The following is a 247,693-nucleotide window of genomic DNA, read 5'->3' as shown; positions in this document are numbered from 1 at the left end:
CACATATAATGCCGTTTGAACTTTGGATCAGCAATTTGCTAAGTATTATTATCCCCATTTCAGAGAGGAGGAATTTCAGGCTTCGAGCAGCACCTTCCAAGTACTGTAACCACCAGCCACATGTAGCTATTTAAATTTAAATTAATTAAAAGTAAATAAAATGTAAAATTCAGTTTCTCAGTCACACTAAACACATTTCTGTACTGCCTATGACTAGCAGCTACTGTATTGTAGAGCAAAAATATAGAACATTTCCATCATTGCAGACAGTTCTATTGGACACAAGTGGCTTAGAGAATTTAAAGGACTTTTCCTAAGGTTCCATGGCTAGTTATAGAGTAGACTGGATATCCTGCTTTCAGATCTGAGTCTTTTTCCACAGTTCCCTGGTGGAACCTGTGTTTTTATAACCTCCATCCTGATTCTGGTCCTGTAAAGCATGTAGAAGAATCTTACACATGATGCTCTGTGGAGATGTTTTTTTCCTTCCCCACTGGAAAAAAAATTGTTTTTTTTACCCCTGCCTCTTGTGACATGGTTTCAGGTTTCCATCATGATGATTTGAAAATACATCCAGTATGTCAGTGTCCCAGCTAAAGTGTGGTATTCAGTATTAAATACAACTTAGACATGGTTTTACAAGCAAACAGTAGAGAGGGACTCTTTTCTCCCTTGAAAGAACATTCTATCATATTTCAGTAACCACATCTCATTGATCTTATTGTCATTTCAGAAAAAATTTCCCCAGATTTTCAAATAAATAAGACACTTAAGAATTTTATATATGACACGCAATTATAGCCTGAATAGGGGCTAAAAGATTTCAGTGGTACACTTTACACCTTGATGCAAGAGGTTTCATGGTAGCTACAGTAAAAGAGAATTAAAACCCAAGGGCCTGGAGGCACCCAGGTGGCCCAGTCGGTTAAGTGGTGGACTCTTGGTTTCGGCTCCACTCATGATCTCAGGGTTGTAAGGTCCTTGAATGGTATTCGTGGTATTTCTGTTGGTTTTGTATATTTTATTAGAAAGCACTATAAAATAGCCACACCGACACTTTAGTTCTACAGTATGCAAATACAAATAAGTTGTAATATTAGGAAAACTTTTGTTTTAATGTAAGAATGAGCATGTCCAGTTTCTGCTGTACAGTATTGAAATTAACAGAGCTAAAAAAAATTGCATGTGTTCTTTGGAAGTTTCTGTTCAGTTCCTCTGCCTATTTTCTAATAGGATTGCTTGTTTTGCTATTGATTTGTGTGAGTTAGTTATATATTTTGGATATTAACCCCTTACCAGAAATATGATTTGCAAATATTTCCTCCCATTCAGTAGGTTGTCTTTTCATTTTGTTGATGGTTTCCTTTGCTGTGCAGAAGCTTTTTAGTTTGATATAGCCCCACTAATTTATTTTTATTTTTGTTGCCTTTGTTTTTAGCATCAAATCAAAAAAGTGATTGCCAAGACTAATGCCAAGGAGTTGATGTCAAGAGTTGTGGAGTTGGTTAATAGAACATGGTTCCTTTAGGAGCAAAATGGATAGAAAATAACAAGGTAATTTCTCAACATGTATCATTAAAATAAATCAGCCTCAGGAGGCTGTGGGAAGTTGCTCCAATCAAGAATCATGACTTCTATTTCCAGATTTGAGTCAGTTTTTCAACCCAGAAACCACCAACTGAAGAAAAGGTCATGTTCCCAGGAGAAGGACCCCGCATCACATGTCATGTACACATGGTAACTATTCCCTTAGCTCTTCCCCAAAGGGAATTATCTCCATTTACCTGGGTAACTGCACGGGAGAAAGGGGTAAGAATACCCAAATAACTGTTGGATGCAGGGTCTGGACTGATAGTGATACCTGAGACCCAAAGCACCTATTATAGTGGGGACATGTGGGAGTCAGGTAATAAATGGAGTCCTGGCCAAGCTTTGGCTCATAGTGGGTCAATAATGTCATTTGCTTAGCCTCTGAACGTTTTATTAGAAAATACTTAGTACTTCAGTAAATCACCCACATTGTATCTCTGACCTATGTAGGGTAAGAATTATAGTGGACAAGACCAAAAAAAAAAAAAATTGAAAAGAAGAAAAGACCAAGTGAGAATCTGAAACTGCCTCTATCTCTCAGCCAAAGAATTAATCAAAAACAGTATCTTAATCTGGGGCGATGCTGGTAGTAGTGATGGAGGAAATTGATGCCTGTTAAATATCTAAAGATGGTTGATTCCCATCCTATTCATCTGGGTTATAAAGAATAACAGTAGATGGGGGGGGCGGTTAGTCCGGTGATGGGTATTAAGGAGGGCACGTACTGCATGGAGCACTGGATGTTATACAAAAACAATGAATCGTGGATCACTACATCAAAAACTAATGATGTGTTGTATGGTGACTAACATAATAAAATTTAAAAAGAAAAAAAAGTAACAGTAGATAGCCACAAACTGCACCAAGTAGTAGCCTCAACTGCCGATGCAGGGCCGGATGTGATATCCTTTTCATTGCAAATGAACACAGCCTCAGGTACATGATATACAGCCACTGTTTGGGCAGATGGATAATTTTCCATCCCGGTCAAAAAAAAATCAGGAACAGATTTCATTCACAGGGAAACGATTACAGTATACATTTTACTTCTCCGTTAAAATTTGAAGATTCCATTGAGAACATCACATTAATCCATTATATTGATGATATCATATTTATCAGACCGTATGATTAAGAAGTTGCTAACAGACTAGAACTTTGGTAAGGCACATGTCCTCCAGGGCGTGAGATATGTACCCTAGTAAGATTCAGGGACCTGTCACATCAGTAACATTTTTAGAGTTCCAGTGGTCAGGGGCATGCCAGAAGATCCCATCCAAAGTAAAAGGCATATGGCATCCTGAACTTCCAAAACATGAAGGAAACATAATGCTTGGAAAGCCTCTTCGGATTCTGGAGGGAGTCTATTCCAAATGAGAGTACTACTTCTACCCAGGGGCATGAAAGGCTGCCGGCTGTAAGCAAAAAATAGCTCTGCAGTCATATAACCAGGCAGGTTCAAAGGTTTGAGAGGCCTCAGTGGTAGGAAAACTGGAGTTTATGGAAAGCCCCAAAAGGGAAATGACAATTTTCCCTGGGGGCTTAGAGTAAAGCTGTGCCATCTTCAGTGGAGAATGATGTACTTTTGGAAAAATGAAAATAGTTTGTTGTAGATGATGACATAGGAGAGACGAAGTGCCTGTCTGTGGGGCAAAAACCATCATGTGGTCACAACTGCCAGTCATGAGCTGAGGTTGTCATTAGACCTATCAAGTCATCAAATTGGGCAGGTGCACCAATAATCCATTGTAAAATGGAAGTGGTACATCCAGGATTGAGCTAGAACAAGACCAGAGAGCTCAAGGAATGAGCAGGCAGCCCAGCTGCCCATGTCATCCACTGCTATCACATCAGTTCCTCTCCCTCAGGTTGCATGTACAGGTGTATGTACACATCCTTTGGACTAGATGGAGAAACCCAAACTTAAATCAGGGGATTAGTTGCTTCTGTGGGTGCAAAATGAAAATACATGGTAGCCACCCATACAGCTCCACTCAGTGGTGGCACTGAAAGCCAGTTACAAGAGAATCTTCCTGATGGGCAGAGATTCAAGTGGTATACCTCTGGTCATCACCTTTGTATGGAAAGAAAACTGGCCCAAGTTTAGAATATATATGGACTGCTGAGAAGTGAGAAATGACATGACTGTCTGTTAAGGGACTTAGGAAAAAAAGGTCTGAAGATTGAGTACAAGGGTAGAGGCGTATGGCATATGGGGGTGGGCATGAAGTGTAAGAATCTTCATATCACACGTTAATGCTACCCCAACGTGGCACAATGGGTACATGAGGCAAAAGGATTATGGTGGCAGGAAAAAAGTCATGTATAGGCTTGACAGCATGGGCTCCTATTAACTGAAGTTGAAGTTTCTGCTGTTGTCAAATGTTCAAACTGCCAGAAACAAGAGATCAATGCTGACATGGCACAATCCCCCAAGATCAGCCAGGCACCAGATGGCACGTTGATCACACCGGGCACAGTAACATAAACTAAATTGCCATTTGCTATACATTTAAGCACAACCACGTGAAATGAACTTAGAGACTTTGATAACTTTCACTACTTTCTTCACAAAGGAATTGTGACATCCTTTAATAGATATGGCTGTCTTAACCTGGTTATTATTCAAATTTTTATTGTTTTGGTCACACACTAGTCTCCATGTTCAAAAGTAGAATATGTTTTTCTTGCTTGAGTAACACATTTTGTGTCAGATTTTTGTTGCATTTTTAATTGCCCAGGGCTCCTCCTAGACTTTTCCTTTTTTTTTTTGCATAGTATTTTAAGGCTACTTATAATATTGCTTACAAAATTAGTGTTAATGGCCCTTGTTTGCAAGGTTCTAAGTTCTGCTTTTTTAACCTGACTTGGGCAGAATTACGATTTTGTATAGTCATGTAGGTGGGCATAATACTGCCTCTTTATGCAGAAGGCTTTTTGGTTGGAATTCATGGAAACATGGATGCTATACTACTTTTTGTGTAACAGCATTAAACATTCCCAGTAACTAATGCAGCTAAAAGGCTAGAGTTCCCTTTTATTTGATCTAGTTGTCTTTATACTATGCCATTCCTTCTCCCCAGTTCCTGCCCTACTCTCCATGACAAATAATGTAATCACAGCATATAGCTAATGCATTACATTACTGGTCATAGCAAAGACGTCAACAGCAAGTCTATAGCAGCTGATATCTAACTTAATTTGGCCTCAGTATCTCTTAAGTTGTGTAACCAGCATTCTTTCAATCTTTGGCAATCCCATGATTTAAGATCTAGCTAGCCCAATGAGGGTTTATTTCACATTATGCTTAAAAATCTTTTCAGATATCTCTGGGATACCTGAGTGGATCAGTTAGTTAAGCTTCTAACTCTTGATCTTGGCTCAGGTCTTGATCTCAGGGTCATGAGTTCAAGCCCCACGTTGGGCTCCAAGCAGATATGGAGGCCTACTTAAAATTATAAAAAAAAAAAATCTTTCCATCTCCTTTGGGAGAGGCCTATCATCCTTACTTTTCACTCTACTAATGAAACATAGCATTGAAATGATTCCTAACTGAAAAATGAAACATAAAACTTTCTTTGGTCTCACATTAATCAATTTATAGAAATTGATAGTATTTAAATACATTTTAATATATTCCTTAGATAGCAGAATAGTATTAACTACACATCCAAGCTAGCACCGAAGTGTTTAAAAAAAAAACCTAAACTTTTATCTGATAACCTATAATCTCACATTTCCAGAAATAAGGATTCAAGTTCAGTGGTTGTAGGTTAAAGTGTTAAACGTAACAGCTTGTTTCCTATTCCTTTTAAAAGTAGGTAGATTTTGTCTTGACATGCATCAAGGTTCTCTATAATATCTATACATGGTTCCATAAATTATTTTAATATACTAACCTATATATGCAAAGAAGTCACTGGCTTCAAAAACCATTTAAAAGATTCTCTTGACACATAAAATACCCCTTTGCTACAACTGCTTGTTACTTGGAAAAATAAGCATTTTAGAACACAAAACCACACTGTCTTCACTTGCCCCCGTTGGTGGCTACTCCTGGAAAAAGACCCACCAACTTTGCTACACCATCTGTTGCTCACAGCTGAAAGTTAATTAGGGTATCTTTTTTTCTTTAACACCTTTCCACTTCAATGCTCTAGTTATCAAGGAAAACTTACCATGTGCTTGCTGGGATGTGTTTGTCTAGACCCTTTTGGCAGAGCCAGTCACTTTCTATCAAACAAACCAAGTTTTCTATCTACCCTGCTGAGGATCTTTGAAGCTTCCTACTTAAGATGTCTTGCTCCTTTAAAGATTAAGTGTCCTTTGGTGAACAAATCTGGGAACCAAACCACAGTTAAGTGCTTAGGTAAACACAACCCCAAAGGCACCTTGACAAGGTGACCATGTGCCTTGGTAAAAATTAAGAAAAAGTACTCATGCCTCTACGTAGACAATGTCATTTGCCAGGGCACAGTACTTACTGAGTACTGGAGGCTGAATTACTCCCAAACATCCTCTGCTTGGTTGAGTGCCCATCTGCATAACACAACCCACACAAATCCTATGTGGTGGTCCTGCTACCACCAATTGAAATTTAAGCATTTTTTAAAATGTGTGAAATACTTATCATGAAGATCTTGAGGGAGGGTGTTTTAAAGTCCAGTGTTCAAAATAGTACTTCAGAAATAGTGTGAAAATAAAGTTTAACAACTTTTAACTACTGGAGGGGTTCAGTCTGAGTCTTTTACTCCATATTAAATACAACTAAGGCAAACAGTGCCACTGCAAATTGAAGAAACTGTCACTCTAAAGTACAAGGATCATAGAGCAAGTTTAAATACCTTTCAATTATCTGGAAAAGGGAAAAAAATACCTTCTACAAATAATTTTCCAAGTTGCATCTAGGTTTTTAGAAGGCTGTCTGTAAAATCTGACTATATACACACATGCATTTGTGAAAGAAAATTCTAATTTACAATGGAAACAAGGTTTGCACGGATGCACTCTAAAGAATATTTCAGTGACCCTACTTTTAAAGTACTGGTATGACTGACTAAAGTTGTTGAAAAGCTAGTATTTCTCATTGAGACTGTCCAAACAGTCAAAATACACATCAAAACACATGAACTAATATATTGGGAGCCACATAGGGTTTCAAAAATTTAAGACTGACAAAGTTAATTTTTAAGATAATATATTCATAGAATACTCAATGGCACCAACTTTCATTGTGAAAAATGTCATTGGCTGTAAATGCCTCACTCCTGTAAGAACACACTCAAAAGCAAATGCCTCTACCAACTAAAGATAACAGTTGAAATTTTTCTTATATTTGAATATTCTCTTTTCTAAACTATTGACTTGCCAAGTGCCTGACCAAAGGCAATATTCACATGTTTCAATACTTTGAGTTCAATGCCATCCTCCTCCTTTCATTTCCTGACACCAAATTAGGGGATAATAAGTCATTTTTGGAAGACTTTATTTCTAAAGGTAAATAATTAAGAACAGTGGAAAAATTGTTTTATTCCATGTAGTAATCTGGTTAAGTTTTTCTTTCATGGCTTTTATTTACCCCTGCAAATAACCTAACTCCTCAGTGCCAATACACCAGTATGGTCCAATTAGGTCAAATATCAAGTACTAATGATTTCCAGAATCTGAACGCAAAAATTAATATTTTTCCTTTAGTATGAAAATTAGATTTTTAAAAGCAATATTCTCATGTTATGGTAATCTATTTTATTAATAGACTTTAGAAAGAACTAGACCGTCTAAATTTATAATGTTAAATACTGATATTCCCAAAATTTCACTTGAAATTAGTTTTCAGTGACATAAAACAATTATTCATAATTCCTAAAACATAGTATGTAAAAGGAGCCACAAGTTTATTTTTCTATAATAAGTATCCAATTCTGTAGAAAAATGCAAACATCACCTTTATTAATATTTACACTTGGTTCTGTAAACAAAGTTGGCAAAAAAGAAAGTATTTCCATACATATTTATAAAAATTTCAAGAATATGATCTTTATCACTTCTGAAAGGTATTCATTTTTAAGTCTAAAAGCCAGTAAATGTAGAAGTTGAAGGGGAAGAGAAAAATACTGACAACAAATTATTTGAATTTTCTTCTTCCCAAATATCTAAAACATCACATATACCACTGTTTTCAGTATAGCTTGTGAAACCCAAAAATTCTGACTTCTCTTCACTAGTCTGAAACAAGTCTAGTAGAGATTGTACTGGGGAACCACAAATCCTGTTTCCTTCTTGTGTAATAAGAAATTCAGTTCTTTTCTTATCTAATTCCACATTTGGTTCCAGATTTTCTTTTTTATTTCTTCCTAATAATATTTTCACTTTCCGATGGATCGTACCAGAAGGTAAACCATCCATATTGTTCAAGTCGCATTCACTGGTTTCCTCAGGGGTACTTCGGGATGGAGTCTTTGTCTGAATTGTTACGTGCTCCTGTGAACTGTTTATTGCTAACAAACCAGAATCATGACCAAAAATTGAATGAAGGTCCTTTTTCTTCAGATCCTTTGCTGGAAAAAGCACAATATCTGACTTTGGTTTTGGGTGAGATGCAGTATTATCCATACTGACGTTAGAAACTTGTACAGATGTCTGTAGCCTACATGGACAATGATCTACCCTTAGTTCTTCTAAGTCACTTTCATTTGTCATTAATTTATGTTCAGAAACGTCAAGGATGCATTCCTGTTTATTTTTATGCAGAGGTAGATGTGTAAAATTTTGTTTTATGTCATTTTCAGCTGTATTTAACATGGAACATTTGCTAGTTACTTTCTCGAGTCCTCTCAATTCACTTGAAGGGTAGGGGATGCATTCTGAAATAAACAGAAACTTCTGTTCAGGTTCCTGGATTTCTTTATAGAGGAAATGCTGCTCAATTACCTGTACATTATTTTCCTTGAAATCTTTCTGAGGAATATGCTGCAATTCTAGCTTTTCTTTTGGTTCAGACTTTTTCAGGACACTTGCAGTAATAGGAGAAAGTGATCCAATACTGTATTTTATTCTTTATAAAACAAAAAGAAAACATGAAATTGCTATAAAAAATTCCTGAGTAGTTTAAAGTCAAATTAATAATCTTTTAAAACTATTTATGAAATTTAAATTTAACTTAGAAAATATTACAAAAATACTAAAATCTTAACAGCTAAATATATTTCAGATGTTTTTCATAATAAAACTTTGCAGATACAGCTGAAAACTCTAGTGTACCCCCTATTCTCATCCATATTCTTCCCCTTCCTCCCAGAGGAAACCACTATCTTAAATATGGTGTTTAAAACTACTTCAACCATATAACTCAAAGAAAGATGAAAGTAAAGGGATTTGGTTTTGCTCCCAATTTTGTTTTCATTATCCTGAAAAATATCCTAACTTCTAAGCTTTCATTTACATTAATATCATCTCATTTTGCTTAACAATGTAGAAAATGAGTATTTAGACAAAATAGTAATCCTGAAGTTTCACACATGTATTTGACCTGAAAACCTCTTCTTCATGGAGTCTCTTAATATCCTTGGAACACCAGTTTGTATTACACAATCCTAAATTATATATTACCAGCTCACTACTGATGTTTTATGTTATACATGTCACAGATAACACTATAGGAATATAGAATTCAGTCTGCCCTTTCAAGACCAGCATGGACACTTTTATATTTATTTTGTTTATACTTTCACTTAAGATTCCTCTTGAACAAATGGAGTATTAAAAATACAAAAATACTAGTCCAACACTGCCCTCTCTCTCTTTCAATGTCTAGAGATGTTTAGTTGACTTGTACACAGATAAAAATCGTGCAGATAATATAATTAAGGAAAAACCAACTTATATATTAAGTACTAGTTCAGAATTTTGCTGCAGATTAAATTTTTAGGGAATTCTAAATTCTTACAGTAGCCTATATAGTTTTTTTTTTTAAGATTTTATTTATTTGTTTGAGAGAGAGAATGAGAGATAGAGAGCACAAGAAGTAAGAGGGTCAGAGGGAGAAGCAGACCCCCTGCTGGGCAGGGAGCCCTATGTGGGACTCGATCCCGGGACTCCGGGATCATGACCTGAGCCGAAGGCAGTCGCTTAACCAACTGAGCCACCCAGGCGCCCCGCCTATATAGTTTTAATAGTTGAAAATATGCCTCCTCTCCAAATATATTATTAAGTCAGTCATGAACAACCATTCTGAATGTTACAGAAATAAGTTTAGAAACTGTTCTACCTAGATACAGTCAAAAGACTTTCCAGTTAATTTTCAGAAGCTATACCTTGGTATCCTATTTTCTAGTCTTTATGCCTCAAGATTAGTCTAAAAACAGCTATAAGGACTGAATAACCTAATGATTTATCATCAATTTTAGCATTTCAAAGATTTTTTTTTTATTTTGGATTTATGGGAACCTTCTAACCAGGATCATTTAGTCAATGTGCAGTAAACTGTCAATGAATAGCACTGTATTCACATTTAAAAGTCCTGTCAGTACCATTAGTAAGTATTATTGGCAAGTAGAATTTAAGCAAAAGTATTCAGTGAAAGTATAAAGAAGACTTAATGGAGGTTAAGTGAAGGAAAGTTTATTTAAACTCCTGAAGATTAACTAAAAATTCTAGTTTTTTAGTCCAAGTAAATGGTACACTTTATGGTCCTAGACCAGAGGTTGATAAACTATATAGCACATGGACCAAATCTAAAGTATTATTGGAACACAACCACACCCATTCATTTACATATTGTCCGTAGCTGCTTTCATTATACAATGACAAAGCTAAGTAGCTCAAACAGGTATGTTATGGTTCACAAAGCCTAAAATACCTACTGTCTGGTTTTTAATAAAAAATTTGCTAACTCCTCTTCTAGACTATAACATTAAGATGAAGACCTTAATAGTAATCTTAAAGTAAGCACTTTTGGTAGCAGAGAGAAGGTTGGAGTGGAGAGAAAAGAAGTAGTAAGTTCTTCACCAAATATACATTCTAAAAATATATATTCCTTCTAAGAACAAAACTTTGGATTTATTTTTAGTTTAATGAAATTGTTTAAAATTCTGGTAAAATTTAAAACTTAGGCTGATAAATTACCTTTTCTTTTTAGGCATGTCCCTTTCATATTCCACAAAATCAAAAATTAACTTAGATACAATATCATCAACAACTTGATAGTGATTACTCTGTGCAAAATTTCTGTGTTGCTCACTTAGAAGATGCTGAAACAAAAACAAAAAAGCACATAAAATCATGTAATTATATATACTTAAACCAAGAGATTCCTTTTTAAGTTTCCAATATTTTCATGCCCCAAAAATTAGGTTTCTAATAATTACTCCATAGAAATATCCTTTACTACAACTTCAAAGAATGTTAAGTAAAATAAATTTGTGGTTTAAATGGAACTGACAACGAATGAACTACATCAGGAAATGAAGACAGAAATACAACAGTAACATTTAACATTTACAGTATGCTAATACTGAGAAAATCTTCCTCTTTATTTTATCTTTATACAATTACCACTAAATAAATATGATAGGTCTTATAAAATATTAAATAAATGAAATGTTATAGTTTTAACATATAAGATTCCAAAACAAGAATCCAGAAGGTAGATTACAAAAAAATGAAGTACAATGAATGCTGTGAAGTAAAAAAAAGAAAAAATTCATTATTGAGGAACACATTTGAGAATGAGCAAGTAAATGATCTCAATTACCCAATGCTTATAACGGAGAATATAGAAGTTATTCTCAGTCTTTCTTTTTTTAAAAAATTGGAACTAGTTGACAGTTATTCAGTCTAAGAGTGGTGAAGAACAAAAGTAAACAAGCTCAGTGTATTGGGATAAAACTCAAAAGAAATAAAGTTCCTGCTAAATAGGTGGACTCTCCAGGCTAATTCTATTATTTGTCAGCTGATCAGGGAACTGCACCTAGAAGACTGTACCAGGATGATCACGCAAGAATCTCATTTCTGTTTCTCTAGTTTCATGTAACTTTTGATGATTTGATTTTATTTCCAAAAACTAAATTCTCCAATGATCACAAAAAAATAGTATTCTGGACTATTACTTCCTTACTTGCAAATTTACCACACACAAATTATCTATGTCCAATCATGTTAAATAAATGAGAAATAATTAAAATTTAAAAAGAAACACTAACTTTCTAAGTTCAGATTACATTTATACATGTTCTTCTGGAGAAATCTCCAACTTTTCTGTAGTTGCCCCCTACCTCCACCCACCTCTTATCATACCTCCTTTTCTATGTCTTGCCTTAAATGTTACTTTCTCCATTGAGTTTTCTATGTCTCTCATCCTACCTTAAGTACCCTCTCATTATTACCATTGTACTGTACATTCTACTTTTGTGACACTATCACTATCCTACTTGTAAATGCATTGTTTTATATCTGTCTCCTCCGTTGAACCATAAGATATCTAAGGGAACAGAATATGTCTGCCTTGTTTGTTGTTGCTTAATCTCTAGTAATCCAATTGGCTAAATGAATGCCTTGATACAGGTGGAAATGAAGCACTGTGAAATCTAAGATTCAAAAAACAAAAGAATATTTTATTCTGAGACTACGAAACATAGATTAAAAGAATGTAATAAAAAATGATTTTAAAATATCAACCCCAACATCTACTACTAATTTTCCTTCCTTGTGTCAATCAGTGACCAAGGTTTTCATTTTTTAGTCCCAACATCTTCTGAGCATTAAATTAGGATTACAAATTGATATTAAGGAAAACATTCATTATAAATTATTCTATTGTAGCAATAGCAAAGTAAAATTTTGGGACAAATCTATAATTTAAATTTCAAATGACTTTTGGGAAGGGGAAATAGTTGAGATAGTTTTAGCTCCTTTATTATATAAACAAAACACAATAAACTAATAAAAAACACTAATATATTTTGACTTATAAAACAAACTTCAACTTAGAGTCTAAAGAGAGATAGTTTATTTCTTAGGTATTTACAAATATCATTCTTTCTCCTTAACTTCCCCACCATCTTCTACAAAACCAAGCACTGAAACATACGTCTCTACTGAAATCAACTCAAATAATAACAGCTAAAATTTAATAAGCACAGAGCCTGCCACTGTCCAAGGTCACACAAAAAGGAACCCAGGATTCAAACCTGGGTAGCATGGATCCAAAGCCCTTGTTTTTTGTTTTTGTTTTATCACTTTACAAACCATAAATAGTTCCCATCTTCAAAACTGTATCTTCATTGAATGTCCCTTTCCAACTATTCTATTTCTCTTTCTGCTACTTCAAAGAGTAATCTCTACTTTCTTCTCATCCTACCATTAGTAAAGCATATGCCCATTTTTTAATTGCTCAGGCCTGAAGCATCTTCTACTCTAGTCACTCCCAACTTCCAATCCACTGGCAAAGCCTCTTTGCCCCACTTTTAAATTATATCCACAATCTAACCAAGTCTCATCACTTCTACCAGGCCACCACCATTAGCTGAATGGTTTCTTCAATCCCAACAATCAGTTTAATTTAGCACTTTGGCACTGCTAATTTCAATATCCACAAGTCATGTTCCCTCACTTCCTAGGTTTCTAGTCAAATATCACTTTATCAGTTAGCTATTCCTTGTCTAAATAAATATCTACACCCCCATTCCTGCTTTACAGTTTCTTAATGAAGTGATCTGCTGTTCTCTATATATACTTAATTACTTTCTTACTACGTGGTTACATATCTCTCCTCCCCTTTCATAGAATGTAATTTTCATAAAGGTAGGGAATTGGCCTCTTTTGTTCAATGCTGTTTGTTCAGAGTAGTGATTGGCACAACACAGGTACTTGATAAAAATTTGTTGAATGAATGAATAAAAATTAGTTTTCAATAAACATTTTCCCACCTTGGGTTCCTAAAATTTAAGATAATTCTATCAAAAAGAAATATATGCTATTTAGTCATTATGAAGTTGTGAGCCACAATCAGAAAACTAAGCTAAAATTTACATTAGTAAATATTCATATTTACTTAGAAACATCAACCCCCTAAATATAAAATCATATTTACAGTTTCAAGATCTTCATATTTCTGCAAGCAACATTCACAATATCCTTTTTTTTTCTTCTCTTTCAATTGGAGTTGAACTGGGATGCCACCACATTTATTGCCATCCGTTTGGATTCTGATAGAAATATATGATAAAAGAATTAATTGCTGAATATTAAGAATTTATAAAATGTACAGTCCTCACCTATCAATCTGCCATAATCTCCACAGATGTTTATATCAACAAATACTTTTATTGCTTTTTAAGAAATTGAGATGCAAACTAAAAATGTAGTTATTTTTCTGGAGAATATTTCAGATCACTTAGGAGAAATAACACATTTTAATTACTTGTAAATATTTGCAAGCCACCCCTCAACCTTAATCTCTTGATCCTAACATGCCTAACGTGACATACTTAGGAAAGATTCAGACTTCTAATCCAGCATTAAAAATATACAGGTGGGAAAACCATTAACAGTGATCAAACACGTGCACACACACACACCCCCATCCACCACAGCATTTAATTAATTATTTTAAATGTTTGCTTAAAAAGAAAAAATTACTTGAAGGTTAAACAAACCTTAGTTTAACCTGAGTTTGCTTTTGGATGCTAGATGGCTTATCTACATCAAATGGACTGGAGGGCTTCTGAATAGAATAATTTATAAAAGGCATATTGGTCAGCTGAAGATAAAATGGTCTATAAAGTCTAAAAAAAATAAAAAGACAAATACATGAGATTCTTTATCATGAAAAAAATACAACGGAAATCTTATATTTCAAATCAAGGAATTCATCTGGAATCTGAAATAAATAACAGAAATCAGTTAGGCTTCCTTTCCCAATTCATGGACCTAATATCTTTTTTTAAATTTTATTGTTTTTTATTGTTATGTTAATCACCATACATTACATCATTAGTTTTTGATGTAGTGTTCCATGATTCGTTGTTTGTGCATAAAACCCAGTGCTCCACGCAGAACGTGCCCTCTTTAATACCCATCACCAGGCTAACCCATCCACCCACGCCCCGCCCCTCTAGAACCCTCAGTTTGTTTTTCAGAGTCCATCGTCTCTCATGGTTCGTCTCCCCCTCCGATTTACTCCCCTTCATTCTTCCCCTTCTGCTATCTTCTTCTTTTTTTTCTTAACATATATTGCATTATTTGTTTCAGAGGTACAGATCTGTGATTCAACAGTCTTGCACAATTCACAGCGCTCACCATAGCACATACTCTCCCCAATGTCTATCACCCAGCCACCCCATCCCTCCCACACCCCCACCACTCCAGCGACCCTCAGTTTGTTTCCTGAGATTAAGAATTCCTCATATCAGTGAGTAGACCTAATATCTTTTTAACATAAACATCTTTTTTTAATTATGGTAAAATACCCGCAAAATTTACTATGTTAATAATACCTTTTTTTTTTAAAGTAATCTCTATGCCCAAAATGGGGCTTGAACTCCACAACCAACATCAAGAGTCACATGCTCTACCAAATGAGATAGCCAGGTGCCATTTTTAACCATTTTTAGGAATATAGTTCAGCTGCATTAAGTACATTCAGTGTTTTCCAACCATTAACATCATCCATCTCCAGAACCCTTTTCATTTTTCAAAACAAAAACTCTGTACCCATTAAACAGTAAGTCCCCATTCTCCCTTTTCTGCCCACCCCTGACAACCATCACTCACTCTACTTTATGAATCTGACTACTCTAAGTACTTCATCAACTGGAATCTTGTAGTATTTTTCCTCTTATTTCACTCAGCATAATGTCCTCAAGGTTCATCCATGTTGAAGAGCATTTGTCAGAATTTCATTCCTTTTTTTAAGGTTGAGTAATACTCCATTTTCTATATATACCACATAATCCATTATCTATTGATGGACATATGGACTGCTTCTACCACTGGGCTACTGTAAATAGTGCTGTTACCAATATGCATGTGCAAGCATCTCTTCAAGACCCTTTCAATTATTTTGGAAAAATAACCAGAAGTGAAACTGCAAGATCATATCATAGTTCCAGTTTTATGAAGAACCTCCATACTGTTTTCCACGTAGTTGCAGTTATTTTACAATCCACGAAGAGTGCACAAGAGATCCAATTTCTCCAATTCCTTGCCAATACCTATTATTCTAGGGGGTTTTTGTTTGTTTGTATCCTAACAGGTGTGAAGTGATAGATATCTCAAGGTGGTTTTGACTGGCATTTCTGTGATGATTAGTGATGGTGAACATCTTTTCATGTGTTTGTTGGCAATCTGTACATCTTTGAAGAAATGTCAAGTCCTGTAACCATTTTTTAAATCTGATAAATTTGAGGGGTGCCCAGGTGGCTTGGTTAAGCATCCGACTCTTGGTTTTGGCTCTGGTCATGATCTCATGGATGTTGAGATAGAGCACCGAAGTGGACAGCAGGGTGTTTGCCTGAAGATTCTCTCCCTCTGCTCTTTTCCATACTCAAGTGCACAAGGGTGGTCGCAAATAAATCTTAAAAACAAAAAAAACAAAAACAAAAACAAAAACCTGATAATTTGATTATCTGTTGACTTCTTTATACTTTTTTTAAAAAATCAGATTTTTATTTGAGTTCCAGTATAGTTAACATACAGTATTATATCAGTTCCAGGTGTTTATAATACAGTAATTCAACAATTCCCTACATCACCCAGGGCTGCTCCTGTTTGCCCCAGGCATTGTTCAAGCTATAGCTTCCATTTGCCTCTCCATAGGCTGCTGTCCCTTTAAGGGTAGGGACCCATCTATCACTTGCCCTCCCAGCTCACCCAGTGCTGAGTCAGCAGACTTTTAAAGCTCCAGAATCCAAGCCTGACTGGTTATACAAAGTTAGGGATTTCACCCCTCTGGTTTTCAAAGCCAGACATGGGGATTTATCTTCCCTTAGTGGGCTCCCTGGTGCTTTCACCTCTCTGAGCCATAGCCTACAACTCTCTCCCTCCTGCAGACAGCTCCCAATCACCAACTCTGCCCTTCCTAAGCTCTCAGATGCAGCTTCTTCTCCACATAGTTAAGTTTGTTCTGCCAATCTTCACATCATTTTCTAGTTTATTTGGATGCAAGTGCTAACTAGTTGTAAACAAGGGAAGGGGTGACCTCAGGGTCCTCCTACTCCAACATCTTCCCAAGCTCCCTCACATATTACACTTTATTAGATATATGTGATTTACAAATATCTTCTCCCATTCCATGGTTCCATCCCATTTCACTCTGTTGTGCACACAAATTTATAATTGTGTTGCTTGTGCTTTTGATGTCATATCCAAGAAATCACTGTGAAATCCAATGTCATAAAGCTTTTCCCTTGTTTCCTTCCAAGAGTTTTATGCTTTTAAGTCTTTGATCTATTTTAAGTTAATTTTATACATGGTAGTCCAACTTCATTTTTCTGCACGTGGATATGTAGTTTTCCCAATACCATTTGCTGAAGACAGACTGTCCATTCCCCACCGAATGATCTTGACATCCTTATCAATAGTCATTTGACCTAAATGTAAAGATTTATTTCTTAGCTATTTATTCTTTTCCATTGGTCCACACATCTGTCTTTATGTTGTTAACAAGCTGTTGTGATTACTGAAGCTTTTAGTAAATTCTGAAATCAGGGAAGTTTAGATCTTCAACTTTGTTCTTCAAGATTGCTTTGGGCGTTTGGGGTCCCTTGCGATTTGGTATGAATTTTAGGATGGATTTCTCCCCTTCTGCAAAAAAAGTCATTGGGATTTTGACAGGGATTGCACTGAATCTGTAGATCACTTTGGGCGTACTGACATCTTAGCAATATGAAGTCTTCCAATCCGTGACGTTGGATGTCTTTCCATATATTGGCACCTTCTCTAGGCCTAATTTTGAACTGCAATTTTTTTTCATTATAATACATTTCATAAAAAGAAGCATTCGATACATCTTTGTCACTTCAGTGAGTACTCAAAAGAATTAATCACACATGTCTAAAGGAAGAGGTCAAGAAAAAGTTACTGAAATCTTCCATGCCAAATTAATTTACTTGTAACTGTAGTCTTAAGATTACCCTATAAACCTTCAGAGTAAGTTCAGGAAAACTACTAAATTAAATGTTATACTCAGATTTTGTACTTCCAAATAGTACCTACTAATATATTTCACAAAGTAGAAGCAATCTTTAAGTAGTAGTTTTGATCATATGGTACTCCATTTAGCTAGTGAATGGTTATTTGAAATACTACAAAAATGAGTTGGTCTCATGATTGCTCTAAAGTAGATATTTCAAGGAATTATCACCTATAGCATACTGAAACTAAATTAAGCTAAAAATTGCTTAATTTTTGAGCGAAAATTAATTAATGCTACTTTCTACAACTTGTGCCACCTACGTATTAGTATAATATAAATCTAACATAAAGAAACCTAATAGTATTAGTGGAGATAGCTTAATTAGATTTTCTCTTTTAATATTATATTTAAATTACCAATTGAACTTAGATACTTACTGGCTCATATCTTCCACCTTTACAAAAGGTTTTTTGAGTCTACCTGCTTGAGAATATACAAAACATATTATTAGATATGTACAAATCCAGGAAATAAAAAAAAATCCCACCAAACTGTACAGATGTTCCTCAATCTACAATTAGGGTTACACGTCGATAAACCCATTGTAAGTTGGAAACATCGTAAGTCGCAAAATCCATTAAATACACCTAACCTATCAAACATCACAGCTTAGCTCTAGCCTAACTTAAAACATGCTCAGAACACTTATATTAGCCTATAGTTGGGCAAAATTATTGAACACAAAGCCCATTTATAGTAAAAAATGTTGAATATGTGATGTAATTTGTTGAGTACTGTACTAAAAGTGAAAAACAGAATGGTTTTAGGTATATTGGTTGTTTATCCTTGTGACCACATGAATGAATGGGAGCTGCAGCTCAATGCTGCTGCCCAGCATCAGGAGAGTTTCATATGGCATACTGCCCACCCAGGAGAAGATCAACATTCAAAATTCAAAGTACAGTTTCTACTGAATGTGTATTGCCCCATTGTAAAGGTGAAAAATTTAAAGTCAAAGCATCATAAGTCAAGGACCATCTGTACCCATTATCCCTTTCATTTCAATTCAGTTAAGTCTCAGGTGAGGTATTTTACAATATCAGCCCATTTCCAAAATGACAGAAATTCTTTCTACATTCTGAGATTCTTAAAATGAAAGGATTCCCTGCAAAGGATCTATGAAGAGAATTCAGAAGAATCATGAGCTAAAACAGGAAAAAAATCCAACTTTTAATTTCACTAATCTCTAACTGAAATTTAACATTTCCTCTAGTTATGCATTTAAGCAACAGGATCACAGTGGTATTAGCAGTGCCTGTAATTCTGAAACCAAATGAAAGAAATACTTTCATATCATATTAGTTATTACAGATCTCAAAGAATCATTTATGCTCACCACTTCAAAATTACAGTAGAATCACTGCTAGCACTTGTTTTAAATGTGTAAAAAAATCAAGTATATCACCATTTCATAATTAAAAATTTTCTGACAACTGAATTTCATTTACTTTCTCAGTAACCTAATAATTTTTTTATATGTTTTTTAAAAACATTACTCTGAAAAGGGGTCCATAAGCTTCATCAGACTCCCACAGGGGTCCATAGTCTAAAAAAACTAAGACCTACTGAACACGTTCCCTGCAGGGTCGTTTACATGATCTTCCAGAGGATTTTTATAAGATCTGTTCTATTTTCTAAAAGCAAATCAAATACAATTAAGGATATCAAAATACTTACTTCTTGCTTTCTGTGTCCCAGTACCTACTCTTTTCCCCTAAAAAAAAAAAGGTGAAAAGACTGGGTTTGAAAGTACAATGAAAACAGCAACTGCAACTGCTCATTTTTATCCTGAAGATAATCATATAGGAAAAGAACTATATAAAAGAAGGGTGATTACTATAGTTTTGTGGGGGGGAAAAAAGAGAAAAACTTGCTTTTAAAAATCAACTCAACCCAAGAAATCAAACAATGAACACAATACAAACTCACTTTTATAATACACCCAACAAATACCTTGCATTCTGGCAATAATTGTTTTTGTCTTTACAGAAAGAAATCAACCAATAAGGAAAAGTACAGTTAATGAAATAATTTAAAAATAGTCTTAAAGTTATTTTTATGCCCTTACTGAGCAAACTTTTGTGATAGACTGAACAAAGGAATTATTAAAATATTTATTAGTCTGTTGATTCCTGTCCAGGTGGAGTATGTCCAGTATGGTCAAACAATCCCACTGATTACAACTAAAACTCTAGGAAAAATACAATAAGCAACTACGAGGACTAAAAAGTAAGCAAAAGCAGGCATATTGTACAAAGAAGTCAAACTCTGAGAAACCAAGTTTAAGAGGGTGTATTTCCCATCCTCTTTTTCTCACAATGTTGCCTAAAGGATGAGCCTCTAATTACAGAGCTGGCAGAAAGTAGTGGAGCCAGTGGCTAAAACGCCTATATAAATCACATATTTCTGGCTTAAAAAAAAAAAAACAAAAAAACAGGAAAGAGGTTCCTGTAGTCCAAAGAGTACAAAGGGAAACCATGGACTATTATATCTTTCTTTTCTCCCACAGTTCTATCCTGAGGGTGGACCCTCGTTATGAAACTGCAGTTGTAGGTGCCATAGGCAGCTAAAATTGAGGAACCCTAACTTTCTGAACAGAAGAACTAGCGACAGGGTCATTGTGGGATGGAGAGTGAAGGGGAAACTGGAGAAAGTAGCAAACTGGAAAAGGGGATCCCTAATTCCCTATATAAACCCACATAAGTGCCAGACTTAATATCAAGGCTTTGAAAATAGAACTAAAATTTAAACCACTGCCCAAGTCTTAGACTAACCTATAAATGATGCATGTGCAGAACAAACAGTTACATACAGATCTTTGAAAACCAAAACTGAGAGAACTGCCATGTAAAGAAATTGAGATAGAATCGACAGTTTGACTCACACACAACACACACACACAACAATCACGACAGCAACAAAATCAGCATTCTCCAGAGTACTATAATAGCTCTGAAGTCTATACAACATTACACTTAGAATATTTAGTGTAAGTCAAAAATTATTTGACATTAAGAACCAGTAAAAACATCATCAATTCTTGAGGGAAAAAGATAATCAGATGCCAACCCCAAGATGTTCCTGATGTCAAAATTATCAGAAAGACTCTAAGGTAAGGGCAAACAGACTTAAAATGATGGAAAGATACAAATTCTCAGCAGAAAAGCTATAAAAAAAGGAAAACTGTAGAAGTCTAGTGAAGACTAGTGTAGAAGTCAAGTGAAAAATACATGATTTGAAACACAGAATTAACTAGATGGGCTTGAAAACAGAACATAGATGACAAAGTGAAGTGTCAGTGAGCTGGAAGACTGATGAATAGAAATTTTTAATTAGAAGAACAGAAAAGAATGTGGAAAAAAAATGAACAGTGTCTCAGGGACCCAATAAGTACTTTGTATTCTAGCTATAATTAATATAAAAGATTTAAAATTAGTATTATTGGAAATGTAGAAATAGAAAAAAAAATGGTGAAGATTTTTAACAAAATAGCCTACTTTCCAAACATAAACTTACAGTTTTAAGAAGCTTAGTGAACAACAGAATAATCTCTAAGTAACCCATGCCAAGGCATATCACAACCAAACTGTTGAAAACCAGAGATAAATTAAAAATCTTTTAAGTACATAGAGAAAAATGATCATTATTTATAAGAAAACAACATTTTGGGCGCCTGGATGGCTCAGCCAGTTAAGCAGCTGCCTTCGGCTCAGGTCATGATCCCAGAGTCCCAGGATGGAGTTCCGCACTGGGCTCTCAGCTCAGCGGGGATCTGCTTCTCCCTCTGACACTACCCCCTCTTGTGCTCTCTCTTACTCTCTCCCCCTCAAATAAGTAAAATAAAATCTTAAAAAAAAAAAAAAACAATGACTACAGATTTTTCATTAAAATCCGTGGAAGCCAGAATATAGCTATAGAACACCTGTAAAGTACTGACCTAAGAGTAAAGAATTTTTTATTCCTAATTCGTTATCGAGTGAAACGATCTTGCAGGAATGAAGGCAAAATACATTCTCACATTCTCTTCTACATGACTTTTTCGAGGAAAGAGGTTAACACAAATGCAAATGTAACAAAAATAACTATACCATAAAGACTGGTGGGAGAGGATAAAGACCTCAAAAAGTTTTAAGGCTTCTACATTTTATTTGAAGTAGGTAAAATATTAATTCTAAATAGACTGTGAAAAATTACATAGGTATAATTTAACCTAAGCAACCACTACAATAAAAACAAAAACATGGATATAGCCAAAAAGCCAATAGATAAATCTTCAATCTGAAAAGCAACAGAAAAAGGAGAAAACAGAGGAATAAAATGCAGAGAACACCAAAAGAAAAATATTAGTATATTGGCAGGCCTAAATTAAATGATCCTAATAATTATTAAGTGTAAATCATTACAACATACCAATTAAAAGATAGAGATTGCCAGATATGATAAAAAGACAACTTTCAACTATCTATAAGAAACCTATTTTAAAAATAAACACATAGATATGTTAAATGTAGAAGGAATAAAAAAGACCATGTAAACATTAATCAAAAGGAAGCTGGAGTGGTTATAGTATATTCAGAGACTTCAGAACAAGGAATACTAACAGGGACAGAGGGATGTTATATAGTAACAAGGTCAATTCACCAAGAAGACAGAGAATATCAGATGTGTGCACATCTAAGGAGGCTCAAAATACACAAATCAAAAACTATGATAGAACTAGAAGGAAAAATACACAAACCCACAACATATTTGGCAACTTCAATATTCCCCTCTCTTTCCATAATGGCTAGAATAAGAGAGTATCAGTATGAATACAGAAAAGCTATACAATTTGACCTATTTGACAACTATAGAACATTCTACCCATTAACCTTAGAATACATGATTTTAAGTGCACATGGAACTTGCATTAAGACAGACTATATTCTGGGGGCACGTGGGTGGCTCAGTGGGTTAAGTGTCCGACTCTTGGTTTCGGCTTAGTTCATGATCTCTGGGTTGTGAGATCAAGCCCCGTGTTGAGCTCCACCCTCAGTGCAGAGTCCACTGGAGATCCTCTCTCTTTCCCTCTCCCTTCCTGTCTCCTCTCCCCTCTTCCTGCACAACATGTGTGCGCTCTCTCTCAAATAAATAAAATCTTAAAAAAAAGACAGATTGTATTCTGGACAATACAAACCTTGACAAACTTAAAAGAACTGAAATCACATGAAGTATGTGTTCTGACCATAACAGAATTAAAAAAGAAATCAGTAACAGCTCATTCATTGCTGGTGGAAATGCAAAATGGTACAGCCATTTTGGAAGACAGTTTGGTAGCTTCTTACCAAACTAAACATACTCTTACCATATAATGCAGCAATCATGCTCCTTGGTATTTATCCAAATGTGTTGAAAACTAATGTCCACACAAAAACCTACACATGGATGTTTATATACGTAATTTATGTGTAACGTCAAAGCTCGGAAGCAACCAAGATGTCTTTCAGAAGGTGGATGAGCTGTGGCAAATTTAGACAATGGAATCATTCAGCAATTAAAAAAAAAAAGCTATCAAGTCATGAAAAGACATGGAGAAATTTTAAATGCCTATCACTTACTGAAGACGACAATCTGAAAAGGCTATATATTGTATGGCTCCAAATATATGACACGCTGGAAAAGGCCAAACTATGGAAAAAGGATCAGTAGTTGTTAGGAGTAAGTGAGGGAGGGAGGGATGAACAGATGTAGCATGGAACATTTTTATGAAAACTATTCTGTAGGATATTGTGATGACAAATACATGTCACTATTCATTTGTGTAAACTTATACAGTGTACAACACTAAGAGTGAACCCTAAAGTAAACTATGGACTTTAGTGAGGATGACTTGTCAATAAAGGTTCATCAATTTATAACGAATGTACCACTGTGGTACAGGATGTTGATAGTGGAGGAGGCTGTGTGTTACTGAAAGCCAAGGGGTATATGGGAATATCTGTGCCTTCTACTCAATTTTGCTATGAACCTACAGGTGCTCTGAAAGAGTGTGTGTGTGTGTGTGTGTGTGTGTGTGTGTGTGTGTGTGTGTGTGTGTACACACACACACGAAGTTTTACATAAAATGTGTGGAATAGCAGTAAAGCAGAGCTTAAAAAAGAATTTACAGTAGAGCTGGTTCTTTGAAAAGATGAAATTGAGGGCACCTGGGTGGCTCAGTTAGGCATCTGCCTTCGGCATCTGCCTTCGGCTCAGGTCATGATCCCAGGGTCCTGGGATAGAGCCCCACATTGGGCTCCCTGCTCCGCGGGAAGCCTGCTTCTCCCCCTCCCACTCCCCCTACTTGTGTTCCCTCTCTCGCTGTCTCTCTCTCTGTCAAATAAATACATAAAATCTTTAAAAAAAAAAAAAGATGAAATTGATAAAACTCTAGCCCAACTGATCAAAGAGAAAAAAAAAGGAATAATGATCTCAGGAATGAAAGACATCATTCAGACTCCATAAACACTGAAAGCTTAATAAGGGAATATTACAAATACTTTTACCATCAATTTGACAGTTTAAACAAGTACAAATTCCTTAAAAAATACAAACTACCAAAGTGCACTCAATAAGAAATAAATAACCTGAATTTCTTTTATCTAATAAAGAAACTGAATTCATAGTTGGGAATTTTCCAACAAAAAATTATGGGCCCAGATAACCTTCCTGGTAAATACTATCAAAACTTAAGAAATAAAAGCAACTCTATAAAAACTTGTCTAGAAAATGTAAGTGGAAATACGTCCCAGCATCTCATGAGAGTAGCATTACCCTGACACTAAAACCAAAGATATCAAAAAGTAAAAGACCAGGGCGCTTGGGTGGCTCAGTTGTTAAGCGTCTGCCTTCAGCTCAGATCATGATCCCAGGGTAGTGGGATCAAACTCAGCAGGAAGCTTGCTACTCCCTCTCCCACTCCCCTTGCTTGTGGTTCCCTCTCTTGCTGTCTCTGTCAAAATAAATAAATAAAATCTTAAAAAAAAAAGTAAAAGACCAACATTCCTCATGTATACATACACAAAAAATCCTCAAAGTTTCAGATAAAATAAGAAAAAAAAACTCCAAGCACTTTAAATAGTGAAACAAAATACATTCACTCAACTTTTTAAAAAGATAAATGCTAACAAGAGTATTTAAGAAAATATAATTACTGTTTTAAAATTTATGCCTTTAGTGTGCTTAAAATTTATACATGTCCATTCAAGACTCAAGACCCACAAATGCATCTTTAGTGAAAAGTTTTATGTTTTAGTACTTGACAAACCAGAAATTTTCCAAAAACATTTTCTTTTTACAGACATAAAAAATTTTCAAGTATTAGAATCAAATTGACCAGTTATACATCCTGAATTACAGAGATACTTGGTATTCTAATCCTTTTGGTTTTGAGAGAAAAGTAAGATCTGTTTCATGGCTATTTATCACACTTCCCATTGTTTTTGTTTCATGAGAGCAAATACTCCCAGTGCCTGGCACCTAATAGGACTGAGTATCTGTTGAATATTGATGGTTGCATGTGTAAACAAAATATTCCTGAATACCTTTTTTTTTTTAAAGATTTTATTATTTATTTTAGAGAGAGAGCACACAGTGTGGGGAGGAGCAGAAGGGGGGGAAATCTCAAGCAGAATCTGGACATGGGGTTCAATCTCACAACCCTGAGATCATGACCTGAGCCAAAACCAAGAGTTGGACACCTAATCGACTGAGCCACCCAGCTGCCTCTCCCTGAATATTTTTTTAAAAGACTGATTAACGTTCCATGCTCATGGATTGGAAGAACAAGTATTGTAAAGATGTCAATGCTACCTAGAGCAATCTACACATTCAATGCAATCCCTATCAAAATACCATGTTTTTTTCAAAGAAATGGAACAAATAATCCTAAAACTTGTATGGAACCAGAAGAGACCCCGAATAGCCAGAGGAATGTTGAAAAAGAAAAGCAAAGCTGGCAGCATCACAATTCCAGACTTCAAGCTCTATTACAAAGTTCTAATCATCAAGACAGTATGGTACTGGCACAAAAACAGACACATAGATCAGTGGAACAGGATAGAGAGCCCAGAAATGGACCCTCAACTCTATGGGCAACTAATCTTCGACAAAGCAGGAAAGAATGTCCAATGGAAAAAAGACAATCTCTTCAACAAATGGTGTTGGGAAAATTGGACAGCCACATGCAGAAGAATGAAACTGGACCATTTCCTTATACCACACACAGAAATAGACTCAAAATGGTTGAAAGACCTAAATGTGAGACCGGAGTCCATCAAAATCCTAAAGGAGAACACAGGCAGCAAACTCTTCGACCTCATCCGCAGCAACTTCTTCCTAGAAGCATTGCCAAAGGCAAGGGAAGCAAGGGCAAAAATGAACTATTGGGACTTCATCAAGACTAAAAGCTTTTGCACAGCAAAGGAAACAGTCCACAAAACCAAAAGACAACCGACAGAATGGGAGAAGATATTTGCAAATGACATATCAGATAAAGGGCTAATAACAAAAATCTATAAAGAACTTATTAAACTCAACACCCAAAGAACAAATGATCTGATCAAGAAATGGGCAGAAGACATGAACAGACATTTTTTCCAAAGAAGACATCCAAATGGCCAAGAGACACATGAAAAAGTGCTCAACACCACTCGGCATCAGGGAAATCCAAATCAAAACCTCAATGAGATTCCACCTCACACCAGTCAGAATGGCTAAAATTAACAAGTCAGGAAACGACAGATGTTGGTGAGGATGCAGAGAAAGGGGAACCCTCCTTCACTGTTGGTGGGAATGCAAACTGGTGCAGCCACTCTGGAAAACAGTATGGAGTTTCCTCAAAAAGTTGAAAATAGGGCGCCTGGGTGGCTCAGTTGGTTAAGCGACTGCCTTCGGCTCAGGTCATGATCCTGGAGTCCCGGGATTGAGTCCTGCATCGGGCTCCCTGCTCAGCGAGGAGCCTACTCCTCCCTCTAACCCTCCCCCCTCTCATGTACTCTCTCTCTCTCATTCTCGCTCTCTCAAATAAATAAATTAAAAAAAAAAAAAGTTGAAAATAGAGCTACCATATGACCCAGCAATTGCACTACTGGGTATTTACCCCAAAGATAGAAATGTAGGGATCCGAAGGGGTACGTGCATCCCGATGTTTATAGCAGCAATGTCCACAACAGCCAAACTGTGGAAAGAGCCAAGATGTCCATCGACAGATGAACAGATAAAGAAAATGTGGTGTGTGTGTGTGTACGTATATATATATATATATATATATATACACGTACGTACATACATATATATATATATATATATATATATATATATAAAGGAATATTATGCAGCCATCAAAAGGAATGAAATCTTGCCATTTGCAAAGACGTGGATAGAACTAGAGGGTATTACGCTAAGTAAAATAAGTCAATCAGAGAAAGACATGTATCATATGACCTCACTGATACAAGGAATTGTTAATCTCAGGAAATAAACTGAGGGCTGCTGGAGTGCTGGGGGGTGGGATGGGGTGGCTAAGTGATAGACATTGGGGAGGATATGTGCTATGGTGAGTGCTGTGAATTGTCAAAGACTGTTGAATCACAGACCTGTACCTCTGAAACAAATAATACATTATGTTAAAAAAACAAAATAGAAGATAGCAGGAAGGGAAAAATGAAGGGGGGGAAATCAGAGGGGAGACGAACCATGAGAGACTGTGGACTCCGAGAAACAAACTGAGGGTTCCAGAGGGGAGGGGGGTGGGGGGATGGGTTAGCCTGGTGATGGGTATTAAAGAGGGCATATACTGCATGGAGCACTGTGTGTTACACGCAAACAATGAATCATGGAACACTACATCAAAAACTAATGATGTAATGTATGGTGATTAACATAACATAATAAAAAAAAAAGACTGATTAAAGATTGATTTGAGAGCAAGTGAGCAGGGAGAGGGGCAGAGGGAGAGGAGGAGAGAGAAAGAATCTCAAGCAGACTCCCTGCTGAGCACAGAGAATGACATGGGGCTCGATCCTATAACCCTGGGATCATCACAACCTGAGTCAAAATCAAGAGTCAGACACTCAACTGACTGAGCCACCCAGGTGCTCCCCTGAATACTTTTTAAACTATGAACTGTGACCTATTAGCAGATTTAATATCAATTTAGAGTTGTGGCTAGTATTTTTTAAAAATGAAAATAGAATACTATAGAAATACTGGCATGAATCACATTAAGGATAAGCAATGTCTCATGAAACTTGTTTCAAATATATATTTATATACACTGCATATAGACAGAAATGACATACTGGTGTATTCTGAAACCATAATGTCCTTGTGAGTTTACATTTTCATACATTTATTTCTATATACAATCCAAAAAATCTGTAAAGTGCAATAAAGATAATTTATATGTATTTAAAACCTACTTCAATTAAGGAATATTCACCCAGTATTTTATAAAAATTTATAAATATGCTATCTATAGCAATTGAAAGAAGTCTATTTTACATATTAGAAGCTTTCATGCAATAAGCCATTATGTTTTCCTTCAGAATGAACTAAAGTAGCTTGTTAAAAGCAGCAGCAACCAAAGAAGAAAGAATAAATAAAACTTGCCATCCTCCTAGGAACAACTTTTACCTTATGAGGAAATCCTAAGTTAAATGATAACATGATAATTTATTCAAATAATGGAAACATGAATACAGCACAAAGGTTTACCCTTAGGATATTCAAGCAGTAATACTTTCTACTTGGTAAGAAAAATTTACAGATAAAAAAAAAAATCAACCTTGATCACTTTCTTTAATTAGTTTAAAAGTTAAGGAAAATAACATACCACATCTCTCACAGAAGTGCTTGATTTCTTGAGTAAATATAGTTCTTTTTTCTTCTGTTCAATGTAGTATCTAATGTCTTCATTTAAAAAAAAAAAGGCTTAAGATTAGCATTTTTACCTCTGGAGTTAAACACTGCTATTTTCTTTGTACTAGATTTAGGTGATTTACCATTATAGCTATCTCTTGCTATCAGAATTCTGCCTATGTAAAATCAGGAACCAAAGAGCACAAATTAATACTTTTAACAAATACTGTCAAAAAAACTGGTAACAACATCCTTACCATCAATATGAAGAATTTTTACTCCCCATGATAAGGCATTTGATAATATACTATTTGAAGAAATAAAATCCTGTAAAATAAAAAAAGGCTTAAGAGTTTTTCTAGAAAATTACGAATTTAAGTGAGCTAAAAAAATTACTTGAAGGTAAATGTCACTGAGGAAGGTATTCAGAACAGATTCTATATAGTTACAATAGCAATCAGTACATCAGTTTTTCCTTCTGGAATTTATAAATTAACCCTGTTTAATATATTCCCATATGCTTGACAATTAATGCAATTGTAGTCTTACAGTTAACAGTTTCAAGAAATTTCATTTAAAAAACAAAAATGCCAAAAGCTTTATACATCTCCAGCAATATTTTAAAAGGCCACAAGATGGAGATGTTTCTTCATGAAAAGGAGATTCTGTTCTTTGTAAAATGAGATACATGCTGATATTTAGACTTTTCCTATTAAAAATGAGAAAAGGAAGATTTCAGGAACATCTCTATTTCCACTTGAGTTAATAGAATCTATACAGTAAATTTTTAAATTTCATACTTACATGGTCCTTGATAGCTTTTTCAACTAATAATTTTCCTCTGCTCAAACACACCTATAAAAAAAATCAGAGCTCAAACATTAAAAAGTTGTAACACAGTGCCTCACTGGAAAAAAACTTAAAAATATAAAATAGCTAAAATAAATTGATAAAATCTATAAATTTTAATATAAAATTTAAAATAGACAAAATTTATTTGTACAAGTCTCAGTAAGTATCAACACAATAAAGTATAGTAAAGAACGATTTCCTTTGGGTCTTTATAATAACATCTATTAAAAAGTTTGCTTTTTTTGATAGAGCAACTAAACAACTGAATGATAACAAAGTTCAGTTCTGTAGTAAATTGTCTATAATTAACAAGTTTAGATTCTAATTTTGTATTCAAATGAAGATTTGAAAATATGACTAAATTTTATATACATATACATATATATATTTTGGTATTTCCCATTTTAAATACAACACTGGAAAAGCAATTGAAATGCTGCGAGGAACAATTAATTTGGAACTAGTCACTAGTATATAATCTCATTCCTCCAAAAGAGCATTAAAGTGAAAAAATACATGAACCTTCCTTGACTTTTCTTCTTGTATTTCTATTTTTCCCCCTCCCCAATTTAACCTTCACTGTATCTTCTAACTTGTCAATGGAGTAACAGAGATGTGATACCAGTACCTAAAACAGGGGCTGGCAAACTTTTTCTGTAAAGGGCCAGATAGCACATGTTTTAGGTTCTACAGGCCATATAGTACTTGTCCTAACTATCCAGTACTTCCTTTATAGCAGAAAAGCAACCAGTTAATATGCAAATGAACAGGTCTGGCTGTGTTCCAATAAAACTTTATTTACGGACACTGGTATCTGAATTTTAATTTGTCATAAAATAGTCTCAATTTTTGCCCAAGCATTCGAAGATGTAAAAACCATGCTTAACTCAAAGGCTGTAAAAAACAGGCAGGCTGGACTTGGCCCATGCCATAGTTTGCTTACTCCTGCTGTGAAACAAAGGTTTCCATTTCTACTTTAAATATGATCTGCTGTTACTTTTTAGTTGTAAATAACTCTTAAAAATAAAAGCCATCCCCAAAGGCAAAAAATATTATTTTAGCAGAGTATGACCCCAAAGTATTAGGAGACAAATCACCTTTCTATACGACAGTAACGTTATCGATTGGAAAGCCACCCATAATGTAGATATTGTTCTACCTAAGTGAACTCTGCTGCCAGTCTGCTCTTGAAAATCATGAGATCCTCAGGCTACAGTCTTTCTGAAGGTCTCAAAGCACATTTAAGAGACTTACTGAATCTGGAGATTTAAATGAACTTCCATCATGGCTGGGATGAGGTGAAGTGGTTTCTGCAGTATATGCAGATTCTGGACTTGGTACAGGAGAAATTCTTCCCAACGTTTGTGCAAATTTAGCTTCCTTTTTATTTGAAATAAGGTAACTGATATCTTTGCTGAGAAATTCTTCAACTCGCTAAAGGAGAACAAAGTATTTTCAAATAAGCCATATAAACCATAAACTGTTTCATATTTCAGGTACAGTGTAAAATACCAATTTGATGCATTTCAGTATTTTGAAAACTGGTGGTTTTCATACTGTGTTCTTCTGAATCTGAGTTCTGAGGAAGTACAATGGGCATTCCGGTAACAACCAGCATATGCTAAATACTATTTTTAAGTACTTTATATATCCCAATTAATTTAACGCATATAACAACCCCATGGTACTAGTATTACTAATATCCATATTTTGTGGAAAAGAAAATTAAATAAAGAAGTGACTTGGTTGAGGTTACATGAGTAGTAAATAACAGAGTATGAATACAGATATTCTGATTCAAGTCCACGCTCTAAATGCACTACTGGTCCAGTAGAACTGAATGTAATGGCTAATGTTCTTTATCAGCATTATCCAATATGGTAGCAACTCGCCACATGTGGCTACTCGGCACTTAAAATGTAACAAAGGCAACTAATATGACTGAGCAAGTGAATTTTAAGTTTTCTTCAATACAGTATTAATTAAATTTAAATAGTCACATGTCCCTGATGGCTATCATACAGGGCAGGACAGTTCAAAATCAGTTAACATCTTACCATAAGATTTTAACAGGAAGAAGGGGACCCTTACCCTCAGAGTGTAAGACTGAAGATGATTTCCCTACTAAAATGTTTGAAAACCACTGCTTAAATCCTGAATTTATAAACCCAAGTACCAGATGTCAATGTTATATCAAAGATCATTCCCATCCAAGGGCAGGAAAATTAAAGTAGAAATAAATACTAGTAATCATAACTATTTTCATAATGAAGTATTTCTATAATATTTTAAACAGCTATAGTTTCTGTAGTATCTCACAACATAAAGGGGAATAATAAAGAAAAAATGAAGCAAAATATGTAACAAATGAATTCCGTCTAAGCATTAAGCAGAATTTGCTGCTTACACCAGTGGCCCCCTTAAGTGTAAATCATTACTTCCCTTTTTTATAAGTAGTATTTTCATCAACCAGTAAATAAGATATCCACATTTATTTATTTCAGGGATTACCAACTTAAATGCTTACGAGGGCCAGCAGGGATATAAATGCACAATTTACACATCAAATGCTTTCTTCATTTTCATAAATATGTGGCCTTAGCATTGCCAGAGGTTCCAATTTTTCAAAACGAACACACTCTCCTAAACATTTTTTAAAAATTGTGATGAAATACATATTAAATTGATCATTTTAACCAGTTTTCAGTATGCAATTCAGTGACAGGAAGTACATTTACAATGTTGTGCAACCATCACCACTGTACATTTCTGTAACTTTTTCATCATCCTAAGCTGAAACTATCCATTAAATGTAAATCCCCACCTTCTCCTCTTTCTAGCCCCTTTTAATCTGTGTTCTACTTTGTTTCTATAAATTTAACTATTCTAGATAATTCATATAGGTGAATTATATATATTAAATACTATATTTGTCCTTTTGTGTCTGAGTTATTTTGCTTAGCACAGTGTTTTCAAGGTTTATCCATGTTTTAGCAAGGGTAAGAATTTCATTCCTTTTCAAGTTGAATAATATTCCATTGTATGTATACCCATTTTGTTCATCCATTGATCTGTTGATGAAAATTTGGGTTGTTTCCACTTTTTGTCTATTGTGAATAATGCTGCTATGCACATGAGTATATAAATATCTCTTCAAGGCCCTGCTCTCAATTCTTTTGGGTTAAACTTCTGTTTTCCATAGCAGCTGTACCATTTTACAAATCCACCAACCCAAAAGGGTTCCAAATTCCAAACATTCTTGCCAACACATATTTTTTTTTTGATACTGACCATCCTAACAGATGTGACATGGTATCTCCTTCTGGACATTAATCCCCTATCAGATATATGATCTGCAAATATCTTTTCTTCCCATTTTGTGGGTTGTCTTTTTACCCTCTTGATATTACCCATTTATGAACAAAACCTTTTCATTTTTATGAAGTACAATTTATCTATTTTTCATTTGTTCTCTATGCCTTTGGTTTCATATCCAAAGAATCAACACCAAATCCAATGTCATGAAGCTTTTCCTTATACTTTCCTCTAAGAGTTTTAGCTTACATTTAGAACTTGACCCATTTTTAATTAATTTTAGCATATGATGTGCACTAATGGTCTAACTTCATTCTTCAGCAGTTTTCCTCGCATAAGCTATTGTAAAGATTGTCCTTTCTCCACTGAATGGTCTTAGCACCCTTGCTGAAAATCAACTGACCATATATGCGATGGTTTACTTCTAGGGTCTCTTATTTTGTTGCATTAGTCTCTATGTCCTTATGCTAGTACCACACATTTCCTTTGGTTTTCCAGTTCCTATAGAAAGAGTTATAATTCTTCAGTAGTAAATAAAACATCCTTCACAGTTTAGCCCTGATATAACATTGTTTCTTGCTATTTCTCCCCATCTAAATCCCAAGCTCAAGTCACATTATAGTATCAGTAGTTGCTCAAATTATACTTAACTTTAAATATATTCTTCCCTCTATTTAGTTTGTCCATTCTATCTGGTATATTTCTACTAGACTTTCAAGACTTACTTAGGTTAAGTTCTATCTCTGCTATGATTCCTAAAGGCAAAGTTAATCATTTTCTTCTCTATATTCTTTTTTAAGTAGGCTCCATGCCCAGTGTGGAGCCCAACGTGGGGCTTGAACTCACAAACGTGAGATCAAGACCTGAGCTGGGATCAAAAGTCAGATGCTTAACCAACTGAGCCACCCAGGCGCCCCACTTCAATGTATTTTAATGGCAACATCTACATTAACTTCTGTTAAAGCACTGATCTATACAATAAATGATTTAGGTGTCCGATGTTCCCATAGACTGAGAGCAGTAGACTACATCTTATATATTTTTGCATCCCCTGTAGCTAAAAGTGCTAGCATATTAAAGACGCCAGTGGAGTAATTTTTGGATGAATTTCCACATGCCCAAATCATAATCATCCTTCAAAGCTGACTTCAAATTGTGTCTGTACAACAGCTTCCAAGATTTCTTAATTGGAAGTAATTTCTCCCTCTTGTTGATATTACATGTTGTGTTACAATTAATTGTATCCATGCAATCTCTACCTAGATCAGAGGCAGGATGGACATAAGATTCATTTTTGAAATCTACCAAAACAATACCATACCCCAGAAGTACTAACTTAGTTTCATCATGGTCTTCAATTTATTAGCTATTGTTGAATTTAGGTCTTTTAAAGAATAAACTTGAAATATTTTTGAGTCACTCAAGGTTATAATGAACAAGTAACTCTGTCTTCAAGTTCATTTATGGCAAGGCATTTACCCTTACATCTCTATTCTTCTCCAAATGCTTTATTTTAGCCCAGAATGTTTAAATATGGACCTAAATATGGTTGGTTCCATGTCCTTTTTAGATGGTCTTGTAACAGCTACACTCCTTGCCACTATTAAAAGATATTTCCCTATGTCAGACTTCACTGCTGTGTTTTCAGTGGTTGAATTTGTCAGAAGTGTACTCTCCAGGAAAATGGGGTATGTGTTCATTAAGAGTAGAGAAAACAAATGCACAAAGTGGACAATGACAGAAAAAGACAACACTGGTTATAATCTGAAGATAAGTTACAAAATGATAAAGGGCCTAAGTAATCCTAAAAATTAAGTAACAAGAATCATCTTTTCAAGGAATATCTATTTAACGAAGTATTTCTTAAAGTTGAACCCTAAAACTCTGAAGTGTCTAGAGATCAAGATTCCTTTATAATTCATGTAACAGATCATCAGAAAGAAGTCTTTTTATTTTAGGGATAGAGATGGTAATGTCGTAAGAACAGAAATCAGTACGTCACTAAAGTATTGGAAAGATAGTGTGGGGAGGGATCATAATCTGATAAAAAAAATTTTTAAAAGAGAAATTAAGAAGTACAGTTAACAAGTCATATTCAGTTGAAAATCCACAACTCGAAGAAAAAATGTGAAAACTTATGTTCTTAATATGGTCTTCACTTAACTGGTCTACTTCAAACCATTTTATGATAAAAATTTGAAGTGTATAAAACCAAAAGGTCTCCCAACTATTATCAAATGCATAAGTTAATTCAAAACTTGTTTCTTGTAGTGCCTCAGCAACTGCTGTGGGAATGAGAGAAAAAGGGCGCAGGGCATGCATCCCTGTACTAACTAGAACTGCTGTTTTACCTTAACAGCTTCCTTTTTACTGGCTTTATACATTAGACTTTTGAATGATTTTGCTTGAAGAGTTCTACTGCTAAAAATACAAATCTAAAATCACTGATTTACTTTTTTTTAAGATTTTTATTTATTTATTTGACAGAGAGAGAAAGCGCGCGCGAGCACAAGCAGGGGGAGCAGCAGGCAGAGGGAGAACCAGGCTCCCAGCTGAGCAGGGAGCCCGACTGGATTCGGGGCTTGATCCCAGGACCCTGGGATCATGACCTGAGCCGAAGGCATATGCTTAACTGACTGAGCCAACCACGCACCCCTGAAATCACTGATTTAGATCATAAAAGGTTAATGGGTTATTCATCATATTTGAGAAAGCTGTGAAACTGTTTTGTAGCCATTAATTGCTAGAGGAGCAAAACGATGTAGTAGTATATTAGTCTGGGAATTAGGAGGCTAATCCCACACTGGGCCAGTCATTTTACTTCTCTGGACCCTTAAGCACTTACTTTCTAAATGAATAAAAGAAAGGAGTCTTTATTCAAAGGTGGCTGGCCTATAAAACATGATTTTTAGGAATGCAGTCATATGGTCATTATGATATGATATACTGTTATGACAATGTGACAATGTTTTAAGAAAATGAATAACAAGGGATGCCTGGGTGGCTCGACCGCTTAAGCATCTGCCTTTGGCTCAGGTCATGATTCCAGGGTCCTGAGTTCCAGCCCTGCATCTGCTTTTCCCTCCCCTCTGTGCCCCCAACCCCCCGTGCCCATGCTGTCTTGCACTTTCAAATAAATAAATGAAGATCACACCAAAAAACAACTCTGAGAAATTTGTTACATGTTCTTCTGCAAAATTCTATTCTAGGAATGGCAGATTATTTCAAAGATTATTCAACAAATTCAAAGTGTAGCAAAAACCTTTTTAAATAGAAAGAATTAGTAAAGAAATTAATAAATTCTTAACCTCACTTGCTAAAACCTACCCAACGTTAACCTTACTCGTAAGAAAAATCTTAGAATTTTACTCAAATTTTCTAATTTCTTAATCATTTACTCAATGTATAAGTTAAGAAAGAGAGCTTTCAATATTCTTAACCCAAATTCTGTTCCCCAATGACATTCATTCTGTTGAGACTGTTACCACTCCAAGTAATTTAACTCTTTGTGGTTCAAAGAGGTTCTCCTTGTTCGGCAAATAACATTCTTACTGTTATGCTAGTCTAGACAAATTTATATAGTTCCCCAATAACCACTATCAAGGAGTTCCTGCTATCTGGAGGACATACAAACATTACAGTGAGAAGGCAATCAGAGGTTCCACCAGGACAAAGGAGAGAGTCACATTTCTCACACTTTGTGAACTTTACACTTGACTAAAAATCACAGAAACCCGGAAGTCCTATTAGGCTACAAAAGGTTGAAACAAATAGTTTTTCATTGATGTTAAACAGTTGATAATAAACAGTTGATAAAAGTTTTAAACTTGGTGCTTATATGGTTATGTTTCCCAATATGATAATCTAAAATGATTACATGTTAGAAAATACTTGTTACAAATTTTTCCTTTTTTGTCAAAGTGTACATAGTTTTGACTTACCCCTCCCAGATCCTGAATGTCTTTTTGCAGTTTTTCAGATATGGTGACAGAAGGTAAGTCAATGTAAAATATTTTTCCCCAGAGCGGCTTATATTTGGATTTTTCTGGTTTGTTATCAGTTTTCATAGATTTTAAAGATCTGTTTTTTTCATTTTTGACTTGGATTCCACCTGTTGTTTAAAAAAATGTAGAATTAGATCATTTTATGCAGACAAAATTTCTACTGTTCTAAAAATATTTTTTATACAGGCATCATCATATCACAGAGGGGAAAAAATCTTTATAATCCCACCAATTAAAAACTCAATAGCATTTTAATGTATTTCTTTGTAGTACCACTTCGGATAAAACCAAAACACCAGGGCGCCTGGGTGGCTGAGTTGTTTAAGCGACTGCCTTCAGCTCAGGTCATGATCCTGGAGTCCCTGGATCAAGTCCCACATCGGGCTCCCTGCTCTGCAGGGAGTCTGCTTCTCCCTCTGACCCTCTTCCCTCTCGTGCTCTCTCTCATTCTCTCTCTCAAACAAGTAAAATCTTAAAAAAAAAAACCAAAATACCATACTTGTTTTAACAGATACTATATTGTAAAATAATTATTGTTCACAGGCAATAATTGAATTTGCAGTAAATATTTATGTATTTGTTCATGTTTTTACGTATTATAGTGGAAACTAAAACCTTTTTGAAAGATTTTCCTCCTTACGATGTAAACTCCATGGGGTATTTACTCAGAAATATTTATGGAGCATCTGCCATTCTGTTGAACACTTACCTACACAAGAAACCTGTTACACATGATGACCTAGTCCTCAAAAGTTTCCAAGGTTTAGTTTCCTATAGTCTATGCATTAAGAAATAAATGGTCCATTTAAGAGCCAAATCACCATTCACTTCATTATTTCCTTTCAAAACAGATCTGAGATCGAAACAACTGCTTTAAAAATTAACTTTCATAACACAATCTGTTCATACGTTGAAAATTCCTATATATATACGACATATATATTCTAGACATATTAAAAAAGAAAAAACACTTGAAAGCTATGTTTTACCAAAGTAGTCGAAATGGAAACGTGCTTTTGTTTCTGTCTATAATGTTGAAAACAGCAATGATGTATTTGAAATACAAATGCTATACCTTAACTTTACGAGTGAAGGAAAATAAATTTAAAAATAAGGCCAAAACCCACCCACAATCACCCAATTTAATCATGAACCTAAAAGCCACGAGCACCTCTGCTTTCAAATTGAGGACAGAGCTGCAGCCTCAAAGGGCCTGTGCTGAGTCTCAGCATCTGTCCGAGGCCCGGCCAGGTCCCGGGTCCGCACATTGTTTTCTCGTTTTACAACCTCCGGGAATTTTGGGCCGCGGCGGGAGCGTGAACAGCGCGAGGGGCCCGGCTGGGATCCTCTCCCTTTCTGAGGCAAAGCCCTGGACGGAGCCTTCCTTCAGGCCACAGAGAAGGACGCACAAGCCAGAAAAGAAAAGGAGCAGGGACCTAAGGGGAAGAACTAAAGAATCAATGGTGGAACCACGAGGGGAGGAAAGGATTAAAGGGACCGCAGCGGAGGAGGGGCTTCATACCCTGGAAATGTCCTTTGCTGTGGATCCTCATGGCTCCGGAGTTCATGGCAGCCGCCCGGCACCTACATGCTGGGTTCGGGAGGGTGTCGCGCCGGGCGGCCACGAAAACACAGCTCGACGAGGCCGATTTATCAGACGGTCACCTCTTCCCCTTCCGCAGACTACCACACCCACGCAAGAGATGCCGCGTCTACCCTCCGGGTTTCCGGCGCCGGATTCGACTCCAAGGCGCGGAGGAGGAAGAGGTAAAGCACAAACGAGTGGGCTGCGGCGGTTGAAGATTTGAAAACGCGTCACGCGGCCGCGGCGCCCATACGCGCGCCCCGCCCTCTCTCACGCCGCGCGCCGCGCCCCGCCTCGCGCCGCGCCCCGCCTCGCGCTCGCCCCCACGTGCCCGCCTCCTCGCGCCGCGCGCCCCGCCCCCACGGGCCGCGTCTCCGCCTCCTGGCCCTCCCCCACGTTGGTACCTTCGAGGCTTCAGGTCCCGGCTCTTCGCTCGTGGCTTCGGGTCCGTCCGCTCCCTTGAAGAGTCCTTGTTACTCCTGTTGACCTAACGTAGTGAATGCAGTTAGCCCCGGAGGCTAGCCCGCCAACAGGGTCATTCCCGCCTCTTAGGGTCGCCGGGACCGCGTGCCCTTCAGCTGCCTCCTTCACCAGGTACGCTTCTTGCCCACGGGTCGGCTGTCCCGGAGGCTGAAGGCGCGGCGGCTGCGGCCCAATTAGGACTCAGCCTCCGGCCGGGCCGCACCGGTTAGCCGCGTGAGCCTCTGCCCAGCACGCCCCGAGGCGCGGAGCGAGGTTTTCCTGCCGTCACCGCGGACCTGGCCGGCCTGGGACAGGCCGCAGAGGGACTTCCAGGGGGGAGAGGCCTGGGAGGGGGGCGTCGGAGCAAGGGTCGGGCCAGGCGGCCCCTCCCAACCTAGAGCGAGTTCAGGTCGCCTTGGGCCACTTCGTATTTGGCTGTGTGCTGCTCCTTTGACCGCCGTTGTGCACAGACCTGTTTTCGTTTTATTGTGAAGTTTGTTTCTACAATCATAGAAAGAATGGAATTTGAAATCTCACGTCCTAGGGTTTGGGGTCTAGACCTACCACTTAGCACGTAACTCTAATTAAGTTACCTAATCCCTTTGAGTCCCAGTTTTTTCACTTGTAGAGTGGGGGTAATAATGGGATTATAGTAAGGATTCCATTAAAATATTTTGTAAAGTTAATTTTGTTTTGTAAGTGGGAAAAAAACGCTTCACAAAATTGTTTTGGGTTTGTTTCTGCTTATAGACTTGTGAAAGAGGAAGAGGATTAAATCTTGTGGGATTTTGCATTCATCAGCTTTTGGCTATAATAGTCAATCATTGTTTAATGGTTTATATATTTTTTTTAGAGAGGGAGGGAGAGAGAATGTTAAGCAGGCTCCAGGCCCAGCGTGGAGTCCCACCTCTGGCTGAGCTCATGACCTGAGTCTAAATCAAGAGTCAGAAGCTTTACTGACTGAGCCACCCAGGTGCCCCTAATGGTTGATTTTTGAGCTAGTAGAGATCAGAGAACTTAGTGCCAATATCACTGTTTCACAAATAAATACATTAAAGCATAGACAGGATGGATTGTAATAACCCTTAACCAAAATGGAGAATCCAAAGAGGTAGGTAGTACAGGTTTGCTAAGGGAAAGGAGAGTTTAGTTGTGGATGACTTTAAGTTGAAGGACCAAGGGAGAGAAGCATGGAACTATCCAGTTGGTGATATTTGTCTGTAACTCAGGAGAGATGGGGGTGGGGTGAGGAGAAGAAAAAGATTGATTTGAGAGACATACAGACCCTCAGCCACGGGGTGATGCATAAGAGGGTATCAGATCTTGAGAGGCAGGAGGAGGTGTAGTTTGAACAAAACATACTCAACGTTAGATGTTCTATCTGGGGAAGACAAGCTGTTTTCAAAATGTAAGAATGATGAATCACATATCTGTACCCCTGAAACAAATAATACATTATATGTTAATTAAAAAAATAAAAATTAAAAAAATGTAAACTACAGAAAGAGCACAAAACTTTTTGTTTATAAAAAGCTTTAAGATTGAGAAACATGAATATAGAATGTAGTTAAAGTCATGGAAGGAAATGAAATTGCCCAGGAGAGCATCTAAAACAAGAGAAGCAGTGATGAGTAGACGATGATGAAATAGAAAGATGGAGAAAAGGCCAGAGAGAGAACTGGGAACAAAACTTAATATCCCAGAATTGCAAACATTGGGATCGTGCAGGCTTCACTGTCTGGCTTTGGGTAGTTTTGAGTCTCAATTTTAATCAATGAAAGGGGGGTAATTAATACGATGTGAGGATGAAATGGAACATTTTTGAAAGCTTAATTAGTACACAGAGTGAGAGCTCAGTGAGTATATCATTCTCGTGACCTCTACACCAGCTCCTCCATCTTCAAGAGTTCAAAAAGGCCAATATTTGAAAAATAGGCCTTTAATTCCAGTGTTTAAAGTGTCATTGTTTTCCAGGGCGCCTGGGTGGCTCAGTGGGGTAGGCGTCTGCCTTTGGCTGGGTCATGATCTCAGAGTCCTGGGACTGGGCCCCACGTTGGGCTCCCTGCTCACTTGGGATTGTGCTTCCCCTCTCCCTCTGCCCACCCACCCCCCTTCGTGCGTGCTCTCTGTCTCTCTCTTTCCCTCTCCCTCTAGCTCTTTCTTTCAAATTAATAAATCTTAAAAAAAAAAAAAAAAAAAAGAGGGCACCTGGGTGGCTCAGTTGGTTAAGCGACTGCTTTCGGCTCAGGTCATGATCCTGGAGTCCCGCATCGGGCTCCCTGCTTAGCAGGGAGTCTGCTTCGCCCTCTGACCCTCCCCCCTTCATGTGCTCGCTCTCTCTCATTCTCTCGCTCTCAAATAAATAAATAAAATCTTTAAAAAAAAGAAAAAAGAAAAGATGTCATTGGTTTCCTTAGAATTTCAGTAGATGACTAAGGTATAAGTACTACATAAGAACAAGGGACTTGAAGTGGAGACAAGTTGAGTGTACTCTTGAAAAAATTTGTCAATGTAGGGAATTATCGTGATAGGAAGGGAAGATAGGGTGTTTGGAAGGTTTAGGAGATATGGGAAAGATTTAAACATATTTCTATTGAACATAAAAAATGAAAGCTCATTTTATGTTCCAGTGAAAGCTGAGTTACCTCTCATATTTACTATAATGAGGAAGCAGTAACATAGTTGTACCCTGTGCTTTTAGACACACCCTTGACTGCATTATAAGTGATAATGCCAATCTGTGAGTAAGCAGAAAGTCTGTTTTACTGGTCACTGTTAATAATTTTCTAATCGGTAACTCAAGGTTAATTTTAAAAAATATTATTGGAATTCAGATCTTTTAGTAGCTATAGGAAAGACTTGGTCATGTATCTATGGCCTGTACTCATAGAAACCCCCTTACCTCTCATGTCAATAATCAAGACTGTTGGTAAGATAATAAAATTTATGTTAAAGTATATCTTAAAGTATGCTTCAGGTGAAGGATGTAGGTTTAAGAAGAACTGAATGGGGGGAGGGACAAGGTTATTTTTGTTAAGTTTGTTTATGGGCACCTGGGCGGCTCAGTTGGTTAAGCGTCTGCCTTCGGCTTAGGTCATGATCCCGGGGTCCTGGGATCGAGTCCTGCATCAGGCTCCCTGCTCCTTGGGGAGCCTGCTTCTCCCTCTGCCTCTCTCTGTCTCTCATGAATAAATAAAATCTTAAAAAAAAATCAAGAGTTGTATTAAGCAAAGTTAGAGAACATTGAGCAGAATCATGATCTAAGTAAAAGAACAATTTGGCTGTAAATCAGGAGAAATGAATTTCATTCAGTACTGGCTCTTTTCCTAAGAAGTTTTATTACCTTGGACGATTTCACCTCTTATAGTTAAATGACAGTATCTGCTTATTGTACCCCACATCTTTTTGTAATTATCAAATGAGGCCTTAATCTGCTTTTTCAGACTACCTCACACATATATCCAAACTTAAATTTTTTGCTCTAGAGCCTAGAAAAATGAATGGATTTGTTCATTCTTCTGTAATATTCATCACTTTCCTATTGTCTTTCTTTTGCTTAAGCCTCTCCACCTGTTCCTCTCCCTGTTCAGAGCAAGCCTAGCTTAGATTGAGCTTTATCTCCTGCTCATTTAGGGCTTTACATAATATCCCTGTTTGATTCATATGCCAACTATTGATATATTATCTTCTGAAATATGTTCTCTTGCTATTTTTTAAATTTAATTTTCACTTCTGATAGTCTCAATACCCTGGTGAGTTGGAGGACCTAAGGGTTTTCGAAGGTTAATTTGTTAGTTTTGCAGGCTAAACATATGAAAAGATAGCTGTGGCACTGAAGTCTGTCTCAGGTGATGGTGGGCTCAGAAACCAGGGAAAATTCAGTGTATCTAGACCTTGAACACAACCTCAGTGAAGAGTAAAAAATGGAGAATAAGCAAGACAGGAGGATTCAGAATTTGAAAATGTTTTCCCCTAAGACAGTATGATTCAGAGGCTACTATGGCATCTGTGGGAACTGTTAAAGATAATGAGCTGGTTCAGAGGTGATATGTCATTCTGATCTAGATCGTAAATTCCTTAACAGTGGTAAAGAATACATACATACTATTGGGCCATGACTATAAAATAATCTACCTAGTTACCCCACTTCCTTCTTTCCTTCTGCATTGATGGAGCACCTACCATGTGCTATGCTCAGTGAGATTGGTTTTACATGGAAATCTCATTATGAAAATTTGAAAAATTTCTAATACAGTAGTCCCTTCTTATCCCAGATTTCAGTTACCCTCCATCAGCCATGGTCCAGAAGCAGATGATTTTCCTTCTGACCTATTGTCAGAAGGTCAGTAGTAGCCTAATGCTACTTCATTCACCTCACTTTACCTGATCACGCAGGCATTTTATCATCTCACATTATCACAAGAAGGAGAGTGAGTAGAGTACAGTAAGATATTTTGAGACAGCAAGAGATCACATTCACATAACTTCTATTATAGTATATTATTTTAATTGTCTTTGGTTACTGTTAATTTCTTAATGTGACTAATTTATAAATTAAACTGTCATAGGTGTGTGTGTATAGGAAAAACCATACATTGAATTTCAGGAATCCACTGGGGGTGGTGGAATATATCCCTTGGCAGATACAGTCCCATAAAATGAACCCATTTTAAGCATACAGATTGAGTTCTAATAAATATGCATATCCATGTAATTACTACCACAATCAAAATATGGAACATTTCTGCTTCTCAGAAGGTTATTTCATTCTTCATTCCAGTCTCCCATCCCATCAGAGGTATCTACTTTTCTGATTGCTATAGTCTGATTTATGTCTGACTGCTACAGTTTTTCCTGTATTTCAACTTAATATAAGTGAAATCATAAAATTTATGTTGTAGCTCTGCATTATTTTGCATAACATAAATAAACCTTTTATGATTCATCCATGTTGCTATAGATATCAGTAGTTCATTTGTTTTTATTGCTGAGTAGTATCCCATGGGTGTGAATATACTGTACATGTAGATTTATATTTGGGTGGTTTCCTGGGTTTGGCTGTTATGAGTAATGTTTCTATGAACATTTGTATACAGTTCCTTTTGTGGACCTGTGTTTTTATTTTTCTTGGAATTGCTGAATCATGTATTTATTGAATGTTTAACGCCATGGAAGTTACTTAAATTTTTAACCCTGACCCAGCAATGTATATAAGTCCTAGTTGCATCCTGGTCATTCATTGAGAGTGAACTGGTATCTCACCTAGGTGAAATTCACATTATAAAATTCACCATTTTAAGCATTTTGAAGTATGTAATTTAGTGACTTTGGTTGCATTCACAATGTTGTACAGTCATAACCACTATCTAATTGCAGGACATTTTTAACGCCTTAAAAAGAAATCTAGTACCCATTGAGCAGTCGTTCCCCCAACCCCCTTCTCCTAAACCCCTGCCAACCTCGAATCTGCTTTCTGTCTACAGATTTGCCAATTATGGACATTTCATATAAATAGAATCATAAAATAGGTGCTTTTTGAGTCTGGCTTCTTTCAATTAGTATAATGTTATCTCAAGATTCATCCATGTTGTAGCATGTATCAGTAATTCATTCTTTTTTTTTTTTTTTTTTTTTTTTGGTTGAATAAAATTTCCTTGTAGGGATACACCACATCTTGTTTATCCATGCCACAGTTGAACATATGTTCTGATTGTTTCCACTTCTGGCTGTTATAGATAATAATGCTCTGAACATTTCTGTACAAGGTTTTGTTACTGTATGTTTTTAGTTCCCTTAGCTATATATCTAATACTGGAATTGCTGGGTCATATGAAAATTTTGTGTTTAACATTTTGAGAAACTGTCCAGCTTTTCCACAGTGGCTGCATGATTTTACTTTCCCGTTCAGTGTATGTAAAAGGTTTCCCATTTCTCCACATACTCATCAACACTTGTTATTTTTTTTCTTTTTCTTTTTTTTAATTATGACCTTACTTCTGTGAAGTGGTATCTCATGGTATTTATACAATATGCTATGCTTACCACAAGTATAGCTACCATAAGATGTCATAGAACCCTATTACAATGCCATTAGCTATATTCCCAATTCTCTATACCTTTTATCCCAGTAACTTTTTCAATGCATAACTGAAAGACTATCTCTCACTCCCCTTCACCCATTTTGCCTATTCCCCCACCTCCTCCCCTCTAGCAGCCATCAGTTCACTGTACTTATGGGTCTTTTTATGCTTTTTGTTTGTTTTGGTTTTTATGTTCCACATATAAGTGAAATCATATGGTATTTGACTACATCTGATGTATTTCATTTAGCATAATACCCTCCAGGTCCATCTGTGTTGTTGCAAATGGCAAGATATCCTTTTTTTATGGCTCAGTAATACTACATTATGTATATTTAAATATATACCACATTTTCCTTATCCATTCATCTATTAATGGACACTTGGGCTGCTTCCATATCTTGGCTATTATAAGTAAGGCTGCAATAAACATAAGAGTGCATATATCTTTTTGAATTAGTGTTTTTGGGTGTTTTTTTTTTTTTTTTTTTGGGAAAATACACCACAGTAGAATTACTGGATCATATGGTACTTCTATTTTTTTCAGTTTTTGAGGCACTTCCATACTATTTTCCACAGCGGCTACACCAATTTTACATTCCCACCAACAGTGTGCAAGCGTTCCTTCTCCTCCACATCCCCTCCAGTGCTTGTTATTTCTTGTCTTTTTCATTCTAGCCATTCTAACGCGTAAGGTGATATCTCACTGTGGTTTGGTTTGCCTTTCCCTGGTGATATCTGAGCATCTTATTGTAAGTCTGTAGCCATCTGTATGTCTTATTTAGAAAAATGTCTATCTGGGTCCTCTGCCCATTTTTTAAATCATATTATTTGTGCTTTTGGTGTTGAATTGTGTGAGTTCTTTATATATTTTGCTTCCACTGTTATTGGATAATTATTTGCATATATCTTCTCCCATTCAGGACATTGCATTTTTCTTTCGTAGATATTTCCTTTGTCACAGGTAAAACTTTTTATTTTGGTGTAGTCCCAGTAGCTTATTTTTGCTTTTGTTTCCCTTTCCTGAAAAGTTAGGTGTAGTCCCAATAGTTTATTTTTGCTTTTGTTTCCCTTTTCTAGGTCCTTCTACAAAAATGTTGCTATGGTTGATGTCAAGGAAATTAATGCCTACGTTTCCTTGTAGGAGTTTTATGATTTTGGGGCTCACATTTAGATTCTTAATCTATTTTGAGTTTATTTTTGTGTATGGTGTAAGAAAGTGCTCCACTGTCATTTTTTTGCATGTAGCTGTCCAGTTTTCTGAGCACCGTGAATTGAAGAGACTGTCTTTTCCCCCTTGTTTATCCTTGCCACCTTTGTCGTACATTAATTGACCACATAAGTCTGGGTTTATTGCTGGGCTGTCTTTTCTGTTCTACTGATATATGTGTCTGTTTTTTGTGCCAGTACCATACTGTTTTGATTACTACAGCTTTATAGTATATCTCGAAATCTGGGATTGTGATACCCCCAGCTTCATTCTTCCTTCACAGGATTGCTTTGGGTATTTGAGATCTTTTGTGGTTCCATACAGATTTTGGTATTATCTATCTAGTTCTGTAAAAAAGTGCTGTTGCCATTTTAATAGGGATTGCATTCAATCTGGAGATTGCTTTGGGTAGTATGGACATTTTAACAATATCCTTCCAGTCCTTGAGCATGGGATATCTTTCTGTTTGTTTGTGTTGCCTTCAATGCCTTTCATCAGTGTTGTATAGTTTTCAGGAGTACAAGTCTTTCATCGCCCCAGTTAAGTTTATTCCTAGATATTTTATCCTTTCTGGCATAATTATAAATGGAATTGTTTCCTTAATTTCTATTTCTTCTACTTTGTTATTGGTGTATAGAAATGCTACCGATTTCTGCATTTAAATTTATATCCTGCAGCTTTACAGAATTCATTTATTCTTTTTTTTTTTTAAGATTTTATTTATTTATTTGACAGAGAGAGACAGCCAGAGAGGAAACACAAGAGGGGGGAGTGGGAGAGAGAGAAGCAGGCTTCCCGCTGAGCAGGGAGCCCCACATAGGGCTCGACCCCAGGACCCTGGGATCATGACCAGAGCCGAAGACAGATGCTTAATGACTAAGCCACCCAGGCGCCCTGAATTCATTTGTTCTAATAGTTTTTTGGTGGACTCCTTATAGTTTTCTGTGTATAGTATCATGTCATCTGCAAATAGTGACTGTTTAACTTCTTTATGAATTTGGATACCTTTTATTGTTTGGTTCCTGCGGGCTAGGACTCCAGTACTATGTTAAATAAAAGTGGCAAGTGAACATCCTTTTCTTGTTCCTGAACATGAGGAAAATATCTCCATTTTTCACCTTTGAGTATAATGTTTGCTGTGGGCTTTTAAGTCTTCCTGTATGGCCTTTATTATGTTGAGGTATGTTATCTATAAGCCCACATTTTGGGGGTACCTGGGGGTGGCGCGGTAAGTTAAGTGTCCAATTCTTAATTTTAGCTCAAGTCATGATCTCAGGGTTATAAGATCGAGCCCCACATCAGGCTCTGTGCTGGGTGTGGAGCCTCCTTAAGATTGTCTCCCTCTCCCCCTCTCCCCCCTTAAAAAAAAAACGCACTACTTTTTTGAGACTTTTTATTATGAATGAGTGTTGGATTTTGTCAAATGCTTGTTCTGCATTTGTTGAAATGATCATGTGATTTTTATTATTTGTTTTGTTGATGTGGTGTATCACAGTGATTGATTTGTAAATATTGAGCCGTCCTTGCATCCCTGGAATAAATCCCACTTGATCATTGTGAATGATCTTTTTAATGTATTGTCGAGTGTGGTTTGCTAATATTATGTTGAGAATCTTTGCATTTGTGTTCATCAGAGATATAGGCCTGTAGTTTTCATTTTTTTGTAGTATCCATGTCTGGTTTGGTATCAGGGTAATTGAGGGTCTCATAGAATATATTTGGAAGCTTTCTTTCCGCTTCTGTTTTTTGGAATAGTTTGAGGACAACAGATATTAACTATTCTTTAAATGTTTGGTAAAATTCACCTGTGAATACATCTGGTTCTGGACTTTTGTTTATTGGAAGTTGTTTGATTACTGTTTCCATTTTATTACTAGTAATTGGTGTGTTCAGATTTTCTATTTCTTCTTCATTCAGTTTTGGAAAATTGTGTATTTCTAGGAGTTTATCCATTTTTTGTAGGTTATCTAAATTCCAAGCATATAATTTTTCATAGTATTCTCTTAGAATTTTTTTTGTATTTATATGGTGTCAGTTGTTACTGTTTTTTGTTTCTCATTTTCTGTCCTCTTTTTTTAGTGAGTTAGGCTAAAGGCTTATCAGTTTTGTTGAAGAACCTGCTCTTCATCTCATCAATTTTTTTTTCTTTTTCTAGTCTCTATTTCATTTATTCTCTGATCTTACATATTTTCTTTTTGTTCTCCTAGTTTCTTTAGATGTAAGGTTAGATTGCTTTTTGATACTTTTTTCTTGAGGTAGGCCTCTGTCATTTAAATTTATTTCTTAGAACTGCCTTTCCTATGTCCCAAAGAATTTGGACCATTATATTTTTATTTGTCTAGATGTATTTTTTTAATTTCCTCTGATTTCTTGGTGTCCATTGGCCATTTAGTAGCATGTTGTATAGCCTTGATGTGTTTGTGTTTTCTTGTGGGGTTTTTTTTTTGTGATTGATTGATTTCTAGTTTCTTACTGTTGTAGTGGGAAAAGATGCATGATATTTCAGTCTTCTTAATTTATTAAGACTTGTTTTGTGGCCTTCATGTGATCTATCCTGGAGAATGTTCCATGTGCACTTCAAAAACAGAATGTACGTTCTTTTTGATGGAATGTTCTGTATATATTTTTTAGGTCCATCTGGTCTAATGTTTTGTTCAAAACACTGTTTCCTTATTGATTTTCTGTTTGGATGATCTACCCATTGATATAAGGGGTGTTAAAGTCCCCCCTTAATGTTTGCTTTATGTATTTAGGTGCTCCAGTGTTAGGTTTGTGGATATTTACAATTGTTAAATCATAACAATTGTTAAATTCTTGTTTGAATTTGCCCCTTTATCATTATATAAATCCCTTATTTGTGTCTTATTACAGTCTCTGTTTTAAAATCTATTTTTTCTAAGTGTTTACACCAAAGGGTTTGGTTTGGTTTGGTTTGCTTCTCTTTGTGTGGTATCTTTTTCCATCCTTCCACTTTCATTCTTTCTGTGTCTTTAGGTCTGAAATTAGTCTCTTGTAGTCAGCATATAGATGGGTCTTGGGTTTTTATCCATTCTGTCACCCTATGTCTTTTGATTGGAACATTTAGACTATTTGCATTTAAAGTATTGATTGGTGTGTACTTACTGCCATTTTGTTAATTGTTTTTAGTAATTCTCTGTTACCTTATTTTTCCCTCTTGCTCTCTTTCCCTTGATTGATGACTTTCTGGAGTGTTTTGCTTGGCTTTCTCTTTATTTTTTGTATAACTATTATAGGTTTTTGGTTTGTGGTTACCATGAGATTCATGTATAAAATCTTAGACATATAGGAATTTATATTAAATTGATGGTCATTTAAGTTCAAACACATTCTAAAAGAACTTTTTTACTCCCTTTTCAATGTTTTATGTATACTTTGTCATGTTTTATATCTTATAATTTTTTTGTTTCTGAGTATCACCTTTTCCACTTAAAGAAGTTCCTTTAACAGTTCTTGTAAGGGTGGTTTACTGGTGATGAACTCCTTAACTTTCATTCATCTGGACAACCCTCAATTCTGAATGATAACCTTGCTGAATTGAGTATTGGTGGCAGGTTTTTTCCTTTCAGCTCTGAATATATCATGCCACTCTCTTCTGGCCTACAGAATTTCTGCTGAAAAATCAGCAAATAGCCTTATGGGGTTTCCCTTATCTGTAACTTTTTTTGTTTCTCCTTTGCTGGCTTTAAAATTTTCTGTGTTTAACCTATGTCATTTTAATACTTAGGTGTCTTACTGTGGACCTCCTTTGGTTCATCTTGTTTGGAACTCTCTATGCTTCCTTATCCTAGATGTCTGTTTCCTTTCCCCATTTAGGGAATTTTTCAGCTATTTCTTCAAATAAGGTTTCTGCTCCTTTCTCTCTCTCTCTCCTTTCTGAGAGCCCTATAACATAACATTTGTTCACTCAGTGTTGTCTAAGAGATCCCTTAACCTATCCTCATTTTTTTAATTTTTTTTTTTTTCTGATGCTGAGTTTGTGTGCTTTCCATTACCCTGTGTTGCAGGTTGCATAACTGTTCTCCATCCACAAGTCTGTTGATTCCCTGTGGTATATTTTTCATTTCAGTTACTGTATTTTTTAACTTTGGATTTTTTTTTCTTTTTTTATGTTTTTTATCTCTTTGTTGAAATTCTCACTCAGTTCTTTTCAGTCTGGTTAGTATCTTTGTGATTACTGCTTTCCACTCTATATCTGGCATATTACTTATTACTGTTCTTTTTTTTTCTTATTCCTTCATTTGGAGCATCTTCTGTCTCCTCATTTGCTTGATTTTGCTGTGTTTATTTCTATGAATTGGTGAAATTAGTACTTTTACACATGAAGAAATGGTCTTGTGTATAGTCAAATCCTGTGTGGACTGTGTGTGCCCGGTGACTTTGACTGGCTGGAGCTGTGTCTGGCATGTGCTGGGGGCCTGGAGTACTCCATGTTGGGCTGCCCTGGTGGGATGACCAGAGCTGAAGCAGGCATGGTAAAGGGCAGTTCCAGGGCTCTCCATGAAGAAGGCACCCTGGCAGGATAGCCGAAGCTGAAGTGGGCTTGAGCTGGGGTGGTCCCTGGGCTTTCCACTCAGAAAGTGCCCTGGGAGGACAGCTGAAGCTGAAGCCTGGGTGTCCCAGGGTGCTCATTGCAGAGTGTGTCCTGGCAAGGTGATTGGAGCCAAGGCCAGCATGGGCTGGGGTGTCCTGGGGCACTCCATGAAGGGGACAGCTTTCCAGGGTGATTGGAGCTGAAACAGGCATGAGCCAGGAGGTCTCAAAGTGCTCTGTGCTGGGGGTGAAATGTTGTAGGAGTTGAAATGGTGTAGGCCTGAGGTGTTCTGGGGTGCTTACATCTGTGTCACCTTGGCATGACAGCCAGAGCTGTAGTGAGCACCCACCAGATGGGTATATATTGTACTGGGGCTACCTTGGTGGGACTGATAGGTCCAGTGTGGGCTGGGACCTGGGGCTCACTGAAACTGTAGGGCAGCTGTGGCACCCGGACCTTGCTCCTGTGCATGCTATCAGTGTGGAAGGGAATATAAACCATGGTGCTCACCAGCATCACTGACCGAGAGAGAATTCCAGTAGCTCCCTCACTGTTTGGTAGAGGTCTAGGACTGGATCCTTTATATTTTAGTTGCTCTTTTAAACCTGCATGTTTTTTCTGTGTACCAGGCCATCCAGAGCTATGGCAGGGCTTACTAAGGTGGCAGGCCAGCAGTGGTGCCCAGAACTCTGCTCCAGTCTGCATTATCAGGGCAGAGGGTGAACATAAACTGTAGCACTCACCAGCTCCTCCAACCTGAAGAGAGGTCCAGCAGCTTCCCCACTGGTGGAATTCTGAGGCTGGATCTTTTAAACCAAGCCTTTTTTTTTCCTATGCCCCAAGGCAGACAAATCTGCTCTAGGTTCCTCAGTACTATCCCTTCCCTTTTAGAAGGTGGGGACGGACAGTAAAGTCTCCCCAAACTGAAAAGGTACTTTGAGACTGAAAAACAAAGCAGGCAGTTTTGTACAGTTTACACAGAATTTTATTCAGGGTAACTTACTGACAGGGGAGGTTTAGCTAGAGGATAATCCACGGCAACTGCATAGTTTTTCTCTGCAAAGTCTGGACCTTAATCAGATTTTATAGAATAAGTGGACATGCAGAAGGGCACTGTTGTGAGGTTAAAGGGTTGGCATGTACCTCGAAGGGTTTGTTTGCACCTAATTGACAGAATTCTGCCTTTAATTAGATCTTGTGGCACCACCTGTGTATCAGGAATGGGAAAGACTTATCCTTAACAGATTCAGGGGAGGCCAAAACAAGTCTTCCCCTATTGTGACCTTGGCAGGCATTTCTAAGGTATATAGATTAGTCTCCAAGGGGCCTGGAACACATAGCCCAAGAAGGATCATTGAGTGAAAAGAACAAGATGGAGGTCCAAGGATGGAATCAGTATTGTCAGCACTCCTACACTTCCACTACAGTTCCCTGCATTTGGGGGTTCCCTTCATTATCTTCTCTCCATCTCTTTTGCTATCCTTTATGTGGTCTCTCTAGCCTTTCTATATATATTCTATCTTTTTTTTGTGCAGAAGCTTTAAGTTCTTTAAGAGGAATTGCTCTATAAATAGGTGTAGATTTAGTGTGTCCAAGGGAGTTCAGGGTCTTTGTCACCATCTTGGATCAGAACTCCACTTCTTCTAGTACATTTTATGGATGTGTGGTTTTTTTTATTTTTGGGGGGTTTTTTGTTTTCTTGTTTTGGGTTTTTTTTTTTTTTGGTGGTTTCTGAGGTGATTACAATTAGTATTTTAACTTACAACAATCTGGTTTGAATTAATACCAGTTTAATCTTAGTAGTATATAAATATTTGCTTTCATATAGCTCCATTCCTTACCATCCGCCTTTGTGCCTTTGTGGTCCTACAGATTACATCTTTATATAGTGTATGCTTATCAGCAGAAATTTACTTTATTGTTTTATCCATTTTCTTTTATATTTATCCTTGTTACCTTTGCCAGTGCTCTCGTTTCTGTATGAACTCCAGTTACTCCATGCTCATGGATTGAAGGAATTAATACTTTTATGTTAATATTTTATGTTAATATGTTAAAATGTTTGTACTATCCAAAGCAGTCTACAGATTGAATGCAATCTCTACTTAAATACCAATAGCATTTTTCACAGAACTGAAACAAATAATAAAATTTTCGTAGAACCACAAAAGACCCTGAATAGCCAAAGCAGTCTTGAGAAAGAACAAAGCTGAAGGTGTCATAATCCTAGATTTTAAAGTATACTATGTTTTAGTAACCAAAACAGTATGGTGAAACAGGAGTGAAACAGGAAAGATCACGTGGATCAGTGGAACAGCCCAGAAATAAACTCACACTTAACATGGTCAATTAATTTATAACAAAAGAGGTAAGAATATACCACGGGAGGTGACAATTTCTTCAAAAAATGGTGTTGGGAAAGCTAGGTGGGTACGTGCGAAAGAATAAAGCTGGACCACTTCTTAGACCATGTACAAAGATAAACTCAAAATGGGCTAAAGACCTAAATGTAAGACCTGGAACCATAAAACTTAACAACAACAACAACATAGTAAACTTTCGGATGTCAGTCTTAGTAATATTTCTTTCTGGATCAGTCACCTCAAGGGAAAAAGCAAAAATAAACAGGACTATATGAAACTAAAATCTTCCTGTAGAGCAAAGGAAACCATCAACAAAACAAAAAGGCAAGCTAGTGAATGGGGAAGATATTTGCAAATGATTTTTCCAATAGAGGTTAATATCCAAAACTTATAAAGAACTCATACAATATCAAAAACATAGACAAATGTAAAGATGAACAAAAGATCCAAAAAGACATTTTTCCAAAGAAGATTTACAGATGGCAGACACATGAAAACGTGTTTATTGTCACTAATTATCAGGGAAATGCAATTCAAAACTACAATGAGTTAACACTTTACACCAGTCAGAATGGCCAGTATCAGAAAGACAAAAAAATAAATGTTGATTAGATTGTGGAGAAAAGGAAACCCTCATGTACCATTGGTGGGAATGTAAATTGGTGCAGCCACTATGGAAAACATGATGGAGGTTCTTCAAAAAATTAAAAATAGAAATATCCAATAATTCCACTGTGGTGTATTTACCCAAAGAAAACAAAACACTAATTTGTAAAGATATATGCACCTCTATGTTTATTGTAGTGTTATTTACAATAGCCAAGATATGGAAACAACCTAAATGTCTTATCAGTAGATGAATAGCTAAGGGAGATGTAGCATATATTTACATTGGAATATTACTCAGCCATTAAAATCGTCATTTTTGACAACATGATTTGATCTATAGTATTGTGCTAAATGAAATAAATCAAATAGAGTCAAATATTATATGATTTCACATATTTGTGGGATCAAAAAAGCAAAACAAATGAAGACATTGTAAAGAAAACCCAAAAACTCATGTGTAGACAACAAATTGGTGGTTGCCAGACGTGAGGGCAGTGGGGGACTGGGCAAAATAGGTGAGCAGGGTTAAGAGGTACAAACTTTTAGTTCTAAAATAAGGCAGGATGAAAAGTACAGCATAGAGAATATAGTCAATAACATTTTAATAACTTCATAGTGACAGATTGTAACTATATCATGACATTTTGTAACATATATAATTGTCTAATTATCATTTTGTACACTTGAAATTGATATATTCTGTCAACTCTACTTCAGTTTAAAATGTTGAAAAGATAAGTAAAATTTAAAATGTGATACATGTGTATATACATTGCAATATTATTCAGCCATGAGAAAGAAGGAAATCCTGCCATTTGGGGAAATGTGGTTGGACCTTAAGGTTATACTTATGTGAAATAAACAAGACAGAGAAAGACAAATACTGCATGGTATCACTTACATGGGGAATCAAAAAAAAAAAAGATGAATCTTGTAAAAAAATAAAAATAAAAAGTATCAGAGCAAACATTATCCTAATGTGGAATCTTAGAATTTTTTTTAAAATTCAGGAATGGAATAAGAATACTCATTTTCACCACTTTTTAATGTTATGTTGAAGATCCTAGCCTTTACAATAAGAAAACTAAAATGTAATATGCTGAGTGTGAAAGGCAGAAATTAAACTTACTATTTGCAGACAATGTAAACTTCTATGGGAAAAAACTAGAGTCTATAAATCAATTACAATCAGTGGTTTTTCTTCAGTAAGGTTGGCTGGATATAAAGTTAATGTACAAAATTATTTCCATATCTTAACAGCAGAGAGAATATATAATTAGAAGGAAAATACTGTTTATATTAGTATTAGTGACTACTGGATAGCTAGAGTTGGATCTGTCACAGCAATGGCACAAAGATATTTATACGACAAATGTTAAAACTTCTTACAACATAAAGGAAGACTCGAATAAATGTAAGAAGAGACAGTATTCATTGATACTATCTTTATAGATTCAGTGCAATTCCAACTAAAATCCTAAAGAGATTTTTCAAGGAACTTAGAGGATTTTTAAACTTACGTGAAGGACCTGAGGGCCAAGAGCCACCATGACACTTCTGAAGAACAGGTAGGGTGGACCTACCCTACCAAATATAAGGGCTTCTTATGACTCCCTAGTGGTACAGTCTGATACACTTTAAGGATAGATAAGTCAATCAGGAGGATAGAATAGAGAGCCTAGAAACAGTTCCACAAAGGAATAGAATTTAGGTTTAACAAAGTAGTTATCAGTTTAGAGGAGAAAAGAGGGATTATTTAATAATTGGAGCTTGGGGTTGCCTGGGTGGATCAGTCATTAAGTGTCTGCCTTTGCCTTGGGGTCATGGTCCCGGGGTCCTGGGATCAGGTTCCACATTGGGCTCCCTGCTCAGCAGGGGAGTCAGCTTCTCCCTCTGCCCCTCCCGCAGCAGACAACCCCCCCAAATAAATAAATAAAATCTTTCTAAAAAATTGGAGCTTGGAGAAAGTATTTGTTTTCACATGGGAAAAAACTTGGTTCCCTATTTCACATGCTATTTTAAAAATTCTGCATAAATTAAGGATTTAAAACTTGTCAGCACAACTTTAAAATACATAAGGAGAGAATGTAGGCAGGTATCTTATGGACTCTTGAGTAAAGAAAGATTGCTTAAAGAAGAATCAGAAAGGTGTTGTCTATAAAGGGAAAGACAGATAAACTTCCCTATGTTAACGGTAAGAATTTTGACCCTTCTCTCACGCTACACACAAAAATCAATTCCAAGTAGATTAATGACTTCACTGTAAGACCTAAAATTATAGAACTCCTAGATGAAAAAATAAGGAAAAACTTCATAACATTGATGTTGGCAATGATTTCATGTGTATAACACCACAAGCGCTGACAGTAAAAGCAAAAGGCAATTTTGACTGCATCAAACTAAAAAGCTTCTATACAGCTACAGACAAAATCAAGAGTGAAAAGACAGTCTATGAAATGGGAGAAAATAGTTACAAACCATACATCTGATATGAGATTAGTATCCAAAATATAGAATGAACTACAACTCAGTAAGAAACAAATAACTAGAATAAAAAATGGATAAAGGACATTAATAGACATTTTTCCAAAGAAAACATACAAATGACCAACAGAAATATGAAGACACTGAGCATCACTAATTACCAGGCAAATGAAATCAAAGTCACAGGACGTCACTTCATACTTTTTATGATGACAATTATTAAAGACAAAAGCAGAAAGTAACAAGTGCTGATGGAGATGTGGAAAGTCAGAACCCTGTGCATTGTTGGTAAAATGGTGTAGCTGCTATGGAAAATGGTTCCTCAAAAAATTTAAAATAGAGCAACCATATGATTTAACAATCCCACTTCTGGATATTTATCTAAAATTATTGAAATCAGAATCTCAAGATATTTGAAATCCCATGTTCATTGAATTATACACAGTTAAGGGGTAGAAACAGTCTAAATTTTTTGCCCATCAGTAGGTGAAATAATGAAAATGTATATACATAAAATAAAGTATTATTTAGCCTTTAAAAAATTTTTTTAAAATATTTTATTCATATGAGGGTGCTGGTTGGCTCAGTCATTAAGTGTCTGCCTTCAGCTCAGGTCATGATCCCAGCGTTGTGGGATCTAACCCCACATCGGGTTCCCTGCTCAGTGGGGAACCTGCTTCTCCCTCTTCAGCTCCCCCTGCTTGTGTTCCCTCTCTCTCTGTCTCTGTCAAATAAACAAATAAAATCTTAAAAAAGATTTTATTCATTTGAGAGAGAGCACGTGCACACAAGCCAGGGGGAGGAGCAAAGAGGAAGGGAGAAGCAGACTCCCTGTGGAGCAGGAAGCCAGATGCAGGGCTCTATCCTAGGACCCTGAGCTCATGGGGGGAGCCAGAAGCAGATGCTTAACCGACTAAACCACCTGAGCACCCCTAGCCTTTTCAAAAAAGTTTTTATTTATTTTAGAGAGAGAGAGGGATGCATGAGCAGGGGGAGGGGCAGAGGGAGAGAGAATCTCAAGTAGACTCCACACTGAGCATGGAGCCCAGTGCGGGGCTTGATTCCATGACCCTGGGATTGTGACCTGAGCTGAAACCAAGAGTCAGATGTGTAACCCACTGAGCCACCCAGATGCCCCTATTTAGCCTTTTAAATGAAGGAAATCCTGTCATATGATACGTATTTGAAATTTTAGAGTATTATGCTGGGTAAAATAAGTCAGTCACAGAAACAAAAATACTGCACATTTCCACTTACATAAGTATCTAAAGTAGTAAAATTCTTGAGAAGGTAGAATGGTGGTTGCCAAGTGAAGAGATGTTCAGCATCATTTACTGAGCAGGGGAAGGTAAATCAAGACTATGAGATTGCATTTAACATAAATTTGAAAAAATAAAAATTCTGATGATACGAAGTTTGTGTGATTTACTATCTTCTGACTTGGATATTCCCCTAATCCTTTTTTGTTTTTCAATTTTTATTTAAATTCTAGTTAGTTAACATAGTGTAATACTGGTTTCAGGAGTAGAATTTAGTGATTCATCACTTACATATAACACCCAGTTCTCAACACAAATGCCCTCCTTAATGCCCATCATCCATTTAGCCCATTGCCAGCCCATTTCCCCTCCATCAACCCTCAGTTTGTTCTCTATAGTTAAGAGTCTCTTATGGTTTACTTCCCTCTCTTTTTTTTTTCCTTTTCTTATGTTCATCTGTTTTGTTTCTTAAATTTCACATGAGTGACATCACATGGTATTTGTCTTTCTCTGATTTATATTGCTTAGCATAATACACTAGTTTCATCCACATCATTGCAAATGGCAAGATTTCATTTTTTTGATGGCTGAGTGATATTCTATGGTGTCTGGGCGTGTATGTGTGTGTATATATATATATCCCCCACATCTCCTTTATCCATTCATCAGTCAGTGGACATTTGGGCTCTTTCCATTATTTGGCTATTGTTGATAATGTTGCTATAAATATGAGGGTGCATGTGCCCCTTCAAATCAGTATTTTTGTATCCTTTGGGTAAATACCTATTAGTGCATTTGCTAGATCATAGGGTAGTTCTGTTTTTAACTTTTTGAGGAACCTCCGTATTGTTTTCCAGAGTGGCTGCACCAGCTTGCATTCCCACCAACAGTGTAAGAAAGTTCCCCTTTCTCCACATACATGCTAACACCTGTTGTTTCCTGTGTTATTAGTTTTAGCCATTCTGACAGGTGTGAGGTGGTGTCTTATTGTGATTTTGATTTGTATTTCCCTGATGATGTGTGATGTTGTGCATCTTTTCATGTGTCTGTTGGCCATCTGGATGTCTACTCTGGGAAAGTATCTATTTGTGTCTTCTGCCCATATCTTAACTGGATTATTTGGGTTTTGGGGGGTGTTGAGTTTCATAAGTTCTTTATAGATTTTGGATACTAACCCTTTTTCACATATGTCATTTGCAAATATCTTCTTCCATCCCACAGGCTGCCTTTTAGTTTTGTTGACTGTTCTTCACTGTTCAGGTTTTTATCTTGAAGTCCCAAGAGTTCATTTTTGCTTTTGTATCAGTTTTTCTGGCTTTAGTTTCAGGTTTGAGCATAATCCAGGTGACAACTTCGCTCAAATAGATGTCAAAATAAAGCATTGTAGGCCTTTTTACTTTTTACTTCTGGAGGAGGAGTGTACCCATATTCTACCATATGTACATTATTTTCCCACTTAAGCATGTTCATATAAACGAATGTTAGAAGTATTTTCTTAGACCTAAAGATTCTACTGTTTCACAAACTGAAAATCCTGTTGTTCACATTTTTCCAAATACAGAAAAATAATAGAACAGTAAAAATATTTATGGTATACTTACCACCTAGATTTAGCAGATTGTTAACATTAGAATATTTGTTTTTTCTGAAGCATTGTGAACTGCAACTATTATAAAATTTAGCCCTTAATATTTACAGTATGAATCTCTTAAAAAAAAGAAGACACTTTTATTATAACTGGTATTAAACTATTGTTGTAGTACCATTCTCTCTCCAAAAAATAATTTTTAATATTATCTAATATCCAGCCCATATTCAGATTTATGTACTCTCAAACTGACTTTTAAAATTTTAATTTATTTGAACCAGGATGTATTTGGTTGGTAACTCTCAAAAGATTCCCTTCTTCTAGAACAGTTCTCCCTTCCTGCTACCTTTTCCCACCTTAATGGTAGTTGTTGAAGAACCAGGACAGTAGTCTTATATGGTATTACAACTTATCCTGTTTTGTGGTATCCTTTACCCTGTTACTTTAGTCTCTTAATTTTCTATAAATTGGAACTTAGATCTAATGGATTGTTTAGATTAAAATTAAAGGTTCCCCCCCCAAAAAAATACTTAATAGATAATGCAGTTACTTAATTTTGTGTCTCAAAATCTGATTGACTCATGATACCAAGATTGATCAGAGTGTTCAGCTTCTAGAATTTTTTGTTTTGTTTTGTTTTTTTAAGTAGGCTCCATGCCCAGTGTGGAGCCCAACACCAGGCTTAAACTCATGACCCTGAGATCAAGACCTGAGCTGAGCTAAGAGTCAGACACGTAACTGAGCCACCCAGGTGCCTTGAGAATTGTTTGTTTTTTAAGCAGAATAAATTTACCGGGACAGAGTGAGGTTTTATAAATGAAGTTTAATAAATGAAGTTTATTATACTATTTTTTTTTAAGATTCTGTTTATTTGAGAGAGAGAGAGAGAGCAAGCACGAGCAGGGGGAGAGGCAGAAGGAGAGGGAGAAGCAGACTCTCCTCTGGGGAAGGAGTCAGACGTGGGGTTTGATCCCAGGACCCTGGGATCACGAGCCAAAGGCAGAAGCTTAACTGACTGAGCCACCCAGGTGCCCTGAAGTCTATTATACGAAATGAAGTTTTATAAATGAAGTTTAATAAATGTAATGTGAGCATTTGTGGAATGCTCTTCATATTCCTAAAGCACTTAATAGGAGGTGTTTCAGTAAATATTTGATTTGTCTTTTAAGTTTTTTTTTTATTTTTTATTTATTTATTTTTAAATATTTTATTTATTTATTTGACAGAGAGAGAGACAGCAGGAGAGGAAATCCAAGCAAGGGGAGTGGGAGAGGGAGAAGCAGGCTTCCTGCGGAGCAGGGAGCCCGATGCGGGGCTTGATCCCAGGACCCTGGGATCATGACCTGAGCCGAAGTCAGACGCCCAACGACTGAGCCACCCAGGCACCCAAGGTTTTTTTACATGCTCCTTTCCTTTAGGTTCTCCATTTCTTGTGTGAAAAGATAAGACAATTACTTTCATTTTTCACTATAGATTTTCAGCTACTGATGTTACAGACAATCAGATACTGGAGCATAGAGTTGAGGAAAAGACTTAAACCAGGTGAGTAATAATAAAAGTCTAAAGAAACAATAAAACTACCATTCATTTTTATAAAATTCATTATTGGGATAATTGATAAAATTGGAATATAAACTATAGAGTACTGAGTTTCCTCAATTTGATAATGTTACTGTGAAATAGAAGAATATTCTGAGGTAATTAGAATAACGGTGTGTTATATGCAAACTACTTTCAAACTGTTCATAAAAAAATAAGTGGTATGTAATGAGAGTTTGGTGAAATTCTGGATTAATAGGAACTCATTTATTTCCAATGGAAGTGTAAATTGGTCCATCCTTTCTGGAAAGCATTTTGGCAATTTGTCTCAAGTTTTTAGTTGAGCCTCACAATCTTACTTTTTCTTCTATAGTAATTCTAGGAAGACTATAAAAGGTTGTGTATATGGAGATACTTATATAAGAGTATATGAACAAATGAATAAGGAAGATTTGACAGTAACATAAGTCTAACAATATGAGACTGATTAAATATAATCAAAAACTGTATTAAAAATGATAATGTACATCTATATTTACTGATGCAGTGTCTGCAAAATATTTTTAAGTGTCCACTCTGGCCACTAAACAATAGGAATGTTTATTTTTTTAAAGATTTTGTTTATTTGAGAGCGAGAGCACTTGCTCGCGAAAGTAGGGGGAGGGGCAAAGGGAGAGGGAAAGGCAGAAAATCTCAAGCTGACTCTGCACTGAGCGTGGAGCTGGACATGGTGCTTCTTCTCATGACCCCTGGGATCATGACTTGAGCCAAAACCAAGAGTCAGATGCTTAACTGAGCCACTGAGGCATCAGAACCTATTTATGTTTTTTAAACAAGATTTTTAAAAAAGATGCATGTACACAGATCTGTGAATGTTTGTACATATTTGATCAGTTATGTAATTTGCATGTACATGTGTGTCTGTATATATTATATACATATGGACACACATATATATGTATTTGTGTGGACATAGACGTTTGAAAAGATGACAGCCTTATGTTGCTAGTGGTTATACTAACTGGCTTTTTACAAAGGAGTATATATTTTCTCATCAAATTTTTCTAAGATAATGCTTCTTTTGAAGATTATATGTTTTTATTTTATACCTTAGTAGCAGCTTTTGGTATGCAGTACAAATAGTGATATATTTGCTAAATATCTGAGTAGTTCTTCTCAGGCTGAATGCACAAATTCTGAGACTGACTGGTCAGGTGCCTTCCTTCTCTTACGTGGCCCGAGTCTGAGACTGGTCAGGTGCCTTCGTTCTCTTACGTGGCCCGGGTCTGAGACTGACTGGTCAGGTGCCTTCCTTCTCTTACGTGGCCCGGGTCTGAGACTGACTGGTCAGGTGCCTGCCTTCTCTTACGTGGCCTGAGTCTGTTTTCTTTTTGCTCTCTTACATGTCTTACAAATCTGTTGCTGCTCACACAGCGGAAGTGCATTGTTGTTTTTGGAAAATCAGAGTACATATTTTATTAATGACAGTTGTGTATTGCCTTTGTATAGAACTTAAGTATTTATTTTTGATACTGGTCAACAACATGTGTTTCGATACTAATACTGGTTGTTTTTATAGTTTAATTTATAGCAATCCAACTTAAGGGCATTTTCATTAAACTTTCATTTTACATCTTTTCCTTAACAGATTTTTCTTCAGTCAGTTAAAAATATGGATCCTGAATCAGAGGGGCCGCAGATTACCAAAGTGACACCTCTTCAGCAGATGCTCGCTTCTTGCACTGGGGCTATACTGACTTCGCTAATGGGTAAAATAATATTACTATTGTAGATTATGTAACTGAATGATTTCCGTTTGAGGTTACCATCTGTGAAATAAATCTAAAATTATCATTCATGGTGCTTCATGTTCTCTCTCTATGAGCATGATAACATGAAAAGAACCTTGGACAGAGATTCAGGAGACTTGAATTTTATCCCTTGCTTTGCCGTTCTCAGGCTGAGTGCACTTTGGGATAGTCCCTACTTCTCTCTGAATTTCATTTTTCGTCTATAGAAGTAGGGGCTGAGACCAGGAGTTCTTTGAGGTTCCTATCAATATTGACCTTTTATGACTCTATTAGCCTTTTTAAAAATAGAAAACAAGAAGATAGAATAAAATATTAGTATAATGAATAATACAGAATTTGGGCAGCTTATAATAGAAACAAATACAAATTATGTTTTGCTTGCATTAACAGTGAATTTCTTAAATTCCTCTGGGCCACGTTTTTATGTTTTTTATAGTCCCTTTCTTTTAGAGAAAGACAAATGACTTAGGTGACAGTTTTTAAGTTGGCTAGTTTATTTAAATAAGATAGCAGATGATTAGAACAAACAAACGTATTGCTTTCGAGTGTAGTATCTTACTTCAGGTCAGAATGTTAGTGTTGTAAAGATTTTAGAGATCATCTAATATGACCTCCTCGTTCTCAGGTGAGGAAAAGTTTTCTTAGAACCACCTTTTGGCACTTGTTTCCTACTTGGATAAAGTAGCATACAAATTAAAACCATTCTCCCTTACTGTGCTATTCCTGAATGGAGTAACACTGTGTGGTAGTAAAGATGATTTATGGCTAGCTTACTCAAATCTTCATTATGTATAGTTTTTATTTGATACAGCTGAATTTAACAGATGAGGAAGACTAACATCGATTATTGATTACTTGTAATACAGTTATTCTCAAATTTTTAAATAGACTTCCAAAACATTTATTCTTTACCTTAGATGATGTATTTTCTTTAAAATACTAGTATTTTAGTTTTAATACTAATGGAATTATTATTGTAGAAATATAATAAGTGACAGTTTAGTAGTCATGAGAGAAGTAATTACATTGTCTTCTCATTGATCCTCTAAACAGAATTCAAGGGCAAAAAATGAGAATGTTACATTTAAAACCATTTTAAGATAAATAATCTTATTATATAGTCATGAAGAGGGGTTGATTTGACATACTTTGTGATTTTTGGACAAATGTCTGTACAATTTATAGGTATCACGTCCTAATTGAAATTTATGTTTCTTCATAGTGACACCCCTCGATGTTGTTAAAATTCGACTCCAAGCCCAAAACAACCCATTCTCCAAAGGTATGTGTACTAGTTATCCTGGAAATGTTACAATAGGCTTTTAGATATTACTTTATTCGTTTTTGTTTGAATAATTTTTTTTGGTTCATTTTTAAAAGTTCATACCTCCTTATACTCATGCAGAAATGTTTTTTCAGTACTTAGTTGTACATGATGGGTTTTAGCCAGAAAACAAATATATATAAAACAGTTATAACACTTTTATGTACCTAATTAAAGCATAGGATGATTTAATATTTGAGTATGTGCCTCACAAGTAAGAACAGAATTCTAAGCATAGGGGCCTTAGAATCTAGCTTCCTCCATAGTCCAAGAGCTGTGCCCATTCTGAAACATTCATCCAACAGTCATCTAACTGTTGCTTGAATATAGTGGTGGGAAATGATTATTTTTATCAGGCAACTTGGTTAATTGTTGGACGGTGTACTTTATATGAATTTGAAAAGAGTAGTTATACATCTTTATTAGATGGGCAAAAATAGCAATTCCTTGATAAATCTTTTACAGTGTTAGAAAGATAATGACATTACAAACATGTTTAAAAAGCAGAAAACAGACTGCTTGGACTGTGAGAGTGTTGGCTCAGACACAGAAGCCACTCTGATGAACACAGTACCGAGATGGGATGAACAACAGTCATAGTTCAGGTGGAGGACAGGATAGATGGATTGCAGGAGAAGACTGAAAGGAAAGCAGTTTCCTACACATTTAAGAAATCTTTAAAAGCAGGAGACACTGGACTTATGTATTACGAGACTCACATATATGGTTGACCAGAAAAGATAATTTTGGCAGCCAGGGTGAGTCCAATAATGGGAAAGAGTTGCTGTTAGGGAAAGTTGAAGTAAATCAGCTGGGAGCTGACGAATGTCTAGAATGAGCAGTATAAATACAGAGAAAGAGACAGCATAGCACTGTCTACATTGACAGAGGAGAACCTTTTTTCATCGTCTGTTTTTCTAATTGAGATATAATCTACATATAACATTGTATTAGTTTGAGGTGTGCCATATGATGATTTGATGTATGTATGTATTGAAAAAAGGTCACCACAGTAAGTTAGTATCAATCACGTCACACAGTTATTTTTTTCTTGTGAAGAGAATTTTTAAGATCTACTCTCTTAAGTTTCAGATATCCATTAGATTTCTGCATATATGTTTATATATGTGTGTATATATGTGTATGTATGTTTCATGTATGTATAGTTCAAAAAAATTTTTTGTCTGAATTTCCCTTGGGTACCAGAGTTTTCTTCTTGTCAAATGGAGAAGATGTACACCCATGTTCTCTTTTCAAAACAGGTTTTCCTCCTTTATATTCCTTGTGCATTTCCTCAGATACCCTAAAAGAATTTATTTCTGTGTGCATTTGCTTACTACATTTCTGAAAACATAAAATTCATCAATTTACTCAATTACTTTCACCACTTTGAGTTTAGAGGCCAGTGCTTTGTCATTAAGTAAATCAATTTATGTTTTCTTAATCCAAAAAGATGAAAACAAAGTTGTATCTCTTTTCATAATTTTCTAGTCTACTCATTGTACTTTGAATTTGTTCCTCTGTAAAAATAGTAGTTGTGTGAAATGATTTTTGACTGTTGGGACCTTCTTTGTTAGGAAAATGTTTTGTGTATAGTAATGGACTTATGGATCATCTATGTGTCTGTGAAGAGGGAGGCAACAAAGCATGGTATAAGAAACCAGGACGTTTCCAGGGTACATTGGTAAGGAGATTATGTTATTTATAATAACATCATGTTTTCTGTTTTTATATTTATTCTATGTATGAAAGATTTTCCAATTGCAGGAGAGTATTAAGTCCATGATATAGTTAGCACATTTATTCACAGTTAAAACGTAGATGTTGAGGCAGGAAAAGGGAAGTACTGCTTTGCTTTTAATTAACTTGTTATTAACTGTCATCTTTTCATGCTTTTTTATGTGGAAAGAAAAAAACGGAGTCAATTTTTTTAAACATTTTTATTTAAAAAATTTTATTTATTTATTTATTTATTTATTTATTTATTTGAGAGAGATTACACACATGCAAGGGGGTTGGAGGGGCAGAGAGAGAGAGAAAGAAAATCCACAAGCAGACTCCCTGCTGAGTGCGGGGCCTGACTCTGGGCTTGTTCCCACAACCCTGAGATCATGACCTGAGCCAAAATCAAGAGTTGGCTGTTTAACCAACTGAGCCACCCGGGTGCCCCTAAACTATTTTATTTTGACATAATTGTAGATAGTATGCAATTTTAAGAAAAATATACAGATCCCATGTACCTTTTTCCTCCTTCCCCTCAGAGGTAACATCATATAAAAGTAGTACAATATCACAACCAGGATATTGACTTTGATACATTAAAGGTATAAAACAGTTCCATCAGCACAAACATCCTTCCTGCATCCCTGTTACAGCTACCACCATTTCCTTTGTGCTCTCAGCTGCTCCTCAACTCCTGGCAGCCACTAATGTGTGCTTCATTTATATCATTTTCTCAGTTCAAGAATGGAATCAACATATATAACATTTTTGAATTAGTACTTTTCACTTAGCGTAATTATCTGGAGATTCATCCAAGTTGTTGCATTTATTAATAGTTTGTTCCTATTATTGCTCACTAGTTCCATGGTATTGATGTACCAGTTTGTTTTCTGGGTTGTGGCCAGTTTTGAGCTGTTTCAGATAAAGCTGCTACAGGGGCGCCTGGGTGGCTCAATTGGTTAAGCATCTGCCTTCGGCTCAGGTTGTGATCCCAGCCAGGGTCCTGGGATCGAGCCCCGCATCAGGCTCCCTGCTCAGCGGGAAGCCTGCTTCTCCCTCTCCCTCTGCCCCTGCTTGTGTCCTCCCCACCCCCACCCCCCCGCTCTGTCAAATAAATAAATAAATAAAACCTTTAAAAAGATAAAGCTGCTACATAGATTCATTCTCGGGTTTTTGTGTGAAAATAAATATTAAAACAACAACAAACTACTCACTGTTTTTCTCTGGGAACACTATTTACAACACTTCTAAACCAGATATGTGGGTTTTTTTCCCTCCGTGCCAAGCAATTCCTCAGTTACCAGTGAACACCAACCAGGTATCCTACAGTTTAAGTCAATACTGACACCATTAAGACTGCTCCCATTTCAGATGCCATTCACAAGCCAGGTTGTCACCCGTGTTTCTGACTAACTGGCTGTAAATCAGAGGTTCCCACAACCCCCTTCTGGATTCAGTGGGTTGCTAGAATAGCTCACAGAACTCCAGAAAACAGTTTACTAACTAGATGATCAGTTTTTTTATGAGAGGATACAACTCAGGAGTAACCAGTTAGAAAAGATGCATAGGGCAAGACTTGGGGGGTGGGTGTGGAGCTTCCCTCTCTTGGTGTGTCACCCTCCTTGTACCTCCATGTGTTCACCAACCTGGAAGCTTCCAGACCCTGTAGTTGAGGGATTTTTATGGAGGCTTTCTTAGATAGACGTGATTGATCAAATTTATTATGAATAACAAAAGATACTCTTCTCACCTGTATTCTCTGGAGCTGTTTTAGGACTGAGAACAAAAGGCTGAATATTATAACAAAAGATGCTTCTGTTGCTCTTTATTAATTAGGAAATTACAGTGATTTTAGGAACTGTTTGCCAGGAACCATGGACAAAGACCAAAATGTATATTTCTAATTTTAAATCAAAGTATCAGCATAAGTCTTCATTTCTCTGGGATAAATGCCCAGGAGTGCAGTTGCTGGGTCATATGGTAGTTGTATGTTCAGAGTTTAAGAAACTGTTTTCTAGACTGGTGGTACCATTTTACATTCCCAGCAGCAGTGTGTAACTATTCTAATTTCTCCACATCCTCACTAGCCTTTGATGTTGTCACTATTTTTATTTTAGCAGTTTTGAGAGATGTGTAATGATAACTCACTGTGGTTTTCATGTGCATTTCCTTAGTGGCTACTGATATTGAACATCTTTACATATGCTTATTTATTAGTATATCCTCTTCAGTGAAATGGCTCTTCATGTCTTCTGTCCATTTTCCAATTAAACTGTTTGTATTTTTACTATTAAGTTTTGAGAATTCTTTATAAAATCTAGACAATTATCCTCTTGAGAGTGGATTTGCAAATATTTTTTTCTACTCTCTTTTATTTTCATCCTCTTAAACAGGGTCTTTCATGGAGTTAAAGTTTAATTTTGATGTTCAGTTTATCATTTTTCTTCTTGCTTTAGGTGTCAAATCTAAGAATGCTTTATCTTTAGACTAGAAGATATTCTCCTGTTTTTTTTTCTATAAGTTTTATAGCTTTATGTTTTATATTTAAGTCCTTGATCCATTTTGAGTTATTGACTTTTTTCATTGTTTTTGTTCATTTTGCCTGTGAGTATCCAGTTGCATTTGTTGAAAGCTGTCTTTCCTCCAGTAAGGTGCTTCTGCACATTTGTCCACAATCAGTTGGGCATACTGGGTAGAGCTATTTTTGGGTTCTTTATTCTTTCTCATTTATTTGTCTATTACCTATATCAGTAGCACACAGTCTTAATTACTATAAATACATGATAAGTCCTGAAATCAGGTAGACTGATTTCTCCCACTTTATTTTTATTTTTCTTGTTCAAAGTTATTTTAACCATTCCTAAAATTCCTTTGTCTCTTCATATAAATTTTAGAATAATGTTTTTATATCTATAAAAAAGTCTTGCTAAGATTTTTATATCTATAAAAAAGTCTTGTGTTAAACCTAAATAACATCTTTACTGTGTTGACAATGAACTGGGTTAACAGGAGAAAATCAAAGTTAACTACATATGTACAGGGGCTCCAAAGAAAATGTAGCGCATAGGCGGGCAGTTGAGGTTTATTTGTCATCCACAGTTAAAAAAGGGAAAGGGTCTGGGGTTTCAAGGAAGGAAGACAATTCACTGCAAGATGAAAAAGTAAATGTTTGGTAAACAGATGTGTGCTGGGCCACATAGAAACAGTGGGACACAGAGGAACAGACAGGTTCCTCCCTGTCTACCACACCTAGTTTATATTACACTATACTTATCTATGGTGATAGCTCCCTTCCTAGAGCAGTTCCTCTTTGTAAACTCTTTTAGACAGAGGGAAGGTCAAAGGTTCTTCCTGAAGCTTCTGTTTCTTGAAAATAGCCTAAAATCTGCATGCCAAAGAGTTGCATTTTGTGGTACCAAATTTTGCTCCCCTATAAGAGCATAAAATTGAGTCTTTTTTTTAACTACTCTGTCAGTTTTTATCTTTAGTTGATACATTTAGACTATATTTAATAGAGTTACGGGTAGTGTAGAACTTAACCCTCGTTAAAAAACAAAATTCAGCTGAGTAAATTTGAAGATATAATTGGCTTTATTCAACAAATCATGATTTGGGTGGCATTGACTCTAGCAAGTAGAAGGAAGCTCTGAGGAGACTTAATAGGCAGAGGACTTTTATAGGCAGAAGAAGATGGGGCAAGAAAGTTATTATTCTAACAGTGGATTGTTACAGGCAATGTAACAATCTTCTGAGGGAAGTTGGGGGTTCTCTCAGGCCGATTACCTCACTATTAACTTGGTAATTACACATAGACTGGTTAAGGTCATGTTCTTGGGAGAGGCTGAAACTGCACTTAGGTTACGTACTGTGTCGCAGTGTGCTGACATGGGGGTTAGCATAAGTGACTCCATTTTGGTCCTGTTGTCTCATCGTTAAAAACCTGCCATTTCCTTTTTTGGCTTTGTTTTTTTTAAGATTTTATTTATTTAAGAGAGAGAGAGGGAGGGAGTGAGTGAGAGAATGAGTGGAAGGAGGGTCAGAGGAAGAGGGATAAGCAGACTCCATGCTGAGCAGGGAGCCCAACTTGGGGCTTGATTCCAGGACCCTGGGATCATGACCTGAGCCTAAGGCAGATGCCTAACTGACTGAGCCACCCAGGCACCCCTTCCCTTTGTTTTCTCTTGCTGTTTTTTTTTCCTCCTTTCTATGTGTTACTTTAGAATTTCATCTTATCGAGTTTTTGTGTATATATTTCTTTGCTGAGGCTTCCTAATTTTTCATTTGTTTTGGTTGTGTTCATAAATGATCATTCAGTGATTTTTATGTTGACCCCTTTACAATGTACATCAGATAATTTTAATACTCTATCTCATTGGCATCTGTTGTCTTTTTTCATTTAGACATCTTCTTGGTTCTTCGAATGACCAGTGATTTTTTTATTGAAACCAGGAAATTTTGCATATTACATTGTGAATCTCATTTAAACATTCTGTTTTACCTGGCTTCTTTGACACCTCAGAGGAAGAGGGGTGCCACCTTGTTAGTGCTGCGTATAGCTGGAAGTTCAGGTTTCTCCCTTAGCATCCACAGACACACTGTGTTGTGGAGAACCTCTTTACTGTTAGACAGGTGCTGTGATCTGAATGTTTGTGTCTTGTCTACCCAAAATTCATGTGTTGAAATCCTATGGCCTGAAGTGATGGTATTAGGAGCTGGAGCTGAAGGTGATTAGGTCATGAGGGCAGAGACCTAAGGAATTAATGACCTTGTAGAAGAGGCCCAGAGCCTCCTTGCCCTTCGACCATGTGAGGATACAAGAAGAAATCAGAGACCCTGATCTGGGACTTCCAGCCTCCAGAAATGTGGGGTATAAATTTCTGTCGTCTATAAGGTACTTGGTTATAGCAGCCCAAACAGACTGAGAGCAGAGAGGGAGTTCTGGCTTACCTTATCATTTGCACTGACCCTGGTGGGGTGATCCCACTCTCTGTTCTTCTCTGCCCCTCTGACACTACCAATAGAATGCTTGCTGTATTCATCTTAGTTATTTAGATTCTCAGTCTGATACTTCTAAAATCTCTGCCATATATGAGTCTGGTTCTGACGCTTGCTCTGTTTCTTCAGACTGTGTTTTTCTGCCTTTCAGCATACTTGCAATTTCTTTTGTTGAAAGCCACACATGTTGTATTGGGTTAAAAAAAACGGAGGTCAATGCAGCTTTATTGTCAGGTGATAATGTTTATCTGATTACAGGTAAGGCTGTGTTAAGTGCTTGTTGTAGCTTTGTTGTCAGAGAATAAAATTCCCTCTGGTGTCCTCTTTTTTGTCTTGCCTGTTATCTTTGAGTTTCCCCAGAGACTGCTCAAATAGAGTCTGAGGCTTACGGTTCTGTCAAAGCTATGATCCTCTGTTGTTTTACAGGAGCCCTAGAGATGTGTTAGGTATGGAGGAAGAGAAATATTCTATAGTTCTGTGATTAGGTCTTATTCTTTAGGAACATGAGTGGGGTGTTTCCCTTGCCCCAGGTTGGTTAGATTTTGGTAAAACTACAGTGGTTTAGGCTCTGATAAAATATTTTCCCTTGAGTATAGGCTTTATTAAGGAGAATACAGGTTTGGGGTATATTTCAAAACTGGTTACATTTCCCCTTCCCCTGGTGGAAGCAGGAGGAGATTTTTCTCTGATCATCACAGTGAGAATCTGGTAGGACTCACAGAGCTAAAATTCATGAAAGTGGGGAGGCCCCCCTCAGTTTTTGATTCTCAAGTTAATATACACTGAGCTTTCAGCAATTTGTTATTTATACTTTAAAGTGTAGTTATTAACATTGGTTCTAACTGCAAGCTTCCACTCTAGTAAGCTGTGAGTCTCTGTATCTGTTTATCCAGTTTTCAGGGTAGCAGTTTGCCCTGTGACTTCGATTATTTTTTAAATCTAAGAGGGGTTGTTAATTTTTCAGTTTGTTGAACTTTTTTCTTGTCCTGAGGACAGAAGTGGCAACTATCCTTCAGGGCGCTAAATTTGATGTATCCCAATTTTTTTTTTTTAAGATTTTATTTATTTATTTGACAGAGAGAGACAGCGAGAGAGGGAACACAAGCAGGGGGAGTGGGAGAGGGAGAAGCAGGCTCCCCACCTAGCAAGGAGCCCAGTGCGGGGCTCAATCCCAGGACCGTGGGATCATGACCTGAGCCGAAGGCAGACACTTAACGACTGAGCCACCCAGGCGCCCCTGATGTATCCCAATTTTTAATATCAGTCATTTGAAATATTTTCTAATTTCCCCTGTAATTTCTTTTTTTGCCATGGTTATTTAGAAGTATAATATTTATTAATAATTGGATATTTTCTAGAATCCTATTGTTTCTGATTTCTACTTTTATTCCAGTCAGAGGAATATACTCTGTAAATTTAGATTTTTGAAATTTATTGAGTCTTGCTTAATGGCCCTACATATGATCTGTCTTGGTGAATATTTTATGTCCACTTTAAAAACCTATATTCTGCAATTGTTGGGCATATAGTGTCCTGTAAACCATCAGGTCAGGATGGCTGGTACTTCATTTAGATCTTCTAAATTCTTACTAATTTTTTTTTCAATTCTGTCAATGAAAGAGGATATAAAAATCTTCAATTATGATTGACAGTTTGTTTCTTTTCGCTTTGAGTTCTGTCGGGTTTGCTTCATGGGTTTTGAAGCCCTGTTTTAGGGACATACACATTTATACTTGATACATTTTTCTGATACATTTTATTTTAATGAAATGTGTTTCTTTTTATCACTGGTAATACTCATTATCTTGAAATCTTTTGTCTGATAGTAATGCAGCCACTCCAGCTTTCTCCTGGTGTTTATAAGGTGTATCTTTTTCCATCCTTTTCCTCCAAGACAACATACAGCTGGGCCTTGTTTTTTTAGTCCCCTCTCTGACAATCTCTGATTTTTAATTGGAAAAGTTAGTAGTTACCTTTAAAGGACTTCCTAACGTGGTTGGGTGTCAGTTTACTATCTTTGTTTTTTGCTCTTTGCTCCCTCTGTTGTTGCTTTTTGGTTTTCTTCTCCTTTCTTGCCTTCTTTTTGATTAGTTGGATTATAATATTACATTGATTTCTCTATTCCCATTTCTAGGGAGACAATTCTCCCAAGTCTTTCACGTTTCTACGTATCTTGTGAGCAAGGTGCTGACTGCCCTTAATATTCCTTGCCATCTTTTCCAGGATGTTTGTATAGTGAATAACCTTGGAAGATACACTGTCTCCCTCTAGAGCAAAGGGAAGGTATCCTCACTCCCATTACAGAGGATTTAGGTCCCCGCAGGTCAGATTTCCCCTGTTGTAATGCAGGCCACTGTGTGTTCGATGTCGTCCAGACTCCCTCACGTGTCCTGTGGAAATTGGGGCTCGGGAAACTGGTACAGAAATGCTGGTATTCTGGCTGCTGCTGTTCCTGTGAGTAATAAACTGTCCGTTACCTCTTCAGCCCGAGATTCTTGCCTTCGGCCAGCTCTCATGATACTGTGGCAGGCTAACTTGGTAATTTGCAAGTAGGGTCCATATACTTAGACCCCACCTAGTTCTTGACAGCATTCTCCTTTCTTGGTGCTGTGACTTTGTGTACATTACAGATTCCACAACTCGCTGTTAGAACTTTTTTATTTAAAGAGTCATAGCTTTTAAAGTAGTTAAAAGGAGGAAGGGGAAAAATAATTTTTTTCATATATAACTGTATATTTACCATTTCTTCTTTACTTCCTTCCTTTTTTGAAGATCTTAGTTGCTTTTTGTAGCATCATAGCCCTTTTCCCAAAGAGCGTTTTTTCAGCATTTCTTTCACGCAGGTATTTTGGCAGTTTTACTTTCAGTTTTTGTTCTACTGAAATGTCTTTGTCAAGCATTTTTGAAGCCTATTTTGGCAGCATACGAAATTCTGGCATAGTTTTCTTCAGTGCCTTAAACATGCCATTCATTACATTATCTTGTGACCTTCCCTGTGTCTTAGGAGAAGTTAGCCTTCATTTGTTTCATCCGTTCTCTAGATGTGATTTGTCGTTTTTGCTTTTCCTTTTCTGTTTTCATTGTCTTTTTATTTTGCTTGGGATCTTTTCTGATTTGGGGCTCTGTAAATTGATGTCTTTCACATATTTGGGGAAGTTTTTGGCCGTCATTTCTGTAGGTTATTTCCTGTCCTGTTCTCTTCTCTTCCATGATTCCAAATAAACCAGTTTTACCACTTGATGTTTCCCATCAGGTCCCTGAGCGTCTACATTTTTCTTCATTCTTTTTCCTCCTCCTCCTTCAGACTGAAGATCTGTCTTCAAGTTCAGTGACTCTACTTGTGTTTCCTTTCTGCTGTTAGCCCACTTAGTGAATTTTTCGTTTCAGGTTTAGAATTTTCATTTGGCTGGTTTTTATGGTAACTGTTTCTGTGCTGAAATTCCAAATTTGTTCATTCATTATCTATTTATCATCTTTTAAGTTTTTGAATATATTTATAATAGCTCCTTTAGAATTCTTGCCTGCTAGTTGTATTATCTGAAATTTCAGTGTTGGTTTCTCTTGACTACTTTTTCTTTATATATGGGCACATTTTCTTGTTTCTTTTTATGTCTTAGGAATTTTGATTGTATAGTGGACATTATGAATGATGCATTGTAAAAACTCTGGATTTCTTTTATATTCTGCTAAAGAGTCCATTTTGTTCTAGAAGGCAGTTAACTTTGGCTGGATTAACACTCCAAAGTCAGGCTCCCCTGTGTTGGGTTGCAGCTGAAATTTCCACTCAGCCTTTAGCTTCTTTTTTTTTGTTTTTTTTTTTTGGTCCAGGACTTTGTTGTCTTGCTCTGGGATTGTGTAATTTATCGGTGAGCCAAGTTTGGTGGCTGATTTTGTATGCAGACTTTGGGGCTTATGTTTTCTGTAGTGCCACCTTTTCCTACCTAAGTTTCTGAATATTCTGTCAGCCTGGACTCTGTATTTGCCATCTCAAGCAAGTAAATGGGCTGTTCTTTGCCACTTCTACAGACAAAAGCTGCAAATTTGCAAATCTCCCTCCTTGCTTTGTCTTTTAACAACAGACTCCCCACTGATTTTTACCTGTGGTTTGATTCCTCTCCAGAGATTTCAAGTACTGCGTTTAAATAATTTTTTCTCAGATTCTGTAGTTGGTCAAGAGAGTTAATCTGACCTATTCTCTGCCATTACTCGATTTCCTTTTTATAATAATCCTTTAAAAACTAGGCATCTAAGCCCTAAGTAGAATACTCTGTAGCTGAGTAACATAAATTTTTTTCTGTGAACAGCAAGTATTCAGAAGTGTTTTACTTGTATGTGAAAGTTGAGGAAAATTCCTTTTTTTTTTTTTTTTTTTTAAGAATGGATATGACATACATCTGAGAAGCTCACATTTTGGAAATAAATGCTTGAAAGAATAAAAGTACCAATGATTTATCAAAAAGTTTATATATCTGGTTCAAGGATATATTTTGACTACTTTTTTCTATTATAATTTTAGGATGCCTTTTTGAAAATTGTTCGAAATGAGGGCATTAAATCCCTGTGGAGTGGCCTTCCCCCTACCTTGTAAGTTGTAATTTAATATTTTCTCACTAAATGATGGTTGCTGTTTTGTTTTGCCTTATAAGTGGCATGGTTGGATAAAATTGTGCATTTATAATATTGGGACTTTTTCATTTTCTGCAGCATTGTTTTGTGAGTCCCACAACCACCCACACATTGGATGATTTGTTAGAAGGACTCACAGGACCTAAAGAAGGTTATACTCATGTCTGTGACTTATTACAGCAAAAGGCTACAAAGCAGAATCAGGAAAGGAAAAGGCACAACAGTAGCTGACCAGGCAGGCATAAGACTTCCACAGCCCTCCCTGGTGACATCCCATAGGACAGGCTTATTCTTCCAGCATTGAACTGCAGTGGCGTGTGCAAAGTGTTCGATGGCAGAGTCTGGTGCTTATATTGGGGATTGATGACATAGGCAAATTCTTTCTTTGTGACCACCTGTGATTACCAAGACCCATACCCCCAAAAAGAAAGCAAATGTTTAGGGGCGCCTGGGTGGCTCAGTCGGTTAAGCGGCTGCCTTCGGCTCAGGTCATGATCCTGGAGTCCTGGGATCGAGTCCTACCAGCGGAGAGCCTGCTTCTCCTTCTCCCTCTGCCTGCCACTCTGCCTACTCGTGCTCTTTCTCTCTCTCTCTCTGTCAAATAAATAAAATCTTAAAAAAAAAAAAAAGCATATGTTTACCAAAGTCACATCATTTGCACAAAACAACCTAAACAAGTTGATTTTGTGCTCGAGACATACCAAAAAAAACCTTATTATATGGAATATTCCAAGGGCTACATTCCTTGGAATTGGTGAAAGGTCAAACATGCAAAAGGTCCCCCTGAAGATAAAGAAGACTTGAGCAACCAGGCCTGCTGTGGTAAGTCTTTGGTGCACAAGCATAATTTTTTTTTCATTTTCAGAAATTAAGAACTTGGTGTTACTTGACTTTTTGTTTGTTTTACAAAAATAATAGGAGATACTGTGATATATACTTTCCCTTGTTTGGATAATTTAAATTCTCTACTAACTAGCTATTATATGAGTTAATATGATAAACTAGTAAGGCTGAATGTAAAAATCCCAAGTAATACCTTTTTTCGCTTCATTTCTTTTTAATGTATCTTTTTTGTGGAGCAGTTAGTCACTTTGAGGCATACTTTTTTTTTTTTTTTTAAGATTTATTTGACAGAGACAGCGAGAGAAGAAACATAAGCAGGGGGAGTGGGAGAGGGAGAGGGAGAAGCAGACTTCACGCTGAGCAGGGAGCCCAACACAGGCCAGGACTCCGGGGTCATGACCTGAGCCGAAGGCAGATGCTTAACGACTGAGCCACCCAGGCCCCCTGAGGCATACATTTTAAACAGTGCCTAAGGTTATAAAGTTAGTGGCTGATCCAAGACCGGCAGTCAATTCTATTTCTAAATTCTCATCATCAAACTTCACTGTGGAACATTAGGCATTTCAAAGTATGGTCTGTGAATGTCCCTTAGTCAGACCATAAACATAAACTGGTTTCTTGTTGTATTAATATATATAACATGACAGTGCCTGCAACTTTGTGTGTAATTTTATTAATAATTCCCTTTTGATGATTTCATTTGAAAGAATATGCCACTGGAATTTCCTCAAAACTATATATATTCTGGCAACATTAATTGTAATTTATTTCTGGATACAAGCAGGTATGATACTCTGTCCAAAGTTCAGAAATATTTTACAAATGCTCTTGTATTTTTTACTTCAGGGATTTTTCATATTACAGTGAATGTAATTGGGAAGGAAGATTTTTGGGAGACCAGAAACAATAGAACAAATCAAGGAGGTAGTCTTTAGTCTTTTCCTGTTTATGACCTGAGCAAGTGCTCTGTAACTTACCTTCACAACTAGACTCTCAACTTCTGTAGGGCAGATACTAATGTACATCTTTCTGTTGCCTAAGTTAAACACTAATAATTTTAAAATAAAAGAAAAATCGATTTCATTGGCTGATTCGTTATGGTTTTCAGTTTTAGCTTATAAATAATACATTTAAGCCTTTGACAGTTTTGTATAAATCTTTTTGTTGGTGTTTTTCTAACAGAGTGATGGCAGTTCCTGCCACAGTTATTTATTTTACCTGCTATGATCAATTATCTGCTCTCCTGAGATCAAAATTAGGAGAAAATGAAAGTCGTATACCAATTATTGCCGGAATTGTTGCCAGATGTAAGTAATAAACTTACTGTATTTTCATTTTGACTTCTGTTTAAAACTTCTTTTACAATTTTGACAGTCACAGATAATTTTGTATAAAATGCAGAGTATTGGTACATTTTGCATTGTAGCTTGTACTAATTTGTTAATACCTCTCCTCTAGAAGTCATATAGTATGTAGCAATTGCCATCAGAATAAGATGGGATCAACCCATCCCTATTGAATCTTGGACCGGAGAGTTTAGACTTTAGATTCTAGATTTTAGAATGACATCAGATGTCAGATATCCGATGTCAAGTTGATGTCAAATTGATGCCCAAGTCCTGAATCATTTTCCTTATAGATAACTCTGGGATTCAGAGTTTAATGAGAAGGAAATTTGCATCTGTGCAGAAAGATATTTTTCTCTGTGCTGTGGGAGTGAGGTTTTATAGTAGTTTAATTGATGTGTAATATTTCTGGAAGTGCTCGTGAAGAGTTGAAACCAGTGGTGCCTGGCTGGCTCAGTTGGTGGAGCACACGACTCTTGACCTTGGGGTTGTGAGTTCGAGCCCCACGTTGGGTGTAGAGATTACTTAAAAAAAAATAAAATCTTAAAGAGTTGAAACCAGAAAGAGTAAGTTATATGAAAGCAGGCTTTTAAGAAATACCTTTATCAAGGAGAAAAAATGTGCACCAATATGTTGGCATCATTAGATTATTTGATTTTAAGGTTTGCAGACATTTCAGAATGAAAGATACATATATAAAATGCATGAAATATTTTTGCATGTGTGTTTGCATAGTACATGGCTTTGTTTTTGTTTTCTTATATCTGCTTGTTTATATTAGTAGGTGCAGTAACTGTGATAAGTCCATTAGAATTGATTAGAACCAAGATGCAATCTAAGAAGTTTTCTTACAAAGAATTGCATCAATTTGTCAGCAAGAAAGTATCTGAAGATGGTTGGATTTCCCTTTGGAGGGGCTGGATTCCTACTGTTCTTAGAGATGTACCATTCTCAGGTAGGATTTATCTTAGTATCTGCTAAATTTTAGGTAGCATTGTCTTATGTATCACTTTTATTTTTTTATTTTTTATTCAGTTAGCCAACATGTAGTACATCATTAGTTTTTGATGTAGTGTTCAATGATTCATTATATATATCACTTTTAAATTAAGTAAATTTGAAGCCCTTTATGGCTAAAGGTAAGTTATCTTCTTTGGTGACCAAGACTTCTAGTTCAGTGTTGGGCCCTCAGATCTTTATGAGTCTTTATTGGACGGGTAGTTTCTAATTCAAGCCTAACTTTCTGTTTTCCTTCTGTTTCATTTTTTTAAAGCTATTAATCGGTATATATTCACATTTAGATAAAACAAACTACCTTTAATCTTACCCTAAATGCGATAATTACTAAGGTAAGTGAACAACTACAAATCAAAATATAAAATGTTTAAGAGCACCTGTGAATTATATTGATTTCTACTTTTTCAGTTATTAGAGATAAAAATCTTCCCCTTTAAATGAGTATCCTGTAAAACGCTATTATAAATCAGAGAGGAGGTTGTGCTAATTATTGAATTCTTAAGAGGGAGAAAATCATGAGAAAGTGCAAAACTAACAACTTATAAAATGTGCATGCTTCAAAATTCCTTTTTTTTCCCTTCGAATTAATCCTTTTCTTGTGCTCTCTTCACATCTCTATGCATCTTGCCCTTTCCATTAGTATTCCTCTTCAGCATTTTGTGTTTAGTTATGTGATTTAAAAATACAGATTCCTAGGCCAATTTTTCTTTTTTTATTATATGATATTTGACACATAAGTAACATAGTATAAATTATGAAGTATATTAATAAAATGAACACTTGTGAGGTCACCATTCAATCTGTGAACTAGAACACTGCAATTTTTTAAATCATGAAACCACATAATATTCATTCACCTCCGCTGTCAACATCTCCAGTGGTAACCACTATACTGAACTTTATCATTCATTTGATTTTTAAAAAATAGTTTTACCACATGTGTATTATTGCCAAACAATATGTTACTTAGTTTTGCCTATTTCTGAGATTTATTTATTTATTTTAAGATTTTATTTATTTGACACAGAGTGAGAGAAAGAGCACAGGCAGGGGGAGGAGCAGAGGGAGAGGGAGAAGCAGGCTTCCCGCTGAACAGGGAGCCTGATGCGGGGCTCGATCCCAGGACCTCGGGATCATGACCTGAGCCGAAGGCAGACGCCCAACCCACTGAGCCACCCAGGCGCCCCTATTTTTGAGCTTTAAAAGATGCATATTTTACTCAAAAATCTTGTTTCATTTTTCTTTTTATGTGAAACTTCTTTTTCATTTTTACTCATTTATGAGTAAACAAGAAAGTGCTAAAAACAAGAATATTTTTAATAGACTCTTGTTGTACACATACAAGGATTTCTCCAGTATTCAATTTGCTAGTTCATATAAATATACACACTTTAATTATTACATAATGTCAGATTCTTTTCTAAAGTGACTATATAGATCAGTACACCTACCAGCTTCCTGTTCCTTCATTTCATACCCTCACCAGTACTTTTACTGTCAAAGCTCTTAAGTTTTGTTTCTCCAGTAATTTAAAGTGGTATCTCACTTTAACTTATATTTGCCTGCCTATTGATGAGGTTGTGCACCATTTCATTGGCCATTTATCCATAATTGATTTGCAGTTAAGAACTGAGATAAATACTCAACTTTATCCCCCCCTCATATGGATGGATGGTTGTCCCAGCATCATTTATGAGTCACCACACTTGCTCCAGGGATTTGCAGGGTTACCTGTCCCATCAGAGCTTCACGTATGCATACATCTGTTCTGCTGGCCAGTTTGTCTGAGCTTGTGCTGATACTGGTGTTGTCTAAACTACTGGTGCATTATTAAAAATCTTGATGTTACCTTATTTTTTTCCCCAAGAATGTCATCTCTATTATATAATTTTTCTTTAAGTGTGTTAGTAGAGTTTTAAATTTTTCTTCATAAATATTATATACAACCTTTTTTTTTAAGATTTATTTATAGTTACACCCACCTTCAACTTTGGTAGCTATTTTAAAAGCTCTATTAAAATAAAAATTCCAAATCTTAGGCCAGTGCAGTGTTACAATTAATTTTCCTGTGTTAGATTATATTTAATATTCAGTTACTTTTAAAACTATTATTAATTTTACTTTGCCTATCTTGGATTTCCTATATATACATAAATATGTAAATTGTAACTATTTTGTTTCTTCATTTTTAATTAACAGAGCTTTTATTTTTTTTTGTATCTTACTGTGCTTCCTAGAACAGTTTTGAATAATAGCAATGATGTTGCATCCCTATCATTTTTCTCATGCTTAAGGAAATAATTCTGTTGTTTCACCATTAATTACTTTTGCTAAGGGTTCTTGATGTATATCCTTTTTCTAGTTAAGGAAATTTCCTGTTATCTCAAGGTTTCGAAGAAATTGCTTTAAAAATGAAAATGGGTTGAATTTTATGAAATTCTTTTCCATCAATTTTAGACGATCCCATGGTTCTTTTAATGTGGCGTTTCACATTTAAAGGGTTTGTTAGCATTTACTACCTTTGCATTCCTCTTATGATAACCCAATTTAGTCATAGTATATGATGTTTTATGAAATACTTCTGGGTTTGGTTGCCTTTTTTTTTTTTTTAAGAATTTTTATACCTGTGTTAATGAATGAGATTGAATTATAGTTGTCCTTTCTTCTGTTGTCCTTGTCAGGTTTTAGAATTAAAGTCCTACTTTACTGTTGTATATTTGTTTATAAAACTGCTAGAATATTTCTGAGGACTTGGTTCCTTTTCTTTGAATTTTTCAGTCTCACCTAGTATGTGTGTCCAAGGAGAAAGTAGGATGTATCAGGGTTAGACTTTCCCTTTTCCTTTAATATATAACCTTATATATTTAAAGTCCCCATTTCACTTCTAAATTATGTGTTTATTTCATTTTCTGTTTTTATAGCAATGTACTGGTATAACTATGAAGTTTTAAAGAAGTGGTTGTGTGCGAAATCTGGTTTATACGAACCAACATTTATGATCAACTTTACTTCAGGGGCATTGTCTGGTTCTGTAAGTTGGTATTTTCTTGTTAATACTCCAGAATAATGGTAATTGTCCTATTAAAACAATGAAAGATTAGATAGCATTTCATATTATTGAGGTATCACTTTTGGGCTGCAGTGCTTTAAAAATTTTCTAAGTATTGACTCTCCTATTTTGAGGAAATCATTTATTTAGCCACTAAATATTTTATTTTTTAAAGATTTTATTTATTGGGGCGCCTGGGTGGCTCAGTCGTTGGGCATCTGCCTTCAGCTCAGGTCATGGTCCCAGGGTCCTGGGATCAAGCCCCGCGTCGGGCTCCCTGCTCAGCGGGAAACCTGCTTCTCCCTCTCCCACTCCCCCTGCTTGTGTTCCCTCTCTCGCTGTGTCTCTCTGTCAAATAAATAAAATCTTTAAAAAAAAAAAAGATTTTATTTATTCATTTTAGAGAGGGAGAGAGAGAGTAAGCATGAGTGGGGGAAGGGGGAAAGGGAGAAGCAGACTCCCCACTGAGCAGGGAGCCCAGTGCGGGGCTGGATCCCAGGACTCCGGGATCATGACCTGAGCCGAAGGCAGACACTTAACAGACTGAGCCACCCAGGCACCCCTAGCCACTAAATATTTTTAAATGTACTTCGTGTGTATGTTTTTATTATATTACAAATACATTATTATGTTTTTCTGAAAATTTTTTGATTTGTTAGATCATTACAGCTATAATATTTTAATTAGTGCTTTATTACTTACCAAATATTTGTCAGTTCATTAAATTAATGCCAGTATATCTGGTTAGGTAATATTTCATGGAGTGTTTGTTATTTCATATATATAATCAGATTGAGTAGAAGTCATTTCATCCTCTGCTGCTAATTCCTGTTTCTTTGGCTAAGTATTTCTTAGAAGAATTTTAACAGGAAAAAAAAAGAAAAAAACAAAGAATTTTAACAGAAATTAGAGTCAGAAGGGAGGAATCTCAAATGACCATTTTTAGGTAGTAGAGAGTTCACTATTTCCACTCCTCCACGTAATGTAAAGCTGTGTAGTGGTCTTTTATGCAGGTTCATATCATCATGATCTTGGCCACAGAGTTTTCTTATTTCCACATACTTAAAAATGAATTTGTGATGACCTAGAGTGAGGTGTTGACCTACTGGAACCAAATAAAAACTTCTCATTGAATGTGTCTGGTTTCATCTTAAGTTTAAGTTTAGTTATGATTCCATTCTTTAAACTTCAATAATGTGCTACCTTAGAAGAATATAAAAATATTAAGAAAAAATTTAAAGGTAGATTTAAATTAATTGTACTTTTTGCTAGTTTGCAGCTGTTGCAACTTTGCCATTCGATGTGGTAAAAACACAAAAGCAGACTCAACTTTGGACATATGAAAGTCATAAAAGTAAGTTTAAGTAATTTAAAACATTTTCAAGATGCCATGATCGGTTTTTTCTTTCCAGATGGGACTATCTAAATAAGAAAAATAAGATTTTTTTTTCAACCTCTGCTGCTTTAACTGAAACTACTATACTTTTAGAATGGAATGCCCAGAGAAAAAAATACTCTCAACTCCCTTCAAAACTTAAGAAATTTAAAAATCTATATATTTTGCCTGCCATCAGTTAAGTCTTATACCTGCTAAAGAGAAAACTACGTACTATATAACTATTCTTTCAAATAAATCTAGACAAATTAGGGTGAAGGATAGGAAATTCATGGGAATGCTTTTTCTCTTGGTGTGCTTTGTTTCATTAGTTTTGTGTATACATTTCAGTCTTAATGTTTTTTAGCTTCCCTTCCTTTTGATACGGTTTTTTCCTACCTGTTATCCTATGTTTACCTCTTTATAACCTGTAATTTCTTCTAGAACAAAAGTACACTCTAAGGAGCTTCTGCTAGATTCCTCTGTCATTATTATCTATAGAAGGTGTGGCAAATCCATTGGAAATTATCTGTTACAAAAATGTGTCATGTAAACCTCATGATTGATAAATCTATTATAATAATGTTAATAAATTGTTCTATTGTTCAAACCCACCAGCATATTCTCTATACAAGTAAAATAGGTATTATAATTGTTGAAAGAAACACTGTTTACAAACACCTGAATCTGATGAATATTAGTGACTACTTTGTCCTTGACTTTCCAGACTCTTAGTCCATTCTTGTAATAGGAGCTAACTAAAACCTGAAAAGTAACAAAGTTTATTATCAGGGTTCTTCCCACTTCTGTTTTGGGTGGGAGCCTTCTAGCTGCCTAAGCCCTATCTGTTCTCCCCTGATAGTTCAAAATTATTTTGTTTTATTCTCCCTTCCAACTCATCAGAATTCCTGTTTCCTCTATTACGTGAAGTGTTTAATTTAGTAGGAATATGGTCTTTGGTGTGATTCATGACTCGTGGCGATAGGGAAAAGATGGGAATCTCTACAGTTAGATTCTGATGCTCTAAGTGGCTCTCTTCTGAGAGCCACTTAACTGGAGTCACCTGGGGTGCTTTTTCATTACATCTAAAGCTGGGCACCACCGCCAGTGGACTGTCATAAAGACCTAACCTGGGACTCTTAACTTGTGTATTCTGAAAATGTTCCCTAGGTGATAGTGATTGTACATCCTCCTTGAGACTGGCATCAAGGAGGCATCTTCTTTCACTAGATTCAACTCTTACCTATCACTCTTTTTTTTCTAGTGTTTCTCCAGTAAACCCCAAAGGAGAAACCTTAAATACGTCTTAGGTCTTTATTTTGTATGGTTATCATTGGTCACTTTTACCTGTTACTCTGCTTCAGCTACAAACCAGGTATATTTAGCAAGATATGCTTTTACTGCAAACTACACTTCTGATTTGAGTGATAAACAACCCCTATTTTTTCTCATTTTATCATTTTTTAACCCACCAAAGAGTGGAGGCGTTCTCCACTCTGTAGCTCAGCTACAGCAAATCCATTACCTCTAAGCAAAAAGAAAAATAAGTGTTCTATAGAAAATGATGCTGAGTTCCTTGTAAGAATATGATCTCTGTAGCAGCGCACTTTGACCATGTCTCCCATCCATTAGTCGACTCCTGATTTGAGTGCACCATGCTGGTCTATATAGACTAGTGAGGCCGTCTCTAAGTCCTCAAACAGCTCATAATGTAATGGAAAAGAAACATATTAGGATGTAGTGAGTGCCAGATTTCATAATAGAGACAACTATTTCCTCACTTATGAGCCCATCATTTATAATTTAAAAAAATTTAATGTCACCTTTCAGGTTTTTAAACCTAGCTCAGATCCACCTGTTTTCGACAGTTGCAGTTAAATTTTTTTCTATGAACATATTCAGTATTTTAAAATACTTCAACAGAAATTTTAAAACCATTAAAAAATGGTTATATGTGACAAATTTGTGAAGAGAAAGGCTCCATCTTAGTAGTCATGCGGACGATGCCAACCAGAAGGGCAGCGAGACGACATTTGATATGCACTGGGTTGTTGGCGGGAGTGCTCATGCCGGGCAGGTGGGAGTCTGAGTTTGGAAAATAATCTGGCAGTCTCAAAAAAGGAACAAGCAGCTTTCCACCTTTGATATGTGCCCTAGAGAAACGTCTGCACGTGTACAAGGATACTCACTGCAGGATTCTTCAAAAAGGTAGAAAGCACCAAAATAGTCCCTGGCAAGGAAATGGGCAAACTGTGATAATCCATATAAAAAATAAATCAAATATAGCTGTATTGCCAATATGGATAATCCTAATGTACAAATGTGCAGTGTGATAGTATTTATACAAAGTTTAAGAGCATGATAAGCAAGAGTATATATTATTTATGGATATGTTCAGATGTAATAAAGTTTAAACACAAGCATGAGAAAGATAAAGGAAAAAAGAAAGACAAGAGAGTGTTTACCTCTCAGGAAAGAGGAAGAAGAATACTGAGAGGGAATATATTTGCTGCATAATTGCTAGGATTTGATACATGTGGATGGTCAGTAAATGAGTGTTTCTTTTATTGTTGTCTATGCTTGAAATATGAAATAACCAGTGTTTCCTTACAACGTAAGAAGTTACTTATTACCTGTAGGAATAGCTCTAGAGTGTTGGAACTTTAGGCAGGAGATACTTTGGAGATTTGATGAGTGTGTGACCGAGGCTTACCTTCAGTTGGTAACGCTTTCTGTCCATTCTCTTCTGCACTGATTGCACCCTGCTATTTAAATAGGGACCACTTTGGATCTTGAATTCTACAAGATCAGAAATACCTGGCTACTGGGCTTCCTTTCTTTCACTAGTTGTTTCCAAAATGTAAATGGAATAATTTAAACATGAAGAAGTTGCCGACTTGTCATATAAAATTTTTGTCATTAACTTTCTTTAGAAAGTTAAATTTCATTCATAAATACTTTGTCTTGGTTTCAAAAATGCCTCCGTCCTGTTGGATTGCTGTAGTTATTATCTTTATACCTACAGATTTATATTGATCATATAGCGTCTTAAATAAATCACAAAACCTCATTTATCTTCATGGTCAGAGAATCTGGTATTTCTGCAAATGAGATTTGAGATAATGAGCCCATGCCATTAAGTGGTAAAATTCTAAAAAGCCATTTTTAAAAGCTGTCTTTCTCCAAACTTTTCTTTTTTTTCCCTGGGCATGCTTAATAATACATAGCTTAATCTTTCTGAATGACTCCGAGTTGTCATCCACGTTCACATTGACTATCATAGTCTTATAAATGCAGCTCTGAGCAGCTAATGGGGTTACTGTAGCAGTGTTTGCCTCTCATCCAGCTGATCTCAAACCAAGACTTTGATAACCTCAGTGTGTCAGCTGTCACAGTGTTCACGTGGTGTAGTGTGCCTGCTTCCTAGCAGACTCCTTTTTTACCCACTGATCTAGTAATCTGGGACCTAAGGCAGCTGCTTAGAATCACTGTGTAAAATGAAGGTAAGTAAACTTTGTGCATAGCTTTGAATAGCTCATTCATAGCTGTGTGTTTGAACATCAGTGACATCTATTTTTGTTTTTAAAAAATAGTTTTTTACTTTAAGATATTTGAGTGGTTGCAAATAAGAGAGACGTTACTGTTAATTAAAGGCTGGAGATGCCAAATGTACTTCTAGTGACTGTACAGTTTGAAATATTTTTTTCATCAAATTTTATAAAAATGCAGAATTTTGTTTAAAAAAAGGCTAAGTCTGCCCTTTGGAGGAGACAAGATTGATATCAAGACTGGCACATCTAGGGGCGCCTGGGTGGCTCAGTCATTAAGCGTCTGCCTTCGGCTCAGGTCATGATCCCAGGGTCCTGGGATCAAACCCCGCATCGGGCTCCCTGCTCAGCGGGGGGGCCTGCTTCTCCCTCTCCCGCTCCCCCTGCTTTTGTTCCCTGTCTCGCTGTGTCTCTCTCTGTCAGACAAATCTTTAAAAAAAAAGAGAGAGACTGGCACATCTGTTCAGAAAGGTTTTAATAAAGGCAGACAGACCTCCCTAGGGAGAGTGAGCTATTCTTTTCAGAACTTCTTAGGAAAAAAACATTTTTTGAAAGATGTGCAATAAAAATGTAATGAAAAATGGTTATCAGGGCTTCTGTTTGGCTTTGGGGACCCCATGAAAATGTCTGTACATCTTTTAAATTTTTCATTTTAAGGCATGGAAATATGTATAAAGGATACTACCCACCACCAAGCTTAAGAAACTTAATTCAGAGACTCCGTCTGTATATTCCCCCTTGATTATATCCAGTTGTATACACCTTAAAGACCTTCTTCTAATTCTTCTTTTTAATGAATCCAATTGTTAGAAATAAGATTTTGGGTAAATTTTAGGTAAATAGATCTGTTATTATAATGATTATACATGCCCAAAGGTCAAACATTTTTATGTGTATTATGTGTATTATAAGTTATTAAGGGATAATTTATAAAGTATTATTTCTTTAACATTTAGTTTCTATGCCTTTGCCTATGTCAACCTGGACTATCATGAAGAACATTGTTGCTAAGAATGGATTTGCAGGATTATTTACAGGTAAAAATACGTGCTTTACCAAATTGTTGAATAAAATGGTTACTTTTACATCTGTCATCTTCCTAAATTAACTTTAAGCAGGAAATTATTGAAAACATTCCCCATTTATGAAAACATACCACATTTATGATATTAAAGCAAACATCTTAGGGATGCCTGGGTGGCTCAGTCAGTTAAGCATATGCCTTCAGCTCAGGTCATGATCCCAGAGTTCCAGGATCGAGCCTGGCATCGGGCTCCCTGATCAGCAAGGAGTCTGCTTCTCCCTCTCCCTCTGCTTCTCCCTCTGCTGATGCGTGTGCTTGTGCTCTCTCTCTCTCAAATAAAATCTTTTTTAAAAATTATATTTTTTAAACATAAGGTAAAATTTGTTCTGATTTTTTTTCTATTCTCTTTTCAGGCCTCATTCCCCGTTTAATTAAAATTGCTCCTGCTTGTGCTATTATGATCAGTACCTATGAATTTGGGAAGGCTTTTTTCCAAAAGCAAAATGCTCGAAGACAACAATACTAGTGATGCTGTTTCAACTTGAATTAACAACCAAAGCCAAATAGTAAGATGGAGACTCTTGGGCAAAAACTCTTTCACCATTATCTTAAAATGGTTTTATATATTTCTTTCTTATGATTTAAATGAGCAGTAATTTCTACTTTGCCTCTGAATCATAACCCTAATTTTAAAATAAATTCTGTTACTCTGATTTTTGAGATATTGAAAAAGATATTCCAGAAGTCACACCATTAAATGTTCCTGTAAAGAAAAGAAAAATTATTCCTTAGCACTGAAAGTGATAATCTCTTGAGAGTTTGATATTACAGATTTCAGTATAACGTCATTGGGAATGTGTCAGATATATCAGAACATTTTGAATTGTGTGCTGAATGATGTGCAGAGTCTAGAAGAAAAATTCCTGTCTCTAACTCACACTTAAATCATACACATAGATATTTAAGTATTCCAACAAAGTAGATAATAGATGGCAGTCTTTAAATAACATTATTCGCATTTACCTAATTACCTATTAGATTTTTTTTAATTCAAATGCATTAGTTTTTTTATTTTACACCTCCTGTTGCTGTGATAAGGCTTCACCAGTATTAGGATTTCTCTGCCTAAAGGTATGGCTGTTTTATCTTTATGAACCAGAATATAACTGTTTATGTGATAAAAGATATTTTTGGTGACTAAAGACTCTGTATTATCTACTGTTTCTACAAGAGAGAAGGAGTCTTTACTGATTGTGTTAAATGTCTGGCACAGTGAATCTTGGGTGTGCACTGGAAAACCACATTATATTTAGAGTAGTAAAAAGAACGTTTCAGCCTGGGAAGGGCCCTGGTTTCAGCTGTCTTGGAATCCAGGTATCACTGTTTGTGGAGCTCTCGAGGTCACACGTATTGTTGTCTTTTAACAACACTGAAATTAACACAGTATAAGCCACAAGTACTTCCACAGTGTCCCTTGATTTTACACATCTCATGTTAGTATGCTACATCAAGAGACTAAAGAGGCCACTGTTTCCTTGAACAAACAGCTTTTAGTCACTACAGGCTAATGGCTCAGTAATGTAGCTCATGGCTGTAGGAATGAAACAGGACTATGATGGAGGGACAGAAATGTTCTGTTATTTTTGTTTTTGATTTATTTTCTCAGGATCTATATCCTATAAGAAAAAGCACTTTATTGCAGTTTATGTGTATGCTATGACAATGTGAAGTTTTGGTTTTTTTTCCTAAAATAGAGTAATATAGTTAGGTGATAGATCTCTAGTGTTGGTAGAGGAATTATGTATTTTGTATTTTAGGAGAAAAGAAGTTCGTATGTTTCGTCAGAAATAAACTATATAGGGTTAGTATGTAATCTTGTGTTTACTTTATCCTGTGTTGATTTCCCTTAAATTTTTAACATACATATCTATAAAATCATAAATGTTTATGACTTTAACTTACATTTCCATTAAAGTATTTTATGCTTAAAATTATCACTGTGCTTCAAGCTATTTTCATATAAAATCATTATGTTAATGCTGTATTTTATAAACACTGCTGTTTAACGGTATTAAATTTACCTTTGTTCTGTTATGCTTTTTGGTAACTGGTAGAAAAGAGAAAAATTTAAATTTATAATTATTAAGAAGCAGTCACATATTTCAACTTAATAGAAATACCAGTAGGGAAATCCCCATCGCCCTCCCACCCCCAAAACGGACTGCACTTATTGAAAATTCTTAGCATTTATGCCTAAAATAAATCTAATTCCCTAGTAGCTTTTCTAGTACATATTACAGCCATGTATCTGCATGAAAAGGGTGAATTGAAGCTTTCTTTATACTTAAGTGGTAAAGAAACATTAATGCTTTATTTAAACAAAAAAAAATAGTAGCAACTGAAAAGCACTTGGCTAGAAATTATAATCTTGGTCATGTTTCTGAAAGCTAATAGTTTCGATCTACGTGAAATTTTCTAACAAATACGTTTACTTCCTTATGTGTGTGTACATTTTTTAAAAAGAAATTCAAGTTTTACATCTTTGCCACCTTCCATATAATACACATTTGACTTTTTGAACAAGCAGATATGAAGTTAAAATAAATTTTTCTTTTATTTCTAGGAAACTATTCACTATGCTTAGACTCCTTTAAATTCTTACCTCTTGGGCACCTGGGTGGCTCAGTTGGTTAAGCGACTGCCTTCAGCTCAGGTCATGATCCTGAGTCCCAGGATCGAGTCCCGCATCGGGCTCCCTGCTCAGCGGAGAGTCTGCTTCTCCCTCTGACCCTCCCCCCATCTCTTGTGCTTTCTCTCTGTCTCTCAAATAAATAAAATCTTTAAAAATAAATAAATTCTTCCCTCTTTCTGGAGCATGAATTCCAGGGATATGGGAAAGTTTAGTATATCAGGTTTTCATTTTTTTTCCAAAACAAACTTTTTAAATAAATTTTAACCTATCATTTGACATCTCTGATCTTTTCCGTGGCCGCCTCAAGTTTAAGAAGCACTGGAGATAGGAAGTGCTTCAGATACTCACTTGGCTACAAAGCTGGCTGAGCTGTGATTGACAGAGGGCTGCAGAGGGAGCGCTGGGAGCGCTGAGGGATTCTCCACTGAGCTTGCAGGGACTGTCGGGAAATGCTAAGATGAAGACAATTAAACGTACCTGGACAGGGCAGTCTCAGTCAGGCAACGGAAGTTAGTCCCAAGGAGGGAAAAACAGGAAAGCAACTGGAAACCAAGCAAGTATTTTTGGCACAGGTCTAAGAATTACAGAGTTGGGTTTGGTTTCCCACCCCCCCAAGACCAGCAATTATTTTAACTGAAAAGAAAAGAGGGTAGCATAGTTTAGCACAGCACAGCACACACCAGAATGTGTCACATGTAGTAAGGCTGAGTCTTATGTAGTGAAACTTTAGCTTCAGTTGGGTTTTAGAGAAATCAGCAGCACTATAGAAAATGGGGACTTAAATAGTAAGGACTGGTTTGGACCAGAATAGACTTTGAAAAGGGACCATAATAACATTGATGTGATTTTTATCTGCCCCTTCCTATCAGTTAAAAAGAACTAATGCTAAAAAAGAAAAACTGCTTTGCTTCCAGAAGAACAAAGGGAACCAATTAAAAAATACTTAAGAGCCCTGATGTTCAAAGCAGTTGTGTGACATTTCAGAGGGAATTGACCAAGAATTTCCCTAAGTTGTCAATTTGAGACACACTTTTAACCACTTGAAAACCTGTGTGTAAGTCTAGTAAATACGACTTAAATAACTTAGTTTATATAATTTCATTTAATGCTGACATCATCTTGATGCCATCATAGGTTCTGAGAAGATGATGTTTCCATTTTATAGGTGAGAAAACAAACATGGCTCTTATATAATTATGTTAGCAACTACCAAAATCACTACTGTATTGTACAACTTCAACCGATAACTGTGTATTATAAAGCAGATCGTGTAATTTTTTTTCAATAAAAGGATATTTGAGTTGAAATAAAGATTTGTCCAAAACCTTTTGTCATATTAGTATTTTAGGTGTTGAGTAATATACATTTACCGTACTTGCTAAAACAAAAAGTACAGTGTACAGCTGAATCCAGTAAGTTGTCTTGAAAGTAAAAATATAAGCACTACTGCATGGTACAAAACGTTTAATATACATGCAACAAATATAGTACATCAAGGCAACAAAATACACATGGAATTATTAGCATATAATTCAGCATTCTGTTTTGGGTAGGGTGTGTAAACAGTAAACACTACCATCTAAAATTAAAGATTGAGACATACATTGTTTCCTCATGCAAACATTAGCTACATGTATAACTAGTGTGAAATGAAATGTATAGAAACCTGAATTCACATTAGCAGATGAACTTTATACCAAGAGCTCCAAGAAAGGAGGAAAAGTCATGATCCTCAGATGTCATGTTTAAATCTGCATTTGGCAGTATGTTAAGATGCACAAGTTACTGTATGCATTAGACAAATCTGGAAAATGTTGTCAATTATGGAGTCTTGAATTTCCTTCCTATATTATAAAATGTATGGAAAAAAATTTAATGATTTTTTTTAATTACTGAGGAAATAAATGTCAGGTGAGAGTGGACCATGGATGATAAAGCATTTTAAACATTCTGATCGTTTTTTAGGAAAGCAACAATTGCTTAAGGCCAACCTAAAAATTTTCAAGTTCCCCTCCTTAGCCACTTCCTACTCCCTCCTCCCAAGGTTTCCACTGTCCTCACTTTGTATCTTCCTTCCATCCCCATGCTCATTAAAAATTGCTTTGGGTACCTCACTCATAAGAAAGTATGCAGAATTAAAAGTAGGTATCAGTAAATTGTTAAAGGTACCATTTTTCAAGAATATTTGCATTTTAACAAGTACTAAAGCCTTAAGCTAAAGGAATAAAGCTCTGAGTATGTTCTGGTACATCTAGAATAACTTATTTTAATGGCTTCCAGGCCTCCCTTTGTCCTTTAAATGACTTTGAACTGTCTTGCATATAAGACTGGCCGCATTATTATCTATTATCTTAAATCCCGAATTATGAGAATAAAGCTCTAAATATTGCAGAGAACCACCACACTCCTACATTTCTAATACAAAGAATGATGTAATAAGTTCAGCGCTCTTGCCTCCTCTGAATAAAATAAGTTGTAGGGGAAACACTGTTCCTACGTGTCTAAGCTACTGAGTTTGAATGTAGTGTTTTATTAATAAACAAAAATAGCGTATGAAGTCCCCATTAAATATTGTGTCCTCTTCATGTAAACAATGTATAAAACTTCTTTGGCACAACTGATATTTTCCTCATAGCACTTATTAGAAAATACACTTCATACGTTTTCTCTTTCAATATGGTGGGATTTTGATGGATGAAATACATAGTTCCAAAAACTGCAAAAAGATTTTATAGCGCATAACTTTTTTAAAAAGAAAACTAATTTTTTTTTACCTGTAGATGTGCAGGGATTTCGAACATTAACATCAGTTTTTAACATTAACATGGCATGATTCATTGCTGTACACAAGGGAGAACAAAACAGCACTGTTATGTCAGACGTACTGTTGAGTATGGTGAGACTCTACTGATCCTTACTTGAAGGTTCTCAAATCCTTAAATGAACTCGGAATCTTTCCTAATAAAATACTTTCCAACATCTGTTCTACGTTTTTAAATGTTTCCAACTACTGAGGAATATTTGATATTTTTAAATAACCCTTTAAGAAAATCTTGGGAAAACGATTTATTCATTTTACCAAAATGGTGTAAAATACTTTCCCTATGACCCTGACAAATTTAGTAATGGCCTAAAGACACATTCCTACAAAATTTATAAAATGTTAATGGAATGTTGTACCAAATGATAACTTAAAGAAAAACTGAGTAAGCCACTATGAAACCAGCTGAGAACCTCCTCATATGAAAAACAAGGCATTTAAACACCAGAACCTAGGAAGAAATGAATGAAAAATGAAATTAAGTCATTTTTAGAAAATGTAATCTTTGAATAAAAGAGTAAAAGAAAATACTTAGCTTATGTCTCTGAAATAAAACCTTGAACTCAGTCTCTGGCGATTATGGTACATTTAAATATATGAAAATCAGCTGAAAAATATACATCACAATTTGCAATGGATTATTAATTTAGAGGATATTTGAAAGTTTTTTAAGCCTATCCATTTTTAATCTTCCTCAGTGACAAATATAAGAATCTTAAAATGGCAGGATCATTTTCACTCAGAAGGGCACGTGGAGTGCACTGAATTCTCTAATAGAAGCAATAGAATTCCAGACATGTGCCAGAACAATATAAAATTCCAAAGGTTTTCCCAGCAGTCAAACTTATGTAAATAGAACATTTGCAACATAAAAACTTCTGGCTTTGACATAAAATTTTTCAGGATGGAGTTAAGCCTGGACTCGTCATCTCTGTTGTGGGACTTGCAAGGTAGTCATTAGATTTGAGACTCGTTAGAGATTTGTAACTTGCCACTGATGTTAGAGATCCACAGAGACCGAGTAATGAGGGAGTGTCTTCTTTACCTGAAAGTTAAGATAAAATAACAAATATGTAATTGCCCTTGAAGAATGATACCAAAAGATCCTATAAAACTAAAAACTTACATAATGTCACAAAATACCGTGAACATACCTAATTATGTATTTCCGTAGCTTCAGTGTCACCTTTCAAAAAACATTACCAGAGGAGTATGTGTGCTCCTCGTAACAGTTCTAGATACGGAAGTTTGAGATGCCGTGTTTTAGGACAAAAGTAAAACTTATTTTTTTCCAGAATATGTTCATGTTCAGTTAGTAAAGGATAATAAACTAACAGTACCAATGCCCAGGCCACAGAAATACCAGGAAATCCTATGCAGGTTAAGTAATGCAGCAGAAGCAAAACTGGTTCAGTTCAGGAGGAGCTGCACTGGGAGAGCTTCGACTCACTTACTGAACATTTACTCGGCAGCTACCTTGCATCAGGAAATTTGTCATGTCCTGGACTTTGGTTCGCCCATGAAGGAAGACTGGCAGATCTGTTTTCACAGCTGGGAAACATGAGTTCTTTCCAGAGCTGGTTAAGTTTGCAAATACCAGCTAGAAGTGGCTGGTTTGAGGCTGTGAATGGCTGAGGTCTTTGCAAATTAGTAGGTTCCCAAAGTAGATATAAAGCTTAAGTTTTACTTACACAGTTACTGAAGTATAAAGTGAACCAGATAGCAGGTGTTTCTGAATGCTATCTATTGTTTCAAATGGCCCCTCTGAAGTGTTCCCATAGTCCTTTGAACTCTTAACAACCCACCTAGTTACACTGTATGATAATTGCCAGGCTCTCTTTTCTTCTAAACTATACACTGAGAAAGGACATGGAATCTGTTGTGTTGTTACATTCCCAGTGCCTAGCACATAGGAGATGCTCATTAAATAATGATGTAATTACCGAGTCGTGATTCAGTAAGAACTGTACTGGGACCTATGTCCCTTTTAGCTGTATGACCTTAGGAAAGGCATCTTCTCTAAGCCTGTCCTTTCCTTTGTAAAATACTAAAGATGACTAGCTATGTTAACTTCATAGTTTTGGTGACAAATACAATACAGGAAAATATAACAACGTTAGAAAAAGATATGGAAGAGGAATTGTTAAATTCCAATTTAAAATGTTTATCATGTTATCTCGGGGTCAAAACATTTAGATGTTTCAAGGACCCTTTTAATGTTTAAGCTTAGAGACATTTCAGGCCAGAATTAACTTTCTGGAGTTCTTGTTAAATGCTCCTGGAACTCAACTGCTTTAGATAATCCTTCCAAATTTCTACTTTAAGTGTACAATTCAGTGGCATTAATTACATCCACAGTATTGTGCAACCATCACCACTATTTCCAAAAATTGTCATCACCCCAAATTTTCTACCAATTTAAGCAATAACTATTGTTGTCCCCTTACCCCCAGTCTCTGGAAACTAATCTACTTTCTGTCAATGAACCTGCCTACCACACATCATTCTTACAAGTGGAATCGTGTAATATTTGTGCCCTTTTGTGTCTGGCTTTATTTCCCTTAGCATGTTTTCTAAGTTTCATCCATGTAGTATGTATCAGAACTTCATTCCTTTTTTATGGCTGAATAGTATCCCACTGTGTGTATACATTACTTTCTGTTTATCCATTCATCTGTGTGGACACTTGGGTTGTGTCTACCTTAGTACTGTAAATAATGCTGCTGCAAACACACACAAGTATCCGTTTGAGTCTTGTTTGCAATTCTTTGGGAATATATACTTGGAGAACATTTAAAGATTACCATACAGTAATGCACAAGACGAAACAATCTAAATGTCTAACATAGTTACACAATGAGGTACTACAGGGCTGTAAAAGGGATCAGAAGGATCTCTATGTACCTCTAGGTATTGATTTCCAGGATATCTGGAAATTTCACTGTCAAGTGAAAACAAAGTGCAGAATAGGGTATAGCATGTTGCCTTTTATCTACAAAAGGGGGACATAAATTATTTAAATTTACTTGTATTTAAAAAATAAATAAAATAATTCAAAAACTAATAAAACTGGTTAACTATGGGGCGCCTTGGTGGCTCAGTCAGTTAAGCGTCTGCCTTTGGCTCAGGTCATGGTCCCAGGGTCCTGGGATCAAGCCCTGCATCGGGCTCCCTGTTCCGCGGGAAGCCTGCTTCTCCCTCTCCCACTCCCCCTGCTTGTGTTCCCTCTCTTGATGTCTCTCTCTCTGTCAAATAAATAAAATCTTAAAAACATACACACACACAAAAACTGGTTAACTATGATAGTGGAAGTAAACAGAATTGAGATGAACTTTAAGCACAGTAATTTGACTCTGGCATATATTCTCAAAATAATGAGAAATCCTAAGCTATTTTGAGTTATTGTATTTTAGTAATATACTGTTATTTTGAAATTAATATAATAGGAAAAAGTAAATAAGTAATTATGTTCATATAAATGAGGAATCAGTAGTGTCATCATAAGATATCAAAATATAAAATCAAGTACATAGAAACCTTGAGTCTTAAATTTGAATTGTAAAATAAATGTAAAGTATATTTTTCTTTAAAAAAAATTCCTAACTCTTCCACAGGCTAGAAACAATGACCATTCCAGTAACAAGAGGCACCTCTGTAAGCCTACACTACGGTCTCTAACATTTGCCAGTATAAGGAAGTAAGACTTGAAGAAATAGCTGATCCTGGGTGTGGGCCTGAAATATACCAAAGTAACCCAAAACATCTTTTGTACCACAAAGCAAAGACACTATCACAGACTAATAGAGTGTCAAAAGGACACAGGAGTAATCTTTAAGGGTCTCTCAATGCAAAAAAGACAGTGACCTCCTGATAAGATGTGCTGACAAAGATGCATTATTTACATACTGCAAATATGTTTAACCTGAATATGATAATAACATAAGACAAATCTAAATCTTTGGACATTTAACAAAACAACTGGCTTAACCGACTGAGCCACCCAGGTGCCCCCAGATTTTCGTTTTATAGCAAGAAAGATGCGTTTTGTTTTAAATTTATTGACATAGAGTCTGGACTCTACAACTCTTCAGATGGCACTGCTACAAATGTTACTAAGTTAGAAGTCATTCAGGGCGCCTGGGTGGCTCAGTTGGTTAAGCGACTGCCTTCGGCTCAGGTAATGATCCTGGAGTCCCGGGATCGAGTCCCACATCGGGCTCCCTGCTCGGTGAGGAGCCTGCTTCTCCCTCTAACCCTCCCCCCCTCTCATGTACTCTCTCTCTCATTCTCGCTCTCTCAAATAAATAAATCTTTAAAAAAAAAAAGTCATTCATTCGTCACAATGCCAGACATCATGATAAAAAATAAAAATTTAAGAACTACTTCTTGCCTATAGGGAACTTAATGTAAGGTAGAAACAGACACAAACAGAAAATTATCATAAAGTGCAGTAAGAAAGATAAGTAAAGGTGAGATCGCCAACCCTATAAGGAAGTCTGAATGGGGACGAAGGGGTCAATGAGGAAGCGAAGAGGCAGTAAATTGTATCCGAATTTTAAGGAATGACTACAGAGATTCCTTAGCCACTAGCGTAAACCTATAAACATGGGGAAAATGTTCTATTAACCTGTTATGTAAGCAACATGTTACCTTTTTGTGACCAAAGGTCAAGAAAAGGGGTGGTCATCATTTTGTGCAATAAAATTTCAAACCCCTGGAACCACTGTGTGTGGTAGTCGTAGCTGGCAAGGAGGCAGTACCCTGACTGTTGTTTTGGCGTGTCCATGTATGAACTGGGCCACAGGTGTCCATATTGATATCTCTTCAACGGAGTTACTCATATTTATATACTGCTTAAAATGCCTTCAAAAATTATAATTTTCCTTTAAAATTAATAGTTGTTCATAGAAAAGCATGAAAACAGATAGTAGAATGTAAATTTCACTGAAGCAAATACCCATAACAAGAATTACTGCAATTCACACTTCTGGTAAAACAAAGCACTTAGGAAAAACCCTACAAGTAGATGAAGCTTGACAACATCCGCAAAAGGACTGCCTATCACACGCCAAGTGCACAAATGGAGGCAGAACACATTCCTTAGACTAGATACAAGAAATTTTAAAGCAATAGCAATTGGTGTGACTGATTCATGCAGGGTTTCTGTTAAGATGTGAAACCTCAATTTGTCATGGAATTCCTGCGGCCTTTGAAGAGAAGCTTTTTAACTTCTAGAAGTATTTGATTTGAGAAAGAAAAACTGTAAGTTAGGCGAGTAGAAAGTGCTCATGTAAAAATGTGCAGGACACTTGGTAACTTGAGAGAAAATCCCTGTATCAGCAGAGGATTGTTTTAGGAAATGGTTTGCTGTCGGCACAGAGAATGATATACTATGAGCAGACACAGCCAATGTCTTTTGATGAAATGATTCAGAAGATACTGACTCTGAATATGAAGTTCTTTACAACTGAATTCACTTTTCTTTTCCTTCTTATAGATACAGAGGAGTGACATTAATTTTTTAAACCTATGCTTAAAGTCTAATAATAAAAGCAGCAATGAATGACCAGAACATGAAATTAAGAAAACAATTTCATTAACAATAGAATCTAAAAAAATAAAATACTTAGGAATAAATTCAAAGAAAGAAGTTCAAGAGTTGTACATTGACAACTACAAACTATTCTTGAAAAAAAATCAAGGTTGAAATAAGTGGGGAAACATCCCATTTTTCCATGGATTAGAAGACAATATTGTTAAGATGGCAATAGTTCCCAAATTAATCTACAGATTCAGTGTCATCCCCATCAAAATTCTGCCTTTTTTCAGAAATGACAAGTTGATTCTAAAATTCATATGGAAATTCAGTGGAACCTGAACAGCCAAAAAATCTTTTTTTTTTTAAAGATTTTATTTATTTATTTGACAGAGAGAGACAGCGAGAGAGGGAACATGAGCAGGAGAGGGAGAAGCAGGCTTCCCACTGAGCAGGGAGCCCGATGCGGGGCTCAATCCCAGGACCCTGGGATCATGACCTGAGCCAAAGGCAGACGCTTAATGACTGAGCCACCCAGGCATCCCTAAGTGATTTTTTTAAAGAATAGTAATTTTGTATACATAGGAGGGCTAGCTGATTTGGCTGGTTTGTGAAATTTTTAACTCAAGGGCACTCTCTTGTATCAGTGTATCAAAATATGGTTTCCTTACCATATGGCTTCTATGGGAGGGTGGGAAGGATGCTATGGGTAGAAACAATGGGTGTCCTTCAAGTCTTGAAAAAGCTTCTTTAATGGGACACCTGGGTGGCTCAGTCAGTTAAGTGTCTGACTCTCGACTTTGGCTCAGGGTCATGATCTCAGGGTCATGAGATGGAGCCCCACATTGGGCTCTGCACTCAGGGCGGTCTGCTTGAGATTCTCTCCCTCTGCCTCTGCCCCTCTGCTCCCAAATAAATAAATAAATCTTTAAAAAAATTTTCTTTAGTTTTACACTATCCTAAATATATTACAGCTCTTTTTTGTTGCTGGATTTCAGTTGATGCATTTTTTGGCATATATTTTCTTTTTCTGATCATTTTATTAGCTATTTGGGGTAGGGAAATTCTGTAAGTAATACTTAATCTGTTAATTAACCTTGAATTCTGAAAGCCAGTTCTTCTCTCCTGCTCTCTGTGTATTCATACACTTTATTTTTTAGAGTAGTTTTAGGTTCACAGCAAAATTGAACAGAATGTGCCAAGATTTCTGTATCTCTGTACAGAGCCTCCTCATTATGAACATCGCCCACCAGAGTGGTACACTGGTTACAACTGATAAATCTACATGATCACATCATCATCAACCAGGGTTCACAGTTTACACTGGGGTTCATTCTTGGTGCTGTACATTCTATGGGTTGGACAAATTTATAATGACATGTGTCCACCATTTTAGGATCATACAGAATAGTTTCACTGCCCTAAAAATTCTTTGTGCTTCACCCATTCATCACTCTTCTATATATTTGTTTTTATAATATAAAAATTACCCATTATCAATCTTGACCTATTACTATTAATATGCCTATAGTGATAAACTTATTTAAATCCTAAATGTTTCTTTTACATAAAGAGTCATCACAAATAAATCCAGAGAATGGATTAATTTTTAAAATATACATATTCTAAATTATGACAGTGAATTCCATTTACTCTCTTCCACCTACATTCATGCCGCTAGGATACTCTATTTTGCTATCTTTATTATCCACATCATCAAAAAAAGATTCATTTTTAGTCAGTATACACTATTTACTAAACTATTAAAATAGATTTAAGGCCCTCTGAGACCATTTCCAACAACTATTTTAAAAGAAGCAGAAAATTCAGCTTCACATAATTTCCCATTGCCTAAGCCTGCTTGTTAACTGAATTTTTACTTTATACTGTGTCTACCTTGTTCCTCACATTCTGTGACATTCATTCATTATATACTTATTCTAATATCAACCAATACTTAATAATTGTCTATAATGTCACAGGCTCTGGTAATACACTGGTGGAAAATATGGGTAAGGTTCCTTAGCGTCATGAAGCGTATGCTTCAGTGGGGAGCTGGGGACAGAATCATACTACACCAGAGGGTGATGTGACAGGGTGCCTGGGGGGGGCGGACTTGGACGTGGAGATGATGTTTACTGAAGGTATGGCAGTCAATGATCACTTACTTCTTTAAAGAGATATTCCAATAGAGGTTACCATTCAAAGACCTTAAGAAAGAAGTTTCAGGGCACTAAGGAGAAGCAAGTGCAAAGATAACTGAGGCAGGAACCAACCTGAAGGAACAGCTAGGAGGTCAGTTTGCTGGGGTGCAGGGAGCAAGCAAAAGAACGGTGTAAGTTGAGGCAGAAGCTGACAAGGACACGATCATACAGGAGGCCATGATAAGCAGTCTGGACTGTATTCTGATTGTCACTGAGAGCCACTGGAGAATTCTGAGTATAATATTTTCTCATTTATGTTTTCTAAGATCACTGATGACTATACAGAGAATGGACTATGAGGGGACAAGAATGAGAGAGGAAAGACCCAAGAAAGAGCTGTGGCAGGAGTCCATCCACGAGGCTTGCTCCACGTGGCTTAGACGAGCGTTGTAAGAGTGAAGATGATGATCAGTGTAGACAGCATGTGTTGCAGGGAGCGCTGACAAACGGACGTGCAGTTGTAAAGGGGAAGAGTAGAATCTGGCAATGCGTGTGGTGGTGCCATCTACTGCAGCGGAGAACAGGGGAGAAATCGGAGACCCAGAGGAGTGCAGGTCCCCCTGCGGTAGGGAACTCTTCCCCAGCCCCCACCTCACACACAGCCGCGTAGAACTGGGACGCAGAGATAAGGGACGTGAGCGCCGTATCATACCGGCACCACTCACTCATCCAACCCAAAGTGCTAGAGTCACGGCCCGAGCCTGTGCTGGGGGCAGGAGGGAAAGTGACTCTGAATCACCTAAGTTACTGGAGTTTAAAAATGCACAGGCTGAGTCTTAGAAAATGAAATGTGATCACTGAAAATGGCCTGAAAAGTTTTGGAATGGAACCAAGATGTTGTTCAGGAAGATGCGACACAAGGGAAAGAGGGGTGGACAGAGCACAGCCAAAAGCAGGAACAGGAAAAACTAAAACTCTTTCATATTTGTTCCCAAGGTTTTCAGAATACCCAATAAATGAGGTACCAAAAGTGACTCAAGAATGAGGAAGTGGTCAGCTGTATCCAAAGCTGCTGAGAAGTTTAACAGAACGAAGACCGAGAACCGACTTGAACTGCAAGTCAGCAGTGGTCGAACACCTTGATAAAAGTTGTTTTAGTATGGGAGAGAGACACAGAAAGCCGAATCGGCATGGGTTCAAAAAACCAAAAAACCCAAAAGCAAACCTTTTTGAATCCTAATGCAGCTCCATTCCCAGCATGCTTAACAGAAAGTCGCCGCTGTTCTTCAGCATTCTGTACCCACAGCACACACAGTGCAGGAAAAAGTAATTTCCCGATAAATTTTGTTTTTCTTACCTTCACTGATTAAATTTAATGTGTCTTGCTTCCCATCTCCTTCTTGTGACTGACCTGGATCCAGTGAAGTCTGAGAAAGGCTAACTTCAGCTGATAACTGGTCAAGACTTTGATAACTTTTTCTGTAAAACAAGGGTGAAATACTACTTGGATTTCTTCTCACAAAACAGAATTTCTAGAGATATTCTTTAATGATTTGCTTCAATTTATTGAATTTCTGGTTTATTTCTCCCAAGTTCTTCCCCTAAACTCTGTCTCTATTGTGTCTGCAATATGATCTCCATTATACTTTTCCCTCCACACTCTCTGGACGTCTGTGTGTTTAATCTATTAAAAAAGGAAAAGAGAAACAATTTGTCAAACTAATTTAAATCCTTACACCAATTTTTGATTATTTAGCTAGTGAGAAAATGGGGACCTTCTGGTTGTTGCCAATTTTCAAAGGAGCACAAAATCTAGATTATTCTTAATACAGAAACCAAAAGGACATAACTTAATATTGACCTCGTATCTCCTAGGCACTACAAAATTCTTCAATGTCTTGATATTTTTACAGATGGTTTTTACATAACAGTAATTACAAATTATTATCAAAATTCCTGTAATTTAGAAGTTTAAAAATGTTGGATAATAAAATAGCTTCTTCTGTTAATACACTATCAAGATAATTAACCTCCTTCCCTCATGTATTTGCTACTGTGAGCGCAATTTCCATTAAACAAGTTAGTGAGAAATGGATAATAGAGGAAAAATTCAGTTATAAATGGAAAGTTAATAAGGTTTATTATTAAACCTTACTCATATTTGTTTTGTCAGGATAAAAACAACTCAAAAGAGGTATGCAGCTTTGGTGTTATTGACATTTCAAGGAAGAAAATGGGATTCATTATTATTTCCAAATACATGCAATCCAGGAGAAAGGATACGCTTTTTAGGTTTAACATCTATTTCCCAAGGTAACCAAACCCTAACTAATTTCCTAGAAATATCATATATTCTATAATAACATTACAGGAAAGTGTATATAATTTAAATGGTCTATTCCAAAGCTATTCTCTATTCATACAGAGTAAACTTATGAATTTATTGAAAGCATACATATTATGTATGAGGGGATATATACAACAGTATCTGTTTGTTTTTTTTCATCTAAGAAATGGAGGATGAGATGATGGAATAACTTTACTAGTTTACAATGTAGGCAGTGTTCTCACTTTATAACATGATGACTTTTCAAATGTCTAGTATAAGAGTTCTTAGATTTTTAAGTAGCAGAAAATTCTATTATAGGAAACTTCTGATAATTATTATAATAGATAAAACATATATGAACTATACAACATGTAATAAAGAAGGATGCCCAGTATTTATATAATGCTTACCAAATGCTAAGTCCTGTCCCTGCACATTTTATATATATTAACTTATTTAATCCTCATAACTACCCTAAGAGGTTGGAATTACTACTATTCCCATTTTATAGCAGAGTAAACGGGCACAAAGAAGAGATTAGATTTGACCCTGGTAGCCTGGCTCTAATTCTGTCCCCTTAATTTCCATGCTATCTCCTTCTCCAGTACAGAAAGAAAACATTTAGTTTTCTGTTTTATTAAAAACCTTATTAAAGAACAGTCTTGTGTCTGAGACTGACTATGTAAACTATACTGTACTGAACTGTATCACTGAAAATTTCACTTGACTTTCATTAAAATTTTATTTCTTTAGCTATAGAAGAAAGCAGGAACACAGGAATTCAATAAAGGAAGTTATAAATTTCTTTTCAAAATTATTTTTCTGTGCCTAATAGGTAGAAGGCTTGTTTTTAAACTTTTGGCTTTAAATGAGTTTCTGACACTGATTTTTTTCATTGTAAGAAACTTGATAGTTAATATTATTAAATTTTAAAAATTATAGAAATATTTACAAACAAAATACCCAGAAGCAAAAAAGACATAAAATTCATTTAAAAATTATAAGGACTGCGAGCTTGTCGGCACACATTTACAGCAATCCAGGACTGTCACTAGCTGGGGGGAGGAAAGACTATAAAAGCTGCCTCTGACAAAAGCAACACAAAATGAGTTTTCTGCATCACCTACTGAAGTTCCTTTTAGATATCACATTAACAAATGGAAAGTGATTGTGGAAACTATCTACCCTTCAATTTGTTACATTTAGCGAATAACCCTATAGTTTCCAGGCTTCACTTAACCAAATGCCAATGAATATAGAAACAGAACTTGGTAGACAATGAATTCTGAAGCAATAATAAAAAATCCAAGCCAAAATGAGGCCCCTTATTCAAAAGATATTCATAAGAGTACCATGTAATATCTTCCTTGCATGAAGGTGATTACAGACCCACCACCTGGGAGGAGTCTAGTTTAGCTGTCTGCAACAATGAGAAGAAATGGGTTTTCCACATTCTTACCTGACTGCCAATACAACTGGTAGCTCCCTCTGACAAGCATGTTGTCCTGGAGTAAACTGTCTATGGGATCTGTCTTTAAAAGGTCACTGCTAAGTCCTATTTTAGAATTCTAGACTCCTTAACATCATACTGTAAGATTCAAATGTAACCCACCAGGCACATCAAACCAATCAACAGTCTATTTCCTGGAGCATATTTTTTTAAATAGCAATATCTTACTTAATCAAAGTAAGAACCCCAGACAGTAAGATAGGAATCATATCAAGTGTCATAAGCCTCTGGGACATAATAAAACCCATTGTATTCAATATCTAATTATTTAAAATTTTAAATCACTCAAATACAAGCTACTATACAAAGAAACTAGATACCAAATAAAGACAAATTAAAAGAAACTGAGCAAGAGGCCTGAATTTACTTATTAGTAAATTTTCTACAATCCTACACTTTGTATTAATGATCAGAAGTCAAGATATAGATAATCGATATCACCTATTTACCCAATAGATGTACTGAGCTCAATAATAACTTATATTATCTCGTAGTCATTGGGCAAAAAAGAGTGTTAGGCTCAGGAGACATTATCCACATGAAGAAAATAAAAACACAAATATGCACACTGTAGACATAGAGGCACATGAATGTGCATGGAACCAGAGATGGGCTATTCTTTTTATTCTTGGTCTGATTTTCATAGAAATGTGTTTAATGAACAAAATAAGCATTTCCTTTATCAGAACATCTATATCCTCTTAATCTACTAAAATTAATGGAAGGATGCAAGAGAGCCTGAAAGGGAAGGGATATGTGAGTGAGGTCAATGCAAACCTTACAAGCTGTAAAAGATTTTTGAAGCCTCATTGCTTCAGGGAGTTCTGCTCCAAAAATACTGGAAAAACGCACATGGGAAAGAGAACCTACACACACCTGAAGTAATTATATCCACTCATAAATCAAAAAAATTAGTCTACATAGAACTTGAAGGGCATATAAAAGCTCATGATTCTCAGTAATTTTGTGAATGATAGTTAAAAGCAATGATAAATTTAGAATATTAAAAAAGCTTAAGTAGAAAATAAAAATATGATGACAATGAATCTGATCTTTTAGGATGGAAATGAGTGGGTTAGGCAATAATCTAACAAGATTATATAACATATACTCTAATAAATTTATATAACCAGTATCCATGTGGCCTAGGCTTTACATATAAAAAACACTAAACAGAACTTACTGGAAACAAAAAAGTAACCAATTGCTCTATGTGTATGTTTTATATACTTATTTATTGTTGAGTTTTTACAGTCAGCCTGTAATGCTTTAAAAAATTTTAACATGATATTCCTATGTTTGAGATAAAGGAAAAGATATAAAATCCAGCATAATTAATTAGACCTTGCCAGGTCTAAATAATCAAGAAAAAACTGGAAGTGATATTTTTAAAGTTTTATAAGCAGTACAGTAAATGAAAATAAATTTAAGATCTTCTACTGTGAAAAGGATTCTTCTATGAGTAGGTGACAACACAGCCAAGTTACCCCATCACTCATTTTAAGAAATGTCAGCTAGACCAAGAAATTAAATCAAACAGCACATTATCATTCTTTTCAAAGCTAACTTGACAGAGCTCCTAGGGAAATACAGATATCCCATGTTCTTAGCACAAAATTATAATATCATATGATAACTAATTATTGGGCTAGTTTCTTTCTCCAAATTATCAGGAGCACTAATATTCCTTATTTAGGGATTGTAGCCACCTCTTCCATAATTTATAGGTTCTTGAAAAATGTTTGTTAAACTTGCTGAAGATACTGGTCAAATTAAGAGGAATCAGTGATGAGGTTAGTTCAAGAGTTTTGGATTATATTACAGATTTGTGGGGGGAGCAAAAACTAGATCCTGAGAAAAGCTATGATTTGTTTCAAACATGATTTATAGAGCACTACTCTATTCTGGAAATCCAACGTCTCCATTTTTACATTAAAAAGTTGGGATTATTTTTTCAGAACAACTGGGGATCTGCTGGTCATTTTAATCTTACATAAATTTTACAAACTCTCTAACAAAGTAGAGTTTAGGACGGCGGGTGAGTGTATGTATATTCTCCAAACATGGAAGATAAAAAGTTATTTAAGAACATAAACAAAAGAGATTACATAGAATATAAATAAAGATCCCCTGAGAAGTAGTAGGTGCCACGCAATTTATTACTGACTCGAATAGGCATTACCCCCAGTATTACACGTACAGAAGTTAAGAGGTGTTGCTTAGTGTTGTTACACAGCAAGTAGGGTAGCAGAGATTACTCTCAAGTCCTGACCGTAAACTCTGGGTCCAGGGATCTCCATACTACACCCTAGCTGCATACATTTTGTTCAGAAATATAGCCATTCGGCAACAGGGCCATCTAAAAGCAGCACCAACATCGATGGTAAAGCCAGATGAAAGGAGGATGCTGAGAAGGCAAGGGGACCCCTTCTTCAGCTAATGGTGTAGCTGAGTCAAGGAGTATAAAGTCTGGATCCATGCTAAACAGACCAACAGGCAGTTTTACTACTTTCTTTTCTGACACTACAATTACTTTTGCTGCTGCTAGAATACTTTGTAAAAGCCAGTCATTGTTACCACCACATGCAAAGGTAAACTCGAAATAACTCTTCCACTTAGACTCACTGGTTCCTCAAGACATAGCTCTACAGGCAGGGCTACATACAGGTCTTTTAGCTAAAATATTTTACCTCCTACTATCTAAAGTGACAATGTGGATATTGCAACAAAAAGCATACTATTGTCTTTTGTCAGAAGTTAATGTTATAGTATTTTTGCAGTTATAAAAGCAGGGGCATCTCATGTGTTACAGAGAGATAAGTGGACCAATTATCGTGATAGATTCCATTTTTCAATCATATATCAGAAATAGGAATAAACTACTATTCTTTTATTACTTATATATGTCATAGAAAAATAAAATTATAGACCAACGTAAGAAGATATACTTTAGTTATTTATAAGTCTCAGAGGGTATATAAGGGAACTAGATCCAATCCGTGAAAGACTCAGTCAACACCTTGAATCATACTAGGCAGCATGGTTTAGTAGATGTTGAAGAGAGTTCTACTGATTTATTCTACAGTCTGCTCACTTTCCCTGCCTATCTCTAGCAATCAGTGACACAAACAAAAAAAAGCATTTTTTAGCAACAGAAGGTCAAACTTATTTTGAGTACTCCCTTTGATAAATGAAAAAAAAAATCACACAGTAAAGCAGGTAGAAATTATGTCTATGCTAAAACAATCCCTGTACAAATGTCTGGCTACTAACTACCTAGGGAAAAGCACCCTAAGAAGCACAAATGGAAGTGTGTAGCTCTACCAGTGAAGTTTAAAAATAAGGGCTCTAAAAGAAGAGTGGAGAAGAAATAAAAATAAAAAAAAAAAAAAAGGAGGGAGGGGAGAAGGGAGAAAGAGAAAAAGGGAGCGGGAAGAGGGAGGAGAGGGAGAGAACAGAAGGGGGTGGAGGGACAGAAGGAGATAATTAGAAAACTAGCTTAAGATAGGAAAATAAAGATATTGAAAAAGTTATCAAGATGGGAAGATCAGCTAAAAGCCAAAAGAAGGTAATACAATTTATAAGTTTCAAAATGAAGATACTCCAAAGGAAATGTAGCCTAAGACTTTGCAGCTCTCTCAACATTTTGACACTATGACTTAATGAAATAGTCCTAAACAGTGGGACAAAGAAATACAAAAAGAATCTCATGGCCCACCGGTAGGGTGATGATATCTTCTATAGCCTCCAAAAATTAATTTCTTGAAAATAAACAAAACTCCCTCTGACCCATCAAGAACAAAGATCCTTTCATTCTTTCATGAGATGGAATTTTGTGTTTTCTAACTAGCAGGAAAACTAATCCTAAGGCAAATACAAATACCGAAGCTAAAATTCAAAAATAGATGGCTCATTAAATACGAGCTCATGGACTTAACTGAAGGACTGGCTGAAGACTTAAGGGAGAAGCAGGTAGCTGGTACAATACTTCATAAGAATTTCTTAGATATTTTACTTCCCCAGGGTGCCTTGGCTTCAAACGTTAACATATTCACTACCTTAATCTGACTTTATCAAGCCAAAGTAGTCTTAAATTCTACTTTTGCCCTAATGATGATTTCAGAAAGAAGAATAAGTGAGAAACCAAAGTGGATAACCATATGTTTTGGTACAACTAAATTTGTAATTAGTTGGAAAAAAAGTATTACACTTACTCATACCACTGTTTATTGTGTTTTCGGTAAAGCAACGTATCCAAGGCAACAGCATTGACATCCAGAGCTCCTGGGGAAGGCCACTGGTTGGTGAGGTGGGCAGTTAACTCTTGTCTTGATCTTAAATCATTATTCTTTAGCACAGTCCTGTGAATATTAAGATGGTGAGTGCTTTTGTCTTCACTGTTCTGCAATGGCAGAGGAACCTAATGGTATCAATCAGGCCCCCTAAATTTATCTTTTTAAAATGGTATGCTAACAGATTGTCAACAGAGCTATAGGAAGGCTGGCTGGGGCTATTAATGTCTCTTACAACATGTGTTTTTCATTCTTTCTCTAAAGGCTACAACAAATCACTATGTGTGAAATTCAGACTTTCTATCTTTTCCACAGAGATATTACTAAAAGACTAAAGCTGATTTTACACCTTACCCAAAAAATTTTGACATCTTAGTTATAGATAATCAGGTTCCAGTTAAAATGATTCCATGTATATGATTTTCTAGCATCAACATCCACACTCTTAACTCAGTAAACAAAAAATTAAAATGAATTAAAAAATAAAACTAAATGCAGAAAAATACTAAATAAAAAAATCCATAAGGTTTCTGTAATTTTTTAAGAGAAGTGACTACCAATAAACCTTTATGAAAATAATTAAATCAATGATAACTGGACTGAACAATATAACCCACTGGAAATCTTTCATCTACAGAATGAAGCCATTGTAACAGCTGACGGTTTACTTTCGTTTTTATAGAACTGTTAACTCATTAATAACCACTTGCAAAAGAGCTAACTTTTGGCCTAAATTTAAACCTCACAAACCAATTAATCACTGTCACAAGACAGTGAAACCAGTGAATCATTGAACCATGATTCAAATGGAAAAACCCCATTTAAATGTCTCAAACAGGCTACCTATGAATATTTCTGATTTTACAGGATATCTGTGTATGTTTAAAAATATTTGCACCATCTATGTCCACAAAGAAACATTATTTGATGCAAAGACTAGATTCTATCTCAGGATGGAATACTAAAAAAGTGAAACAGGCAGAAGTCTGTGAGAAGGTATTACATTAAGATATTCTTGTAGGCTATCTGTAACAATTTCATTTCACTGGAAAAAGAATGAAAATTTTAAAAAGGACTTTTAAGGTACTTTAACATGGGTTTTTATGAAAACAGTAAAGAGTTCAGAAAAACTTCAAGACTGACAGAAAAATCACGTTAAGCAGAAATGGGTAATACTGGCCAGAGAACCTATTAAAATAAGTCACCATTATTTTGGCTTCTCTTATTAGACTTCTCTTTCACATAGTCACTCTCTCTAGGGTCTCCAGTGCATGTCACTGGAAAACTCAACTTCAATATCATCACTGGTTTACAGAAAATATTCAGAGCACAATGCAAGAAAGGCAAATGTGCATCTGTGAGGAAATGACATTGGAAAAATTCAGTTAATGTAAGTAATTGAACAACCTCCCATTTAGAATATATTCTGGAATGTGAAAAGTTTTACACTGCATAAAATGAAAAAAGGAACTAAGTTTCACAGTTTTTACATACTACTTGTCCATGGAAAATTTTTGCCTAATGACAACTTATCGTATTGTCTTTAGACTTCTGTGTTTAGAAATCCCAATTACATTGTTTCTGATGGGCAGCTGCCCAGTCCTTTGAAACGGGAGATAGAAACTGCAGTATACTGTGTCATCTGTGCTGCATCTGCTTTCCACGCTCTGTGACGAATGTGGAGACGGACAATGCTGGCTCTTGCCTTGCCACTACGAAAGGGAAGGGTTCCTGGAGAAGCCTTGTGTAAGGCCCTTTCTCTCATCACTCTAGTACACTAAGGGGCAGGCAAGTGGATTAAGGCACATTGAAAACCCCACCCCTGAATTCTGAATCTTGACTCTGTCTATTTAGATAATGCAGAGACAAAGCAGTTTATTCATTCCAGCAGTAGGCCCTGACCAAAATGTACCAGCAAAGAGACAGACCTGAAGTTCCTACGTGCTAATCCTCTGAAGTAGCTCGGCCTACCTCTCTCCAAGCCTCCTTTTCCCGTCTTTCTTTCCCTTCCTTGAGTTGTTTTTATCAATCTAATGAATTCCATTTATGCTTAAGAGTTGACTCTACTTTCTTACAAAGAATCCTATTTACTCACTGAGAACAAGGAAAACGTACCTAGAGTTAACTTCAAGACCTACACAAAAGTTATCTAAATGAGGTTAATATGAAAAATGAGGATGTTTTTCTCATTGGCCAAGCTTAAAAATAGGTTCATCTTACTCAACAATTACTGTTACTTCCTAGTGTGAAATCAGCGGCAATTTAAGGTAAAATGTGATATTCACCATTTAACTTTAATTAAAATTCTAACCAATGTTAACACTAATAAGCTAATCTAAAAATTAAATCATTCTATATGAGATAGATTCTACTTGTAACTTCTATCTATGATACAAGTCTCTCATTAACAACTGAACAGCTCTCATTAAGGTAATAATTCTACAGAAAGATATAATACAGGAAAATTATTACGAAAGTGGCAGTAACATATTTATCACAGCTAATTTTAAGAACTTTCCTGTGGTATCTACCCTTAAATTGCTAGGTAGATAATTTCTCTTTAGATTTTCAATAGGAATTATGTAAGAAGTTGGCCACAAAAATTCTAATTCAATCCCCCAAAGCTTTACTGAGGTATAATTAGCAATTAAAAACTGTATAGATCTAAAGTGTACAATGTGATGATTTGATAGACATATACAAAGTAATCACCACATTCAAGCTAATTAACATATCTAACACCTCACAGTTACCTCTTTTGTTTGATGAGAACACTTGAGATGCACCCTCTTAGAACACTTCAAGTATACAATACAGTATTAAGTACAGTCATGTTGCTCTATATTAGATCTCCATAATTTATTCATCTTGCATAACTGAAACTTTGTACTTTTTGACCAGCATCTCACTTACCCCTTTCTCCAGACCCAAACTGGTAACAACCATTCTACTCTCTGATTCTATGAGTTTGACTATTTTAGATTCCACATATAAGTGAGAAAATGTACTATTTGTTTTTCTGCATCTGGCTTATTTCACTTAGCCTAATTTCCTCAAGGTTCATCTGTGTTGTTTCAAATGGCAGGATTTCCTTTTTTAAGGTGGAATAATACTCTATTGTGTGCATGTGTGGCTATAAACACAGGGTCTTCACATATCACATTTTCTTTATCCATTTATCCATCCATCCATGAGGTTGCTTCCACCTTTTGGCTATTGTAAATAATGCTGAAGTTAACATAAGGAGTGCAGATATCTTTTTGAGATTCTGACTTCATTTCCTTTGGATAAATACCTGGAAGTGGGACTGCTTAAATGTAAGATAGTTCTATTTTTAATACTTTGAGGAAGCTCTTGTTTTCCAAAGTGGCTGTGCCAGTCTATAGTCCTATCAAAAGTGCATGAGGGTTCCCTTCTTTCCACAACCCCATCAACAGTTGTCATCTACCATCTATCTGATAATAGACTTCTAAGAAAATATTTCACTGTGACTATGATTTGCATTTCCCTGATGATTAGTGAAGTTGAGCATCTTTTCATATACGTATTGGTCATTTCTATGTCTTTTCTGGAGAAATGTCTATTTAAGTCCTTTGCCCATTTTTAAATTGAGTTAGTTTTTTGTTATTGAGTTGTATGAGTCTCATAGATTCTGAGTATTAATTCATTATCAGACAGATGTTACAAATATTTTTTTCCATTCTGTAGGTTATCATTTTACTCTATTGAATGTTTGCTGTGCAGATTCTTTTTAGTTTGATTCAATCCATTTTTCTATTTTTGCTTTTATTGCCTTTGATTTTGGTATCATAGCCAAAAATATCATTGCCCAAAGTAATGTCAAAAAGTTATTTCCCTGTTTTCTTCTAGTAGTTTTACAGTTTCAGGTCTCAAGACTTAAATCTTGAATTTATTTTGAATTGATTTTTGTAAATGGTAAAAAAGGAGTCTAATCTCATTCCTATGTATGTGGATATTCAGTTTTCCCAACACTTGTTTATCAAAGAGACTCTCCTGTTCTGATTGTGTGTTCTTGGTAAGCTTGTCAAAGTTATCAGTTGACTTGTAGATGCATGGATTTACTTGGGGGCCCACTATTCTCTTCCAATGGTCTATATGTCCGTTTCAGCGCCAGTACCACAGTTTTATTATAAATCTAAAATATATTTTGAAATAAAAAAATGTGGTGTCTTCAGCTTTGTTCTTCTTTCCAAAAACTGCTTTGGCTATATGGGGTCTAAACTATGAATTTTAGGACTGCTTTTTCTATTCTTGTAAAAAATAACATAGGGATTTTGATAGGGATTGCGTTGAATCTGTATATCACTTTAGGTCCTATGCCCATTTTAACAGTATTAATTCTTCTTCTAATCCATGAACATGGGTTATCTTTTTAAGATTTTATTTTTCTGAGAGAGAAACAGTGAAAAGAGAGAGAGAAAGAGAGCACAAGCAGTGGGGAGGGGCAGGAGAGGGACAGAAGAAGAGGGAGAAGCAGGTTCCTGGTTGAGCAGGGTGCCCAACATGAGGCTTGATCCCAGGACCCTGAGATCATGACCTGAGCTGAAGGCAGATGCTTAACCACTAGCCACCCAGGCACACCAGGATTTCTTTCTAAAAATATTTTATTTATTTTGAGAGAGAGAGAGCATGTACACAGGGGGTGGAGGGGCAGAGGGAGAGGGAGAGAATTCTAAGCAGGCTCCATGCTCAGCACAGAGCTCAACACAGGGCTCGAACTCATGATCCTGAGATCATGACCTGAGCTGAAATCAAGAGTCGGAGGCTTAACCAACTGAACTACCCAGCTGACCCAGGGTATCTTTTTGCTCATCTGTGTCTTAATTTCCTTTGTCAATGTCTTAAAATTTTGAGGGTATTAATCTTTCACCTCTTTGGTTAAATTTATTCCTAAGTATTTTATTCTTGTTTTTATTGTGAATAGGATTTTTTAAATTTCCTTTCCAGATATTATTTAATATCCAGAGATTAATACACACACACACACACATTCTGTTAATTGCTTTTTGTCTGTCTCTTGCAGTTTTGTCCCTCTCTTCCATTCTGTCTTCCTTTGTTATGTGATGATTTTTTGTAGTGATCTGTTTCCATTCTTTCTACCTTTTGTGTTTGTACTATAAGCTTATTCTCTGTGATTAGTTTGAGTCTTGAATAAAATTGCATGTGGTTATAACTTTCTATTTTAAGTTGATAACTTCAGATGCATACAAAAAAACACTCCATGTAAAGCACTTGGAGAGTGCTTTACTATTTTTTAAGTACATATGCCCAAGTTCAGTTTTAACCAAAAATTTAAATTAAACCTACAAAATATTCCCAGTCAGTATTTTCATGAAAATTGAAAAAAACATTTTTATAACTAATACCAAGTAAATGTATTAAGTAGGTCATGGAAGATACACTTAAAATGTATAAAGAATCAACAATCTAAAAGTACCTGTGATTATCATATTTTTTCATAACCATTATCAAAAGAGGAAGTCCAGAAAGTACAACTTAAATTCTCCTCTTATATTCTACTCTTCCCAATTATTGGCTTCTAGATCCTTGAAGAATCTTTGTCTTGCTTACATAAAGTTATTTTACTTGACATTTTAGTAAAAACATACCATGTGAAAGTAAAGTTTGATTCTTTTTGTGTAACTATGTTGAAATATACATCATTATTAATTTACCAATTGACCTTTTCATAAGCCCTTTGAATATAACCTCAACTATCTGACCGAGCATATCTTTGATGGATATACATAAATTCAAAATACCATGGATTTATAAACACAAAATCTCTCTATGAAACAGGGAGTCCAGCTCTCCTGAGAAATAGTTTGAAACAAAACAGTATAGCTTTCAGTTAAAGTTCAAGGAGTTGTTTTATTTTTCAAAGGAAAATACCTCAGTATTAAGCCTTCCTGGGCATGACAGAAATATTCGATGAACACAATTTATTCTGTAGTACCTAGCTAAAGCCTGAAACGTTCCTATACTTCCTATGTATTTACACTATATATAATTTGCCAAAACACATTATTTTTCTTAACTTATCTTAAGTAAGTACAATATAACACAATATGACTCTGGATTGACTACAAACACCACAACACTACTTCACTGTGAATCCTCTGTGCCTTCCCAGGAGGAAATTGTTTCTCAATGTTTTTAAAGAAAAAACAAATCTAGTAAGAATGCATTGTTGCTTACTGTCTTTTTAAAATAGCATTCCATATCCACATTGCTCATTAAATAATCTGCTAAAATCCAGTTTTGAGAATTTGTCACATGAATATGAAACATCAAGGAGTATATTTAGGTGACTTCTCAGGAAGACGGCTAGTAGGACAATCCTAGGCTCACCATGTCCCATGGATGTACCTAGATAATACCCACATCAGTATAAATTACTCAAAATATGACACAAAGACTAGAAGAACAGAATCTTTACAGCTAATTGTAGGGAAGAGGTCACATCGGAAACAGTAGGAAGGGCAAAGATGTACCAGACACTAAACTGACCCGTAAGACTGTCCATGGGAGGGAGTGACACCAAAGGCACGCAGAAGGGAAAGGGACAGATCCCACACCAGGCATCCTAGGTACAAGGAACCCACACTGGGAAGACTAATTCTCATAACATCTGGCTTTGAAAACCAGAGGAGCTTAACTTCTCGAGTTTTTACAATTAAGTAGGCCATAACACCTAGAACTTTAAAAAAATCAGTGCTTGGCTCTGCTACAGCAGGAGAGGGATAGGAAACTGAGTCCTTGCTCTTAAAAAGCCAGAATATCCACACTCAGATGCAGCATAGAAGCAGCATTTTGAAAAACACCTGGTATATATGGGAAGGAGATTTATTTACTAATTTATTTATTAGCAGAATGTGTGCTGGTGGGATCTTTAGTAGGAGACTTGTCCAAGAACAAAAAGCTGATGGGCACCATTTCCCTACCCTGTCCCCCAGCCTGGATATGCAGACACCTGCAGAACCAGTGCAAACGCTCTCCATGTAGCTTGCTAACAGCGCCTCCCACCCCTGCGCTCTCTTGTGGATTGTCCCCTCCCATGCCCCCTGAGAAGCTCCCCAAAGTGGCTCCAGCTCCCCTCCCATAGCAGACCCACTCAAACCTTACTAAAAGTGTGCCCCCCACACCCCTGCATTGTTCTGCAGATCCACATCATCCAACCTGCCCCCAGTAAGAGTCCATCCAAAGAGGCACCGCAAGTCTAGCATTGTGCAAGCAGCCCTGACGGTGGTCAACAGCACTCCAAAAGACTGCTGCCCTGATGAAAGAGAAATATACCCACACACCAGCTCTGCTGCAGTCTCAGCAGTGAGCTGGGGGCAGATACTCAGTCCAACTGCAGGCCCTGCCCACCAATGAAAAGTCTCTCAGGGGACAACAAAGAGATAGTGACCTGCAGTTTGGTGTGACCACAGCTCTGGCAAATGCCTACTCTGACCCAACTCAAGTCCAAGGCAGTCCCACACTGGCCCACTAACAACACAGGGATAAAACACTGCTTAAAATAGGCAAAAAGAGCCACTGCAGATGACTGAAGGGAAAAGCAGCTCAGCCGCAACAGTAGGGGGCATGCAACATACATAGGAGATGCCTCTGAAGCTCCAGGTTCTGGTGAACAGGGGACATTACACTGCAGGGCACTACAGGACCTTTTCTTCGTAAGGCCACTACTTTCAAGAGCAGGAGACTTACCTGATTTTCCTAACACAGACACAGATACAGAGAGTTAGACAAAATGAGGAGATAGAGGAATATGTCCCAAATGAAAAAACAGGAAAAAAATCACAGCAGAAGAGTTAAGCAATATGTCTGATAGAGAATTTAAAATAATGGTCATAAACATAATCACTGAACTTGAGAAAAGAGTGGAGAACCACAGTGAGACCCTCAACAAAGAGACAGAAAATATAAAAAGGAACCACACAGAGATGAAGAAAATAACTGAAATTAAAAATTCACTAAGAATAAAGAGTAGACCAGAAGAAGCAGAAGGATGGATCAGTAACCTGGAGGACAGTGTAATGGAAAGCAATCAAGCAGAACAGGATAAAGAAAAAAGAAAAAGAAAAAAATGAGGATAGATTAAGGGAACTCAGTGACACCATCAAGTGTAATAACATCAGCATTGTAGGGATCCCAGAAGAAGAGGAAAAAAAGGGGGCAGAAAATGTATTTGAAGAAATAACAGCTGAAAACTTCCCAAATCTGGGGGAAAACACAAATATCCAGATCCAGGAGGCAGAAATCCCCCAACAAAATCAACCCAAGGAGGTTCACACCAAGACACATAATAATTAAATGACAAAAAGTAGTGATAAAGAGAAAATCTTAAAAGCAGCAAGAGAAAGGAAAATAGTTACATACAAGGGAAACTCACTAATGCCATAAGCTGATTTTTCAGCAGAAACTTTGAAGGCCAGAAGTAGCATGATATATTCAAAGTGCTGAAAGGGAAAAATGTGCAGCTGAGAATAGTCTACCCAGCAAGGCTATCATTCAGAAAAGAAGAGATGAAGAGTTTCCCAGACAAACAAAAATTAAAGGAATTCATCACCACTTAACCAGCCTTATGAGTAATGTTACAGGAAATTCTTAGAGTAGAAAGACTATAAATAGGAGTAAGAAAAGTAGGAAGCACAAAAGCACTAAAATTAAGTATATCTACAAAAATCAGTCAAGGGATTCATGAAATAAAAGGATGTGAAGTACGAAACCATATATGTAAAAACATGGGGGGCAGGAGGTAAAAATGTAGTGCTTTTAGAATAGGTTCAAATCAAAGTGACCATCAACTTAATATAGACTACTATATGCATAAGATTTTATATATAAACCTAATGCTAACCACAAATTAAAAACTGGTAATAGGTAAAAAATATAGAGAATGGAATTCAAGTATATCACTAAAGAAAGCCACCAAACCATGAGAAGAGAGCAAGAGAAGGACCTGAGAAGAACTACAAAAACAATCATAAAGCAAGTAACAAAACGGCATTTAAGTACATACCTATCAATAATTACTTTGAAAGTAACTGGACTAAATGCTCCAATCAAAAGAAATAGGGTGACAGAATGGATTAAAAAGCAAGATCCAACTATATGTTGCCTAAAAGAGACATATTTCAAAGCTAAAGACACATGGAGATTGAAAGTAAAGGGATGGAAAAACATGCAAATGGAAGATAAACAAAAGCCGAGGTAGCAATACTTATATTGGACAAAATAGACAGGTACCCATGCTGGCTCAGTCCGTAAAGCATGAAACTCTTGATCTTGGAGTTGTGATTTCAAGCTCCATGGTGAGGACAGAGGTTACATTAACAAAAATAAATTTAAAAAATTGGACTTTAAAACAAAGACTGTAACAACAGACAAAAAAAAGACAATGCATAATCGTGGAACAATCCAACAAAAAGAGATCACAATATTAAATACTTATGCACACAACATGGGAGCATCCAAACACATAAAGCAGCTAATAAAAAACATAAAAGACATAAATGATAGTAATACAGTAACCGCTGAGAACTTTAACACCCCACTTACATCAATGGATAGATAATCCAAACAGAAAATCAACAAGGAAACAGTGGCTTTGAATGACATACTGGACCAGATGGATCTAACAGATATATTCAGAACATTCCATCCTAAAACAGCAGAATACATATTCTTTTCAAGTGCACATGGAACATTCTCCAGAATAGATCACATTTTAGGCCACAAAACAAGACTCAACAAATTAAAAAAGACTGAAGTCATACCACACATCTTTTTTGACCACAACACTATGAAACTAGAAATCATCCACAAGAAAAAATCGGAAAGAACTCAAATACATGGAAGTTAAATAACATGCTACTCAACAATGAAAGGGCCAACCCAGAAATCAAAGAGGAAATAAAAAAATACATGGAGACAAATGAAAATAAAATGGTCCAAGATCCTTGACATACAGATAAAGCTGTTCCAAGCGGGAAGTTTATAGCAATAGAGAACTACCTCAAGGAGCAAGATAAATCTCAAATGAACAACCTAAACTTATATCTAAAGGAGCTAGAAAAAGAAAAACAAACAAAACCCCAAACCAGTAGAAGGAAGGAAATAATAAAGATTATAGCAGAAATAAAAAACAATAGAACAAATCAATGAAACAAGGAGCTGGTTCTTTGAAAATATCAACAGTTGATAAGCCTATAGCCACATACATCAAAAGAGAGAGAGAGAAGACTCAAATACAAAAATCAGAAATGAAAGAGGAGAAGAAATAATCAACACCACAGAAACACAAGCAATTATAAGAAAATATTATGAAAAATTATATGCCAACAAGTTGGACAAACTAGAAGAAATCGATAAATTCCTAGAAACATATAACCTCCCAAAACTGAACCAGGACTGTGGTCCCCATCACCTATTTCACCCATCCCCCCACCCACCTCTCCTCTGGTAACCATCAGTTTGTTCTCTGTAGTTAAGAGTCTGTTTTTTGGTTTGTCTCTTCTTTTTCTTTGTTCTTTTGGCATTTTAATTTTTGTTTTAAAGATTTTATTTATTTATTTATTTATTTGACAGAGAGAGTGAGTTAGCGACAGCAGGAACACAAGCAGGGGGAGTGGGAGAGGGAGAAGCAGGCTTCCCACTGAGCAGGGAGCCCAATGCGGGGCTCGATCCCAGGACCCTGGGACCATGACCTGAGCTGAAGGCAGATGCTTAATGGCTGAGCCACCCAGGTTCCCCTTGGCATTTTAATTTTTATTAGAGACTCAGCTCAGGTAAAAATGTATAGTCCCAGTAAAAGATACTTCAATGTTTCCAGAAAACCTATTTGCTTCAAATACTTTAGTTAATATTTTATTATACTGATCTGCCTCATATGTTTTGTACCCATGTCTCCATATGTGCTTTTCTCTTTACCTAGAATAACCTTCCTCTTCTTCCTCTCGCCTGGTCACCTAAAGAGCTCCTGAAAAGCCCTATTCAAACATTAACGTCTTAGTGATGCTTTCCCTGGACCACTATTCCTGTTCTACTTCTGTGAAGTCCACATACTTTCATTACTATACATCCATATACATGTTCCTATACACGCATCACATCATTTGGATATCAGTCAACTTTGATATCCTCAAGGTTGTCTTATTCACATTTATTTTTTAATTTTTTAAAAAAGATTTATTTTTAGAGAGAGAGGCGGGGAGGGGGTCGTGCATGAATGGGAGATAGAGGGAGAGGCAGAGAGAATCCCGAGACTCCATACTGAGCATGGAGCCCCACAGAGGGGCTTGATCCCATGACCCTGAGATCATGACCCAAATCAAAACCAAGAGTCAGATGCTCAACCAACTGTGCCACCCAGGTGCTCCCTTATTCACATTTAAATTCTCAGTATCTAGCACAGTTCCTATGAGGATGTAGGTACTCAATAAGTGTTTATACATTAGAAAATATTATTTCAAAGGTTTATCTTTCTAAAATGGAAATCTGATCTGTGATACTGGCAACTCCACAGAGCTTCTTAGCATGGCATATAAAGTCTTTTCTCATCTGGCCACACATACATACATGCTTGCCCTCGAGTAACAAGGAGCCACATCCATTTCCCTGTTTGCTGGACTCTTTAATCTCTTTTTGCTTTTGTCTTCTCTGCCTGGGAGGCCCATCGTTTTCCATAGTAGTCTATCAGATGTCAAAACCACTCTAAGTAATTAGTATAAGCATCTAGTATAACCTTCTTAAACCCTTCCCCCTTCATTCTCCTTTACAATGAAATCCTTAGTTTCCCACTGTATCCCATACACACCTCTATCATAGCACTTGTGACATCTTATTGGTCTTATTGTTTCTATGTCTGTGGTCTCCATAATCACTATAAGGACAGGAACTAGAACATATTTATTTCTGTATTTTTAGCACAATGCCAAGTACCTAGGACAGAAGAGGGGCTCAATAAATGTCAACAGAATAAACAAATATTGAACTATAAATCAGCAAATTTTATCATTATCAAAATAAGCTATGGCCTACTTTTTTTCGAATCCAAAGGACAACACAGAATCTTAAAGAAAAGGAACCTTGAAAAATAATTTAATCTGCAGGGGAAGAGAGCAAACACAGAATATATTCTACTTTAAAACTATTAGATTTGTATTTCTCTGATGCCAAGTGATGTTGAGCATTTTTTCATGTATCTCTTGGCCATTTGTATGTCTTCTTTGGAGAAATGTCTGTTCATGTCTTCTGCCCATTTCTTGACTGGATTATTTGGTTTTTGGGTGTTGAGTTTGATACAGCCACTCTGAGAAATAGCTTGGAGGTTCCTCAAGAAGTTAAAAATAGAGCTATCCTAGGACCCAGCAATTGTACTACTAGGTATTTACCCCAAAGATACAAATGTAGGGATCCGAAGGGGCACCCGCACCCCAATGTTTATAGCAGCAATGTCCACAATAGCCAAACTGTGGAAAGAGCCCAGATGTCCATCGACAGATGAATGGATTAACAAGATGTGGTGTGTGTGTGTGTATATATATATATATATACACACACACAATGTGGTACACACACACACACACACACACATATAAACACACAGGAATATTACCCAGCCATCAAAAAGGATGAACTCTTACCATTTATATTGATGTCTATGGAATGAGAGGGTATTATGCTGCGTGAAATAAGTCAATTAGAGAAAGATAATTATCATATGGTTTCACTCATATGTGGAATATAAGAAACAGTGCAGAGGAGGGGCGCCTGGGTGGCTCAGTTGTTAAGCGTCTGCCTTTGGCTCAGGTCATGATCCCAGAGTCCCGGGATCAAGCCCCGCATTGGGCTCCCTGCTCAGTGGGAAGCCTCCTTCTCCCTCTCCCACTCCCCCTGCTTGTGTTCCCTCTCTCACCATGTCTCTCTCTGTCAAATAAATAAATAATATCTTTAAAAAAAAAAAAGAAACAGTGCAGAGGATCATAGGGGAAGGGAGGGAAAACTGGGAAAAAATCAGGGAGGGAGATAAACCATGAGGGACTCTTACCTATCAGAAAGAAAGTGAAGGTTGCTGGGGGGGTAGGGGGGATGGGGTAACTGAGTGATGGGCATTAAGGAAGGCACATGATGAGCACTGGGTGTTATATATAAGTGGTGAATAACTGAACTCTATATCTGAAACTAATGATGTACTGTATGTTGGCTCACTGAATTTAAATTAAAAAAAGCTGTTAGAAATTAATGCTAATGCATCTTTCTTGTTTAAAATAACAAAACATTTGGGTAGCTTTAATGTCTAGGGAAGCAATTAAATTGCCATTAAGAGCATAATAAGTATCATTGTGCTTTACTAAACATCACAACAAAATTCTAGTCTAGTGGTTCTCTACCCTGACTATATATTCAAATAACTGGGGAAGCATTTAAAAAATTCTGATACATAGTCTCATCTCGATTCTATGATGGTGGGCTCCATCCAATGTCACTTTTTAATGCTTCCTAAGTGAATCTAATAGAAATTATTTTTCTCTTGCAAAATAATAATTAAACTCCTTATCTATCTGGCTGTTCCTTCTTGGTCTCAGTGGAGGTACATTCTTCCACTTAATCCTTAAACGTTAGTGTTCCTGATTCCTTCCACTTGTATTCTCAAATTCCTAAGATTCCTTGTAAATACAGAGTACCCTGTCTTTAAAAATGAGGTTTTATGTTCTTTTCAGCCCTGAATATAACATTCATTATTTAAAAAAAAAGAGAAAAAGATAAAATTTCCACAGTTTGGTCTTTTTCCTTTCAGAGATTAGTTTCAAGACTGCTGTTACTTACAAGTTTTGCAAAAGATCTAGACTTCCATAATCTCTATTTTGATAGTAGTATTTAGTCAATTCAAAGTTATTCTTTTGTTCATTTGTTCTATCCTTTGGCTTGTGTCTCCGAACTTGAGGGTTATCCTCTCTCCCTCACTTTGCTTCTTTCTCACTTACCTCAGAGGCTATGCTGATGCCCATGAGGGTATAACTTTTGGCAGCTGGATATATAAGGGATATGACCCTTGGCACTTAGGATTTAATATCTGTGATTCCAAGTATTCCTAAGCAACCCCCAAGATGAGTGATATGAAGCAATTTTTAATTTGGTAAGGCAACACATTTGAAGCCCACTGCTATGAGTTCAGTTCTGAGAGTAACAAAATTTCTACCACCACTGCAGCAAACCTTTGTTTTGTTTTCCACTTATCACTTATTGTCAGATATGCTGTAATTCTTAGGATATACTCCAGTGCCATATGTGACATGGCATACTGAAAAAAATCTTAAACTATAATCATCGTGAAAATAAAAGATATAATACATCATGACTACAGAATGCAGAATTTTATGCTGATGGACAGAATGGCTGTGCAGAAAGCCCTGAAAGTCAAAGAAAGAGAAAGCCACCAAACGCGAATATAAAGAAGTTTCCCCTAGACAAAGATGGGAAAATCTGAACATCAAAATGAAAAATAAATGTAAGCTGATAGAAGCACACCAAATATAAGAATTTCTGCTAGAATGCAGAAACAAAATAAAGTGTTCTGCAATATCACACTCCAAATAACTGGCCTTTGGAGAAGAACAGAGTTAGGAGCTAACAATTCAAAACCTATTCAACTTTCTAACTAGAACACTAAGAAAAAGTGACAATACTAATAAAATTCCAAACCAAATTTAAAATATTGGTTAAATTCTTATTAGGTAAAGAAATATTACATTAATTTTACAACAAGTTTAACAACAACAACAAAGTAAAAGCCATCTGACAGGAAAGAGTGGAGGGAAGGGTTGAGGCTGCTGAGGTTGAGGCTTGCCATGAAGGCAAGGACAAAATCACAAAACTGGGGTGACTACAAAAAGAGCTTCTTTAAGGTGAAGTTCACCTGAACCAGAGGAATGCACGATGAAAGAGTAACACATACAGCGAGAGAATGCCACCTATTGATGTGTTGCAGTATTTACCCATATTGGTATATTTTGCATTCTGTTGGTGTTTCTTATTGAGAAACATTAACCTCCAGGAAAAATCAGCTATGACTCAAGGTGATTTCTTTGCTATGCTGACATCATCCCCTTATTTGTGAATCCTGTATGAGTTAATTCACACTATAGAAGTGATTATACAGCAAGTTCATATTCTCAATAATAAAAGAAAACAAAACAAAGAACAAAATCTTCATTTCATTGGTAACTAAGGAGGGCATCAGCATCTTCTTCTGAAAGTTAACAATATCCTATAAGGACTAATATAATATCCTGTAATAACTAATAATATCCTATAAGAACTAATATACTATAGTCCTAACTGGTAAGGGGAAGGTCTTGCGTACAGATTCCAGCCAATGTGCATGGAGGGAAAAGAATTAGGAATCATCATTTTACAAATCCTACTGAATCAACAGCTCCAGGTAATCCTCGTGCTCATTCTTGGTTCAAGCCACTAGATGAAAGGCTGATAGAAACTTTTACAAAGGAGAAATAAAGCTGTCACCACCTGAATCCACTGTTCAATGTTAGGGTTGTTAAAAGTAGGCCAACCAGGGTACTTCCCAATATGAAGTCCACAAGACCACCTACAAAACATTCTTATCAAAAAAGTTAAACTCATATTTAACCAGCCTCTTAGGACATTGGTTCTCAACGCTGACTGCACATCAGAACACCTGGGCAGCTTTTTACACTTTCCTGAGCCCCACCATTGACCGATTAAATTAATGTCTCTCAAGGTGAGGCTCAGTCAGGTATCCTTATTTTTCAAAAAATATTTTTAAAAAGCTCCCTGAGTGCTTCTAATATGCAACCAGAGTTGAAAAACCACTAATCCAGAGTTAAGAGGATACACTTTACAGGATATACAGCATAGAGCAGTGATTCTCAAACTTTAATGTGTCAGTGAAACCCCGGAGGATCTTGTTAAAGGACAGATTCCCATTCAGCAGGTGTAGGGAGGGTGCGAAGAATCTGCTCCCTGATGAGGTCAAAGCAGCCAGTCCCCTGTGAGTAGAGAGGATACAAACCAGTGCTGTCCAACAGAAATATAAGAGTGACATATATAATTTAAAATTTTCTAGTAGCCACAGTAAAAAGAATTTTAATAATGAACTTATTTAGCCCAATATGTCTAAAACATTACCATTTCAATATGTAGTCAATATAAAGTTTTTAATGAGCTATTTTAAATTCTTTATTTCATGCTGTCTGATGTGGATTTTACACTTACAGCACATCTCAGTCCACACTACTCACATTTCAAGTGCTCACCAGCCACATGCAGCTACGGGCTAATGTCTTGGACAGCACAGGTAAAGAACAAATGAAAGAAAAAGAACTAACACTGGACATTCTATAGGAAAAGTCTGCAAATAGATAATGACAGGATAAGTACAAGTGGGGAAAACTAAAGTCTTCAGAGACATAATTATATGTCATGTAAGACTTTGATTCTTAATTCAAAAATGCAACTCTAAAAAGGGTTTTTTTTTTTTAAGACAATTGGGGAAATTTATTATAGATGAGCACTTAGATGATAAAAAGAATGTCCCTAATTTTATCAGGTGTGATTATAAGATTATGTGAGAAAATGTCCACTTTCTTAGAGATGTGCAAAGAAGTATGTAGGAATGAAAAGACAGGATTTGCTTCAAAATGGTTCAGTAAAAAAAGAAAAGGAAAATGAAAAAAGATAAAGGAAATGTGACAAATGCTTGGTAACTATTCAACCTAAGTGATGGGTAATCAGGGCTTTATTATACAAATCTCTTTTTTGTGTACACTTGAAAATTCTTTAATAAAAACTTTAAAATAGCATTAGAATTTAAATGCTAATTTTATTTTTTATAAAGGTCAACTACATGTTAAAGAATGGAAATTAAACAAAACAATGGTATTTATGTATTAATACTAACGTGTGTTATTTACAAATTGTACTTTAAGGAGGCTTCCTTTCTTTATGTACTCAGTGTAAAACTTTTACAAAATAAGGATGCCAAAAGCAAGCCTCTTTTCTAGTCTGAGTCACTTCTATGTGAAAAACTGTAGTCGTCCCAACTGTTGCTAGGCCCCTTGCCCAAATATACTGACATCTGCTCTACTGAAGAATCCACCAGAAGTTTTAATCAAACATCATGACTAAAGGCAATGAAATAACATCCATATCAAATCAGTACCCTTTCTTGTTGTAATATTTAATTCCCCATTATCACTCAAGAAAACACAATACAGTGTAGTTTGACTAACTATCTGGTATCTGGCTTTTTTCTCTTCCGGATGCATCTTCTTGACTTTTCTGTGTTTATATGGATAACAGAGTGTGCGAAATATATTAACATGATGTTAACTCTTAATAATAATTGTTACCTGCCAAAAAATATACATGATCAGGAATTATCATAATTTGTCCATTATTAACTGGGCCAGGATGACATCATTGCATTCTCCTGTTAGGATCTATACCACTCAGCCTAAACCTGGTGAAGCAGGATGCTACAGAATCACTGACTTATGGTTTGCAGGCTGACAGATCACACCGTCACTACTCACCAGGAACTACACAAACATGGCTGTTGAACTATAACAATGCCCTAGTTTTAACAATGCATGATTCTTTACTTCTGTTCGCTAGATTCTACAGTTCCTTCATGAGGGAGCCTTACAGGATATGTTACTATTCCTATAGCTTTTTGCACCATAAATAGAAAAACTGCATCAAATAGCAAAAACTCCTTTTTATAAATTTTACTGGTATTAATCAAGACAAAGGTATTTAGATTCTACTCACTGTTCTGAGGCTTTGCAATTAGTGTTTTACAAAGACATCTATCTGAAGATCTAAACCTGTGGATGAGGACAAACCTTTCCTCCCGTGTAGGGTTCTCTTCAATAACAATGTGACCAAAATCGCTTCTCAGCCTTTCGGCTAAGATCAAGTGTAGTATCTGTTCTTATCAGTTTAACAATGTGACCAATGGTGTCCATCTGTCCACTTCATTAACTTATGAGCTCCTTGTGAAGACAGACTATATCTTTCTTATTCTCTGGATTCTCGGTACTCTCAAGCACAGAAGTATACATTTAAATAAATGTTTACTGAATAAAACTAAACTCAAAAATGAAAAGGTTTCCCACCATTAGCATAAATAATATGACAGTAAGTTTTTTATAAGGCCATAAACACTACATTTCATAATCTTAAGAGAGACTTTTCATGTAATGATTCAAAGTATAACTAATACCTTAAGCTTGTTTTAATTTATTTTATTGAATGAAGTTTAATATGCCAGCAAAATTGAATTAAAACTTATCTAAAATAAAATAAAGGTATGTCACAGATTTCAATAAGACTATGAAAATAAAGATCTAGAATGATGCTGTATTTCTCAATGAAATGATAGCATTATTCCTAACCAGTATTTGGAGATTTAAAATTACCTGATACTTTAAAATTCCACCAACATAAATGTAACCACTCAAATACACCTTAGTCAAAGACTAATAATCTAAAATAATCCAAATTAGTATTGTATCAGTGATCAGTGAAGAATTACAGTTAAAAATGGTACCAGTAAAGTAGTAAGTAGCCATGTATGTCTTCCTCCTAATATACACCAATCTATACTGTAATTATAAATATTAACCCAATATACACAAGCCTATATTATAAATATAAATGTTAATCCAAATGCCATTTGGAAACTAGATTTGAAAAACAAATTTTTTGAAACTTGGGTATTACACAGTCTAAACTCATTTGTTTGATCTGTAGCATTTGGGCATAATAAAGTAAAACATTTTAAATTTACCATTTATCCAAGTGTATTTAACAAGGATATTTTAAGGTTTTTATAGACCAAAAGAGAGGAATAATCTTTGAATATTTTCTTGTTCTAACTATATTATACATGATAGCATTTAATACTCATAGTAATCCATAAGGTAAGTATTATCTCCAGTTTACAGATAAGGAGACAGATGCTCCAAGACATTAATTAAGATTGAACTCATAATAATAGGCAAATACAAAACCAGTGTCTGAACATAGTCCATATTTGTAATAAAGCTTTAGAATGCTCCTCTAGTACACCACACTCCCTATACTCTATTCAAAACTATAGGATGTTCACATTTTATGAGTATTCAAAGAATTAAAGCATACTTTAACAGTTACTCAAAAATACATCTAAGCATTGAGAAATATATAAAAAGAATAAGGTAAGTGACAAAGGATTTATATCAACCAGGAAAAGATGATTAACATAATGTGAAAGCAAAGATAAACCATTTAATACTCCTCTCCTGACCTTTTCCTTTCCACATTTAAAATTTTAATCTTCTCAGGGCTACTATTGTCTTCTCAGGATTACAAAGAAAATTCCAGTACCCAGCTTTCATTGCAGGCCGTCCTAACCTAAATCTCAGTAAGAAAAGAAGGAAAAAAATGTCCACTCTCTCCCTATAGCCACATATATGCCCAGAGTACTCTGTATCTTACAGATGATTCAGTTAATGTAGTGAATTGAGAAGATTCTCAAAGGAATGTATCTTACTCTTCTGTTCAGGATCCTTGTAAGTGGTTTTTGTACAAAGAGATCTTGTAAGATACCAATTAACCTGGCTAAAAGTGTAGCCATGTTATGTGAAATTACATCTTTGACCCTAAACTCAAGAAAATAGCCTAATCCAGATTGGTGACCTTCAGTATTTATTTTTTGCTCTGGTAATATTTAGTTGAAATCTCCTTGAAGGGATTAAAAAAACTGTAAGTATCAATGATACTCTTCTATCATAGAAGTATAATAAAACCATAACTCAGATTCTTTTTTCAAACTAAAAAGTTTGAGTCTTCTCCTTTACATTATCAAAAGTACAATAAATGTGATACATTTTATTATTCAAATGAAAATATCTCTTTGATAAAATAAAAACTGATTTCACAATTATTTTTAAGTTAAAAGCATTGAGACAAATTACCAGTATCAACTGCAAAAGAAAAATTAAATTATCTTCTACTCTTTTAGCTGTAAAGAAATAACTAGAAATCTTTATTGTTTGGCTCTGGATATTTTTCTCCCTGCTTACAGAAGCAAAGAGTTATGGAAGGTATTAATTTGCCCCTCAATGAGTGATATGCCACAGGACAAACTCTAAAAAATAAGAGTATGGGAACATAATTCTTTTCATCGAGATACAAGATCCTAGAAAACACTGAAATTTTATGTTAGTTAATAAAAGCTTTTTATTTAAAAAATCATATATGCAAACAATGAATCATGGGAACACTACATCAAAAACTAATGACTACTGTATGGTGACTAATGTAACATAACATAATAAAAAAAATCATCTTTCATGTTTACTAGGTCTCAAAGGATCTCCCTGGAAATTACATGTTAATTACAAAAGGAACCACAGTAACTATATCGAAAGAAAAACATCTTAACCAAATGATTAAAATTAGTATCAGTAATAAAAGGCCAACAAACTCCACGGACCTCTGAATATGATATTCCCAATACTTACAGACACACCACTTCTATTCCAACCACAAATGGATAAACTCATTCTAATCATGAGGAAAAGCAAACCAACTCAAACTGAGGGACATTCTATAAAACTACTACCTTGTATTCTTCAGAAATATCAATTTCATATGAGACAAAGACTGAGAAACTGTTAAAGGTGACTGAAGAAACGAGACTAAAGAAATGAATAACCAAATGCAAAACATGATTCTGAACTGGATCCTGTACCAGAAAAAACAAAGCTGCAATAAGAGACATTATCTGGACAACTGATGAAATTGGAATGAATTATGGATAAGGTGAAAGTATTACATTGATTTGAATTTCTGAAGTTGATAGATGATCTGTGGTTATATAAGAGAATATCTTTGGTCTCAGGAAAGACAAAACTGAAATATTATGGGGTAAAGAGTGGTGATGTATGCAAGAGGGAGAGAATCATGAGTAAATGTGGAAAAGTGTTGAAATTTGGTAAATCTAAGAAACAGCCTATCAGAAATCTTTGTACTATCTTGCAACTTCTCTGAAATCTTGAAATTATTTCAAAATAAAAACTTTTAAAATCATCCTTTAAGATTAAATAAATATTAATGTGAGAAGATTTTCACCATAAACAATTAATTGATAAAATCAAGTCTGATGAAATGGTATGATTAGTACAGGTGCTTTGAATAGTCACAAATTAAGGAGATTATACCAGAGTGTAGATTAATACACACCTTTCTTCAGCAAAACAAAAACAAAACAAAAAACAAAAAAACTACTGCTATGGAAAAAAGCTATACTAAAGTGTGCTTAGTGATACACATGTGGGGACAAACACTGCACCATCATTGTACTGTGAGTGGTACTGGTCTTACATCCCATCTTTTGAATCAATCAATTAGTCAATCAATGACTAAATAAATACTTCTAAAATTATGTATATGCATTTGAGAGAATACACATCAAGTCATAGCAGTTAACTCTGGGTAGCACACACTTGAAGACAGTTTTTATTTTCTTCCTGTATTTTGTAATATTTCTGCCATGAGTATGGATTACTCATTATCATTACTATAATGATAAAAGGAAGAGTATACTTTTTAAAAAGAGTAAGTGAAAAGAAACTTAATAGCAGGCAGTCAGATTTCTCAGAATTTGAATCCTATGTCAAAACATGACATTTTCTTATGTTTATATACGGCCAATATTTTCCCAAAAGGATCTCACTTACAGCTGATCTTGAAGCTCCACAATTATATATTCTAATTGTTCCTTTTCCAATTTATGGGCCAGATCAGAATCTTCAATCCTCTGAAGTAGTATTTTATTCTGGGAGACAGATTCAGACAGCTGGTTCTCTCGAAGTCGTAAGAGTTCTTCAAGATAACCCTGAAAATACAGTACCAACAAGATAAAGCTACTGCAGAATTCTAATGTATCTCTTGAAGATCAATACTGAGTAGGTTAAATGCTATTCTTTCCATATTGTAATGAAACAATCTCAAAGTATTACTGATGAAATAGTAAAAAAATAATCATTTTAATTGAATACAAAAATTTAACGTATGTCTTCCATCCCTTAAAGCCCTTCCTGAAGTTCAATAAGAGGTTTGCTTGCAGTGGGTAAACTGGAAGTTTGTACATTTTGACCCCCTTCACCTATTTTACCCATCTCCACCATGTTCACATTCCTGGTGAACTGGTTCTTTTTTTTTCAAGAGCAATGTATTTCTTTAGTCTTAATAGTGCTTTTGCCGTAAGGTCTATGTTGAATGGTATTAACATAAAATTTTTTTCGTATTTGTCCACTTTACCTTTACCCTCTTAATAAATGCTAAAATCTCAAACATATAAATGAAACCACATACAGAAGAATAAATGACTTATTTTTTAATTTAATTTTTAACTTCTTTTAGAGGGCGGGGGGGGGGGGCAGAGAGACAAGGAGAGAGAGAATCTTAAGCAGGCTCCATGCTGAGGAGCTCAAGGGCTCAATTCCACAACCCTGAGATCATGACCTGAGCTGAAATCAAGAGTCGGATGCTTAACTGACTGAACCAACCAGGTGCCCCTAAATGGCTAATTTTTATGTTAAAAACACAAAATTAGAAGAAGTTGAAAAAACAAAAACCTCTTTTAAAACTCTGCATGATTTTTCATTAAGAGAACATAACATAATAATAAATAAATAAGTAAGTAAGTAAGTAAATAAATAAATAAATAAAGAGAAGGACAATTCAAGAACAGAAAGGAAGTAGCAATGGGTCAACACTTACATTCAGCTAAAAGATCTTTTGGCAGTGACAGTCCAAAGGCAATAATGAGAATCAGATTAAATGACTTTTGGCAAATGATAAATACCTTCTGTTCCAGGGTTAGCTGATACTTTTGTTTAACTCTCTTACACTTGTTGAACCAACTATTCTCATCCATGATGAAAGGAGGCCCGACAGTCTCTGGAGTGCTGCTTTCACTACCACTGCTTCCCAAAGTTCTCAGCTCTTCCTCGTCACTGCTGATGCTGTCAGAACTGGGAAGATTAAAATTTTCAAAATAAAGTTATTATGTTTCACTCCATTAAGAAATACTTCTCTGTTTTGTAAGCTACTGGTGAGCCAACTGCAAAATTTTTAGCACTCCATATACAATTATAATATGATATTACAAAGACTTTAGCTTCCTGAAAAAAATGACCATCTAGTATAGACTGCCGACTCCCTCTCAGAGAGTCAAGCCTCAAGATGCTGCAGAAGTTCAATTGAGGTTTATAAACCTAAAGAATTAACATAAGAACTGTGAGAATGGGGCGCCTGGGTGGCTCAGATGGTTGAGCATCTGCCTTCGGCTCAGGTCATGATCTCGGGGTCATGGGATTGAGCCCCACATTGGGCTCCTGGCTCAGCGGGGAGCCTGCTTCTCCCTCTGCCTCTCCCCCTGCTCATGCTTTCTCTCTCTGTAGCTCTGTGTCTCAAATGAATAAATAAAATCTTAAAAAATAAAAGAAGTGAGAATGTTCTGAGAAGAGAGAAAGGATTTCCAGAGAAGAGAACCAGAAAACCTAGATGTGTTGGAAAGAACTTTCCAGATGAGTTTTTTACTGTCTCAGGGAGATGACTGCCTGTCCAGTATCCACTGCTGTGCAGACAAACAGCACGACAAGCCTAACGTCAGTGGGGTATAATAGGGCAATGTTCGAGGTCAGCTCAGCTTTAGCAAAGAGGAGATAATAAGAGGTTCAGAAAAACTAGTCACTCCTAAGCATTTTACGTTGGGGGAGGAAGGAAAAGCAGAGGTAGAGGAGAGGAAACACTGTTTACAATCCATATCTGAAATTCCTAATGATATCCATATGGTAGAAAAGGACAGAATAAGGTTGAAAAAAGAAGAAGAAGAAGAAGAAGAGGAAGAAGAGGAAGAGGAAGAAGAGGAAGAGGAAGAGGAAGAAGAGGAGGAAGAGGAGGAGGAGGAAGAAGAAGAAGAAGAAGAAACTAAATGAAGAAATGCACTAAAACAGGTATCTGGTTTAGAAGAAAGAGGAGGTGTTACACTTAAAGAAGAACAGGGAAAAACACACTTTAAAATATAAGCAATGGTATTAACATAAGAAAAATAGCATAAAAATATTCTGTATAATCTTCAAAGTATTAAAACAACCTCTGACCTATCAAATGGAGTAGAATAAGAAAATACAGTAAATTCAAAACAAAAAATAAGATGGCAGAATAATCCCTAATACAAAATAAGTTACAAAAATCTTAAATGGGTTAAACTCAACAGCCAGAGCCAAATGTTTAAGTTTAATTAAGACAAATAAGGACTGGAGTGCTGTGGGTGGCTCAGTCGGTTAAGCGTCCAACTCATGATTTTGGCTCAGGTCATGATCTCATGTGTCAGGGGATGAAGCCCTGCATCAGGCTCTGTGATCAGTGCTTGAGATTCTATAACTCCCTCTCCCTATGCCCCTCTCCCTCACATGCTCTCTCTCTCTCTAAAATAAATAAATAGACCTTAAAAAAAGACAAATAAGGACCAACAATAAGTTGTCTACAAGATACGTATGAATACAGAACAATTAAAACTAAAGAAATGGAAAGCACATCAAAAAAACATGACTCAAAAGAAATCCAGGTCAGAAATAATAATTTCATAGGTTTACAGAGATATAATGGAAAATATCATAAGGATCAAAGAAAGATACATATTTCATTTTCTGTGATCTGTGTTTACACCTTTGGGCTCCAGAGTCTAGGGACCAAGTATATTGCAAATATGAATCAGAGACCTCTGCATAAGGAAAAGTCCTACCTCCAAGGAGACACTCTCAGTCAGTGATCTAAGTCACAAAGCAGTAAACAAACACATACCAAAGGAAATTTGCCTGTCACAGCCATGGCTTTTAGTGGACTAGAGAAAATAAAGCAGTGGCTGATGATAAACGTCCAGCTCTGAAAAACAAACAGACCTTTTAAAAAAATTATATTGACATTAAAAATTAAATGGATGAGCTAACAGGCAGATACAATTGAAGAGGGAATTAACAAAAAATATGAAGAAATTACAATTACTTACTAAAGATTTTCAAAATGCTAAGAAAAAAATAACTGCTATGCTCAATAGCAAATCCAGCAAAATTATCCTCCCAGAAAGAGGGCAGTATAAGCTTACATACTCAGAAAACTAAAACCAGAGAGCTGTACCAAGAAATTCTCCTAAAAGAACTAATGATCATACTCCAAGAAAAAGGAAATGATCCAAGAAGAAACAGTGAGCAAAAGAAAACCTAAACAAATACTGAGAGCATGAAACACTAACAATGATGCCTGCTTTGTGGAATTTTAAATACATCAACGAGAGACCTAAAATTCTAGACAGTAATAGCATATGTCAAGAATGAAATGACTGGAGTTAAAACAATGCAAAGTCCTCATTTATACGGATAGGTAGTAAAGATACTAACTTTATACTTTGTTAACTTTTAAGTATGCATATTAAAATTAATGGAGTACCAATACAAGAGAAGTATAGTATGTAACTCGTAAACTAGTAGAGAAATAAAATGGGAGAAGAAAAATCATTACAGAAAGAAAAGAGAGGGAGAAGGAGAAAGAGAGAAAGGATAGAAAAAGAAATACAAAAAATGTGGAAGAGAAAGCAAAGAGTAGAGGGGCACCTAGTAGCTCAGTCAGTTAAGCGTCCAGCTCTTAATTTAGGCTCAGGTCGCGATCCCGGGGTCCTGGGATCAAGCCCCATGTCGGGCTCCGTGCTCAGCAGGGAGTCTGCTTGAGATTCTCTCCCTCCCTCTTCTTCTGTCCTCACCCCCTCACTCTCTAACATAAATAAATCAATCTTAAGATAAAAAAAAGGCAAAGAGTACAATGGTAGCTATCAATTCAAATGTACCAGCAAATGTCCAAATCACCTCAGTTTAATGAGAACTGGGTGTTATGAGCAAATGATGAATCATTAAATTTTACCCTTGAAACTAATAATACACTATTAACTAAATTGAATTTAAATTAAAAAAGAAGACAAAGCCTTTTAGACTAGATTTTTTAAATTCCAGCTAAGTATATCTTGATGAGCATTGAGTAATATATGGAGTTGTTGAATCACTATATTGTACACTTGAAACTAACATAACGCTGTATGTTAACTACACTGGAAATAAAAAATTCCAGTTAAGTACTACTTTAAAAAGATATACTTTAAAAAAACAGGACACGAAAAGGAAAAGCACTGTATTTCATAAATTCCTGCTGTACATTTTTTATATATTAACATATCTGAAGTCAGGATACAGCTTACAATTGATGATATCTTACCTGCTCTCAAACCATTTTCTCACATATTAATGTCTCTGAACTGAGATGCATTTACAATGGAAGGCATGTCAGGTTATATGAAATATGGTTTAAAAAAAGATAAAAAATATACTAAAAAATACTAACCTAATGAAAATTGGTGGGGCTCTATTTATATCAGACAAAATGGGCTTTAAGGAATAAAAAATTACTATGTATTTACAGCTACCATATACAGACAAAAAAATTCATTATTTCAGGAAAATCTAAGAATTCAAAACTTAGATGCATCTTTTAAGTTAGATTCAAAAACCAGAAAGCATAAATTGAAAGTACTACCTGAAAAAAACTGAAAAAATCAGATACCACAATGAAAGAATTTAATTCATCAATTCAAAGAGAAAAATAAGAAAATAAGAAAGGTTATAGAATATTAGAACAACCATTATCAAGCATAATCTAACGAATATAGGACACAACCATTAGAATGTTGATCAATTCTAGGCCATTTTTCAACAAATTTCAAGAAACTATTATTATGTGGACCATATCGCCAATCACAACTATAACAAAAGCCCTCAAAATGTTTGAAAATTAAAATTTACGTTTCAAATATTCTTTGGTCAAAAAAATTATAATGGATATTTTACTTAAAACAACTAAAATAAAAACAACTTATCAAACTTATACAGCTAAAGTAGTACTTCAAGGGATATCTGTAGCCTTACATCCTTATAAGAGGTAAATTTAAGTACTGAGAAAGAAAAAAAATCATAAAAATTCTCCATAAACTGGGTATAGAGGGAATGTAGCTCAATTAAGGCCATATCTGACCAGCCCACAGCTACTTTCATACTCAATGGTAAAAAAGCTGAAAGCCTTTCCTCTAAGGTCAGGAAGAAGACAAAGATACCTACTGTCCCCACTATTATTCAACATAGTATTTATTGGAAATCCTAACCAATCCTAACTTGGAAAGGAAGAAGTCAAACTGTTTGCAGATGACATGATATTGTATATAGAAAACCTTAAAGACACCAGCAATAAACTGACAGAATGAAGGAGTTCAGTCAAGACACAGAGTACAAAATCAATATACAAAATAAGCTGTGTTTCAACACAATAATGACAAACCATCAGAAAGAAAAATTAAGAAAGCAATCCCATTTATAATTACATCAAAAAGCATAAGATACCTCGGAATAGATGTAAAAGGGGAGGTAAAAGACCTATACACTGGCAACTGTAAGACAGTGATGAAAGAAACTGAGAAAGGCACACATAAACTTCAAGACATTCTCTGCTCCTGAACTGAGAAAATTAATATTGTTAAAATGACCATACTACCCAAGGCAACCTAAGGTTTAATGCAACACCTATCAAAATTCAATGGCATTTTTCATAGACCTAGGACGACCATAAAATCTGTACGGAACCACACACACTGAACAGCCAAAGCAATCTTGAGAGAGAACAGAGCTGGAGGCATTGTACCTATTGATTTCAAAATACATTACAAATCAACAGTTATCAAAAGAGAATGGTACTGGAATAAATGCAGACACACAGATCAATGGAACCTAAGGGAGTCCAGAAATAAACCTACACATATTTGGTCAATTAATTTATGACAAAGGAGCCAAAAATATACAACAGTTAGAGAATAGTCTTGTCAATAAGTGGAGCTGAAAAACTGATCAGTCTCATGTTAAAGAATAAAGCTGGACCCCTATTTACAGCATACACAGAAATCGACGCAGCAAAGTAGATTAAAGACTTGAATGTAAAACCTGAAACTGTAAAACTCCTAGAAGAAAACAGAAAGTAAGCTCCCTGACATCAATCCAGACAATGATTTTTGGATTTGAGGCCAAAAACAAAGGAAAATAAAAGCAAAAGCAAAAATAAACAAATGGGCCTACATCAAACTAAAAGGCTTCTACGTAGCAACAGAAACCACCACAAAATGAAAAGGCAACCTACTGATTGGGAGATAATATTTGCAAATCATAAATACAATAAGGAGTTAATATCCAAAATAGAAACTCAACAGCAAAAAGACATATAATCCAATTTCAAATAGACTAAAGACCTGAAAAGACATTTATCCAAAGAAGATATATGAAAAGCTCACAGGTACGTGAAAAGATCGTCAACATCATTAGTCATCAGGGAAATGGCATATCAAAATCACAATGAGATACCACCTCACACCTGTTAGAATGGCCATCATCAAAAAGACAAAAGATAACAAATGCTAGTGAGGATGTGGAGAAAAGGGAGCCCTTGTGCACTGTTGGTGGGATTGTAAATTTGATAATAGCCACTATGGAGTTTCCTCCAAAACTTAGAAATAGAACTACTATATGATCCAGAAATTCCACTTCTGGGAATATATCCAAAGAAAACAAAAAACTTGAAAAGATATCTGCATCCTACATTCATAGCAACACCATGTACAATAGATGAGATGTGGAAACAATCTCAGGGTCCATCAGTGGATGAATGGATACATATAAAATAGAATATGAAATCCCACCATTTGCAACAACATGGATGGACCCTGAAGGTATTATGCTAATAAGTGAAATAAATCAGAGAAAGACAAAAGACAAATACTTTATGATTTCATTCATATGTAGAATCTAAACACACAGACATCCCCCACACAAAACTAGTAGAAAAAGAGATCAGACTTGGAGTTACCAAAGGCAGAGAGCAGAGGGAAGGAGGACATGGAGAAAGGGGAGGGGAACTGGAATGAGATGGTCAGAAGGTTCAAACTTCCAGTTGTAAGATAAATAAGTTCCAGGGATGTAACATACAAAACGATGACCAGAGCTAACACTGCTGTATGAAAATAGGAAAGTTGTTAAGAGAATAAATCCTAAGAGTTTTCATCTCAAGGAGAATTTTTTTTTCCTTTTTCTTTTTTTTTATTGTGTCTATATGAGAAGATGGATGTTAGCTGAACCTATGTGGTAATCATTTCACAATATGTGCAAATCACAAACCTTCATTCTGTATTCCTTAAATTTATGGTGGCTCAGTCAGTTAAGCATCTGCCTTCGGCTCAGGTCATGATCCCAGGGTCCTGCGATGGAGCCCCGCTTCAGGCTCTCTGCTCAGCAGGAGAGTCTGCTTCTCCTTCTCCCTCTGCCCCTCTGCCCCGCTCATGCTCTCTTTCCCTCGTTCACTCTCTCAAATAAAATCTTTAAAAAAAAATAAAAATGAAAAAAAACTATAAAAATGACAAACCTTTGGCAAGAATGATTTTAAAAATTAAGCAAAAAAAGGGCTATGAACACAAAAGGCAAAAGGTAACACAACTAGAAATGAAGAGATTTAAGAGCTATTAAAAGAAATCTCTGAACATCATGATATATATGTATATTTTTAATTTTAATAAAATTTATCAAAATTGAATCAATAATAGAAAATCAGAATGATTATATGACTACCAAAGAAATTAAGTTAGTAATTTTTTAAAACTTCAAAGAGTAGAAAGGGAAGACTGTGATAATAAGTTCCTTGAAAGGACAAGAAAGAAAATAAATACTTTTCCACAGTGACTCCAAGGAACTATATAAACACTTCATATACATTATCTCATTAATCTTCATGATAACCCCATGAATTGTTGCTCCACTACTTAATAGATTCATCCAACAAAGGAAGATATTAAGAGTAAGAGATAATTAGTTTGCTCACGCTCACACTAGTAAGGGAAACTGGTAGTACATTACAAAGTTTTTAAACAATATTACATTGCCTCTGAACATTTCAATGACCAACAATCCTATAGCTGTTCAAAAAAGCTGAATGGATGGTAGACAAATAATATGGCTAAGAAGGTAAACTGATGCCAGGTCATGAATGGTCTATATGTGTTGCTAAGACTTATTTTATCCTATGCACAATTACAAAAGTTGATGCTCACAAAAGTATCTCTTATTCTAAAAGACAAAGAAATTCTGCAAACATTTTTGGTGGGAAAATGACACTTAAGAATTTCAGAAACATTCCTATATTTTAAAGAGAAAAATGGTTTTAGAATTTTTACTGAGACAATGAAGGAAATATAGTGATATAAAAGGAAAAATCATTTACTTTTACCAAAAATCTTTAATGCTTTATTATTTATACTTGATAAGAAAGTAAGAATTATAATCACTCCCCTTCTTTATTCCTTTACTTCTAATAATTAAACATTTATTTTTAACAAAGATAGACAAAGAAGAAATAACAGATCTTAATTTAAGGAGGTAAAAGTGATGGTGCCAAAGGGTTTGCTGATGGATCCTATGTGGATTATGGCAGAGAAAATTCAATGATGATATCAAAGTTTTGAGCATAAGCAGCCAGAATGACAGAACTACAATTCTTGGAATGGGAAAGGCTAAAGGAAGAAAAGTTGTGAGGAGAGAAATTAGGAGTTCAACTTAGTACATGCTCATTCGAGGTGCTTATCACACATTCAAGTGGAGATGGCAAGTTGGCAGCTAGATGTAGAAGTCTAGAGCTTAGGGCAGTGCTCCAGGTAGAAGTATACATTTGGGAAAGAGTAGCATAAAGATAATATTTAGAACCATAAAACTGGATCAAACTACTTAGAGAGTGACTACACATAGAAAAGATTATTTGGGAATGATCTCTGAAAGAGTCTAACATTTAGAGGTTGGGGAGGTGAGGAGAAACGGGGACAGGAAGTAAGGAGGAGCCAACAGGAGGGAAACTGGAGAAGTGCTGAAGAGAGCAATCATGGGTATCAAACTGCTCAAAGGTTGAGACAGATGAGGAAACGATTTAACCACTGGATTTGGCAATGAGACATCACTGCTGACTTTGACAAGAGCACTTTCAGGGGTAATTACTAAAGCTCAATTTGAATAGTGCAAGGCAGAATGGAGCCAAAAACAAAAAACAAAACCTGGAGACACAGTTTCATAATAAAGGAGAGGTGACTGAAAAGTAGCTCATAGTGACTATGCGGAAAGTCTGTTTTGTTTTTTAACATGGGGAAAATAACAACATTGCTTGTATGCTGTGATGTGTGGGAAGATCTAGAAAAGAGGGAAAATAAATGGAAGAGGACAACTATTTGGGGTGAAGACCTTAACATAAGAGAGAAGATGGGATGTGGTGTACAGGTCAAAGGACTGGTCTTCCATAGCAAAATGATTATTTTACCCCTACAAGAAGCGAGGGAAAGGCAGACTGTATGGGACAGAACGTCTAAGAAGGGCAATTTAACAACATACAGGACTTAACAGTCTCTTTAAATCAGCCATTTTGTTTGTAGAAATTTGCCTCATTAAGGAAATAATCCTGTTTAAGTACAAAGACTTAGCTATAAGAATGCTTATGACAACATTATATTTAAAAGCAAAAAACTGAAGGCATCATAAGAGACCAACAATAATTAGCTACTGGACTTTTCAGGCCTAAAATCCATTCAAGAAAAAATGTTTAAAGTTATATCAAGATGTAACTCAGAAAAACTGAGTTTCATCTCACTGGTACACAACCTAAAACTAAAAACCAGTTTTAAATATGAAATATATTTTAGGATGTTTTCTATTAACATATTTCATATATTTAACTTTGAAAGGTAACAACGCTCCATTTCAAAAGACTAATGTCTAATAAACATTTTTAAAAAGTTCAGTGGCAGGGCGCCTGGGTGGTTCAGTCGGTTAAGTGGCTGCCCTCGGCTCAGGTCATGATCCCAGGGTCTGGGATCAAGTCCCCCCTCGGGCTCCCTGCTCAGCAGAGAGCCTGCTTCTCCCTCCCCCCCTGCCTGCCGCTCTGCCTACTTGTGCTCTCTCTCTCTCTGTCAAATAAATAAAATCTTAAAAAAAAAAAAATTCAGTGGCACCAGTGATCAGATAAATGCAAATTAAAACAATAGGAAAAAACCCCAACAGGATATCATTTTTCACTTAAAGAATTGGCCACACTTTTAATACTTAGTTGGCAATGGGGGGAAGGTGGCAATCTCTCATGTTGCCTATAGAAACTAAACTAGTATACTAGGCCTCTCTGGAGGGCAATATGACAGCATATTTCAAAAGCTTTAATAAATAATATATATGGTTTATTCAAGAAATTTTACTTCCAGGAGTTTAACTTAAATAATTGTGGTCTGTATAAAAAGATGTAGTTACAAGGTTATTAACTGCAATAGTGCATGTGACAGCAAACTAACTGAATGCATCCTAAAGGTCCAACAATAATTGGGTAAACACGTTATATAGATAAATTATATTCATTTAGGGAAATGAGGCTGTGGAAGGACAGTTAATGACATGCAAAAATGTCCATTATACAGTATTAAGGGAAATAAGTATTACATGTACATTACAATTCCATTTTAATTAAAGAAAAAATATATCTATGCATAGAAAGTGCCGGAAAGCTACCCATCAAAATGTTAATGCTTCTAGCAGCTGCTTCTCAAAGGTAAGATTATGAGTGACTTAAACTTTCTTCTATCTACCTGTCTTTATTTTCTAATTTTTCTATAATTAGTACATATTACTTTCCAAATAAATTAAAAGGAGAAATTTTGTTAGGGATAGACTTTTACAGTTTCTTAAAATTAGAAACCCAATAAAGCTTTTTAAAAATTTGTCTAATACAGGCATATTTCATGGAAGCAATTGAATGTTTAAAATACTGGTTCTTTATGACAATAAGGATAGTTTAAATCTTTCTAAAAAGAAGATCTCCATGGTCAGTAATGTAAATGTGCTTATGACTAGATTGAACTGATATTTGCCTTCCCATTTTATTGTTCTTTTTATAAGATAGGAGAAATCCCTCAGCATATAAAGGAGAGGGAACTATACATACATGTTTGGATTAGTGCATCAGAGAAAGAGGAAGTTGCATAAAAATTCAGACAAAAAGTGGTTAAGCAAGTTGGAAACACAGAGCATATATCACCAAATTCATTCTGAGGGGACCAGTTGAGAAAGTTCCATTATTATAAAGTGTTGTAATAATTAATACAGACTCATATAAGTAGGAGAGAAAAATGAGATTTCACACTTATCTTTATATTTTAAGTCACTTCCTAAATCACTAAAAATAGCCTTTCCACCTATATGTTAATGGCCAAACCCCTAACGTGCAGCTGTCATCTTGCTCTATAATTCCAGGCCTGTGGCACACTCTGCACAAACTAGCTGTATGACTATGGACAAGTTATTTAACCGCTCTGCATTTCAGTTTTTTCATTTGTAAAATTAAAATAGTGGTGCCTATGTCACTGGCTTTTTAGGATTAAATGAGTTAATGGAAGGAAAGTACTTTGAACAATGCCTGATATATAGAAAGCTTTCAATAAGTATTATCACTATTCTTTTTACTAGTATTATTTTTGAACTATTTGTTACCTTCATAAAATGTCCTATAATCCAATACATCCCAAACAGTGTGATTTTATGCCTGTTCAAAAATTCTTGCTGTAATTTTTTTATAGATCTAATGTACTAGAATTATCCCTTTTCCCAAGTAATCCATTTACTCAAGTTAGAAATCTTGGTAGCATAATATTGTGTTACTTCTCCCTCACTACCTGAAGTATCTTCACAGTCCTATCTCTCCAACAGTGACTTCTCTCATCCTGGAGACAAGGACTATACTTCTCAGAATTTCACGTAGCACCTACACTCTTGCAATCTATGTACCCCTGGCAGTTAGGAAAGTTCCTTTCTTACATTAGGTCTTCAATAAATGCATCTTCAGTGTGCATGTGTGTGTGTGTGTGTGTGTGTATGTACATTACAAATATACATATATTACTCTCTCTTTCTGTTTCCCTTACAGCTCTGGCCTTACCACAACATTTTTAAAATATATAAAGACAATCATTCTATTCAGGAAACGAATTATGCACATAAAAAAATCCACAGATTTCATCTGATTAATTTTCAATGCTGATGAGATTGCAGGAAATTCTTAACTCTCACACAGTCCTGGTAGTAGGATAAATTGGTACAACTCTTTTATACAGACATACTTTAAGGGCCATAAAATTTTTCATCGTATTTGCCTGAGTAACTGTAAATTCACAGTAAAAACAAAAAGAAAATTGATTTGCACAAAGTGTTCGTTATTCTTTCCTTTATAATGAAAAGAAAATGGAGAACAATCTGAATGATGGATTTCAGTTTTGAACTCTCAATGGACTATAACAGGGCTACTAAAGTTATCATTATAATGACTATAGCAATAGAAATACATGCTGTTTTCTAAAAACTACATTTATGCTGGAATTACAATTACACAAAAAGTGTATTTACATAAACACTAAAAATGCAAATGGATTTTGTATTTTTGAATGATTTCTGATACTGAAATAAAAACAGTTTTAATCAGATGACTATATTACACATGATATTCAACTATAAATTAAGATTTCAGTAACATATTTCAAAACGTCAAATACCTCTGGGTAAACTTCAAATATGGTGTGTAGTCTATTACGGCAGGAAAGTTTCCATCCAATCCTTCTCCCTTGAGGCAGAAGCTAAGACAAGAGACAATAAATACGTCACATAATAAACTTTTAAATTGATGCTAAGTGTTATAAACAATCTCTTGTTAGAGACGTGTTTCATCAAATTGCAGGTAAATTTTTTTATTTATATTTTATTCATATTTAATTCATACATTACTTGTTACAAATGAACACCTTAATAAAGATACTCTACTTTCACTACCAATGACAAAGGATTGCACAAGTTAATACACTCTAATATGAATATATCACGCAAAAGAAAAACTTTCTGAGAAATCTGTTCAAACATTATTTGTCAGACACTACCTTGGTCTTCATGGATTTTAAGATGTTACTGGAGGATTTTCAAATGAAGACTTGTTCACATTTTCATACAGACTCTTATGTGACATTGACTAACTCCTTAAAAGTTCTAATTAGAAAATGAAAGTTTTTCTAAAATATCTGAATAAGTGAAAGGGCTTGGATCCTAGACCTAAGAAGAATGCTAAAAAAAAAAACCCTTTTAATCTTTAGTCAATCTTTTTTGAGGCCATGGCAACAGGGAAAGGTTGAGATTTCCCCAAAGTCATACTGGGAGTCTCATAAAGCCAGTAAAGAAACTCTAGATCTCCTGGTCTCCCAATCCAGTCATCTTTGTTTTGTATGATGGTATATCCAATTGCATAATAAAAAAAGATGTTTAGTTTTATTATTACTATTACTAAAAGAAAAAAGTACATCCTCTAGGAACATAAACAAGAACATTTACAAGATATAGGTTATCTTTTAAAAAACAAATTCATCTATGAACTCCCACCTTCTGGTTTCTTTGGGAAGTTTGCCTGTTGAAATACCATTCTAATATAATATCAAGGGTATGTATGTACTTTTTCATACTTGAATAAGGAGTGAACAAAAGTAGCCACACTTGATAAGAGCTTTCCTTCATTTACAAAACTATTACTAATGTATCTTTAAGACATTTGCTTTCACAGCAGCATGACAAGTGAAAAATTAACACACATAGAAGGATTAAAAAAAAACAACCTCCATATTGCATCTATCATATTCATATTCCGAATAATTCAGCTAATAACTGAATACTTTATTAAATCTTAGAGGATAATTATGCTGACAAAATGAAAATATTTTGAAAAGGAAGTGTTTACTAAAAAATGGCAACCTCAGTGGAAATGAGCAACATTATTTTTTGATTCAAAATCTAACAGTAGATTTTCATTTAAGTTTATACTTATTTTGTTGATATTCTTCGATTTTTAAGTGATACTTTTCAAAAAAATTTTTAATATTTCCATCATTCTTATGTTTGAGTTCTTGTTATAAACAAACCTTTTACTTTTATTTTTTTTAAGATTTTATTTATTTATTTGACAGAGAGAGACACAGCGAGAGAGGGAACACAAGCAGGGGGAGTGGGAGAGGGAGAAGCAGAAGCAGGGAGCCCGATTCGGGGCTTGATCCCAGGATCCAGGGATCATGACCTGAGCTGAAGGCAGATGTTTAATGACTGAGCCACCCAGGTGCCCCAAACCTTTTACTTTTAGCATAATGTAAAATCTTGGATCGATTAAAGAAATGCAAAAAGATACTCTTATAAATCTATGAAAAACTTACACTTACATTTTTAGTACTTATAACTTTAGTCTGAAATCAATTCATCTTGTTGATAATAAAAGCAAATATTAACAATATTTTTGCTGGTCTAGATATATAATACAAACATAAGATACCCAAGATATGCTAGGATCTTTTTTATTTCAATACATGAGATAATAAAAATCTTTCTCGCTTTGAATCTACTTTTAGTGCATCTCTTTATTTTAAAGCAGGAGCTAAAAATACTAAGAGATAAGATCCAAAAATTTCCTCCAGTGCTACCAGGGTATATAATTTTTCTGCTGGGGAAATGCAATCTTGGATTGTTTTGCCCAAGCTAGAGAGCAAACATGTCAGTTAATTCCTTAACCTGAGACAGCCTCTATTCTGAGAGCAAACTAAGAAAGCCGATGTTGCTGGATAGGGAATAACATGAATCAAATATCAATATCCAGCTGTGTGCTTTACTTATTAGCAAACCAAGAAAAAAAAACCTAGGTAGAAACTATTATGAGGTTGTATAACTTAAAAACTGAATACACTTAGATTAAGTACCTGAAATCAATAGCATTTAGTCCAAGCAGCATGCCAGCAAGCATATTTGCTTCCTCACCCAAGACAATTGCTCCATCTTCATAAAATCGCCTAAAAAATTAAATGGGTAAATATGTAAATATTAAAAGCAGACTGAAGTTTCATCTATAGAAATTATTTAGAGACCAAGCTAAAGTAGAAAGAACTAAATTTTATTTATCAAAATAAAAACTATCCGGATCACCCAATTCTTGTAGATATTTAGAAAAAAAAAATCCCAGCATTAACAAAAAAATCATTCTAAGTGTTTCCACTTCTCTTAAAAAGAATCCCTAAAGTGACTCTTTCAATGGGCTAAGACTGTCTACTATTTTTCCCTAATAGTGAAGCAGTATGAATGTAATTTGAAAGGTGGCAAACTCACAGTCATTTATACCGGTCTCTTTTTGAAACTATGTAGACTACTGTGGTATACATAGAACAAACACAAACGCACATTGTTTTTCTGTAATGCCAAGGGTCATTAACTAAATGAAGAACTAGAAAGATGTGATCATTAGTAATTCATGCTAACCTTTAACACTACAATACTAATGGGCTAGCAGGGTGACTGTGTATGAAAAAGAAAGTGTTCATTATCTCTGACAAAATATGAATATGAATCTATCAGTGTTAATTCCTATAAAGCTTTCTGTTTCAGTTAATATTAGTTGTTAAAATACTAAAATTTTATTTTAATATACTTAAAATATTCTGAGAAAATATCATGATATGAGCCAAAAGGCATTTTTCCACAAAAGAATGTAAGATCATTGTATTTACTTTCTTTAAAAAAATAATACTGTGCAAAAGCTACTTTATGTTCAGTAAGCAGGGACCATTTCATTGTTATATCTATTTATATTAGATATAGATAGTAGATGCCACTCTGTAAGACCCCACTAACTAGAAGGAAAACATTTTAGTAAATGAAATTTGTCTTACTCTTTTCAGTAAAAAAAGATTTTAATATGCTCATAATCCCACTGCCAATTCTGCATAGTTCACAGTTTAAAAATACTTTTACAAACATATCATTTGATACTTGCTCAAATAGCCCTGAGGCAAAGGTGGAAACTATCATTAATTTCAAATTTACCATCAAGAAAAGTTAAGAATTAGGTTAAAACAACTTGCCCAAGCTCATGCAGATAAACTGCTCAAGAAAGAAACCTAATTCTTCTTAAGTTCTATACATTTCTATTAAACCATACCACTTCCTATAAAACAAAAATATTTAAAGAGAATTTAACCTATGTTATAGTTCAAAAGGAATTTTAAGTGAATAAAAAGTACAAGGGAAAATAAGAGACCACTATTCTACCCTCTGTCAGATATAAGGCTACAAATAAATACGGTGGGAAGACTGGCTTGGAATAGGTGTTTTCTGTTTCCTTGGAAATATGGGAATTGCTTTTATTGACTTATACAGAAAAGAGAAAAACTAAAGACTTCCAGTCTAACAAAGATTAATAAAATAAATGGAAGGAATTTCTATATATTTAACTAAGATATTTAACAAAAAGATAAAGATATTTAAATAAATCTATATACCTGAGATTCTGTCACTGTCCCAATAGCTAAATTGGCTGTTGACAGACTATTCTGACTCCTAGAAGAACTATGATTACAATGACTCTAGATCCCCAAATTCTATGGGACACATGGCTTAGAAAGAATTCTGGTTTTTGATACTGGGAATCACCCATTATTCCTAGTATTTCCCTTTATAAGAAAAGTTCTATTTTTTTTCCTCCATCTTGAGTCCACCATGTTTAAAAGTACATTCTTCAAAAATCAGATCAAAATTACTTCTGCTTGTTTCCTAATGTCAAAATTGACTTAGGGACTGTTGAAGAATATCAAACACACACACAAATCTAACCAATTTTAGAGATTTCTTAAAGTCTAAAGATCTTACATATGTGTGTATATAATATTGTTTTGAGGAGTTTTTTTGGTTTTAGTTTTACTAATAATTTTTGAAGTTAAACAATATAAGTGAAACACTTGCTACATGTGAAATAATTTCACTCAAAACTATACCTGAAGTATAATGTTGTACAAACCTCATTTACTATAACCCTTTTTTTACAAATTCATTTTTTTATTTTATTATGTTATGTTAATCACCATACATCATTAGTTTTTGATGTAGTGTTTGTTCCATGATTCATTGTTTGCATATAACACCCAGTGCTCCATTCAATACGTGCCCTCTTTAATACCCATTACCAGGCTAACCTATCCCCCCACCCCCCTTCCAGGAAACTATTCTTAATCCAAGGTCATGAAGATTTACATTTATGTTTTCTTCTAAGAGTTTTCCATGTAAGTCCGATCGATTTTCAGTAATTTTTGTATATGCTATGAGGCAGCAGTATACAAGCAATTTTTACTAATGGTTTTCATCTTAATAATGTAAAACTTTTAAACAGATTCAGATTCCAAAAGTCCTTCTTAGCTCTTGAAAGATATGTTATATTGTTCACTATCTACTTTTCTATAAGTGAGAAAAGTATTTATCAACTCCTTTTTCACTTTGTGAGAGCTCAGTAATTTTTGAAGTTTTATTTTATACTTACTCCTTCCTTTTCTTAGTCCTATATAATATCAAGAAAATTGGTATTTCTTCTGAGCATAACTTTTGTCATTATAAATTAAGTACTGTGGTACAATTTTAAAGTATTAAATAGGTCTCCATAAAACTAATTATATCTCTTCTTTACATTTTCCATATTTGCTACTTCAAATTCTTATCAGAATGTTTTCAATTTTGTTTCAAGTGTCACATTTTTGCTTCTTAGCTTAACTTTTCTAATTATTTTTCAGTCTGTGGATGGGGAGAAATTAAAACTCGGAGCAAATTAATTCAGTGTCTCCCTTACCTACCTTATCTTACTCTCTATTTCTCAGTCTTCCCAGTAACCTACCAAAACAATTCCCCCCCCCCCTTTTTTTTAGCTTGGATTCTAATCTCAAATCCGCCAACCTCCCAACTCTGGTTATTTCCCAGTTAACACCTCAATCCCTAAACCATGAAACTCTGCAAGGGTTGTTTTCAATAGCTAAGACATCCTCCACCTTAGGAAAAAAAAAAAAAATCACCTGAATGTCTCTAATACTCTGGAGCCATGTGATGTACTCCTACCAGAAGATTTCCTGTATTTCTCATCCCCATACTTCCTCCACCCAATCTTATCCTTGGATTTCCACTGATTAGTATTCTCAAGCTTGCCTATCTTAGCCCATGGAGATCCTCCTGTACTGGGGTAAACACTTGTATTACCAAAAGTCATTACTCTTTATCTTTGAAGAGTAGAACAAGAAGAAATTACTTGATTCAGAAACTCTCAAGATTCCTAAAGGATCAGAGATCATTTCTCATTGTTCTACAAGCACTTATATCAGGCAGCATCCAGACTATATCAGGCAGCATCCAGACAAAAGGTAAGGTGTAACTATTCTTTCCAATAGTTTGCTTGTATTTTACAAACCTAATCTTCCAAATAATAGATACGCTGGGGCTAGAGGTTCACAATCAAGTTTACTTATAAATTAAGAAGTTTCTTTGGTTTGATTTCAATAAAAACAAAAAACAAAAAACAGTGTAAATAGTTTAAAACAAAAAAAGGAAGACTTTGCAACCGCATTTTTCAGTTAACTTCTAAGATGAGAATTCTGAAATAACTCCTTACTTCCTTTCCTGGGAATTAGAGCCATGATATTCACATTTAAGTACTGTGTGTATGTATATATATAAACATTATATATTTGCATGTATGTATGTATAAACATTTCCTAAGCCATGTTTCTGTTTGAATAAGGTATGCTTATATATTGTTACAAAAGTATTTTTACTTGATGGACTTTTTTGAGCTGAATCATTTCCTTTTTATCAAAAAGGACAGCTAACACCTCAGAACAAGGCAAAAAGCATTTCCCTTTAAATATTTGAACTTCTCATTCTAAAAATAATCTATTTGAGAATTATTTCTACCCCACCCAATTGTCTAAGAAACAAGAGTAACAACTAAGATTATTAATGCTTTAATTTTTACTCAGAAGACTACCATAACCTTAATGCAGCCTTGTTATTGAACAGGAGATGATTTCTGTGTAAACTTGGTTTTGATTTCATTAATTTAGGAGTATTAGGTTTGATCTATGAGATTTTGATACTATTATTTTCAAAGCCTTAGTATCCTTAATATTTAGTTTTCATAACTAAACTTATTTACTAGTGATAATAAATAAAAGAAACAAATTTTTCATTTCATGAAGTTCACCGCAAACATCATTTCACTGCCTATCTTTAGAAATATCCCTAAAGAATATTGCTATAAAAGAATTCAATAATTATATATCAAATAATTATGTGCTATGATAGAGGTGTTAGTTAATGATATGGCAGTAATCATTTTGTAGTACATAAGCATATCAAATAAACATGTATATCTTAAACTTACACAGCATGTCCATTATATCTAAGTAAAGTGGGAAATAAAACAAAAAAACAAAACAAAAAAAAGAATGTATCATAATAAATGTCGAGATTTTCTCAAAATCCAAAATGCCAAATATTGCATCAGGACATGGAAATTAAGATTCTTCCAGGTATATGATTTCTTTATCTGTGGACCTAATTTCCTCTATCAAAACTGATTTATAGTTGTCACTGTCATCTTCTCTTTCACAAACATGATTTATGAGGTAGAAATCAGTATGGTAATTTAGAAGTGTCTAAGGCAGTGTGGTCCAACAGAAGGTTATGCATCTGTGCTGTGCAATTTGGTAGCCATTAGCTGCACATATCTACTGAATACCTGAAATGTGATATGGCAACTGAAGAAGTGATTTAGTAATTTTACCTACTCTTAATGAGTATTAATTTACACAGTGGCACGTGGTTAGTGTCCACTGTGTTAAACAGTACATGTTTAAGGTATTGAAATTATTGAACATTTTCATTTACAAATACTTTTGAAATGGAGAAAAGTAGTTTCTTTAGCAAAAGCTATAAACAGAGATTAGTAGACCAGGATTTTATAGGAATGCCTGTTGTCTTAATATGAATCTTTTTTCTACCACCGTAAAAAAATAATAAAGTCCTGTTTTTCACATGGCACAGCATGTCATCTCTTAAGTGTATACAACCTAAGAAAAACAACATGCATATAGCCTGCCATAAAAAGACAACTGAGCGATCATTAGTTACATATATGAATTAAAACAAAGAATAAAATGTGGAAAGAGTAAGAATGCTGTAGAAATTTCATGGTTAGATTTTCCTTCAAATTAACTGGTCAGGGAAAAGTCTGTGGAGAGAATGAAATTTCAGGTATTGAAAGTGTAAGAAACAGAAATGATTGAGAGAAAAGATATTCTAGACATAATGTGAAGCCTCAAAAGATAAACCAAAGTAGATGTCTGTTTAGCTGATGAATGGCATTTTCCTAAGATAGTGGATTTACCTGAGAAGTACAAAAAGAGGAAATAAAATAGTTGAAGACTTTAGAAGGGAATTAATCTTCGTTCTAATCTTTATTTCTAATCTTTAGCTGACTGTTTTAAATACATATTTGAAAATCAAAAGGATGTTTAAACCTGGTTGTTTTGAAGTCTCTCAGAGCTGTAGAGATGTATTCAGATAAATGTTTTTCCATGAGTGCTACTCTGATCCAGGCTCTACCCTAAAAGGAAGAAGAAAGAATCAAATGTGAAAAATAATTACAAGTTAAAAATATATTTTGCCCAGTGTGTCATCAAAAATGTAAGCATTTTAATATGTAAAGAACTCAATCAAAATATACATTTGATAAAGGTTAAAAAATATTTAAGTAGGTAAGAATGGGTAAATTTTTATTACATATAGTATACCTTTGTTCTCTAGAGATACAGGATACAGTATATCATACTAACTTTCTATCCTCTGAAGGGACGTAACTATTAATATTGGATCAGAGACTTCTTTTCATAACTCTCTGCCTCAATGCCCAAATCAACATGCTAATTAAAATGAGTCTCCTTATAAAACATGAACAGAATCCATTCTCTTCTAAAAGAAAAATCACTGGCACACCACTTAAGAAAATTTCCCACCTATCCTTCCAGAGGGAGGTTTTAGATAACTAATAATGAACCAAATTTCATTATTTATCATGCATCCAAATCATGAATTACTGAGTTTGCACCCAGGACAGTCTAAAAACTATTACTGAATATTAAGCCAAAATAAACAAAAAACAAATGCACAGCAAAATTACTCAGAACCAATTTCTAGCAGAAAAATCACAGAAAAAGACAATTCTGACTAAAGTGAATAATTTAATTTTATTTTTGAAAGGGGTAATATCATTCAATAGTTGAGAACAGCCAGTTATTTTTTTTTTAATAATCCAAAGCATTTCTCCTGGACTCTTTGTTTAGAATGAAAGAATATAAGAGGTCATATTTGTAATGAGAATTTTTTAATTCGATTACTTTTATTTTCACTCAGCCCTCCCACAAATCTCCAGAAAATCCATAAAGATTAATGAAATAGAAAATCAAAACACTTCAATGACAGCTGAGAATAAAGGTGACACTAATCAATATATATGATGGTTGACTACCCATATGGAGAAAAAAAGCATTCTTTAGATATGTCTACAACTTTAATGAATTCACCAAACTTCCGGATAGGAAGGATCAAAAAGCAGTCAATCTAGACAGTGGTAAAACCTGACCAACTAGAAGCAGCAGTATTGTTGGGAAATAAAGGAATGATATGGGTGTGATTAGCATGGCAGTCAATTTGCCCATCAAGCTCAAAACCCCTTTTAGCTTGCACAGTGTTCAGTCCATTGTTTTCTGCAGAGTAAGCCTTGAGGAACCTACAGTTAGCTGTAGCTGACCTAACAGGAAGGAAGAGGCAAGCCACTGGTCAGCAATCCCAAGTTTCTCTCTCGAAATTTCCTTTGAAAGACAAGGAGGCTGGTAGTAGTAGCTTGAATCAAAAGGCTAAGATTTCACCAGAGCAGAAGCTGGGAGAGTTGCTCTCCAGAGAAAGTTAGACACAGGAGACTGTGCTATTGCTAGATAAGAAATGTGGGGGAAAGCCCTGCTTCCTGATTTAATAATTTCAATACATGCAAAACTGGGCTGCACTTAATTTCCTGTCCTTGGATGTTTGTGGAATTCTCTATTGTATTATAATAATACACTGTGCTAATTTTAACAGTTTCTTTTCTTTCAGCAAAAGAACTTTTACTAGAACAGAAGATAAACAGACTTATAAATGTAGGGGCCATGAAGTGGGGAAGTCGAAAAACCAGGTTTAAGATTTTAGACTTTATCAAAGTTGGATAACGGTGAACCACTTAGGTTTTTTTCTTTTCCTCCAGGGACACAAATACTCATTTCTTTGTCACTGAAAGTTTTTGAAAAACAAATAAATAAAAAGCAGTCAACACTTCTGAAGGCTGTAATTAATATATGTTTGGCCCCATTTTAAGATACATTAAAATATTTATATACATTAGGATATTTAATCTTCCCAGGGTGCCTGGGTGGCTCAGTCAGTTAAGTATCCAACTCTTGATTTCAGCCCAGCCCAGGTCAGGATCTCAGGGTCATAAGATCAAGCCCCCTTTGGGCCCCATGCTCATCAGGGAGTCTGCTTGAGATTCTCACCCTCTCTCTACCCGCCCCCCCCCCCACTCACGTTCTCTCTCTCAAATAAATCTTTTAAAAAAAGATATTTAATCTTCCCAAGAATTGTGTGAGTTAGGTTACAATATTATCCCTACTCATCTCTACAAAGAAACCAAAAAATAGACAAATCAAGAATCTAGGAAATATCTCACCACCAAACCAACCAACCTAACTGAATAAAAACCTAAACACTCTACCTTCCCTCCTGTTTCAGGGGATAAACTGTAATCATTTAAGAGAACAAAAAGACAAATTACATAGTAGGCAAAGATATCTGCATTACATGCATCTGACAAAAGACTCATTTGTAAAATAAAAATAATTCTTACAAATCCATAAGAATAAATTAAAAATGGGGCCTGCAAGGGGAAGACTTCAACTATAGATTCAACTTCTTTAGAAGATATCAGAATATTCAGATGTTTTCTTCCTTTTCATGTTAGTTTTATGATTTTTTTCAAAGAATTTGCCCATTTCATGTAAAGTTTAAAATTTATAGGTATGAAGTTATTCATAATATCCTTCTAGGATTTTTAATGCCTGTAGGGTCTATGGGGTTCATTGGCCTCTTCTTTATTCCTGATACTGTTAATTTATAATCTCTCTTTTTCTCTTTATGAATAGTCTTGCTAGAAGCTTATCAACTGTATTAATCTTTTTAAAACCACCAAATTTTTGTTTGGTTGATTTTCTTCTAGTGTACATTTTTTCATTTAATTCAATTTTGCTCTTTATCATTTCTTTCCTTCTTTTTCAGTATATTACTTTTTTAATAGCTTTTCAGACGAAAACTTTGATCACTGATTTTTAGCCTTTAGTCTTTCATATACATGAGAGCCTATATTTAAACCTATTTTCCTCTAAGCACAAATTTTTACATGTTATATTTCATTATCACTACTTTCCACATATTTTTTCAATTTCAAGTGTAATTTCTTCTTTCATCCATGAGTTATTCAGAAGTCCTTCTCAATGTTGACTCACCTAAGCATTTTCTTGTTATCTTTTTGTTATTAATTATAGCTTAATTCCATTGTGGTTAGAGAACACACTTTAGATTACTTCAATCTGAAATCCACAGAGATGAATTATAACTCAGCCAATGATCAATTTTTGTGTAGGTTCTATGTTTGGTATGAATGAATATTTTATAGTTTTCTATTTACACTTTATTATATACTCCAGTTCTCTGGTACTACTAGTCCTTATATTTTCTACTACAATTACTTAAAAGTTCATTATCTGCTTCTCCCATAGGTCTGTTTCAATTGTCTTTTTTATATTTCTTAGTTTTGGTCATTTGATCTTGTTTCCTGATATGTGCGGTGGTTTCTGATCCAATATTGAACACTGCATATAAAAATTTGTAGCTGCACTAATGCTATCTTTCCTTTGAATAGATTTATTTTTCAAGTAGGCAAGGAGTGTACTTGAAAATCACTTTGCACTATTTAAGGACACCACTTTTAGGCCTTTTTTGGGCTGGTCTTCATCTGAATTTCCCTTACTCCCCAGGTGGAGCCTTTCTGGGATCTCAAATAAAAGCCTAGAGTATTTTACAGGGCCCTGCCAACTTGTTTGGCCTTGAATTCTAACCTCTGTCTCTCCAGAACAAGACTGTGAAATCTTTAATCAGCTTTTTTTGCCTCCTACCTGCTGCTTTCAGCTTGGTTTATGAAACTTCTGCTCTGTGCTTAAGGTAGCTAAGAGTTGGCAAACAGCTCACAGGGAAAACTGCATGTCTAACCTCTGACACATATGTCTGCGGTTCTCTCAGTATTTTAAGTCCTGGTTTCACTGGCAGTTCCCAGCTCCCACTTCTGTTTCTCTAGCTCAGGGAAACTAGAAGAGCCCCCAGAACTCTCTGATTAGCCTCTATACTGATGATGTGAACAGACAAATGCCCTTAGGCTAAAAGCCAAGATAAATGTGGGGCTACCTCAACTACCATCCTTCTCTCCAGTACTGTGGCCACTGCCGTCCTCATGACTTGGTTGTTCTATTAGGTCTTAAATTTGTTGCTCTGCATATTTTATCCAATCTTTACAGCTGTTCTTGTTAGAAGGGTTGCTCTAATATAAGCTACTTTGTCATCACTAGAAGCAGAAACTGGTTCATTTCTCACCTCCAGGATCATCTGGGTTTTTTGACTCAAGTTATACCCTTCTGACATGACTCTCTCTCCCTCCCTGTGCATGCTCCATACTGCACTCAGTGGATCTTTTTGAAAAGTAAATTAGATTATAGTACTCTATTGTTCAAAAAAAATTAAAGATTTTTTAATTTTTAAATTAAAGTTAGCACCTCATTGAGAATAAAATCTCAACTGTTAATATGCCTTGCTTCCCCTGCTCACTATCTGCACAGCACATTTCTTCCCATAACTCACATTCTGGCTCAAACATTGTTGCCTTACACAAGTCTTCCATACCTACAATATCTAAAAGAGTGCTTTCTTCCACCACCCTGATCACTTTCTAATCTCTTAAACAGTTTCATTTTTCATGGCCCCATCCAACCCAAAGATTGGATAAAATATGCAGAGCAACAAATTTAAGATCTAATAGAACAACCAAGTTATGAGGACTGCAGTGGCCACAGTACTGGAGAGAAGGATGGTAGTTGAGGTAGCCCCACATTCATCTTAGCTTTTAACCTAAGGGCATTTGTCTGTTCACATCATGGTATAGAGGCTAATCAGAGAGTTCTGGGGGCTCTTCTAGTTTCCCTGAGCTAGAGAAACAGAAGTGGGAGCTGGGAACTGCCAGTGAAACCAGGATATACAAATATTATGTATATATTTGTTATATCATTAAAATATACCACACATAACATTTGTTCTCTGCCATCTTTTCAGCAATGCCACTGTATCATTAGTACTTATAACAGTTTCTAGCACACAGTAGGTACTCAATATATATTTGTTGAATATGTGGAGAAAACTCAAGCAGATAAGTAACTTGCTCATTGCTAGTAGGCGTTAGAGGCACCACTCACAAGTGGGGAAAAGGAATGATATGAGGAAAGTGGCATTTTATAAAGACTCATATGAAATTAGTATTTAAAATGGAGAGAGTATAAAACAAATGGGCAGAATCAGAATATGTCTGGTTTCTGCCTGGGAAACTGTTTCTTTATTTTTAAAGCTCGCCAAGTATGTCTGACATTCTTCCAGGTTGGGAACTATCAAGTGGTTGTTTAAAGAGGAGATGGATTTGTGAGTAATAGAAAATGATCATAAAAATGGCATCTTCACAAATCTATACCTTACCGTAAAGTTCTAGTATCTGTTAACTCGGGTGTATCTGTGATTAATAACCGCCTGCCCCCACCTCAGCCTCCTCCCATAGGAAACTTGGCTAACCTGCCTCTAAGAAAGAGCAGTGACAAAATCAGCTTTTGAACAAAGGAAAAAGTGAACAAGAGGATGAGACCCGAAAAGACCAGGAGGGATTAGGGATTAGGGACTTCTGTCCTAAGAATGTTGAGGGCTACATTCACAGTTCTGACATGGGACAGGTGCTCAATAAAAATTTATCTGATGGAGAGATGCATGAATATATATATGAATGGCTGATGGGACCAGCATATTCAGAAATTGGTCTAACATGTTAAACTCAAGAACAGAACGAATGTACAGGGCAAGCAAGCACAAACTAGGAAAGCCTAACTCAGCCACAAACAAGAGCTGTTCTTAAAAACAAAGAAAAAGAAAAAAACTTCGTAAGATATACAGGAAGGCAAGAAGAACTCAAGAACAGCGCAGAGCTCATATTTGGGACGCCAAAACCAACAACAAAAATGAAAGGAGGAAAAGGATTTCTTGAGCTTGAAATCAGTGGGAATACTAAGAAAATTCAATGGAAATATCTGTAAGATAAATAACACTAAAGATCCAATTGGGGAGTTTTTGTCAGAAATCATAGATTATGCTTATAAGTAATCAGCCCAAGAGCCGATGGGAAAGGTGGATGTGTTCAAAAGGGAGTGAAATAAATGCCTGCTGAGATGAAGTTAGTTTTCTAAGCGTGCTAGTTCTAATCTGAAACCTAAATAAGAAATCCCATGGGGTGCCTGGGCGGGTCAGTTGGTTAAGCATCTGCCTTCAGCTCAGGTCATGATCTCAGGGTCCTGGGATCGAGCCCCACGTCGGGCTCCCTGCTCAGCAGGGAGTCTGCTTCTCCCTCTCCCTCTGCTCCTCTCCCTGCTCATGCTCTCTCTCTCAAATAAATAAATAAAACCTAAAAAAAAAAAAAAAAGAAATCCCGTATACAGAAATCCTATTCCCAGAACCTCTGCATATTGTAGAAAGAATATCTGCCAATGTAACTGAGATGTGAAATGGAAAGATTACAGACATGATCTTCAATTCAAATATTCTATTCCATTGTTAGGCTTTGTTTAAGCCCTGGAAAATAGGCTCAGCTGGTCATGGACTGAGCAAAGAAAAGGACTGTCAGCATTTCATAGATCTCAGCTTAGTGATTAAGTATCAGATCTCTCATGGTGGCAAATTTCTATGATGTGAATCTATGTTGTACAGTAGTTCTAGGACACAGACAATCCTGATTCAAACAAAACTAAATTTAAAGAATGTTTCTATACTGAATTAGTCATTCCCTATAAGGTACCTTGTCTTCCACTGCTTAAAATGTCATCCACATAGCCTGAAAGGTGTAATCAAAGGTATTCTGCTTCTTACATAGAATTCAAAAATGAAGATCCCAAGTGTACGGAGTTGCACAGTTTAGCAGGTAAATTTGGTGCTGTGGTTCTGTTTTCACAAGTGTCAAGGCTGGATGAGATGGATACCATATAGGCTAGTAGTCACTCTAGAAAGCAGCTCAAAGGCTCAATAAACCAGCCATCTGAGGTATTTGCTTAATCCTTCAATCCTGACAGTTGGCAGGTGTGATTTACTGAGTAGATTAAGTACTTTGCTCTGCCTACTGCAATGAATAAAGACAGAAGTAATCTTTGCTCGCAGACTTTCCCCAGGATCACCAGACAAGTCACAGATCTCTCTTTCCCCACTAAATGGAACCTGTCTGAGGCCTGAGCAAAACAAAGATATAAATGCAGGATTTGGAACATGATTGTTCTGTGATGTTTTTATACTCAACACTGGTTTTTTACAGAATAAGTATTAACTCTCTCTGCTGGGCAGCATCTTGCTACATACGGCTTAGTCCCAAGGTCTCATTAAGAAAGGTGGTCAGCTGGGGTTTGCATTTCTGTGCTCCACCCAGGTCCAAATGCTACATTCCTAATGTTTGTTAACTTCTCAATTACCTTTTGTATTTTGGTATATGCTAGTTCTATAAATGTATTATCTCCTATATTTAAGAGGCTTAGAATATACTTGTCATGTTAATTGTTCCTTCTTTTAATTTGAAAATGAGAAAATAAAGTTTATGTGCCACCTGGGGTACTTTCTATCTGTACAGACTTGATTCATTCAAATTATAGCTTGCCTTTTAATCTTAACCTACAGAAACCAAGATATTATTCTTAAGCCATAAGGAAAACATGAAAGGAAAAATGATACAAACTCAACGAAGATGCAAAGGAGAATTCAGACCTGTAGTCAATCAATTAGAAAGTAAATAAATGCATAAAGTCAAGAGTTTGAGAAAATAGAGGCCAAAAGACTACTAAGATAATATTATGGCTATGAAGAAAGCTGTTAATATAAAAAACAAGATTTAAACAACTATAAGAAAAATTATTTTTAAATATCTAGCTATGATTGACTTCAAAATGAAGGCATTTGGCTTGAAAAATGTGTGAGTCAGAGAGGAAAACTGATTCAATCTAAAAAAGTTAGAAGACACTGAAACAGAAAGTTAACTATTGCTCAGACAGCCCCCTGGTTGGACTGGCAGAAGGCAGTCAAGGAGGGAGTAGCAGATTTCACTTTTAGACAGTGAAATCCAAGGCTTGAGTCTTCGCAAGGTGACAAAAATCTTAGCTATTAACTTTACCCCAAAATACACTTCCACATTATAAATTTTAAAATGTTTAACTATGTTTCTAATCATCTCACTAAATTTAAATATTATAAATCTCATCTTTAAAAACTTAATCAGTTTTTGTTTTACAAAATATTTAATTTCAATATACCTTTATCAATTATAGTAACCAGTAATTTTCCAGAAGAAAAAATATCCTAAATAAAAATAGATGCAGGAACAATAAACTCAGAAACTATACTTTTGAAAGATGACTGTTATACTTTCATTTATTATAAACACGTAATTTTTAAGTTTGTAACTATTAAATAACAAATTATCTCTTGATCTTAAAACTGTACATATCTATTTTCAATCTTTATTTTCTACTTAGATTTCATTCTATAATTCTTAAGTGCCAAAAATAGTAAGGAACCTAGTTTGACAATCCAATAAAAAAAATAAAACTCCTAAACCACAGCCGATACAGTTTATATGAGCAGCTCAGACTTTTTATAATCTTAAAAGCTATTGAAGACTCCAAATGCTTTCATATGGGCTCTATCTATTCATATTTACTATAAGTCAAAACTGGAAACTAAAATATTAGGTAATTAAAAAATAAACCCACTATATGTTAACATAAATAACATATTTTATGAAAAATAACTATCTTTTCCTAAACAAAAATATTAGTGACAAAAGTGGGTCTGTTTTACATTTTTTCAAATTCTTTTTTATGTATGACTTAATAAAAGAAAACTAAGGATCAGCTGCTACATTTAATCTGTTATAATGTGTTGTTTTGGTTGAAGGCTCTCTAGCCTCACATAGATACATAGTTGCAAAAGGGAATCTTTTATAGACTTTTCAGATAATTGCAGACATTCTCCTTTAATTCTACATTAAAACTCAGTAACTGATAATTTCTAAAAGGCTAACTGCTACATGGAAAATATAACCATATCAATGAACTTTTCATACTGTGTTTCATTAAAACCACTGGTTTGAATAAATCTTATACCCATGCAAGATTTTATAATTCCATGCATCAATCATTGGAATTATGAGTTTTGCAGGTTTACCAAATGCTAACACATTTCATTAAACAATTAAAAAATGCATTTGCTAATATCAACATCATTGTTATGAGAAAAGTCTATATGTACAGGAAAACTATTAGGCTTAAAATGGTGAATACAAGTTTTCCAAGATTCTAATTTTTACTTGAAAGTTTTAATTTTACCACTGGCAACCAATGCTGTCAGCTGTTTCCCTTGAATTAACAGGCTCACTTTGTTCATTTTTAAAGAAAATTCTACCAAATGCCTAAGTCTAAAAAATATAGTTTGTATGCTTTTCTTTTGAGTAAAAATAGTATTACGTGACAAAAGTGTCTAATTTAGCTTACAATTCAAACTACATGAGTACTTCTTCTTGAGACAACCATCATATTTCAGTATGCTGCAAATGCTTTATGCATAGTTTCCACTTTATTACTCAGGATATTAAAAAGATAGGCACTAAAAGGTTGAGATTTAATAAAATTAATAATGTTTACTGCACCATCATAGACATTTTTAAGAGGAACTAGCTTTTGGGAAGCCACACTCCGGATGCCCCACTCTGCTCTGCTCACTAGGCCCGCCAGCCTGCGCCCATCATGGCCACCATTCAGCAGCTGGTAGGAAGATGGCGCTTAGTGGAAAGCAAAGGCTTTCACGAATACATGAAGGAAGTAGGAGTGGGAATGGCTCTGCGAAAAGTGGGTGCAATGGCCAAACCAGATTGTATCATCTCTTCTGATGGCAAAAACCTCACCATAAAAACTGAGAGCACTTTGAAAACAACACAATTTTCATGTAACCTGGGAGAGAAGTTTGAAGAAACTACAGCTAATGGCAGAAGAACTCAGGCTGTATGCAACTTCACAGACAGTGCGTTGGTTCAACATCAGGAATGGGATGGGAAGGAAAGCACTATCACAAGAAAATTGGAAAATGGGAAATCAGTGGTGGAATGCGTCATGAATAATGTCACCTATATTCAGGTCTATGAAAAAGTAAAAATTCCATCATCATTTTGGACAGGAATTAGCTATGAGGATGAACAAGCTCAGTTCAATGAGCAAATCTCCATACTGCTTTTTTTTTCATTACTGTGTTCAATTATCTTTATCATAAACATTTTACATGCATCTATTTCAAAGTGTTGATTTAATTAGGATCATCCCTTTGGTTAGTAAATAAATTTGTGCTAAAAAAAAAAAAGAGGAACTAGCTTTTCTTTTTTCTTTTTCTTTCTTTTCTTTTTTTTTTTTTTTGACTGAGTGCACTGGGAAAAACTCAATGATTACTAGTAGTTAGATGACACTGCCTTAATTCATGCTAAGGAACCAGCAATTTTGCCACCATTGTTTCTGTATCAGCAGTGCAAGTGTCAACATAGTGTAAAAGGCAAATAACATCGTGGTACTACATGAAAATACTTTTGACATTATGAACCCCCAGGGTTCTTCAGGACACTGAGAGCCACTGGTTTGGGTAACTCAAGAAATGTAGAAACTTCACAGAACAGGAAATATTTTATTGTGCTTCTCAAAAAAGAATTCATAGTGACTAGCTTCAAACCTTCTTGCTCTTCATAAGGCAACAAGGAAGATTCAAGAGCATTCTAAATAACTATATGCAACTAAAAAAAAAATAGAAACCTATAAAAGATTTTAAACATGGTCAAGTGCTAAATCCCAACCAAGAAAAAAAATTGTATAGCAAAGAGCTCAGAATTTTCTATTTGAGTCAAAACTGCGGATTATACACATGGCATTTTATTAATTATGTCTTACCTTAGCTCTAGAGGAACTGACATTTTCCATATTTTCAATGCTGCAGATACAATTCTGTGAAACTTTCCGGCAAGCCACTCTGATATAGTCCCAGAAGCTACGAGGACTTTCATAACCAAACCAGGTTACTTGACCTTCAGGAGACAAATTGTAATACAAAATAAAAGAAAACTAGACTAGAAAATTCGAAATGCAAGAATAAAATTCTGAAAAATAAAAGATAGCCTAGTGTGCCATAGTGAAAAGGGCACTAACCCAAGTAGCAAAAAAGCTTTCAATCTAGTCCTGCTCTACCTTTAACTAGTTGTGCTACTGTGGACATTTATTTAATAGACCTGGATCATAGTTTTCTCAACAACAAAATCAAACAAATGAAAAGAAAAAGGGACCAGACACTAAAAAAAAAAACAACTCTTGCAGTTTAATAGTTTAATATTCTACTATTCTAAGGCAGTCTTTTAGATACCTCCCAGAAAACCCTTCTTATGGTTCTAGTTAACCATTAACTCACATGTCAAAGGTTGCATTCTAAAGCTTTCTCTACTTAGAGAAACAGAAAAAATAACACACTTTTTCTCCTTTTCATAAGGAAACTTCCAAGAAATGAAACAATGTTGTGGTCTATCTTCTAAGTAAACATGATGAATTAGAATGCTATGTTCACTGATCAAACATAATCTACCCAACATTCTCATCTAAAAAGCCAATAAAGTTCCTCTCTGTCATTCACCTGCTCTCTTCTAGTTGGCAACCCATGAAAAAGTCCTTCAGGCATTTACCACTATAATTTTTCAGATTCAGGTAATTATGTGTCTACTCATGAACAAATATTCTTTTGCGTGTTATCTTACAACAGTATTAATATTTCTATATGGGACTCTGAGTAGTGGTCCATGGGCACCATTTTGTACTCTGAGCATTTTTAAGTAGGATATAAGAGACACCTTAATTCTTTCTTTAGTATTCTGGAATGATTAGTCTTACCTAGGGAAGTTGTTTAATCTTAAAGTAGAAAGATGTGCTTTTACATTTTAAATCTGGGCTTCCTTAATTATTTATCTTAAATCTTCCTATCCCCAGTAATAGCTTCTCTGTAGCAACATCAAAAGTATTCTTGTCAACAAGCACCATTTTAGGAGTGATGTCTCAAATGATAGTTCAGTGGTTTCCAACTACAGTGGCCTGTAACAATAACTGAGCTGATTTTTAAAAAATACCTATGCCTGGACTCCATCCCAAGGTAAATAATCAAAATCTTTAAGGGTGGGCCCAGGCATAGGTATTTTTTAAAAAGATCCCCTTGGTATTTCTAATAATGTATTTATGGTTAATTAACCAATAGAAATTGTACATATCATGATAGGTAACTCCTATTCATTATTCAGGACATTTTAAAGTCCTTTTCTTCTTGTAACCCACATATGATCTCTATAGCAGGTCAATCCCTCCCTATGTGCTGACATAGCACCCTATGCTTATCTATCCTTATAACTATTTACTTGATTATCTTACATTTTAAGTGGTATTATCAGTAAGGCAGGGATTGTGTCTTGTTTGACTTCAAATCAATCTCCAACACTTCATGCTTGGCTCATAGTAGGCATTCAGTAAATATTTGTTAAACAAATCAACCGGTAAATCAACACAAAATATCATCTTAATTGCAAGGCACATAAAATTTGAATTTTAAAAATCTATCTTGTTATAGTGACAGTTCAATGACAATCTGGTATTACGAAATGTGCATCCTAGATTACAAATGTCAAACATTCCAGACAAACATACCTTTGTCTTTATAAATAAAAATACAAAAGCTTCTCAAATCCTTATTCAACTCAATGTCTCTAAACTCAATGTTTCTTTAAAAATCAAATCTTACTACCTACAAATAAAAATATATAGGAATACTTATAATCTCCCTTCTTCCTCTCAATCTCTCCCTGTCACTTTCTTTTGCCCCCTCTGTTCTTTGAGTTAAAAAAGGTCCTGGTACAGTACCTTACTATAGTTTGTCTTTAGGACAATATTCATGTCATTAATTTGTTAGCCATTTGGAGAGGAGGCGGGATGTCTACTGGTTAAGAATATGAGATCTTGAGCAAATGAGTTAACTTCACTCTATCAATCAGGGTTTCTTCTGTAAGTTGACAATAATGGCAGTACCTACCTGATAACACTGTTGAGAGAATTAGATGAGATAATCTATGTGCAATTAGTTTATAGCCTGGTACAAATGTTAACAATTATTACCACTATTATTGCGATTATCATACAAATAGTTAAGAGACCTAAGCTCCTCTGTACTGTAAACAAAGTGGGAATGGGATGCAAAATTAAAATTTCCCGCTTACTTGCTCAGAATCTAGAAGAATGCTTAAAATTTACTCCCTACTGCAACCTTTTCCCATATCAACCATTTCAAATTTACCTCCCCAAGATATTTCTAGTCTCAACTAATTTTCTTTGGCTTCTATTAATTAAATCATTCCATAATTTAAAATGAGAGGTACAGCCAGACTTCCATCAAGAAAGGATCTTAAAAAAAGGGAACATCACAAGTTTTCTCTGTTGACTTTATTTTAAACCTTCTCATGAGTTTGACATGGTTAAGGAAAATAATTTATGAGAAGTTTTAAAATAAAGCTGTCAAAAAAAATCACAAAAGAATGTAACAAGGCCCCATTTTGGAGGAGAGGAAACAAAGATATCAAAAAACAAAATCTAGGCTAAGGTTAACAGAGAAGGAATGGGCACTAAATCCTTGGGACTCCTGCTATGGGTAAGATATGCTGTCTATAAGACTTTCACCCAAGAGACCATGGCAAGATTTCCCAGATTACAAACTGAGAAACTGAACAATTAACAGAATAACATATCATCATAATTTGCAGGCCTTAAATAAATAAACCTGTAGTATCTTCACAACACTATTACCAACTTAGCAAACTAGATGTGAGGATGACTTGGCTTGATTATCTTCCTTCCTCTTCCATGTACATCATTTCCAAAGTGAAGTTCTGAATTAAAGACACTGAATTTTTCACATTCAGAAGAATCTGCTTTGATTAAGAGAAGATGTATTCTCTTGTTAGGCCTCCAAACAAACTTTCTTGTAAATCATATATCCTAGAATTTTATGTAAATAATTAAATAATTTCTGCATCTATGAAAGAGTTAAATTTAATTAAAAATAATGGAAGCATTCAACTGGTTACTTGAGATAGTATTTGAAGATCCTTTTTACTTAAGCACAGATTAATAGCAAAAGATGTACTTAGGCTATTAGTCTGTAATCACTATTCAACAGAAAAATTAAAAAATAAAGCTAAAAGCTGATCGTGCCTTTTAAAATAACTATTGAAGCAATAAACAATCACTCCCCAAATATTTTCATTTCCTTTAAAAATAACTATAAAAGCAAATCACACAGCAAGGAAACAACTAGTCTATATCTTGAAGAAATTTTATTCTGGAGAAGAAATATCCTGTCACTAACAGAATTCTTTTAAAAGCTATTGATAGGTGTATAATATGCTTTCTGTTACATGTTTTCTTAGAAGTTAACTTTTACCACTGATGAAGTTAAACAACTTTTTCAAAACTTATTGACATTCCATCAATCTGACTCTAATTCATTTTAAGGCAAAGAAAGAAAGGGTGAAAAGTTTGCTGGACTAGGGGAGCCTGGGTGGCTCAGTGGGTTAAGCGTCTGCCTTTGGCTCAGGTCATGATCCCAGGATCCTGGGATCGAGCCCCCCATCAGGCTCCCTGCTCAGTGGGAAGCCTGCTTCTCCCTCTCCCACTCCCCCTGCTTGTGTTCCCTCTCTCGCTATGTCTCTCTCTGTCAAATAAATAAATAAAATCTTTAAAAAATAAAAAGTTTGCTGGACTAAAAGGTAATGTGCTACTGACCAGCTATGTGATATCTTTCCCACAAAACTGCCTTATTTTCAGCACCTAAAAATGGCCTGTGATCTCTAAGGTCCAAGGTTATTTTAAAATAACTCTTCTAAAAAAATTAAAAAATAAAATAAAATTACTCTTCTATATTTCTTAAGTTAGACGTCTGTTTACAACATGCAATGTATCTGTGTTTTGCTTATATGTTGGTTCACAGCTGGAATGAGACCTTCTAAGAACAAGGACTAAATTTTCTTTTTTTTTAAATTTTTTATTGTTAATTGCCACACATTACATCATTAGTTTTTGATGTAGTGCTGGGTGTTATGCACAAACAATGAATCATGGAACACTACATCAAGGACTAAATTTTCTAAAGTGGTTCTCTACTAAGTAGTGACTGAAACATCATCTTTTGATAATATAAAATATAAATGAATCTGTTAAGTGACTTCCTTTCTCTACTCTTTGTATAAGTGCTTACCTATGTAAAGAGCAAATGAAAAACTCATCCCCCAAGCTGAAGTCTCATTAGTGTTACAATGCATCACCTAGATGACAGTATCAAAGACTATCACCTTGGAACTGCTACTCAACTAGACAAGCAATAAAAGATAGTCCCATCGAATTTTAATTAACCATTCTGATATCACTGTAAAAGTTTTCAGATACTTAAAGGAAAATGGTTACAGGTGGATTCATTGTTGCCAATATATTAGTATTTAGATGAATTCAACTTTTCACTTTTCACTTTAAATTTTCTAACAGCAATCTTGAATTTCTTACTGCTAATTTATAAAAGTCAGTTTAATATTTTCTATTTTATTTTTGCTAAGCAGAGAAAACTCCCATTGCTGCAAGAGGACAGAGTCTTTTCCTTTTTTAAAAGAAACTACTATTTTTAGTTAAGGTTCATATTTATTAGACTACCAAGCTTTGAAAGTAAAATAATGACCTTGATTAATTTTCTAAATAAAATTTCATATTAATATTCTAAAAAAGGAGTTTAAATACTTTAAAAATAACTAATTACATATTAAGCTGAATCTTAATAAGTATGAGTCTAGATTAGATACTCAGTTGTACTTCTATTGCTAGCTCTGTATGTTACCTACAGGACATCTCAAGTAAATCATTTAACAACTATGAAGCACAGTTACTAATTTACAAAACATAATTATTATTCTTTGTTACTGACAATGTCTTGTTCACTGGTAAGGAATTTATTGCAAATATCTATAATATGTATCTAATACCATAAAAATGAGTCAATTTGTAATCTTTCAAGACAAAAAAAAAATCAAGATAACCAGGTTCACCGAAAATCTGAAAAATGAATTTGACTTAAACTTTTTAGCCCAGTAATTTTACCATCTTTGTCTTCTACCAGCTTTTTAACAAAAGGCTTAGAATACCAGCAGACTGAATTAGAGTTCCAAAGGCTGAACTCCATACAGAGAGCAACACATAAATGTGAGCCCTGAAGAAATCAAGCATAATCTGTTTCCGTAGTGATTAAGGCTATACATAGAGGACAGAAAACAAACGAAACTGTTTAAAATGATTACTTGTGGGAATGAGGGTTGAGGAAAAGAGGCTTGTTTTCTACTTTCCATCTTTTGCCTTATTGTAATCCTTAGAAATATGACTATATATTTCTTTTCTAATTAAAAAATATAATAAAAGGCTAGTCCATTAAGTACAGAGCCTAGCAGTATTTTGCAGACAATAGGAATTCAATTAAAAAGTTTTGAGTAAGTGAATAAAGGCATGCATTCTACCTGGGAGAAAGGAAACTAAGGAATATATTCCCACTAATGATTCCAGAATGGCAAAGCAGTTATTGATACTGCCCATGAATGTTTCATTGAGTAACTTTGGAAAAATCACACATCTTCCCTAAGCCCCCAGTTTGCATGTAATACAAATATTATTACACAGCACTTACAAAATTGAGGAGATAACTAATAATTCTTATATTGTTAAGAGTTACAATAAAATGTAATTGCACAGATACACATGATTAATAAAAGTGATTAAAACCATGGGAACTTAAAGAAATACGGAGGGGGTCACATGAGAAAAGAAGGAGAGTAAATGGATTATTATATTGTGTGGGTTTACAACAAGATTTTAATTTAAAAGTTAGCATAAGCATATTTGTGCCCTCTGGATTAACAAAAGCAAAAAAAAAAAAAAAAAAGCTTTGCAAAACCCATGCAATGTACTAAAAGAGATCACTTAACTGATACAGCCCTCCCCAGTAAGTCAATTCCATGCTCCCGCGCAGCTCAGTGGCGGGAGACATCACCAGCATAGAGTACCTTGAAGAGGTATTTGGAGATGAGCCAGCCATCTGCAACTTTGGGATATCTCTTTAAAAAAAATAAACAACAACAACAACATACAGATATTTAAGAAACCTGCCATCAAGTTTACAATTGCAAACTGAATAGCCCAAATAAGATGGCTACACATTATCTGGATGCAATAAACACTACATTTACCTAATAAAATGAACTCAGTTAAGATGAATATGAGGTATACTCAGCACGTAAATCAAACAGGTCCCTTGTCACCTATTCTACTGGAGAAGGGAGGGTATCTGTAAGTCACAGAAACAGGCTCCCTGTTTGCTTTCAGGGCCATCATTCTTTCCCAAGCATGATAGGCTGATGATGACAGGGCAAAAGGAGCAAAAGCTTGACTGAATTTGCTAGCTTTGCACCTCAGAGTTTATAAGATTTGTTAGGAAAATTATTATTAAACTATATGTCTTATAAAGTTTCAACTTTAAAAATGCATTTATTTTACTGTTAACTTTTCTAAAAGTTATAAGAAAATTCATTTTGAAGAACAGCTCTTATTTTTTGGGCCTAAGAAGAGTTAAAATTTTTGTTTTTTTCTTTTGTGAATTGAGAACAGCACTTAGATATCAAGTAGAATGTTCTTCAGTTTAACCAATGTTGACTGAATGCCGACTTCATGCAAAATACTGTTTTATTTCCTACAGCTTCCAATTATTGTTTAACAACCACATCTGGAAAAGTACTGTAAATCCTTGCTATGTTGTTTGGAAATTCCTAGTATAATTATACAGGAAAACTCCAAAGCCAAATTTCTAAAGTCGCATTCCCCAAAAATGATCTTTTCTTCTCTCATAACCAAACACTGAAATCTCCAACAGGACATGGTCCCATATACCTTGCCAATTATTTATACCCTTTCTGAAACCAAACAAAACCAGTAGCACACACAGTCGGTAATGTATGAAAATGAAAGGAAGAAGATGTAGATAGTTTATGCTATTGGCTACATCTATGTGTTGACCATTCACTCTCTATCCTCCTACTTCAATGTATAACATTTTTAATGACTATTAAATTTGGAAACACATATCCAAAAGGAACTATAATTTGGTATTCTAATTGAACCCACATTAGAAGATCATGTTGTTGCTACAACTACTACAAAAATGAAAATTTCTCAGCATTGAGATGCAAATCAGAATAGAGTGCTTTTCATTGCAAATATTAAGACAATTCTAAATGTTTAAACCACGTTTACTATCTTTGCCCTGACAACAAAATTATGTAGCTTATTTGCAGTCATTAACATAACCAAAAAAGTTATCAGAGTAAAAACAATGTCCACGAAAATCTTACTTAAAAGAATTTTACTTCATAAGTCGGAGGGGGAGACGAACCATGAGAGACGATGGACTCTGAAAAACAAACTGAGGGTTCTAGAGGGGAGGGGGCTGGAGGGATGGGTTAGCCTGGTGATGGGTATTAAAGAGGGCACGTTCTGCGTGGAGCACTGGGTGTTATGTACAAACAATGAATCATGGAACACTACATCAAAAACTAATGATGTATGGTGATTAACATAACAATAAAAAAAGAAAAGCAAAGAATTTTACTTCAAAAAATGTATTAAATAGGGGGCACCTGGGTGGCTCAGATGATTAAGCATCTGCCTTCTGCTCAGGTCATGATCCCAGGATTCTGGGATCGAGCTCCCTGCTCTGCGGGGAGCCTGCTTCTCCCTCTCCCTCTGCCTGCCTCTCTCTGTCAAATAAATAAAATCTTTTAAAAAAATGTATTAAATAAGATATATCATGTCCAGATTTATGTCATGACTTAATCAATCCCTGGTATAAAGTGAGAAACAATTACTAACTCTATTATAAATTACAATTTATAGATTAGTATTTTTTTAAAGCTGTTAGTATGTTAGCCTTTATGTCTTCATTATGCAAATGATTTTTATTTTGGCTGTAAAATACCACATGAAAATTTTAAAAAATTAAAATGCTTTCACTTATTTGTAGGCCTTAATTGCTTTAATCATAATTTAGTATCTTACTCTACATCAGTTATAAGGAACCAGGAGCATCCAGACTAAGTAACAATCCACTAGATTCCAAATTATCTGTAATTAAATTTCAACAATTCTTTCATTTTATAGATGAGAAAGCAGAAGGCCAGAGAGAGCATGCCTATACCATCTCTGTTTGCCGCCACCTCATGCTATCTACTTGTGAGACAAGATTTGACAGGAGGAGAATCAGTCAATTGGTTTTCCTGGTTGGTTATGAGTTCTCACCGACAGCCTCAGAAATAAGAAAAACAAAACAAAAAAATGAGCAGTAAACTTATAGTGTGACTGGGGTGAATATTTTTGATATAAAATTTAAATTCTTAGCACAGTTGCTGCCAAAAAAAGTAAATGAATAAGTGAACTACAAAGCTCACATTATTTCAGAGTGGCCCAAGGAATTGTTTGGAGAAAAGGGTCTCATTTGCAACTGAAATAAAACCCGTTGTTATAAAATATATTAATGTTAAGAGAAACAGTATTTTACCATTAAGCAGAGCAGAAAAACAGTTTCAACAAAACTAAGTATACCAAAGTGTTTTGTTAAAAAGCAAAATTCATTCAAATGTACCATTACAATCATATCATATATAGTTATAGGAGGTGTTAATTTCTGAAATTTTAGTCAAAAGAATCTACTCAGAAATGGATACAATAAAAGAATGTTTAATCATACTAAAGATACAGTATTTTCTGACCCCAAATGAACTTTCAAAAACAACTGAAAATAAATCCAACTATAATCTTTTTATTAATGTGGAAATTGGCCTTCATCCAGAAAAGATCACTGACCACAAATAAATCTGCCTTGGTGATAAGACTGAATATAATTCTAGTTCATGAATATGCCATTTATTCTGCCATTTTTTTCATGTTAGTTCTTGTTCCAACTTTAGCTTTCTATTCATTTTGACTTCTTTGATGACTAAGCTACATTATCATGATTGATATAATTTGATAAATGCAGAAGGTGAATATCTGCCTTTGCTATATTCTAACTTTTTCTCTTTCTCTGTGTATGTATTTTTCTAATAAAGTTACAGGGAGATGACTTTATTTTTAAATGATCCAAGATGGATTCTAAAATAAGATCCTTAAATGGATTTGTAAATTGCCATTTGAAAGGCAAATAACAAAACTGATTATAAATTATCAGATAGTAATTCAGAATTTTCACAAGTTTTTTTTAATTGGCAATACCAAATAGAATATACTTTATTTTGTCACTGATAATATTCATGCAAGTTCTTATTGTTTGAAATTTTGGATCTTGAAGCCATGTATATATATGTAAGAGAAAAATCATTCAGTGAAGCAATATTTACAACTGTAGTATGTATTGTATTCAGCTAACAATGAAACAATATTATCTTTTCTATGTGGTAATTTTTCATCTCTTAAGATTCTGAAATTAAATTGTACCATCATATAAAACTTATCTTAAGCTTTCAAAAGACTGCTTTAAAATGACATTTATAGGTAGATGGTAGATACATTAGAAACAAAAGTATTTGTTCACTGATTCAACAATTTTTAAAACCTGAGTATCAAAAACATGAAAATATTTTTCCTTTAAAAATAAAAATATGTTTCCTTTAAAAGTAATAGTGACTTTAAAGAAAACACATGTAGGAAGAATTTTAATAAAATATTAGGTTATATGAATGAACTCTTGAAATTAGAAAATCAGAAAGACGTAGTAAGTGAAATTATGATGCCCTCCAAAAATGAACTAAAGTTCATTAAACTGTGCAATCTCTTCCTTGTTCTATAAGAATGAGAAATATTTGAGCATTAAAAAATGCTGAATTTACATAACAAAAAATTTAATGAGACAGCAACTTTCCATTACTGAAAATAAAAAAAATACAATTTAATAATTATAAGTACAATTTAATAATTATAAGTACTGTAAGATGCTCTATGCTAATTCCACAAAAATCATCAGGTCAAACTGGAAATGTCCAATTATTTTTCTGGCAGAAATGCAAAGGGCTACAAACACAGATAAATAAACATAAGAAAGAACTACCATCAGAGACCATCAATTCCTCCTAAATCCAAGAATCTGTATGACCTGGTAGAATCATAAATTTCTTTACCTCTCTTATATATTAAAAAAAATTTCAAAAATATCTGAGGCACGGTTATCAATGGTAAATATTATTTAAGTATTTTAAAAATATTTTCTTCTAGGTGGTATGCCCATTCAGGACTCAAATCTAGATTAGATTCCTTAATTTGAAAGGATTTGAGAAGTGAAGTTCATGTAAAATAAATCTAAAAATACTCCAGAAATAACAAAGTTGAAAACCACTAGTAAATCTCTCATTCTGTAAATAAATAAATATTTAAATTAGGGGATTGAAATGACTCCTTGAAAATTCTAGTTTGGTTATAAAACATAAAGACCATATATCCAAATAAGTACAAATACTGAAGATATTTTTCTTGTTCTTCACCCAGAAATGCTTACACCAAATACCATAATTAAGAGTACTACTACAATCCTATGACTCCAAACAGAAGCAAGTACTTAAGTATGTGGAGATTGTGTTTTAGAATTTTAAACATGCACAAAATTATGTAAGATCTTATAAAACTAAGACAGGAAAAATATTTCAGATGTTTCAAAACAAATAATAAACTCTCAAGTGAAAAATGATAAGCATAAAATGAAATAATAAAATACCAATAGAAATCATGTAGAAAGACCAATATCAAGGAGAAAAAAAGAACCATTATTGATCAAAATGGGCAACATAAAAGCTAGTTCTATGTGATGTAAATAGTTTTTTTCTATTTGAGGGTAATTAAGAAAACTCCCTCCACAAAATAAATAGGCAAAGGTCATAATCAGGAAATGACAAAAAAAAAGATTTTTAATAAACATGAAAATATCCTCAATATCATTTGTATATACATGCAAATTAAAATAACAGAATATTTTATGTATTTCATATTAATAGAAGGCCAAAAAGATATTTTCCCCTATCAAATTAAAATTTTTTCATATTAGAATTTTTTTAATATTAACAATAATACAATGAGGATATAAAAATAACAATTACATACATTATTATTAGTACAACTTTTCTGGTAGACAATATAGCAGCATATATTAAAATAATAGTATATATATCAGAATGTGTATACCCTGTATTTCAGTAATTACAACTTTAAGACTTCATTAGCTAATACCATTAACAGGAAATAATTTTAAAGAAATTAGAAAACCATGTAAACATAAATGTTCAGGAACTTAACAGCATGTTTATGAAAGGAAAAATTAGGAAAAAATAAATACGAAACTAATTATGGTTAATTCATGCAACAGATTATGTACTTAAATATGAAATGGAAATATATTCAAGAAAATAGAAAACATTTGTTCAAACAAAACCTTATACACAGATGTTCACAGCAGTCTTGTTTATGAGAGAAAAAAAGCGGAAACAGTCGAACGTCCATTAAATAGATACACAAAATGTGCTATATCCATATAATGGAATATTATTTAGCCATAAAAAAAGAGCTGCTGAAAAAAAAAAAAAAGAGCTGCTGACACCTGATACACACTACAACATGGATGAACCTTGAAAACTTTAGGCAAAGTGAAAGAAGCCAAACACAAAAGGTCATATATTTTATGATTTCCTTTGCATGAAATGTCCAGAATAAGTAAATCCATAAGGACTGAAAGTGGATTAGTGGTTGCCAGGGGAAGGGGATGGAGAGAAAAGAAGTGACCACTTAAGGGTATGGAGTTTCTTTTTAGGTGATGAAAATGTTCTGGAACTAGGCAGTACTGGTAATTGCACAACACTGTGAGTATACTAAATATCAATGAATTATACATTTTAAAATGGTTACAATGGTGAGTTTTATGATACATTAGTTTAATCTCACTTAAAACTACCAAAAAATAAAATTAAATGGAAAATACAATATGGCCATGAAAAGATGCCTACAATATACCAAGGGCAAAATATAGATCATAGCAAAGGAAATATAAATATATATGTGACAGTTATACCAGCTGCAATTATATCTACAATTTCTGGAAGATTTTATTAATATTCCTGCAGCTCTAAATTTTAATCTCTGGTCACTTTTATGAGGAGTAGAAGGGAAGAGGAAAGGCAAAAAATGGTAGCCCAAGAAGATAAAAGTATATACAGAACAAAAGTCAAGTCAAGTAGATTATATGCCAGTTACGGGATAAAATCTTAATGGGAAGAATGAGGCTTTCATTTTTAAAAAAAATTTTTTTTAAAGATTTTATTTATTTATTTGACAGAGAGAGACACAGCGAGAGAGGGCACACAAGCAGGGGGAGTGGGAGAGGGAGAAGCAGGCTTCCCGCCGAGCCGGGTGCCTGATGTGGGGCTTGATCCCAGGACCCTGGGATCATGACCCGAGCCAAAGGCAGACACTTAACGACTGAGCCACCCACGCGCCCCAAGAATGAGGCTTTTAAAAGGCAACAGAAAAACAAAACAAAAAAAATCAGGGCTACAAGTTTAATATTAAATGAAGTATAGGAATATAACTTTAATTGGAAAAGATACACGAAGAATAGAGAAATTTGAGTGACACTTAAATTTTCCAGTTACTTTTTCCATCATACTTGCTTTACAAACTAAGGCTTTTTATCTTTAGAATCTATTTGTTTACTTATTTACTACTAAACTTAAATTTACTATATTATATAGAGGTTAATTTTATTCCCTATACAATTTAAGACACTAAACCAAATTTACCACACTACATATAACACTGCGTATTTCAAGAATTACTTTAATATTATCATTTTCTGAGATACAAAATCTGCTCAAGCTTTCCTAAATTTCCAAGTACATAACTTAAAAGGATGTTTCTCAGAACAGCCTTGTCCATTGTCTAAAAGCCAAATTCTGGTAACCTTCAGACCCACTTTCTTATCTCTTATATCATGTTTTGGCCTAAGAATATGGGTTTTTTTATTGGGTGAGTTGCAGTCATATGTTACCACAGAAAAAATTCCAGTCTCATTTTGTGTGCAAACCAAAAATCAAAAATTGGAAAACCTTCAAAAATGAACAAAGAAAATTCAAAAGCCAAATGAACAGGTTTATCTTTGTCCATTGTTTCTAACAGTGTTTATACTATACTTCAAAAGGTGGCCTCATGGGGAGGTAACTATTTATCACCAAAGTCAGGAAAAGCTTTGAGGTTCAAGCCAGTGTTCCTGAGCAATGCTTAGTATCATAACAGTTCACGTGGATTGGAGAAATTATAAAATGTTAAGTCACAGGCATTCTAACTTATTTTAAGAATCTGAATTCAGATGTTATTGCGAGAAAAAAACCCCAGAGATTATGCTTGCATCAAGGATTCTACTCTCCAACAAGTACTCACGGAGTGCCTACCATACCCCAGGCACTAGAGATCCGGTACATCAGTGAGCAGAGCGGACAAGGATCTTTGCCCTGGTGGAGCTTACATTTTAGTAAAGACACACAATTAATGACAATAAACATAGTCAGTCAGTCACATAATACATTGGAAATAAACACTTAAAAAGCAGTGCAGGGAAGGGGCGCCCCGGGGGCTCCGTCGTTAAGTGTCCGGCTCAGGTCATCGGCCCCGGTCCTGGGATGGAGCCGCGGCGGGCTCCCCGCTCGGCGGCGGCCCGCTTCTCCCTCCCCCACTCCCTGCTCCTGTTCCCTCTCGCGCTGTCTCTCTGTCCAATAAATAAATCTTTAAAAAAAAAAAAAAACAGTGCAGGGAAAAAGAAGACAGGAGGGCTTGGGGATGAGAGGAGAGGAAGTGCATTATAATTTAAAATGTGGTGCAAGGGTGTGGGCCTCAAGGAGGAGTTCTGACTGGATGGGGGAGTCAACCTCCCGGTTTCCAGAAGCGTTTTCTGTACACGGAACAGACGCTATACTCGTGGACTCTGGCGGGAATTTGCCTGGTGCAAGAAAGCAAAAGACTGACGAGGCCAGAACACAGCTATGGAGAAAGAATAAAGGGATCCACGGCACCCAAGCACAACCATAAAATAATACCAGAATCAAGGCGGCAAAATCTGAAGTGAATGGGAGTCAGCAAGCCCAATGTTAATAAGTAAAATTAGCAGATTCACAGGAAGTTTGACACTGCCTCATTATACTTGATCATTTTTTTCTTTAGCAAGTGTATATTACTATTTGGTTATCCTTTATGATGCTCAGAAACTTTTTCATTTTAATCAGTTATATTCCATATAACCTTGACAAAATTCACCACTGTGTCCCATCCCCACACCACCTAGCTGAAGTTTACAAGACTGTTTCTGACCACTTTACAACTAAATTTCATACTTTTCTTAAACTGTCTATACTACTAGTCTATAATCAAAGTCACAGGTGACATTTTAAAGATTCAATTTTAATTTGAGCCACTTTTACGCTTCTTTCCTGTATAAAGCCTTCCCTGACCTGTCTAAGCAGAATGAGTTATTCCTTCTTTTGTGCTACATTATGCTCATTAATGCTTCTGTTATGACTCAGTGACACTCCTACACACTATTACTGATGTACCCTCCTTCTGCCCTCCAAGACTTCCAGGGGAAAGCATACCTTAACTGATCTCCCAAGACCCTAGCACAGGGCCTAGATCGATTACTGAACGAGAAATCAAGTGGGACGAAGAGAGAGGATACGTATGTGCAGAAACAATCAGGGGGAACAAGGTAAAGCTGGGGGGAAGAGGAAAGTAGAGGTGAAATGTCAATAAGACACACACTCCAGAAAAAGAACAGGAAACTCATGCTATGATTCATTTCCAGAGAAGAGGAAAAGTAAAAGTTACATTTAGCCAAGAAAAATGTGGAAAGGTAATGGTAAAAGAATGTTCTTTGGAGTTTCTTTTTAGTGTTCTATGACAAACTACCCAACTTCCTAAAGTAATTGGAGATCAAAGAGTGGGAATTTTAAGTATTACAATGAAAAAGGAGGATCCTTCCCCCATTGTAAAATGGTTTAATGGGAAGCAATAGAATTTGGATGAGTCATATTTTTAAATTCACAGTAAATTTAATGTGGTACAGTTCTATGATTTTTGAAAAATGTCAGGAGTAATGTAACGAAGACCATAAGATACATAACAGTTCCATCATCAAACACACACACACACGACAACAACTCCTTCAGGCTGGTGCTATATAGTCAACATGCCCCACCAACCTCTAACACCTGATCCTATTCTGTGAGACTACAGTTTGTCCTTTGCTAGAATGTCATAAAGATGTAATCATATAATATCTAACTTTCAGAGTCTCTCTTCTTTCACTTAACAGAATGCATATGAAATTCATCCACATGGCTGTGTGTAGAAATGGGTTTTTTTCCTTTTTATTGGTGAGTCTGTCCATTGTATGGATATATAAGTTGGTTTACCTATTCACCTCATGAAGGACATTTAGGTTGTTTCCAGTTTTAATGATTATGGATAAAGCTACTGTAAACAGGTCTTTGGGTAAACATAAGTTTTCTTTTCTCTGGAGTAAAGGACTGGGATTGCTGAGAAACCATTTTACATGCCCACCAGTAACATATAAAAATTCCAATTTTCCCACACTGTCATCAGAACTTCATACGTGTGTTGTGGCACTTGACTGCAGTTTTAACAACATTTCCCAGATGACTAATGATGTGGAGCATCTTTTCATGTGATCACTTGGCATATGTGTATTGTCTCTGGTAAAGTATCTGTTCAAATCTTTTGCCCATTTTTAAGTTGGGTTGGTTGTTTTCATAGTATTACACTTTTATAGTTCTCTGTATATTCTGGATTCAAGATGTGATTTGCAACTATTTTATCCCATGACTTGTCTTATTCTCTTAATAGCGTCTTCTGGAGGACAAAAATTTTTAATTTTGATAAGGCTCACTTTATGTTTTTGCTTTTATGGTTTAAGCTTCTATTGTTGTATCTAAAATCCATTAGCCTAATTGAACAAAAAAAAGGTGTTCTATATTTTTAAAATTTTTATACTTTAAATTTGGTCTATGATCCATTTTGAATTAATTTTTATATGTGGCGTGGAGGATGGGGCAACGTTCATTTTTTGCATATAAGTATCCCACTGTTCCAGTACTATCTGTTGAAAAAGACTATCATTTCACCAGGGAATTGCCTTTTCATCTTTGCCAAAAACCAAGCAAGCATCGTTGTGTGGGTCTACTTCTGGATTCTATTCCTCTCTTTCTATCTCTTTACCTACCTACTACTATCTAAGCTTTCACTAATAACACACAGTCTTACTCACCTATCTTGACAGTAAATCTTAAAATCGGATAGTTGGAGTGCACAACTTTGTTCTTCCTTTATGAAACTATTTGGCCTATTTTGTCTGACCATACAGAGAATTAGTTTGATACCTACAAAAAAGCCTGCTAAGACTCTGAGATTGAAATGAATCTATAGACCAATATGGAAAGAACTGACATCTTCATGTTCAGTTTTAGAAGAATTATCTTGTCCAAAATGTCAATAGTACTAAAGTGGAGAAACTCTGCTGTATACTTTTCCATAGATGCCTACCACAGACCTAACATTTGTGTCCACCCATTGTTGAAACCTAATCCCCAATGGGATGGTATTTGGAGGTGGACCCTTTGCAAAGTAATTAAGTCATGAACCCTCATGAATGGGATTAGAGCCTTTATAACACAGACCCCATAAAGCTCTCTCACTCGTTCTACCATTTGAAGACAAAAGCAAAAAGATGGTAGCTATGAACCAAGAACCAGACCCTCACCAAACACATCTACCAGTGACTTGATTTGGACTTATCAGTCTCCAGAACCATAAGAAATAAATTTCTGTTGTTTATAAGCCACCCAGTCTATGGTATTTTGCTATGGCAGCCCAAACTAACACAATGCCCTTTAAGGAAATTCTCTTCTAAAACCTGGTTGGTAGACAGGTTTTACTATAAATAAATGTTGAAACTTTGTCAAATGATCTACTGAGATGATTCTATGATTTTTATTCTTTAATCTGTTAATAAGATGAAATACATTAATTGGTTTTCGAATACTGAAATGCCCTTGCATTCCAGGGTTTGATCTGTTAATATTTTATCGAGGCTCTAGGTCCACAAAGAGTATCAGTATATAGTTTTCTTTTCTTACAATATTTTGTCTACTGTTGCATCAGGCTAATGCTGACTTAAAATGAGTTGGCAAGTATTGTATCTTCTTCTGGGGGAAAAGAATGAGAAGGATTACTATTATTTCTTTCTTAAACAGTTGGTCACAACCAACAAGTGAACCTATGTAGGCCTTGAATTTTGTTACAAGGTTTTTAGTTACTAATTTAATAAATATAAGACTGGTCAGGTTATCTATTTCTTTGTAAATTTTGTTAGGATTTGTCTGTCAAGAAATTGGTCCATTTTATTCGAGTTGTCAAATTTATGGTCAGAGTTGTTCATAATATTCACTTATCTTTTGAACACAGGGTTTGTACTAATACGACCTCTTTCATTCCTGATATTGGTAATCTGTGTCTTCTCTTTTTCTTGGTCAGTCTAAGTAGAGGTTTATCAATTCTATCATTGTTTTCAAACAACTAGCCTTTCATGTCATTGGTTTTATATATTGTTTTTGTATTTTTGAGTTCACTGATTTCTACATTATTTGCTTGCTTGCTTGCTTTGGGTTTTTCTCCTTTTTTAGTTTCTTAAGGTGGAAGTTTAGATTACTGACTTTAGACTTTTTAAAAAATTTTTTGTATTATTTGTTTCAGGGGTACAGGTCTGTGATTCATCAGTCTTACACAGTTCATAGTGCTCACTATGTAGTACATACCCTCCCCAATGTCCATCACCCAGCCACCCCCCATCCCTCCCACCCCTCTCCACTCCAGCAACCCTCAGTTTGTTTCCTGAGATTAAGAGTCTCATATGGTTTGTCTCCCTTTCTGGTTTCGTCTTGTTTCATTTTTCCCTCCCTTCCCCTATGATCCTCTGTCTTGTTTCTCAAATTCCTCATATCAGTGAGATCATAGGATACGTATCTTTCTCTGATTGACTTATTTCACTTAGCATAATACCCTCTCATTCCATCCACATCGTTGCAAATGGCAAGATTTCATTTTTGATGGCTGCATAATATTCCTGTGTGTGTGTGTGTGTGTGTGTGTGTGTGTGTGTGTGTGTGTGTGTGTGTGTGTTTCTTCTTTATCCATTCATCTGTCGATGGACATCTAGGTTCTTTCCATAGTTTGGCTATTGTGGACATTGCTGCTATAAACATTGGGGTGCATGTGCCCCCTTTGGATCACTACATTTGTATCTTTGGGGTAAATACCCAGTAGTGCAACTGCTGGGTCATAGGGTAGCTCTATTTTCAACTTTTTGAGGAACCTCCATACTGTCTTCCAGAGTGGCTGCACCAGCTTGCATTCCCACCAATAGTGTAGGAGGGTTCCCCTTTCTCCGCATCCTCACCAACATCTGTCATTTGCTGACTTGTTAATTTTAGCCATTCTGACGGGTGTGAGATGGTATCTCATTGTGGTTTTGATTTGTATTTCCTGATGCTGAGTGATATTGAGCACTTTTTCATGTCTCTGTTGGCCGTTTGGATGTCTTTTTTGCAGAAATGTCTGTTCATGTCTTCTGCCCAATTCTTGATTGGATTATTCTTTAGGTGTTGAGTTTGATAAGTTCTTTATAGATTTTGGGTACTAGCCCTTTATCTGATATGTCATTTGCAAATATCTTCTCCCATTCTGTCGGTTGTCTTTTGGTTTTGCTGTTTCCTTTGCTGTGCAAAAGCTTTTTATCTTGATGAAGTCCCAATAGTTCATTTTTGCCCTTGCTTCGCTTGCCTTTGGCGATGTTTCTAGGAAGAATTTGCTGCAGCTGAAGTTGAAGAGGTTGCTGCCTGTGTTCTCCTCAAAGATTTTGATGGACTCCTGTCCCACATTTAGGTCTTTCATCCATTTTGAGTCTATTTTTGTGTGTGGTGTAAGGAAATGGTCCAGTTTCATTCTTCTGCATGTGCCTGTCCAGTTTTCCCAACTCCATTTGTTGAAGAGACTGTCTTTTTTCCACGGGACATTCTTTCCTGCTTTGTCGAAGATTAGTTGACCATAGAGTTGAGGGTCCATTTCTGGGTTCTCTATTCTGTTCCATTGATCTGTGTGTCTGTTTTTGTGCCAGAACCATACTGTCTTGATGATGACAGCTTTGTAATAGAGCTGGAAGTTCGGAATTGTGATGCCACCGGCTGTGCTTTTCTTTTTCAACATTCCTCTGGCTATTCGGGGTGTTTTCTGGTTCCATATGAATTTTAGGATTATTTGTTCCATTTCTTTGAAAAAAGTGGATGGTATTTTGATAGGGATTGCATGAAATGCGTAGACTGCTCTAGGTAGCATAGACATTTTCACAATATCTGTTCTTCCGATCCATGAGCATGGAACGTTTTTCCATTTCTTTGGCTCTTCCTCAATTTCTTTCATGAGTATTCTAGTTTTCTGAGTACAGATTCTTTCCCTCTGGTTAGATTTATTCCTAGGTATCTTATGGTTTTGGGTGCAATTGTAAATGGGATCAACTCCTTAATTTCTCTTTCTTCTGTCTTGTTGTTGGTGTATAGAAATGCAACTGATTTATGCGCATTGATTTTACATCCTGCCACTTTATTGAGTTACTGTATGAGTTCTAGGAGTTTTGGGGTGGAGTCTTTTGGGTTTTCCACATAAAGGATCATATCATCTGCAAAAAGTGAGAGTTTGACTTCTTTGCCGATTCGGATGCCTTTTATTTCTTCTTCTTGTCTGATTGCTGAGGCTAGGACTTCTAATACTATATTAAATAGCAGTGGTGATAGTGGACATCCCTGCCATGTTCCTGACCTTAAGGGAAAAGCTCTCAATTTTTCCCCACTGAGTATGATATTCGCTGTGGGTTTTTCATAGATGGCTTTTATGATATTGAGATATGTACCCTCTATCCCTACACTGTGAAGAGTTTTAATCAAGAAAGGATGCTATAGTTTGTCAAATGCTTTTTCTGCATCTATTGAGAAGATCATATGGTTCTTGTTCTTTCTTTTATTAATGTATTGTAACACATTGATTTGCAGTTGTTGAACCAACCTTGCAGCCCAGGAATAAATCCCACTTTAGACCTTCTTTTCTAATATAAGCTTTTAGTGCTTTAAATATCCTTCTAAGCATTGCTTTAACTGCATCTCACAAATTTTGATAAGATGCATATTCATTTTTCATTCAATTCAAAATACTTAATATAATTTATTTATTTTAAAATTCACCCATTTCTCCTACCCTCCCATCCCTCATCTCAGGCAGCACCAATCTGTTCTCTGTATCTATGAGCTTGGTATTTTCAATTTTTTATTATTTTTTTAGACTCTGCATATAAGAGAGATCATATGGTATTTGTCTTTCTCTGACTCACTTCACTTCACGTAATTCCCTTGAGCTCCATGTGTGATGTCACAAATGGCAAGATTTCATTCCTTTTTTTTTTTATGTCTGAATAATATTCCATGGTGTATATATACCGTATCTTCTTTATCCATTCATTCATCGACAGACACTTGTTTCCACATCTTGGCTACTGTAAATAATGCTGCAATGAAAATGGGGGTGCAGATATCTTCTAACACAGTGTTTTTTTTCTTCAAATAGCCAGAAGCAGAATTGCTGGGTCATATGGTAGTTCTATTTGCAATTTTTTGATGAACCTCCATACCGTTTTTCATAGAGATGGCACCGATTTACATGCCCACCAACAGTGCACAAGAGTTCCCTTTTCTCATCAATACTTGTTATTTCTTGTCTTTTTGGCAACAGCCATTCTGACAGGTGTGAGGTGTTACTGTGGCTTTGATGTGCATTTCCCTGATGATGAGTAATGCTGAACATCTCTTCACGTAGCTGTTGGCCATCTCTATGTCTTCTTCGAAAAATGTCTATTTAGATGTTCTTTTTTAAATTTTTGTGTATTTTTACATGTTCAGTTAGCCAACATATAGATATTCTTCCCATTTAAAATCAGATTTGTTTTTGCTATTGAGTTGTAGGAGTTCTTTATATATTTTAGATATTAACCCCTTATCAGATAGATGACTTGAAAATATCTTCTCCCATTCAGTAGGGAGTAGTAGTAGTAAATGCCTTTTCATTTAGTTGGATTCTTTGCTTTGCAGAAACTTTTAGTTTGATGTAGTTTATTGGTTTTTTTGCTTTCATTGCTTTTGCTTTTAGTGTCAGATTTCAAAAATCACCACCCAGACCTAGAGTTTACAGCCTATGTTTTCTTCTAGGAGTTTCTTCAGGTCTTGCATTCATCTTTAATCCATTTTGAGTTAATTTAATTGTGTATGGTATAAGAAAGTGGTCCAGTTTCATTCTTTAGCATGTGGCTGTCCAATTATCCCAATACCATTTATTGATGAGGCTGTCCTTTCCCCACTGTATATTCTTGTATATTGCTATAAATTAATTGACCATATATATGTGGGTTTATTTCTGGGCTCTCTGTTCTGTTCCATTGATCTATGGGTCTGTTTTCATGCCAACACCAGACTATTTTATTTAATATAGCTTTGTAAGATAGCTTGAAATCAGGGAGTGTGATGCCTTCAGTTTCGTTCTTTCTCAAGATTGCTTTAGCTATTTGGGGTCTTGTATGGTTCCATACAAACTTTAGGACCATTCTATTTCTGTGAAAAATGCCATTGGATAGGGATTATTTTGAATCTTAGATTGCTCTGGGTAGTGTGGACTTTTTAACCATATTAATTCCTCCATTCCATGAGCACAGAATATTTTTGCATTTGTGTCTTCTTCAATTTCTTTAATTTTTCCAATCCATGAGCACAGAATATCTTTGCATTTATTTGTGTCTTCTTCAATTTCTTTCATTATTGCCTTATAGCATTCAATATGTAAATCTTTCACCTCACATTAATTCTTGGGTATTTTATTCTTTTTGATATAACTGTACATGGGATTGTTTTCTTAATCTCTCTTTTCTGATAGTTCATTATTAGTGTATAGAAATAAAACAGATGGGGCGCCTGGGTGGCTCAGTTGGTTAAGCATCTGCCTTCAGCTCAGGTCATGATCCCAGGGTCCTGGGATCAAGCCCCACATCACATTGGGCTCCTGCTCAGTGGGGAACCTGCTTCTCCCTCTCCTCTCAGCTCATCCTCTATCTCTGTTTCTCTCTCTCTCAAATAAATAAAAACATCTAAAAAAAAGAAATACAACAGATTTTTGTGTACCGATTTTGTATCCTGCAATTTCACTGTGGTTTATTAGTTCTAACCGTTTTTTTAATGGAGCCTTTAGGGTTTTCTATATACAATGTCACGTCATCTGCAAACAGTGACACTTTTACTTCTTCCTTTCTAATATGGGTGCCCTTTTATTTCTTTTTCTTGCCTAATTGCTCTGGTTAGGACTTCCAATACTATGTTGAAAAAAAGGGGTAAGAGTGAGCATTCTTGCCTTATTCCTTATCTTAGAGGAAAAGCTTTCAGCTTTTCACTGTTGAGTATGGGGTTAGCTGTGGGCTTGTCATATATGGTCTATATCCGCTTCGTTGAGAATTTTTATCAAAAATGGATGTTAATTTTGTCAAACACATCTGTGAGATAATCATGATTTTTATCCTTCATTTTGTTAATGCAGTGTATCACACTGACTAACTTGCAAATGTTGTACCAGCTTTGCATCCCTGGAATAAATCCCACTTGATCACGGTATATTCTACTTTTAATGTGTTGTTGAATTCAGTTTACTAATATTTAGTTGAGGATTTGTGCATCTATGTTCACCGGGGATATTGGCCTTTAATTTTTTCTTGTGACATGTTCTCTTCTATGATGCATTTTCATTTTTCATCAACTTAAAATACTTTGTAATTTTCCTTGAGACTTCCTCTTTGACCCATGAGTTATTTACAAGTTCGTTTTTTTTTTAATTTCCAAATATTTGGTGATTTTTCAGATCTTTGTTTATAATTTCTAGATTGTTTATAATCAGAGAACATACTTTATATGATTTTCAATTATTTCAAATTTGTTAAAGATTTGTGTGCTATGACTCAGAATTAGATATTTTTGAATATTCTATTTGCCCTTGAAAAGAATATACATTCTGCAGTTGTTGAATAAGTTGTTTTATAAACGTCAATTAAGTTGATTGATAATACTGTTCAGATCTTTTCTGTCCTTACTGCTTTTAGGTCTACTTGATCTATAATTATGAAAGGATTGCTGAAGATGCCACGTGTAATTGTGAATTTTTCTGTTTTAGTTCCCTAGTCAGTTCTATCAGCTTTTACTCTGAGGCTCTGTTGTTTAGAATTTGTTTTATCTCCTTGTCAAAGTAATCCTTTTTATTATGTAAATATTCACCTTCAATCCCATCAGTTTTCCTCTACTTTGCCTGATGTTAATATAGTCACTCCAACTTTCCATTAGTTTTTGCATGCAATATCTTTTTTCTATCCTTTTACTTTTAACCTATCAGTATCACTATATTTAAAGTGGTTTTCTTTATATATTGAGTCTATTCTTTTTACCCAATCTCTTTCAATTGACACATCATTTATATTTAATGCAATTTATATTTCCAATAAATAATGTGTACTTAATGTATTTACTAATACGGCTGGATTTAGGTTTACTATTCTATTGTTTTTTGTTTACCCCTCATTTTTTCCTCCCTTCTTTTAGATCATTTGAGTATATTTAGCATTCCATTTTAATCTATTTATTGGCTTTTTGGCCAAATCTCTCAGGATTTTATAGTCACTGCTTTAACACTTACAAAATCATACCTAATCTTTAACAGACCACTTACAGTTATTTTACTATTTCAAGAAAAAGAGATGACCCTTTACTTTCTGCTTTTTATTTTAAATGTCACTTTTACATGAAAATATAAAACCTCCCAACCAGTGTTGGTAATTTTCACTTTGAATAGTCATATATTAAAGATCTTAAGAAGAGAAATAAAATTTGCTACTTGACTTAGATATTCACCATTTCTGTTGTTCTTTCTTCACTGATGAGGTTCCAAGCTTCCCTCTAGTATCATCTCCCTTTGTAAAGGGAAGAACTTTCATTAGCATTCTTTTAGATCAGGTCTTCTCGTAACAATTCTAGTTTTCCTTCATCTGAGTATTTCTTTGCCTTTACTCCTAAAGTATGTTTCCACTGGATATAGAATTCTGAGTTCTGTTCTCTGTTCTTCAGACTAGGTAATTTCTATTGATCTATTTTCAAATTCATAAACACTTCTACTATCTCCATTCTGCTATAGAGCCCCACATAGTGTTTTCAGATATTGTACTTCTGCATTCTTAAATTTATGTTTGTTCTTTTTAAAGGTTTGTATTTCTCAGTTCAGAACTTCTATTTTTTTTTTACTCATTTCAAGAATGTTTTCATCATGAAGCATGGTTATAATGGATGCTATAATATCTTTGGTAATTAATCTCAGGATTGGCATCTTTGATTGTCTTCTTTTGAGAACTGGTCATATTTTCCTAGTTATTCAAATGTGAAGCAATTTTGGGTTTTATACCAGATGTTTTTAATATTATCTTTAAACTCTGAATTCTGTTAAAATCTGTTGGAGTATGTTGATTTTTGTTTTGCTTTTTTGGGGGAGGCAATCAACCTGGTTAAATTCAGATAGCCAAGTTCTTTCTTACCTCTTACATGGGCAGAGTTTCCAATATTCAGTTTGCTAAGTCTTTGCTATGATTCTTTGGGTCTTGCCCATATATACATGCCATTCTGGGACTTAGGCAGTATCCTAGCTCAGTGCTCAGAATCTTGGGTGTGAAGCCAGGACTCATGCTGCTCATTAGCATACAGAACTAGGACAGTCTTTTTTCCAGCTCTCTCTTCCCTGATACAATTTTCAGCTCCCAGGTCCTTCCTTTATTAATTTCTCTAGCCTGATGAAAGGTTTTTCCCTTTTATCAGAACTTTTTTTACCTTTCTCCCCCACTGTCAAAGAGATTTGGGCAACTTAAGCTGCACTTGGGTGTAAAGCAGCAAGGAAAAAGAGAAAAAAAAATGGGAAGATTCCAACACTCCCTGACTCCTTATCCTCTGGCCAGAAAGAGAAGGTTACTCTTGGAGTTTTTGCTCTCTGCATCCACAGTGCAATTAAGAACTGAGGCCAAAACAGAACTGAGGCCATCTCGGGTTAAAGCCCGAGGATATAGGAACAAAAATACACAGGGCACTCACTCCCATAAAAATTCCTCTTCAAATTTTGATATCTTTCCTCAATCTGGCTGCTACTGTTTATTTTTCAAAGTATACAAGTGGCAGTTTTCTGTATTCTGTCCAGAGCTTTTAGATGCAGTCAGTGGGAGAGTGGTATGGACTGAATTACCTCCCTCTACAGTCACATGTTGAACTCCTAACACTCAATGTGATTATATAGGTAATTAAGGTTGAATGAGGTCATAGGGTGGGGTCCTGATCTGATTGGACTAGTGTCTTTATAAGCAAGGACATCAGAAAGCACTCTTTCTCTCTGCCACGTGAGGGCACAGCAAGAATGTGACCTTCTATTCTCACCAGGAAAAAAGTTCTCACCAGAATGACAATCAGCTAGTACCTTGATTTTGGATTTTCCAGACTCCAGAACTGTGAGAAATAAATTTCTGTTGTTTAAGCCACCCAGTCTGTGGCATTTTGCTATAGCAGCCTGAACAGACTCTAACAGTTTGTATCGTAGTGGGCTTACTCCATCTTGGCTAGAACTGTAAATTCAGTTAGGTTTTTCCACTGTAATTTTTGAAGGCTATAATATGATAAAGAGTACAGTATAGTAAAAGACGTAAGATTAAATAGAACCCATGCTGCCTGAAAAAGGATACAGTAGAAAAATAAGGGACGTTTTCTTAGGAAATCTGCCAGAGAAACGAAGAATGAAATGAAAAACTCAGAATGCAATAATAACAGCAGAGGAAAGAGAAAAACCATCTGTAAGAAAAGCTTACTAAGAACCGGCTGGAGGGGTGCCTGAGTGGTGCAGTTGGTTAGTGTGTGACTCTTGGTTTGAGCTCAGATACTGATCTCAGGGTTGTGAGATCAAGTCCCGAGTTGGGCTCTGTGCTGAAACTCTCTTCCTCTCCCTCTCCACCTCCCCCCTTGCTCTCTCTTTTTCTCTAAAATAAATAAATCTTAAAAGAGAGAGAGAACTGGCTAGAAAGAAAGGAATAAAAAGGAAGAAGAATGCAATGGAACTGGAAAATGAAATGACTACTCAAATAAAAGCTTCAATGGGTAATAAGCAGGAGTATACTTCATGCTCAAGTAGAAAAGAACCCTGCACACTCCCTGCTTAGTGGGGAATCTGCTTCTCCCTCTCCCTCTGCCCCTCCCCCTGCTCATGCACATGCTCTCTCTCAAATAAATAAAATCTTAAAAAAAAAAAAAAGGAACCTTGCATCCAAGGGAAAGAAAAAAAAAGAAATTAAAACCCAAGACCACAGAATGGAAATAGGTGGATTTATATAAATAGAGGGACATAGGAAAAAGGGGGTGTCTTAACTTAAAAAAATATAATACATTATATACTGTATCACACAAACATTAACATATACAATAAACTGACTACATATTACAGTATAAGTGATATATACTGTACAAATATATATACATGCCTGAGTGTTGTTGTTTTTTTTTTAAGAGGGAGAGAGAGATTGATGGGCAGAGGGAGAGGGAGAGAGAGAAATCTCCAGCAGACTCCCCACTGAGCACAGAACCCTATGCAGGGCTCAATCCAGGGACCCTGAGATCATAACCTGAGCTGAAATCAAGACTCCAACACTTAACCGACTGCACCACCCAGCACCCTTGAGTATTTTTTAATGAAAAATATTTTTAATCACATGATAGTAGAGACTATCTAAAAGGAACTAATGAATACTTAAAATTAGGGCCACGGTTGTTTTATCTCGATGTTACATACTTTGCCCATTAAGTTTAGCTATTCACTCACATCAACAACAAAGGGCAAGGATAATTTTCAAAGAAGAAAAGAAGAGAAAGTTTTGGAGATCTCTTTAGAGATAGCAATAATTTGTCTATGGAGTGGGAAACATGGAATTTTAGGAACATCCTCCTGCTACGCAACACAGAACAATAGGAAAATTGGAAATGCTGGATAAAATATAACAAACACACTTTAAAATATAGTTAGCACATTGGGGTGCCTGGATGGCTCAGTCAGTTAAACGTCTGACTCTTGGTTTCTGCTCAGGTCATGAACTCAGTGTAGTGTGATAGAGCCCTCTTTAGCTGGATGTCTGCTTCAGATTCTCTGCCTCTCCCTCTCAGGGAGCACATGAAAAAAATCACAGAAATCCTTAAGAAGCCAAAAATGATAAAGAGGAAATAAGGGAATCTATAAAAACCCTAAAACTGAATATACCAAAACAGACTCAAAATAGAGAAAGCAAAAATAGATCTATAAGAGTAACTTGATAAATCCATCAGAATAATAAAAGTTTCAAATTTTTAAGTTATTAATAGATCAAGCTATCAAAAATGTAAATAACACTTCAGGAACATAATCAGCAATTAGAGAATACACATTCTTCTTAAGATGAAACATTTATTAAACTAACCATAAGGTAGGCCATTAAGCACAACTTAAAAATTATAAAAAATCTGCCATACAGACCAAATTCTTTGATAATTTCGTTAACACAGAAGTAAAAATGAAAAGGTAAAATTCTTATTTTTACCTAAAAATGAATATTAATAAAAATATTACATACCCCAACCTATACATGTAACCAAAGCATTACTTGGAGAGAACTTTGAAAAATAATCTGCTAGGAGCCCAGCATAACAAAATAGACTCAAAGAAAATATAACATAAGAAATAATATGATTAGCATACATAAATGATCAAAAAAGCCATAAGTTAATTACTTGAAAGACTAATAAAATTAACAAATCTCTGGCAATATTGTTTATGAAAAAAAGAGAAAAAGAACCAATAATATGAGAAATGCAAAAGGGGACCAACTGGCCGACAACTGCATGGAAGATAACAGCACCAGGTATCCACTGATGGAATTTTCATTCCTTAAGAGCAACGTAAATGAAACACACCATATCCTTCAGAAGAGGGGGAAGATGGTTCACAAATAATGAGGGTAGGGTGTAAGTTGTTTAAAAAACAGAATCTCAGTTTTAAAACAATGTTATAAAGATGAACATGTGCCATAAATTTTAGTCTTTAGATCTCTTCAGTGAGCTTCAACTTTTTAAAACCATTTAAATAAATTTAGCTATTTTAAATGTGGTACATTGAAAGCAAAAACTGCAACTAACTAGGGATTAAACAATTAAGAGGGCATAGAAAAGAAAAAAACTGATAGTGGAAAAGAATATAAATGAGAAGTCGTCAACAACCTAAAGAGACCTACAAGCACACACACACCCCACCTGGCCCAGGGTTTTTACTGGCAAAATCTAACAGACAATTCCAAACTTAATGGAAAATTCTTACAAAGAATTAAAAAAGATAAAACACCTCTGATTCATTTAGTGAAGATAATATAATCTTGGTAACAAAAACCAAAACAAGTACAAAACAGAAATTACACAGAACCAAAACTCCTACAGTATTATCAAACTAAATCCTAAATCTGGCCAAGTGTATTTAAACAATACATGAGGCTCAAATTGGATTTATCCCAAGAATATATTGATGATTTAACATTAGGAAAACTATCGATATAGTTCTTCACATTAAAAAATTAAAGGAGAATTCTGGTTCCAGACAAGATAAAGTAGATGTACTTTCCTTTTGCTAAATACAACTACAAACTCTGGACATTACACATAAAACAAGTATGAGAATATTCTGAAGATGGAGAATAAAAGGAAGACTGGTTAGGGACCTTGGAAGCCCAAAAATGACATAGCAGGTACATTTCCTTGTCTTGTATGTCCCAGACTCTGTGCTAGACACATTAGCAACCTGAAATAGGCTGACCTTCTCCTCCTGAGTGTTGTCAGTTAAATTTAATGGTGGAAACAAAAATTATAACACTCTAATGTGGTTCTAATCTTTTGTAGGGGGATATTTAAAGCCATTATATGTATTTTTCAAGTTTTCTATTTTAATTCCAGTATAGTTAACATACTGTTATATTAGTTTCAGGTGTATAATACAGTGATTCAACAATTCAATACATTACTCAGTGCTCCTCATGATAAGTATACTCTTAATTCCCATACCACCATTTCCTCTCTGGTAATTAAGCACTTGTTCTCTATAGATAGTTAAAAGTTTTTTTCTTGGTTTATCTCTGTTTTTCCTTTGTTCACTTGTTTTCTTTGTTAAATTTCACACGAGTGAAATCATAAAGTATTTGTCTTTCCTTGACTTATTTTTTTTAGCATCATACTCTCTAGCCCCATCCATGTTTTTGCAAATGGCAAGATTTCATTCTTTTGTTTGTTCGTTTTTGTTAGAAAGAGAGTGATAGCTCAAGTGCAAGTGGGGGCAGGGAGAGGGGCAGAGGGAGAAAGAAAATCTTAAGTAGGCTCCATGCCCAGCGTGGAACCCCTGGCAGGGCTCAATCACACCATGCTGAGATCATGATCTGAGCTGAAATTTAGTTGGACGCTTAACCAACTGAACCAATCAGGCACCCTATTTTTTCTTGTGGTTAAATAAGAGCCATTATGTGTGCGTGTGTGTGTGTGTGTGTGTGGGTGGGTGGCACATTTTTTAAAAGATTTAATTTTTTATTTGTCAGAGAGAGAAAGAGAGGGCGAGCACAAACAGGGGGAGCAGCAGGTAGAGGGAGAGGTAGGCTCCCTGCTGAGCAAGGAGCCCGATGCAGGACTCGATCCCAGGACCCTGGGATCATGACCTGAGCTGAAGGCAGACACTTAACTGACTGAGCCACCCAGGTGTCCCAATATATCACATTTTTCTTATCCATTCATCTATCAATGAACACAGGCTGCTTCCATAATTTGGCTATTGGAAATAATGCTACAATAAGCATAGGGATACACATATCCTTTCAAATTACTGTGTTTGTATTCTTTGGAAAAATACCCAGTAGTGTGATTACTGGATTATAGGGTAGTTCTATTTTTAATTTTTTAAAGCAATTATATTATCAATGGAGGAGAATGAAGGGAAATGAAGAAAGGTATGACTTTTAAATTTAAGACTGGAAATTGATGACATTCATAGACTGTAATAAATTATAGATATACAAAGTAGTACCTGGAGCAACCACTAAAAAATCTATACAAAGAGATGCACTCAAAAACAACATAGACAGACAAAAATGGAATTCCAAAAAACATTCAAGTAACCCACAGGAAGACAAGAAAAGGAAAACAGAGAAATCAAAAACAGAGAAAACAAAACTAAAAAATAAAATGGAAAGCTTACTGTATTTACTGTGTTCTTTCTTGCTTCTTTTATCATCTCATTTCTGCTTGAAGACAGTTCTCTAGCCAGTCTACTGGCAAAAAATTCCTTAGTTCTCCTTGACTTGAGAATGTCTAGATTTTCCCTTTATTACAGAAGGATAATTCTGCTAGATATAGATGTCTGTTTTGGCATTTTTCTCTTAGGAAGTGCTTCCATGGTTTCTGATGAGAGATCTGTCATTCAAATTGTTTTTCCCTTACAGACAGGGTGTAATACTTCTGCTACTTTCAACATTTTCTCTTTGTCTTTATTTCTCAAAAGTTTAATTATAATGTGTCTTGGCATGAATTTCTTTGGATTTACACTATGATTCACTCAGTTTTTCAAATCTGTATGTTTACATCTCTTGACAAATTTGGGAATTTTCAGCCATATATTTTTAGCTCATTTTCAGTCCCTTCCTCTTTCTCCTCTCAGAGATACTCTGATGAAAAGAGAGTTAGATCTTTTGTTATAGTCCCACAGGTCCCTGAGGTCTGTTTTTTTTTTATCCACCTTTTAATTTTAGATTATTTTTAGTCTTTGTTGTTTAGACTAAAAAATTTCTGTTTGTCTTCTAGTTCATGGATTCTTTTTTTCTAGATTTTATTTGTTTGACAGAGAGAGACACAGTGAGAGAGGGAACACAGCAGGGGGAGCGGGAGAGGGAGAAGCAGGCTTCCCACCGAGCAGGGAGCCTGATGTGGGGCTTGATCCCAGGACCCTGGGATCATGACCTGAGCCGAAGGCAGATGCTTAACGACTGAGCCACCCAGGAGCCCCAACGGATTCTTTCCTCTGTCCCCTCCATATTCCTGTTGAGCCTATCCATTGAGTTTTTTATTTTGGTTTTGTACTCTCAGTAACAAAATTTCTATTTGCTTCTTCTTTGTATCTTCTATTTCTTTGGTGATGTTATCTACTTTTTCATTTGTTTTAAGCATGTTTGTAACTGCTCACTGAAGCATTTTTATCATGACCAATTTATGATTTTTGTCACTAACACTTAATACCTCTGACATCTCAGTGTTGCTATCTATTGACTGTCTTTTATCATTCAATTTGAGATCTTCCTGGTTCTTGGTATGACGAGTGATCTTCAAATGAAACCTGGACATGTTCATATTATAAGTCTCAGGACTTTATTTAAAACTTCTGTTTTCACTGGCTTTCTCTGACAGTTCTAGCAGGAGAAGGGCAGGTGTAGGGGGGCACAACTTCATTACTGCCAAGTGGAGGGAGAAGTCCACTTTTCCCAGTTGGCCTCCACTGACATTTGAGTGTGGGGAGCCCTCACTACTGCTGGGTGGAGGTGGGAGTCCAGGCTTTCTACATGGTCTCCACTGACAATGCACTGAGAGTAGTCTTGTTACTGCTGGGTGATGGTGAAAGACACAAGTCTCCAACAGGTCTCTTCTGACACAGCCTCAGGATGGCAGGGAAATGACCCCTCATTACTGCTGGGTGGGAATGGAAGTCCAGGCTCTTCATTAACATAGTGGGGGTGGGAGGTAAAATGGGAAGAGAAGGCTCACCATCAGCCAGGAGGGAAGAAGTCCAAGTTCTCTGCTTGACCCTCTCTGATACCACTCTGATGGTGGTGGTGGGACACTCTGTTATATCTCATGAGGAGGGAATTCTAAGTTCCTCATTTAGCTTTTTCTGGCCTGGGTGGGGGTGGTACCACACTTTTTCTGTGGCATTTGGCTAAAGTAGAGGAGGGAATGTCAAAGTCTTCCTCCTTGGGGCACCTGGTGACTTGATTAAGCATCTGACTCTTGGTTTCAGCACAGGTCATGATCTCGGAGCCATGAGATAGAGCCCTGCGTCGGGCTCTGCACTCAGTGTGGAGTCAGCTTGAGATTCTCTCTCCCTCTGCACCTCCTGCTCATGCTCTCTCTCTCTTTAAAATAAATAAATAAATCTTTTAAAAAATTAAAAATAAAAGTCTTTTGCCTAGCTTTCTGTACCTGATGTTTATAATCTATTGGCTTATCCAGTCTTGGCTATACAAGGCCATCAGAAAATTCAAAGAACCCATCAAGTCATTCCCGAAGTCTTACAGTCCCTAGAAAGTCTCCCTTCTTCTCTCTACCTTTTGGAGTCTTCTTTTATTTTTTATACTAATGTCCAGGGTTTTAGATATACTTAGTGAGAGAAATAGGGAAAAGTATGTCCCCTTCATCTTTAGGAGTTCTCCTAAATTTCTTTTTTATAGCCAGTTCATCCATCTCTAAAGTGGATGACAAAGGAAATAATACTGTATTTATCCCTAGCAAACTTGTACACAAGCAACTCATCAGAGAACTAACTAAAACATAAAATAAGGAATAGTTCAATTTTTAAAAAACTATGGGATTTGATGGTCTTAATTTCAGTGTGAACCAAAAGTGTGATATGGGAATCAAAATGTCAGTGTAATCTTAAGTTCTGAACTATTACAGAGTTCATCTCTCTGAAGCACTTTACTCAGCTCTTGAGTATCAGATTTTAAGAGCAATACTAATAAACCAGTGATAAACCAGAAGAGTAAGATAGTGGTGGTTCCAGAATGTTGAAGGAAGTAGAGATACATTACCTAGGAAAAAGGGGGACTGAGGAGAAAGGGCTATATAATAGCAATCTTTTAATATTTATTAGGCTCAATACTGAAAAAAGTGGCAGAAAATAGATCAAAGCTACTCAGAGAGGTTGGCTTTATTTATATAAGATTTTTCTAAGAATCAAAACTGCCTCAAAATGTGATGAATTGCTTTACTATCCTAAGTTTCCACACATCAGAAGTATTAAAACAAAGACTGTATGTCCACCAATCACAAATATCGTTGAGTGGATTGCTTCAGGAGAGAACCTAGAATAATTTTTAATGTGCGATTCATGGCGCTACCTGAAGTGGTGCTATGGAGTTGTCGGGTGGGGTACAACTTCCGCTGAGCAGGTAAAACGCCCAATTTCCCCAATCTGCTTCAACAAGACATTCCACTTACACACCCAGCATCTATAGTTGCTTTTATTAGGGCAGGTGCAGATGGGGTAGAGAGAAGGATGATACTTTAAAAAAAATAAAAGTCCAAAAATTAGTGAAGATCTGAACTGAGGTCTCTTTGAATTCTATATTTTCTGATTATTAGTTCCTAGTTCTCAGCTATATTCCAGGAAAGTATGATCATCATTTTACTGCATAATAACTGCAAACAGGATTAATGTATGTCATTTTAAAAGTTTCCTTTTCCTCAATTATGGGACTTTTAAAATGAAAAAAGCAATAACTGTTTCGGGGCACCTGGGTGGCTCAGTCATTAAGTGTCTGCCTTTGGCTCAGGTCATGATCCCAGGGTCCTGGGATCGAGCCCCGCATCGGGCATCCTGCTCCGCGGGAGGCCTGCTTCTCCCTCTCCCACTCCCCCTGCTTGTGTTCCCTCTCTCGCTGTGTCTCTCTCTGTCAAATAAGTAAATAAAATCTTTAATAAAAAAAAAAAAGAAATAACTGTTTCAAGTTTTCCACATTACCGGTGTCACTAGAGCTTATTTTCTGCCTGGGGGTGGATTTTATCTTTCTCTGAAAAATTTAATATTTAAACTAAATGCCCTTTTATTTAAAAAATAAAAAGTAGCTGGAGAAAAGTATATCTCACAAACCCACAAAGTTATACATTTTAAATTTGTACTTCTATAAAGACAAACACTGGAAAATTAGTTGTTATATACTAAATTTTAGGTGTACTATCAAAATAATCATATAATTTCTCCAAAAATAAAAGCAATTTGCTATGTGCTAGAATACTAAAATAATATATGGAAGTCGGAAGTCTGTAGACGCTTGAGTCTTTAAAATACTTCATCTCAAAAGTTAAAGATCATTTCATGATTCATATCTATACTAACCACAGCGACCACATTAGTCAATCTACAGAAACTTTTTTTAAAAGCATATTTTAAATTACTAATTTTACTTAGCGTAAAAAATTAACACAAATTCCACTGTATCATCATTTTTACTGTCTTAAGTCACACTAGTGGAATTCTTATCCATAAATCAATTAGGGATTCTATTTTCAACATGGTAGTTCACTGGCTTCTCAGAAATGACACTCACTCTTAAGTATTTCTAAAGGTCTATCATCTAGATTTTGCTGAGGCAGGACTCAAAAGATGGCAGGCTAGTGTGCAGGAGGGGTCCACGTATGTGGTCATGAGTCACTCAGCATGGAAATCTCAACATGGCCTGTTTTCTGCTGACAGCTGCTTATGTATTTTATGAGTGAATCATATGCTAAATAGTATACTGAATTAAGGGAACTGAAGTATTATGATAAAATATTTGTGAACATTAAGGTACACCAAGGTCTACTGTGTTGCATCTGTTTTTTAGTCATGTATTATTTATAAATTTATATATAAAATTTTTAAATTTTATCACCACACAATATAGTAACCCAGACAGTATCTCAACATACTCTCCTATCCTTTGCTTTTATAAAAACTTATTTTCATATAAAAGGTAACATTAATGGCAGAAAATTTAGGAAATACAGAGCAGCAAAAATAAGAAACATAACTTTTTAAATGCAAAATAACAAACTTTTAACAGAAAAGCATCAGTGATTTTATGGACCTCATTTTAAATTGCAAAAGGCTGACTGAGTCCAGATTTTGTTTTCGTCTGTAATTAAATTCAACCCTTTGTTATAGGCCCACAGGACTACTCAACGGATTTAAACATCTACGAGTAAAACTTGAGGCTTTCACCATCAAAAAGCATAGAAAATTATCCTTTAGCTTAAATTTGAGATTCTAATAAGTTATATTACCAAAACAGATTACTGATTTGAAACTATACCATTAAGATAATAAAGTTAATAAAAGGTTAAGTGAAAACATCTGATGATCAGGTTTCCTTTAGGAAGACAAGATAATGGAATTAATGTAATAAAGTTATTATTTATTACTACTAAGAATTATGCTACATAATGTTTCTTGGTGTTAATCATCTATATTTTACAGGTATTTTTAAAGTAAACATATTTTATAATTCTGAGAGACCACTGCCCCCATCTTACCTTCTAAATTTTAAGAGATTTATCTTTCTAATGTAAATATATTTACTGATTTATTTTAAAACCATAGTTGAGCATATTTTTTTACATACTTCTTTTAACTATTTATGGTGAAAAATTTTTCAAAGATTCCAAAGTTTAATGAAGTAGAGATTAAGCAAACAAACTTAATGCCTGGACGCTTCTTTGTAAGTTGGTTAAAATACCATCCAGTAACCTTCAAAGATGGCCTACTGTTTAATTTAAGCTTTCATTTTAATTACTTACGGAAAGTGACTCTGCTCCCTGTATGAGACACTTAATGCACTCAACACTTTTAATGCACCCTGGCATAAATTGGAGAAAAGAAATTCATTTCCAGGGACAAAGGATAGGTCAAAAGATTAGGCATTCCAAAATCAGTTTTATGTTTCTCAAGATGAAATATGGCTATTACCTAAATTATACCAGACTGTGTGGATTCTAAAATTTCAAGCTTATAAAAAAGAAAGTTGCTGTGAGACTAAAAATACATTAATTCTGTTACCTTTTAGCCGGTGACTTAGAATCTGTTCCAAAATAGCTGCAAAATTGTTAAATTCAGGAGAAGAATCATCAATTGTCTCAAAGCAGGACCGATCAATCAGGGTCTTCACAGAAAACCTGTGAAAAAAAGAGTTGATTCATTCACTTAAGTAGGAAAAATGGAAAGAAAGCCATCTGGGGAAGTATTATAAAAATACTTTATAAGTATTATATATACTGAAAACTCTACTTATTAAAATTTTCTCTGTGAATAGAAAATTTTACATAAATATCAGGCTTTTAGTTATATATTTACTATCTATTGAACACAATAAGACTTAGGATTAGCTCATTGTCTTCACAGACATTAAAATCAGAATTTAAAAATGACCTAAATTATTAAATCCAAAAACTCAAAAGCTACTATACTGCTTATAAGAAATTTAAGTGTCAGACGCAAATGCTTTTAAGAGTTTGAATACAAAATTGAATGAAACAGGATGCAAGTATGCATGAAGTGTAGATCCAAAGTTTTTATGGGCTTTATAAAAAGGAAAAATTACACATCTGTAGAGTGTGCTATATTTTTCCTTCTTATCAGAATGTCCTTTGTCTGTTTTTGACTGTCATAATCAATGTGTTTTCCAAGACAGCTCAAATGCCACCTCTTCAATGAAGAATTATCTTTCTCCACATTCCTAGCACAAGCATTTTGTTTGTACGGACCTTTAAGAGACAATTACAGTTTATCTTACTGCTGTTATCTGTAGTATCTATCTCACTAGAATATAAATTCCTTCAGGGACATACATATAAATGTGCAGAAATATATCTTCTGCACATTTATATCTTCCTCAGCTTCAGCACAGAGGACAATGCCTTGAACACTGTTGTCAGTAAGTACTTGTTGATTTATTAGTAAGCCCCATTGTGAAAGAATAGCAAAGAAACATTTACATGCCCATACCATGACAAGACAAAAAAAAGTTTATGATTGTTGACATGTAACAACATTCATGTCACCGGCATCAAAGTTGGGATGGTTCTGTTCTAAGACAGGACAGTTCTGTCATCTCAAGCAATTGCCTCATGCCATCCTTTATAGTCATACCCTATAAAGGGTGACGAATGAGTGCCTAAGTAAGGACAATCAGTGAGGAAGGAAGCAATGGGGAAAACTATGAGAGCTGTTAGTAATTAGAAATGTAAACTATGAAGGAGATAAAGGAGTACAAACTATTTCTTAGGTTTTAGGCTTGTTGGTTATACTATTCAATAGGGACAGAAAATAGAAGAGATAAGTATAAAGGGTAATATAAAGAGATTTGTGTATATGATTACACCTAAAAACTCTACACTAAAAACTCTCTTCATCGCCAGTTATAATGTGTAGGGGAATGAAAAAAAAAAAAACCAGTAACACACTTATATAGTACACTATGATTTAAAACATTAGAAATACTGAGAATTTAAGGGTTTTCTTTGTAAAAAAAAAAAAATTTACCAACAGTAGTTTGAACAGTGCTTGTGTTCTTACTGTATAACTTAAAGATATGGACCGAGCATATTTTCTATGCCTTGGCAAATTATTCCTTTCTAAGTATGGACCAGTTTCCAACATTTTATCCTTTGCACCTTCAATTGTGAAAATCTGAAAGAGGCCCTATAATGTGAAGTAGCTTGCCAGCACCACTTCTGCTGGGACCTCCTTTTTCTCATAACCACTCTGTTCATTTATATCAATACATTCACCTTCACTAAGTTCCTCTGGCTGCATACCTAAATTCCCTTGAATAGCAGCAGTGTCAGTATTCCCATGATTAACTCTTTCTTTCTTTCTTTTTCAAGATTTGTTTATGTTAGAGAAAGAGAGCACCAGCGGGAGGGGCAGAGGGAGAGAGAATCTCAAGCAGACTCTGCGGAGCTTGATCTCAGGACCCTGAAATCACAACCTGAGCCAAAACCAAGAGTCAGATGTTTAACTGTGCCATCCAGGAGCCCTTGTGATTAACTATTTCTTCTATAATTCCACTTGAGTTCAATTCAAATTTCACTTCCAATGTCAGCACTTTCTGTTTCTTCGCCACATTTTCATCTTTGTTGGTCAGTTCACTCTTTCAATTATCCATTTTTGTAAAACATCATGTGGGTTTATCACCAAGACACAAGGAAGCAACACAACTACAGGATTTGATTTCTGTGCATCGACTAATAACACATGAACAGTGACCAATGCTAGGCAGACTTAGAAAAAAGAGATGTGACTGGTCACTGATCATGATGTGCATTTGTTATTAACACAGTGATCTGTAGACTAAGGTGCCAGCAACAAAATTTTATTTTATGCAATTACTCACAGTTCATATATCCCAGTAGTCAAACTCAAACTGTGTTATTATACGCCTGGTATTAACTGAATTGTAGTAACTGAAATAGTACATATTGGAACTGTGCAAAGTGAGGACTATCCAATTTATTAATTACAAACAGAAAAATTCATTACATGTTAGCATAATAATGTATTTTATAAAATGTGTCTTTTCCAAAACAAAAAATTAGCAAAAATAGCACTGTTGTACCTCTTTGTAAATATCTTTAACGTTGTGTTGAACAGAAGAGAATAAATCCTCCTATCTGCTTCTGTATTCAAGCTATTTTAATATTATACACCATGTAGCCTCTGGAAAACTCCACTGCACACTTGTTAAAGAATGGGAACATAAAAGGCAAATACTGTCTTAGAACTATTAAAAAAATAATTTCTGACCTTTTGGACCTCTGAAGGGGTGAGTCCAGGAGCACATTTTGAGAACCACGACCTAAAGCATTCTTAGTATGTAATTAAATAACATTTCTCTTAGAATACTAGTAATTATATATTCTTGAGAGCACTGAGAAAATAATTATTCAAATAATTTTCAGTCTTCTTTGGTCAGGACAAATAACTTTGACAGCGGTGGGTTAACGTTCAGTACATGGTACTATCTATAACTACACCTAGGACTCAAAGGTGGAAGCCATTATGTAAAGAAAAAATAAGAACAGCTAAGAAAGAAGCAACACTGATGAAGTGGTCTCTGGTACCTAAAAGATAGTCAAGTTAGATAAATATCAGATGTAATGCATGAATAAATGAATAGAAACAAAAAGAAGATACACAGATAAACCAGATTAAAAGGGACTTAAAAACTTGTTTTTGTTTCCTATGTCCATCTCACTGGTAACACAGGAGAAAAATGATATGCTGCCATTCCCTAGCAAACTTTTAATAAGAATAAGTAAGTATAATGTTCTTATTCAGTAAGAGATTGAAAAATGTTCCTAAAATGAATAAGCAAAACCCCTAGTTTGGTTTTTGACCTAAATAAAAGGAAACTTTGTAATGTTTTAATCTTTCCCTCCAATCTTCATTAGGTAGGACTCTACAATCACATTCAAGGCAGAAGTACTCTATCGCTTTAAAAAATTATGGCATTTAAGATCATAATGCACATCAGTGAAATGAAGTGAAAATTTTACTTAAAGATAAAAATAACACAGTATTTATTTCATCAAAAAGAGCTAGGTTTGAATGTTCAATTTCTTTTTTTTAAATAGATATTTATTTATTTGACTGAGAGAGAGAGAGAGAGAGAGAGCGCGCGCAAGCTGGGGGAGCAGCAGGCAGAGGGAGAAGGCGGCTTCCTGCTGAGCAGGGAGCCCGATGCGGGACTCGATCCCAGGACCCTGGGCTCATGACCTGAGCTGAAGGCAGATGCTTAACCGACTGAGCCACCCAGGTGCCCCTGAGTATTGAATTTGTACATATAACAATCTGATAAGATTTTAGTCACTAATGTCCTCCAGGAATAATACAAAATCCTAACAAATTATCTACATTGTAAATTATAACAGGAAGAAAGGCCATGGATATTAATACATATATTTTTGTAGCACCAAGAGCCATACATGCATTAGTCAATAGTCAATAAAATACATGCATCTTTTTATCATGTTACCAGTAGCTTATATTCCTACAGAAGACACTGTGTGCATGACAAAAACCTAAAATGGTAAATCTCAGAGTACTAAATTACTTTTAATCCAACACCTGAATAAAAATAAAAACAAAAATAAAAACAAAGTCCAAATATCCTAAAGCATACCCTTAGACACAAGTTCTGTTATTTCCAAGCATGAAGATATTTAAGGGTGAGAAAGCATTTTAAATATTTTATTATATGAAGGTTGATAAGGAAAAAAAAGAATGTTTCCTGCCTTTGCTTCATCATTTACATCCTACTCCCCTTCCACCAACACAAACCAAACCTCAGAAGGTAACCTAGTTCCTTAGAATGCATGTTTTACTTCTACGAGCCAAGTCTTCCCACTCAGCACTTAGTTCTCTAGAATCATGCAGCTAGCTCCATCATGCCAAAATAATGAGAATCTTTTCCTCCCTAACACAGTAACTAAGATGTGCTATAAAAACCAAACCTGTAAAAAGAATTTCAATACATCTAAAAAAATATCACACAGATGCTGAGCTATTTCCTGATAATGATGACATTAATATTAGTCATCTATTTCCTGAAGAGGACTGATTTTAAAATAATGAAATGACAATTTGATGAATGTCTAAAAATACCAAATCAAGGCTAAGTAACAGCTTTTACATAAGAATTAAAAATTCAAAAATGTTCATAAAAGGGTTGTATAATTAAGCACAAGTTTTAAAATGTCTCTGTCTAAACAGATTCTCTTTTCCACTTTCAATGCCCAAAGAAAATATTTGTTGGGTCAGAAATAGACAAGAATGATTGTGAATAAAACATTCAAACCTAAGAAAGCATGAACTTCCTTTTTATCTTTGGCAACATACCAAGAAAAATGAGACAGTTACCAAAACTATGTTTAAAAAATCTTCATTACACTACATTAAACTAATTCCACCCATGTCATAGATTTGTAACATAATTTTAACTATAAATAATTAAAAAAGTAAAAATGTGACAACAAAATAAAAAAATTATTACTCTGTTAAACTCTACATTATTGGAAAGAAACTATTAAGAAGTGGAAATCCACGTTTAATATTTAAGGCTCTGCATTAGTAATACATACATATATATTTACATATATGCAGAGTGATCGAGTAGGAAAAAATATATTCCCATTCCCTTACAATAAGCAAACATGCTTCAAAAACCATAAATTTCAGGGTGCCTGGGTGGCTCAGTTGGTTGAGCATCTGACCCAATTTGGGCTCAGGTCATGATCTCAGGGTTGTGAGATGGAGCCCACCTTCGGGCTCTGTGCTGGGTGTGGAGCCTACTTAGGATTCTCTCTCTCTCCCTTTCCCTCTGTCTTCCCCCTACCCCCCGCCACTCTCTCTCCCTCTCAAAAAGACAAAAAAAAAAAAAAACATAAATTTCACACAGAACAGATTTTTTTTACCTATACCATTAAATCTCTTTACCACAAAATTATATCTGAAGATAACCAAAGTATATAAAAGCATCTAGAATCATCACATTTCAAAACTAAAAGGATTTCAGAAAAGTCATTCATAAGTTGTATTTTTAAGTAGAACATTACTACCCAAATCCTGAGATAGAATTCTTTCCACTATTTCACACCAAAATTACAGAATTCCTTACAAGTTTATTACTGCTAGTAGTCTTTATCAAAGGGGCAGGTAACTATCTTCTGCCATTAATATAATATCCATTATCAATAATCAACAAGGACATGGATGCCTGAAACAGGATACAATTTACCCAAATATAATTCATATCAGTAACTGTAGATAATAGCTTATTTCCTTTCTTATATTTTACACCAGAAACTCAAAAAATCTTTTAGAATCAGAAATTTGCCTTTTTTTAAGTATTATGAAAGAATTCCCAAAAATCATGTATATTTCACTCTTTAATTTTTCTATAATTTTAATCTTTTTATAAGAAAAAAATTCTTTACACATATAATTTTAGCAAGAGTCTGCAACTACTACCACAGGCCAAATCCAACCTGTTGCCAGTTTCTATAAATTAAGTTTTATTGGAACACAGGAAAAAAAATGTCCCAACCAATTTCTCTGAAATGGTAGCCTAAGTCTCTTATTAGTGTTTACTATCTTTAAAATTCTTACCCTATATAAAAATTAAAAGGAGAGAGAAAAGTGTATTTTAAAATATTTTCCTCACCTGTACTGACAAAATTTCTTTTATTTTTCAATTAAGCACCTGTGAAGTGCACTATTTTATTTATTCATTTATTTATTTTTATCACGTTCAGTTAGCCAACACACTACATCAAAAACTAATAATGTACTATATGTTGACAAAATTTCTTTTAAAGAGAATTGTTAACCTAAGTACTTTAAGGATAAGATACCATATAATTAACATCTTGTATTGCTATATAAGCAGACTGATGACAACAGATTTCCCAACATGAAAAATAACATTAGTGCAGTATCTTAAAAAAAAAAGGATAAGACAAAATTTTCCAAAAAAATAAACATCAAAAATCAGAAAGCTATCAAACCAAGAGAACTTCCCATCTTAACATAAATTAACTCATTAAATCTCTTACATGAAAGAACTCCCAATTAAAATCATTTTAATAGAGAATACTTTATACCCTTGGACCACATATCCTTCTGGAATCCAAATGCTCTTTACCCAATAACAGACGAAAATATTCAAGTAACATATTTTAACATCGGTAAACTATCTAGTAAACTAGATACTCACAGCAGCAATACAGCAATAGGAAGAACTGGGGCTTTAATATCAGAAGGCCTTGGATTCACACCTGGCTCTGCTGTTATCCATTCCTGTCAAGACACTTAACCTCTCTGAACCTCACTTTCCTCAGTAATCAATTACCAAATTATTGTGAAGATTAAAAGAGATAGCATACATAAAGTATTTAAGTTTTAACTTACACAAAAATTACTAAGTGTTAGCACATATCCTCTTGCTTTTTAGAGTATCAGCATTTCACTGAATAACATCTAAGCACAGAAAAAGAGGCAAGAATTTCAAGTGTCTGTATGTAAACTGATTTTCTAAAGGACTTAATAGGTAGCAATCATGGTTTATGAACACCAGAAATGCTAAGAAAATGAAGGTTCCCATTTTCTGATTCTATGGCTCAAATACAAACACATATACCCACACGCGATTTAGAACCAGTTCATATGTAGCCACAGACACTGAAGGAAGCACATAAGGAGAAAGCATAGGTTTTGAAATCAGATATATTTGGGTTTGAATTCTGGCAATGTTAGGCTTAACTATAAAATAAATCTGATTGAAATAGAAATTGCTTCAATTAAAGAATTTTCGTTACTAGTCATAAATGTTCATCTAATATTTTTCTTCCAAAAAGCATATTCTGCATGTATGACATAAATTAATATATTTTCCTCAGATGTTAAACACAGATGTTTTATGTTTTTAATTTTATTAAAATTTTAACATATATATGTGTGTGTGTATATATATAAAGTTTTTACTTATTTGTGAGAAAGAGAAAAAGAGCACAAGCAGGGGGAGCTGCAAGTAGAGCAGGCAGAGGGAGAAGCAGGCTCCCCACTGAGCAAGGAGCCTGATGCAGGACTCAAACTAAAACTCTAATATCATTAGAGATTAATCATTAGGGTGACTTTTAAAAAATAAGTGATGATGATTCTTCAATTCAACCTTCAACCTTATTTTGGAAATGGTCATCCACTACTATTATTCTTCAGTAGTTATAATTACCTCATTTGATAAACATGCCTACTATGTACTAAATGCTGGAAATAAACTAGATGCTGAATAAACTATGATTCCAGTGTTTGAGAAATTCACATTCTAGTAAAAGACAAAATGATAATTAGATTACAGCATAACTGGTGCTATATTTATTTATATAAGCTATTCCAGAAAAGACTTCAGATTGCTTATGGGAGCATATAAAATACCATCAGTTGGCTGTATAAATTAAAACTGGGGAAGATGAAAAATGTGGGAACAGACTAAGGAGGATGGAGTAAATGGTGGTAGACCAATGCTCCCACAGAGTACAGCTAGAAAAACTGGGAGAAGGGGGAGGAATTACAGAAATCATATGTTTGAAGCCTGCAGAGAGAGAGTGGCTGAACAGTATGAATTAGAGAGGTAAAGACTCCAGAAAGAGGAAAGCTCAAAAATCAGTGGGCTGCTATAGTTGGCTTTTACCCAGGAATGTCCGCCAATTCTGAGTGTGGCAGGGTCTAACTCCCACAAAAGGCTGCTAGCAGGGAACAGAAAAACCAGGAAAGCTTTTGAAGGAGACCTCGGAAGGCCTCAAACACCTTCTTGTCATCAGAAGACAAAAATCCTAATCAGAAAGCCTCTGATTAACAGAATAAAGCATCTGGTAGTTCCAGAAGACAAAATAATTGTTTAGGACTACCAGAGAAAGGGTGCTGAAAAATATACCAAACATAGTTTGAAAACCCTGGATGGTCAGGGGCAAATGAAAGGCTGAGCAAGACTTCCCAGGGTTGATATCTAGCCTGGATTTGGCACCATCCCTGACTAGATGAAGGTGATCAGCTACCACTCTATCTTCCTGAGGAAGATAACATTAGTAAAGAAAGTGAGCATTACCCTATATTATGAGCCATGGGCACTAGTATGCTTCTGACCACATTTTCTTCAAATTGACAGGTGCACTCCACCTGTTTACTCCTCTGTGGTCTTTTTCTACTATATGTTATGTTTTAACATAACACTTTTGACACAATGGTTGACAAAAGGGTAAGTACAATAGCACTTAGAGAACAACAAAAGTCCTGAAAAAAATTTCATATATACTATCTGGCATTCAATTAAAAAAATCTAGATGTGCCAAAAAATAAGACTACATGACAAAAAGAGGAAGAGAGAAAACACAATAAAAAGATGTAAGATGATACAAATATTCTAAATTAGTGATAAGAACTTTAAGGTAACGATGATTAATATGATCTAGGGAAGACAGGAAAAGATGGATATAGATAAAAAGATATGTATTTTTATAAGAGGATTAGTCTATTAAAAAAGAATCAAATAAAAATTCTAAAACCATCTGAAATTAAAACTCATTTAATTTACTCAGTAGATGAGAAACAGAAGACAAGATTAATGAAAAGGAAAAGAAGTCAATAGAATATATATAAAGTGAAGCAGAGAGAGAATAAAGAAGAGCCGATACAGAAAAGAAAGAACATAAGTCAAAGTGGAGCCTGGTAAAATTTAACACTCATGTAATTGGAGTGTAAAAAGATAATAGCCAAAATTTTTCCAAATCTGATGGAAGAACAGCGACAAGGGTAAATATGTAGGTAAATGCAAATGTGCATTGCCTGAATATCAAGTATAAAATACAGCAATAAAAGAATCTTGCAGAATTTAAAATATATGTAGACTTAAAATGTCCAAGATGAGAAGGAATAAATGGTTCTAACACTACTGGGGAAGCAGCTGGAGTTATATTTATGTTACACTGTGATAAATCAAGTGTAACTGCAAAAGGATAGGAATCTAACATATATACAGAACAAGAAAAAAATTTATGACTAACAAGTTCATTGAGAGAAAAAGTGGAATAGTGGAATAAATAAAAAATACTGATTTATAAGAAGGCAAGGAAAAAGAAAAAAATAAACATAAAACAAAGAGTAAAATGGGAGCTATAAACCCAAACACAGCAACATTAAATGTAAGTGGGCTAAATACTCTAAATAAAAGATTAGATAAAACCCCAAACTCAATTCTATCCTGCCTACAAGAGACACTGCAAATTCAAGGACAAAAAGATTAAAAGTTAAGGATGGAAAAAGATACACCATACAAACATTAACTGAAAGAAAGCTGTTTTAGCTATATTAATAGCAGACAAAATAAACTCTAAGGCAGTAACAGTATTAGAGATAAAGAAAGACATTTCAAGGTGACAAAGGAATCCAACCCCTATGAAGGATCACAATTCTTTTTCTTTTTTAAAGATTTATTTATTTATTTGAAAGAGAACATGAGCAGGAGGGGCAGAGGGAGAGAGAATCTGAAGCAGAGCTGGATGCAGGGCTTGATCTCATGAGCCTGAGATCACGACCTGAGCTGAAACCAAGAGTCGGATGTTTAACTGACTGCACCACCCAGGCGCCCCAAGAGATCACAATTCTAAATCTGCACACACCCAGTAATAAAGCAACAAAATATTGAAAGCAAAAATGACAGAACTAAAGGATGAAATAGACAAAGACACACTCAAAGACAGACTTTAACACATCTCTCTCAAAATTAGATACAGTAGGCATATAAAAAACTAGTAAGGATAAAGAAAATATGAATAACACAACATACTTAGATACAACTAACATAGACAGAACATGCAACCAATGACAGAATACATATTGTTCAAATGTACATGAAATATTTATCAAAATTAACCATATGCTATATCATAAAGCAAGCATAAACAAAATTTCAAAAGTTTGAAATCTTTCAGAGTATGTTCTCTATAAGTATAGTGGAATCAAGTTAAAAATCAATATCTAAAAATAACTAGAAAATCCTCCACTGTTTGAAAGTTAAATAATAAATTTTTAAATAACCCATGAGTCAAAGAAATCCCAACAGAAATTAGAAAACATTTTAAACTAATTAATAATAAAGATATAACATTTCAAATCTTGTGAACAATCTCCAAATAATGCCAAACAGGGGCATATATTAGAAAATGAAGAAAGGCTGAAGAACAATTATCCAAATTCCCATCTCAAGAAGTTAGAAAAAGAACAGGAACTTAAAGTCAAAGAAATAATAAAGAAACCAATGGGTTAAGAAATAAATGTATGGCAGAGAAAATGAACAAAGCCAAAAGTTGACTTTTGAAAAGACACATAAAATTCATAAACTCCTGGCCAGAAAAAAAATGGAAAAAACAGAGATTAGCAATATCAGTAAAGAAAATGGAAAATTACTATAACTTTTTTAAACAATAAAAAGATATTAAGATATTTGAAAGATCTTAAGAATAAGTTTGGTAATATACATGAAAAACTCACTGAAGCCTGATTTGAGAAGAAACAGGAAATCTGAATTGTACAGTGTCTATTAAATAAATTGAATCTGTTACTAAAAGACTTCCCACAAAGACAATTAGCAGTTCAGATTTCTTCCCTGGTGAATTCTTTCAAAAGTTTAAGAAAGAAATAATCTAATGTTATACAAATTCTTCTACTGAAGAGTTATTTCCCAACTTGCTTTATAAGGTCGGATAATCTTTATGACAAAACTAAACAAGGACACTGTAAGAAAGAACAATTACAGATAAATCTCTTCCATGAATATATATGTGAAAATCCCAAATGGAATAATAACTCATTGAATGCAAAGATCTGTAAAAAGGATAATACAGTACAACTGTTTTTATTCCAGAGTAGTTTAACCTTCAAAAGTCAATCAATATAATTCACTACATAAATAGGAAAAAAAGGGAGATAAATTATGTTTATTTTGATAGACAGAAAAAAACATTTGATTGCAAACATCTACCTCATGGTAAAAAATTTTTTTAATTTTATATTAATATGTTATGTTAGTCACCGTATAGTACAGCATTAGGTTTTGATGTAGTGTTCCATGATTCATTGTTTTCAAATAACACCCAGTGCTCCATGCAATACATGCCCTCCTTAATACCTGTCACTCGGCTACCCCATCCCCTCACCCCCTTCCCCTCTAAAACCCTCAGTTTGTTTCTCAGAGTCCATAGTCACGGTAAAATGTTTTCTGCAATACTCTGGTCCTAGCCAGTGCAGTAACACAAGAAAACAAAGGCATGAAGTTTTAAATAAGTAGATGACATGACTGTATTCAGAGTTTAAAAAAATAAAAAACTGCAGAAAATCTATTAGAATTAATAAGTAAATCTGGTAAGATTACTACAAGACAAATATTTTAAAAGGTTGATTTTATGTCTATATATCAGCAAAAAAAGAATAAAATTTAATGTTACAATATAAAAATATAAAAGAATAAGTTTAAAAAGGGATGTATATATACATTCCCAACTAGAAACACTTTTGAGAAAAACTTCAGAATATTTAAATACATGAAGGGTAATGTTCTTTTTCTTGACCTGAGTGTTAGTTACAATGTAGTGTCCTCTTCACAAAAATTCACCGACCTGTACACTTACGCTATGTGCACTTTCTGTATACAGATTATAAATCAATAATAATTTATATGAAAAATGTGGAAACAAAGTAGAGCTAAGAATAATGCTAAATGCATTACTCCCATGTTCTATGTATCTTTTAGAGCTTGGCCACAAATTTAACACTAAAATTTCTAAAGCTGTATAAGAAAAAAGAAGTTGTCAGTTACACATTTGTGTCCAGTCCAAATGCCTAGAGATACAATTCTTGGCACTAAAATAAGACAGCTATTTCTCATAGAAATCTTCACAAAATGATATGACATGACAAACAACGTCCCTGACAACAACTTCGAGACCTTCTGTGACGGTTTTTCCTGATGACACACAATATAGGCTGATGGAAACTTACCAAGGCATAATTGTGAAAAAGCAACTGGTGATAGGAGTGTGTGAAGCAATGCTGTCTACATACCCAGCTGCTTTGTGATCATGTGGATCAGCTCAGATATGTATCTCCTAAACTTGTAAGACTGAATACATGAGTGGATAAGCGTCACATATTCCCCCTTGAATATCCAATCTTTCATCTGAGCTTCTGACATTTATCAATCAGCAGTGAAGTTAAGATAAGCAGTGAAGTTGGGGCGCCTGGGTGGCTCAGTCGTTGGGCATCTGCCTTTGGCTCAGGTCATGATCCCAGGGTTCTGGGATGGAGCCCCACATTGGGCTCCCTGCTCCACGGGAAGCCTGCCTCTCCCTCTCCAACTCCCCCTGCTTGTGTTCCCTCTCTCGCTGTGTCTCTCTCTGTCAAATAAATAAATAAAATCTTAAAAAAAAAAAAGATAAGCAGTGAAGTTAAGATAAGCAGGGAAGGGGCGCGTGGGTGGCTCAGTTGGTTAAGCAACTGCCTTCAGCTCAGGTCATGATCCTGCAGTCCCAGGATGGAGTCAGGGAGTCTGCTGCTCCCTCTGACCCTCCGCCTTCCTCTCAAATAAATAAAATCTTTAAAAGATAAGCAGGGAAGTTACATGTGTGGAGGACAGCTATGCTCCCTAAGTTGAGTATGAACCCATTTTAGCTAGGGGAAGAGATAATGACCTTTTATGAATGCTGAGAAGCTTATCTAGGACTAATAGCTGAAAAGATGATCATGCTACCTCCATCATGAATACCTACTATCAGAGCTCTTAACAATTCTTAGAAATGATACTGAACCTGCTCCAAAAGAATACAACTGAAAATGTTGATCAAAGACCAAACCCAAAGTTCTGCCACACAGAGCATGACTAAAAGAGCTTTAGCTAAAAATAGAATCACTGTAGCCAAGGTATGAACAGTCTCATGAGGCATACCCAAGCAAATAGTACAAGGAAAGTAAGTCACTCAATTTGAAGTTCTTTAAAGGATCATACTGCCAATCATACTAACGTTTTCCTTATCTGCAGTTCACCCACTAAGTTCAAACATAGGAAGAGACATTTTTTCTAATTATTCATCAACTAAAATGTTAAGTTCAGAGTGCTAAAGCTCACTTATTTAACCGAGGCCTCTGGTTGCTTTTTTTTTTTTTTTAACACATGATAAATTTACTTATCCGCTTTCCTAGTTCACAGCCAATTATAATAAGCACATGAGGATAGGAAGCACAAAGGAAAGAGCTGCTAGAAACAGGCAGAGTTGTAAGAAACATAGATAACTTGGTGGGAAGCAATAGTAGAATGCAAAAGCAGACAAAAAACTTTAAACACACAATCTTCTGGGGCCATGCTGCAAAAAGCTCTATGCATCTCAAGAGTCCTCAAGGACAGCCACTGCATAGGACATATTCACAGAACCAGATTCAGAGTGAAATCCTCAATAAAGATTCTATTATTCTTTACAGTCTTTTAAAAGAAGGTAGGGAAATATGAAATCCATTTTTAAAAGTGATTCACCCAAAATGTTTTAAATAATAATATTTATTGTGGCTTAAATTTAAACAAATTATAAGCTTCAGTTATACAGAAGATTGCACTCCACAACTAATGCTGAGTAGAGCACTATAGTTGATGGGAGAATTTTAAGCTTAACTCAAACATTAGTAACATGGAAAATAGAAGCACCTCATTTCCTGACTACACTGGAAAAATAAGGCCCTATTGTTACTTGAAATAACATTCAAATTATGAAATAATATCTTCACCTACAGAAAACCAAGAATAACTATGTACATCTTATTAGAAGTACTTTAATTTTGAAAACCATCATTTGTCTCCACTCATCACACTTTCTCCTTAAGTGGCTCTTGTTAATCCTTTCTATCCACAAGAAAGGAAAATTATGACTGTGAGGAGTTTCTCTTAAGGAATTGATTGTAAAAGTTAAACAAATGTTATATTAAAATCTGATTATGCATATAAAAACTATATACTTTAATAACTTTCTCATAAACCAATGTTGACCTACAGAAAGAGACTTTCCATTTTAATTCTTTGTCAACAGAAGTAAAAGCAAAAGAATATGTAAGTTTTTCAATAAAATGTGAAGCTTAAAAATGACAGAAAAATGACTAATAATGCACCTGGTTTTCTATAGATGAAAAATAGAGATTTAAAAAAGCCTGCAGGACTTTAAAAAATTAATTTTTCAAAATTCTAAACGGTAAAGAATATGCAGGGAAAATACTAGTTGGTACAAAGAGCCAAAATCAGTCTATGAATATTTTGGAGTTGAATGTGGAATATTTAGAGGCCTCAATGACTTTCTCTCCTCACTACTTTCTTTCCACCACAATCTGTAAAAAGCATGATAAAATAGTACTAAGTACCATACAAGTATTTTTAAGGCTACAATACATAAATGTTCAATAGAACAAAAACAAGAGACAAAAGAATTACATACATAATCACAATGAATCGAAATTCAATTCAATTCAGGTCCTGACTCTCTTACCTAACCCAGCAACCCACTTCAAAAGTTCCACACCATAACAATACTGTTCTTGTACAAGACTTTATACCTAAAGAATTGCTTAGTTACATAATAAGGCTTTAAAACAAAGCTGAAAATATGCCTAAGTTGTGTAAGGGATAAAGAAAAGCATTATATCACATAAATATTATAGATACAGTAGAATGATATGAGGTGGTTGGGCGGGTATTTTGTTTTGATTTGCATTGGTAAATTATTCACAAGTTTTCTAGAGCATCAGTAGGGAAACATAAAATGGGAGGCAAAGTTCAAAATGTTTTTCTTTAGAGGGAAAAAGGCACATACCTCATCTAGCTACCATTAAATATATGTCTACCATTACCCTGCTCATATTTGGGGAAATTCAAAAGAAAATATCAACACATTTTATTTGAAGTCTATTATTAGTTTTAGGACTGTTATTGAAGGTTACTAATGATGTAGGCTAAGATGATTTTACAGATGTGAAAACTAGATAATGAGATGTTTGCATGGCTTGTTAAAGGACACAGAACTCGTTAACGACAAAGTAAACTTAGAACTCAAACTAAACCAACTTCTTCACAACTTAAATATCAAATCACCTCTAACTTGATATATAAAAATTAAAAAATGAATTAAGAGACAAGGGTAAGATACCACAATTTGGTAACTCTGAAAGGCAAAGAAACATAAATGCACAAATATTGATTTGTTCAGGCAGAGCTACTTAAAACATACAAATGGCCTAGAATGACTTTTTTTCCAAAAAGTAAAAGCCTTTTAGACAAAGCCTATCAAACAGATCCCATTACTATTGAGATGGATGATAATTTATATAAATCACCAACTCTTTGTACATGAAGAACAGCCTTAGTAGTAAATCCAAATACACACGTTGAAATCTAAGCCAGAAATTGAAATTTATTTTAGTTATAACACTAAATTTATGTGTAAATTATACCTGAGGTCAGCACTTATATTCATTTTGCAATAGAAAATAATTATTCAAATAAAATTAATGAAAATACAGCAAGCCCGGACAGCTGTCCACACAAATCAGTGTGATATGACTGAAATTTCTTAAACATAACTTAAAATGTTATTTAAATAAGGTTGAGATACAAGTCCTTTCTTCTGGCCTGCCTCAGATGAGGGAGCAGATGAACATCAAGTAACCTAAAATCAGCCAGGACAAAAATGGAGAAGCAAGAGTACCCACCCTGAAATTATTCATTCAATAAATATAGCATTGGATGCTATAGTGTGAAGAATTAAAAAAAAATTAAAAAGACAATTGAGCAAAAAACTGTCCTGTGAAGTTTAACTGTGAGGGAGCTTTTATGAAATATATTACCCCAAGAATGCTGGATCCTGCTTGAGATGATCATCTTTTTAAAAAAATAAAATAATAATCTTTAATATATGTAAGATAAATCAGGTTTGATTATTGTTCTCTTTTCCTAACCTAAAAAAGGAAGATTTGCCTGGATTTAAAAAAATTTAATACCTGTCTTCCTCAAAAGGTTGCATCCTAGACAGCACAAGTGGTAAATTAAACCAAGTCCACATTATTTTATTGTTTACAGCTCAAAGTGCCATACAGTTAGGGAGGCAGGTCTTCCTGCTATTTAGGCAAACATCTGTAATGGTCCAGGTTAAAAAACAAAAACAAAAAGTCACTCAAAGTTATTGAATATAACTCCTAGCATAAATATCTGTGTGCTGCGACAGACGCTTGACACATTTTTACACAAGAAGAAATACACAGAAATGGAAAAGGAGGAAAAGGTGTCATTTCTTAATTATTAGAGGATAACCGATGGTTGCTGCTGAGGTGTTTGGTGAAAAATCAGTTATTTCTGAATACAGATACTAATTATTCCCTTTATGTTTCTATATTTCCTAGAGTAAAGGAATACTACATTTATAATTAGAAACTCTTTAAGGAAAGGCAGACTTGGAATAAAACACTGACACGAAGACTAGGTATCCTCCACAAGTCCCACTCTTTATAACAACTGCAGAAACTGCACTAGCTCTGCAATTTAAAAGTGGAGAGAAAACACACACACACACACACATACACACAAGGCAGGCTTGTAGTAGACACTCAATACTGGTGGAATGAAATAACTGAATATATGCGTAAACAAGCCAAAACAAAAACAAAATGCATTCTGATTTTGAAACAACACAGTAACGACTTTACCAAAAGCTGGCTGACAGCTTAATGAGCCCTAAATGAAAGAGCTTTTCCTTTCTGTCCTCCTCTCTTACTCTGACACTAGAAGACACATTCAAAACAAATCCTCCCCCAGCCCCGCCCCAAGCCTTATCCTCGCTCGTCTCTGAAACTGTCGGAAAGTCCGGGGCCTCGCGGTGCCCAGACCCCGGCCCCTCTGAGGGCGCTGGCGCCCGCGGACACGCCTGGTGCGGCAAAGCCTGGGACCACGGGCCCCCCAGTCTGCGGGACCCCCGGGGACTCGCGCCCTCAGCTCTCAGCCCTCGGCGCCGGCGGCCCCCTCCCCTCGCTGCGAGCTGCGGGCCGAGCCGTACCTGCACACCGTGATGAGGTTCCTCCTCTCCACCGCAGCATTGCGGGCGCTCAGGCTCTTCTTGCCACCGCCGCCGCCCCCGCTGCGGCTCCCGCTCAGGCCCCCCAGGCTCCGGGAGGCCATGGCGGGCTGACCCCCTCACCCCTTTTGTCTGCTGCGACCCCTCCCGCCCCCACACCTGCTCCCCAATGCGCTCGCTCGTTTTGCGACCGTGGGGGCACTGGAGGGTCGTGGGGCAAGAAGCGGGGACCGACGGAGGGTGTGGAAGACCGCGGGGGAACTCGTACCGAGGCACTGACGGCTCGCGCTCCGTACCCAAGCTCCACACACACACAGACACACACACACACACTCACGCGCACACAGGCACGCACCTCCCCCGCCCTCGCGCGCGCCGCCGACCGCAGGGCGGCGCGTGCGGGGCGGTGTCGGGCGCTCCCCTGCTTCCCGAGGGATCTCGGCTGCCAGCACGCGCGCGTGCCCGCCGGCCCGCACGCCCTACCACCTGCCTTCGGCCGCCACTCGCGCCCCAGGCGCGACTGCTGCGGTGAGGCCACGGGCCTCGCGCGCGCAGCCCCGCCCTCCCTGCACCTATCAGGCCAACGCAGTCCACCTGGAGCCAATCGCGGCACGCGAGGGGCGGGGCCGGCCGCGTGGCTCCTTAAAGTAACGTGCTCGAGCACCGCCCCGGCGCGTGGGCAGCTGTCAAGACGCCGGGCTCGCGCTCGCAGCCCGCGTGCCGCAGGCAGCCGGCACGCAGCGGAGCAGCGCTGCAGTTTGCACGGGGATTGTGGGATGCGTGGCGCGGGAGAGCTCCGGGAGGAATGCTGATCGTTGCCGGGAGCCCAGCTTTAACTGCTGGGATCTCTAGCTTTAGCGGCTGATCTTTTTCACGCCGGAAGCCTATTCTCAGGTCCACAGCCCCGAAGATGCAGCAGCCCGGCGCTCGCAACAGACCCAGGACTTGACTCCCAGGAAAAGAGCAGGATTCCTTTTGTCCTAACTCCCTCTGGTCTGGAAAACAGCCACAAATAGCCGGGGGAGGGAAACTGCCTGTAGAATATCGTCCTTGGGCGTCTGATGGCGGGATTTCTTGACCGTCCACGCCACGTCGCTCCTCCCTTAGCCTCAGCACGTCCTGCAGCCAGGACTGACCGCTCACTTGAGAACGAGCGCGGTCCTGATGTGCACCCTTCTCCGGGCCTAGGCAGAGACCCCGGAACTGGGTGAGGAACAGTGAGTCTAGGGGCAGTTTGGGCCTTGGCTTCTCTGGGCTACTCCCGGAGAAGAGTGCCGCCCTGGTCGCGTGTGCTTGGAATCTAGCGCCCACTTTGCAACGCTTCTTCACCCTCCGGCCTTACCAGCAGGAAGTTCCTAGCCTCTGCCGCATTCTCCGGCACTCACCTAAGTGGCCGTCTATCTCCCTTTGCTCAGATTTCAGAGTGAAATCCCTAACTACTGTCCCCGTGGAGCCTAGCATGGTGCCCCGCATACAACAGGTTCTCAATAAATGTTCGTTAACTGTAACTTGAAGTTACATTTAGCATTATTTTACTGTAATTTTACAATTTCGGTAGTTCCAAAATTCTTATTACTTCCACCTCTGGTTTTGAGGTTTCTGTCAAAGAAGATCGTTATAGAACATACAGTTTAGTATAGATATCCTTGTATTTTGTGTATATTATACAAAGGAGGGACTGGCTCTATGTTGAACGCTTAAAAAACAGTTTTGTATAATAAAGCTGTAGATGACTAATATTTGAGTTTGTAAAAAATTTTAAATCTCTTAAAGTCATTATGGCAAAAACAGCCCCTTTCAGCTACTAAGTCTAATCATAGTAGAATAAAGATCTGTGTGGGGAAAAAAATATTTGTCTCAACTAACTTACTGCAATAAACATTAACACATTAAAATTAGAGAAAATAACTTAGACTTTAAACTTTCTGTTTCACAATAATAAAAGCAGGAGGGTTTTCTATGTCGGTGCACTTGTTCCCAAACATCTCTTGTCTTCTTCATGGTAACATGGATGCTTTTAAGGAGAGTTGCTGTTCTAGAAGCTCCAATTAACTTGTTTCCTCTTGCTACACCAACAGTTTGAATTCAGAAGTAGCCATCAGGAAACAGATGCACTAACTACAGAGGCAGTCTCCGTAAAGTATTTGCACTGGCAATGACAAATACGACTCACATTGAAATTTTTGTGGTTTAAACACAGTTGAAAACTGCATAAGGAAAAGAGTGGAAAGCCATCAATTACCAAGAAAATTCCTAGACACCTATGCTGGTTTGTCTCGTGGTAGAGAGAAGATACACATCCTTCACACTTATCAAGAAGACAAAACCGAGGGTGCCTGGGTGGCTTAGTAGGTTAAGGGTCTACCTTTGGCTCAGGTCGTGATCCCAGGGTCTTGAGATTGAGTCCTGCGTTGAGTTTGCTTCTCCCTCTGCCTCCGTCTCTCTCTGTCTCTCATGAATAAATAAATAAAATCTTTTAAAAAAAGAGACAAAACCAAGTGGTCATGTCAAATACAGAAGAGTGAGGTGTCATTATTCTCAAAATTGGCTTTCTAGTCTCAAGTACATGTTTTTAAGATTTGGGGTTTTTTTATTTATTTTTTAAAGATTTTTATTTATTTTAGACACAGCAAGAGCAGGAACACAACCAGGGGCAGAGGGAGAGGGAGAAGCAGGCTTCCCACGAGCAGGGAGCCTGATGGGGGCTTGATCCCAGGATCCTGGGATCATGACCTCAGCTGAAGGCAGATGCTTAATGACTAAGTCACCCAGGCACCCCAAGATTTTGTTTATTTAGTTGAGAGAGAGAATGTGAGAGGGGGAGAGCACAAGCAGGGGAAGGGGCAGAGGGAGAGGGAGAAGCAGACTGCCCGCCCAGCAGGGAGCCGGACTGGGCCTTGATCCCAGAACCCTGGGATCATGACCTGAGCCGAAGGCTGATGCTTAACCGACTGAGCCACCCAGGCACACTCAGGTATATTTTCATGTTGTTTGTGCTATAAATTTATCTTTATGACTGAAGACAGTAAAATTTCACCTTAGATGATCAGGTAATAGAGTTTTTTTCAAATGCTACTTTTCAGGGGATTCAGTTGACATAGGTATTTGCTGAAAAAGATTTCTCGTTAAGAAAGGCCATTTTTTTGTATGTACAGCGAATCATTAAGCTGCCACATGGGGGCCTTATTTGATAATGCTTTTTCTTAATTGTCCTGAGCGATATGTCCAGGGTCTCCTTTCTCTAGAAGACAAATCTGGAAATTATATTCACTAAAAAGTATAATACTATTATAAAGCCACATGAGTTTTCACACTACTTTTTCCACTTTTTCCAGCACCAGTGGCAGTTCTTTATTTCATTTATCTGAGCATTTGAACAAAGGTTATTTAGAGATGTAAAAAGACTCCCAAGAAAAATAATGAAAATAGTAGATGCCTAATTTAAATTATAAGAATGCTGTAGAACTGAATGGGCAGGCCATATTTATTCACCATTTTCCCAACCTCCTCTTTCTCCCCATCAAGAAAGACGGTATTACAACGGTAACATATCCTCACATCTAAATATCCTCAGTTCTAAATTGCTATAAGCAAGAGAGATTACCAAAGCATTGTTTATTTTAATCTCAAAGAAGTAGCCTTTCTAAGCATGCCCATACACAGGAGCCAGACAGAAAAGATGAATAAATTTGAAGACACAATATTTTTTTTAAAGATTTTATTTATTCATTTGTGAGAGAGACAGAGAGAGAACAAGCAGGGGGAGAGGCAGAAGCAGACTCCCTGCTGAGCAAGGAGCCCGATGCGGGGCTCGATCCCAGGACCCTGGGATCATGACCTGAGCCGAAGGCAGACGCTTAACTATCTGAGCCACCTAGGCGCCCGAAGACACAATATCTTTTAAAAGTCCACGAAGTGAGAGAAGGGGATGTGAAGACAAAAGCAGAGGTTAGAGAGAAGACACTCACACTGCTGGATTTGAAGATGGAGGGAGGGGGCCAGGAGCCAAGGAGCACAGGGGGCCTATGGAAGTTGGAAAAACAGCCCTCACAAACAAATACCCTGGGTAATAGTGGAGACCCCTGGGCCCAATCAGGCATGGAAGCAAGAACTCAGAGAAAACTTGATGGGGTAGTCCAGGAACATGGACTCCATGCTGCTAGTGCACTCCTGTGGAGGCCTCAACCGTGCAGGGAGGATCCGCCACGTTACATTCTCATAAAGCCTTGATATGGATGGAGGAACAGTTCAAGGCCGGAACGTGTTGAGGGGATGAGGGGTCATGCCAAAGTGGAAGATAGTGAGTGAAAAACTTAAAGTCCTTTGGCAGAACTGGCCAATGGCAGACCAGGTCTTTCTTCTCCTCAGAAAACATCAGAGGAAGGGCCCAACAGGAAGGTGTGGCTACCACAATTGTCTCATGGTTTCCACATCCTGCTGAGGACCTCCTGCAAGAAAGCAGAGACTACTTTCCACATGGCTTGTGAGTCTCGGTCTCATCCTTCTGTGGTCTCTGAACTGTTTTCATTTGCCTCACGAGCCAGCCCTCAAAAATATTTATTGAATGAATACAATAAAAGAGCAAACGAACAAGTGAATAAATAGACAAGTTAAAAAGAACCAAATGTTGTCACAAAATATCACCATTTTTCTTAGTGTGGAGGTGCAGAGCTGGCAATGAGATGGAGATTGGAAAGGATCCCTTTTTTCTTTTAATCTCCCTAGGAAGGACCTGAATAAACATATCCCCCGCTACAGTTAGACATACTGGCAGGTGTCCTGGGGCCCAGAATAGAAAGGTGCAGCAGAGGGCTGTTGCGGCCGCTGTAATTGGCATACAGGCAAGCACTCCCAGGGCCTCTCCCAGCACATTAGAAATCTGAGGGGGTGGGTGCTAATAACCCATAATCAGTGTTGCATTTGCCAACAGCCAAACGAAAAATGAACCTTTAATTGAGCGAGATTTGGCATCAATCAGTGATGTGCCTTTAGTCAGGCAAAACTGACAGATTACTGAGTCAGACATCCAACTGTGAGAATTGTTCTCTACTGGGGTGAAGAATGCAAAAATGTGAATAAATGGCATTTCTTAACCACCCAGGACCATAACTCACTGTGAAAAAAAATAGTCTGTATTTGTTTTTAAATCTTCTTGAGTTCCTTTTTTAAGTTACGTTTTAGCAGAGCTTAATTTATTTCGTAACTCCAAACCCCTTCACAGAAGTGTTGTGTATTATTATATGCTGATGCTCATTTCTTTTTTTTTTAAGATTTATTTATTTATTTGACAGAGAGAGACACGGCAAGAGCAGGAACACAAGCAGGGGGAGTGGGAGAGGCAGAAGCAGGCTTCCTGCTGAGCAGGGAGCCTGATGCGGGTGCTCGATCCCAGGACTCTGGGATCATGACCTGAGCCGAAGGCAGACACTTAACATCTGAGCCACCCAGGCGCCCCCGATGCGCGTTTCTAAGAGACAACTGAACATAATTAAATCAGCAGCTACCTAGCCAGAGAGCCGAAGAAGGAGCTTGAAGTAACAGTAGCAGACCTGAGAATTCTGGCCGGATGGTGGTGATGGATCAGCAAAGGTTTTGGATCTTTTTGAAGTCCCACACATAAACAGAGCTACTAAGAAGCAAAACCAAGAAACCCAGCTGTGGACAACATTTACCACAAAACTTGCTGATGAGATATTCCCATGAACCCCTAATGCAAAGAGGTTGGGATAAACAACCAACAGCAGCAAGCCCTGGGTGCTCTCAGCAGCTGTGAGAAAGCAGAGGGACGCCACAGGGCATCTACAGACCTAGAGCAGGAAAATCGCAAATAGCCAATAGGTGGGAACATTTGCAGGCCTATGGAGAACTGTGCAGGTACTAGGAGAGGTTTTGTCCAAATCCAGTCAGGGAGTGGGAGGGGCCTGCAGTCAGCTCTGAAATATGAACTTTCCAAACTGACCCACCAGGGTTCCCCTCCAGGACATGAGCCCAGGTCAGGAAACCGCAGGGAACAGAATCAAAACTGAGCAGGACTGGTGCTTTGGCCTGACAGCTGGCCCACAAAAACAGGTGAAAATCCAGCTGCAGACACCTGTGCTGATGACCCTGCCTCCGACCAACTTCAGGCAGCCAGGCTGGTTCTCTGTTGCTCTGAGTCTTTACTTTGTTGAGCTATCTGGACATAGTTCTGCAGCTCAACACATGTCACTCTTTTAGACTGTTTTGTATTCACCATCTGGGTTCATCATAATTTTAATCAATTAGTCCTAGTTCTGCCCTCTGGAGTTATAAAGAAGTCTCCTCCCTCTTCCATATAATCGGTTTCAAATATTTGACAACAGCTACCACAGACCCTCTTAAAGCATCTCTCTTTCAGGCCAAACATCTCTAGTTTCTTCAAAAGCTCCTTCTGGAATATGGCTTCCAGAATCCTCAATCTTGGCCCCCTGCCTCTGGGCTTATTACAGTTCAATTCATAGTATAGTAAGAAAAAAAAAAAAGCCAATCCTGGAACTGAAAAGCTTATATTTAAATTCTGGAAGCTCCACGCCCTAGCTAGTCTATTATCCTCTCTGGACCTCAGTTTTCTTATCTGTCATATGGGGATAATGGTACATTATAGATTTATATTGAGGATCAGTGAGATAATAAATGTAGCTACTTTGAGAACTTTAGAGCATGGACAAAGTATACATCGATGTTTGGGCACAATTTCTCAAAGATGTAGTATCACTGGTACCCCAACGTGCATTTCTAGAAAGAGATCATTCCAGAAGTGATCTGTTTTAAAGAGGATGTAGTGGGGCTATTTTCTCCCTTATTCTAGTCTCTAGGTTTTCCTTAATACAGTTGGAACTGGGCAGGCATATCACATTGTTGGTCCTCATTGAGCTGGCAGTAAGCTGAGGAAGAGCCACTCCATTGACTCCAGTTTTCTTGATTGTCTTAGACAAGGTCATAGTAATGTTACACAGCACTTTAATGAAGAGCGCTGCTTTCAGCCCCACACAGAGGACTTTTTACGCTAAATTAGACCAGGCTGTCATTCTTTCCCCAGCTCAATCTTAAGGAATAGTTTTTCTAAGGGAGGGAATGTACAGAAATTTCTGCAGCTTTCTCATTTAAAAACATTTTTAAAAAATTCACAAAGCAAGTTTCTCCATAAACAAAGCAAAAGAAAAATGACAGACTAAGAAAACATACTTGAAAACTAATATCATGGACAAAAAACCAATTTCCTTTATATACACAGTACTCCTGCAGATCAGTAAGCACTGTTTCAGTGGAACAATGAAGGTGGAAGCCAAATGAAAGGGGAGAACGAGGGGAGTGGCATAGAGGAATATTAAATAGTGGGATGTTGGTATTTCATCCCAATTGTTGTGGTTTTTTTTCACCAAAGTGACTTCAGCACATTTTAAAGTTGACAGAATGAATCCACTAGGAAGGAAACAAGAGAGAGAAACAGTGATCAGAAGAGAGAATGCAGAAAAGCCATGGGTTCCAAGGCACAGAAGGATGGATTCAGCTTTGGTTAAAGACACCAATTTGCAGTTGTAACCAGAGAAAAGAATGGGAGTGTTGGTGCAGATGTAAGTAGTTCTGAGCTTTTATTATTAGAAAGTCCAGGAAGTTGCCACCTGACAGCTTCTGCATTATCTACGCGATGAAAGACATCACCAGTTGAGAAATTGAAATAGTCCTTCTAAGAGTGAGTAGTAGAATAAGTTGGCTAATGAAATCTAGGACTCCTGGTCAGTGTTTGAGGACCCATTTGAGGGTGTGATGGTGAAATCACATTGAGACACATCCACCCTGTCAAGTGATTTTCTTTGGTATTGTTATTGTCCTAGACTTCTCATTTGGCTGCCATAATGAAATACCATAGTCTTGGTGGCTTTAAAGAATAGGGATTTATTTTCTCAAAGTCCTAGGCTGGGAAGTCCAAAATCAAGGTGCCAGCCAATTTGGTTCCTGGTGAGAACTCTCTGGCTTGTCAGTGGCTGCCATCTTCCTGTGTGTTCTCATGACCTCTTCTTTGTGTGCAGAGGATGAGGCTGGGGACAAACTCTCTGGTGTCTTTTCTTGGAAGGGAACTAATCCCATCATCAGTACCTGCCCTAATGAGCTCATCTAACCCTAATTACCTCCTGAAGTCTCGTCTCCAAATATTATCTCATTGAGGGTTAGGGCCTCAATGTATGGATTGGGGGTGATGGGGGGTGGGGAACACAAGCATTCAGTCCAGAACAGTTAGAATGCTGCCGTGCAGGTAATAAGGAAGATACTGATTTCAAGCAGGACTGAGATTTTATGGGAGGGTAAAAGGAAAAGACAGAAATACGAGGAATTTGTCTTAACAATGCTCTAATGCTCTTAAAGTCGGATATAGGGAAAGAAAAAAGGAGGGAAGTGATGAGGTGGAGAAGGAGGAGCAAAGGACTGGATGGTCTGTTGAGTTTGAAGAATAATCATAATGGGCAAAGTTAAACAAGCAAACTGGGAGAAGAGATTGGATATTGTGGTCAGAGAGCACTAGGTTTAAATTGGCAGTTTTGATTACAGCAGTTATGGGTGATGATAAAACCCAAGGTTTGTAATCATGGTATTGTGTGGCAACGGAGGAGTATCTGGGTAGGTCTGATGATGAGAGCAGGTAAAAACATTCAGAAGTCAGAGTGTTGAATGGTCATTTATGTTCTTATGAAGTCACCCAGAATTATGGCAGGATTTAGAATACACAGTAGCTGTTGTATTATCGTACCTCCAATAATTTAGGAGGAATAAGTGGAAGATTAGTAGATGATGGTATTGTCAAATTACCTAAACCTCAAGGATTGAGAGCAAATTTTGTTGGTTTGCTTGCTTTTTACAAGAGAGTGGAGAAATAATGGTCTAAAAGTGGCAGTAGAAACCAGCAGGGTCACTATTCTTCTGGCTCTAAGGTATGAAAGGGATGTAAATATTTCAAAACAAAACAAAACTAAACAAAACAAAAATCTGTTTGAGAGTACAAGGGAAGCAAGGGTCCTCAGGGGAGATCTAGGCTTCCGTTGAGGAAAGAGGGTAGAAAGACCAAAGAGCAAAAATTGAGAGGTCATCATGGAAGGGGTGGCAGACAAGGTCAAGATCAAAGAAGTGCAAAATATGTTGGTACAATAAGGTATGGATGGTGAGGCTGGCGTTACAGGCTGTGTTGAAGAGTACCTTGACAGGTGTCACAAATTGTTTTTTGTTTTTTTTTTTTTAAGACTTACTTTTTGGGTAATGGCTGATCAAAACAAGGTGAATTTGGTCTTACAGTTTCCTTAAGAAGGCAACAGGGACCCTTATTTCAGAGGGCTTTTTCTTCCTTTCCTCTCCCCCTCCCCCCTCCTCCCCCTTCCCCCCTTCCCTTCCTTTCCTTTCCTTTTTTTTTTCTTTCTTTCTTTCTAAATCTTGGAGAGGGTTGTTAACAAACGAAAAATTACCGACTCCAGACATTGCTATGGATTATATCAATTAATCTTGATATAGGGAGTCTGAAGTAGGTACTGTTATATTCTCCCATTTACAAACAAAGAAACGTAGACTTAGAGAGGTTAAGTAACTTGCAGAAAGTCACACAGTAAGTCGCAGAGCCAAGATTAAAATCTTGATCTACTTGATGCAAAATGGATCTATTAGATCCATTCTTTTTTTTTTTTTTCATTTTGCCATCCTTTTTTTTTAATTGAAGTATAGTTGACACACAAAGTTACATTAGTTTCAGGTATACAACACAGTGGTTTGACAAGTTTATATGTTATGTTATGCTCACTACAAGTGTAGCTACTACGTGTCACCATGCAAACCTAATGCGATATTATTGACCATATTCCCTATGCTGTATCTCTCATCCTTGTGAGTTATCCATTCTGTAACTGGAAGCCTATATCCCCCACTCCCCTTCACCCATTTTGCCCATCTCCCCCCCTTTGCCCCTCTGGCAACCATCAGTTTGTTTTTTGTATTTATGGAGCTGTTTCTGCTTTTGTTCGCTGTTCTGTTTTTTAGATTCCACATATAAGTAAAATTATATAGTATTTTTCTTTCTCTGTCTGACTTGTTTCACTTAGCATAATACTTTCTAGGTCTGTCCATGTTGTCGCAAATGACAAGATTGCATTCTTTTTATGGGTGAGTAATATTCCATATTATAAATATGGGTAATATTCCATATTTTATATATATATTTTATGGGTAATATTTTATGTGTGTATGTGTGTGTATATATATATATATATATATATCTCACATCTTCTTTATTCATTCATCTATCAATGGACTTAGGTTGCTTCCTTATCTTGGCTATTGTAAATAATGCTGCAATAAACGTAGGGGTGTCTGTATCTTTTTGAATTAGTGTTTTCATTTTCTTTAGGTAAATACCCAGTGATGGAATTACTAGAGCATGTGGTATTTCTGTTTTCAATTTCTCGAGGAACCTCCATGCTGTTTTTATCAGGACCATTCTTTTCCCCTAACACGTTTTGCTACCTTTTGAAGAAAGTAGCTCCAGGTGAGGCTAAACACAAAACCTCTGCTTTGCACACATCATGCTTAAGAATCAGGAGGAGTTGTGTATGATGACCAGCTGCATCGCTCATTGAATGTGGAGTCTCCAGAGTTGAAAGCAGCAGAGCTCAAGCTTCCATAATCCTTTATAGGAAAAGTAGGAAGAGTTTCTTCATTGGAGCTAGCAAGAAAGTCACCTCATCAATGTAGGGAGCACAGCAGTCTTTTCATTTCTTTCCTCCATCCTACCCTTCCCTTTGCACTAGAGCCTTAGCCTCATGTTGTACCAGACTGACTGATTTTACACCAAAGGGAACCGTTGTCGGCATGCTCCAGCCCATTATTTTGGGTTTTTACCCACTCCCCTCTTCTTCTGTGTTCCTGATAAGTATCATCAACATTTTTTAAAATTTTATTATGTTAATCACCATACATTACATCATTAGTTTTTGATGTAGTGTTCATCAATATTTTCTATGTCCCCTTAATGACAATAAAACTCTTCTATAGCACCATAATAACAAAATAGTGTTCCATGGTGTACTTGTATCATTATTTATTCAATCAACCCCACATTGTTGAACTTCCAGCATTTATCCAATTATGTGATTATACACAGCATTAGCACTACAATATCTGCATATCCATGATTACTGCTTTAAGAGAAATGGTTGCATACACTTTTTGACTCAGGAGGTATTGTTGAGTCAAACAATATGAAAAATTTTAACGGATACAAATTAAACGTTTCTCTAGAGATGTCTTACCAATTTACATTCCTACTAACAGTACATAAGAGCATTTTCTTACAGCCTTTCTCACTCTGGGAGCTATCATTCTATGTGCTGTTGTTTTTTTTTTTAATAAAATAAGCAAAGAGCATTATCATATTTATATTTTAATTTTTATTAGTAGTGAAATTGCGCATTTATTTCATGTACTTATTGGTCACATATTTTGTCTTTGGGTTTTGCCTATTTGAGCCCTTTGCTTATATATTCTAAAAGATTATTAGTCTTTTTTATAATGGCTTTTTATCATATCAGTCTACTATACATATAGCAACTACTTTTTCTTGTTTGTGGTTGCCTCATTTATGGTGCCCATTAAGTTATTATATAAAGAGACATTGAAATGTTTTATATAAATGAATTTCATCAATCTTTTCCTTTATTGGTTTTTCTTTTGGTCATTTTAGAAAGGACTTTGCCACTCCCAAGATTATACAGAGATTTCATCGTTGCTTGTTTCTATCAGAAATAGCTCATCTATTGTTCTTATTTAAAAACATATTTCTGTAAAATTTTATATGCGCTATGGCCCCAGGAGGAGAGATATCATGTTCATTATGTTTAGCATCTGGTATATCTTTGTTAGCATTCAATGAATATTTTTTGAATGGAAAAAAACAACGTTATGTATATGGATTACATGAAGATGTGAAATTAGGATATAACTTTATTTTTTCCAAATAATTAGCCATTTGTCCAATTCTACTTATTAAATGGTCCATCTTTTCCCTACTGATTTGAGATATTAAACTTACCATGTAATCATTTTTAAATAGTAATTTTCACTTGCAATAAATGTTTGTGTTCTTGATAATAAATCCACGGAGACTACTAACATAAATATTTCACAGCAACTTTTTTCAAGATATCTCTCCAGGAATACAAAAGAGATATATGTACTTAATTTTACCCAGATGGGCTCATGCTACATACAGTTGATGTATATTTTCAGCATCTGTCACTATTTGTGTTTGTTTATAATGTTTTCTTCCTTTCAAAAATTGTGTATTTTTTGCAGCCAAATATACATATTTTCATTTTTATGGTTTCTGAGTTTTCATGCTTAGAAAAGCTTTCTGTTATGCTTAGATTATAAAAGTTTACATATCTTTCTGTGGAATGTTTATTTTTCCTTTTTTTGGCATTTGTATATTTTGATATAGAATTTATCTTGATGTAGGAATCAATTAGTATAAGAGTCTAACTTTTCCAAATGGCCAATAGTTATCCAATAGTGGCATTAAATAATGCATTCTTTTCTACTGATATGAAATGCTACCTTCATCAGGTACTAAATATTTCTATATATTTGAGTCCATTGCTGGCTTTTCTATTCTGATCCATTGATTTATCATTGTGATCTGGTGTTACCAAAATTGAATAAGTCTTTGGGTTATTAAATATAGTAAGTACTGAAGCCTTATAATTATTTTATTTAGTTAGTTTTAAATATTTTATTTATTTATTTGATACAGACACAGCGAGAGAGGGAACACAAGCAGGGGGAGTGGGAGAGGTAGAAGCAAGCTTCCCACGGAGCAGGGTGTCCGATGTGGGCCTCGATCCCAGGACCCTGGGATCATGACCTGAGCCAAAGGGAGATGCTTAACCGACTGAGCCACCCAGGTGCCCTGCCTTATAATTATTTTAAACATATAGTAAGACTAGTATCTCCTAATTATTTCTTTCAGAATATTCTTGGGTAATTCTGGAATGCCTGTTCTTTCATATAAACATTAGAATCATTTTGACATATTCTCACCCCCCCAAAAAAGCCTATAGAAATTCTGATTAGAATTGCATTACATTTCTAGATTAGGTAAAAAAAAATTAACAACTTTATGATATTTGCTTTGTTCTAAGACCATGGGTATGTCTCTTTATTTCCTTGCATATTCTTTTATTTCATTTGGTGTTTTATAGTTTTTGTCATAGAATTCTAGATTGATATTATGACTTTTTTTCTTCCATTGTATTTCTGAGTAGATATAATTTTTATACAGGGAAACTTCATTTTTGCACAACTACCTTTCTAAGTGTGCTTATTGCTTTTAATAAGTTTTCAGTTGATTCTCTTAGTTCTCAGGTAAACAATTATATCATTTGAGTTTATTCATGTAGCACTCATAATATTGACAGCCACTTGCTAAGTATGCAATAAGCATTACATGGAATTATTATAATTCCTATTATTAATTATCTTAGTAAGTTATCAGAAAGACTAAATTGTCCATGATGAAGTAAGTGGGTTTACATCTTTGGATCTTGGAAAAGTAATTCTAAATTTCACCTGTAAGTATAAACATGCATATATAGCCAAGACTATCTGGTAAAAGAAAAGTAACAGAGAAGACTTACTTTATTAGATATTAAAATATATTGTAAAGTATATAAAAACATTATAAAAGAGCAAGACACTAGCTCAAAAACAGAAAGATTAATAGTGAGTTTAGTACAGTCACAGAAATCTCTTTAACATCAAGAATTTATTTTCATAGGTAAAAATATGTGAATACCAATTTTACAAATTCTACGAAGTAATTTTCTATAAGTTATCTAGGCAACATATTCAAATGTAAGCTCTTAAAAATAACCATCTTGGGGATATTTTGGCAAAAGCTAAACATTGGTGAGAAATGGGTTACTCACAAACTTCTAAATAGGATTTTAAACTATGATGTCAAGGAAAAAAAGATTGCTGTGGTCATCATTCATTTCTTTATCAAGCTTATGTTTTTTATTATGGTTCATATAATTGATCTTGATAATGAGGTTAATATCCTCTCAGATATTGGTTGGCAGACTTTGGAAGCCAATGCTTAGTGGTTATATTAATTTTCTATTGTCATATAACTATGATGAACTTAGTGGCTTAAAAATACCCATTTGTTAATTCACTGTTCTGTAGATGGCTGAGTTCTCTGCTCAGGGTCTGATAAGGCTGAAATTGTGTTAGCCAAGCTATGTTCTTATCTGGAGGCTGTGGGCGGAATCTACTTATGAATTCATTCAGGTTGTTAGCAGAATCCAATTCCTTGTGGTTGTAGGAGTAAGGTCCCTGTTTTCTTGCTGGCTGTTGGCTGGAGGTCACTCCCAACTCTTAGAAATCACTCTCAAATCCTTTCCATATTGCTTCCTCCATCTTCAAATCAGCAACAACACATGGAAACCCTCCCATGCTTTGAACTTCTCATTTTCTCTTCTGCTACTGGCAGAGAAAACTCTGTTTTAAAAGGGCTCATGTGGGGGTGCCTGGGTGGCTCAGTGGGGTAAGTGGGCCCAGCTCTTGGTTTTGGCTCAGGTCATGATCTCATGGGTCACAATCTCATGGGTTGTGGGATGGAGCCCCATATGGAGCCCTGTTGAGGCTGAATTGGGCTCTGCACTCAGCGGGGAGTCTGTTTGAAGATTCTCTCCCTCTGCCTCTCCCCCTACTCGAGTGCTCGCTCTCTAAAATAAATCTGTAAAAAAGTAAAAAGTGCAGGTGCCTGGGTAGTTCAGTCAATTAAGCATCCGACTCTTGATTTTGGCTCGAGTCATGATCTCAGGGTTGTAAGATTGAGCCCTTCATCGGGCTCTGTGCTCAGTGGGGAGTGTGCTTGAGATTCTCTCTCTCTCCCCCACTCCCCCTGCCCTTCCCCCTTGAGCTCTCTCTCTCTCAAATAAATAAATCTTTAAAAAATAAAGTAAAGGGCTCATGTGATTTGGTTTAGCCCACTTAGCTTATCTCCCTATCTCATGGTCAACTGATTAGTAAATTTAATTATATCTGCAAAATCCCTTTTGCCATATAAAGTAATGTAATCACAGGCATAAAGGCAGAGAGCTGAGATCATAAGGACGTTTTAGTACTTTGCCTACTACAGTGGTAAAAGAAGCAATGCATTCCTTAAAGTCATTTATTTTGTTAAATGTTTGTTAACTTGGTGTTTTCCTCCTGGCTCCAAACCATTTCTATTGCTGTTCTTATAGGAATTTTGATATGGCTAACTTCAAAGAGACCATCAACCCACTGGGGGTCTCCAAGTCTTGGGAAAACAACATTTGTCATTTTTATTCACTCAATACATATATTTTCAATTGCTGCACTGGGGTCCTCCAGAGAAACAGAACCAATAGTATGTGTACGTATATAAAAAGATAGATATGGGATGCCTGGGTGACTCAGTTAGTTAAGCATCTGAGTCTTGGTTTCAGCTCAGGTCATGATCTTAGGGTCCTGAGATGGAGCCCCATGGCAGACTCAGCATGGAGTCTGCTTGAGATTCTACCTCTCTCTCCCCTTCTGCTCCCCTCCACACACAAACATGCTCACTCTCTCTCTCTCAAATAAATAAAAAATCTTTTAAAAAAGATAGATATAAGAGGAGATTCATTATAGCAAGGAACTCATGCAATTATAGAGGCCAAGAAATCCCAGGATCTGTCATATGCATGCTAAAGAACCAGGAAAACTAGTGGTGTGATTCAGTCCAAGTCTGAAGGCCTGAGAACCAGGGAGTTGGTGATGTAAGTCTGACTCCAAAGGCACAAGAGTCTGAGGGTTGATGGCATAAGTCCTGTTCTGAGTCCAACAGGCTTGAAGACAGGACACAGTGGATGTTTCTGCTAACAGAGAAAGGTAATTCACCCTTTCTCCCTTTTTATTCTGGTCAAGCCCTCAGCAGATCGGATGATGCTCACACAAATCAGTGAGGGTGGGTTTCTTTACTCAGCCTACTGATCCAGTGTTAATCTCTTTCACAGACACCCTTACAGATGACACATGCAGAAATAATGTTTTAGGACCTATCAAGGCATCCCTGAGCCCTGTCAAGTTGACATGTAAAATGAATCATCACAGTTGCCCATTTTGTGACAGATACTGTGCTAGGCTGTGAGGGTGCAATGGTAAGCAAAAATTCTTGGTTTCTTTGAGTTTAGATGAGAGAGAGAGGGGCTTTAATACAAACTAATGAAATAAACACATATAAACTTATGTAAATTTATGGTAAATGCTCCAAAGGAGACAAAACCCTATAAAAGAGGAAGTTGGGAACAGGACTTCAGGAGGTACTATTCCCATAGAATATGACGTCAACAGGGCTCCCAGAGTTGAATGACCCTGTGTCCGTGCAGGGGTGTCAGGGAAGAAATATAATAGAGCTGAGGTGTGAAGGAAGAATTAGGAATTACTTAGGGAAAAGGGATTATGGTGGTAGAAAGCATGTAGGCAGAATGAAGAGCATGTACAAATGACCTATGACTGGAGGAAATACCCTGTGCCTGAAGTCAGTGTGGCTGGAGCTCATAGTGAAAGGGGGAGTGGAAGGGTATGGTTGGACATAAAACCAAAAAGGAGGATAGGATTTGCTTGAGCCTCATGGATCACGTTAAGCATTTTAATCTTTATCCTAAGAGCACTGAGAAGCCCCGGAACTGTGTGTAGCAAAAGGCTAAGACCCTATCTGAGTTTGGACATGATCACTCCAGCTGCCGTGTGGAGAATGGTTGAAAGCAGCAAGTTACAAGTGTTGCTGCATTATGATCTGACAACACTCAGGATGCAAGACTTCATTAGAGTTTCGCTAATAACTTAGGGTCCTAGGCATTGTGACTGAAAACTCCAGTTCTCACTTGAAAACCTTAATAGGCCCCTAATAACAGGTACCCATACTGTGCAATCTCACGCACCGGGCCAGATTGTACTTTGTAGAAGAAGAAGAAAAACAATACCAAAAAAGAAAAAAAACATAAAGACCTCCACTGCTTTTGCAGTAATACTCCTGTGGTGTTGCCTTATATGGGAAGCCTACATGTTATTCTTCAGGGTTTTCTAACCATCAATACAGTGTGTGAGATTGTTGTTGGAAAATCCCTTCTTTATAATATATGGGAATCCCCACTTGACATATACCTCATCAAGGTTTGGTTGTTTGGGTCATTATCATCTTCTACCCAAGAAAAAATAAAGTAAATTAGAGAAAAGACAAGAGTTTGAGAATTTCTTGGGCAACAATGAATAATTTTTTTCTTTTTTTTAAAGATTTTATTTATTCATTTGAGACACAGAGATACAGAGAGAGAGCGCATGAGCAGGGGGAGAGGCTGAGGGACAGGGAGAAGCAGGCTCCCCACCAAGTCAGGAGCCCGATGTGGGGCTTGATCCCAGGACCCCGGGATCATGACCTGAGCCAAAGGCAGACATTTAACCATCTGAGCCACCCAGGCACCCCCCTTTTTTTTAACAATTTCCTTTAGACTCCATTGTTAGGAGGGCAATCCTTCCCTTGAAGGATATATATATACATATATATATCCTTAGATATTAGATCATTTGTGTGTGTGTGTGTATATATATGTATATATATATATGCACATATATATATTAGACCATTTGTCTCTTTATATTCTATATGCCAGGAAGTTCAGAATTAATCATTAGTCTGAGGTATAGTAACCGTGTAGGTCACATATTGAATGTTTGTCTTTTTATCAACTCACAGGCTATACGCCATTGCTTTCTGATTTTCCAGTTGTAGTTTTATGATAGAGATGCTACGCCTGTCCTGCCTGATTCATAGGGAGAATCCAAACTGGTTCTAACATGTGCTTGGGTATGGAGTGAGGATTTCTCCTGCCCATAGCCCCACACAGGTATCTATGACCTCAGCCTCTGTGCCCAAACCATGTGATGGAAGCTTGTTTGTGGGAAGTGGGTCTGCTAGTGTGGGATGGAGACAGGAGGAAGCTGAGCAGAGCCTCTGCTTGGCAGATGATGTCTGGTGGGTGGACGTCCTTGTGAGAGACAGTCCATTTCAATTCAGTCTCTTGACCCTCAGGATGCCCAGTCTTTCCCCTGACCCATCCTTACCCAGCCTCAAGGATGCTGGCTCACTCATTCTTTCCTCTCTATTTATTTTTTATTATTTTATTTTATTTTATTTTATTTTATTTTTTAACTAGTGAATATTTTCTTTAATAGACATTGGGGAGGGTATGTGCTATGGTGAGAGCTGTGAATTGTGTAAGACTGTTGAATAACAGACCTGTACCTCTGAAACAAATAATACATTACATGTTAAAAAAAAGAAGAGGGGCGCCTGGGTGGCTCAGTCGTTAAGCGTCTGCCTTCGGCTCGGGTCATGATCCCAGAGTCCTGGGATCGAGCCCCGCATCGGGCTCCCTGCTCAGCGGGAAGCCTGCTTCTCCCTCTCCCACTCCCCCTGCTCGTGTTCCCTCTCTCACTGTGTTTCTCTCTGTCAAATTAATAAATAAAATCTTTAAAAAAATAAATAAAAAAAGAAGAAGAAGAAGATAGCAGGAAGGGAAGAATGAAGGAGGGTAAATCAGAGGGGGAGACGAACCATGAAAGACTATGGACTCTGAGAAACAAACTGAGGGTTTCAGAGGGGAGGGGGGTGGGGGGATGGGTTAGCCCGGTGATGGGTATTAAAGAGGGCATGTACTGCATGGAGCACTGGGTGTTAAACGCAAACAATGAATCATGGGACACTACATCAAAAACTAATTATGTAATGTATGGTGATTAACATAATAAAAAATAATAAAGGCAATGCCTGAGTGCAGAATTGTCCTGGTTATGCCTCAGCTACCCCCCACTTAAGTGAAATTTAGCAATCAGACCAATGTCTTAAACCATTTAACAGAACCCCAGGCCATCAGATCTAGATAATCTTATTTTACTGATTTTGTGAATTCCAGTTTGCAGGGTTGGGCAGAACTCTAATAGGATAGACTAAATTAGAACATATAACCTAAATCAGCCCATATCTCATTCCTATGGGCTTGCCCCCTGCTCTGCCTTACCACACATACACTTTCTCTACCTATATCAGTCAGGGTTATGCAGAGAAACAGAGCCAATAGTGTGCGTGTGTGTATGCTATCATATATAGGTATGTATAGTATTTTATATATACATAAAACATATGTATATATAGGGGCGCCTGGGTGGCTCAGTTGGTGAAGTGTCTGCCTTTGGCTCAGGTCATGATCCTAGGGTCCTGGGAGTGAACCCAACATCAGGCTCCCTGCTCATGAGCTCTATGTCACCTTGGGGAACTGACATTTCTACGTCCTTCAGTCTTCCGATCTCTGAAGTTTGTATAATGATGACAGTACCCATTACATAGGGTTTGGAGGAGATTAAATGAAATACGAATGAAGCTCTTAAAACAGAGTGTATAGGAAGTGTTTAACAAGTGTTAGCTATTAACTATTATTATTAATTGTTCTTTCCTGGAAGAAGGACCAGAGCATCAAGTCTGGATTCCACCAGTATCCCCGCTCAGTGGGGAGCTTGCTTCTCCCTCTCTCTCTGCCACTACCCCCATTCATGCTCTCTCTGTCTTCCTCTCTCAAATAAATAAAATCTTTTTTAAAAATAACAGTATATATGAAATACTATATTATACAACACTATATATAATCTATGTTGTGCATAAAATATTATGTATATAATATTATATAATAATATAAGGATGAAGTGCGATGAGATGAAAAGTCCCAGTTCAGCAGTGAGGGAGGAAAAAGAAAAGATGGTGAATTCCTCTTTTCTCTACCTTTTGCTGTATTCAAGCCCTCAGTGGCTTAGATAATGCCCACTGACATTGGGGAGTGAAATCTACTTTACTGAATCCATCAATTCAAGAGCTAATCTCATCCAAAACATTTTCAAAGGCAAACCGAGAAGTAATTTTAATCTGGGCACCAAACAGCCTGTCAAGTTGAGACAAAATTAAGCATTACTCTACTTAGTCCTCCCTAATGATATATGTGGATTTTCCTGTTAACTCTCAAAGGATACAGTGAATATGGTTTACTGAACTCTTTTCAGACAAATTCTATGTGCCCTTACCAAGAAGTTGTGTAATTACTCTTGGCTCTGTCCTTCATGAGCTCTATGTCACCTTGGGGAACTGACATTTCTACGTCCTTCAGTCTTCCGATATCTGAAGTTTGTATAATGATGACAGTACCTATTATATAGGGTTTTGGAAGAGATTAAATGAAATACGAATGAAGCTCTTAAAACAGAGTGTATAGGAAGTGTTTAACAAGTGTTAGCTATTAAATATTATTATTAATTGTTCTTCCTGGAAGAAGGACCAGAGCATCAAGTCTGGATTCAGCCAGTATCTCCGAAACTGTAATGTGGCTTGGCAAAGCCTTTGTGAAATTGACCTTAATATTGTTTTCTTTCTTCCTTCTTTCCTTTTTTTTTATTTTTTTGAACACAAGAAATTGTGTCAGTTCCAGATTGGGCAGAAGATCTATCCTTCCTTATCAGACATTTCCTCTTCTTCGTAGTTTTATAAAGAATGTTCTCTAATTGTCCAGTTTGCCCAATTGGTTATTCTGAATCATCTTTGTCCTTTTCTTCTATACACTCACACTGCACAAGACCTCCAAGACCTCACAACCCAGAAGTCACAACAACTCAGTAACATCTCAGGATATGCTCATCCTTAAGATGCCTTATTATTCCAAGTAACAGAAAATACTGAATATGAGATATAAATAACACTCAGGTACATAAGTTTCAGGGCAGATGCTTCTTATTATTTTATCCCATTACTATTGCATCAAAGTTTATGTTAAAAATCTACTCTCCTTGGGGCATCTGGGTGGCTCAGTCAGTTAAGCGTCTGCCTTCAGCTCAGGTCATGATCTCAGGGTCCTGGGTTCGAGCCCCGCATCGGGCTCCCTGCTCCGTGCAGAGCCTACTTCTCCCTCTCCCTCTGCTGCTCCCCTGCTTGTGCTCTCTCTCTCTCTCTGTCAAATAAATAAATAAAATGTTTAAAAACATCGACTCTCCTTAAAATGTCTTATACTTACTTGGAGCAATAGCCGTAGAGATACAAATTACACGTTCTATTTACTATGAACATACTTATTTTTTTTTAAATTTTATTATGTTATGTTAATCACCATACATTACATCATTAGTTTTTGATGTAGTGTTCCATGAGTCGCTGTTTGCATATAACACCCAGTGCTCCATGCAGAACGTGCCCTCTTTAATACCCATCACCGGGCTAACCCATCCCCCCACCCCCCTCCCCTCTAGAGCCCTCAGTTTGTTTCTCAGAGTCCATAGTCTCTCATGGTTCAGCTCCCCCTCCGATTTCCCCCCCTTCATTTTTCCCTTTTTTTTTTTTTAACATATAATGTATTATTTGTTTCAGAGGTACAGGTCTGTGATTCAACAGTCTCACACAATCCACAGCGCTCAACATACTTAATAACAAAGCTAAGAACGAGGTTAATTGTTAGGCTCTCTCTTAATGCTCTCTTCGGTAATCTGAGTATCCTTCAGCCCCACCAGGCAAGGAGATTTTGTAGATCTGTACTTTCTGTGGTCTGTATTGAAAAATCTTTTTTCCCCATATAAAATTAGATTAAACGTACCTTTTCAAATTTATCAACCTTGGAAATTCTGATATGACCACTTGCCCTTCTTCTCCTTCCTCCTTTGGTCACTTCTACAATCTTGTTGGCAGTGTCTCCAAAATATATGGAGAATCTGAACATTTCTCATTACCTCCACTGCTACTCCTCTGGACAGGCTTCCGGCTTCTGCCCCGGGCCTCCAACAGTCTCATTTCAATTGAGCAGCCAGTGATGATTATGTTACTCCTCTGCTCCAAACTCTCCATCGGTTTTCTCTCTCCAAGTGAAAGGCCCTACAGGATCTAATTATATGTCACTGTTAATTCTATGACATGGTATCCTACTGCTCATGCCCCTTGGTCACTCTGCTCTGGCCACACCAGCTTCCTGCTGGTCCTTGGACATTCCAGGCATGCCTCGGGGCCTTAGGGCCTTTGTACTGTTGTACCCCAGATAAGAACAGGGCCCGTTCTCTTTCTTCCTTCAGTCACCTACTCAGCGAGGCATCCTGATACCCTATTTGAATTACAAACCCTATTCTTCTGAATTCCCTGTATTTTTCTTTACACTGCTTTGTCTCTGCAGCACCTATCACCATCTTAATACTATGTATTTTCCACTCATCTATTTGTTCCTTTTCTATCTCTTCTCACTACGACATAAAATTTCACTAGCGCAAAAATTTTGGTGTTTTGTTCACTGATGTAGAACAGTATCTGACATCTGATAGTTGTTCCATTGTTACTTTTTGAATCATTGAGACCAGCCTCAGCTTTCTTTTCCTACTTTATCTCCCCTTTTTTCATTCACTCATCCTTGATAAGCGCTTGTATTTTAAGTATTTTTTTAAATGTTTTATTTATTTATTCATGAGAGTCAGAGAGAGCGAGAGAGAGAGAGAGGGAGAGAGAGAGAGAGAGAGAGAGGCAGAGGCAGAGGGAGAAGCAGGCTCCCCACTGAGCAGGGAGCCTGATGCGGGGCTCGATCCCAGGACCCTGGGATCATGACCTTAGCCAAAGGCAGACACTTAACCATCTGAGCCACTCAGGCGCCCCGTATTCTAAGTATTTTGCTGGCGTTACAAAAATTAATAAGACAGCTTCTTCCCTCCCCTGAAGTGCTTGGACTGTGATAGCAGTTGAGAGTCATCGAAATGGTTTAGTCAGAAGAGTACCCTGGTTAGATTTGTTTTTCTATCAACCTTAAAGAGGTCACTCTGGTGCAGTATAGAATTTGAATGGGAGGGGATTGAGATTGGGGGCAAGGAGCAGGTAGATTATATTAGAGTAACTCCCCATTTTTGCCTTCTTCATTTCTAGGCCTCTCGTTAACTCCGTGGAGTGAATGCACAGCCCAACCTTATTCATTCATTAAGTCAACCAGTACAGATGAAGCCCCTATTCTGGGCACAGGCTTTGAGGAATTACAGAAGTGGACAAGATACAGAGCCCTTTCCTTAAGGAATTTACAGTGTAGCAGGAGAGACAGGAAACAAACCAGTAATACAAATAAAAGGTGAAACCAATAGTTTAATTGTTGTAAATATCTAAACTGGCTGACTTTTAACACACTATATTTTGCTTTATTTTGGATTGCAACGCTCTTCTTAATAAGATTTACCTCGAGAAATATCGTTATTTGATCTGATGCTTTGCAATGCAAGGTCATGCATGAACTTTGAAATGCTATAAACTAGGAAATGTAAGCTACAGTACATAAATATTAGTCAAGTTTTTTTTTCTTTCATCATATTATAATTTTATTTTTTGGTTTGGGATAGAGAACTAACTTTATAAAGTAAAAGAATTATTAAAGTATTTAGAGTAGCTTGGTTAAAATGAGGAGCAAGCAAGTAGAGGAAATTAGATATTATCATGAATCTAAAGGATAGAAATAGAAGCTGTTTTTACAGGTTAATAAACAGAAATAAAGCTTTCAAAGTTGGCAATTTCCCATTTCAGAACTAATATTTGATTGAAAGAAATTCAAGTTTTATTTCTGAGCAAAGAATATTTAAAATAAAGTTCCTGTAATGTAGTTCAGATATCTCTGGGAAATAAATTACAAAAAGACAAAAACAAAGGAGAAGAAAAATAGAAAAGAAAGTTTATTTGGAATAGTTGTGTTTGAAGTATTTGCTCTGTTCTTAAGAGCTGTAATGAAGTTTTCCTACTGAATCTGGATATCAGATTGTCCTCTGATGGTTCAATTTTAAAACCTACATGTAATGACTCAGAATAAAAATATACCAAAACACCTTAAAACATATGGAAAGCAAGATATATTCAATATATGTGGAAGTATTAATAAGGAAAAAAATGGGAACAGTTAGTACCTAGCTTAAACAGCCCTGAAAGCCTATTGTTTTCTCAAATGTTGGCAGAGACCAGTAGAGACCCATTCGTGTGAGGAGTGCCCTCACTCAGGGTGCCTCTTTGCCCCTAGGGACAAGTAATTCTCCACTGTGCACCTAGACATAAGATATGTGAGTTTCAGTTAAACCTAAATATAATAGTTTCCACATATCCTCATTCACTATCTCCATGAGCCTTGATATACCAACAGGTAGACAGCTCAAACTTAGTCTTATGCTTCAATAACTCAGAATCAAAGTTTTAAAGGGTGCATTTCTCCTGTACTAAATTCAACTATAAAAAAGAAATCTTATTATATGGCAAGACTTCACTTATTCTACTAATTGTGAGTTTCTTAAAGCCAAGAGCAAATTTGTATTCCTTTTTATCTGCCACGAAACCTGTGTCACAGAGCACAATGCCTTGCCCATTACATAAAATCAAATATTCAAATGGGAAAACTGACATTAAGTGGACTTTTAAAAATATATAAACTCTTCATTTTAAATAATAATCCTTTATATTCTGATAATACTTTATAAAATTCAAAAGCTAAAAGCATAAGTTTTTCTTTCAGTGAAATTTTACTTAAAGTTGTATCAGGCTTCTCATAAAATAATAGTACATGCTTATTTTTAAATCTTGGAAAGAATAATTCACATTTTCTTTACCCAAATATTCAGGGCTCTTTTGTGTGCAAAGATTATTATACAATTATAATCATATACTATGATTATACAATTGTAATCATATGCTAAAAACAATTCTATATCCTGTGTTTTTTACTTACTTGGATTGTAAACTCTTGCTGTGTTATTTCAGAGTCCTTTTGTATATGAAAGTGGTCATAAACCATAATTTACTTTTATATCCTTATTGTAGGATAATTAATTAATTATGTAATTATTAATTACATAATTATTATGTAATTATTACTTAATTATTAATTAAGTAATGCAGTGCATTACTTGCACTTCAAATAATACTGTGATAGTCACCTTTGTCATAAAGCTATTTTGTATTTAGAATTACTTTTCTAGAACCTTATCTAGTAGTCTAATTACTAGAACAGATGTTAATATTTGTAAGGTTGTTTTTTTGTTTTTTTTAAGATTATTTATTTGAGAGAGAGAGAAAGAGTGGGGGTTGGGGGGAGGGCAGAGGGAGAAGTCTTTTTTTTTTTTAAAGATTTTATTTATTTGACAGAGAAAGACACAGCGGGTGAGGGAACACAAGCAGGGGGAGTGGGAGAGGGAGAAGCAGGCTTCCCACCAAGCAGGGAAGGACGCGGGGATCACGACCCGAGCTGAAGGCAGATGCTTAACGACTGAGCCACCAAGGCGCCCCAGGGAGAAGGAGTCTTAAGCAGACTCTGCATTGAGCGTGGAGCCTGATGTGGCTTGATCTCACAAACCTGAGATCATGACCTGAGCAGAAACAAAGAGTCAGAAGCTTAACTGACTGTGTCATCCAGGCGCCCCACTTGTAAGGTTTTTGTTTGTGTCTTTTGTTTTATTTAAAGCCAAATTGTTTTCCAAGAGGTTTACATTAATTTGCAAATATAATGGCAATGCTGGTGTGCCTGGGTGACTCAATTGATTAAGCGTATGATTCTTGATTTCGGCTCACCCCCCGCCCCTCCTTCCACACTCTCTCTCTCTCAAATAAATAAATAAATAAAATCTTAGAAAAAACCCAAAAACAAATACAATGGCAATGCATAAAAATGCATGTTTCCCCACACCTTACCAGTTAGATTACTTTTAAAAAAATCTTTCCATAGAGGACAGGCAAACATAAAACCACAACAAAAAGGCCAAGTTATTGTTACTAAGTACCAACTATTATTTTGCCCTTGGGTTGAATATTTCTATCTTTTAAAATGTCTAATTTTGTTTAGCCAAGAGCCACATGCCATATATCTAGTGTTATCTCAGCACTGTAAAGTCATTAATTTTCTTTATATTTGTATAATGGGAAACTAAAAATAAACTCACTAGTTGCTTACTATGTGCTAGGACTTGTACATACATTATTTCATTTAATTCAAATAAAAACCCTGTAAGAGACTGTTTTATCTCCATTTTGCAGATGCAGACATTGAGACCTAGTAGGTTCTCTATAATAGCATGTTCACTGGTCAGTAAAGATACTAATTATTGGTCTTTCATGTCTGCTGTAAACATTTTCTCTAGTCTGGCTTGCCTTTAAATTATTTTTACCCACAGAAGTTTTATGTCTTTATGTTGTCAAATCTGTCAATCCTTTCTTTTGTGATTTTTTTTTTCTATTACTTCTAAATTTACAAAGTTCTCTCTTTGGAGGTTTGATACATATCTAATTATATCTTCCAATTTGTCTGTGCTTTCTTTTTTATTTACTTTAAAGCATGTGTCCAAAATAATCTTGGTAGGTGGTATGAGGTAAAAATCTAAATGGATCTATTTTTACATAAATAGCCAATTGCTCAAATACAATTTATTGAAAAATCCTTCTTCACCATTACTTGTGATGCTTCTTTTACATGTTATTTTCTAATATACAGCAGAGTTAATTTCTGAGTCACCACACTGTTGTCTTCTGATTATTCAGTTTGTGCCAGTATCATCTTTCGGCACTATAAAGAAAATAAAGCACTGGGGCACCTGGGTGGCTCAGTCGTTAAGTGTCTGCCTTCGGCTCAGGTCGTGATCCCAGGGTCCTGGGATCGAGCCCCACACGGGGCTCCCTCCTCGGCAGGGAGCCTGCTTCTCCCTCTCCCACTCTCCCTGCTTGTGTTTCCTCTCTCACTGTCTCTCCCTGTCAAATAAATAAATAAAATTAAAAAAAAAAAAAGAAAGCATTAATTTTTTTAAGTGCTTCTCTGAAATTCTTTGATCGATGCAGATTTGGCTTTTGGTTTTGTGTACATTTTGCAAATAAAAGAATCAGGACATAAGATTTCATGAAGAAATCATTTTTGATTTATGACTACATAAAAATGTTAGAGTTATACATTAATCATGTGTAGTTATGCATATAATGAATTACCTTTAATGAAGAAAATCACATAATTGGGAAGGTTTTTATTTTTTTTTAAGATTTTATTTATTTATTCATGAGAGACAGAGGGAGAGAGAGAGAGAAAGAGAGAGAGAGAGAGAGAAGCAGAGGGAGAAGCAGGCTCCCAAGGAGCAGGGAGCCCGACGCGGGACTCGATCCCAGGACTCCAGGATCATGATCTGAGCCGAAGGCAGACGCTTAACCATCTGAGCCACCCAGGCACCCTGGAAGGTTTTTAGATATTCTGGTATGATCAAGATTTGACCAGTATTGGAAGGAGTTCCTTGCTCTTTGCCACCACATACTATGTCCTGGTAATCTGATCCCAAAGGAAATACATTATTTTAACATTTTTTAATAGAATGTTGCAGATGTTCCTGGAGATCTAAGAATTCTGTAACAACAACATTTGACAAATATTTATTGAGCAATTGTACTGAGCATCTGGATACAAAGAGAAATGAGTTAGTCCTTTCCCTCAAAGGAGCTCCTAATGCGTTTGAAGGAAGGAAATAAAAATAATGACTAATATTTATTGAGCTATAAATCAGGTGTTTTTTCACACAATTCTGACACAAGCAGGGCTATGATTATATTCATTATAAAGAAAGGGAAATGAAGATTCAGTGAAATTAAAAGGCTGTCTAATACCACACAGTGAGTGAGTGGCAGAACAGAAATTTGCATTCAGGATCCCAGACAGAAATTTGAATTCTAGAATCCATATATTTAACCACCTCTCCATGCTTCCTCAGGTTCAGAACAACATTACATGTTTAAGAAACAGAATTTAGATTTTTCAGACAGCCAGTGTCTGAAGGACATCTTTTTTTTTTTTTTTTGAGAACCCATATTTCCATGTTTGATTTTTTCCCCTAAGTAGACCACATAAGTTAATACGAAATGTAACTATATCAGAGTTTGAGAGGATAAATATTCGAGGTGCATTGTTTTGTTGCTGTAAGGAGAACTTAAAATGGTCTCCATCAAGATGACGAGGAAAGCAATTTGAGTTCATGAAGACTTCAAGCCAACCTGAACTAGTGATTGTTATGTATTTTCAAGCTTCTTAAAGGTAAAATTAGGCCTAATAAAACTAATAAGCTAGAGTATATTTGAATGATTTGATGAGTTATTTTCAGAGTTAGTTTCTGGATGACATGGCACTCAGGTTAGATAGCCTTGGGACATGGGAAGCTTGGTAATTAAATCCAGAAAAGTGTTTTCAGAGTCTCTGTGAGTGGAGTGTGTATGGGAACAGTTTTTAATACTGTTATAGCCTGGGGGTAATGGCATGGAACCTTAGTCTACATGTTTGATTTGTACAATTCCATGTATTCCTTCATGTCTTCTTGACTAAAAGAGTATCACGTATGATGATTCTAGGATGGTGAAGAAACACCAGTATCCTACTTTAATGGTTTTGTGGTTTTTAAATGTTTTCTTCTACAATTTAAAGAAAGGGTGTTTAAGAAGCAAAATCCTGGAGAGTTAATCCCTAGTGGATCTAAATGTCAGTTTGATCAAGGTATCCTTCCTAAAGTCCTTCATCCACAATACTAGGATCATGGCAGTGTTTGAAGAAACCATAAAGGAGTTTTCAATCTATGTGGCAGTGAGAAAATTCTACTCCAAGAACCTCTATCTTACAATTAAACTTCATGAAAATTTGCCTTATCTGTTCTGATGAGGCAGTTCAAGTCAGGATATAAATTAAAAGTTAAACTTTACAAAAGAAAAAAGCCCCTCTTCTTTCTAAAGTCTTCTCCATCAAGAGGGTTACAGGATTTATGCAGTTATTTCCTTTAAAGGAGGCAAGGCAAGTGTCTGAGAAATTGGGAATAATTGGGATAATTAGGAAAGACATAGAACGGGAAGGTATGAATGCACATGTTTTAAAATCTTTTTTCCCCTCCACATTCTGACATTCCATAAGCCCATAATTTTTAATAATGAGTTGATGGAAGATAATGGCTTTACATAATACAGTATTCAGTGAATATTATCACTGTTATCATTGTCCTAAACATGGTGTGTAAGAAAGAAAACTACAGCCAGAAGCATAGACCTTTTCTCAAGGTAGATAAGAGTTACTATGATTTCTTTTTTTAAAGATTTTTTATTTATTTACTTGACACAGAGAGAGAGAGACAGCTAGAGAGGGAAAACAAGCAGGGGGGTGGGACAGGGAGAAGAAGGCTCCTGGCTGAGCAGGGAGCCCGATGCGGGGCTCGATCCCAGGACCCCGGGACCATGACCCAAGCCAAAGGCAGACGCTCAATGACTGAGCCACCCAGGTGCCCCAAGTTACTATGATTTCTTAAAAGGAAAGTTAATGACGAGCTATTCTACACTCAATGAAATGAGAACATTGCCTTTCTAGCTGACTTTCTGTAGTCAGGTGGTCAGTGCATATCTTTCAGAGCTTATAGAAATGCTAAAACAATCTGTTTTAAACATCGATCTAAGAGATAATACTCAGATACCATACAATTGATATTTGAGATGTATTTGTTCATAGAACATCATTTAGTTATAAAAAGGTGTGTACGTGTCACTTAGTTTCTATCCACAAAACTTACATACTACTTCAAACCCTAAAGATGGAAGATGTCCAAATCTAATGACAAATATTAAGGAAGTATTAGCATTTCCAAGTATAATTAATTCAACATGTACATAAGCCCAAGAAGCAAATCTCCATAGATCCAAGAATTTCAGACATGCTCTAGCCAATTTTTAAAAAATTACTAATGTGTTACTTTCTTCCTAGTCTCAAGAGATGGGACTCTTTCTGAGAATGACAAATGAGAGTAGTCATGTTGTTTGCCAGCTAAGACCTTGTAATATTGTTCTACAAATGTGGAATGAAGATTGAAAATCTTCATCCTTCAATCCTACCCAGTAGGATATAATGAGGGGGAAATGAGGGGAACTAGCAATGATATTAATTCAGTCATTCCTTCATTCAAACAAATATTTATGGAGTGCACACTGTGCTTTATTTGCTGGGAAACAGAACAAAGCAGAGATAAACTGTGCTTATAGAGCTCACATGGGAATGGGAAAGACACATTTTGTAATGAGCAGAAGTTGCGATTATGATGTGAGAGAAATATAAGATACTTCATGAACTACTATCAGGGGGCCCAAATCTAATCAGGAAGCATGGGGAACATTTCCTTGAGGAAGTGATTTTTACACTAAGCCAGAAGAATGAATAAATGGTAGTGAGGTGATGAGGTGTGTGTGTGTGTGTGTGTGTTCACACAAACACATGTTGGGCAATTGGGAGGGGTGGGAGAGGGTACAGAAAGACTGTATCAGCAGTCCAGGCAGTAGGAACACAGGGCACAGCAAAGCTCCAAGGAGTTGCCAGAAGGCCAGCATGGCTGGATCCTGAAGGAGCAAAGAGAGAAGTAGCCTGAGTCTAGAGAGATGAGCAAAAGCCAGATCATGAAGGGCCTTCACTATAGAAACTGAGGGCAATGGAAAAACCACTGCCAGTCTTACATGGGAGTGTAACATGGTCATATGTGCATTTTTATAAGTTGTTTTGGCTGCTGTGTGGCGAGTGGATTAGAAGGGATCTAGAATGGAACTGGAGAACCTAGTTAGGAAGCTCTGATAGTGGCCCAAGTAAGAAAGAATAGTGGTTATAGTGGTTCAGACAAGGTTATTGTCACTGTTGAGAAGAAGTTGGATTCGGGAACTGGACAGAGAAAGCAGGGAAAAGGGTTTCAAGGATGACTCCTGTCCACCCCCAGGTTTCTGACACAAAGTAAATGTTGTGTATTGAGATATGGTCACTGAAAGAGAAACCAACTTGGGGACAGGATCAAAAGTTTAGTGCTCAACATGAGACCTGTTGTGCAACCCAGGTGGCAATTTCCACAGACTGTGCTTTAGAATTTACTATCTTTAATGGTAACAAAGATGATGGGGGATGAGGAAAACTTGATCACAGAATAGTAAGAAGGTTTGCCTTTGCCATATGATGAAATTATAGTTGGCTTGGGTGAGCACTATTTGATTTTAATGCATAAATGCATAGTAATCAGTAAAATAAAAGGCACAAAGCTAGAAATGATAGCAGAATTGGAAACTTTATTATCAGTTCCCAGAAAAAAGCACTGTAGTATGAATGGCCAATCAGAAGGAACATGATAACTACAATGTCATGCCATATCACACAACAGAGACAGGACAGTCAAATATTTGGCAGAATTATAGAATACCTCACTGGGAAGGACTAATGCAAGGGAAACTAAAAGATAAGAATCAGATTTCATCAGCCTATCATGAAAAGGTCACACAATACAAGTTTTACGATATTTTTACGTTATTGTGGTTAGCATCATCCCCTCAATTTATGTGTTAATACTGAAGGTATTTTCATAGATCCTCTTATTAGTAGTTACAACAAAAATGCAACTTGCAATGA

The 247,693-nt window shown here is 35.9% G+C and overlaps 4 protein-coding genes and 1 pseudogene across 14 annotated transcripts; 3 read left to right on the top strand and 2 right to left on the bottom strand.

Moving 5' to 3' along the window:
* Nucleotides 1–7,462: 7,462 nt before the first annotated feature.
* Nucleotides 7,463–38,949, bottom strand: DBF4 (DBF4 zinc finger). Of its 4 annotated transcripts, XM_027573080.2 has the most exons (13): nt 38,821–38,949; nt 38,354–38,618; nt 36,769–36,938; nt 30,767–30,946; nt 29,465–29,515; nt 28,918–28,987; nt 28,635–28,711; nt 19,460–19,496; nt 18,160–18,205; nt 14,244–14,372; nt 13,679–13,793; nt 10,714–10,838; nt 7,464–8,644 (listed from the first exon to the last, which is right to left on the bottom strand). In XM_027573080.2, exons 2-13 carry the CDS (start codon nt 38,397–38,399, stop codon nt 7,660–7,662), a joined length of 2,031 nt encoding a protein of 676 aa, XP_027428881.1. In that variant the 5' UTR covers nt 38,400–38,618; nt 38,821–38,949; the 3' UTR covers nt 7,464–7,659. The 4 variants fall into 4 exon arrangements, with proteins under 4 accessions (XP_027428882.1, XP_027428883.1, XP_027428881.1 ...); XM_027573081.1 differs by lacking the exon at nt 38,821–38,949 and having other exon boundaries at nt 7,463–8,644; nt 18,160–18,202; nt 38,354–38,668; XM_027573079.2 differs by lacking the exon at nt 38,821–38,949 and having other exon boundaries at nt 38,354–38,668.
* SLC25A40 (solute carrier family 25 member 40) lies at nt 38,880–101,717 on the top strand. Of its 4 annotated transcripts, none has more exons than XM_027573091.2 (13): nt 38,880–39,010; nt 60,497–60,565; nt 62,211–62,331; nt 63,596–63,655; nt 65,275–65,381; nt 74,931–74,998; nt 77,066–77,190; nt 78,011–78,184; nt 81,168–81,277; nt 82,568–82,649; nt 87,175–87,255; nt 87,656–87,808; nt 101,432–101,717. In XM_027573091.2, exons 3-12 carry the CDS (start codon nt 62,235–62,237, stop codon nt 87,766–87,768), a joined length of 1,017 nt encoding a protein of 338 aa, XP_027428892.1. In that variant the 5' UTR covers nt 38,880–39,010; nt 60,497–60,565; nt 62,211–62,234; the 3' UTR covers nt 87,769–87,808; nt 101,432–101,717. The 4 variants fall into 4 exon arrangements, with proteins under 4 accessions (XP_027428892.1, XP_027428893.1, XP_027428890.1 ...); XM_027573092.1 differs by lacking the exon at nt 101,432–101,717 and adding an exon at nt 89,866–91,240; XM_027573089.1 differs by lacking the exon at nt 101,432–101,717 and having other exon boundaries at nt 87,656–91,240.
* RUNDC3B (RUN domain containing 3B) lies at nt 91,386–216,640 on the bottom strand. 5 transcript variants are annotated; one of them, XM_027573083.2, is made up of 12 exons: nt 216,114–216,235; nt 198,487–198,602; nt 168,345–168,395; nt 162,121–162,254; nt 151,237–151,322; nt 145,612–145,701; nt 143,386–143,466; nt 131,491–131,659; nt 130,361–130,518; nt 108,489–108,635; nt 101,793–101,914; nt 91,386–93,800 (listed from the first exon to the last, which is right to left on the bottom strand). In XM_027573083.2, the coding sequence occupies exons 1-12, from the start codon at nt 216,233–216,235 to the stop codon at nt 93,655–93,657; spliced, it is 1,422 nt and encodes a 473-aa protein (XP_027428884.1). In that variant the 3' UTR covers nt 91,386–93,654. The 5 variants fall into 5 exon arrangements, with proteins under 5 accessions (XP_027428884.1, XP_027428886.1, XP_027428885.1 ...); XM_027573085.1 differs by lacking the exon at nt 108,489–108,635 and having other exon boundaries at nt 93,655–93,800; XM_027573084.1 differs by lacking the exon at nt 168,345–168,395 and having other exon boundaries at nt 93,655–93,800.
* On the top strand, nt 126,523–126,630 carry LOC113912110 (annotated as a pseudogene).
* Nucleotides 160,939–161,490, top strand: LOC113911798 (fatty acid-binding protein 5-like). Its single transcript, XM_035723382.1, has one exon. It carries the CDS (start codon nt 160,939–160,941, stop codon nt 161,488–161,490), a length of 552 nt encoding a protein of 183 aa, XP_035579275.1.
* Nucleotides 216,641–247,693: the final 31,053 nt, after the last annotated feature.

This window comes from Zalophus californianus, chromosome 12 (genome assembly GCF_009762305.2).
Source record: "Zalophus californianus isolate mZalCal1 chromosome 12, mZalCal1.pri.v2, whole genome shotgun sequence".
Lineage (NCBI taxonomy): Eukaryota > Metazoa > Chordata > Mammalia > Carnivora > Otariidae > Zalophus > Zalophus californianus.
Note: the sequence above shows the minus strand (reverse complement) of the source record. Positions and strands in the feature narration are given on the sequence as shown.

What these genes read in the sequence shown, in the direction of transcription:
- DBF4 (XM_027573080.2), bottom strand. Translation starts at nt 38,399, where the DNA reads ATGAACTCCGGAGCCATGAGGATCCACAGCAAAGGACATTTCCAGG. An exon ending in TGGGACACAGAAAGCAAGAA is followed by an intron (nt 18,206 to 19,459) that starts GTAAGTATTTTG and finishes TATATTCTCAAG; the next exon opens with CAGGTAGACTCAAAAAACCT. An exon ending in AATATGAAGATCTTGAAACT is followed by an intron (nt 10,839 to 13,678) that starts GTAAATATGATT and finishes TTTTTGTTTCAG; the next exon opens with CATCTTCTAAGTGAGCAACA.
- SLC25A40 (XM_027573091.2), top strand. Translation starts at nt 62,235, where the DNA reads ATGGATCCTGAATCAGAGGGGCCGCAGATTACCAAAGTGACACCTCTT. An exon ending in TATACTGACTTCGCTAATGG is followed by an intron (nt 62,332 to 63,595) that starts GTAAAATAATAT and finishes GTTTCTTCATAG; the next exon opens with TGACACCCCTCGATGTTGTT. An exon ending in AAACAACCCATTCTCCAAAG is followed by an intron (nt 63,656 to 65,274) that starts GTATGTGTACTA and finishes CTTCTTTGTTAG; the next exon opens with GAAAATGTTTTGTGTATAGT.
- LOC113911798 (XM_035723382.1), top strand. Translation starts at nt 160,939, where the DNA reads ATGGCCACCATTCAGCAGCTGGTAGGAAGATGGCGCTTAGTGGAAAGC.
- RUNDC3B (XM_027573083.2), bottom strand. Translation starts at nt 216,235, where the DNA reads ATGGCCTCCCGGAGCCTGGGGGGCCTGAGCGGGAGCCGCAGCGGGGGC. An exon ending in TCAGTTCCTCTAGAGCTAAG is followed by an intron (nt 151,323 to 162,120) that starts GTAAGACATAAT and finishes TCTTCCTTTTAG; the next exon opens with GGTAGAGCCTGGATCAGAGT. An exon ending in CTAAATGCTATTGATTTCAG is followed by an intron (nt 143,467 to 145,611) that starts GTACTTAATCTA and finishes CTCTTGTCTTAG; the next exon opens with CTTCTGCCTCAAGGGAGAAG.